Raw genomic sequence first — 237940 nt, 5'->3', positions numbered from 1 at the left:
TGTCAATAGATCCTCCAAAACATTGAGCATTCTTTACATTCCAACCCAATGGTTGACTTCGTCCCTTAACCTAGCAAGTTTATTTCTTTTCAAATATGACTTAAGAAAAACAGAAACGAAATGGGACCAATTTTAACATACATTAGGAGTTTACAGCTGTAAAACGAATGTGAATTCTATGGGTTTACAAATAAGTGGATTTGATTTGGTAAATAATTTCATAAGAAATATTTGAGTTCATATTGAAATCTTCTGTAATTTTGATCTTGGATTGCAGGCTTGGCAAATCTAAAGAGGGTTTGTAACATTGTTGAGATCTTTAATGAAACAGACATTTGTGAGATTTTATTTTGTTTTTTTCAAGAGATATATCTAAGATGCAGGAGATATTAGCAAAAGTTCCCATTTGCTCTCTATTTATTCTCATTGACATCTAAGAAAAATAAATCCCACCTGTTAATCTTGAAAGAATCAAATACTTGCTTAAAACAGTCGTGCAGAACATTTTACACTTGCATAAAAAGCTCTGACGTTATGTTGGTTACCAAGATGCAGAGATCTAAAACATACAACACACCCTTGGTCGAACTCTTTAAACGGTTTCTCTCCTTCTACACAATCTGTGCTCTATTACAAGACAGGAACTCATCTGTGACCCTCACACCCCTTACAGAAACAAACAGCACCCTTACAAATGTTCAAGCAGCACTGACCAATTAAGATTCAGTGCACCGAGGTCAAAAGTCATTCAGAGAGTAAGTCTGGCACCCCGTGTTTGTGTCTCTTTTCACTTACAGCTACTAGATCTCATGCGTCAATTAGAAACATTTGTTGAAACCTTCATTAGAATGATTCAACAGCTATAACTTTATTATGTGGTATAACCGCGATGTGATTTTTAATTTACAATTTATAGTATTAAGTAAATTACATGGATAGTTAATTACTCACCCACACATCACTTCAAACCTGTATGACTAACTTTCTTCTCCTGAACACAATGGAATATATTTTGCATTACGGTGGTAACCGAACAACACTGGATCCCATTGACTTCCACTGTATTGACACAAAACCACTGCCATTTCTCCAAATATCTTCTTTTGTTCTCCACAGAAAAAAACAGTCATGCTTAGGTTTTGAATGACACGATTGTGAATGAACATTGACAGATGTTTTCTTCCCATGAACTATCCCATCTTATTGCTCACTTTTAGTTTTTAAAAATCAATGTCCCCCGTCGTAGCAAACAACACAAATGCTGCATCCACCTGCGTTAAAAACTGCACAGTCACAATCTAACAGTTTCTACAACCTCCCGGTATCCTTCAAGTGTAAGGAATACTGTTATTATTTAGACTTTGATTACGTACGCTCAGGTTTAGAAGAAGAAAGAGTCATGAGGTCATATCTACCAGGGAGCAAAGCTCTAATATCACAGTCTGTTTGTTATTGGCCCATGACTTGCTTGTTGTGAGATGGTAACTGCGCCTCCAGCCACAAGCTGTGCATCCACGACAGGGATATCTGATTACCGTGACCCAGCGCCCCTGATAAAGATCTCAAACCCATCCGCCCCGGCTTAAAAGCATCCTGCGCATCCACACACAGTAAACCACACTGCAAACACCAGTGAAGAAGAAATTAAACAATACTCTCCTGAAAGCCGGAGTACGGCAGACACATGCATCTGGACCTTCTCTGCTCAATGGCTTGGAAATAACAGCCCAGGCCTGTCTTCACTGATAGCCTGTTAAAAGCCATCATGCAGCCAGCAGAGAGCTCGGGAAGACCGTCTGTTCCAAAATCTGGACGGAGGGCCACGCTCCGTCACCTTCAATCAAACGCTGTTTCATCTAACGCTGGGGATGTTGCCGGGTGGGGTCGGTTGTGGGCTCGGTCTGTTCGTGAGATGGGCAAAGATGACAGGAAATGACTGTTTCATGCTTGTGCTAACTCTTAAGAGGCCTAAATGGGCAGCATTCCAGATCTGGCATTCCTTTACTGATGGACACATGGTCAAAATGTCAATGTTCAACAATGAAAAAACATGAAAACACAGAAGAAACATAAATGAGGTTACAGTTTACATTAAGGTCCATAGAGCAGTTCTTGGCCACCATTGACAACCATACCAGGGAAAGTTGCTTCATACACTTCTTTCTCTGTTGAAAACAAAAGAAGATATTTTGAAGAATGTAGGAAAGCAAACAGTTCATGGGCACTTTTGACCACCGTAGTCATTTTTTCCAGCTATGGTAGTCAACGGGGTCCAAGAACTGTTTGGTTACAAGCATTTTTCCAAATATCTTCCTCTGTGTTCATCATAACACGAGGGTAAGCAAATGATGAGAGAATTTTGGGGTGAACTGTCCCTTTAACAAATGGAACCTTTGTGTAAACAGTAATAATATCAACAATAACAACATACACATTTAGCATTTCAAATGCTCCTTTGACTGCAATTGCAGTAAGAATTGACAAACTGAAAGAACAAAAAACACTTTTCTTTATCTTTATAAAACGAATTTCTAACAAACAAATCAAGAAAAAAACATCTTCACCCCAAACATAGTAATGATAAACCTTTATTGTGAATATATTGCATTTCCACAAGAATTACACGTGTAAACTTTACAAACTTGTTTTTTTTTTGTTTTCTCAAACAACATTATTGTACAAATGTATATAAAATCGTTTCAGGCTTGTCATGTTCCACAAAAGAATATTCATGTGTATAGTTCAGATCAGGAGGGAGGGGCTGCCGAGGCACATACCACACCCCCTATGGCCCAACTAGTGAACACACATATCAAGAGTGACTTGGATACACGCTTAGGAAAAGAAGCATAACCTCAGAAAAAACATCCTGGCACACAGAGCACCATCAACACCGGTAAATACGTTCAGTAACACGGACACGCGGCAGCCCTATGAGACAGCACAGCAGCTGAGAGCAGCATTCAGAGAACATACAATAAATACACACAACTCAATCCTCTTTACATGAGGGGGGGGGGTCATATATGTTAAATTGTACATGTGTAACCTTTTAAACAGGTCACAGTGTCAGTTAAAAGAGCACCGTGTGAATACCTAGTTTGCCCCAAAATGAAAATGTTGTAATTATCTCACTTTCATCTTAGTGCACGCTATCATGTGTTTTTTAGAAATGGGTGGAAACAAAGGTTTGTATTGACATAAGTGAATAATGATGGAGTACATTTTCATGTTTGTCGATATTTTATGTCCCCCTAATGTAAAGTGGAAACTTTATAAAACAAATATTTTACTTTTTGGATTCCTGATTTGGACTCGTTTTTTTTCCATTGATAACAGATACACAACAGCATAAGTCCTTTGAAAATTTTAAGTTAAAAATAGTCCCGTTACTCCTCCACGATATAGAACATATGAAAACACTTTGCTTTGCAGCATGCCAATAAAACCCCCAAGTGAATGCTACTTCTAGGTAATTCTCTCTTCTTGACTAACCGTGTAGGCACTGGTTTTAAGATTTAGCATAATCGTGTCATTAACCTGTTTTATGTTTCACGTGCGGCTCTTTTGAACGTGACACTGGATCTATTTGAGTTCAAATAGAGGAACGGCCTCTACGGAGTTTGTATATACAGTACATACCACCGGCATTTAAACACGGTGTAGTTTGTAAAGAGGAGGTGGGGTCACCGAAGCTCTCCTTGGATCAAATCTCTCACGTTGTCGTTTTAGTGAGGTATTTAAAACGTTACATCCTATGGCCACAACCCCCAGGCCTGAGATGAGAAATCCAGACCCTTGAAACCTCAGAGGAGACTAAAATGTTTGTAATGATTCATAAATGAACTGCATATTTAGGTGTGTAACTCAATGCTACATCAGTGAAGACAGGAAGATAAATTCTTTCAATCCAAACCAAAAGAAAGAACTGACTTGGATGCTCGAGCTAAAACCAGCTTTATCCATCTCAAGCACGTCTCGCTACATTTCATTTTCATTTGGCAATCGTCGCAATAACTTCCCGGCTTTTAAATTCGCTTTCACTTATCACAGTTAATGTGATGTTTTACAACCTCCTCATCAAACAGACCACAATAAAGAAAAAAGTGCTGCGGCTCCGCGACAGTCTATAAAAGCCATCATCATTTATTTTTGCTTGAATTAAATGTTGAATTTAGAATAACTCATGCAAACATTGACTGTACGCTCGTATTTTTAAAGAAAGATAAAGAGGGCCATCAAAACTTTCTAAAATGGAGAGAAGCATGTTGTAGTTTAGATACTTGGCCTTTCGGATGTGGTTGGTTAAATATTTCATAATTTCAAAGCGTTGCCGCTGCAGTATTTGTTCTTTCCCCAGAACAGTCTCGGGGGAACTCGCAAAAACCTTTTCCCACTGGCAATAGATCTGATCCATATCATCTAAGCTCATTCTTTACATGCATAAACCTTCTAACACAATAATAACAAACGAATATATAAACATACATTCAGCCATCTGAAGTGCACATTTCTCCAGAGTGAAAAATCTTTAAGGACGTTTTTATAAGCTGTCTTGTGCTGTTTCAACATGTGGATGCGATATCTGACACGCTTGTGATATCATGTCTGTCGTACTGGAACAAAATCTGTCAGATGAAGTATGTGGATGACATGCAGTAAAACGCAATCGCCTGACAGCGGGGGCCAGAACACGGGACTGAGGAGTTTTCAGCACATTCAACAAGCTCCGGACCTTTGGATACGAGCGTGCGACTTCTGACACAACTAAAAAGCGACTTCGGTACGCTAACTGGAATGCTGCGTCTGGATTTCACATCAGATGATTCTCTGCTCGTGTGCGGTTTGATGTACATTACATCTTTTTATGGTGAATTGTTATGCTCAAACATGGCACTTTTAACTGGCGTTTTTATCAGATGCATGTGGTTATGTCAAGCTTGCTTTAGGTCTAAATCAACAGTAAATCTCGAATGCAACAGAAAAATGAAAACCCCATATACTTCTTTTAAAAAAAAAAAATAGAAATTAAATCTCACAAAAATGTCAGTCATAAAATGTGATCATATTTTATCTTTTCTATTTAAAGAACCATTATGATCTTTATTCATTGTGAGCAAAACCATCTTCTCGATTACGCTACAATATTTGCGAAAACAAATAACTAAAATAAAAAAAATCATGTTTTTTATTTACATTATCGTGTTTTTTGTTGTTTTATTGTGTTAGTGAGCTGAATTTCTTTTATTATAATAACGTAATTTAAACAACCCAACTCCAATTCGATTGATATTACTTGGAATGCACAGTAAAAAAACATGATTTTTGAAAAAGAGTTATCCGTTTTCGTAAATGAACTCTTCATATTTAGGTTAAGATGAAAAACTAAATTAAACATTGGTAAATTATTTATTTAAATTGTGTATTTGAAAATAAAAAAATATAATATTTTTGTGCTGAATTTAATATTTAAATGATGAATACATATTTTAATAAATTAAAACAAATCAATCTGTGTATATAGATAGGATCTCATTTTGAAATGCAGCATTTTGAATTTGCGTAATAATGCAAAAATGTGTAGTGGTCAAGTCATCATTTCTTTTGACTGTGGGCCAAGATACGACCCAAACATTTCTCTGTGAGATTTGTGACACACACCCTAGTTTAGCGCATTCACTTTTCAATGCTTTAAATAAAATGAAACAAGGAAACACAGGCCTCTATAGGCCTAAAGGGCTTGGCTGTGACATCACTGACCTCACTGATGTAAAGCTCACGTGAGCTGAACAGTCTTAATCTCAATCAACCTTGATTCAGATCCAGGCTGGTGCTGGAAACCGTCTCTGACCGCAATGTTGCCTGCGGACTCATTCTATTGGACTGCATGTGGCACTAGAGGTGAGGTTTCTGAAGATGTGGTCCAAACTAAAAAAACAAGCATAGATCTGTCGCTTGGTTTTGGCTGGTTATACAGGGCAGTATTCGGCAGTGTTTTATGGACAATCGTAGGTTTGTGGCAATCAAATGATAGACAGTTATTCAATACTAAATGTGTGTCAGAATCTGTGCCAAGTCCTTGTTGTGCAACTCGTTGTGCCTGGTCAGGAGAAATGGGTTCTGGTTCCTGTAAACAGCCACAATAGAAGAAGCTGAAGAACCAGCGTTGTCCAAAGGGACGGAGTCAAACCGCAGACCCCACCGCAGTCAGACGCATCCTCCTGCAGCCAATACAGAGACATTAGTGACCTCTGACCCTCATAAACAAGATTATACAGTCAGAGTTCCCTTTTAGTTCAGCCCTGATGGACAAACCGGGACAGACCAAAGTCAGCTTACGGCGTGTCCATACTGCTAACGCCCTTCAGACGGCCGTTTCAAGTCATGCATCTTGAATTTCAATAACATTTCAAAGCAAGTAGCTGATCAAGCATACAGACCTGTCAGGAGTAAAGCTGGTTTAAAGGGATAGTTCACCTAAAAATGAAAATTCTTTCATCGTTTATTCACCTTCATGTCATTCCAAACCCGTATGACTTTCTTTCTTTTACAGAACACAAACGAAGATATGACCTCCATCAACCTCCATTAAAACGTCTTCTCTTGTGTTCCACAGAAGAAAGAGTCATTTACACATTTTCAATGACTTGAGGGCGAATAAATGATGATGTTTTTAACTATTCTTTTTAAAATGGATTTTACACCAGGGAGAACATTCATAAGTGATTCAACTGAAATCAAATCACGTGGTCAGATGTGTGTGAAACTGAACTCACAATGGCTGGAGTAAAATGGACTGAAACATAACATAATGCTTTACAGGACAAGAGTACGAAATTTAGCAGCATCTAGTGGTGAGGTTGCAAATTGCAACCAAAGGCTCACTCCAACCCTCCCCGCTCCCTTTCGAAGCACTACGCCGGCTCACACAGAACTAAGAACGTCACTTTTTCACTTCTTTGCTGAAGGACATAAAGTAATTACGAATCGTGCTCTGTAGAGCAGTAGAAACAACATGGCGAATTCCATGTAAGGGGACCCGCGGTGTATGTAGATAGAAATAGCTCATTCTAAGGTAATAAAAACATAACACTTCCTTATGTAAGGTCTTTACACACCTCTGAAGACATAGTTATGCATATTATATTGCATTTCTGTCAAAAGATCCTCCAGAAATGTAAACACAGCACCTTCAACAAATGCACTACATACTTGTGCTACTGGTTGGCGTGACAGGTCTGAGAGTTCACCAGTGAAAGTCCTGTGATGTCCCAGGTTCGAGGAGGAATAGGCTTATCATGCGTGTGGCTGTCAAAAGGACGGAAACACATCTGGAGCTTCCTATGTTTATGCCACAGAAAATCTCTCAGGGAACGAGCTGAAAATGCACATCCTACTGTCACAGCGGGAGGAAAGCAGACACGTCCTGCCTCTGTGCTTCTGTACCTACTGTAAGCATTCAAATAAACCCATTTTTTCCCCGCTCTGCCGCATTGACTACCTTTAAGGCCATGCTAACCAGGTCTGACACCTTGCATTTAAAAGATCCAAACCTTAGTTGTTTTACTGATATGATTCTGATGAGATGATGAGACAAAATGACAGCAAAACAAGAAGAAACTGACCCTCAAACACAAAGCAGAAAGAGCAGCAGAATGATGGCTGGGTAAAAAGCCAGGGCAGAGGAGCCACTGATTGGACAGACAGGCTCATCCTAGTAGCACCAGGTATGATGAACCGCCAATGAGCATTAAAAGTGCAAACAAAAAGCGTGTTAAAGGAATAAAAAATAAACCAATGGACGAAAATGATTTTTTTTCTTCATATTTTGGTTGATGGTCAACTTACACCAGTGACAGTGTTGGTGTCAAAGCAGGCATCCGGGCCTTTTCTGTATCGAGGTTCCTGGGCCAGCACACATGGGTCGGGACCATTGGCTGATGGAAATCCATAAGGACGATAGACACAACTACACAAGGCAAAGGATTCTCAAATACACAAAAATGTATCATTTAAACGTCTTGCTTGCAAATGCCTTGTAAATAACCACAAAACATTGTTGTTTTTTATACTGTATGTCTATATACGATTGGGATCAAAATAATTCAACCCCTAGGTAAATATGATCAAGAAAGGCTCTGAAAATATGATAGCATTATTGCATATTATAAGCATTGTTAATCCATTGGGTCTTTTCATGAACAATATTACAAATATCAAACCTTTCATTGGAGAATTAGAAATTGAAACAGGGGGAGTCATTATGAAATATATGTGTTTCTCTGTAATACACATTGCTCATAGTTATTCAACACTTTATACAAGTTCTTATTTTTGCCAAGATAACCGCTCTGAGAGCTGATTTACTTTTATCAGACCACAGAACATTTGTAAACAAGATGGTTTCTATGGTCAGATTAATCTTTTAGCAGCAAACATAAGACGTTGTAACGATAAAAATAAGAGCTTGTATAAAGGGTTGAATAATTATGAGCAATGTGTATTAGAGAGAAAGACATTTATTTCATAATGACACCCCTTTGTTAAAATTCTTGTTCTCCATTGAAAGGTTACATTTTTGTCATATTTTTCAAGAAAAGACCCAATGGATTAACAATGCAGATTTTTTTGCAGCCTTCCTTGATCATATTAACATAGGATTGAATAATTGAATAATTTTGAGCTCAACTGTTTAGAGTTTAACATCTCTATAGTAATTGAAATAAAACATACACAAAGCACAGGTCCAATTTCTCATGGTCTTATGACTTAGAGGCCTATGCTTCAAATCTTAAAATTTGCAGACGAGCAGTACTCCTGCGTGTGTAAAGGAACTTGAATGTGTAATGAGCTGTATAACGCCTCGGTAAAAGTTTAAGTAATTCTCCCAAAAAAGAAAAAAGAAGAAGTATGTTTGCCTTGACTGATTCATTCTTCATTATGTTCTACTAAACTGTTGATTTATATTCAGGAATGTTCTTATTGCAAAATGGCCTTTTGCCAGGTCCAACATTATCCATTTTGAGGTATATATTTCAGTCAGACGTCTATAATCACTGAAGGTAATATTTACTTAAGGTTTTAAGGTTTAAACACATTCAAAGGATCTACACGGTCAGGCATGTCCACAACATAAATTGTGTTAGCATTACTAGAAATAGACGAACAACTCAATAGGCCCGTTTCACATGACGTCACGCATCTTCTGTTCTGCCGTGAAGCAGTGTAGCGTTACTAGCGCCTCAGAATGAAGTTTCCCTTGCACAGCTGTCACAAATACAGCTAGATGATGTACAACATCTTGCAGACAAATTTTCGCTTACGACAAGATAAAGCTAGATAAAATTCTTCTTTGAACAATATTGAAAGGTAAGTGTTTTATTTTAGTTTTGTGTTAGCGAAGGTGCTAGTATAAGAACTTGAATACGTGTTCTGTCAGTTTTTTTTCCAACAGTTGTTAAATTCCAACGTGATGGCAAAACGTAATTTCTTCTTCTTCTGCCTGCTTTGCGAAAAGGCAGAAGTTAAGTTACGTCTTTGAGAAAAGGGTCTATTGACTGTGAGTGCGGGACACATTGCGTCATTTGAAGGATACACGGCTGTTCCGCTTGTCTCAGGGGTTTGGGATCGCAGGACAGGCAGGAACTCTTGGCATCCGAGATCAAAAACACCAAATTTGTTTTAGGGAGCCTCTCCGCCCGGAACATTCTGGGAAAAAGAGAACAGACAGCTGAATGCCGATGACCGAGGCAAATATTCATACAAAATGTCCAAGGAGGTGTTAGCTTCAGATTAAGCAGGTCCACCTGATGTGAACAACCTACGTCCATCCATACACTCACCCATCTATATATCTACATGGATAGATATCGGGACGCCCCCTTTCTAATAAACAGGTGTTTTTTACTACAGTATTTCCAATCAAATTAAATATTATTGCTACACCATACAGTGGCATATTGGATACTTTTGCTTTCATCTTTGTTGCAACAGTTTTGAAAGAGCCTTTTCTGTTCTGCAATGATTTTACCCCATGTGTAATAGTTTGGGTGATGAGTGTTCAGGTGGGTTCAGATCTGGGCTTTTGTTCTTCAGCACTTGACTGCATGAACCATTTTCAATCTTGCTTTGTGAACGGGGGTATTGTCATGTTGGAATAGAAAAGATCAAACTGTTCCTGTAAAACTAGAAGCACACAACTCTTTAAAATATCATCATATGCTGTAGCATTAAGATTCATGCTCACAAAAATGACTAATCAAACCTGTTCATCAGAAAGTGGCGTCTCAATACTTTTGTCCATAAAGAGTAATCATCCATTCATATTCAACAGAAGAGGTCTCATGGCAGGGAACATCAGCATGTATAAACTCAAAAAAAGGCATTAATACGGCAATTCTGCATTAGTTCTTTGTAAGAGCCCAATTTCACATCCAATACTCAACATGTGTGGAAGTATTTAGCACACGTAACAGGAGATGAGCGTGTTATATTGGAAATCTGCGTCGGTTGGCAGCTTGTTACGTACTGTCATCGCCAAATGGCTTTTCTTTACAGCCGTCTCTTGTTCTCTTTTACGGTCCTCCTCCCTCTCTTTAAACCAGAATGACACAGGGTTCTGAACAGGGCCGGCTGCATGCGAGTGTGTATGTGTGCGCAAAAAAGTTTTGTGTTACACATCACCTGCTCTATCTGCAATCACAGCCTGTTTACTGCCGCCCAGCACGGTCGGCGGGGCAAACAAGCCTCAGATCACAGCGGTCATCGGGTCACACACACACACACACACACGGAGGGTTTGACAGTCACAGTGAAGAACAGAGTCTTAAAGTTCAGTGGCTCACATCTGCTGCCTTCAGAGGAATGCTTTATTCATGAGCGCTGCTGAGGTTATAAGGGCAGACCGGGTGTTTCAGGTGGATTTACACCGCCTACATGACAAACGTCCTTCTTGAAAAACGACAAAACCCATTTGACATTATTTCACGAGCAAAATTAAATACAATTTCCTATTTATTTCTATAGCTCTCTTCACAATTTGGAACATTTGCACAGTAGCTTTACAGAAAAACATATTTTAGGACAAACAGTAGAGACCTGAAATTGTTTTGAAATGCTGGGGTTATTTGCAGTATAGACGGTTTCAGTGGCAACAACATAAACAAATGCTTTGCAGCCTAAACTTAACTTCCTGTAGACCTCAGCAAAGAATTATGTTTTTTAACGTTTCCGGGTTTCTCAGCAATTTACCGTGACTTCCATTAACGCTGTATAAGAAACACCCACGCAAAACAAAGTATAGTGTTATAAACACATATACAATTTTTTTTTGATTAAACTATAAAATACTTTAGAGGATTTAGGGTAAGGACGACCGTTGAATGCGTCATCACAGGCTAATGAAAAATATCAATTTAATACAATACAATAAATATAAGTATGAATTGATATTAAAATAAAATAAATATGTGACCCTGAACAAAACCAGTCTTGTGGGTCAAATTTTCGAAATTGAGATTTTTACATAATCTGAATGCTGAATAAATACGCTTTCTATTGATGATGTATGAGTTGTTAGAATAGGAGAATATCTGGCTGAGATACAACTGTTTAAAACTCAGGAATCTAAGAGTGCAAAAAATCGAAATATTGAGAAAATTGTCTTTGAAGTTGTTAATCGGGGGCACTGTAGCAGGCCATCCACTCACAAAAGTAACCTTTTTATATATTTAAGGTAGGAAATTTACTAAATATCTTCATGGAACATGATCTTTACTTAATATCCGAATGATTTTTGACATAATTTTGACCCATACAATGTATTTTTGTCTTTTGCTAAAAATGTTCCCGTTCTACTTAAGACTGGATTTGTGATCCAGGGTCACATAAAAACTAAATCGTTATATTATAACCCAACACAGACCGGAAGTTTGGCTGAAACAACCCATCATTTTTTACAGAGTGTGTCATGAAATTGAATTGCTTTTTAATCTTAATAGGTCCAATTTAAAAAGCAGAAAATACATAAAAAAACTAAAACAATATATTAGCAGCAACGTAAAAGGTTGACGCACTACAAAAACACAAAAATAACGCTAAATAAATGAATTACGATAAATTACACAAATGTATACTTATAAGATAAAACATAATTACACATGAAAAAAGAAAGGATTCCATTTCATTGCATACACAAAACATGCCTGACCTCCAAAAATAGACAAAAAGCAGCATAGATGGACCCCATCAATCTTTACTTTATCTGACCAAATGAAATTCTTATTTATATTGTTGAAAAGAAAGCAGAAGGATCACACAGAACATGCTTTTCATGTTCGAAATCGCGGGGCGTGCCGCTCTGCTCTTTTGGTGACTCTTTGAAAAGAGTAGCACGCAGCAGTTTTTTATGTTGCTAGGTAACCCGAAACAGCCACAAAAAGTTTTTGGAAGAAAGGCGCACATGACATCAAGCGCTTTTCGGCTCAGAGTTTAGTTTTTTCACTTCGGGCACTCAGAGCGCTCCACCAAAAACGCGAGACGCAGCAGGCGGCAGAAACGCGAGGCGGGCGCACAACAACATTTCAAAAGAGGCGCGTCTTACAGCGTGTTCTGTCTGATCAGGCCTTAAACATTCATTCCTTCTTGTGTAACACAGAAGAATGACAATGGTGTGGGTGTGGAACAGGAAAAGGCTGATGATTTTAAGTGAACAACTGTATTCTTTTGAAGAAGCAAGCTAGACTTCCGCCTCTCTATCCTTGAATGAAACAAAGAAACTTGGTCGACAAAAAAGTCTCCTTCAGGTTCTGATTCAGCTATGCCTTTGTTGGCTCTCATCAGTCCAGCATTTCTTTACCCTGAGCTGATGTGGATGTCTCGCAGAACGAGATTGAATTACATACTCTGAAACACTGGACCCCGAACTCCTGAGATCGCACAAATGGATTCCTCTTTATGGCGCTTGTTAAACTTTACATGTCTAAAGTAGTTAACATTGAAGAAAAACTATCGTACGCAGAGTCACACGTGGGGCTCGTAAAGAGGCGTAGAGTTTCTGTCGGGCAGAGCGCTTCCAACCGCCCCAGACGCGTTTCGCTTTAGTGGTGTTACATTCAACAGAGCGGCCGGCGGGATTTACAGCCGGTGGGATGTCGGATGGATCCGAGGAAAGAGGGAGCGAGCAGAGGAGACACAGAAGAGACAACGAAGCCGAGCTGGTTATTCCTCAGAGAGATGACCAGGATGAGCAAATATCCAGGTTTAGATGGCAAGAGGACGCTGACATCATCTGCACATGCTCACACACACTCCCACACACACACACATAGATGGAATGTAAAGATTTATGTGCATCCAAACATAAAAACAGTCACCTGGAGCAGTTCCCGCAGTCCATAGCTCCAGAGAAAGATGTGTTTTCACTCTCATAGAAGTACTGAGTCTGTTCTGTAATACAGCTCTCTTTGGAGAAGGCATCTGAGAGATCTTCCTCAGTATGTGCTGAAAAAACCCCACAAACACACCGGTAATAGTTTACATACCGATAATATGCATACTTTGAATGCACTGTCAGGGATTAAAGTGTCTGCCAAATGCATAAAACTGTACATGTACATCCTTCAAGCAGGAAGTTCTCTGAAACATACCTGTCCCAGCAACATTGGGAAGAGTCAAACTGAGCAACATCTGCTGCAGAATTGACCTGAGAGAAATAAGTCACAACACACAAATGACAACACATCCACCTCACTCTTCATCATCGCTGTTGTTTTTTTACAAAAAGATGTTCATTTTATCTTACCAGAATGCAGTGGAAGCCCACCAGCCTACAGTGAGCAAATCTGCTATTGTGGGCTGTGAGAAAACGCACAAATACATTTCACATTAAACATACAGTACATTATAATATATTTGCACGGATACACAAACAGATTTCCACATCAGGAGAAAAACAAATACACTCCTTAAAGTAATGGTTCACCCAAAAATTAAAACTCTGTCATCCTTAACTCACCTTCTTGTCATTATAAACCTGTGAACTTTCTTTCTTGAATGGAACACAAAAGGAGATATTTTGAAGAAAGTTGGTAACCGAACAGCGCCGGCACCTATTCACTTCTAATGCATTGACAAAAACACCAATGCAAGTAAATGAGTGCCGGTTATCAACAATCTTTAAAATATCTTCTTTTGTGTTCTGTGAAAGAAAGGAAGTCTAAAAGGTTTGAAATGACAAAAGGGTGAGTAAAGGATGACAGAACAATCATTTGAATTTAAAATGATCACTTTAAAAAAGTCTAGTATTAGGTCCACAACCAAAAGCTAGTGTACATGTTTACTTTTGTGCCAGCAGCTAACCCATCTATTCAGTCTGGATTTTCTTTATGATTTTTAATTATTGTTATTTATTAAACAATTATGAACAACTGAATATACATTGACGTATAATGGTTTAACACAAGACCTTTACGTAAGTCATTCGTGTGCCATTTATGTTGGGTCTAGCCCTATTGCTAAATGCCCATTGTAAGATTAAAAAAAAGTTGTAACTAAACTAAAAATTCTAAATACTTTTTTACTTTATCGATTTTTCAGATAACAGTTTTAGATTCTGGGTTCTGTCAAGTTCCAGTACATGAATGCTTTTGTAAACAAACATGTTGAAATTTATGAACTTAAAGGAACAGTTTATCCCAATATGGAAATTCTGACCCTCGAGTTGTTACAAATCTGTATAAATATCTTTGTTCTGTTAAACACAAAATAGCAAACAGGCATGGGGCACTTTTGACTACCATTGTCATTTTTCCTACTATGGTAGTGAATGGTGGACAATAACTGTTTGGTTACAAGCCTAGTTCATTATATCTTTCTCTGTGTTAATCGGAACCAAGAGATGTTTAACTTGAGGGTGAGTAAATGAAGAAATACATTTAATATTTGGGTGAACTGTCCCTTTAAAGGTTGTCATATTACGTCCTGCTGTAAAATGCTTTCACTGTTATAAGAAACCGTCTTACCACATAAACAGATCTGGGTCCTGCAGCAGCTTTCGTTTCTCTCTCTGGGTCGCAGACCGACTGATAGTCGTAGGTTTTATTGAAGGAGTAGAGCGAGATGTTGACCAGAGTGGTCATCAGAACAGGGTCCACTTCACCGAAAAACTGGCCAATCTGAACATCAGAGAGATTGATGGATAAACACCATTTAACTTAAAAAAGGATTTCTGTCTGCATTTATTCTACATACATATACAAATACATACATGTTATTAAAATAGTAAAAAAATTACCTGTACGATATAATCATCCTGGTTGGACATAAGAAGAAATCCACCATCATCCAGAATCACACAGTCCACTTGCTAAAAAGTCAAAACAAGAATTCATCAGAAAAAGAGTCAAATTCACTTAACCGAGTAGAGAACATCGCACAGACGGCCTCAAAGCAGCACGAGGCGGTCAGGCCTACCTTATCATTCCTCAGACACCCACAGATCTCATCCTTACACTGCAGAGAGGAAATTAAACGTGAATTCATCAAACATCAATTTTAGAGTCAATTCATGTCAGCTCTCATGAATTGAGATAGACTGCGATATCGACCATCAAGAGATGCTGCACTTATGACTGAACAGCGTTAACACGCGATGATAGGTAAATGAGTTTATATCCGCTTACGTTTTTCTTTGTTGTGGCGTTTATGAAGATGTTCATCCAGGCCGACACGTTGAGCTTGACACCCACCACTGAATGATAACACAACACACATATCGTTTGATCGGTGAGGATCAAAAATGGATTCTGATCATGTTAAGGTGATGAAAGCAGTGTCAGATTCAGACTTAATATTACTCAAACGATGGCTTTAATAATTCAAAATGGACTATGATCGAAGCATTAGTCATCACTAATTTATTGAATCATTAACTTTTTTTTTATTGCACCCGGAGAAAAAATTAAGAGACCATATCATTTTAAAATGTACTATTTACAGGTGTGTGTTTAGGTAAAAATTATATATTTGTTTCATTCTGTGAACTACTAAAAATATTTCTCCCAAATTTCAATTAAAAGTATTGTTTCTATATACAGAAAATGAAAACTGGAGAAACGGGTGAAATGAACTCTGAAATTATGAAATTGAAATTGAATTTGAAATTAAATATGAATATGAAATTAACTTCATAATATAATAGATGCTCTGTTTTTATGTGTCTTGTCATGATTTCAGTCTTCACATTGCTGTTGGATGCCTTGTCACTCCTTGGTTTGAGGTTTGATTTTGTTGAAATTCAACAAACACTGAACTGGAATGGCCACAATACATCTAGAAATGTTGATTAAATGACAATTTGGAATGCTCTTTCACATTTTTAACGTTTGTTTTGCAAATCTGTGTTTTATTTATTATTTAAAAAAATGTAAATGAATGCTTGCGATTAAAAAAACATGATTCATGGAAATATAAGTGCTCACCTGCTGGTTTCAGTTTTGTTCCATTAACTTCCACGTCCACCGCTTTACTAACCAAGATACCAGACTCATAACCAGACTCCCTGCTCTCTGTTCCAAGAGAAAAGACAAACACAGCTGAAAACAAAACGCATTTACTACCACGGCCAGATTTGCTCTTTCCGCTCTGTTTTCTCTTAGCTAATCCTAACAGACATGGGTTTAGTGTCCAAACTTCTGCAATGCAGTTTTGGCTGCTCATTCTGGAAAACCTGCCAAGGCAACATGCTACATGTGATCCTAAAATGTGAGAGATCTGCTTTTCACGTTAGCGTGAAACCTCCCATAAACACGAGGAGCGTGCGTTCCCTCTTGGTTGGGTTTTGGCATATGGGTGCTGATAGACCGTGTTTGTGTGTGTTAGTGCTGCAGACCACACATGCGTGAATGTGAGGTAGTCTCATTGAACGGTAATTCCCCAGTAATATAAGCTTACTCCATCCTGGCGAGAGATCTGTAGGTGCGCGTTTCAAGTAGATCAACAGCTGTCTGAGCAGAGCAGAATGCCAGAGAGGCTGCGCAGGGGATGAGAAAGTGTGTGTATGTGTGTGTGCACGTTTCTTACTGTTGACATATGGGGCAGTAAAGATGTATATGTCATTGTCCAAACTCCTTTTGTAAAAACTTGAATCATAGGTTTCGGGATTTTCACCCCATTCCTCCCCTCCACTAAGTAAAGAGAGAGAGGGAGAGAGACAGAGAGAAAGATGGGGGAAAAAAGAGAAATGAGGGAAAAACAATATGCTGCTGATCCAGAGGCCACAAACTAAGAATCTGTGCAAAAATAATGCAGAATGAATCATTTTAACAAGCAACAAAAACATCTCATGAATTGGTTTGAAGAACAACATTTTCCTTTCATTTTTGACAGATTCCCTCCGGAAAGACAGTGTGTGAAAAATAAAAGACCAACAGAAGTACAAAAGTGCAACAGCGTTTAGCCACAAGACTTGTTTTTCCAAGTCATTGCACCATTAATAGATTTGTGGATCTAATAAGTGGATTACTGGATGAAGAAGAAAAGAAAAAGAAGAAAAAGCTCATCCAGAAAACTACGGATGAAAAATAATAATCAAAAATTGATCTTCTATGGAAGAGAACTTTGAACAGTCATGCAGTTCCATGAAACATACGGTCTCCAGTAAAGTGTACGTACTGCTCTACAGTATTTCAAACCGGTAACCCCATTACAAGATCTAAATTATAACATGATTTGTCACATTTTCGACTTTTCGAATTTTCGAAGTCTGTTTTTGACTGCACAATAGACGGTTTCAGCGGCGTCAACATTGGCAAAAGTTATGTGGCCCAAACGTAACTTTCAGTAGAATCAATAACTGTTGAGTAGTTTTAATTGAATTCGATACAATAAAATATTCATATGAATGTAAATTGAACATAAAATAAATTGTTATAATATAACCAAACACAGACTGGAAGTTCACTTTGGGCCAGATGTGTGCGGACCATTTTAAAACTTATAGTTACACCTGTACACACATCAAAATTGCATAAGTACTTCCAGTTGCGAAAAGACCTGCAATGGTGTATCTAATTTAACACCACCCTGCTGTTTTACAACACAAGCGTAAGTTTATGAACTCAAGCACTCACTGTTATAGATTAAAGGTAGTAAAGACGTGTGTGTGTTTGAGAGAGAAAGCACTGCACATGGCTCCCATAAGAATTCTCAAAGAGTCACTGTGTACTAGACACATCCTCTGAAACATCCTCTCTCGCTCTTTCATTCAGTCTCAAACGCAGCCCCCCGCAGGCCTCGCCGACAGAAATGATCGCAAAGAATTTAGCATCTCTCGCACACATGGGATAAGAGCTGCGGGTTTCACTATGAGCTATGGATGGAATTTTACCTTTTCGGATAGACACGTGTGATGCCTCCATCCGTAGCCACAAACCTGGCCGAGACTGCTTCTCTAATGAAAAACAAAGACAGCGTGTTTAGCATCTTGTTATTTGTTGATCCTGAGTCGAACAGAACATTGTCTGCATTTCACGAATTAACAAAGTTCTCTTCGAACGAAGTGCAGAAAGTGAACAGACTTCATCGTTCTGTTATTCATAGGACCACAAAAAACAAACACTTTAAACTCAGCTCTGCACCTGAGAGCACTTTGTTAAGTTATTCCAATACTTAAAATTCCTAAAATCAAATTCAATAACGTTAAAAGTGTTAAGGGTTTTCCAAATAACAATAAGACACTCAGTGGCCAAATTCCCTCAAAAATAAAACCATTATGAAAGATTTGGGTCATTCCGTGGTGTGATTTTTAATTGAAACATCATGTAGCACTTATTCTCACATTATTGTGAAAGTGCCGTGTTTCTCGATTCCCTACGATGTGATTCATTAATCCCAGCTTTAGCTAATAATTGCTAGACTCTTGCCTTTGAAAACAAGACAACAGTTTTGTTCATGACAGGACTTTAAATAGAGCTTTGTACTTAGAAAATATATAAAACGGTCTTTCGTGCATGAAAACCCACATTCATACTTGGCTTTAACTCAAAACTCTACTTCACACAGCTTTTTTCACACTTTTGAACTTACATATTCTGATCCTTCCAGATTTTGACAAGGTCAGCAGTGAGACCAGCGTCCAGCAGTAGTCGGTTCACAAGACTCATGTTACCTGATAAAACACAAAAGCGTAGAGAGGACACTTATGGAAATGAAAAAGCAAAAACAACATGGATACCTGTACAAAGAACGGAAGTCCCGCCTTTCAGTAAAAAGAGCTGATCGCTAATCGAGACTGACGCTTCTCTGGGGCCTGGCTCCACACAGAGGATTGTGAGGCGCTTGCTTAACTCGAAAAAGCAGTTTTTAGTGCTATTTAAGGTTAGCCGTTTATGGTAAAGTTGATGTCATGTTTTATGGTTTGTTGGAAATATGCTATTTACTCCATGGGTAGTTCAACCAAAAGGAAAATTCTGCCATCATATACTCAACCTCATCATTTTAATCCTGTATGGGATTCCGCAGAACACAAAAGAAGATATTTTGAAGAAAGTGGGTAACAGAAAAGTGCCAGCTCCCATTGACTTCTATCTTCTAATGGGTGCCAGTTATCAACACTCTTCCAAATATCTCCTTTTGTGTTCTGCAGAAGTAAGAAAGTCAAACTGTTTAAAATGACAAGAGGGTGAGTAAATGATGACAGAATTTTCATATTTGGATGAACTATCACTTGAAATGTCCGGAGGTGTTGCAAACATGGCCGCAGAGTGGCACGATTTCAGTCAACAAACTTTGATGGAAATCATCACGGTTGTGACATCACATTTCTACTCAAGTCAAAGAGGTCTGCGCAAAATGTATAAAATAAATGGCACATTTACACAAAATTCCTAACAAACGAAATACTCATCGACACGACTTTTTGCAAATACTTTGGTTATTTAGCCCAAACGTCAAATATTGTCAAAATAGTTTAATCATTGATCAGAACGGGCAGTTTACTCTATAATGACTATAAATTGAGTGTATTACACATTAGCATACAAGCACCAACATTTGGCTTTGAGCAACTCGGCCCACCCAGATGTTGTAAAGCAAAGAGTAAGAACAAAAATATAAAAAAACAGCCTGTTTAAAGATTAAAGGTTAGACACAGAAAAAATAAATTACACCTTCTTTCGATTTAAGAAACTACGAGTAATATTAAGTGGACTTCAGAGTAAAAGTACTACAAAATTGTAGGACAGAGGGCCCCTAACTTTGGTGACAAACTTGTTATTTCTAAAGATGAACATAATATGGCTTATTTTTCTAACTGAGTCATAAAAAAGCTAACAAACATTGGGTGTGTTTTGGAAGTGACTAATATCTGTCGTGTTGTGATAGCATCTCTTTACAGAAATGCATGTGAGTCATCAGAAGTGCATTACAGACCACACAAATCAATTACCCAGAGCCATTAAACAGAGATCTAGAGAGGTCACCTTCACAAACTGCGGGACAGCCACACACTCTGACATCACACGAGCGGGAATCAACCTGACTCAGCCTCTTTGAGAGAGTAATCTAAACCCTCTCACCTCAATATCAATCCATCATGTATCGATGGGTCCACCGCTGTTATGTTTATCAAGGATTTGTAACCTTAAAGGGACAGTTCACCCAAAAATTAAAAATTGTGTATGCATTTACTCAACCTCAAGGTGTTTCAAATCTGTACACATTCATTTGCTCTGATGAACAACAAGTACTAACTGTACAAACCTTTTTGAGCGGACAAGTGAGGTACAAATGAAACGCTATTAAAGTCCCAGTGAAGTAAAAAATGACAATGCCTTTTTTTCATGAAATATTGTAGCGTTTGTTGTAAATAGTTTATCAGTGTGGGTCATTCTCTTTTAAGAATTTGTGTGCCATCATAATCCTCAGTTGCACTTCCGTCCTGTAATGACTATCCATCTTAAATGCCAGATTTAAGACAGCTTGGGCGGAGCATCCGTTAACTCCTCCCCTTCAACTGTCATTCTTCTGCCAGTTCCTTTTAAAAAAGCAACGGCTGTTTTTATACATCCAATCAAATCGCAGAAAAAAACGAAAGCCACGCCCACTATTTTTTCTCATTTAAAATTCTCGATAATGCGTTCGAAATACGGAATTTGAAACGATCGCAAAATGAGCGGCAGATTAAAGCATCAATGTGTAACTGAATGAATGCGATGTGCACTTACACGCTGGGTCATTGGGGGTTTTTCTGTCTATGTACTCATTGAAGTCCATCAGGAATTGAGTGTTGTTGGTTGAGATATTAAGGTCCTTGCAGTATTCCCTGAAAAAAAGACAAAGTCTAAATATAAAGGTAATGACGTAATGGCCAAACATTTTTGTTCTGTTGAGTCAGAACAGAACATAGCAGAGTCTGAAGGTGTGAATTTACAGGCCTTCAAAGACCAATGGAGTCTAGGTACAGCCCATATAAACCTGTCAAGAGTACAGCCTGTGGGAGGTCTTCATTTCTGATCTGTGTGTGTGTGTTACCTGGGCGCAATAAAGGTGTAGCCATATTCCTCAAATTTCTCCTGCTGCATGGTCTCAGAGGCTAAAGAAAGAGAACGGGGAAGGTGTTTAGATAAACTTAATTGAAAGCTGAAACTGGAACATAAAGAAAAACAGCAAGCAACCAAAAACAAATGAATGGATTTACAAAAGAATCCTTGCGACATTTAGTCTTAAAATAAAAACATATCTTTTTTATTTCAATATTGGCTACAGTCTTTTTAAAAGAGATTTTCTTTAGATTCTCTAGATTTTAGGGTAAGAAAAATTGAAGTGTAAAATTATGTCATAAAACAGTTCATATATATTTGGTGGAAGTGAAAGATTTTTTTAGAAAAGTCATCATGTCATGAATAAAATGTCATGGTAAAATTAAATCATCAATATTTTTTATCGTAAAACAGACTTCTTTATTACAGCAAATATCATTTAATAATTTTATTTTAATTTTAGGAAGTGTTTAATTTTCCATAGACAGCTTTTTGAGAGATTCATACTTTAAGTATCTGTATGGCAAAAGATGGCAAAAATGCCAAGCATGCAAATGACATGCAAATGACAGCAAAAAAAATAACAACATAAAAAAACCTTAGTTTGAAATAATGTGAAGATCAGATAAGGATGATCAGATAAGGATGAAGTACTTGCCCATTTGCCCTGTTGTGAAAATCCGACCAATCGGAGAACAAAGAGAGAAGATAAAGTTTTATCATTGTCATAGTCCCACAACCAATCCAACACTAAATCTGATATTTTGAAAACGGCATTACATATAAAACATGCACATGATAGAATATTGAGATGAAGCCAGAGCCTGGACAGACAACAGAGAGTCGAGTCTGAGATTAAAGAGGTGCAGAAAGAGATACAGACGCCTCTTTCCATATCACACAATGAGTTATGAGAGATATGACAGGAGTGAGCAAAGACTTTGGCAGGCGTAAGCAATAATAGCAATTCTGATGCTTAATACAGACATCAACAGACGGGATAATGAAACAAATTGGCATGAAGCATGTGTGCCATTAGCAATAAAGGGGGATAAGTGAGCAAGCCGAAGGATTTGGGACAAGTTGTTCCCTCTATCTCAATCAAAACAAAACCAGACCATCTCAGCCTTTTCATTTCATCAATCAAATGAGAACAAAGCAGAGACAAACAGATAAAACATTTAACTGTTGCCATTGTGTGCCGTAATTCTCGAAACAAAACCATCAGACAAAATACATTTACAACAGATTTGAGACAATTGCTCAAAATATCCATATGTGTCTCATTACGTTGTTGATTCCCGATTTACACAACATTGAGGTCATTACTTCTGGTGAACCAGTTCAGAGAAACAGAACACATGAAATTAACTAAACCCAATTTATAAGCCTACACGTATTAACACGCTGCTTCATGTGGCTTTTTGGTTTAAAGTGAGACACCACTCACGTTTAAAAATGAAAAATCTAAATTCACATTCATAAACACAGGTGAGCATTTTACATAGGAATCACAACTTCAGCGAACATTGAACTTATTGAATTTCTTGTATAAATGTATTAAATATGGTTGATTTAATGTGACGGATTTAGTTCAGAAATATCCGACAGCTGATTGGACCGTCAATGCAACGATTTTTTCAATTATTTTATTAAAGATACATTAAAAAGGCTTATTACACAGAGCCCATGGAATACTTGATTCTGATTGGCCGCTTTGCGTCGGGTCCTGATCACACTCTCATGGTTTATTCTTGCGGTAACAACCGGCTGCTTGTACATTATTCCTTACTTATTGCATTGGTTTGTACGTAGTACAAACTGAAGCTTAGCTTTGAGAAGAATTAAAAGAGGCTTGGCAAAAATTACAACACATTCTAATTTTATTTAATTTATAATTAATAAATGTATTTAATTTATTTAAAAAATTATTATATTCTTTTAATTTAAAAGTTATATTCAATTTTTACTTTTATGATTTTAATTTTTTGATTTTGATTAATTATATTTTATCTGTAAATTTTAAATTTAAATTTAAAGGGTCTTGGCAAAAAAATGACAGCAGAAAGGAGAAATTGTATTTAATATTTTAAACATATATTTATTAATTATTAATTATATTAAATTTAATTAAAATTGTAATCAATAATAGAATAAAATCCAATACAATTCCCGGGTATGCCTTTTTGCTAAATACGTTTACGTCTAAATACCTTCAAAGTCCATTTTTGTTAAAAATGATTTCACTTAAATAGCAAAGAGGATGCATTCAATACCAATTTGCCATCAAAGTGAAATCACTGAACCTAAGTCTGATAAAAAAGGCTTGTTTTAACTATAAAATTAACTAAACTTTTCAGAAAATGCCCTCAAGTCATCACTTTTGGCCATCACTGTACATCTTACTACTTCTTTGAGATGAGTTGTGTTATTGGGGGATTGGACTGGATGTCTTTAGACACTCTCTCATTAGCTCTTGCTACTGCATGCGTGGGGGATGAATGTCATTAGTAAAACTTCAGATCAGAAAAACATAACAACCCATCCTTCACCCACTGATAACACACATGGAGAACCCTGCTGGTTAACAGAAAGCGTGTTTGTGTCAAAGTGTCAATGAGTTTACATCTGTATGCGCTCTGCGGTCAGCGACTTTGCCGTCTATATAATTAGCACCACGTCCGACTTTTTCCTCTGCATTACTGATCTAACAAAGCCACTTGGTGACAAACACAGCTGCCTCTGAACTCGTGAATATCCGGTCAAGTCGAGGTCCTGCCAGGTCTGAGATCAGCCCCAGCGGCCGAGTCCATCATCGCAGGTTTCAGTTACGACCAGCCGCAAGGACACGTCCCTTGAGAGGGCTCTGCGTTCACCTGTTCTTCTCATTATTTGCTCTGCACGGCTCCCCAAAGCCGCACTTCTCTGTTTCTGGCTGTCTGAAGTTTACACTCTGCTTTCAGCTTTGCTCAAACAAGCCCCGTGGAGCTCCCAGAATGAAGAGTCAAGGCTCCTAAAGCATCCAGAAGCACCTCCGGAGAGGGTACGCCGAGACCTGACCCCAGATCTGCCGCCTCTTTCGCCTTTCTCAATAACCATATGGACCTGACTCTTTACGAGCCTGTAAATCTGTGCCAGGCTCTTTACGATGAGAAATAAGAGAGAAACATTCGGTGGAGGAAGAGCGCACACACATGCACACGTGTGCATATATATCTGCAGTAGCAACTTCACACAAGGCAGAATTTAGAAATATTAATAACACATTAACGCGCACCCAAACACATAATAAATTAGACACGTAACTAACTGGCTACTTTTCACAGCGCTTGGATTGAGCTACACGACACTAAATTCCTGCGGCCGCTGCTTTCAACCTCAAGTAGCGGAGCATTACTGCTTACAAGCCACAACGTGACCTATTTGTGGTTCCGAAACCTGCTCGTACTCATTCTTACACAAGCTTAAGTTTCATTTCTTGGCATTCTTGCTTGTTATAGCCGAAGCTGAAGCCATGTGATCTTACGAATCACTGTTATGCTAAAACAATTACGCTCATAAACGACAAGTAGGGAAAAATACACTTTTGGCTCAGAACTCCACATACTAGTTTGTTCCTTCAGCCCGGCCCCTGTGTTGCAAGACATATTTTGAGCTCAATATTTAGTGGTAAGGCGGACATCACTTCTACTATTGTTTATACTTAGACATTTTTCCTAAGTGTTCCACGTTAAACTGATCCTGCACAGTTTACGCTATGGAAGTGAATGACACCTCAACACGTGCTTTTGGTTGTGCGCTTTTCTAAACATGAAATCAATGTCTTACAATGAAGGATGGACCCGAGAACACCCTAGCCAAAAAACAGAGAGCATTTTTCACTTGACGGGGTAGATCACACAAAAATGCTAATTATTTTACCATTGACTCATGTTCATGCCATTCCAAAGCTGTATGACTTCATTTCTTATACAGAACACAAAAGAATATATTTCAAAGAATATTGGTAACTGAAAAACACTGGCCTGCCATCGATTGCCATTGTATGGACCACCGAGACATTTCTCAAGATATCTTCTTTTGTGTTTCACAGAAGAAAGAGTCATGTATACAATGTGAATAAACAATGACAGATTTTTATGATAAAGGTGCTACTAATGACATTGAAGAATCATTTTTGACTATATGGTTCCATACAGGCAGTTCCATGCTCAACATCTTTAAATCAGGTTTCGTTTTAACTGCATTAGCACCAAAGACTTTCAGCGAATGCAGATACGCACACAGATCATGCCAAAAACAGCAGGAAACATTCAGACTTGCATGCATAAATAAATGTACAGAAACATATCAATGAACATACAAAATGTCTCTAACACTTTACAACTAGGCTGCATTTGTTATGTAAACTTATAATGAAAAATACTTCTATAGTATTTATTAAACCGACAGATCACCCAAAATTCTGAAGTTTGTCATTATTTAATCACCCTCAAGTTTCAAATCTGTATAAATGTCGTAACCAATCAGTTCTGGGCCACCATTGACTGTCATAGTAGGGAAAATGACAACGGTAGTCAAAAGTGCAGCAAAACTGTTTGCTTTCCTACATTCTTCAAAATATCTTCTCTGGTGTTCAAAAGAACAAAGAAATTTTGAAAGCAATTTTTCCTATTATGGTAGTCAATGGTGGCCAAGAACTGGTTACAAGCATTCTTTCAAATATCTTTCTGTGTTCATCAGAACAAAGAAACTTGAGAGAAGTAAATCAAGACAGAATTTTCATTTTTGCGTGGACTGTTAATTTCAGCAATTACCTTACCAGCTTTAAAATCTGTGTTGACATCAGAACTGCACAACCAACTAACATTTTATTGACATAACTAACATTAACTAAGCTTAATAAATGCTAAGAATCTCAAATTGTTAGTTCATGCCTGCTAATGCATCGACTAATCTTAACAAAAACAACATCAATTGTAAAGTGATACCGACATGTCTTATATCAGGAAAACAAAGAGTACAGAACAAGACAGAGAGAATGTACTTGCCCCATTGTGCTGTGCGATTAATCGATTATAAGACAGAAAGAAGGAAAAGGAAAAACTTTAGAAGGTTGGATTAAAGTTAAACCTTGCACTAAAATACAGAATGCGGTGTTGTGCATGTAGCTTAAGGCACAATAAAGGCAGAAATTGCTAATACACATGTCTGTGTGCGTGTGTGTGTGTGTGTGCAGATGTGGAATCTAGCAGCACATGTCCAGAGGGGAGGGAGTACTGCAGTCTCTCATCCCAGCCGGGGCCCCTGTTTTCTGGGAGAGTCAGATCAAACGCCTGGCTACACTGCTCAGGATGGGTGGAGACCAGCTGGACCCCAGTTTAATACAGAGAGCAGACCTGACAATCAAGGTCGCACACACGCCTTAAACTTCAACGCACACACACAAACAAGCAGACCTCTCAAACATTTGTGAACGCTCTCCAGCGATTTCATTAAAACAACCGCTGCACACACCGCAGGGTCGGTCTGATCCTGGTACATGACAGTACTGTGTTTGGGTGACGTGTGGAGGTTTGTGTGTTCTGGGTACTCACACATGGCTTGTTTTATAGTGTTCCCCAGGTTTGCCTGGATGTAGTGCAGATTGTATTCGGGCAAGACCAAGGCCAGGCTGACGGAACACCCGCACACCGAATGGAAAAAAAGAGAATGTGTTTTTAAATATGGTGACAAAAACGTTCATACAGCTTATGAAACACTTAAACAATGGCCGTTTCTCAGTTTAAAGGACTTGTATTCGTGTGGAGATCGGTCTTGCGAAGCAGCCTCTGAAGAACGAACTCGGGTGGACGCACCACAATGACTTATGGGACTTCAAGCAGCTTCGATACGCGCAAAAGTTTGCATTCAATGCATCCTTGATATCAAGAACACATTCGGGTACTTTCATGCGCTCTCTGTACTTGTGATCTTGGATATTGGAACCAAACTGAAAGATGACGTAGAGCGAGAACACGAGGACAAGCTGAAAAACGCATATTGAGAAACGGCCAAGACCACAACATTTATAAGCACAAACCTGTAATCTGTACCAGTAACAGGTGCCCATGTGTAGGTCCTAATCCCTCGATCGATGTATCTCTGATTTTGTCAAAAAATAAAACATGAGAGAAAAAATGAAGAGCACATATGGGGTAGCAAAAGCATTATGAAAGATCAACACACCTCGTCCAGAGATTTCACAAGTGTTCTTATGGTTTCATTGCCGGGTATTCTGTCAATCATTTGTGTCCGTATCTGAAAGAAAAGAGGGAGACTTATAATGGCAATGTACAAAAACTGTGTTATAAAATACAAGGAAAAGCTTGGTATATCCTCTTTTTTTGTAAGAGTCAAATTTTTTATTTTATGTCAATGAATCACAATTGTAACATATAGAAAGGACAGAGGCTAAGTTTGCAACTATTGTGATTTGTGGGGAATTGTTAAATGACCTTTCATAATACATGTTAAACCTTGCAAACACGAATTCTTGACCTGTTTAATAAAGCATTATGTCAACTACTAAAAAAATGCACTAAAACCACCCATTATACAATGAAACACAATACTAAGATGTTGCAAGCACAAATGGGTGGATTTCAGTACGGCAATGTTCTGTATTGGTAAGAATTTACAAGTGGCTTTAATAAAAACCAACCCATGAGAGAAAATACAGTATAACAAATAATGACTCTGGTCTGCTTCTAGCAGGACCGTAATGCCTTTATCTGTCAACATTCAAGAACACACACATGGTCGAGTCTAAACACACCACTTCCATCTTTCTATGCAATGCTTCATGCAAAGGCAAGAGAACTTCCTCATGAAGTAAACATGACTTCTCTAAGAATACAATATTGTAAGGTTCCAATTAATCTCACTTCTGAATAGGTTCAAGGCTATAAACTTCACGGGATAGTTCACCTTCAAAATGAAATTTCTGTCATTATTGACACGCCCTCTTGTCATTTCAAACCTGTATGACTTTCTTTCTTATGCAGAACACAAAAGAAGATATTTTGAAAAATGTTGGTCACAGAAAACCATTGGTCCCCATTGACTTGCATACAACGCAATAGAAGTCAATGGGGTCCAACGACTCTTGGTTACTGACATTTTTCAAAACATTCTCTTCCGTGTTTCGCATAAGACACTCACAACAAGTAACCAAAGTATTACACCAGTCCACTATTTTTGCTCCAAAAAATTATTTTGTTATCCATTATGGACATCAGCTGAAACTGATTTCAGATCAAACAAGAAAAGAAGGCCTTTAATGATCTTGCCTGATGTGCCTGCAGTGATTTTTCTTCTATTGTTTGACTGAGAGCAATTTAGATTGAAATAATTACACATACAATGGTGTCAAAAGAGCACTGTCATTTCCATCAGGTTAAAAATCAGTAGAGTAAATGATGACAGAAGTTTAACTTTTACAGTGAACTGTTCCTTTAACAGTATACTTGAAATGCCAATAGAGAAAATAAATGAGAAAAAATTCAATTTGTTTTATGTGTGGTACCTACCTTGACTTTAATATCATTTTCCAGTTCAGCATCCAGTAAGTCCAGTGTAACAGGTTCCTGGAATTTGGGGTTCTAAAGTGCAGAACCAAAAACAATCATGAGAATATTTCTCACATACTTTCATCTTAAATTTAGATTGGTGGAATCTATTCCAGGTCTTTCCTACACCATTAAAAAAAGGTGCTTCCAAAGGTTCTTTGATGCCATATAAAAACCTTTTGGTTCCATAAAGGAACCACAAAAACTGACAATGGTAGTCAAAAGTGCACCAGAACTGTATGCTTTCATACATTCTTCAAAATATCTTCTTTTGTGTTCAAAATAACAAAGAAATTTCGAAAGCTATTTTTCCTATTATGGTAGTTGGCCAAGAACTGTTTGGTTACAAGCATTCTTTCAAATATCTTTCTGTGTTCAATTTTCATTCAATTTTCACCAAAGGTTCATTTTGGCAAAAAAGCTTCTTCATATTATAAAAAAGTAAAAAAGAGATGATCAGAATGGTTCTTTGTGGAACCAAAAATTGTTCTTCATGAGTGTGTAGATCATGTCTACGGTTTTAAATGTTGATTTACGAAAGTATAAATTTGATTCATACTCTGCTACAAAGAGAAGGAAGAAAGTATATTAAACCTAATACGCTTGCAAATGGAGGTCTGTAGTTTAATTTAGCATTAATCTCTTTAGTGTCACCCCTTTCATAAATATTCATATTTTAGAAATATGGTTCATGTTAATCAAAAGTACACATAATCCTGATTCAATGATTTTGGCGCAAGAATATTAAAATCTAAATCTAACAAATCTTTTAGAAACATATGAGTGAAGCAGAAAGGTTCCTCTGATGGTTAAGGTTCTATATGGAACCATTTAGGCAGAAAGGGTTCTTCTATATATGGCATCTAAGAACCTTTTAAAGCACCTTAAATTTTAAAAGTGGTGCATCTGTGTAAAAATATTATGAAAGCACTCACATAAATAACAGCAAACATGCAGGATGAGGATGAGGAGGGAAGATGAAAAACAACAAACATAAGAATCAAAAACAGAGAATTTAATGCACTACATGAAAAATAAGATTCATACAGAAAAGGACAAGACAAATGTAAAGAAAAATAAAAGAAACAAATTAAGTAAAAAAAAGATAGATAGATAGATAGATAGATAGAAGGAAAGAAAGAAAGAAAGAAAGAGAAAGAAATAACCTTTTTGAATGATTTATAAGAGATAAGAAGTTCTATTACTAGCAAACTCCATAAATGGGTTGTGAACGGTAAGAAAAAAGAATGGATAGGTGGATGGACAATTGATGGATGAAAGGAAGAATTGATATGTTGGGCACATGAATGAGCGAAAGAATCAAAGGAGGAGGTCGAAGGATCTCCGCTGAATATGAAAGCAGGGGAGCATAATGAGATACAGACAGAATTCAAAGTGTCGGGGTCACCCTCTGCTCAGCTACTGCCCCCCGGTTGAAGCAACATGTCCTTCAGACATGACTGACACGTGTTGACTTTATGTGACAGTCTGATGACAAAGAACTGAGCAAACGTGCTAAAGTGGCCTTCATCGAAAATTTCACACTTGGTTAGTCTTGCTCTTTTCTTGCCGAGACAATAACTTTTAATATTTGGATCGAACATGCACAGCAGCCGCAGGGAGTGTTTGGATATTTACACCAGCTGAAGAAACGTCAGAGAATTAGATAGTCACACATGTCTTTGCTTACATAGTTTGTATGCAAATACATTTCTAATTGTAACATTTGGAACTGTTTTGTTTGATTTTAAGTTGACCAAACATCATATTTGTGACTTGAATGTGTGTCAAAACACAATCTTAGGGCCACTGTATTCTGTGAAACACATGTTGACCAAGTAGCAGAGATTTTTATATAAACAGGAAAGGCGGATTTACACAAGTCGCTGTGTGTCCCGCCCAAATCCTCCCACGCCAGCCGACTGACACGAGCAATGCCACACTTCACATAACATACTGTAACCCTGACACGGAACAGACACAGGACACATTCAAGTCATATTTGAACGCAAACGGAAGTCTGCTACATGTTTGTATTTAAATATAATACTTAACTGAAACATATATATTGATATCAATAATTTACACAAAAATATGAAGAGTTTGGTTCCAAAATGAGATAACTCAGTTTTTTTTTCTTTCTTAAAAAAATCAGATTTTATTGTGCATTCCAATTAATGTCAATACAACAGCAGTTGGTTCGTTTTGATTTAAGCCATAATAAAAATAATATAAACATGATAACATAATAAAACCATGATTTTTGAAAATGACATCTCATTGTGGAAGCAAACTCTTCATCAAATCACTTTTTGTAGAATTAAAAATGAAAATATTACTAAATATTCCTTGATATTTATGAGAACAAATATGAAACGGACTTTCGCAACTATTAGCCAAACAAATATGCAGAATTTGACTAAATACATCAAGACGCCACTGTGTACAGTCTTAACAAATATTTTTCTTCTCCCCCCACACTCATTTTTAATGGTGCTGTCTTCGTGTGTTTTCATTTGTACATGCATCATCTTTTTCGTTCACGATACAACTGAAGGTTTAGTGAGTTCAGATAACACACGACATAAAAGTCTGTGTAACGGCTCCAGGTTTCCATCCGATGTACTCCTAAACATGCTCTCCTCATCTCCTCAGAATATTTGTTTGGGGAAAATTAAAATCATTATCTGCGTGATCTAGCTGACAGGATATATCTCCATTGACTCTTAACACAACACAAATAAACATCAGATGGCATGCTATCATTCCTCTTAACCATTACACATACTGTACTAACAAACGTTACATTAACTCTCGTCTCTTTTGCCATCTTTGCTTGAAACTGAAAATTGAAGCTTACTTCATGTTGGTTATAAAATGTAGCTTTAAAAATTGTACAGCACTCTTTGAGGCTTGGTGGCCATAAATGAAACAGCAGAACATAGTGTTGTTGTGCTGCGGGATGCACTGTACATTTGTTACAAATCACTTCAGAATCATATAACAGAATCATACAAACCTTGGCAAATGCAGAGACTAGTTTTTTTCTTGGAAGCGCTCACTTTAGCAAAAACGTCCTTTTGTTTAGCGACACACATTTGTTTCCAGTTGGATTACTCCGAACGTATGCATCTTAACTCAGAAACTGTACAGAAGCCAGCCAAGATGTGAGTCTCAGACTGTTCATACACTCATGTACAGTAGTAGCCAAAAATAATGTCTGGAGCATATTTGTATAACAATGTAAAACATGATTGGTTGTCTTACATTTTTAAACAATCCAATAAGCCGTACAAGTCATTTCAACTTTTAAAATGGTTGTATTATTGTTGTATAATTGTTTCTTTAACTTAAAGATGAGATCACATGTATTACCTTATTTTTATAAGTTAATACGTTCTGTAAAGAACTGGTTTAAAAATATGTTCACATAATTTCTGCCTGTAAGGGGCAGTTTTAACTGAAAATAAAAAAAATTCTTCATTTAGGCTTTTCCTAATCTGTATAAATGTCTTTGTTCTGATGAACAGAAAGATATTTGGAAGAATGCTTGTTAACAAAAAGTTCTTGACCACCATTGACTAGCATAGTAGGAAGAACTGTCTGCTTTTCAACATTCTTCAAAATATCTTCTTTTGTGTTCAAAGACATTTATAACGAAAATGAGATCGGAGGTGCTGCTGTACCAATGTTTACATCTTGCGAAGGGGTCTAGGAAACATGGTTTCAAAGTAAACATTGAATAAAATCAACATTTATCACTGTTCATTGATCCTCTAATGTCGTAACATTTTGCTCTCATTTTTGGGGGTTCAGTAAACGTGAACATGTTTTTCCAAAATGTACTTCTTTGCCAATCCTCCTTAAACTCTTCCCTTAGCCGAGCTCTTGATTTGAATACAAATTGAAGACATACATTTTTTCAAAGTGTATGCTAGCTTCTGTAAAAAGTCTGTTACGATGCAGAATTGAAGCATGTTTATATACCGTAAGTATTTAAAGTAACAATGTGAAAGAGGGAAACCTATGAGGGCTTGTGTCCTGTAATAGTTAAGGTGATACATTGACAACAAGCTATCTATGACTAGGACTATCTAGTTAGCATAATATTCCTTAAACTAGACAAGCTATTTAGCACTATATCACTCGGTGACCTATGACAGAATGGACCATTTCTACCACTACAGTCTCACCTCAGGGAACGAAACGTCCAACTTTTTATTTAGCCTGCGGCGACGGTTTAAAATCCTTTTCTAACAAGAAACATGGAAAGGATAAACACAAGCCTATATCATTTCAAAATAACACAAGATGATTTATGGGTGCCAAAAACTGACGCCTGAAACTTCAAACGCAGAGCCTTTAAAAAGACCACTTGTTAACAGTGTTGTTACACTGCAATCCATCATGGAAGAGGCTGTTTAAAGGAAATAAAAGCATTGACAATAAATCCAATCTCGTTGCATTCATCTGTGTTGTTCGCTGGCAACATGTGGCCGACATACTACGAGGGTCGGTTCAATGCGCCTTCAAAATCAAATTAGCCCTTCCTTGTGTGTTCAAAGTCCCCTTGAAAGACTCTCCCTCGAAGTGCTTGATTTCGCTTAACTTTAGCTGACAAATTCAGGCATGTGTTGTGCACTGCAGGATGCTGGTGAAGAACTTTGAACTGTTTCCAGGAGATCTGGCACCCTTTGGTTAAGGAGCTTGTGTTTGCATATCAGGTTAAGTGCAGCATTCACGGTTCAGAGTTTCAATGCCTGCGCGTCTCCCTCAATCAGCGCGTCCGTCCCGTCTCAACATCTGTCCTTGAGAGATCAATCCTTCAGATCTGATCGGAACGGGCTCGCTTAACTGAAGGAAAAGATCGGCGGTCTGCTGAGCACATGGAGTCAATGCAAGACCCCGCTGGGAGCAATAAAGGACCGCTGAGGGTCTGCTGGTGTTTACGTTGTCATGGCACATGCGTTTCTCTCGGTTTTATGGCTTTGACAATACAGCCGGGCTCATTAAAGAAACGGATTGTTTGCGAGTTGTGTTCCGAGTTTGTTTCGGTAAGGTCTTTTCAAAGGAATCGTCGCGCTTCCTTTCATCTCGAGCCGGAGGATGTTACTCTGAGGGGAGATGGAAATATGTCACATTCGCTCTCGCTGACGCCGGAGATGAAAATCTGCTCTGGATGTTTGATTGACTGGCTTGTGGAAAGAAGTTAATGCCCTCCACATTCTCGACCAGGAACTATGTTATTATAATAAAGAATTAACAGCAAACATCACGTTTTTTCGCCCGACATCGGCACCTGCCTCGGCTCGCACACGGAGCGACCTCAGGCACAGATATCTCCAAAACCACACGAGGTCGTCAGCCTAAATCAGAGAACGTCCAAACCATTCTAATCTACGCCCGGCCAGACGTAATATTTAACATGCTTTAACTCCTCAAACTGCGACTGTCCGAGGCAACGTGACGGACGGCGCTTTTACGTTCCAGACCGAGGATAAACTACAACCCTGCTTATCTCCGACGCCATTCAGAGCACGAACACACACGCATGTCTCTTCTCTTTCGCAATCTGTGTAAAAGAATAAATTCAGACCAGCCCGTGTGTGTGGTGGAACACCAGAATCAAAAGAACCCATGTATAGACTGATATTAAATAAGCAGTTCCATTGAGAAACATATATGCAGGTTTGCTGCCAGTTGTGTAGCGTGTTGCTTCAGGCCAGATGCAAAGGTTACGCGAAAATCTCACCCAGCACAGGCGCCGGGCGATCCGATCCAAAGGAAAAGATGTACGCAGGCCTGTTTACATGCTGTGAATGCATGTTCATACATTCTCAATCTATGGCTTTACATGAGGTCAGATGCACTCGGCGAGGAGGATATGTGCTGAATCAATGGCAGATGTCGGATGTTCCTGTTTGTTTCGGGCGATATAAAATGTTGCATGAACTATATGTAAAGTATGAATTATCTTTGCCTTAAGCAGACTTCATTTAATGTAAATAAAAAGAGGACTATTAAAGAAAAAAGTAGTCTGTGGTGGTTTAAGCAGAAAATACATCTTTTCTTAAACAGGAAAAAAAGAAACTTTCTTAAAAACGTTTAGTGATCGAAACTTAAAGGTCCAGTGTTTCACATTTAGTGGCATCTATCTGAGAGGTTGCGAATTGCAATCAAGACACAGTTTACCCCACTCCCTTTCAAAGCACTACGGCGGCTGACACAGAACTAAGATTTCTTCATGTTTTTTCTTCTGACAAAGTAGATACTGTATTTACGAAACGCGCTCTGAAGAGCAGTTTGTCCGTTTAGGGCTACTGTAGAAACAACATGGTGAATACTATGCAAGGGGCCCCGCGGTGTATGTAGATAGAAATAGCTCATTCTAAGCTTATGAAACATACCCCGTCATTATGCAACTTTATACACCTCTGAAGACATAGTAGTTCTGTAGATTATATTGCATTTCTGTCAATAGATCCTGGACACACTGGACCTTTAAGTCTCCAGCGCAATGCTGCTGTGAACTTTCTTAATGACAAAAATGTAAAAAGATGAACTAAATCCATTCTGGCAGAACGAACTTCACATACTTTCATTCTTTACATCACATACTTTCAATGCTCATCAGCATTTAAGGGCGGGGCCTCACCTCACAGGTCACACAGGGGAGGGCCATAGATTCACGGCATGCCGCAGATTAAACATTCTGTGCCACAGTTTTCGTTCATGTCAAAGTAAATACGTCCCCTACTCTGATTTAAGTCTATACATAAATGCATTAAAGCACACATGGCAAATGTGTATAAGCAGAATGGGACATAAATATGCAGCACATACACAACAGATATAGAAAGAGCGCTGGGGAGATGGTTTAAGATAAAGCGAGAGATAATCATATGCACGACACATAATATCTCACACTGATAACCAAATACACGTCAAGAAAAAAGAATGATATTAACATGAGATGTACGCCACGGCACCATAAAACTCTTCCGCGTCCTTAAATCTCAAGATGTCGTATTTAAAGCGCCGGATGGAGAGAATGCTTCAATACCTTTGGTTGGAGGTTTGGATGGAGCAGCACGTAGCCATTGGGGTCGATTGCAAAATAATATCCGTTAGGGCCAATCTGAAACAAACAAAACAGAAGATCAGTGTGATCAAAATCAGATTCTGATCAAAAGACCACCATCAAACCCCATCTAAAACCAAACGGGCCTGGATCATGAGAGATCTTGCGGCTAATCCCTCACTAGCGCGGTACCGTCTAATATCCCCCGAGAACGCCGGGCCGAGCTGTCAATCACCCCTGAGCACTTAGAGTTAATCAAATGTGTCGGATCATCTGGAAACATTCCTCTCAGCTTAACAGAAAATCACAACCATTTACGAATCAAAGGTAAGTACAAACATATGCCCCGGTACAATCTATACATTTGGGTTTATATCCCCTTGGGTTTGTATCCTCTAGAGTGATCTTACTGTATATGTGCATGACCGCAGGACTGTGCCGAACAGTGAAGCATTTATCATCTTAAGCACACAGCGTTAGTTTTATAACAAACCTCTTAAAGTGTTTGCAAAGAAAACATCTAAGGCGCGAGTTTGGCTGTGTTTGCTTTTAAGCTGAATTATGTAGCACTGAAGGGATCGTTCACGCCAAATAAAAACACTGTCTTCATTTATGGACCTTTATGTCATTCCAAACCCACATGATTTTTTTCATTGCCGAATACAATTATGATGCATTGTTGCCTGCCAATTCCCCTTATCAGAATATGTTCTTAATGTATCTACTGTTTTTATTATTGATAAGTCAATTTTAGCGCGCAGCAAAACAGTTTGCTCGTACTTCTTGGACATACTAACACAAAACGGAAGTAGCCATTGTTGCCTATAGACGACATTGTGACGACACAGTGATCATCGAAGGTGAATTGTCGCTGGCGGGGCCGTAACTGTCACAAACTTTAGGGCGGAAAGTATGCGAATCGGCCTAAACGCAGCCTATATGTTTACCGTCCCTGGCCACTTTACATTTAGTTATTTAGCAGATGCTTTTATCCAAAGTGATTTACAGCTGGGGTAAGCAATGGAAGCAATTGGGAGAGGATAAGGACAACAAAAGCATAAGTGCAATCAAAAAAGAAGACTGGTCTCATATAACCTAACACAGGATTTGTGGTACTCACGGTGAAGCGGGGCGTCAATCTCTTGATATCATCAAGGGACACATCCACCCCCATCACTCCCAAAATCAACTGGTTCTGATGATAAAAGAGAGACAGGGAGCGAGGAAAGAGAGAGTTTCATCAGACACTCAATGGAGTGATAGTTACAAACAAGTGTGATGCAAATCTAGGCCTGGAAAACAATGTGCAATGTGTAGTCATAGGACAAAAACAACCGTCAGAAAAAACATCACAGGTCTGAAACAGCACATCGCCATCCACAATGGAAACTAATATTAACTATATCTGAGAACTCTCTATCAGTGACGCAGATAGCCAGCGGAAATACTTTTCAGAAGGTCACTCATATTGACAGGCGCTCAGCGCGGAGGTCCTTTAACCCCAAACTGGAAAAATTCAGGATAAGATATCCTACGACATTTATTTTCCACGTCTGTTAGTATGGTAGTGTTGCCGAGAAGGCTACTGTCCACATGGTTAATAAAGATAATGAGGTTTAATCTTTTGCGTCACTAGCAACTGTTAGCCTATTAAAAGTGACAAAAATAGCACTGTTTTCCAAGCATTTGGTTATTAATAGAGAAACAGATCTGCTAATGACACATCTGGTGCTCTGTTCATTGATTTATATCATTTATTTCTGCACTGTTACGGTAAAGAATTGTGAAACAATTTATACACTTAAAAAACATTTTAGCTTGATATAAACATACACACAAATACCTATACATACACTAAATCTAACCTATACATTATATTCATTTATAATCCTATATATATTCAGATTACAACTTTTTAAATGAGTAACATTTACAATTGTATAATAGGATTTTATCATAACTATATAAGCCTACATTTCATATATAAATATTTCCTGTTTGGCCAAGTGGTTGATATCCTTAGGACAACATCATGTTGACCCTTGGACAACATTTGAATCAACCAATCAGAAATAATTTTTATTATTATTATTTTAGAAATAAATTAACATTTTCTTTTAAATGTAATTTTCCAACCAGGATTAGGTGCTCTTAGACCCTTGGTTTTCACTTCTCATTTCCCTCTGATTTTGGGGGTAAGTTATGGTTTGGTTTTATAAATAAAAATGTAAACAAAATATGTTGTCCATGGCATGGCATGTTGTTTATGGCAAAGTCAGGTCGAGCAGATTTAAACACTATGACTATCTGACATCAAGCACAGAATGCAGAACTACAGTATAATCTGTCCATGCAATTAAAATCTACATGTTATATATTTATAATATTATTAAAAAAAATTATATGTCTCTATAAGATAAACTGGACGCTGACCTGGCTGAGAGATCCTTCAGATTTGGTCTTGTTGAATACAGGTAGCGTGCCTGTGATGACTAGGCCCAGCTCCTGAGGTCATAAAGAAGTACAAACAAATAGGTGAAACGTTTACTGTTTCAGATAAATCATACAACTCTTCAAGTATCTTGTCTGTGATGAAAGATGTCATACCAGAGCATCCAGGTACACGTTGGTCCACTGCACCTGCTTAGCATCTGCAAGGACCATTGGCCGCCCCAACACATCAAGATATTCCTTAATCAAAGCAGGGAACATGCAAAAAATAAGCAAATGTAGGTCAGTCTCGGACCTTCACATATTCACACGCAGGAGAATACAGCAAAACAAAAAGCACAAGTAACAACAATCATATTTGTAGACCTGTGTGTTTATGCGGATGGCTCCGATGGAAGGGATTTCATAGAAGTATCCTGCACAGCATACAACAGAGAAAATATGATTGTTTATCAATATAGTGCCGATGTATTGAGTAGCACATTTGCTCTTCCACCACTAGGGGGCAGACTGAGCTCAACAACACTTACCTTTATTAGCACAAGCCATCCACTTTATTGGTCCTGTGTCATAGTTGTGTTGACCTACAGAGAATGTGAACACACGCACCTGTAATAAAATTAAAGGCGTAAGTCACATGTAGTGCTTTAATTCGCAATTTTCTTTAGAGTAGTTTGACAAACCTCTTGGTTTATGTTGTGTCTGCTGAAGATCTCTTCTGCTCTTTCCTCTCCTCCATCAGTAAACAGCATTATAATCTTGTTGCAGTTTGCTCTGGTGACGTTTGGCTGCTAAACATTTTAGCAAGTTTGTATGTAATTACACGGTGTGGCCAGCAGAGGTCAGTGGCGCACAACACTACTACTGCTCCAAATTTGGTGAACAAATATGTAGTGTTATGGTTTCCAAAAACACATTTTACAGATTCAAACAGATTACCTAATAAGAACCTAAACCAAAATAAAGTAACTTACGTTTGCAAGCTGGTCGAAGGCAAATTCAAAGCCTTTTGTGTAGTTGGTGATGCCTTTGGCTGTAATGTTCTGCACAGCGTCTTTGAGAATCTTTTTATTTCGAACGTTGGCTTGGACCAGGTGGTCGAAACAGGCTGTGTTATTCACTTTTGTGTTGAACTGGAAAAAAAAATATATATATATGTAGTTATCTTTCACATTTTTGCATCAGTTGCATGGACTTTTTGTCTAATCCATTTCACTTCATCTTTTTCCCCAATTATAACAATCAAAAATGTAATAAAACTGCCCTGACAAATATTTACTGTAGTACATACTATAAGAACTAGCCCCGCTTAACCGTTTCCTAGAGTCAAAATCTCGACGGCTATTGTGTTGTAATTGATGAAAATAATTTGATATGACAAGCTGGATACCCATACAACTTTCTAATTTTCTGTTCAGATAGGCTTCCCTGCGTTCTGTCATTTATCGAGCTGACCCCCGTGAACCGACTTCAAAGCTCGACTGTGTGTGTGTTTTGAGCACGAGAACCAGAAAATAGAGTTGGTGTGAAGGAAAGAAACAGAAACAAGAGGAAGGAAAAATAAGAAAGGGAAAAGCATAGTGGGGGGTGGCCATTAAAATGATGCCCAAAATCCCAACAATGGAAAAAGTCACAGTATGACAAACAGACGCAGGTGCATTACAACACCATTACAGTTAATGAGCAAATATATGTGGCGCTCATGCAAAAATTTAAATGATAACTATAACTGCAGATCTGCCCTGAGGACCTTAAAAAGCACATGATGCATTTCCTATACTTATACTTATTTAATACAGAACTGTTCTACATAAAGGCCTCTATTCCTTTTAAAGGTGCACAAAGTAATTGTTTCCTCATTAATTTCTTCCTCATTCAAAAAATTTTAAGCAAAGAAAATTAGTTGCACTTTAGAAAAAAAGTGGTTGAAATCACATGACCAGCTAACCAGACTAGCCAAGAACCCAATAAACACATTACTACACATTTCTATGTTATTGGATATTTTCGCTAGAAAATGGATGGATGGATGGATATTTTCGCTTGCAAATCAATCTTTAAACTAACAATTGGGTTTATTGGTGGATGAAAATAACCCAACAATATTTAGACTATATAAGTATGAATTAAATACAAGATGAATGCAATATCATCCAGCACTACAAACAGCAGAGTTCACTTTTAGTTTTTGTTGATGTTGCATGAAAAAAGAATGACTTCATCACCTCACATTTATTTCCATGTACACGTGATGTGAAAGATGACCACATCATTAGTCGGTGTGTGTCAGTCAATGTTGTCATTGTGGGATCAGGTGTCTGTGTGCTGTTGAATAAGCACGATGCCTGCTGAATGAACCGATGAGTCACGCTTCGATTAGTTGCTCCAGCATTGAGTGAATATTTAATTATCGCCACAGAGGTCCCCGTGACTCACGGCTCGCTGCATACGGCGGCTTATAAATGGAGCATCAGGAAACACTGATAATACACACACCCCCTACACACCAGACGTCGTTCACTTACAGTGTAGATTACTAACAAGTGTGGTTACGTTTTGTTGCGTCACTCACCGGAGGAAAACTACATAACAAAGAGGTTGCTTTTGTAAAGCTAAATGAATAATAAGGGGACAGTACACTCAAAAAACACCCATTTACTCTCCCTCATTACACATGAAAAACACAAAAGTTACAATTTTGAAGAACCTTTGTAACCAAACAACAATGAAACACATTGACTTCCATTGTATGGAAAACACATCCACTGAGACATTTCTCAAAATATCTTCTCAAAAGGATTGTTGTGAATGACACAAGGGTGAATAAATGCTCTTAGAATTTGTACTTTGGCTGTAAAAAACCTCTTAAGATCTCAAAAATCAACTCTTTTGCTTCTCACAATGATTTATTTTGGTAATGTTACTGAACTATAAAATTCATGTGAAGGCAGAATTTTATAATTTAGTAAATCTGAGAGCATCTTGTGACATTACCATCTCTTTAGCAACTCTAGAGGAGAGACATGAGACAAACTGGGGATTGAAGTAGAAGTCTCAGTTCACTCTTCTTTTAATCCTACTTCTATCTATGAGGTAGAACAGCAATTTTAAAAGTTGCATGTTTTATACGGCTTCCTAGAAATAGTGTCAATTGAAAAAGCAAACCTATAAAATAATAAAGCGAGAATGTATCTCCATTCTACACCAACGCCCAGCGAAAGCAACACGTTTCATACATAAAACCTAACACCTAACATTAGAGTAACCTCACGAGAGCAAATTAAACCTGTAATCTCGTGTTCACAGTTCAAACTGTTTATCATCTGCTGCCGGTCAATTGCACCAGTCAATCATTTCCGATGAAAATCCAGCCCATCCAGATAAGTCAATATAAATGATAAATTGGGTAATATCCTCCAACAATTCAGAGGCGGTTGCCACGGTGAAGCCCTAATGAGCATCAATAACCCTGATCCAATATTTGCTTTCATAAATTACTGATCAAATATTTATTCGGACAATGACAAAGAAAGAAATGAGCTGACCGGAGCAGAGAAACAAAATGGCTTATTTCCACTGGTCTTAACTGTAAATGTCACATTTGCATGGATATGCATTATAAAGCTCATAATAATGACCTCAGACAGTATGTAAAAGCAAATGTTGGCTGACTGACATTATCTACATGCTTAAAAACACTTTTTTACCAGCAGCAACGATTTTAAATTTGGATTTTGATGAATACACAAATTGAATTGCTTTCAGAGAAATCTTTGTTTCCTTTATGATAGTAAATAATATAATGGATCATGTAATGACACCATTCTAACTGACTGCATAACAGAAATGGCATTTTGGATAATTATTAAAAATTGACTTTCAATGCATTTCTCTAATAACAGTGTTATTTCAAGTAACACCACAGAGCATATTTTTACACTCTTCACAAGACGTTCAATATCTTCTGTGTGTAAGTGACCTTCTCATCGGCCTACAGATAGGGTCACACCACCAAACCTTGTATTTCCCTCAACCTCAGATGGGTTTTGAAAAATGTATGATGATATGAAATCCTGGGGCTATCGAAATATGAATCTTGGTGGCTATAGATGTGGCATCTCATTACAAAGGCTTGTTAAGAGGAGGAACATCTGTCGAGGGCTCTCGTGTGGCATTCAAGAGGGAAATGAGGCATGAGCACGCTCAAATTAGCTGATATCACTCAGAGCTCACAAATGCTTCTCTTCGTCAAATCATATCATAGGTGTTAAATACAAGATCATTCTTCATCTGAATTGGTCAGAGCATTTAAATTGATTTGGATAAGCAAATTGTTAGGAAAAGCAGACCAATGCTATTATTACAATCACTACATTCAGTGTTAGAATTTATTTTTTACATAATTAATATTGCATATAGGAATTTATATATTGTATGTCTGTCTTCTGTGTTTTCACCGTTTTATTGTTTTAACAGGTATACCTTTAATTGTTTTGCATATAGTCAATATGTCTCATTTACAGCTGCTTTTTAACAATGAAAATAGAAAAAAGCGCTATATAAATAAAGTTGAGTTGAGTATGCATTAACACTTATCTATACCAGTATACTGCACTCCCTTATTTTTTCATACTAATGCTAGGTTATTAGTTTACTAAAACTAAAACATTTATATTAGTTGAAATTCAATAAAACATCTGAATCTAAATATTATTTGAGTATCTAAATTCTACGTTAAATTCATGTGAGATGTTCAAATAATATCACCTTAAGGGTCACAAAAATAAAAAACGAAATAAAAAATAAAATAAAGCTAAATATTAATTACACACATAAATAATCAAATGACAAAAGCATGTTAAAAAAATGCTTAATATTAAACCAAAATTACTATAAAAATTACAAATATAAAGTAATTCAAAATCTTAATAAAACTAAAAAATAACTCTGCAGTGAAGCCATTCAGTATTATGCAACAATAAATGTTTTAAATTGCAATATACTTTGTAATATGCAGTTATCAGATGCACTATGATGTACGTCTCAATTTACTTCCTTTCCAAATGCCACACATTTCTTGGCAGGAATGAGTGATGTCTCGTGAAAGACGGGTTTGGCTTAGCTATGTGTTCAACATGTTCCTAAAAAGAAATCTTTAATTTGATTCACAGCTGAAATTTGCAGTTTATTGAGAAGTGGTTCCCTCTGGCATCACCTTGAAGTTTTAACACTGTTGTGTCATCTAAATCATAATAAATACTCATAATCCATCTCAATTTCCCTCTTCACAAACCAAACAGTTCATGTTAACTGTACATCTGTGCGCATTGGTGGTTAAATAACTACTTCATCGGTGGCGTTACAACACACTTTCTGTCCTTTTAATTGGTACATAATCAACACAATTTTATAGATGTATTTGGCCAACACAATAATAACCATAATGCTCGTCAGGCCCATCCTGTTCAAACCTCAACTGCTGCCATCTTTACAAATTTGTTTCAACTGAAACATTTCTGTTGTGGTAGGAAAAATCTTTTCTCTTTTTTACTTTCTGTTCTCACTCATACATGCACACACCACACTAGACTCTTATTGGCATAAGGTCCCTGAAGCGAAGCCAGTTGTCAGATCTCACAGAGCTAATCCTTTATCGGAACAGAGATTCACAAAAGATTAAAAGCTCATAATCCTCAAAAAAGAAAAACAATAAAGAAATCTAACTATTATTCACTGAAAATTTAAAGGGGCCCTTTCACAAAAATCTGATTTATTCCCTGTTTAAAGCAACACTATGTAGTTTTTCGACCTAAAAATAATGTCTCTAAAATTATTTCAGGGGTAGAACGACTCTTAACAGGACGGAATCTACTGCCGCTGCTATCTGAGGAGCCTCCTAGCTGCTGAAATCACACTATGTAAGTTCTGTGTTCGGGTCTGTACACACAGCCCCGCCCATCCCCTGCATGCGGAAGAGTGCAATAATATCTGACGGACTTGCTGCAAGAGGCAACAGGTTGCAAAACGGATGGAGACCCAACCTTCCTGCAACTGGATTTAAAAGTCTAATAGTCATTTTTTGCATGCTGTCCTGTACTTTTGAGCGTATTATGCTGTGCTAAGATTGTTTGTTGACCCACTTACGTTTCTGGTTCACAATTTATAATCGTTAGGTAGACGAGATAATGTTAAGTTGTCTGTGTCAATAGCTAACGTAGCATGATCTTGCCATGTCATGAATTTAGTTTAATGCTCATAATAGATGACTATCAAACCACAGTAAATGATTTGCGGTCACAAGTTGCTGATTAGTTCATGCACTCAGACTAATGTTATCAGGATTAATAGTTACCTTGCTAGGCACTATTCTCATTGCAAGTTGAGTGTAAGTTAGTGATTGCACCTATTACACAAAGCACAAGGCTTAGTCGCGAGTGTGATTCTGAAAATATAACTACAGTTAAGTATTTTTTTTTTAGATACTAAATACATTCACGTCAATGCGTTGTGTTTTGGGTGACTGCAAATGTGCTATGTAGCTAACATTAGCATGCTAGCTGATATGTAGCTAGCACGCTATGCACTTATTTTATGTCTATTAAATACTAATGATTTCATGTTTTCATTCTCTCCCTTGTTTACTTCAGCTTTAATCCTCGTAGTAACAAGGCCTGCCAAACTAGGCCATCATGATGCAGATCATTGGGTGCGTGACATCCATATCCAGCTCTGGTGCGTGGATTAAGGTAAAAACAAATGTTTTGTAGACATTTGGATGCGTTTGTAAAGGGTATTATGGCAACCTCTAACTGCACACATTGAGCTTGAACGTTTGGGTTCCATAATAAATATAAATTAGCTTACTTGCAATACGACTGCCATTAGCTTTAGTGGCTCACCGGAAGTCTAAACACAAACAGCTCAATGATGGTGGCGCCCATATTTACGCCCAAAATAAGACGGATAGCTCAGTAGTATACCCAACAGGGTCCAAAGTGAAATGAAGTAACAGCAGTTTCTGCTTAGTCAACAAATTCACGTGTATTGCGGTGGCCACGAGGAAGATTATACAGCAACAGTATTTACGACACTGATAACAGACAATTGCGCTTATCAACCACATGGGGTTAACCATAAGCAAAAGTTCTCTAGTGTTGCTTTTAGTGCTATAATTGGGCCTCTGGTGCATCTAAGCACCTCAGAAACTTGAAAAATTACCAACCAGTAACTTTGTTTATGTGAGCCTATCTGTGCAAGCCTGTGAGAAAATGAGCCAATTAGATTAAGCACCCTTTTTTACATAGGAAGGGGTTCATAAATCTGAAAGTTTCCACCCATGATGATGTCGCCATTTTTGCTTTCGCAAGTGACATACGTGTGTCAGTTCCGACACCGTAAAAGTTTTCTTTCACTTATAAAAAAGCGTTTGGTCAGTATATAGGCCTATGCGACCAGTCTTTCATGTGTACTTTTGCTTATAGAAAACAACGTGTTTGGTGTTTAAAGGCGAGACCCTTCTTTCTTGTTTTGTCATAGGAAGCACAGGCTCACAGTCCTGGCTTTGTTTGCTGCTGGAAAAGGGGCGGAGACTAGCAGCTCCTTTGCACTTAAAGAGACACACACCAAAACAGCTTGTTTCTCCTCACATGCAAAACTGGCCATTTAGAGAATGGTATAATAAATATCTGTTTTGAGCTGAAACTTCACAATTCATGTATATATATTAATGATACCTGTCCTGAGCCTTACTAGTACTGACAAACAAGTTTAAGGCTAGAGTTGATCACTTAATAATGTAAACGAATTGATAACAATTAAACAATAACTCAAACGCATTTTAATGTCAGTCTCAATCCTGAAGACCAACAAAACTCTGTTACTGTACACCCTCTATGAATGCCTTCTGTGAATGTTCGGCAGACTTTGTAAGAAACTTAGACAGCCAAAACTGTTGTGTCAGGGCGGATAGTCCTGTATACTAAATACCTTTAGTCAGAGGAAAGGTTGAGAAAAAATCACGTTCAGAACAAATCTGGCAAGACCAGAGTAAAAAAGCTCCTAGCCAAGATGGATTGGAGGCTCCTTCTAGGAGGAATGATATATAGCAATTTCCTGCCTGTTTCTCCGTCTCTCTTTTTCACTCAGTCTGATCTCTCCGCCTCACTTTGTCCAGCCATTTTCAATTCAGCACACAGAGCCCAGAAGCAGCCTTTTCATTAAGCGCCTGTTTTCAAGTGGCAAGCTGAAACCAGATCCATATTTCATTACACCAGCTCTCTCTCTCCCTCTTCTTTTTACACACTACTGTTGCATCACACAGAACATATCCGACAGCCTACATATACTCTAGAAACTAAAAAAATCCTGATCATGAAGATGCTTCCGGTGGCACATTAAGATGGTTAAAAAACAGCTAATGGCAAGATGCTAAAACACTGCTATGGTGATCAACATCGAGCGTGTGAGTTAGTGTGAGCAAATCCTTAGTTTTGCACACAAACTAAACAATGCAGTTAAAGCATACATACCCATAAAGGAACTGCCGACACATAGCACGCAATCATACTTACATGGACGACATTGACATAATCATCATCGGAAAGAGTTTCCAGCATTTCACTGACAGAAGTACGGATCAGTTTAAGGGTCAGTCCAGACACGCTTCCACTCCTGGAAAATAGCAGTTAAAGGAATTGTTCAAATAACTTTTAGAGAAATTGGAGGCGGCACGACATTTAACGGACTCTCGCCAAAATTATGTCATTTGTAACTGCAGTTGCGGCAATACACCACAGTGGAAGCGTTGTTTCATTATCAGCACACTGAGGCGCTAAAATTAGTTGCAGAACAAGTACGTTTAATTTCTTGAAATTTCTTAAAGTAACATGACGTACAAGATTGTAATGTCTTTAGCTGGCCAGTTGGATCGCCTGTATCAGCATATACTGTATACAGCGAGTTCGCCAGTATTAACGCACACTGCATTCAGAACGACTCGCACACGAATGACTCTTTTGAACCGATCTATTTAAACTATTGAACTTTTCAGTCGCTAGTGAATATAAGAGATCATTTAAAGTGAGCCACAGAGAATGCAAGTTGTGAATGAGCTTTGCTCATTTAGTAAGACTGGTAAATTCATTTAGCTATTTTGGGCAAGTTAGTTGAAAATGATCAAATCTTTTTTAGTTAATAAACAATGTATGTTTGGTTGAATAAAAGTAAAGTTTCATTTAACTTAATAATTGTCATTTTCATCTAAATTTATAAAACTTTTAATATGTCAAAGCCACTTTGGTTAAGCCACGGTACGGTAAGGTACGATTGACCTATGTGTGTGTACAAGATCAGGATGGCACCACTTCCGCCTCATTTTGAGACAGGAAAAAGCCCTGGTGAGTAAATGAAAAATAATTATAGGGTGCAAAAAAATCCTCTTTAAAGTTGCCCATCAGAGGCGCTGTAGCAGGCCGTTGTTAAGAATAAACAAGTTTTTTTTTACGCTCTCTATGGGCTTACTGCTGTTATGACGTTGTGGAGAGTAGATGATCCCGAAAGCAGAAATTCTAAGCTTTACATAGATACCAAACTTGAGTGGGTAATTCCCAAAGAGTGAAGTTTGTAGGCGTGTCTCGCGATTTTATGCATCCACTCACAAAAATAAAGTTTCGATATATTTACGATAAGATATATTTATCTTCACGGAACATGATCTTTACTTAATATCCTAATGATTTTTGTCATAAAAGAAAAACCAATAATTTTGAGTCAATACAGTGTTTTGTTGGCTATTGCCACAAATATACCCGTGCTAATACCCGTACTCGACTGGTTTTGTGTTACAGGTTCACAAATATTTTTTAACAAACCAACTTCTAAAGATAAAGTTCTAACTTGTTAACTTTCAGCGAGTTGCTAAGCGTAGGTAAATGTTATAAATGCAGCACAGCTATTGACCAATCATCATCCAAACCCAGAACTCTCAGAGTTTCCAGAACTATTTTATAACTATATTGTACATGAATTAAAGAAAGCATTAAACTCACGCATCCACAAGAATCAGCATGTCCTTGGGTGAAGCTGCACCTTGAACATACCTGAATACACAGAAAAATATTCACGATCCCTTTCAAGCAAGCAGAAATTCTTACACCAAGACATCAAAGAAAAGAAGGTATCAGGAAAAAAAGAGGGTGAATAAAGGACAGAGTTCAAGAGCGCACACACAAGAAACGCACAGAGAAACACGTATTAGTACCAAGGTCGTCGCCGCACATCATACAGGTCGATTTTACTGGGCGTTTTCCTGGCATCCATCCAAGGGGAAGCTGAATAGATAGAGACAGGAAATGGAAATATGAGTGACCTTTGTACCCAAACTCCATCTGATTTTTCACATCTCTGTCTTGAGTGAACCCTAGTCCTGCGTCAGGTGGGGGCTGGTCTGCGGTTTATATCGACTGCGGTCGTGTGGAAAGAAGACCCACGGTGTCCCCGGCAGAATTTCAGCTTCGATTTTTCGTTTTAACAGTATGTTCTTTTTTAGTTCCTGGCAAAATAACCCTCTGCAAATGAGGGTACTCATCTGTGACCATCAAGGCTGAAAATCCTAACAAGGGGCATTTCTACATAAACGGCCTCCCACGTTCTGACATTTAGTGAGTGGATCTCAGATATAAGGGCCACCAGACAGTCTAAGACACTGTGATTCGCCTGTAACATACTAATTGACCGGCGTTCTTGGACCTATAATGAAGCAACGCTTACAAGAACGCCAATATGATAAATGTGCCCACGCATCCATATGGAGAAAATCCATGGTGGCTTAAATAGTTTTCTTAATATCTTAAGGCACAGTATAACCAGAAATAAAAACGCTGTTATCATTCTCACCTCAATATTCTTCCAAACGCAAAACAATATTAAAAAAACAGGAATTTTGAAGAAACTTTTTGAAGACAGAACAACATCACAATAAAAATACAAGCATATAAAATAAGATAAGCATATAATATCGGGAAACGATTCTCTAAAACCTTATTAGCCACATTAAAGCTTTCTGTATTCATTACACAAAGCTCCTCAGTGGTTTTGGAAGTCATTGTCATTTTATATTCTCAAATCATTTATGCAACTCAGTCTTCAGTTGTCAGATTCAACGTGCAGCAGGTTATACATGTACACCATCAAACCTCATCGGTTCTCGTGTGCATCACGGCTGAACATCGATCTTTGTGTCAAACCAGCATCATTTCATATCAGAAAAGTCTGCAGACTGTTCCTCACATAAACCTTCAGAAGATTTGAAATACAATGCCGTATTTAATGGTACTTTCGTGACCTTTCTGTAGCTTGACAGAATGTTAAACAGAGTAAAAAACTCAGATCACTTTTCATTGTGTTCCATTGTAACAAACAGCCTCATGCTTGTTTGAAAGTACTTCAGTGTAAAAACAAATAACATTTGGGTAAGCATTTTCTTTAAATGAAACAGCCAGTAATTTCAGCAGCGCAAACCCTCATGAAGCTGTTAAGGGTCCAAGGTTCGTCTGTGGCTAATGCACAATTTATATGCAAAGATTTCAGGAAATTTTAGGCAATTATAAAACTAAATGTAATGAAAATGAATCGTGTCACTCATTATTTCTCTCCTCCGTCATCATTAAAGCTCAAAAGAATGCAATAAAATCTCTGCTGAGCTGGCACGATATTTCATATTAAAATTAGTCATAAACTTTGCTGTAATTTGAGCTGGGACTACATGCTATGTTTACCAATTAGAGACGGCAGAGTCACACAAAGAGGAAACGGGTGGGTGATGAATTGAGATTGTAATGTGTGCGTACTGAAAGAAATAGGAACTCATACGGTTACCTGGGTAATAACGAGCTAATCCAGTCGCGCTGCCGAACACTTGCCACAGAAGCGTTGGGTCTTCTTCTCTGTTCTTCTTAAATACGTCATCTAACGCCTCGGTCCAGTTCAGCTCGTTCAACACAATTGTGGCTGAAAATTTTAGGCAGAAACATGCAAAGTTATACACAGAACATATTTTATTAAAACTGCGTATTAAAATAAAAAAATAGTTAGTAAGAAATCTTTCAAAGTCATACAGCTGGACTCGTCATAGCAGTGCGCTAGCTGTGAATCGCGTCTTAATTTATGATCCTTAACATTTGTAGTACTTATGATTTACAATTTTAGCTATCAAGTAGGATTTTGCATAAATTGTCTATAAATGTAACCTGCAGTTTTATGTTTCAAACAGAGATGGTGATAGAGGCAAAAGTTCCATATTGCAGCTTTACCAGTTAAATTGTTTTATAATTAAAATAATTTCAAGAACTCTTGTTTTTCTTAATTTCTTTTCTGGGTGTAAGTAAAAATGTGTTACTTTCGTTGTCTAAAGGCAAGAAGAAAACAAAGCTGTCCATTCCCCTGATCTCAAGGGAATTCATATCTATTTTATGAAGTGGCTAGTTTGTATGTATCAGTATGATGTGAATCGTAAAAACGTACGATTATTAGAAACACCAAAACTGATGCTCCTCCCCTGACCCTTCCCCAAAGCTTCATTGGCACCAAAGCAAATTGTATTAAAGTGTACATATGACACGGCTTAAACTAATATTACTGTTTGTTTTCAATGTAATGCAAGGTGTTTACACGTTTAAAGATTAAATAATGCTGTATGTCCTCTTTGCCCCGCCTCTCTGAAATGCACAGATTTTTTCAAAGCTCCTAGTAATCTACTGACGTAGATTTATGAGGGTTTGGTTACACGAGGCGTTTCAGGCAGGTCTGCATATTATGGTTTTGCATATTTTTATGTCTCTATTACATGGGTCACTTATAACACATCAAAGACACATAAAGACACATATGCGCGCCATATGAGCCCTTTAAAACGTAGAAATAAGAATGTACAAATTCATTCGAATAAGCCATCTCGAAAATTCGTTATGATTCCCATGAGATTCTTTTTTTTCATTTACATTTAAAAAGGCTACTACTGAGCTTTTCAAAGTCCTACGTATTTAATTAAAACGATTAAACAGCATCATACAGCTACAAGGTTTACACGTCCTATAAAAAACAGAGAAATAACCCCATCTATAATTAAAAGACACATTTCACAATACGACTTTCAATAGCCTTTCAGTACTACATCGAGCAGAATCCCACCCCCCTAAAGGAAACCCGCCTTCTATCAACAGAGGTCATTCGGTGCTTATGGTGACTTTATCATTCCAGCGAGAGAAAATGAAGAAAATAGGAGAAGAGGCGAGACAATAAGGAGTAATTTACACTCAACTCAACCGCTGTTAACAGTATAATTCTGCACAGAGGGCTCTTCACCACCTCAGCCGCAAACAAACTGATTGACTTTATTACATCACCACTGAGGGTACCATGGAAACCTATAATCATCCTATCAAACCTCATGCCTCAGAAAGGGCAGCGTGCTGATAGGCAGTAAGAAGTGCTGGTAGCGATAATGCTAATGAGGTGAGAAAACAGCCTGCTTGTCAACAATTATTGTAATGAAGCATGAAAAATTCAGTGTTATAACAACCATAACTTATTTTATCGTCTGGCGTACAGCGGAGGCAGGCTGAGCGATGGAAACAATGGAAACCAAGCACATTTTCTAGACATCTTTGTCCAAAAAAACTCAAAAGACTGATCAATGACTACAGAGGAACTGCTGACTGGACAGTAATAAATCAGGTTAGGCTTGAAAAGGGTAAATGTTATTCGCAAACACAGACACAATTAGATATTTACATATTTAGCAAAAAAGCGTGAGTGATGCATGCCCATGCAAATCCGACTGACACAATGCAATGTGTTTTATACCGTTTCTGGATGTTCTGAGTGGTCTTTCCTTCAGTCTGTCTGAGATGAAAACCCAATTGTACAAATGCTTACGAAAGTAACAGCACATCTCTCCTTATTAAATAATTAAAAGGGACAGTTCACCCAAAAATGAAAATTCTGTCATCATTGACTCATCATTGACATCTTTGTTCCAAATCTGTATAGATTTCGTTGTGCTGCTGAAAACAAAGGAAGATATTTGAAAGAATGTCAGTATCCAAACAGATCTCGTCCCCCATTTACTTCCATATTATTTATTTTCCCTACTATGGGAGTCAATGAGGGTTTCTGACATTTTTTCAAATATCTTCCTTTGTGTTGAGCAGAACAAATAAATTTATAAAGGTTTGAAACCACTTGTATGAAGAGTAAATGATGACAGAATTTTCATTTTCGGGTGAACTGTTCCTTTAAGACGCCATTTACATCTATAGGACAAACAATGTCAGATACACGTTATGGATTGAATCTTTAATCACGTAGTAAATTACAATACAGCCAACAAAACACACGTTAGGAAAAGATCTCTTAAACCACTCACTCTAAACCATTTTCCATCATTTCAAAAGTAAAGAAGAGGAAATTTGCCAGCTGTCCTTTCTGACTTGTCTCTCTTAATAGTTAAGTTTTTTCAGTGTTAGCTGACTGGTACTTGGGGGGTGGCACCCGCCCTCCTCTAGAAACCCTTAAACGATGTACTACTTGATCCACAAAAATCCAATTTTCTCCCCGGCGGGAGCAACGGATCTGTGTTATTTCTGTGCGGCTGTGTGTGCGCGCCTGGGGTTCCGGGCTATTTGTGGTCTGAGTGTTTGATAGGGCTGATGTGTGCAAACTTTGCTTTTAATGCCTCTAGAGAAAAGCCGTCAGGTTCTCGCTGCATTACCGAGAGTCAACAAACCTCTGTAATTAATGAACATATAGACACTTGAGTAATTGGACATTAGTCGCGAGCCACTGTGTCCCAGCACGCTGAGTTTGAGAGGGTCGGTCTGGACGGGGATTCGCACACACGTACAACGTTTCCTTCAGGCACAAGGTCAGGTCAGACCCAACACCAGGGCAATTATAACTCAACTCTTTCTGCCTCAACACTATATGTCTTTCTGCTTCTGTACGTGGGTCTTTCTACCTGTGAAAATATATTTAAGGTGAAACTTCAGCCAAAAATGAAAATTCTGTCACCATTTACTCACCTTCGAGTTGATCCAAATCTGTATACAATTCTCTGTTCCTATGAACACAGAGAAAGATATTTGGAAGAATGCTTATAGCCAAACAGATTTTTCCCCCCGATTGAGATAGCAAAAAATACAATGGTAGTCAAAAGTGCCCCAGAACTGTTTGCTGTCCTTCACTCAAAGTGTCTTCTTTTGTGTTCAACAGAAAATATTTTTTCCTACTACGGTAGTCAATGGGGGGGGCAAGATCTGTTTGGTTATAAGCATTCTTCCAAATATGTTTTCTGTGTTCATCAGAACAAAGACATTTATACAGATGTGGAACTCATGACAAACAAAATAAAAAATTCTCTCATCATTGACCCTTAAGTTCTGTATATGATTCTTTCTTCAGTGGATCACAGTAGAAGATATCTTGAGAAATGTTTTTTCTCCAAGGTTTTGTGTCAATACAAATGTATTCAATGGGGTCCATTGTTGTTTGGTTGCCAATGTACTTCAGAATATCTTATTTTTTCTCCAGAAGAAAGTCATACAAGTGTGAAATGACATGAGACGAGAAAATGACAACAGAATTTTCTGTATAAAGATCTGTGTTTTGCAATCTGCAAGTTTTTAAACCTATTCAAGAGAACAATTAATAGACATCACAACTAACCAAAAGATGCTAACAGGCTTGGCCTTCCAAATAACCAAATTGTACCCTAACTGCTTTTGCAAAAGATTAACTTCTTCCACATAGAATTAGAAACAGAGGACTACAGAATGACTCACAGATAATTGTATAAAATAGCATACAATTACAGGGCAAACAATGATGAAACTCCTTTCTTAAATTACATGGGCAGCCACCTCTGTGAGTGTTGAATAGTCTTTTGTGTGGCTGTTCAAATCTCTGACTCAGTGGAGATCATTTTAAACAACTTTGTTTACCAAAGGGCAGTATGGCCAAAGTAATTAATTACATACATTCATTTGTCATCCATTAGTTTGTGTGTTGTGAATATAAGTGTTTATGTCAAGGTCAACAGTGAACAGCTGTCTAACACAAAAGCACCAGACATGAACTCAGCAGGCCAACAGAGGCTTGACCGACCTGCTATCCCTGCTACAAGAAAAAAACGTACTTTACTTAACCAGACTCCAAGCAAGCAATTGTGTATTCAAATAATAAAAGTTTCCCCAAAGGACCCTAGCTGTCAAAGACCTTCCATTTTATAGTGCTTTTCTGAAACCTCACGCAAAGATTTTTGAAGCTACATCCAAAGCAATCACCAAAAAGTGTCTCACAGGATTCCCAGCAGTAGATAATACAGCATGCAGAACAGATGGAGATCTATAGAAGCGTGCGCGTAGGGGAATACAGTACTTACAGCCGTCATATATATCCGTGGGGATGTGCACAGCTGTATGGTTGTAGGAAGTGAGGCGGTTTTTGAATGCCGGATCCTCTTGGAATTCAGGTCTGATGCGGTTTTTCCGTCCTTCGGTTTCATTGGCGTAAAGCTGTGGGAGAAATGATTCTGATGTCACGTTACAGGTAAAAAAGATTATTTCTGTCCCGGACCATAAATAGCAGCTGACAGATATGAGTTTTAAAACATATTATCTTTATAATAACCAAGCGATTTAGAATGGTATAAAACAAATTTGCTATGAAAGACAATTTATTTAAATGCAATATTACTCTAATAATCGAGTGCAGACACTCCACCCTTCTAAAAAAACTGAGAAAACATGTTATTTGTAAACATCACGGCAGTGTTATAGCCTTTGTCACACGTTTTTGATTTTAGCTCGTAGAATCTAAATGATGCGGTAATAAAACAAATAAATAAGGGGATAAATAAAGCATTTCTTGCAAGCTACTGAGGCGTGCTAGACCTTCACTTTCATTAATTTTTTACTAAATAAAATGTAATATTCAAATAAAAATAAAACAGTTATATCAGTATCAAAAATATCTTGCTAGTTTTCCTATAAGTATATAGACAGTTTCATTGGATGCACGTGCCTGGCCTGAGGTCAACTTAGGTTAATTGGCTAGTGACCAACAACTTTTTATAAATGATTTAATTTATATTAATATTGATTTATATTAAAATTGAATTGTATCATAATTGTATTAAATAAAAAAAATGTTTAATTTTATTGTATATTACTTTTCATACCTAAAGTATTTGTTGAATGGGTCATGTAACTTCGTTGCAAGGTTACTTTAGTTTACAAAAATTTAAATTAAAACTTAATAAAACATTTCTGTTGAATCAAATACAGTATTGTCCTGAACATTATTGGGGAAAACTTATAAAAAAATGACATTTAAATGTTGCCTCAAAAATAAACTGTGGTGTAACTTTGCTTTGAAAAGTGGTGGGGACAAAGACGACAAAAACAATACTTTAATTGGCTAATCTGCTTTTCGACTCCAGTTCTAACAGTATGTGGTTCCCAAAATGTCATTTGGGGAAGGTCACTTGACTGTTTCGATGCGTTTACACTTAGAAACAATTTATTCTTACGAAAATTAAAATGTAACTTGTTCAATGGTTTATGTGCTTTTGTGCTAAGACACTGCATGCAAAAGCAAGCGTAGTGAGCGCGGATGATGCACGCATTTCATTCTGGCAGCATTTCTGGAGTGTCAGCTCTCTGTCTTCTGCTTATATAACTTACGAGTGAGAGCAATGGGAAATGGTGAGAATGTCCCAACTATCCCACCTGCAAATTATGTCTATGAAAATAACTGAAATAAGTTTACAGCACTAAAATTATAATAATATTAAAAAAGTAAACTAAAATAAAAAATAATTGATATTATTTAGCAATATAAAAAAATAAAAAAATAAATTATAAAATGACAAAAGCAAATACAAAAATTGCTAAAACTTTAACTAAAATCAAGATAAAAAAAAAATTGAAAAAAGATATATATCGATATTAAAACTAAAATTCAATTTATAGTAACTCTGCTTCGTTAAAGTTTAGCCAAGTAAGGTTCTTCTACTGGAAACACAAAATAATACTGGCTATACATAATTTTAACTTGCTAGCTAATGTAACTTACTTGTTATATCTTTTGCTTGTAATCAGAAATGATCTACAGGGACTACACTATTCTTTGCATATGTGTATCGGAAGTTAAGTTTGGGGCACAAAAGTGTGCATGAGCAGTAACACATGTTTATCTTGTTGATTAAAAAACCCCGAAAAAAAACATCACGTTTGCTTTAAAGTGCGCGTGACTGTCCTATATATGTATTTTCACAGAATGAAATGTGCACGCACTTCCTTCTCATCACACATTTTCCTCCAAAACCTAATTGGCAGTCTGACATATCGTACATAGACACAGTTCATATGTCGTCCAGATGCAGATCATTCAGGGAGAAGATACTCCTCATCACTGACTGTTTAAATAACCAATAAATAATATCACAAGTGCATGGTCATAAGTACACAGATGAGCACATGGTTTTCGGCTTTAAAAAACGCTGAGTGCATTTGAAGTTGTTGAATCACGATAATACTCACATTATCCTTGGCATTAAAGTAAACTATATCATCCTCCTGCAAAGAGACGAAAAATAAGAATATCAGATAATGAACGGAAACATTATGTACATGGCAATGCAGCCAGGGCTGTAAAGTTGGCTTGTACAGTAGACCTAACTATTGGTTAAGAAAAAAAAATCAAGTTACATTCTGGGGTCAATCCTGCAACCATTTGGTTACCAGCCAAAATCTTTGGCTACACAACCATGTGTCCTGAGGAAACCTTCCCATCATGCACACAGTATGCATGTTTAAAATTGCCATGCTCTCTCCGGTGTCACGTCCTTAAGCTCCGCCCCTTTGTTTCTCCGTCAGCTCCCCATTAATGTTTCATCCCTCTCACCTGTCCCGTGTCATCTTCCCGCTAGTTCGTGGATTCGTGGATTACCTTTTTCCTTTGTGACATTCGTGTTCGGACTAACCATTATTTATATTTCTCCTGGACCTTGTTTATTTTGTTCCCCTCGTGGAAGTTTTTTGTTTGGATTTCTGTTTTGTTAAGTTGTGTTTCACCCATTGTGGGTTTTAATAAAAGTTTTTTGTTAAGATGCATGACTTCATGTGAAAAGGGCCTAATACTGCCTGCTCCTGGGTTCTCCCTCACACACCATGACAATACCAATCTAATCATGCAGAATACAGAAACATGTGTTCAAAGAATCAGAGCGCCCATAAAGACTGAAAATGGCAAACTGAATGAATGAATCTTTTAATCAAGAAATTAAAAATAAATAAGCATAAAAATACACTACGTATTATTCACTCATCACTGGGAATTTGCTTTGTAGTGCAAAGCAACATGCAAGTGTGCAATGCATTATGGGGGGTTAGAGAAAACAGGGGCGGTTCAGCATTATACCGAAAGCCGCTACAGAGTAGCTTATGTTACGCGGCACATTTTCGTTGTCGGGGTCACATATTTTTTAGACATTCAGAGCATGCGGTGTGTGTGTCTGCCTATAGTGAAAATGAGTCCACGGGAGATATGCAGAATGTGTATCCAGTGAAATCAAATCTTCAGACGAGCGTGGGGAGTGAAATTAGATCTATTAAGCTGCAACACATTCCCTCACCGACACACACAAACTCTGGGGTCAAGAAAGGCCTCGATACAATACGAATATTTATTCATTTATCAATTTATTCATTTTCTCTTGTTTGTTTGAATTTAAGTTAATGAATCTTGATTTCATTTAGTTGAATGTGGTGTCATAATGAAGGCCTCGAATGCACCGGAGCGGTAATATTAAACTGAGGTGTTATCAATTTCAGCAATCTCGTCTGCTGCTGGCGTCTTTATTTGCAATGATCTAATTAAAATCTGCATAACCATCACAAGGTTAAAATATGATGCGAGTCATCTAAGGTTTCCTCGGCTGCCGTAAGTAAACGTATTTGCAAGACACGTATGAAAACAGATTTTAAATTCAAATTTTTAAAGCAGAATTAAGAAAGTTTGATCACGCTGTTCTGTTCGACAAGCCATAAAGATATACTCAGCAATATTGTTTTGCATTTCTCTCATTCTTTGCTTAAAATAATTAATATAAAAGTTGTAAAGGCAAAAAGTTTGTCCAAATAAACTTTAAACCACGAGGTTGTACGATATTTCATAGTTGCACATCTTTAAAGACTTTTCCTTTCAACATTTGCCTTTGGTTAATATACTTTTCTCTAAAGCCGCTTTGAAACAATATATACATTGTGAAAAGAGGAATGTGAAAAAAGACTTCTGACTTCTGAAAGTTTCAAAACATCAAAACGAAAGTGCAGTTCTTTGTGGTGCAGCACCTTGGAAATGTTCAGTTCACCTGAATTTAAAAATCAACTACTTTAAAAAGATCTACTTACTTGGAACTCGTCTTTCCATTGATGCTCCCTTTGGAAATCCTCTGCTGCAGCAGCCAAAGTCTATAAAACAACAACAAATAACCATTTTAATTAGTCTGGCATATCATCAAAGTATCGCCAAAGTAGCTTTGATCAAGATTTAATAAATAAAAAGTAACAACAAAAGACACTGCCATCATCTAACAAGGCACCACCTGCCCTAACCCGATCATTTGCTTCTATATTTTATTCCACGAATCAATAACAAATAAAAGAATGTAACATTAAGATAACAAGCCTCCTCTAGAGGAAAAAAATGAGCAACTATCAAAATCAAGATTCAATGCTAAGAAAAGTAACAGACGGTGACAGACTTTGGTCAAATGACAATCATCTCCAAATTCTCATCCGAAAGAAACAATACAGCTTTGTTGTGGCCAAAAGTGATGATTTTCAAACGTGCGGGCAAAAGGTCTGACATGATGGTGTTCCCCGTTGTAGAAAGGACAGAACAGAACAAAACAGAACGCTCAGGTCTTGGGAGTCGATCTGTCACCCAGAGATCTCAGCAGCTCAACCCACGCTGGCACGCAGAACCTCAGAGCGTTTCCTGCAGGAGACCGTACTGTAACACACTGTGACATTTCCAGAACAAGGAAAGATTCACAACGAGCTCTTTGACACATACGGTATTTTAGAAAGTACAGCGGAAATTGGGGAGTCTTTCACAACAGGATGGGATTCTCGCTAGACATCACCACAGTTAAACACATCACCAAACAAAAATAACTCAAGAAGAATTATCACTCCCAATCCTGTGTAAGAAACACAAAAGTTGGCACAAAGGTTTCCATTTATACATCTTATTCACCTATATTGATGTATGTGGTGAGGAAGGCGGGATGAGAGCTGTGGGGCGGGGCCCGGTGGCGTGAGTGATAGTTGGAATCAGCTGTGCGCACGCCGGTCCCGCATATCCCACGGAGGAAATCGGGAGCATAAAAGGACAAGCGACTGCTGACGAGAAAGGACCGGGCCCGGACATATGTTTTACGTTTGTATTTATGTTCTTGTGGCCGGCAGTCGACTGTGAGCTGGCTGCAGTGTTATTGTTTGTTTATTTTGATTAAAGTTTGTTTAAATGTTGGGCGGTTCCTGCCTCCTACCTTTTATTGAACCTTATTACAATGTATTTTAGCTGACTGGAGTTATGTGTCCAATTGCTTATTGTCGTGGAATCACAAACATTGAGATTTCCAAGCTAGATGTCTTCTGGTGGAGGTGAAAATCGGAGGGTTATGAACAAACAATATTTGGACACACATTAAACAATTTCTCCCTAAAGTGAGATCTATTGATATATAATCTGCATCCGCTTCATCGACTGTTGTTAAGTAAAGCTAAAGTTTAGCCAGTGCTGCAGCAAACACTTATTGTCAGACACCCCTGATGTCCCCCAAGCCATCACTGTTCAACCTGAAGTTCAAGCACCCCGGAAAATCTAGACCTTAAATTTGTCTGCATAATTGCACTCATCCAAATCTCCAAAATCCATTGTAATTATATAAGACAGGCAAATGAGGGCCTGTAAGGTGGGCGTGGGCGCTAACACCCGTTTCCGAATCGTATTTCAGATGCAACCAGCTCCAGGATGCACGGACACAGTAGGATATGTGGTTTTATAACAAATACCTTTACAACAGTGGCAGCTGCCTTCGTAAAAAATGCACGTAGTCTACAATCCTACCCAGACGCTGTGGACGCTGCTCAAACAGAGTGGCGCACACACAAACATACAATTAAACACTCAAGAACAGTAAGTCTGGGATGAGATCCAGCAGTCTTATGCACCTCCTCTGCACAGTCTGGGAACGACTAAAAATACACAGTTTCACACTCAGCCACGATCACATTTACACATGCACTCGGAGCTTAGAGATCTTGTTAGCCCGAGCCCATTCGGACTAACCTTACTTAGAAAACAATGACATAAAAGAATGACATCAAAAAACATGTACATGTTTCTCTTGCTGTAATTATAACGAGCCAATAATGTAGCATCCCAAAGATTCGTCCACATGGCAACAAAATCACACCGCTGCCATAACAACCGCTTCCAGGACGGACTCATTAGTGGCCGAAGGTCATTAGAGGCCCACAAAAGCGAAAGTTCATGGGGGTTCATACTGGAAACCACGGCTGAAGCATTTCTATCGCTCATTATAGAGAATAATCAATTATGTACGATAGAGATAATGGAAGACGGAGGTGAGGGTTGCATTCATTCAGATGTTTTTCATTGAAAATAAAGGCAGGCGAAGGTGGAGGGCTGATGAACTTTAATTTCTGAGAGAACACAAACAGCCAGTCATTGATAAGACAACATCCTGCGATGTCATCGAGACAATATAATGAGTAAAAAGTCACAGAAGATACCCGTAACACGTACGGCCGTATTTATGCTGTACATAGGGGTAAGGGAGAGAGAAAGAAATATGAAATAAGGAAGCAAAGAAAGCCAGGAAGGAATGAAGAAGGAAAGAAATCGGCAAGGGACAATGAAGGATGGAGAAAAGGCAAGGATGGAAGGAAGAAAGGAAGGAAGGAAGTAAGATGGATGTAGGAAAGAAGATGGAAGAAAAAACTAAAAGAAAAAAAGAACAAAAAGAAAGAACAAAATGAAAGAAAGCAGGCGACAAGAAAATAACTTTTTTGCACTATTTCGCCTGTAGTGTCTTTAATTTTTAATAAACTTTCAAACACTTAAGAACACACGTCTAGCAGCTATAAATCAAGCCTGCGCTATGAACCGTGTAGTATTTTTACAGTAACCGCTTTAGTGGCACACACTTAGTGGTCACAGGTTCTGATCCGTTTGGTAATTCAAGACCTTCTTGAGTCTGGAGGTGATTTCAGGACTGATGTCCACAAGCAATAAACCACAGCCACGCTTTCTTGTTCATCCCCACTGATTCCTTCGGCAGATTACAGATGCCACAGTGGAGTAAGTCAATAAACTCACAGGAGGTCTATCAATACCTTCACTCCAATTTAAGAGAAAGAGAGAATGACAGAGGAAAGAGCATGTGATTTTGTGGCATCAACACCTTTTAACCGCCCTGCATCACGTCATACAATCGCGTGGTTTTTATGAAGCCGACGGTGCAGCTGGGGGGAAGCAAGTGATTTTCTTCATAGGAAATCACTATCACAAACTTAAAGTACCTATGTTTGACGACCTGAACAACGACCAGGTAAGCCCAAATTTCAGTTAATCCTTACTTGTAAATAACACTAGCTTTCGTTTAAAGAATGAGCCCTTATTAAATGGATAAAGTCCCCATATAAGTACATTATAAGGAAACAGCTTAAAGTACCAATACAACAACCGCGGAAACCAAAATAAATAGATTTGTTTTTCACCGATATCAAAAATAAAAATGATAACATAAAAGTTTTATGTTCTCAGTTTGTCGCTGCCTCGAGTCACGTTACGTGTTTTCTGTAAAATGAACTTCTATGAAGAACAAGCTTAACGTGAGACTGTTCTTATACATGGAATAAGTGCTTGCTATTTTAACAGTAGCTTGTGTTTATTACAATTAAGATTTAATAGAAATTTGGTTTTACGTGGTCGTTGTTTCAGTATGTCAAGCTGTTTCATTATAATGGACTTTGATGGGGGAGAAAATTTTAAAGCAATATTTATCACTTTATCGGTTTTATCAGGACTCGTTCTTTTAACAGCAGCTAGTGTTCATAACAAGTTTCAACAGCCCACCTGGTCGCTGTTTAGGTACATTAAACCTCGTTAAGCGTTTTAGAAGGACATCCGGCTCGGTTCATCCCAACCACAGATTCAGGTTTACAAGCCATTTTTATCTCTGTTTCATAGACAATGCTGGAAAGTACCTACTTCAAGGACATAAACTTTTGCTACACACTAAAAACACATTTAATCTATTTGAACGATCAAAAATGGCACCAACATAGGTATTTTGAAAATATAGTGAATTCCTTTCGAGAAAATCACTTGCTGCCCACCACCGGCACTTCCCACAGTGCCGTGACGTCACGTGCAAACAACTTACTGCCCAAAATAAATATTCACATGACTATCAGATGTGGGAACCAACACAGATATCCCTGAAGTCTAGATACTCTCTCAAAGAGCCATCACTGTTCAACCCGCTCTGAGAGAGAGAGACGGAGAGAGAGAGAAAGAGAGAGAAAGAGCAATAAGAAAATAATTGAATCAAAGATAGGTGAACGCCCTTAAATATTCTGTTAATCCCCCGAATACACTGCATATCAAACACTGCACATCCATACTATTCTGCTAGGCTAAGTCTATTAAAAAAAGGTCACATTGAAAAGTAAATTGCATTACCTGAATAAAATGTCAGTGCTTGCAGGGCAGAAGCTTTAGATAAAATAACTATAACAGTCGTAACCCAAATATACCAGTGATACTTGCCCTCATGATCCTTTACCACCATCATAACTTATCACAACTTTAAACTTTTAATTGTGTTTCCTATTTTGCAGCCCTTTCCTTACTCAAACTTTTAACAATAAAGGTTGTTTTTTAAAGTATCACCATGCACATTACTGCTGTCATGAACATCACTGCAAGCTTTTTAAAGAATTGAGTTTGTCCCTGAAAACATTTATATTTAAGATATCAGCGAAATGAGAAGTGACAGGGATGCACATCTCTGTCACGACACCAGACTGACAGTCGGAAGATTGAAATGACTGCAGACTAACATTGTGTATTAGCAAGACCAGAAATTCCAAAAAAGTGAAAAAAAGATAATTCAATCTTTCATAGTTTTTAACAAGATTTTAAAAACACTCCCACTTGGTTGATCAAGGCTATGATGTTACAGAGAAACCATAAAATATAGATGCCTAACCATTCACACACAAGGTGTAAAAAGCAAAAAAAACGCAACAAAAGTTCTACTAATCAGCTCTGTGCATCACTTCATTAAGGATTCGAATTAAAAAGATAAAAGAAAAGTAAAAAAGAAATTATGAGTGAATTCAGTTTCAGACTCCCTTCCGCACAATGTAACAGGGAATGAACAACTCAAAGACATCTTTCAAACCTACACCATATCCCCCTGTTATGACCCAAAGCTTATATATTTTTTCTATGCTAGACCAAAGACGAGTGCCTCAGGTCTGTCTGTTTGGAATAAAGGGATTTTGACCAAACTAAAAACTACAGCATGAAGCAGAGGTGAGACACGCATCTTCTGAACGAGCGTCAAGAGAGGCGACACACGGCGGCTATAATATCACAACCATCAATCCTGGATTATTCCAACCATGAAAACAGATGACAGAAGCACAAATAAACCCTGAGCTCACACGGGCGCATTCATCTCCTTTCGCATTTCGCATTAAGCCTCTCATTTGCTCCCAGAATGCAAAGCTGCCTTCTGCGCACAAGCACATTTATTCTGAGCATATCCCAACCACCATAAACAAACCTCAGATTCTTCAAACCTCAGATCTTATTAGAACCTACAATCACATCCCCTGAATCCACACGGGTGACCTCCGTATGCAGTTGGTCCATTATTCCGGGACTAACATTCAACAGACGGTGAAGTGACACAAGCTATAAACTTAACAAGGCCGGAGGTATATTGCTTTCTAATGGGAGACATTGGCTAAGCGTCGTCATTGAGGTGTGAGAGTCGGTCATAAATCCTGTTTGGTCGGGCTCTCCTGGGCAGCGGCAAGATTCATAAATGATTCAAGATCTGATGTGCGTGTCTATTCACAGATGAAGATGTCCTATTCCCGGTAGTGATGGACTACAATGTCAACCCCCGTTCTACTATGGAACCCAGCCAAAGCTATGAAGATGCTTCACATGTACTTATTAATGTCATATTGAATTTTTTTTAAATAAATTTAAGCCTGTGGGCTAGTGGAAAACATAAAATTGCAGTTATTTTTTGAGCAGTGAGCTGCTTAAAGATACAATAATGCTTTGTGGGTGATTGCAAGGGTGTTGTGGTCAAGGCATTATCAATAATGTAAAAATAATCTTAATAATAATAATAATTCAATCAAAAGCAATTATTAGTATTATATATTTAAATTGTTATTTAGATTATTTTTACATAATAATAATAATTCAATCATAATAATACTAGTAATAATAATAATAATACATACAAGGTGTTATTGTAAATAATGCATTTATTATTATCATTGTTATATTATTGTTATTATTGTGAAAGATAGTAACCTCAATAATCTAAATTCTAATACAAATAATATTTTATATAATAAAAGTAATTATAGTTATTTATATTAAATTCATTATTCTTGTTATTCTTGTTATTACTATTATTATTAATGCCTTGACTAGAACACACTAGCAAACACCCACAATTTATGCTTTTATCCTTTATATTACATATTTTATACAGTATATTCTTTGGATGCCAATGCATCGCAAAGATGTTATCCTGTTGTGCTAATTTAATATATAGGCTTTTGAAAACTATGATGCATCTTTGGAATGCCGGATTAACAACGGATTGGACAGAAGTTGCGCAGGAGGAAGTATTACAACAGGATTAACCTTCCACAGTCAACAAGAGATTCTTAAAAAATTGCAAAAGGAATATTCAAATAACCTGGCATCCAGAGATGTCGGGCGTTTACGCTGATGTAACAATGTGGAGAGGTTGTATATTTAATACCAAGGATTTTCCCCAGAGATATTTATGCAGACAACAATGTGGCATTCGAGAAAGGATCTCAACACTGCTTGTCTTTTCCCCAGAGGAGGTGCGAGGAACGATCCAATTACCTGCAAGACATTACATCTGCTCCCATTATTTAAGGGGCATAATGGTTAAACGCGGCAGTCAGCGTAATAGGCAGATGCTTCTGCGTGATACTTGATTGGAAATAACCTCTTGACCAATAATAACATGGCCACTGCAAAGTGCAATTTGGGTCGCAAAAGCTCAGCGCAATTTGACTGAACCTTTTCAATTCTCAAGGTGATTCGCTCTTCATGTGCATTACTGCCAGATACTCTCATGCATGTTTGGAGAGGACATTAAACTAATTTTTCACACACATCTGTCAAGCATCTTAAAAGCAGTCTACCAGACTTTCAGGGTAAGTTCATCCCAAATTCAAATTAGTGTGATTTTTTACTCACCCACATGAGTTTTAACCAGCTTTGAGACAAATAAAGATATTAAGGTGACATCCGAGAGATTTCCAGGCCTCCTCATAGACATAAGGGAAATAGTTGTTGTCAAGGTCCAGAAAAGTACAAAAGACATCGTTCAATTAGTCCATTCCGCTCATAGTGGCTCAATATAATTTTTTGCAGGGATGAGAATCCTTTATGTGCCAAAACAAGCCAAAATAACGACTTTAATCAATATATTCTTTAGTCTGTATTTAGTCATATATTCAGTCTATGGTCTGCATTCATGAGAGCACTTCGACCAATTTAACGCTGTCTTTAGTACTTTTCTGTAGCTTGACAACCACTCTTACCATGATGTCTGGAGGCCTGGAAATCTAAATATCTTTATTTGTGCTCCGAAGACGCCAGAAGGTCTCTAAACATGTTGAATAAAAAGGTGAGTAAAAAAAATCACACAAATTTGATTTTGGGTGGACTTACCTTTAAGAATTTTTTAAAAGATAGATAAAAATATATATCATGAGCCAAACTAGTTATGTGCAATGAACAAGCTTAAAAAGTAAAATATAAAGTCGTTCCTGTTCCAAAAATAATAGAATACAGGTTTGGAACGACATGACATAGTTTTTACTTTTTGTGTGAATGTCGTTCAATGAATATTTAACATTTCCAAATTTAATAAATTCCCCGAATAATATTGTGCAAAATAAAAACTGCATATTGTTCTAAAGTTGAGGTTTGTGAAAAGTTGTTTATCTTCTTTTTTTTGCTTGCTTTTGCTTATTTTTCAACATTTGATGATGAACAAAAGCTCAACTCTACATTTAAAAAAGTAAATAAATCAAACCCGATTTACGATCCCATGAGCAACGCTCTGTTTTTAGAAAACCTTGCCCAGCAGCAGTACAGTTCATTTCCCACGCTCTCAGCGGCAAGCTGCATAATCAAACATGTATTTGATGCATATGGATGGAGATTCATTCAAACAGAGACGTCACATCCATCACGATCTCATTGCCCTCACCAGCGGGCCTCTGGCTACCTTCACACACATGCCGTTATTGACAGCCTCTCGCTAATGAAGAAGCCGATAGGCTGAAGCCCAAAGACAAATACGTCCCTCGAGTCCAGCTCGCCTGAAAATCAATGGTCCATTTACAACGGCCTGCATCCTGTGACACCACCGACCAATTTATACCCACAGACATTATCTTAAATCAACCTAAACCGTGTAAAACTCTTACACTAATGAAAACCCCCAAATTACTCCTAGGTTCAAGAATTTCATTAGAATAAAAGCCTTGACTTGACTTTTAGATGTAATTACAATGTATCCATCCAAATATTACATTGTTACTGCAGAGAAAAACAAAACCTGTAGTGTTTTAAGAGAACAATAAATACAATTTATTAGATTGAAACATAAATAGTGTATAAACAAATACAATTTACTTGCATCATTATTTTTACTACATATTTCCATCCACATATCCAGCAAACCTTTAAAAGCCTAAAATGGTTTGAGTATTAAAGCAGCTTGGCAATACCTGCGGTAAACAAAGCCGCAAATGTGTTAACTATTTCTCCAAGCAATGAGGTTAAAGGGAGAGAAAAAGATAAGTAAACCTTTTCTCATCTCACATAGATATCTTCTAGAGTTCCAGAAGAGCTCTTACTAATGTCACAAACTGTGCTCAGTCTTGCCAAGATATGAGTCTGTAAACAACCACCCAAATATGGTATCCGTGTTTATTTCACAGCTCTATTATCTTACTGGTATATCAACAATTGTCCCATTTGTTACTATTTTTGTGCATTCTAGACCATCTTCCATCCAAAAAGCCACAATGAGAATAAAAACAATTCATCCATAAAAGGATCTGAGAAGTCAAAAGAGAGAGAAAGAGAGCTATAGACAGCCTTTGGTTCAGATCCTAGACGCGTGTAAATTGAAGGAGGCTGAGAATGCAAAGCATCCAATTTGGCGCATTGGCCAATAGAAGTGAAAGTGGGGGTATTAGAGGGAAGGATTTATGGGTCTGTCTGTGGCCTAACGCAGCTCTGGGGATAGATTCCCTCATTCCAGTGGCCTTTCACAAAGGCCAGAAAACACTGGTGGGGGCAATAAAGACCACCACCGATGGGTTATTACTCTGTGACGCGAGCATGTTCTCATTTATCTCATGATTGCAAAATGTCGCACTAACACACATGACCCTTCTGCACTCACCCCAAGACACACACTCGGACACAATGATATAATTACAGATGATACAAATACTCAGTAAGTGACCCCAATGTAATGCTACAGATTCAATTAGGTGATTTTCAATCTGCTGATGTGTGAAAAACATGGGATTAAATGTTTGTACACATATTTAATATAAGGGCGTGGTGTGTATATTTACATGTAAAGTATATACAGTATGAATGGCTACACACACATACATATGTATATAATATTTACATAAATATATATAAATGTATATTTTTCATTATATATATATTTTCATTAACATACATATATATTTCACTCATAATTCTTAAATGTATGGGTAGTTGACAAATAAACAGCACATTTGTCCTATGGTGTGACAGCAACAGTTAAAGGGGTCATAAGGCACGGTTAAAACTACTATTATTACATATTAATATATGTAATGCAATGTGTAAACACGATTTAAGGTTAAAAACGCTGTATTTTCCACATACCGTGCATGTTTGTATCTTCTCATTGCCACGTCTCTCTGAAACGCGCAGATATTTTACAAAGCTCATCGCTCTGAAAAGCTCTGTGCTATGATTGGACAGTTAACCAGTGTGTAGTGGTTGGTCGAATACTGCAATGTGCGACAGAAATGTAACGCCTCTTACCATATTTGGAACATCAGGTTGCTTATACATTTGGGCGGTCTTAGTCAAATCATACCACGAACTGGCGTAGATTCGTGGGGGTGTGGTTACACGAGGCGTTTAAGGCATATCTGGGGGAAAATTCGCTATTAGATGCATCTTTTGTTCGGACACTTCCATTTTAGCTATTTTACGTGTCTAATACATGCTTGGGCAACTTATAACACACCACAGACACAGAAAAACATGTATTCGCACCATATGACCCCTTTAAGAAGAAAACGGATGTGTTTTTTTACGTGGGCTGGATCACTCATATACAAAAATCTAAAACACAAATATCAAACTAAAAAACTGCATAGCAACACCCTAGCAACCACAAATTTCTTGCATTGTGCCAGTATCTTTTGCAAGGTTTAGCACCATATACAACTTTTGTAGAAACACATTTTTCTCTGTTTCTTGGCACAGAAAAAGAAAAATTCCCGAAGGGTAGCCGTCTGAAATCCTCCACATACGTGTCGCTCCCTATATAAACACAACAATCAAGTGTTCTTGGGCCGATAACATGTCAGTTAATGAGAATCTGAGCTGTGAATTGACAACTCTATCAGGGAGCTTGAAAATAACCAAGAATGTAACGCAGATGTCACACCGAGCCTTCTGAGCTTATTAAAAACCCTCTGCACACAGCGTGCTTTGATACGAAACTGCTGGCCTCATGCACAGACATCAAACTGTAATCATTTAAGAACAAGCCCATCTGCCTGCACAAGAAGTCCTACAACACTTGCAATTCTCACAGAAACGCATGAGGTGAATCAGAAAACAATACAAATCTATGAGGTTTCTTAAAAATGATTCGTGTGCCTAAAAGTTTAAAAAAATTGACGTTGTGCATATTCTGTGTATAATACTGGGTCGGACTGTGTAATCGTGATGGAGTCGTGCAGCTAATACGCTGTGTGTAAAGCGAGTGGACGTTCCTCTGGGCCGCTGCGTTTGATGTGAAGAATATTCACAGGAGAACGAAGCGCAACATCTGCTCCAGACACACAGATTCTGTAATCAACCGCACTCATTATGAGAACACACGCACAAAAACACACACATACCTGGATGCAAGCTGATGTCCGACACACATGCAGTGCGATGAGACGCCAATAAACTTTCGTATATAACAGTGCTGAAAATAGAGCTCATGTGCTGGCTGATAGACGTTATATTACAAAGCCGAGATCACAGTCTGACAGACAAGTGTGAAAATGTCCAGATATATGTTGGAGAGAACGGAGGCATCTGCAGCGTGTTGAGCTGGATCTTGTAACCTATTTCGAGCTTACAAATAAGAACAATTTCATACATTAATTATGATTGAACGTACACAATGGCTATTGGGTAACATTTTGCCCAACAAACAGTCTGTGACATTAGGTAAAAACATAAGTTGTAGAAGCGAATAATATTGTTTACTGATCTTTAAAAGAGTAACCTTTAAAAAAAACAATGGTCTTGTGGCTTCCTCTTGTGCCATTTGTCTTTACCTAAGGACATATTTCACCCAAAGGTGAGGAATTCCAATCGGAGACTGAAGGGTCACACTTCAGCACTGTTTAATGATCTGACAATAGAGGAAACAGGTTGTCTGGGTGCATGCGCAAGGGAAAGAGAAAATGTTTCAAGTGTCAAACAAACAACATGAAGATGAACCTAGAAACGTATAGAGACAACATTTTTCTCCCAAGCCAACCTTACATGACTGATTACTCTTTCATTCTGTGTGCATGTTTCTCTCTCTCTCACAATCACACACACATAAATGTGATTTAATATCAATTATTCAGCAGTTAATTACCTTTTATATAACTCTTAGAAACAGTCAACTCTTACAAAACAGTTAGACACACACACACACACACAAATACGTGCAAAACATTAATAATTCAGTTTGACGAACAAGACACAAACCCCAGCGCCCATTATCAAACTGAAATAACACACCCAGACATCATAAAGACAAACACAACAGCTGAGGACAAAAATCCTGTTTGTAAGATGTCCTTGCTGGCAAACAAAAGCAACAAGCAAACACCAACACACCTTGGGCAATTAACAAAAAAAGACACAAATGTTCCTAGACATTTGTCGGGATTTTGAGACTGTCAGCTGCCCCCCTATAGTAAAATGGAGAAGCGCATTACACTACGGTTGGAATTGTCCCACTTTTTAACAAAAGCTTTAGTGCACACCCGGCCTTGATCTCTCCCAGGTTCATGAAGCAATCATCTGTTAAATTCTCTGCACAGACTTGAATATTCGGATTGTGCTGTTCTGGAACAGTATTGTTAATAAAATGTAACCATTCGTTTTTCATCTTTTGGAAGGGCAAACAAAGAGGGTTTCTTTTTGCAATGAAACACACAGTGTCTGCGGTGGAGACAAAGATACAATGAATTCTACAAGTACACCCACTGTAGGCGGTCTTAGTCAAGTCAGACCACGAACTGACGTAGATTTGTGGAGGTGTGGTTACACGAGGCGTTTCAAGCGGGTCAGTGTGAGCATTCACTTTTAGATAGAATGCATATTTTGTTCCAACACTTTAATTTTAGCAATTTTACTTGTCTAATACATACATGTGCAACTTATAACACACATAAGTTGTACTATATCGATATACATACTTAATATATACACTTATATTTACAAATAATTTATATGAAGAGTTCAGATTCAAACGTGGTTGTGCATTTATATATACATATAAATATACACGGCACACGGCACACATATATTATATAAACACAAACATTTATTTTTTCAACATTTATTTTTTATACACACTTTGTCATTCATGGATCCAGAGACAGAATTAAAAACCAGAACATTCATTAAACATTTGAAAGAAAAACACTGGATGACTTTATCAGATGAAATTCCTTTATGAAGCTATCCATTTCTCCCTCTCTCACACACATACACAATCTGTCCCGGTGCACAGCGTGTAACAATGATCTAGCTATTCTCAAACAAACGCTTCGCATTTATTATTTATAAAAACATGAAAGAGGTGAATTATTCACTGTGATTTCTCTGAAGATAACAATTACTTTAAAATGACAATTTCCTCAGCCTGACAAAATGCAGAATTGCTGGAATGCCATGACTAGAAGCCATTTTTGTTCCGTACATTTCGGACACACAAGCATCAATTCTGGCTGTATAATGTCAACAAGCTAGGGACGGGAGATATGGCCCTAAAACTCTATCACAATATTTTCTGGTATGTGATGCGATAACGATACAAACGACGATATAACTAGAACACCATCCACCGCTGTTTTTTGCTAGAAGTGATAGTAGCTTCATATAGTCGAGAGCCTCAGAAACACAAACATTAGTCAAAAAGTAAAACTTACCCCACATCAAACAGGCTCCTAAAATATACCTACGGTATTTTTTTTGATATAAAATATAATGGTGACATTCGACTTTAAAAGGTTGTATTAAAGAAAGTATTAAATTAACTAAAACCCCATCTTGCCATACCTAAACTGTATACAGCCTATTGTTGGGTGGAAACGATCGCAAAACGCTGTCAATCACTCTCTCCTGAATTGTGTGACCTTCTCTTCTCACAGAAACATATACTGTAAAACAACCGAAAAATGAGGATAAGAGAAATCGAATTAAATAATCTACACTGTCATACGCTCATAAATGTATTTAAAAAGACGTAATACAACCTTGTTTTGTGTACTGGATGTAAACAGGAAGCAGTGCGATGCGAGCTGTGTCGCTATCAAAGCAAATGTGGACGCACCGGACGCACCGTATAGGCATCCTGTTTAAAACAGGCAAGAAATCATATTAAAGTATTTTGAAAGTGTTTTTGCCAAACTAAATGTTTCAGTGTTTTAATGCATTATGACTATCAATAAATACTCAACAAACTAATTAAATAGAACAAAAAGGAAATTAAACATTACGTCGGGTGCATCTACTATACAGTGCCATCCTTCACAAGCTCCTCTTTTAGTGCAAACTCTTTCTCAAGTCCGCCCACCGCTATACACGTTTTCGCTCTGCACAGGCTGTGAATGGGTCTCACAAAGAAATACGACATTAACTAAGACTTATCATTTATATCGCGGGGAGACCAATTCCTATCGTGGGGAGAATTTCTAACGGTATATCGAACACGATATAACATCGCCATCCCTACAACACGGTCTCCTCAAACAAACAGATAGATTGTAAAAATCTGTACATCCTCCCCGCAGAGCCAAGAAATGTCCATTAATTAAGCAGTAAATCTCACCAGAAACAACAGTCAGACCAAACTGACGAACATGTGCAGTCTAGAGAAGATAATTGTACAAAAAATCTACTCATCCCACAAATGGAAGAAATGCCTTTTAATTAGTCAGTGAAGAATTTACTAGCCGGGAAAGTTGAGCTGTGGGCGTGCGCAACAAACAGCAACATACGAAGTGACGTCTGGTCATGGTGATGGTGATGCATTGGAAATAATTTGGAGTCATGGGATTTATGGAACACACACAAGGAGGAGATGACTCTCCGGAGCCCAGCGGGCGATATGCCCACTTCAGAGCGCGACCCGCTGGTTACCGACACTTCCCGGGATGAACGTGGCAGGTTGGAAGCTGGTTATCTTAGCTAAAGTGTAGATCGAGAGGAGGGGAGGGCTAATAAATAATGCATATCGAGCATGACAGCCTCAAACACGGGTCCAAGACCAGACTTGTCTCAGACAACAGGCCAATGGATCTATAAACTTAGACAAATGTGCATGCACATAAAGGTACGCTATAGTGAAATTTACAGTTGAACATCAACTAACAAAACCGTTTTATCCCTGTTAAGAAAACGTCTTGGTTACGTATGTAACCTCAGTTCCCTGATGGAGGGAACGAGACGTTGTGTCGAGAACGACAGATGGGGTTCGCCCTTGAGAACCAATCAACTCTGACTACTATAGAAAAGGCCAATGAAATTTGGCGAATGCAATTTGCATGCCGGGCTCCGCCCCCGGAAATCCGGTATAAAAGGAGGCCGGCGTGCAGCATTCACTTACCTTTGTTCTGAAGAGCCTGAGACCTCTCAAACTGCAGCAGAATACGATACGTGTTCGTGGCATAAGGGACACAACGTCTCGTTCCCTCCATCAGGGAACTGAGGTTACATACGTAACCAAGACGTTCCCTTTCTGTCGGTCTCTCGACGTTGTGTCGAGAACGACAGATGGGGTTGCCTATGGAAAACGCCACAACGCTGTATCGCGTCACAATCTCTAGCGAAGCGACGGTAACAAGCCTGGGCGTGTCATCTCGAAGCTTTCGTGAGACTGTAACCTTCCAGTGTGGTGGTCGGGGGGTTCCAGAGCTTTCTTGGAGAAAGATGGGTACAGCCCTGACCGGTAACTTTCACGGACGGGGCCTTAGCTCTCTATAGGCGAGAGGCCATCCAGATCAGTTTACACCGGGTAAGCGCGACTCTTAATCAGAGAAGCGCTACAGAGGCCACCTCCTACCCGTGGGGAGGAATATGGTGGATATAGGTATGGTCTCGTCCTTGGAGGAGAACGCATGGAACGTGCGGACTGAGTAGTTAACCGCGAGGTGGAGGCCCACCTGGGGAAGCTCATGGGTTACCAGGAGTGGGAACCATTCTCATGAGGATACATCAGACGGAACAGCCCACGGAGGGGGTGTTACAGACGTCCGGTAGCACTAGGTCCGGTTAGAGCTATCTGTGATAGCTCACATGGTATCCCGGCCTAAGGGGGAAGGCTGCTCTGCCCAGCCAGCCCCCAGGGGGTGCTTGTTTGGTGATGGATGGAATGCCTATTCTTAACCAGTGTCTGGGTAAGAAGGGAGGCTGGTGAGGTACCAGTTTCTTAGCGATGTGTTCGGGTAAGAAGAAAAGGTAAATAGCACACTGACCCAACCTGTTAGAGGGTGGAAAGGTGCTTTCGCAGGCATACGCCCCCCCGGATGCCAGTCCTACATGTCGCCACGCAGGACGTGGGCTGACACCGGGTTTACGCGAAGGTTGTTAACCCTTGCGAAGGTGTTTGGGCATAGCCCAACCCGCAGCTCTACAGATGTCTGCTAGAGAGGCGCTTCTGCCAGTGTCCAGGAGGTGGCTAAACTCCGTGTGGAGTGAGCCCTCACTGCCAATGGGCATGGGAGATTCTGAGATCGGAATGCCGTCGTAACGGCGTCCACGACCCAGTGCGCCAGCCTCTGTTTGGAGACAGCCTTCCCCTTCTGCTGTCCTCCAACAGACACGGAGCTGGTCAGAGCTTCAGAGCTCTGCATGCGGTCCAGTACGTACTGGACACAACACTAATCGGGTTGGGTCTTCCTCCCCTATGGGGAGCGCCTGCAAGTTCACCACTTGGCCCCGGAGGGAGTAGTGGGAACTTCTTGGGCACGCATCCGGGCCTGGGTCTCAAGATAACGTGAGAGTTTCCAGGGCCGAGTTTAAGGCAATCCAGGGACACGGAGGATGCTCGGTGGTCCCCTACCCTCTTGAAAGAAGTGAGCGCCGTCAGGAGGGCCGTCTTACTCTATGAGGAAGATCGGAACCTCCGAGGGGCTCTTTGGGGGGCCCTGAGGCTCCCCAGGACCACTTAGGGTCCCAAGAGGGTATGGAGCGGAGATGAGGCGGATTCCGCCCTCTCGCTGCTTAGGAACCTGGTGACCAGGTCGTGTTGCCCTAGAAACTTTCCACCGACTGAGTCGTGATGAGTGGCAATAGCGACTACATACACTTTCAGTGTGGAAGGGAGATGTTAGTCTCCAGTCTCGTGAGGAGGGGAACACAATCCTGATCAAGCACCTCAGTGGGTCTTTCTCGTTGAGAAAGACACCAGGACGAGAAGAGGCACCGTCTAGAGGCGTGTAACCGCCTAGTAGATGGGGCCCTAGCCTGGGTGATGGTCTCAGCCGTATAGGGGGAGTAGCCATCTTAGGATCTTCTCGTCCCGTCTAGAGACCAGACATGGGTGTTCCAGAGGTCTGATCTGGGATGCCAGAACGTGTCCTTCCCCTGAGAGAGCAGGTCCTCTGTCAGGGGAATGGTTCAGGGGGAGTCGCTGTCCAGAGCATCGGCTCTGAGGCCAAGTGCGGTTAGACCGGTGTGGTGTAACCAATAACACTTGGTGCTCCTGCTCCCTGACCTTGCACAGAGTCTGTACAAGAAGGCTCCTGGGGGGGGGAAGGTGTGCTTCCGCCCATCCCGCGGCCAGCTGTGCGCAAGGATATCCGTGCCGAGGGCAGGGACTATCAAGCGGGCAAATGGTGGTGTTACGGGAGGTGAACAGGTTTTACCTGGGCCTACCCGAACAGCCTCCAAATGAGCTGGACTGCACGGGGGTGGAGTCGCCACTCTCCACGAGGCATAAACTGGCGAGAAAGCACGTCGGCTGTCTAGTTCAGTTTGCCCGGGGTGTGTGGCCTGCAGGGAACGAGTCACCTGTTGACTCCACCGGAGGAGGCGTCGAGCAAGTTGTGTTTAGCTGCTGTGTGCGAACGCCACCCTGACGATCTGTATTCGCTACAGCTATAGTGCTGTCCTCGGAACAGCACGTGCATGTCTCGCACGAGAGGCCGTAGCCTGCTCAGTGCAAGTAGCATAGCCCACAACTCTTGGCAATTGATATGCCAGCGCAGGCGGGGGTTCGTCCAACACCCCACCTGCGTGCCCGTTGCACACTACACCGCACCCCTGCAGGGAGACTTCAGTCGTCACCACGACCTGCCTCATAACCTGCTCAGAGGGACCTGAGTCCGTCGAAAAAGTCATAAAGACTAGGGGTTATGGTGCGTCGGCAGCAGGGCGGCATCACCATGCGCCTGCTGCCGGTGTGCCACGCTCTCCTCGGAACTCGACTCTGAAACCAGTGTTGGAGCGGTGTCATGTGCATCAACTCGAGGGGTATTAGCCCGCGAGGACGCCATGTGTCCCAGGAGCCTCTGAATTGTTTCAGGGGGACCGCTGTCTGCCTAAAAATGTTCATTTCAGACAGTTCAACACTGGTTGGGCACAACTGCGGACAGGTGTGCCGACATGGTGACAGAGCTGAGTTCCATACCGAGAAAGAGGATGCTCTGCACTGGGGAGAGCTTGCCCCTCTCTTGGTTGACCTGGAGTCCCAATCGAGCTAGGTGCCGGAGCACCAGGTCCCTTTGTGTACATAACAGATCTCGCGAGTGTGCCAAGATAGGCCAGTCGCTGAGATAGTTTAGTACCCGCTCGCCTTCCTCCTCTCAGGGAGAAAGGGCGGTCAGGGACAGACCGAAAGGGAGGACTCTGTACTGATATGCCCGCCTCTCGCACGCGAACCGTGGGAACGGCCGGTGTCGAGGAGGATCGAGACATGAAAGTAAGCGTCCTTCAGGTCGATTGCCACGAACCAATCCTGACACCTCATAGATGTCGGGACGCGCCTCTGTGTGAGCACCCTGAATGGCAGCTTGTGAAGGTGCTCTGTTCAGGGTACGCAGCCTTTGGGGGCAACCCGCCGTCTTTCTTGGGAACGATGAAGTGCGGGTGGTGACCCACTGAACATCTTGGTTTTGAGGGACGAACTCGATGCCTGTTTTGCCAGAAGGGTGGGGACCTCTACCCGAAGTACGGAGGCGTCCCTGCCTCTGACAGAGGGAGAGATGATGCCCCGAAACTTGGGTGAGTCTCTGGCGAACTGGATCGAGTAACCAAGACGGACCGCCCTCATTAGCCAGCGAGACAGTGTGGGCAGCTCTCGAGCTCCCAGGGACTGTGACAGGGTGACCAAGGGGACGGTCTGCTTCATCATTCCCACGGGGGGTGGTTCGTCGGCTGGCGGAGCTAACCATGTCGCGGGGAGTCCCCGGAGGGAAGGTTTTTGCTCCGCCTGCTTACCTGCCTGGCGGGACAACGGCACGCACTGTCGGTTTGAGAGTGGTGACGGCTGTCGTATATGTGTACGACCTCACGCCTCGCCAGGGTGTGAGGTCGGTTCGCCGAGCACAGTCCAGTGGAGTGTGCGATCGGCTGCAAGTAAACCCGGGGAGAACAAAAAACTCAGTGAGTAAGTGGGCGCCAAGCCCTAACAAGGGCCCGGCTTTGGTGACGAGGCAGGAGTCGTCCCGTACCGACCGATCAGAGCCGTGGCTGTGAAGGTTCGGGCCCGATGTTGTTCTCCCTGGGGTCTTCCCGTCAGTGTCCCTTCTCGCGAGGAGGTTGCTGACGGGGTGGAGGTTTCCCCCTCGACCTCTGCTTCCGGGGTGCCGCCTGTGGGGGCACAGGAACCGGAGCCGATGTCGAAAGGGTCCTGGGTTGCAGGGAAGCAGACGTCACGTGAGATCTCGGAGGCCTGTAGGCGGCCGAGTCGCGGCGTGAAAAAAATGTGGTTAATTGCCACTGTCTGCTTCGCCGTCAAAAAACTGCTGAGCGCAGTCCTCGACGGTGTTACCAACAACCCACCCTGCGAGATGAGTGCATCAAGAAAGCGGACTTCCTTGCTGTCACTCTTCTGCACAAGGTATAGCCGGGGGTGTCTCTCCTGGACCACTACCGTGGACATCGTCCGACCCAGGGCCCGTGCCGCCGCCTTAGTCGCCCGTAGAGCGCTGTCAGCGGTGGCACGGAGATCCTGCATTATACCCGGGTCGGCCTTACCCTCGTGGAGCCCTCTCAACGCCCTGGCCTGGCGGACCTGCAGGATGGCCAAGGCATAGAGAGAGGAGGCAGCCTGGCCCGCAACATCGCAAGCTTTCGACACCAGTGATGCCGAAGTCTTACGTGCTTTGGACGGTAGGAGTGGTCGATCCCCCCCCAGGTGGTAGCCGTCCGCGGCACAGGTGCACCGCAGGCGGACGTTCCACCCGGGGGATCTCGACGCAGTCCTTGGCTGCCTCACCATCGAGGGAAGTAAGGGAGCCGGAGCTGGTTTCACTGGAACGGTCCGTGAGAGGAGCGTTCCAAGTTTTACACAGCTCCTCATGCACCTTCCGGGAAAAACATGGCACCCGGGGTGGGCGCGGTTTGCACCGCGCACCGACCTCGGGAACCACGTATCCCCGGGTTAGCACGGATGACATCACTTCTGCTTCCTCCTGAACTCGACCGCTGGGGGTGGAGTTTGGATTCGGCAGAGTCGGATGCCAGTCTCCCTCCGATGCTGCGAGCGACATCTCATCTACGTCACACATCGTTTCCGAGTGTGTGCGTGAGGATCCGGACGGTATGCCACCGCCGGTTGGGGAACGTTCAGAAGAGCGAATCGGGGTGCGATCGGCCCGTGAGCACTTGGCTGGCGGGTTTACGTTCGCAGAGTTCCCCGTATCACTAACGCTGCTAACGTGGGTGGTCATCGGGGCCGTAGCCACAGATGTCACAGCCCGGGTAGCAGACGAAATGGTGGCTGGTTCCCGTAGGAAGACAGCCACCCGTGACCGCAACTTCTGAATGACAATCTGCCCGCAGTGCAGGCAGATGTGTCAACGAACGCTGCTTCAGTGTGCTGGACGCCCAGACACCTAATGCAGCGATCGTGTCCATCCCCCTCCTCGATGAGGGTGCCGCACCCAAGAGAACAGCGGGACATGCCGCGCTGGAGAATGCTCAGTCAGTCCTGAAAAGGACTTTTAGAAAAAATCTCTAACACCTCCGGAACCGCCGAGACGCCCAGGGGAAGGTCGCTGCAGAAAGGGACGATCCGCTGTAACACGTCGTAGCACCAGCGTGTAGTTGTAGAGGATTGAATCCTGAGTTGTACTCATGAGCGATGGCTCTGAAGAACAAAAGGTAAGTGAATGCTGCACGCCGGCCTCCTTTTATACCGGATTTCCGGGGGCGGAGCCCGGCATGCAAATTGCATTCGCCAAATTTCATTGGCCTTTTCTATAGTAGTCAGAGTTGATTGGTTCTCAAGGGCGAACCCCATCTGTCGTTCTCGACACAACGTCGAGAGACCGACAGAAAGGGAACCTGTGTGCATATCCATGGGCCATGGATGAAACTAGGGATGCAACGAGATGAAAATTTTGGCACTTGACCGAAGTCGAATACCGAACATGGCTTTTCGCATTTCTTCTATTTATCCCTTGTTGAATAGCCTATATTAGACCTATAACTGACTGCTGAAAGATTGTCCTGTACTCTGAACCCATGCAACTAAAAACTTCATTAAAAAGTGTCATTCAACATTATAAACTTAAAATATGGTGGATTATGATATTCTGCACTGTTAAATGATTTAAAGGATAAAAACGTCCATGCAAGCAATTCTGACTATCAATCATTTCAGTTCGAGAAGCATCTGGCTGCACTTTCAGAACCACATTTCTGGGGACCCATTTCTAGGACACTAGGATTTTAGAGACAACGCAAGCGACGAATGCATCGATAGCATCTGCATGTTTTTAGTTTAACATTAAAAACAATTGTGAAAAATGTTATTGCAAAGTTAATGTAGTTGAAGTGATTTGATCGTGAGTTGGTAAATAGTCTTGAATGCACTATATAGCCACAATATAAGCTTCTAATACTGTAAAACTGTAGGACTATGTTGTGAAACCTTGTTAATTACTCATTGTTTTTTCCATTTTTAGTCATTTAAATTAATCTTAAAGTTCTAATTGTCACGTGCTCACAGTCAACCTGTTTACCCCACGGTGAATGTTTTGAGCAAGTCGTCCCGTCATTTTGACATTTTTATAATATTGATTGTAACATTTTACATCATAATAATTGACTGGTAAAATACCGCGTGCTGAATTTTGTCATGTACTGTGTAGTCTATATGAAGTGATTTTAAGGACAGAGCTCAGTGCAGGCAATAGGCAATGGATTAATAAATAAGTTGGTCAAGTACAAAGCTTCGGCCTTAGTGGTTACTAAGATCTCTTAAATATGAAATTTTAAATTAGAGAGCTGAACATGTTCAACTGAATGTTTATTATTTAATTCACTTCTTTCTCTTTCTCTCACGCTTTTATCTCTCTTAATTAGGACTCAATGAAAATGTCATCAATGAAGTTGGTGAATTTAATGAAGTTGGTCATTAATGAAGTGGTGCATGACTGTTGTTCATGTAAACCATTTTGTTTGTGTTCAACTGTTAATTTGTTATTTTATAAAATGTACACAATCTTAAATCTACCCCGTGTCATCCTTGTGTCTTTACGCTGAACCTGAAAAGTGATTAATCTAGTGACTGAAAAGGCTTTACCGTGATTTATTGTTTATTTTACTTGATGTGTTATTATATTATTGAATTATTAGTCAGTCACAATACTTACTCATCATTGAGCTGTTAGCAATAAGGTTTAATTGCAAAAATAAAGTAGTATTTGCGTGCAATAAACATTCAACTTTTTTCAAAACTCCGATTCGGCAGGTGGCGTTGTCACAAAAAAGGGACCTAGAAGTGCCCTAAAGTCGTTTTCATTCAGCAGGTTTACTCCCGCGCTGCAAGTTTCGTGCTTTGTCTTTCTCTGACACTTTAAAATGCTCCATTCCACCAATAAGTTTGCTGCATTAAAGACTTGCTATTACAATATCCTTAAAATTACATTTATTGCAGTGTGTAATGTCACTATTTGTGAATCTAAGCAGTCTGCCAAGTTGAAAAGCTGAAAGTGAACAGATAACAAAGTTATTGGCTTGGGAAAGAAGGAGTCGACTCTGAATCACCCGAACGAGTCGTCTGTCGTTCAAATTTCAGTTCCGCACCATATTTGCAATGCATCACTCTGTGTAATGCGAGAGTGATTACTACGTTCTATTTGTAACACTGCAATGCTGTACGCATTAGATCAATCACAGCAGACTAGACCATCTGACCAATCGAGATAGAAAGAAGGGGATTAGACAGATGAATCGCTAGGTAAAGTAACAATAAATGTAAGCTTCCGCGCAAGTTCTATCAGGAAGACTCCTCACAGCATAATCAATTACGGTTAGCCTATCATCCCTCAGCACGTATTATAAAAGGATGGTACTCACCCTCTCTTTCGTTCGCAGAAACTAACGCATGAGTGAAACCTCCATCCTCCCCACCACCACCACCAGGTCAGGGTCCCGTCCTCAGTCCGGGGGTAGGCTCCGCCCCTGCCTTATCTTCAGGCAGGAACATCGGAATCATTTTGCCATGATTCATTTATTGGACGGGGCCTATGCCCAAAGATCTTTAACATTATGTTTTATAAATATTATTTATCGTGCTATGTTTCCTGAGTCTTTCTGGTAGAACTGGATTATCTTTCAAAAATGAAAGTGTTTTTACACCGTGAATGTACGTAAAGTTGTTGTTGTACACTCAATAAACCAAAGCAGGACCTTAAAAATCACAAAATATTGAATCTTTAATAAAGTGCGTCTCTCTCTCTCTCTCTCTCTCTCTCTCTCTGTGCTGCTTGATCATATCACACATCATGCTTTTTTTCGCTAATTTCAGCCGAATATTTTTAGTTGCCAAACACTCTCTGCATCACTAAAGGAAACACCACGGTATGTTAAATAAAAAAGATACTTAAAATTGACAAAAGATTGACAAGCCTCAAGCCTAATGAGGTTATTCTTTATTTAGTAGCTGTTGACCGGTGATTATTACAAACACACAGTACTAAAGAGAAAAACACTACAGCCCATGTGTGAAATATAAACATCAGACCCGGTTTGCTTGCCAAGCATGAATCTATCAGCGTTTCATCAGCATCCTCAAAGAAGATCACAGAGGTTTGGCTGAGAAGTCTGAGGGCTTGTGTATGTTTTTGTTTCAGAATGGTGCAGTAGAGCAAGAGAGAGAGGAAACCAGTCCTTCATTCACTCAACTAAACAGAGCTCTAGGGCTAGCCGGAGCCATGTCTGCGATTCAAATTTTCATCAATCAGAAGACACAAACTGGGAAATCTCCATTTGCATTTCCTGAAGGAAATAGCACTGCTTGCACTGAGCACATGAGCTGTGTTAAAACTTTATGTAAGCTTTCTGGATTTGTATCTGTGTAAATGAAATGCCACATCAGAACTGCTTTGCCGTTGTCATGACACTTTGCATGCATCTTGTTTTCATATAATTCAACAATATCTTCACAATAAGTGTAAGACAGCAAGATACTGTGGTTCAACCCATGCAAGAATGAGAATTCATGCAAATATGTGTAAGCCTAATAGCACTTCATTATGATAATATTACTATATGTTATCTGTACAGCATATGTTTTTTTTGTTTTCGTCATTGACATGTACTCGCCTTCCTGTCATTTCAAACCTGTATGACTTTCTTCTGCAAAACACAATAAAACATTTGCAGAATTTTGGTAACCAATTGGCCATGCAAAATATTTGCTTTAAAAGTACTAATAAACATCCAATATGCCAATAATAGGCATGCTAATAACAATAAGTTAATAGTGAGAATGGCCCCCTATACTGAAGTGCTACTAAAACATTTATTTGGGGTGAACTATTATGGAGGAATTTCATGATATGTCTTCGTTTTTTTATCATTATTAACTATGTATTGCTTCATTTTCCAAAAAAATATTTGAGATTCAGCAAAGCATGTTTGATTCTTGATGTTTGGTAGTGTTTATGAAATCCAGGCAGTTTCCGGCCCTGTTACTATGACCAAATCTAGCCAGTTTCCGTCCCCGTTACTATGACTACAATATTGTATGGTTATACAGCACAGTGAGCAAGGCCACAAGTTTGGCCACAGAAAAGACGAGAGAATGAAGTGAAGAAGGGGAAAACATTACCTGAATCAGGTCATGATGACCAATGAGTCATGACATAAGTCTGGTGGACGAGAGAAGGATTGGTTAATAAAATAGGGTGATATCATGACAAAAACCTGATTGGTGAAAGATGACATAAACCCCTTGCGAGATTTGAATAAATGTTGTGTCAGATGTGCATTTGTCAGATGACTTCTGAGCATCTCACTTTGTGGACTCGAGCAATAAAGTTTTGACCATTTGGCACCTGGAAACTTTGTCTCCGAGATTCTTTTTGCAATGAGAAGGCCAAGACTAGTTCTCAGTAAAATTTGGACATTAAAGTAGCTTTTGCAAACATGCGCACCGGCTTTTTTGTATGGCATCTTGAGACAACACTGGTATAATTTTAGATATATGAGTGCCAGCTGTTTTCAATTAAAGGACCAGTTCACCCAAAAATGAAAATTCTGTCATCATTTACTCTCATTCAAGTTGTTCCAAACCTGTACAAATTTAGTTTTTCTGCTGAACACAAAGATATTTGTACAAATGCTTGGAACCAAACAGTTCTGGGGCACTACTGACTACCGTAGTAGGAAAAGAAAAATACTATGTTCGTCAATAATGCCCTAGAACTGTTTGGTCTTTCACATTCTTCAAAATATCTTATTTTTGGTGTCCAACAGAACAAATAAATGTATACAGGTTTTAAACAACTTGAAGGAGAGTACTTTTTTTTTTCATTTTTTGGATGAACCCCTTTAAGACAACTCAAACGTGCATTTTAGTCTGAGACTAATATTAAGCCCTGTCCAGAAAACCGCTCCTAAATTGTTAATATTTGGAACATTTCTATAAGTTTATGCTATGATGATTTGAGCCAAAGCAAGACTCACTAAATGGTACAAAATATGAAACAGAACAGTGCTTGCCGTGTACATAATGTAAAACTACAATGAACGGCACTCAACAACATTTACACCAATAGGCTCCACATACAACATGAGTCCTCATTAGTGTCTTAGTAAACAGCTTCCTTGTGGCCTTTCTAAGAAAAGGCATCAACACCGGCGTTGTTAAACCTTAAATAAAACCACCACTCCAGTTCTGAGAAGAACCCTTCAGCCAGGTCTACTCTTCCCATAATCACACATTCACAAATTGTGAGAGGAAGAAAGATTAAACCTGTTCCATTAAAACATTCAAGTCAACGTTTGTGTCTGAGGGACAGGCAGAAACAAGATGAAGGGATAAAATGAGAGCGAGTGTGTAATTGAGACAGTGAACGAGCAAGAAAACTCCCAAAGGGCTGTCTGTCTGTCACTAGAAGACCAAAGAACACCTGATTAATGGGCTGAGAAAGACCAGTCCAAATCTCTCTCTCCCTCTCTTTCCCTCAAAGACAACAACATTATTCACACAAACTAATACAATCATTATACGACAGCCTCTGACCACTTCTGAGACGTCCAATGCATGATAATGGACCCACAGCCAGACAAACCCTGCAAATACCCCTTAGATGCCAAGCACCCTCCGGGTCTATAGACTGGCACGGATAAATCGGGGAAAGCCCGGGACATCTGCAGCAGACTCAGGCACCTGGAATCTTTCAAAGGCTGATAACAATTATAACCTGTTGGCATCCATCTATTCCTGCCTTGTTGCCAAAGGCTACGCCAGCTGCCCTGCGTGCTCGCACACATACAAACAAAAGTCCGCCCGTACTCACTGGTGCGGGTCAGTTCGAGCACACATGAGAATAGTGCGTTTTTATTATGCTGTCTGTGAGGCATCTGGCCGACTTCAAGTAAAAGAACACTCAAATCAACAACTGTGCATCTGCTTTATAGAGAGCATCTATGCCATCTGCTTAATCAAATCAGTATATAAAGACAACAAGAATTCTATACTTTGACGACATCTATTTATACTTTTCCTAAACCAAAGTTCGTTCACAGAAATCGTGCAACTCTGCGGCCATGTTCGCAACCCCTCTGGGCAGCTATTTACGTCACAGCAATTAAAATGCATATTTCCGAACAAAATATGTACATGACATTGGCTTGCAAAGCTTAAATTGCGCTAAAAATCAGTTTTCGAGGTCGCCTCATCTACTGCGCCTGCACACAGGCTGGCAAGAGAGCCCCGCCCCAGATAATCGTCAGTCTTTATTGATTGACGATTGGCTCGATTTACTGGAAGGCGGGACTTCCTTCGCTAAAGCGGCCATATTGAGCGCTGCATTCCTCGCCACTCATTGAAACAGCAGTGGTGCATCTTGTTAATATTAATATCTTTGCCTAAACTAAGAGTCTCGTGCAAGCACCATGAAGGAAAATATCTCTATTGGTAAACCACCATGTCTTAAAACCTTTCCAAACATAACACAAGGGAAACATTTGGTTGTGCTATACTACTCGCTCTCGAGGATGTTTACCATCTGAATATTAATAAATAAAGTAGAAAAGAAAAAAGCAGATGAACAAACCATTTCTCTGTTTCTGTGTAATTATATCTGGTTGTTTAAACAATTTGAAAATTACAGACATACTTCTGCAGTAAATATCCATTATTCTTTGTCAGTACACATGAGCAATGCATTCACATATAAAGCAGATTGTTCTTACCTGTAGCGCTTTGGCTCGCTTTTTCAAGAAGTTTTCTATATTCCTTGCTGCCGATTCCACGAGGTGTCCTGCATTATTTGTTTTCACAGTGAAATAATTCTGATTACTTTCGAAGATCTGCAGTAACGAGGGAAAAGCAGTCATTAGATACTCTAATAAGGTACTGAAATGATGGCTTAACGTTAATGATTATTTTGATAACTAAGTAAGCTGCCACAGAGGTTTTGCAAAATCATGATTTGTTTCATTAAATATATGCAGACATTAAGGTTCACCCAAAAATAAAACGTCTGTCATCATTTACGCACCCACTAGTCATTTCAAACCAGTATGACTTTCTTTCTTCCGCAGAACACTAAAGAAAGATATTTTGAAGAATGTGTTTAACTGGCTCCCATTCACTTGCATTGGTTTTGTGTCCATACAATAGAAGTGAATGGAAGCCAGAGCTCTTCGGTTACCAACTTTCTTCAAAATATCTCCTTTTGTGTTCTGCAGAAGAAAGAATGTCATAATAGTTTGAAATGACAACAGGATGAGTACATTTTTGGGTGAACTTTAATACATAAAGGTGTGTGTTCTGGTGTAAAGGTCAGTTGACCTCTGACCTGTCTGAGATTACTCCCACCGCTGGCTGTGTCTGCTAAAGATACCAGTTCTTGCTGATGTTGATCAACCCACTCTTTAATCCTGCAAACACAAATATATCAATAACATAAATGCAATATCTACCCATACCTAGAGGGGTCACAAAATATTGTTCACATAAACAATAACGTCTTTATGAAATAACTAATCATAGTAATGAGGGCAGCTGTGTAAGTCAGGCACATTATTTTGTATGCAAGAGGCTGTGTATGCCAATGTGTTTTACTGGCAGGTGCCTTTGATATACAAGGCTTAAAAATTGTCCGAAACAACAGTTTCAAAAATAATATCCCATTCTTGCAAATAGATCCAGTCATAACAACAACAAGAAAACAGAAAAAGTTGTCATCTCCTGTATTAGATCTGAAGATCTTATTTTTTCATGTGGTTTCGTTCATTTTGTCTTTTTATTTGGAAGTTCTTATAACCATCCGTTATTATTAAATATGACTTTTTTAATCAAGGTACCGGGACACAATATTGTATCCAACACATAACTCAACAAACAAGCAGGGCTTGTATAATAATGGTGGATTTGATTCATACAGGCAAATTATGCGAAGTCACAAGATCCAATGGTTGATCAGCCAAGTTACATAACAGCCAATTAATATTAATAATTAATGCTAATGTACTGTACAAGACCATAGGTAGTAGGCACCCTTGGGTGAAAACATTGTTCAATCATTATACCCCCATTATACACCATATGCTCTTGGTACGAGAACAGTGAATTAATGAATACCAGAATGAAGTCAAATGCTTTTCATTGATTTTGCAATCACGGATCTAAAAAAATCCAAACCATGATGAGAAATTTAAGGAGACTTGTAAAGTCTATCACCAGCAATGGAGGTAAACTTTTATGAAGAGCTGTCCATTTCTAACAGATACTAATGGATGGTGTCCTTTATTAACTAATCAACAGACGTCCAAAAACATGTCTCCAAGCTATGCATAAATATTGAACCTCATATCTACGTTCAAGACAGGTCGTAGTCAGACATCCAGATGCCGTATTGGATTTGCACATCGTGTAGACCTATAGATAGTATGGTCCTGAACCGACCGACGCAATCTAGACATGATCTGCACGTGTTTGTTGGGTATGACCCTTTGAAAACACTGATTTATGAATATTCATTTGATATATTCCTTTATAAATTAAACGCGGCTTGAGGAAAATGCCACTGAAAGTGGACTTCTTTGTTAGGACGTCCTCCGCTGAAAACATTTTATATTTTCAAAAACTACAATATACAATGTAAATAAAGCTGATCTTGTAACAGAATGTCAATTTTAATTTAAGTAATTTACAAAGATGGGTGACATGCTGTGTTACTTGTTGGAAAAGGGTTCAAAACTTTCCAGAAAATGAATAAAGGGGCAATACATTTCTGACCAAAATGCAATTCTCTTCTGAAAAAAGGAGAGATTTAGTTAACCATTAACATTTGACACTTACAAAGCAAATCAAATTGTTTAAAAAGGCCATTTTGCCCCTTTGAGCAATAAACATCGTTTTTTATACATACAAATAGTCACACAAAGAAGGCTACACTACACGACAGTGGTCATTAAAGAATAGAATTGTAAAGTTTAATATAAAGTATATTAATATAATGTAATGCAGAACATTGTATAAAATCCCCAAATGTTACATTTCTTCCATTAAAATGATTATTTGAAAAGAAAAAGTTATAACTTGGAATAAAATACTCACTAACTCACTAAAATACTCCTAACTTCGTCAGTGTTGGTTTTTATTGGAGAAATAATACTACGCCGAATTTATTGTTTATGGGCCACAAACTTACTTCCACAAAGGACGTGACGTAAAGCAAATTATTTTCCAGGTCAAGACACTTAAAGATTTTTAAATATTAGTTAATTCAATCAACTTTAGAAAAGAACGTCGCAAAGTTGACTCTGCTGTCTCTGTCGCTTTCACTCACGTTTAAGGCGAACGTGAGATAGCGTTTGAGAACATACGTAATAAATTGAAATACGTCGCCCCTTACCGCCACGACGTAACGTCATCCACAGTGTGCGACTTCATGAGGCGCTGTGCAGTCATCGGCGGTTTACGTCAAAGAACAGCGAGAGCGATAATTAAAGTGTATGAAACAGAATGCTCTTGCGGTACTTTTTTTACATACGCCGAGCAATTCAATTTAGCAATGCAAAATCTAACTGTCAAATCCTGTGTACATGAACATAACCTACCAAGAGCAGATGCAAAATCTTTATATACGTTTTAGTATGTATGGTGTCAATAGCCCTCTTCTTAAATTGTATTCGAGGCAGAACTGAATTTGAAAATGCAAGTAAACATGATGGATTGGTAGAAGAGTTGTATATTTAATACGGGCTTCTCCATTCTCTTCTAGTTCACATTCTATTCTTTCTTCAGTCTGTTTTCCCCTCAGGGACTGGAAACACAGATGTAGGTTGCAATGAGACAATCTGTTGGCCGAGGTGGTTTCTAATGAGCAGGGGTAGAAAGATACGGTCATACAAGCTCTCTTCGTGGTAAGTCTCCCGAGTCAAAATATCCTGTTTTGCAAGTACATGCCTCCAGCGATGTAAAATCTCACGCGCTCTTTAAAACCCAGTATGAATAAGTCATTACCAGTCAGGCCACTTACAGGGAATCTGCTGGCTCACAGGATGTTGCACGCTACCCAGTACACTTTAATAGTGTGGGAGATGCGAAGTTTCACATGAAGTCATGCATTTCCAGTCCCACTCGTATAACAGAAGAAAGTAAATCTTGGTAATACTTTAAACGAAGCCTTTATGTGTAATGCACTTTAAAGCCTTGTACGTTTTGCCCACCTATTGCGCAGGTACTTACTTAATAAAAGGAAATCAAATATTGATTTATTTTAGGACAGTGGTTCAACCGGAGTTATATTATGAAAAAAAGAGTTTTATTAACAATTAATCACAAGAATAGTCATCTGATTTTAAGCTGTATAATAGTGCATTACTCTGAACGCATTAAGAATGCATCTAGAATTCATTATACCTGGCTTCAAGTATAACTTTCCCAACTGTATATTTATCTTTCATTTTAAAGTATTCCCAGACAGCATTATCATGAAAGATTCTTTTAAAAAGATACACTCGACTATCAGCGTTTAAGATATACCCACGGCTCTTTATAGATGAATCAGCTAAAATGGTGATTCGTCAATGATCTTATTAAGTTTGTTCCAGTGAACGTTTGATTTCATTCACATCCATTTCCCAGGTCCATTCAGAGCTTTCCACCGCTCCTCTATAATAAGCTACTTAATCCTTTTACAGGCTGAGGATTAGAGCTCAGCTGACAAGAGAACAGTGCTACGACTCCAGGCCTCTTTTAGAACGCATGTCTAAGCTTCATTACAATGTTCACTAAATGCTGGAGTCTGGATGGATTATGGTCCTGCGAGGCCCTCGGGCACTACCCCATAATTTCGACATCGTTTATCCTTATTATGATTTGCATTATCAAAAAATGTGATTGTTATTGCAGAATGATTTGTCTGTGGAAACCGCCATGAATACCATCGATGTCATGTGAATGAGCATATTTTGATTTAATTGAAGTAATTTTCTCAACAATTATGAAAAAAGTAAATAACGACTTTTGGGTGAACCGTCCCTTTAAGAAGTCAGATGTTGGACATCTTAAAGCATCTTTCTTTTACAGCCTACTCAAACATATTTGTATTTTTTGCTCTCTGTTGGTGAGATGTGTGGCTTTTCTGAGTCGATAAGTGGGCCAGTGGGGGACTATGGGACAGGTGTCTCTGACTGTCAGAAGGCCACAGTGATCACCTGCGTCATCTCTCTATAGGGATCCTACCTTAGTTACCTCTCGAAAAAAACATGTTTTCGCAATAACTAACACTTGAAAGAAAGCAGAACAGTGTTTCTTATCTACTTTCAATTTTAGCAGCATATTGGCATGCTCATCAAATTGTTTTTTTGCGAGCCGTATAGATGGGATGACTAAAGTGGTGCGTTCCATTAGCAGCATCAGGCCCATTAAAAATCTCACAAGCAAATGCATTTTAACAACTTGGGGAGAAAAAAATAGCTGTATGTTTATTAATAGAAATTGAAATTTAATTTGAAAATCGAAATGGCTTGACACGCCTGCTTTTTGTTAAAACATTCCATGAAGAAAATGTATTTTTAGTTAATGTGTTTTTTTCTTATATAAATTCTACCGTTGTTTTATGAACTCCTTTCTATCATTGCAAAGTACACAAATGCATCTACAGCTTTTTACGTCTTAAAGTGATTAATGACTCAAAAACCCACCGGAAGAGGCAATTTACCGAAAGGACTTGTGCCATTTGTTATTCGGAACAACTGTACCCTGTTGTTTACAACCATTACATATGTATTGATCTACGTCAGTTCCCACCACCCAAGAAGATTATTCTTCCTACTAAAAACATGACCTAATGATAACGTAGAAAAAAACTGATGGTCCAATAAAAGGAACAACATGCATGATCCCCTTTTCTCCAAAGATCACAAAAGGAGATGTTAAATATATTAGTGACTAACAACCTTGGTCCTCTTTAGTTTAATTTTTTTGGAAAAATTTGATGTTAACAAGCGCCAATGTTTCCTAATATACTGTACAGGTCCTCACATCATGCAATAAAACACAATGCAACACTAAGAAATATTTGAGACTGTATATGATGTAGCTTGTAGCAGTGGCACATACATTTATGTTAATAAGAGATGCTCAATATGCTTCAATCAAAATATCAAAACCATTTGGGAAAGGTCTCAATCTTTTTAAAAGTAGCTGTGTGATTTATCTGTTCTGACACAATCAAACAACCTGAATATCTAAGAGTACCCGAGTAAAGAAGCTGGGGATCTATGATGGACTGAATTGGGCTAAAATTATGAAAATTATTATTGACTGTGAATACATGAATTGTGAATTCTCTACAGTTACTATTCTAACAAGATAGAACCATCTAAGGTGGACACACATGACCACAACCAATGCATTTCTGTTGAGTTCAATTATCAGTAAATAAAGAACTTGTGATCTAGACACCCCCTAAATCATTATTTGCATGAACTTTCCTTTTAAACATCACTTAAATATCGTGATAAGGAAATTGCAAACCTCAGGAGGCAACTGACCCTCAGATAATTATAAATATGTATTTGCCATAGTAAACGATTTAACATGGTTAAAAATGAACAGCTAAAATTACATTGTCATTAAACAAATCTGTAGCATACGTGAAAGCTCTAAAATATGTCAATATATACAGACAATTAATACTCCAATTGACTCCAGAAATAAGTTTACATGTCATGTTGAATGTTTAAATGGAGTAAACAATAGATGTTATTTTGAGGTGTTATGATTATGAATCATAAAAACGTTATATGATTTATTAATCTTAAATAAGTGGAATTTTATAATACAATAGTCATTGCATTGTTCATTAACAAAAACTTACGCGTAAACAGGTGCTGCACGGAAAAAAAAACATTTGGGCTTTGTGCACTTACACAAACAAACAACGACGTTAGTGTACTTACATGAATGGACTGGGAAACTCCGATTGGCACGATATATGAAGAGATGACAAGATGAAAAGCATCAAAACGGACCTTCTGCACGGATTCATGATCAGACCTCCTGATCTGGGGCGCACGGAGCGCATCATCTTTTATAAATCCACAGCAGCCCCACGAACAGTTACTTTTCTCCAGAGGGATGATGTGTCGCTCTGCCGTCCTGTTGGTTAATCTGATTAACAGCCGTCATCAGGTTGGAGACAGAGAAGGATCGGATGGGTGATGAGTGTCCACTTGGATGTCTCTATACGCACCGCTTGATGTTACATGGCCAAAGCGCGTGCCGCTCTTCTGTCTGATACTGCGCTCGCGCTCATCAAACTACTGACCCGGTGTAAATGGGAGGGAGAGATCAATAGCCCCGAATCAGCGTCATTGTGCCCCCACCCCTCACTCTCACCCTCTCAATGCAATCGCCTTCTTTCTATCTTTCATCGGATCCTCATGCAGTGCACCCATAGCGCGCGCTCTCTCTCTCTTTCTCTCTCTCTCTCTTTCTCTCTCTCTCTCATATCTCTCTCATATCTCACCTAATGCTTTCTCAAGACATACCAAGTAACACCCACCTGAAATAAATTAAGAACGCGCAAAAGTGCCACGACGTAACCCTACAGAATTTTTGTTAAACCTAGCAGATAGAGTCAGTGTTTAAAGCACAGGGAAATGAATTGCATTTGTAAAATATATTGTATTGTTTTTACTGTTCTTTAAATCTTCCACAAATCCACTCATTCTCCAAACGCCATTCTTATTGCGCGCAAGTAGCCCATGCATATGCTAATTGTCTAATTTTATTAATTTTATTACAAATTATATGGCCTATAGTTTTCGAATACGTTTAGTCGGGAAATTTGTTGTGAAACATACTGCAAATGATCATTATCTTTGCGTAATTGTATACGTCATCGTTCATTTATAACGTCACTAAATGATGCATCTAAATTCATAAACACGCACATTTCTATCCTATATCTAACATGTTGGCTAAAGTGTTCATTTATCTCCTAAAACAGCATCTTCTAGGCTATATGTGTAGCCTAAAAACGTATTGAGCAAATGTTTAATATCTGGGTGTTTCCGCCCACTTTTTGTTCGCAGCATGTTCGTAAATAAAAACAAATTATTTTGATATGATATAAGAGTTAATAAGCGGGCGAGCGGGGCTGCGAGGCAGGTCGGGGCGGCGAGTTACCCAGGGATTTCGGCTTTCACCCGTTGCCTAGCAACCACGCTCTCCGCGGCAACGACGAGTGTCAGGACGAGGCTCGTGCAACAGGGCGAGGAGAGGCGCGCGGTGTTCTCTCTAGCTTTGGCCTTGTGCTTTTGTTGCAGGGTCTGTACACAGGTCCATTAGCACGCATCCATCGAACCGCCGGTCCACTAAAGCCAGGAGGAGTGTTTTATTTTCATCAACGATGCACCTCCACCAGAGAAGAGCGCATCCTCTGATGCAAAAGAGATACAGCATGACCCTATACTTAGAGAGCACTATATAAGAGACCAGGATAAAAGCCCTACCCAGCACTTGGCCAAATGAAAAAAACGTGTGCCATCATCAAAACACACTTTCTCATTAAAATCCCCCACAGAACTCAAATAGAGAGCACTGTCGTGACCTCCTTACTTCTCTGAGCGGCCAAAACTGATGATTAAAGGATGCCGGGGAAAGCTGAGTTCATGTGCACGTTGCTTACATTCGGTTTAATGTGCACACCCAACTCTTTTCAAACAACCACGTAGATATGGGGTCACGCGAGAGGCCCTGACAGTGTATTAGACACCGATGTGCATTAGAACATTTTCTGAGCACCTTCGAGGGCCATTTGTGGCTGAAGCTCTTTATGTGCCATTGAATGTGTGTCGATGCGTTCGTGCGCGCTTGCGGCCTGCCCCTGGGCTGTTCAGCATAAGCTAATGACCAAGCTCATTAAATGTCTGTAAGAGAGTCTCTAGCTGTCCGTCTAGACCGCACGTGAGATCTAAGCTACTGTACTGTTATTTTTTAATAGCTCTCCCTGCTGAAAAGCAAAAGATAGCATTTGAATGGTTTTCATTACAGATAATGTAATGAACTATCAACTGTTTGCCATTGAAGCCATTCAAAATTTCTGTATGTGGTGTGTCGGGATGTCCCTATGTGGTAATTGGTTTCCATCCCCCAATTAAAAATCTCGCCATTAGAACCCAAAACATTACCAGTAGTGACCTACATAGACTAATATAGTTTCCATTATAAGCAATGCAATTCCCGTTATAACCTTTAAATCCATCCATTAGAACATCTGTCATGGTTTCTTTTTTATAGAAGAACTGCTTTAATAGGCCTAACTCTATAGGACATTCTGACATTGTATAAAGCGAAAACAAATGTCTCTAAAGACAATTTATGAGGAAGCCAACTGACTTCAGATGTACATTTGTCGTTAAAACAGTACACATAGAAACCAAGTTTATGAAAGGTAGGCAATGTTTTCAATAGCAAAATACGATGTTGGCTATCTGGACACATTGAGACAAGAAAAAGGATGAGGGGTATTACATACTCGTCAACATATTCTGCCATCCAAGCTCCATATCACTCCCCTGGGCCCTTCCTTGTATCTGCGGTCTCCATGGCAACTGGCCCTGCCTCACATCACCAGAGAGGATGTGTGTTCACAACACCATCTCGTAGTCGGTTTTGTCTCTTTCTGTGCTCTTTTTGCTTTGAAAAAACACAAGGCTACCTGTTTGACAGCAGGGTGGTACTACATTATTCAGTGAGACTGTTTAAATAACCCAAGGTTGTGTCCCTCAGATAATGAGATGTGGATGAGTCACACCACACCCAATTTCTGTCTTCAACTATTTATTTATTTTTTATTAAAAAATAATGTGTGGTGCAGTTTATTCATTTGCAATTTAATCATTCAGTCTGATTCAACTATTCAGTTAATGCAATCTCCTTATCAAAAAAAAAAAGATTTTGCTCAGATAAAACACAAAGTGTTGAGTTGTTAAATTTTACCGCTGTTAGATACCGGCGCCATCTGGTGGCCAAGTCCTGCAAATACATAGAGTAAACCATTCAATATTTTTCAACCAAACATTAAGTATTTAGAAATTGGTATTGCCTTGTTATGCTCAAAAGTATGTAAGTATTTTGGTGTAGTTCTAAAATAAATGTGGAGAATAACATCTATAACCAGAATTCTTATTCAACAACCCCTTTTTCTTATTACAAGAAGCAAATAAAAAAAAAAAATCACACAGTTTCACATTTGAAATAGAATCTATTCTTTATTATTTATACGCAGGGAGAAAGATTTCCTTTATTTCTTAATTTTCATATATTATTTTTTCTCTACTGCACAATTTGCATAATCTCATGACATCCTGTGGACAACCACAAAACCATAACATTTTATTTTTTCTTCTTTTTTACACGAAGTGAGAAACAAGACTCATTTTACAAGCATTTTTACAGTCCGCATACAACGTCAGATGATGTGTTCAGATTCTCTCTCTTTTTCGACGGAATCCGGAGTCAAAATATATCAACAGACATCTAACAAAACATGCAACATCTATGTAAAAACATAGAAACTCTTTGACAACCATTCAATTGGAAAGAAAAACTTTTCGTATGCATTTTTTAAATCTTAACATTTTCATTCTGAGAGATGTTGCTGATTTCGACGAACAGACTGGAATGGGTCGATCGAACACTTGAATAAACCGATCCAGTTATTTCTTTCTTCCACAGATAGACAAATACAATATATACAGACAGAGTTTGATCTCGTGATCACAATCACATGCTCGACATCAGCCCAAATTAATATTCACGCCTTTTCTCGTAGAAAATATCAGATATATTTACAAAAAGATATCACATTCACACAGCATACGGTAACAGAATCAAGCAAAAGTCACCCCCAAAATAACGGGATGATAATAACTTGCAATAGAAGATTAGATAACTGTCAAATAGATTCATGTGCTTGTTTAAAGGGACCTTTTTTAGAAATATAATGATGTGGATAAAAACTCGATGGGATTTAATTGGCCATCACAATAACACCCTTAACAGTCGGGCACAATATAATATAGTAAGTACTTTTTTTTACGTTTCCCAGAAGATTCCCAATGTTTCAATATTTAATGTAGCGTCAATTGATGATATTTGGAAATCTATGAGTACAACAACCTAAAGTGCATACGATCAATATGTACTGTGCCACAAAAGAGGAAGTAAAAAATAAATAAAAATAAACACTATACAATATTCATATAATTAATTTCTCTATTTTTTCAACATATACATGTATTTAGACTTTATGTCATATATGTTAAGGTATATGCATTCAAAGAACATAATCCATGTTGCATAGATTACCCAAACTGAACCAGTGGATTTGGTTAAAACATCAGGTTGGCACACAAGAGTTTGTCTAAGCAACCTTTTCTTAAGATACATCTGTGCATCACCCGTGCAGGATGTAGATTAAAACAAAGAAACCTTTGTGTATGTTCTATAAGCGGTTTCCACATACGTGAGATGTCCACGGATATGGAAACACTGACCAGACAGACAAAAGCGTGTGCCTCATCATTGGCACATTGTGTAGCTCTACACTGACACGGTGAAGGTTAAAGAGGCAGTGTTCATGTTGAAATGATGAGACAATCATCTTTTATAGCTAAACAGATCAAACATCACAACAGATGGTTACTTCGAAAAACGATTTCGAAACAGCGCACCACGTGAAACACGTGACAGAGGACAGACACCAAATTAACAACGAACGTTACATCCGGATTTCAACCCTCTGAGTCACTTTGAGCCAGAACGCTTACGTGAGTTTCACAAATGTACGTTATTCAATTTTTTTTCGTAATTGCATATTTGGATTCCACAGAGAACTCACAAAACAGAGACAATATTTGACCACCGACGTGACATTTACTCCAAGACGCTGCTCAAAACAAACACAGATCGTGGACAAACAGCACAATCAAATTTTTGGACACAAAGTAGACGCCCTTTGAGAGAAGACAATTTTGAGGGCTCGAGTGCTAAACACAAAATACGACCTCTTTTATTGTCCAACAAACAGCCAGGGTCAGAACGTCAGGATGATGAACCTTCGCAATGTTGGTTGAACGTTTTCACCGGTCGCCTTCTGTCTGATTCCAGCTGATGTCCGTCATAAAACCTGAACTTTAAAAAGCGACTTAAGACATTAACTGGTGCTGATCAACACTGCATTCAACATTAAGGATTGTCTTTTTTTCTTCTTACACTATCACCTCAATTCAGTGCATAACATAGTATATGATATGATACGTTTCCTTATTTATCAAATAATTGTATTCAATCATCTTGTGAATTCTGCTATATGTATTATATCTTGTTTTTGTGGTAAATATACATATACAATTTTGGATATGTGATGACAATGAAATGTACAGATTCTCAAGTACTAAAGAGCCTATGGACATCAGAAATACAGTATGTATGCATTAGAACAGAAATGTTGCTTCAGAAATGATTTCCAAGATCATAACCGTGTTCTGAGAGATAAAATGGATTACCGTCCTGGTGGATGTTTGATTTTTGGATGTTTTCAGGGGGTGAACAGTCTGTCCCACCCTTCAGCCACAATATTGAGTTTGTCATTTCCTTTTCCATCATTATCAACATAATGCACCTGTCAGTCATTCCAAATTCACAAACCCACCTTTGTTTCATTTCGCGGAGGGCAGTGATGGGTTGTGATTGGCCGATTAAGGTTGCGTTAGATTGGTGGTGGCCACTAGCTTGTGCCAGCTGACCGCTCGTTTCCGCATGTCGACTTTGTCCAGCCAGATGTAGGCTTCACCGATCAGGGTCTTCTTCATGAACTTTCCTCCATTTGAGACCAGGAACAGCTATGAGGAGGCGAAAGACAGCGAGAGGATGAGAATGAGGGAACGTCACATGACGTAAATGATGTGAAATGCAAACATATAGTGAAGGTCACCTGGATAGAGTGGCCAACCGGATTGAGATTAAAACGGAACGTCTCATTGAAGGATGGCTCTCTGTCATGGCGACACACTCGCGTCTTCTTCTTTATGATTTTCTTCTGAGTTGCGACATTCACCACGTAGAGCTTTACATACAGGTCTAGAACAACCATAAAAATATACATGTCCAACTCGTGTAGCAACTTCAGTTTTTGTGCATCAGTGTTCATATTTTTCAACAACACTACTTGTTATTGTCAGAATGGCATGATGAGAAGTTGTAGAGATATGATGCAGTACCAGGTAGATGATCTGGAGATTTGAACTTGTAGGTGATGTTTCTACACTGCAGAACTTCAAGAACCAGCTGCTCTCCTTCGGTCTTCATTTCTTTCTTTAAAGCCACCTTAATCTCTCCCATCTTTTTACCTATAAGTAAGAATGTCAAGGTCATTAACATATATTTATATATAGGAAACATAGGAAACATCTAAAAACATGATTTATGTGGAAAAATGGAAAACAAATGCGCTGTTAAAATTAATTTAAGAGTCTTAGAACTCCATTTTCAAATATTATTTAAAAGTCATGTTTTTATTTTGCAACAATTAATTTCAGTCAAAGTGGAGTTGGGTTGTTTTGATTAAGTTATAATAACGGAAAAAAAATACAGCTAACTAACACTATAAAACACAAGAAAAACATTATAACTAAATTAAAAGACATTGTTTTTTCAAATAAACTCTTCGGTTATTTCCTCTCATCATCTAAGACCTTAATGTATAGTAAATTAATCTTAAGATCGATACCAACTGTTCAAAACTAATGTATACTAAAAACGAATATACGTATATATATATATATATATATATATATATATAATAAAATACGCGGAGAACAGTGACCTTTAGTGGACAAAGTATTAATAGCAACATATGAAAATCTTTATGAAACTATGTGTAGATGGCAAATATATTTACACAACATAAAAATAAAGCAATTAACTTAAATATATTGAAAAAGGATCTCTTTGAAATATGGGAAAAAATAAAATATATAAACGATATATACTGTATATGATCCAGTTAGAATCCATGTTTTGTTGCGCTGACGTCTATTAACTTTGACAGCGACAAACACAACTCACACGACCCCCACACACACCCACAACTGTGATGAATTATTCAGCAGTGTATAGCAGTGACACAGGGGCACGTCGAGAGGAGAACAGAAGGGTATGACTACTGTTTTCCTGTCTAACAGGTTCATAGTGTCCCAAACAGCTTTCTGACATGTGCTAATTCAGCCTCATGGGTGAACATGACCCCATCGACTCCCCCGTGTATATTATGACTCAACGTTTGGTGTGTGTGTGATTCAGTTTTTATGAGGTTCACCGCTACAGTATGATGCTCAACTTGTCAGTGTGGCGATGATTCCAGCGGACTGAATAAAAGTGCAGTAGAAAACTGATTCTTACCCTCAGAGTCAGACAGCTTCAGAGATTCAAGTCCTCTGGTTTTATCTGTTCCATTAGGAATGTTTTTCCTGACGAAAATTCCAACAGAAAGATGTGAGATTTTTTTTCCTACTGCTTTGATGAATGTAATTAGAGATTTGCATATTTAAAGGGTCAGTTCACCCAAAAATTAAAATCATTTTTTACTTGCAACAACTTAAATGCGACACACTGCTCGAAAGATGCAATGTTTTCAGATCTCGAACACCGTAAAGAAAACACGTTTATACGTATTTGTGTATTTAAGTATCAGTTAAAAAATGAATGGAACAAGCCTGATTTTTTTACAACTTTCTTGCATCTTTGCATTCTGATGTTGGGTGACTTCACGACACTCCTGAGACTAGTTCAAATTGAAATGTTGTTGGGTGAACTATAGGGTTAAAAACAAAGAGGAAGGAAAAGAGGCATCCGGTACTTACAGCTGAGGGACCTGAAAGATGGCACTGTCCAACGCATTCGTGCCTGTGACATCCTCGCTGTCCAGAATATATCCATCACACTCAGTTGTTCTGTGACTTGTTTTGTCTGTAGGCACACACAAAAACGCACAAACAGAAACAGCGATTAAACATGAGCGTATGTAGCAAGGATTTCTGACATCAATTTATTATATCTCATTATGAAAAAGCAATGGATATGAACTACACACACAAAGTTACACAGAAAAGGGAAACCAAGCAAGTGGGAAACTTAAACAAAAGACCACGGTGAAACAAAAGGTAAATGCAGTTTTATTTAAATAATATTTTGCTTTAACGGTCACACTATCAAAACTTTCATCTGAATTGATTTAAATCAACATTTTGCTTCTGTGCTTTTACAATGGACGTGTGTTGTTGGGGGAGTGATTTTCGTCTTAATATTTAGCGAGAGGGAGGAGTCACATGCCTCTCACCTCCTCTAGCAGAGATCCCTCCGTGAAGGTCATCTGACTTGGTACTTTGCTCTCATTGGCCGGACGATGTTGCATGATCAGTTCTGCCTTTAGATGGGGCTGTCTCTACACGTGTCGGTCTCATCCACATATATCTCCCTCACATGAAACCAGCTCATGATATTTACACACCACAGTCATGCGGACATAAATATGGGTTTGACCTGGGGTAAAGGCCTGGGGTTTTACTGGCGGGGCAAATGAGGTAACAAAGAGGTTTATCATGCTCTGGGTGTAACCACGTGGGGTTTCTGGGCGATGCTTATAAAAGTGAAGCTATTCTGAACGATTGCTTGAAAGAAAATTTGACTTTGAGTGTCTGTAGGACTGACGGAATTAATTGCCTTGGCTGGAAAATCAGTTTAAGCGACGTGCTTCTAGCGAATTATTCATGCAACAAATGCCATTTCTGCTGCAGAATTACCCTTTCATTTTTGCCTGAATGTCTGTGGCATTAGCTTTTATATGAGAGATAAAGCATAACGCTGCCTTGCCGAGTTTTACATCAGCTCAACTTGTGATATTTCAAAGTGAAAGACTTCTTTTGTGATTTTTATCGGCTTTATAAATGCATTAAAGGGAATATGTAAATTAATGTCAATCCAAACCTTTATGATGTTATGAAAATTTCGAAAAACCAAGGTAACAAACAACATTGGCCCCCGTTGACTTCCATTGTATGGACACAAAACAACCGAGACATTTCTTAAAATATCTTCTTTTGTGTTCAACAGAAAAAAGAGTCATATAGGTTTGGAACAACATAAGGATCAATAAATAGTGAAATCATTTTTATTTTAAGGCGAACTATCCCTTTAAGGTTTAATAATATTTTTTTATGTAATTTAAACATGTTAAGAAGCTACTAGTTCACATTTATTTCAAATGAATCAGGTCTTTTTTTACTATGCCATTGCTGACTATTATGTCAGCAATGGCATAGTAAATAAATCTAAGGCTACATGTTTTCATTTTGTGCTGAGAAACGAAACAGCTGTTTCATTTTGTCGTGGCATTTTAAGTGTAAAAGAATTCTTAATGGAAACGATGAAAGAAAAAGGAAAAAAAGGTGAGGACGAGAGGTAATGGAAACAAAGAGCGTGAGAACAAGAGAAAAGTCAGAAAGAAAGAAGGACAGAAAACAGAGACGCTGTGAGCTCATGTGAATTAGTAAAAGTTACTTGGCTGGAATCGCGACTGATGGACAGCAGCCTCGGCCGCAGCGATGGCGTTCCCCGCCTCCTCCAGGTGAGCCTGGGTTATACTGCCTTTGCTCTGACTGCGAGAAGGGCCGTGGGAGCGTAAGTGACCCTCGGAGGAGGATTTGGAGCTGCCGGGACTGCTGTGGGACTTTTCTATGGTAGATACCTGTGTGTCTGTAAACATGTAGTTCAACCTTTTTATTTGGATATTATTCAGGAATTATCAACAGAATGTTTTACAACAAGATTTTGTATGCATGACCCACCTTTAGCAGGGTCTGGGAAGATGCCGTGACTTCGGCTCTTGATGACGGAGGTTTTGGGTGATTGCTGGTTCCCCGGATCGCCTCCTTGTCCTTCAGGACCCCCGTGACCACCAGGGTCGCCCTGCGCTCCCGGGCCCCCGGAGCCGCCTGGCCCCTGTGATGGAGGTGCTCGTCCGTGATGAATACTCTCACTTTGCTCCTTTAGGGGGTGCCAGCGAGGCGTGTTATCCAGCTGAGACGTGTTTGACAGGTCAATGAGCACCTAGCAAAAAACATAATGAAACTTAATCATAATGCTTTGTTGGGTAATGTTCAGAAATTAAAATATTATAATCACAAATATGAAGATTTAATGAAATCATAACATGACCATAATCACAATAACAATAAAGACAGCATACTTTGAATCAGATTTATGCAAATAATGTTCGTCTCTCCCATAAGAAGTTCATGCAGTATAAATGACACTTATTGTGTAAACACTCACTTCTCCCAGAAAATCATTTGAGGAATATCTGTCATAGTCCCACACGGTAACCTCCAGAGTTTTCTTCTTCAGCTGTTTATATGAAACAGACACAGACTTCCAGTCAGGTGCAGGTAAAGCATGAACATCTTTAAACCTTAAACCTGTGACTCAGTTAACAGCATAGCAATGATTCCAAACTAGGTCAACTTTCAGAATTTTTAGCCATGGAATATCAAGTTTGGGTGTAAAAATGGGACACACGGGGATGAGGCGATGATGTAACTTCCCTTGTGTCTTACACTACTTTGATTACATGTAATGAGTTTTGTGCATATTCCTTTGACTATATATAGTTATTCATATATTTGGAGAGAGAGGGACACCGAGGAAGAAAGTCTGAGAAAATATTAAAGTAAGTTATGAAAAATGTGATTTTTTTTATATAATACAACTACTAACTACTAAAATGGAAATATATATACAGTACATGAAATATTACTTTATGATCAGGTACATTGAAGAAATTAAATTTTCCAAAAAGTGGCGACTGGATGGAAGTCTCATATTGTGGCAAAGTTATTAAAAGTATCTTTACGGTCCAGTGTGTAATGTGTAAGGATCTATTGACAGAAATGTAATATAGAATACATAACTATGTCTTCAAAGGTGTATAAAGACCTCACATAATGAAGACTTATGTGTTTATTACCTTAGCATCAGCTATTTCTATCTACATACACCACAGGTGCCATTCGCAACCTCACCGCTAGATGTCGCTTAAATCTACAGACTGGACATTAAATTTTTTGCTCCTTCAAAGTAACAAAATGTGCTGATTGTAATTTCTTTCTTTCTATAAAGTACCAATGTAAGCACAATGATTTATGATGCCTGTCTACTTCATTTCAGGGTTAAATAAGTTGTTTATGTCATATTTCTACATAGAAACAATTTTACAAAATAAATAATTTAAATTTAAAAACATATTTTTGAAATGACCATGTATTGTGTTTTCTTTACCTTTCATAATTATATCTCTTTACTACAGTACCTACCGCCTACATTTATGTAAATTTGCAAAACTGTTAAATAAATAACATTCAATGAAACGTTTGATAATGTGTATGTCTGTGTAAATATATACTATAAGAGACACAGAGAGAGAGAGAGAGAGAGAGAAAGAGAGCGAGAGAGAGAGAAAACATGCAGCCCAGACAAGATCATGGATTATGCAACGTAATGTAATTCTCAATTACATTTGAGTGAATGCCCTCTTCAATTGATTCCATTAAAATGCACATCTGATTAATTCTCTGTATTGAATCATCATGTTTACCTGCTCAAGATGGATGTTTTTATAAATGACGGTCTGGTTCCATTCCGGGTTCTGAGTCTTCTGGATATATTTAGTCCTCCTCTTGTTCTCAGCACTGTGTAGTCATCGGTACAGGACACAAGCAGCAATTAACATTCCATAAACATTTCAAATGGATATGCAGAATATCTTCATTCACACTCGCCAGAGCAGTTTTATAAACAAGATGATCTCGCAGGAGGCAACACTGATGCGTCTACGGTTCATGCCACCAATGATGATGATGACATTATCAGATCACAGCGTGGAAGAATGTCTACATGAGTTCATGGACATACGCTCTGCAAGCGTACAGCAGCACTAGACTCTTATACCTCGTCCCAAAACGTTAGTGAGCTGCTTTTTTTTTGGACGTGAAAGACTGTTTCAAATGGCAGAAAGTTTATTATTATGCTTACATAGATACAATCTTAGTTAGATTTATGACAACATTATGGAGGACTAGAAGTGCAACTTAAAAATATAATATCGAAATTTTAGATATAAAAATGTTAATAGGAAATCACTTTTTTTCATTATAATATAATTTACCTAATTCATAAACATATTAGATATCTCAAATATTTCATGAATTTCAATTGTATTATTATATATATAAAAATGATGTTTAAATGTATTGTTTTGTTTTATTATTCTGAATCGCAATTAAATACACAGTTAAATATTTCTATTAATACATCCATTTAAAAAGTATTGTATTTCTTTTCGTATTTGTTAAAATTATTCACTGTTTTTTAATGTCACTATTAGACCTCCACACAGCGTTGCTGGTATACATCAAATTTGGGTCAAAACCCAAAATGCAAAGAGTTCAGTGACAAAATACAATATGGTGGCAAGATGAGAAATTTTTTATTTATAAATAACTTAAGTTTCACTAAATACTGAAAAGTTCAGTTCATAGTGAACTATGATAACAAATATGTTTGTGCTGTTTATTTTAATGTCATGGTAACGTCAGGAAATGACTCCAGGTTTTGTCATTCATGCCAGCTTACTAAGTTTTGGAACAGAGCCTTAGTGTGCCCATATGAGTTTTACAGCAAACAATGTCAGCGCTTTCAAGACCTATTCAATTTTCACACCACAACCAACTTCAGAGGTAGATCTGTGCTTTGAGGTAGATCTGAGACACACCACAAATGAGGTTCACCATGTATGACAGCTAAATAAAACAACAGAAAATCACACACGAGCACACCCGCACACACGTACACCACTGAAACATAGCCAAACCAAAAGAAAAGGAATCACCACGCTACCTTGCGTTCTGGACAACCATGACTTGGCTGAACCAATCCAGAGATTTGTATGAATGCAAAGTACAAGGATACAGACAAACAGACAATGGTCAGAGAATCCAAACACAGGGGAGACACAAACCCTCTGAACTCGAGAGGAAAGCTTCCGGCTTGAAGATCTGGGCGGAGTCCAGCTTTTAGCATCAGACAGAAAGATCATCTGCACAAGTAATGTGGACTAATCTCATAATAAACATGGCAGATATGGCCATTAAGAGATGGCAGATATAGGATTACACACCTCATACCGGTGGAAGTCATATCGATCGGGCTGTCTCTACACTTCACTGATTTTAGCCCGAGACACTGAGCTTGATTACTGGCTAGCATGTGACGAGCGGAAGGCTAAGCTAATAAAAATTGACTTCTCTAAAGAGGATCTATTCCACTTCAGTGTTCCAATAAGTCATTGCAGTACTAAAGTCAGGCTACAGAGAAATTTAAGCTCTGTGGATATGCAAGTTATTACGGGTAACATACACTAATGGTCAAAACTTTTAGAACATTTAAATGAAATGTTTCTTATTGTCTTAAAAAGGTTTTCACATGCTTAAATGTCTGAAATTAGTTTTATAGACAAAGATACAATTGTGCAAATATAGACTTTTTCAAGAATACAATTTTATTTAAAAAAAAAAATGACTGAGCACAGAATAGATGTGAACTCATTTAAATGCTTTCCTTTGGCTCAGTGGTTAATGCGTGGTGTTAGCAACGCCAAGGTCATGGGTTAGATCCCAGGGATAAATAAATAAATTTATGGTATAATGAAATGTAAGTCGCATTGGATAAAAGAGGCTACCAAATGTTAACGTCCATTTTGTTTAAAAAGCATCTTGTGGTGAAACCCCTTGCTTGGGAAAATGGTAAGCTTTCCTGTAGCTTAGTGGTAAGAGCATTGCGTTAACAACACAAGGTTGTGGGTTCAATCCCAGGGGATTGCAAATACCTATGTAAAATGTGTAGGATAAAGCATGTAAATCACTTTGGAAAAAAGCGTCTGCCAAATGCCTAAATGTAAATGTAAGAGAACCTTTCATTTGAGGCAAAAGGTGACTACACGTTTTATTTATTTGTTTAGATTTTTTAGTCAAAACATATTCCTAGTACCTTTTGTGTTATTCTACAGTTTTGATGGGGTAATTTATTTTTTTAAATGTAAAAATATGAATAAGTGAGTAAGCAAGTGTTCTCAAACCGAGTTTATTTCGGTTCATACAGCATGCCTGGCGATTTTCCGCCATTATACCTGTAGAAGGATTGGTATAATTTTATCTCCTGATTTATACTCTAATCTCCTGAATATACTTTGTGGATCTTAAAAATAAGGTGATTTTTGATGATTACAGTACAGATGACTAGACAAAACCTTGGCGGGGGGGCAGAAAACATAAAACTTAAGATACAGAAAAATATCAGACATTGAATTAACAACAATTACAACAGTTATATATGCAGACAATGACAAACATAACATAAATAGAGGTAGAGATTCTGTGCATCTTTCACCTATGTCTCGCTTCACGTTCACGCTTCCGCACACACACGCGCATACACACGCACACGCATACACACACACACACACGTAGAGATACTCACCCTCTCCCTGGCAAGAGATAGACTTTAACAAAGGGATCCGAGTATCCGTTGTTTTCTCTAGGTGCGAGATTTCTTGATTGTAGAACGTGGACAATCAAGTTACCCATATTCTTGTCATAGTTGATTTGAAGCTGAGAGAAAAACACGAGTATGAGATGAATAACAGTCATTCTGTCCTCTCAGGATATCACTGCGACATAAAGTACAAATGAATGTATTATAAATAGAAACGATTTATATTTTCATATGTACACTACTATTCAAGAGTTTCAAGAAACACTTAAATTGCTTTGTTTCTTGTGAAAGTCGTATACGTGAATGTGAAGGCGGATGTTCAAACGTTTGTAATTATATCTGTTGACAAGAATATAATTATGCTAACATTCCTTAATTTTTTTTATTAAAAACATTTTAGAGAATAAATGATGATCTGGACCGAATAACAAAGACAAAGCAGCCAGCAAGAGGCTATAACACACACAAAATCTCACTACTGATGAAAACGCTGTCATGGTTCTGCCCCATCTTGTCTTGATTTTCTTGATCTAGTGGCAGAATCATGACAGAACCTCTTGTTTTATGTGGAGAGAGGCATTTTGGCCTTTTGGGTTTCCATACTCTCTCTCCGGTCTCGTCTCTGTTCCTGCCACCTCGTTTCCTCATTAGTAATTATCAATGATTTAATGCCCCGCACCTGTTCCCTCTTGATTGAAACCCCTTTAAAATGCCCTCGTGTCTATTGTCCTGTGCACGTTCGTTTTGCTATGTTTACCTAGTGTATGACCAGTCGTGGTCCTGTACTTGCCTTGGAATTACCTTGTCGTTTTTGATGCCTTGTCTCCCCAGTCCTGTATACACTTTAAGTTTTAGTATGACCGTGTTCTCCCAGTTTTTGCCCCAACGTGGGAAGTCTTTTGATTCAAGTTTTGCATTTTTGTTATGTTCCTGTTTTACTCCCCATCGTGGGCCTTTGTTTTGTGTGTTTGTTATTAAAGTTTTTGTTATTCGTTACCAATGCCTGGGTTCTTTCTCCTCGTACCGGTCGCATGACCCTGACAAACGCTTCCTAAAGTCAGACACTCAAGAGTACAATTTTGTAGATTTTCTTAGTCACATCATATCTCCTATAGACAATCTGGTGTCTATTATTCTACAACGTGCACTACTTTTGAGTGGTAGTGTACAGTATATACATTTTTTGGTCTACGTTCAATCATAAATCTTAAAAAAATGCAGTCAACACTGCAATACTAAAGGACTGCATCACCTATATAAACCACAAATACAACCACACAAAAAACGGCAAAAGTTTGGATGTTGGTTAGATCATTTCACCGTTAATGACAACATTTTTCAATAATAGTTCCCTGTAATTTAATTTTTGTATAATTGAAAAACTCAATCACTGACCAAAAACCACACAATAAATAAATACGGAAAACACACACTTACTTGTATTTCACCAGTGATTGGATGTGGTTGTGGCTTCAGGGCTTCTGCTGACTGAAACATAAAAGAATGTCAAATAAACCTGCCTGCTTTGAAACAGCAGCCATGTCTACAGCACATTTAATATCTGCTCTGCATGAGATTCTCTACAGGCTCACGCAGTGTAGATGTGCACGCTCACATTCCCATGATACCTTGCTGCTGTGACGTTTCTTGTTAACAGACGGGGAGCCGGGCTGTCCGGGGCTGGGGACCCCGCTGGAGGCTGCGGATCCTGTGGCAGAATGCAGATGGCCTGATCTCTCCAGCGCAGACAGCACGGAGGCCGGAGCCTGCTGTTGAGACACCTTCTGTAGCTCTGCTGCAAGCTGCATTGGGTTTACACCTGGAGAACGCTGACATTCGTCTACACAGCACATGCGCGGGGAAGAGTTATAATTAAGAAGCGAATAAGATCGTTTACTTTGTTATATTTCACTGTGGATCATTAATTATTAATTTATATTTTTTAAACATTTCAGAAAAATAAAATAGCTGCTTGGGTCCATGGCCCAGATGGCTGCCAAATAAACCGTCTTGTCTTGTAGGACTTCAGACAGAAGTATCAGGGGCAAGGTACACAATAATGAAAACACTTACCGGCTCTTAGTTGAGTATGATGGTCTAGTTGTTGAGGGTGATCTTTGTCAGACAGCATGTTCAGATCTCTAAACAGCGGAAAGAAAACTATAAGTAGTTAACCATGGTACTTTTACAGTGTCATATGATAATACCATGGTACTTTTACATACTGTATAAAATGTCACTGAATGTTCAATATGCATCAATATGCACTCCATGCAACTCCAAGACATAAATAATATAATATAATAATTTTAATATAAATAATAATACAACTTCTAATGTCTAAGAAACAAGGCCCTCACATTTTATTTGATTGTCATACAGAATTAAAGTTTGTGTTTACATTGGTCTGTGTAATGTGATAATTAATTTTGTATTTATAAACACATACACATGGATATGCATTTAGAAAGTATTTACATGCATTTATTTATATTTACCATTAATTTCAATTCTATACAAATGTTAATTAAAGGAATAGTTCACCCAAAAATGAAAAATCTGTCATGAATTACTCACTCACTAGATGTTTTAAACCTGTATAAATGTATTTGTTTGGTTGAAAACAAAGTTATAATAGTTTTGTTTTTAGTTTTATTTATATTCTTAATTAGCTTTTATTTTTAGATGTTACTTTTTATGTTAATTTTAGTAACATTTAAAAAAATGCCTTGGTCTTTTTATTTGCTTTTTTATGCTGCTATATGAGATTAACTCATAATAATAAAATAAAACGGAAATAAAAATAATGTTTGTAATTTATTTCAGTCCATTTCTGAGGCAACCTTTAAATTTTCCGTTCAGTTAACGTTTTTTCCAATAATATTTAGGTCAATATAAAAAAAAAATTTTAGTAAACTAAAATAACATTGAGAGAAAGTATTTGGACAAATGTCTGTAACCAGTTCTTGGACCCCATTGAATTGAATTGAAAAATTATTTAAATATATACATCTATAGTGTGTGTAGGCCTATGTTTTTATCAATACAAAATTAATATGCACAGTACACAGACATATATTCTGTAAACACAAACTTTTATTCTGGCTGTGATTAATGACGATTTATCGTTTGACAGCCCTATACTAAAAGTATCATTATAAAATGGTCAGTTATGGTCCTTGATTCTGATTGGCTGAGCAGAGTTCTAATCCGTTAAAAAATACTCCGATTTATAAGGGCGGACCGCATTACATAACCTAAATATTACTTTATTTAATGTAAAGTTTCTACACATATGGAATAAACATTTTATAAAATCGATAAGCCCCACGAAGCAGTGGGTTATAAGGCATTTTGTAACAGCTAAGGGGATTATAACACACTTATCTGTTAAAAAATGCACTGTAACCCACTGCTTCTTGGGGCTTTATTGCTTTATTTTACCACAGTACTTTTCTATGCAACAAAGAATATATTAGCTTACAGGCGCACACATATTTCTGCCTCTTCACACTGTTGTCCCACAATGCTTTGCACCTCTTCATAGGTTTTTCCCACCAGAGAGATTCCATTCCACTCCAGAACTTGCATTCCTGAAGAACAGTGAGTGAAATATTTATTATGTTAGAAAAATAAACACAGACAGTCAGATAAGTGGCTAAAAGTGAACATTATAAATGGAAGATGTTGCAATTAAAGTTGACTATATTTATTTTGAAAAGCCTTAACGCTTTGTATTGCTTTACATTGTCACTACATCAAACAAGACACTTGTAAAGTACTGATATGGTGAAAACAGTCAGCGAGAAGAGGAAAAAGCAAAATGTCCGAAGTCATTACGATTGACTCACACACAGATCGCAAGTTAGAAGCGATTTTTGATACCTGAGGGGAAATTCAATCACAGAGTTACCTTAGCACACACACGCCTTCACATTATCATGCCCGCCTGAACACTCCACTCACGATGAGAAAACACTCTTGGAGCAACAGAGACAGAAACAATCGCAGAAGAAAAAAGTATTTTTAAAGCACACGGCAAACTCATGCCCAGTCCAGGCCAAACCTTCAGGACTTACACAAATGAAGGTGATTCTTCCGATAGCCTCTCTGCATACGGAGCGCTACAGTGAATGATAACAACACCGTATCATATAAATGTCTTTTCAGATTTACACAATCACTTTCCTTTCATAAGCGTTCAGCAAGAACACCAGCCATATTTTATATAAGCACCACTAGTCTATTATTTTAGGAGGTTTGATGTTGGTAACAGAAAGATTAATTCTGAATCTAATCTGGTTGAATTGTTCATTATTTTTTAACCGTTTCAAACAAACGCTTTCAAAATATATCTGATATCAGGCTTGAATGCTAAAAGAAATGGTATATCAATAAATATACAGCGAGATAATTTATTAAGAGATCACCATTTCTAGATGAATTGTGGCCAATCTCTATTGAATTTCAATAAAATCAAACCTCAATCTGTGAGACACATGAAAACTTTGGTAGAAATCCAGGTTATCAAATTATCTTTGAACTTTTAAAAAATGCAAATAGAAACAATATTGTGATTTGCAATTTGGGAGAAATGTTGTTAGTAGTTCACAGAATGAAACAAAAATGATAATTTTACCTCAACACATACCTATAAATAGTACATTTTGAAGTCAGAAAAACGGATTTTAAAATGGTCTCTTATTTTTTTGCAGCTGTTTTTCATAAATAGACAAACACAAAAATATAACCCTTTCATGACAACCACAGTTGGGTTTATTTTTCTGTATAATGTTGTTGCTCATGTGGCTTGAAAAACGAGATCTGAACAAACGTTCATCACTTTTCATTTTCCACTTGACAGGACATCAGAAGAGGTGACATTGTATAAGATGCATTAGAGTCCCTCTTAGTGGTTGATGTGCTATGCCATCAAAATCCACACATACGCAAGAAATGCCTTTGAAAAGCTGTTCACTAAAGTGACCTCTATGTATAAAAAGATGACAATGTGTCTTAAAATTCTGCAATATTAGATAATATGTATTATATTAATAGATATTTTATACACAGTATTTATATATATTAAGAGTTTTTTCCAAAATGAGATAACAAAAAATGTTCAAAAATTCATGTTTTTATTGTGTTTTATTGTGTTAGTTCGCTGTATTGCTTGAGTTATTATGTCTTAAATAAAAACAAACCAACTGCAGCTAGATTTATATGAATTGGAATAAAGAATAAATAAACATTTTTTTAAAAGAAAATGTAACCAAACTCTTCATATATACACACAAGTTGTTTACATATGTCATTTATTTTTTGCTGATTTAAGGTCTGCATTTACACACAATTACAGTACACTGTAAAATTTAGCTGTAGTTTTACAGCAGGTTTGCCAGTAACCTACTCTACATTTGATGTACAAATTTGTTTTAAACATAAATGTAATTAGACTTTTCTGCAGTTTTATTTGTTAAATAAACAAAATGATTAATTTAACCCTTTCATGACAACACCTGTTGGGTTTCTTTTTCTATATAATGTTATGGCTCATATTGCTTGAAAAACGAGATCCGAACAAACGTTCTTCATTTTTCATTTTCCACTTGACAGGACATCAGAAGAGGTGACATTGTATAAGATGCATTAGAGTCCCTCTTAGTAGTTGATGTGCTATGCCAAAAGCTGTTCACTAAAGTGACCTCTATGTATAAAATATTATGGCTTAAATATAAACAAACCAAATTCAGCTGGATTGATATGAATTGGAATGCACAATAAACAACATAATTTTTTAATTAAAAAGATGGAACCTAACTCATCATATATACATACAAGTTGTTTACATATGTTATATATTTTTGCTGATTTAAGGTCTGCATTTACATACAATTACTGTACACTGTAAAACTTTGCTGTAGTTTTTAAGTAGGTTTGCCAGTAACTTACTGTAGATTTTATGTACAATTATTTTTAAACATAAACTAACTTTCTTACTTAGGTCACTTTACTTTGTATGTAAATGTATTTTTAAGAAGTTTTAAATATTTTTACCAGAAAATAAGACAAAAATGCTAAGGAATAACGTAATTGTTTAGCAGTGTTGCTTTGCTAAAGCCAGTAATGAGACCAGTCTCTTCTTTCTCATTTTGAATCTCAAAAGTCAAAGTGTTTCAATTTTGGTTAAAGCAAGGTTGAACTCAAATTAAAAAAAGTATTAATAGGAAAGTAATTAAATCTACAATTAGTTACTGGTAAACCTTTTGCAAAACTACAGCAAAGCTTTACAATGTACAGTACATATCGCAAAATTGAAAGAGATGCACTGTGTATGCGCACTGTGTTATGTTCATTCTTGGCTCAAAAAACAACTCTACAGCTTTAAGGGTTTCAGTCAGCACACCAGAAATTTCACCTCATGTGTGGCAGATGAAACCACGACCGTGTATCAAGGAAAGTGCACACTTAAAATAGACAATAGACGTGCGAGTAATCTACCACCAGATCAGTGCTTTCATATCGCTGGGAGAAAATGAAATATAAAAAACGTCTATAAAGAAAACATCTCTCCCAATGTTTCTGGCACCATTTAAATGGAGTTTTGAATATTAACAAGGGTGAAACAATGTTTTCTAAAACTGCCAAGATTATAGTGTAGCATCACGGCCGTAATGAGAATGTGGAGTGTTTGCTAAATTGCATGTTATGAAACAGTACAAGTCAAACACCCGAGACTAGAATTTCACCCGAAGCCAAAGTGTGTGGAGGAAGCAAAACTAGTTTCAGAAGAGCTCATGTAAATTGACAGGATGCTGAGGCAGCACTCGACAACAACAACAACCACACTGAAATGAGAAATGGCAACTCAAATTAAACGCTTTCTTTTATAAAATTGAATAAAGTACAAATACGTTAAAACAGCAAAAGAAAATGCTGATGCATGCACGGAAAAAACAACTATATGACCTTCAGTGTATTGATCATTAATTTTCCTTCATTCATCCCTGGCTATTTTGTTACAATACAAAAATGAATTCTTACCTTCAACTACTTTTCCCGTCTGCTCTGCGGATCCTCCTGCCGACACCTTGGCAATATATGCTCCGATTTCTCCATTGGTCCCTGGAATCTTCTTCCCGCCCACAACTCGGAGTCCCAGCCCGCCCCCTGAAAGCAAACAGGTTCTGTTTAACTGATAATTGAATCCTAATCAGAGCATCTCAGTAACATAAGTCTTTAATTTGATCTCTTGATCAATACATTGTCCTCTTCTCTCCTTACAGTAATTGAGTTTTCAGGGCTTAATTGATTACATTTCATTGCGTATCTCGTGCAGTAATTGCTGCGTGTAAACATACCTGAGACGCTGTGGTCCTTCGGGTCCCGCTGCAGTTTGATGCGAGTGTGTGGGAAGAGGTAATGGCTGCCTTTTATCTACAACAATATAAACAACATCCAGTGAATGAAGACAATGAAAGGATGTAGTTTGCTGCGTTTTAATATATACATTCATATATACGTATGGTGATCCCAATCCTATCCGATTTGGAAGTGAGATATCATTTTTAGGGTCAGGTACTGTTTGTATAAAATAAAACATCAAGTCTTTGGGTTGCACCCTCACCTGTCTCCTATCCAGGCCTTGGAATGCCTCTGGTCCACCGCGGCGAGGTTTGTCAAACCAGTCCGTATCTTCGTGCTGAAGGTGGTATGCTACAATACAGGACGAGAGCAGCCATTGAACCATCACAAATGCAAAACTGAGACACGTGTCCTACTCCAAAACTTCTTCCAACCATCCCTTCACCGCTACACAAATGGAGAAACGTCTTTGCTAAATTTTTGACAACCTGATAGTTTTAGGTCAGGGCTTCTAACCACAGGGCTTGTTTAGGTAGACGCTTAAGATACCAAGTGGCCGGACCCGAGGGGAAGCAGTGAGAGGGTCTGGTGAAGGAGTGATGATGTGAGACATGTTGAAGGCATGCACACAAGAACAGGCATGCTGTGTCCCTTTAGCTACACATCATGCGCTGAGAATTTATTTATTGAAGAAGTGCTGTGGGTCAGAGCCCCAGCGGATATACGCACATACATACTATCATTCAACAGTGTGAAGATGACATGTCCCAACAAATCTCTGATAATTCCCTTGTCTGTTTAGCACACCGTAAAAGGTTACTTCAGCAAACATGGATTTTATTCTCTGATGACTTGAAAACTAGTCACTTACAATGCTATAAATATAATATTGTACATCTATTCTGTCTATAACATGACATCTTAAAGACATATTTCTTTAAAAAATGCAAATTGGTACATTTACTCTCTCTCATGTCGTGTCGTTACAAACCTTTATGACTTTCTTTCCTCTGCAGAACACAAAAGATTACATTTTTAGAAAATTTGGTAACAAAACAACTCTGATCTCTGTTGACTTTCATTGCGTGAAAACAACATCACTAAGACATTTCTCAAAATATCTTTTGTGTTCCACAGAAGAAAGAGTAATATACAGGTTTTGATTGACACGAGGGGAATAAATGATGTAAGTTTTCATATCTTTAAAGACTACAGATAATTTACCTTTCAATTGTGTACTGCTCTTCTACTCGGAGACTAGAATGTCCTAGACTTAAGGTTTGTGTTGAAACATCAGCACATCCCCAAAATAAATTGGGTGAACAAATTTTTCCATTCTGTTTACTGCTCAAACCTGCAGCTGTTATGATTGCAATACTCTCTAAGCTAAGCATTTCTTTATTTGGCTGAAGCAATATGGGACGCCACATATCATCATCTGACTCCTTATAAACTCAAAAGAATACGGACAACTGCATCAGTCCACAGTAATTTCATAATAAAGAACCTTATACGCTGTCCATTCGCTAAGCAAACATCAGCTTAAATCAGCAGTGATTTAATTGAATTACTCCACTGCAACGATGCATCGATCATGGCGTGGTACCCGAGAGCGGACCCTCAACACAACTATTACTGGCATTCCGCGACACTCCTGCTACATTATGCATATATGTAGTCAATGTAGACATGTACGTGCCCTGGTTGATATGATCAGGCCATGTCAGAGAGACATTGAGGAGAGTAGTGATCATGAATACCAGGATGGGTCTGAGGTGCACCACTGAGAAATGCCCATTACTCAAGACTATGGCACACATGAACGTAGGTTTATGCTTAATGATTGATTCGAGGTTGTTGAACAGCAGTTCTCACCTTTCACATTCCAGCTAGGACCTCCAGCTGTAGTGAAAACATTGTGTTTCAAAGAATTCATAGTACAATTAGCCTTTAAACATTTTGTGCCAATTAATAAACCACTAATGGATTAAACTATTATGATTGCTAATACATGCATTTGTCTTTAAAACAGTGGTTCCCAACCAGAGATATCCTATCCATTTTGCATTTTGCTAATAAACGTAAAATGATGAACTTGACATGTATTAGAAGGCTATTGTCAAACTGATAATGTTGATGATGCTGAATTATATCTTGTTTACTTGGCATTAGTGAAGGTGTTAGTACGCAAGTTTTATGGATGGGGCTGACACACAAAAGGTTGGGAAACGCTGCCCTAAAGTACATACAGTAAATAACACATCGCCTCACTGTTTGAGATGTTGACATTTTTTAAATACATTTCTGTAATGCAAAACCAGTCAGGTAATATTTATAGACGAGTGTTAAGATTTAACTTCTATAAGGTATACCAAAACTTTGTAATCTTCCCAAACTAATGTTGTTTTTGTTTACTACAGATAGCAATTTTAACATTCACCAGTTTGTAAAAACAAAATCAGTTTAATCGACAAATATGCGATAGAAGCCTATGAGCCAAAGCATTCTGAAAGGTTTTAAGACTTGAGCACAGGTCATATTGTTGTTAAATCACATGCTACAAATGTTACAGGGTTCACTTTCACGAGTAGAAATACGAAACAACATTTTGCACAGAACAGGTCGGCAAGTGATTTTATTTCTATTTGTCTTAAGCTAATATGTACAAATTATAAAATGCTTTTAAACAGGGCGCGTTTTTAAGTGCTTCACTGTCTTAACACAGATATTTCGATTTCATGTGTATTATTTATAAACAAAGTTTATGCTTGATATACAAACTGAAAGAAATCGCCACTTATTTTCTGTTACTAACAGCACCCCAGAACCTAGAACACTCAGTTTTCTACATAACCAAACGCTTTCAGCATCAACCTATTCAAAACCTTGCTAATAGCTCGCCGTGTTTTATCTTAAAGAAGATTTCAAAATGTTTTTGCAAAATGTTGTCTATTTGGCAAAATAGTGTATTGATACTATATTAATCTGCCAAACAATGTGTGTATTGTATGCCTTAAAATGACTAATTATCAATTGAGTACATGTATAGTAGAAAGGCATACTGAGAGAAGGAATGGAATACCCATTGATATTTATCTTCAAGTCATGTTCAAATTTCCACTAATAAGCCATGCAAGAAAAAAACCTCAAGTAGCAAAATAATTTATTGAGGATGAACATTGCAAACTCATGACAGACATGACAGACAGTACAAACAGACAAATTAAAAGTAGGAAATGGAGCAAAAATCTGAATACAAACAAAACCCGCCAAAACGATACTGTACCAACCACTGAATAAACATTTCATCTATCTATCTAGAGAATAAAATATACATCTTATCTCTAGAATTAGCCTTTGTACCAAAGTGTTCATGATGACAGTAAAATGAAATGTGTTAATTTGCTACACAAGACTTGTCCATTTATTGTGATAACACTTGAATGTCTGCAGCCTGGAATATTCTATAAATGGATTAATGGAAACCAGCCGAGCTGAGCCAGGTAGTCCTATGAATACAAAATTTGAATATGTCTTCACCAGAGGATAAACGTTTTATTACGGCTCAACTAAATGTGCTTATCAACACCCAATAGCTGCCGGAGTAACACACTGGGAGAATTTATATTCTAGTCTTTTACTGCCCAACTTTTTTCTAATTCCACTTATATAAATTATGGCAATAACAGGAAACAGTGTACTATATCTGTATCTAATACATTCTGACATTACTATGCAATGTTGAAACATAAATAAAAGGCAGAGTTTCCTTGTAATAAATATTAGAGGCACCTATAGTGTATCATTAAGGAAAATAACAGAATCAATAACTGGGTGATGAAGCAAGATCATCAACATTGCTTCTGCACAAAAATGCATATAAAAGAATAATAGTGGAAAGAGTAACAACCTTGTTCCCTTTGCATGTAAATAGCATGTACATTCACTAAAAAACAGTGAGCAAACCTTGTATAAACAAATGTACATATGAAGGTGAAAATGTAAAGGATGATGGTTCATACTTTATTTTAAGGTCAAATTCTCTGTATTAATAAACTATTAACTATGACTTTTGCCTCAGTAAACTACTAATGTGTTGCTTATTAATAGTTAGTAAGGTAGTTGTTAGGTTAAGCTTTTAGGCAGGGTTAGGGAAGTAGACTATGTTGAATATGTGCTTTATAAGTACTAATAAACAGCCAATATGCTAAAAATAGGCATCTAATAAGCAACTAGTTAATAGTGAGAATTGGTCCCTATACTAAAGTGTCACCGGATGATGACTTCATGCAAATATAACCGCTTTAAAGTACATTTAAATAAAACAAAACATTGAAAAATGGAAACAAAAGAAGAAATAAGTATAGGAAATTTGAGTTACACACACATGCACACAAATTTAGTTGTGACGGAAAATAAAAGATCTTAGAACAAATTTACCTTCACTATCTGACATGGCTCCTTGAAGGTCATCCTTTATAAAAGCAATTTCTCGTTCATATCCACATGTCCTGGATTCCTCTCTCATGTGCTGCTGGACTTCTGGAAGAGAGTGACTGGACCCAAACTGGTCCCGGGAGTCTGCCGAGATAGGTGGAAGTGGACCCGCAGATGCTCTGGCCATTCCCATAGGTTGTCCGACAGGGCTCAGTGGACTCTCCTCTTCAGAATTTTGTGCAACGATGGGAATTCTGCCTCTGCTCTGACTTATTGGCAGACTTGTTGGTTTAGCCCTAGCTGATCCAAAGTGGCTATCCTCACCTTCTGTTTTCAGACGTAGCGAGGAATTTGAGAGGTCTCTTTTGATAGACAGGTCCAGTCCATATACAGAAGAAGGCCTAGAGGAGGGTCTTGAATGACTTCCACTAGGGTATGTACCATCTTCATGAAGGGATGACCTTATGGTTGGCCCTAGGTTGCCAAAGTTTAGTGACTGAGCCAGGTTAGCACCATGTGCTGAACCCAGATATTTCTGTTGTTCAGCTAGATTCTTTCGGAGTCCAAATGTGATTTCATCTTGAAGGAGCCTTGCCCTGGCAGACAGTCCACCAACAGACGAGCTGGCAGAAGCCAAAAGCCTGCAGTAGTCGAGCTCAAGGTCCCTAGTCTCTTGAATGGGTGAAAACTTAGTAATTTTTGGGTCTATAAATGTTTTTTTATTCTTAAGCTGTTTCTGGTGGAGAACCGAGGCTGGGAGTTGCTTGGCAGCTTGTTTTTCTAACGTTAGTCTTCCTATGCTATATTTCTCAGCTTTGGGAAAATGTTTCAAACTGGTGTCAGAGTGGAGGTAGTGAGGCAGGCCCGTTAGCTGCTCGAGACTGTCTGTCCCTCTCCTGAACTCCTGCTTAATTTGCTGTTTCAACATCTTCAATTCATATGGCTCCTCCATGGAATCCTCTTCCGCTTTACCATACGGATGCAGTCTGGAAGCTGCCTGAAGAGGGACGAGGAAATCCGCCACATCTGCCGTTCGACGAACGTCAGCAGTCCGGAGCAAGCGGTCAGCTTTGCTAATATCTTTATCAGCGATACTGAAGCTTGAACAGAGGCCTGAGGTTCCCTTGGTGAGTTCTCCGATGTCATCAATCAGGACATAGTTTCTGGCATTATGGTGATCCAGGTCTGCGTAGAAGGACTCGGCTGATATGCTGGACATGGGGCTGCTGGCCATGCTGGCTCTCTCCTCTAGCCCCATCCTCAGGTCAAGGTTACTGTATTTACCCCCAAGATGGGAAACTCCATAGGAACTCTCTGTGGATGTAGGGACAATAAGGAGGGGCTGGTTGCGTACCACCTCATAGTTTGTTGTAATCTTTGGCTCTAAGTCAGACAAAGAAGCCTGTTGAGGCTTCTGTTGCATCATAAGGAGTGAGGAATGGTCATAGCCAGTCTGCTGAGTGAGTGAGGGCACAGATGAGTAGATAGATTGGTATGGGGACACCTGCTGATGGTAAAGGGACTGTTGGTATAACGTCTGCTGAGGATATTGACCTGGTGTTTGGCTTTGTGATGCATACTGATAATGGGAATATGGGCTGGGGAGGGTAGCATACTGAGAGTCGGCCTCAGTCTGCGGTGGGATGAACTGGTCAAAGTCAGACTGAGGGGCAGTCCGTGGCCGTTCTATCCCATGGCCATTACCTCGTGGCTCTCTGATGTTGCTGACCTCACTATCTGACATGTAGTCTCGCTCCTCTGCCACTCCTTGCAAGTAGGCTCTCTCCCTCTTCTCTCTCTCTTTAAGTAAAGCCTCTTTCCTTCGATTTATACCCATCTCCAGATACCTCAATTTAGCATCTATCTCTTTCTCCTCCTCATCAAGCTCTGCCTGTATTTTACGGAGTTTTGAGGACTCACGTTCAACCAAATTCAGCTCTTTGTCTATGTCATGCAGGATTTTGGCCCGGGCCAATGTGGTGTTCCGACACATTCGTCTTCTGGCAGAGCCAGTGGAGTACCCAGAAAGGCCAAGGAGGGTATCTTCTTCCGGTGGTGGATGAGGTAGCGTGCGTTTTACTTTTTTCTGACTGCCAACTGGTGTACCGCTCTGTGAACCCTTGCTCTGTTGATTAAAAACAGAAATGCAAAGAAAAGCTAGCAAACAGAAATACATTTTACTTCCAACACAATATACACTATATACTGTATGCAAAAGATTGGAGACACCTCCTTCTAATAAACATGTTTATCTATTCCAGTATTTGCAATTGAGGTAAATTTTATTGTTCTTCCACAGTAGACTAAATCAATCATTCCTTAGTGAACCTTGCATTGTGAACAGGGACATTGTCATGATGGAATAGACAAGGGCCCTGGCCAAACTGTTGCTTTAAAACTAGAAGCACACAATTATCTAGAATAGCATTAAGATTTGTACTCACAGTAATGACACAATTAGTCAAACCTGTTCATTAGAAGGGGTGTTTAACTTAAATGTAAAGTAAGTAAAATAACAGGGAATGATACATTAAAAATAATCTGTCTTTTTATAAAGTGCAGTGCTTACTGAGTAGGTGTCTGAGTACTGGTACATCATTCTGTCGTCAGTCATTGGACTGAGAGACTTTGGATCAGACAGGGATCGCTGTGAGCCACGTAGTGATCTTGAGCTACTTGGATGCCTCGATGATTCAACAGTCAGCATCTTCTGTGAGCTCTTCCCAGGGGATACTGGAGAATTGGGGGAGCATAACACCTTTGGAGATTTGGTAACTATTGAGGCTCCAACATCATCAGCTGTCAGGTGTGTGCTAACACTTATCTCAGTGGGAGCTGGACGTCTTTTATCTTTTTCTGATGTTATATCCGAGTCGCTTTCTGTTAGGCCATCTCTATGTAAATCTACCTTAGTGTCCACCTGAGCTCGAACAGGAGATCTCCTGATAGTCCCTGAATGCTCTGTTTGAACTGAAATCTCTGCTACAGTCTGAATCGCAATACTTGACACCTTTAAGCTTTTACCCTTCTCCCCATCAGTGTATCTACTGGTACGGGACCTGCGTCTGCTCCGAACAGGGATGTCCCATTCATCCTGATCCTCATCATCAGTTTGAACACAGCTGTCTACACTTCTCTTACTTCTTCTCCTTCTACCAGGAGCAATCCTCTCAACTGCATCTTCATCATCTGTTTGAACACCACTTTCAATCAATTTCTTGCAACTGAAATCTACATTCTGATCTAGTTTAGCTGTGTTTTGCAGGTTTGAAGACAACTGCATTTGCTCCTTTGTCTGAGCACCTACTGACACAAGAATGTTTGAACCATGCTGAGTAAAAGCACCAGAGGTGGTGTTCAGCCAGTTTTGACCTTGTGTAGTGTCATGAAGGGTCACTGCAGATGAAATGGAGTTGTCATCCTTCACTGGCCAGTACTGTCCATTATCTCCAGAATATTTAGATTCAAGTATAATGTCTGAGCTGGTAGGTGGGGATTCATTTGGTCCAAACCCATAGGGATATATATTTTGCTCTTCTAGTTGTTGGTGGAGTTGTTGCTGTAACCTGTGGATTTGCTCCAACTGAATCTGCTGCTGTTCAAACGTTTCTTGTTGGAGAATCAGATGGGCTTTGCGTTCCTCTTCTTGTTGCATGAGGAGCTGTTGCTTCATGTTCTGAAGCTCCCCAAGTTCTTTCTGAACAACAAACTGCTCTTGCTCTCGGTATCGCTGTATCTCTTGTCTTTCCCATTCAAGCTCTTCAGCAAGACACAGCTGCTTCAACTTCTCTAGCTGTAGAAACTCATGTTCAGCCTTGTACTGCTGGCTCTTGCTGTCATCAAAGTCTGGGAAATTTGGAGATACCAGTGTATCTAAAGAGGCTGCTATGGCCTCAAGAGTAGCATCAGAGTAGAGCTCAGGGAAGGCGGTCAGTGAGGGAAGAAGACTGGCTAATGCAGATGGTAGAATATCCTTTGAAATATCTGTGGTCGGTACAAAGCCATATGGTGCAGGCTGATTTTCAAGTCCTGAAAATGGAATGGAATCAGGGAGACTATTGCACGTTGTGTTAAATATTGAACCTGGTTGAGTGGTAATGGCATACGTGGATGGGGCAGGAGCTGACACAGATGAGTAAACAATGCCATTTGATGTTCTTAGCAAACTATTGACACCAAATGATGTTACTGTAGAATGTTGAGCAGTCGTGAGCCCAGTCAATGGCAAAGTGCCTTTCTTTGAGTAGTCTAAGGCTTCATCTGTTTGATTGTGAAAAAAGAATCAACAGCATAATCAGTGTTGAAATGAACAGTTGCTTTTCCAGTGTATTTTGAAGCCATGCGGTAATAACTAATAAATTACGAAAACGGAAACCAATCTGCATGCAAAGATCTTGTTAGTGTCATCAGATTAGCAGGATGCAAAGCCAAAACACTGAGGGACAACACGGAGGCAAATGCATGCATCTGTTTAAAAAAACAAAAACAAGTACAGAACCATTAATGAAATCTAAAGCATTCAGAGAGTAAACAATAAAAAAAGGGAACCAATAAGCTCTTAATAAAAAACTAAACATTTAAGGACATAAGGAACATGTTTAGTGCCATACCTGCTGAATATTTAGATGATGTCAAATCAATAGCCCCTTCGGATGCCCCATTTTGATAGGTGAATCCATTCTTCCTCTCATAACCAAAGAGGTCAGTCTCCTTGAAATGATTGTCCGATACCAAACCCTTCATGGTGCTGAGATCTTCAATGACAATCTGATCTTCTTTGATGCCAGATGGGACGTCAGGTTGAGTGGTCACTGGTGGCTGTGTTCTGCAGCTCCCTGTGAAAGGAAGCTTGTAAATGACATCACAACAAACAGCTCGCCCTCCCAACGTGAGATCCACTGGAGTACCATCATCCTCCACAACAGTTGTGACCACTCCAGAAGACGAGGACAAAGCAACCATGGTTTTCATTGGCTTAGAAGTGGTGAGGTCTACAGGTCCAGGTGCTGATGGTTCTATATGTATTGTTGTACTAGCAGTGCCATTTGTGAAGCTCACCGGGGATACTGTAACGGGCATTAGAGGAACGCCTGTGCCCACAATACCTCTATATGAAAGGTTGATAGGGATCTCTGCACCGGTTGTAGGTTTGGGTTGAGGACTTACAGGTCTATACACTATCTGTGCGAGTGGCTCAAAAGGGTTGTATGTGGTAAGTGGAAGAGGCAATGAAGTGGCATTTCCCAGGTCCAGTGGCTTCTCAACTATGCTATTGTTATTGTAGGTAATGGTAGCTGTGCAAGTTACAATTGTTATACTATCCGTTACAACAGAGAGCGTTGCAGTGGGGATTATTTCAGTGCTAAGATTCACTATCTCTGGTTGCACAGCAGTAGCCTGTCGCTTGTCAATTGATTCACTTAGAAAAGATGACTGACTTGAATCTGTCGCTGTAAGATCCATTCCTTGGTCAGTCATTGTAACATTGATTTTTAATGTTGTGAGATCTATAACATCACCAGGGTAGTGTATTCTTCCATTCTGTTTGGGTTTTGGATGTACTTCTGGTTGAACTGTGACAGCGGCACTCTTAGGTTCAGGCATGGGCTCAACCGGTAACCTCTCCTGAACAACTGACACAGTGGTAGTTCTTTGCACTTCAGTAGTAACAACTTGAGTTACAAGACTAGGCAATTTCTCAGGGTGCTGCTCAGTTTTGGAGATTGCGGAGTAGACTTGGCTCAAGCTTGATATAACTTCTTGACTCTCAATTGATTTTGTAAATTGGGTGAATGTGATCGGTGTTGATGGCACAGCAGCTGCAGTAGACACTGCTTGGGTTTCTTGTTTTTGCTGATGCTGAAGTTGTACTACTGGAACTGGTGATGGACCAAATCCATTTAATGCCTTTTCTGTAGCAGAGACAATTAATACTTCCTCTACATCCAAACTATGAATGCCTTCATTTTGAGTTGGAATTGGAATCTGGGTTATTGTTATTGGTGCAGGATATGTTGTTGGCATTTGATGTGTCTTAGGCTCCTGCCGTAACTCCCTCACTGTCTCCTGTGCAAAAAATTCAGATGATACAGTGCCCTCCCTCTCTGATGGTATTGATGTTTTTGCTTGTTCTAAAGCCATTGGGATAACAGAAACCATAGAACGTGTGGTGTACGCTGTTGCAGTTGGTTCAATGGCAACATGTGGGGCTACTGTAATCACTGCAGGTGGACTGATTAAAGCTTCTGGTGATGCTATTACAAGTGGTTCTGAAAACAATGTTTGTACAGCAGAAACTGCTGGCACTGGAACAGTCATATAAGGAGCTACTACACTTGGTGCTGAATCTACTTGTATCTCCTTTGTGACTGATGCAGTTTCGGCTGCCATTACTAAAGGTGGTGCTGCTATAGTTGAGATAACCTTTGGTAGCGCTGCTACGGTTTGAGCAGAAATTGCCATCACAGGTGCATCCACATAAGCTGTTGCAAAAACTCTTGGAGCATCACATGGAACCTGCTGCCATGGAGTTGGCAGTGATGATCTGCGCATCGGGGCCTGAGTTGTAATGCTCTCCACAGGTGAGCCTGGCTCTGAGGGTAATGTTATCACCACATATGTTTCAAGTGTTCTGGCAAATCTAGGTGACAGAGGTGATTTTGGTGAAGAAGCACCATGCTTGCTTTCAACAGGGGCAGTCAAACTTAATGACAGTGCTTTTGGGGGTTCTCTTGTTCTTGGTAAAGTTGCAGCACGAACCGCTTGAAAAGCTACTGGTTCAGGGCTAACTGGTGGTTTCACACTTTCTCTTGATCTGTGATTAAATACCAGCCCTGGTGGAATGCAGACTGGCTTGGGAGGAACAGGAGGTGGTGATTTGTGCGGTGGGGTTACGGCTGGTTTCACAGTCATGCTGGGCACACTTGAAGGGGTTTCAGGAGTTGCTATAACTGATGAAGAAGTGCAGACAGTCATATGTTGGTTTAAGTCAACTTTGGGCACTGTGTTATAGGGCAGTTCGGGTGGTGAAACTGAAGGTGGTGGTGGAAATTCAATCACTGGTTTATCTGTTCTTTCCTGAGAGACGGCCATTATTTGCGGTTTTGTTACAGTGAGAGGAACTGCTGAATCAGTGACAGCACTTGATAAAGATGGAACAGTGGCTGCACAAGGTAAAGGAGATACACTAACAACAACAGGTTGACTTCTACCATCGCCAGTTGTTGTTTTAATAGCCACTGAGGATGCAATAACATCTTGAGCTACCTGGTTAATCAGAGACACATTTTCAAAATTCGGAAGCATGATGACAACTTGACCTTGCTGTGTCTGCACAGCAGGAGAAGTAATTTGTGAAACGGATTGCAATGGAGAAACAGTAGCAAATTCAACAGGTTTCTGATGTATTTCCCCCACCATTGGGTGAGTTTGTACCAACATTGGCTGAACTGGTTGGGAGGGTATAGCTCCAAAAGCAACAGTTGTAGTAAAAGTAGGAGAAACACCAGAGACTGTCTTTGCAGCAGTATGCTCTGGAGGTACAACAGATGAGGCTTTGTAAGATGTGGGTGCCAATTCTAGTTGGGTTTCCTTTGTACTCTGATCCATGGAAATACTGGTTGGTGGCTGAGATGTTTCCTCGTGGTCCATAGAGACAACATTTGCTGGTATTGATGCTGATACCATTGTTGGGAGAGTAATAGGCACTTGATTTGCTGAAATTGTAGGTGAAACCGGGGCATAGGCTATAGGACGTACTGGATGTATAGACTGAGATGGAGCTGTAACCAGACTTGGCATCTGAACAACAACAGAAGTCTCCTGTGATTGAATAACAGGTGCAGCAACAGTGGAAGGTATGATAGAATTTGCTACAGATACTGTCTGGCCTAAAATTTTTGTTATCTCTTGCTCAATTCGTGGAACAGCCACATGTGAAACTATTTGTTTCTCTAGTGTGGATGATTTTGCAGCTGCAGTTGGTTCATGCATTTCAAAAGCCAATGGTTTTTCAACTAAATCTTGAGGAGCTGAATCCACAGTAAGTTCTGGAGTTTCAGTATGGATGGTTTTCTGCATAGGTTTTGATATAACTGATGATTTGAGATCAGTTCCTAATATTAGCTTTGAAACAGGAACTTCAGAAGGAGTAGGAACATTTACTAAGACATGGGGTAAGGATGGAGTGACTGCCGAAGGGGATCCAATCATCTGTGTGGAGGAAACATAAGGACCAATCACAGGTGCTGGATGAGCTGTGGCTTGCTCAGACACGCATTCAGGCATTTGAATTATAACTGTAGAATCATCAACAACACTGGGGCTTGCTGGAGTAGTTGGTTCAGGTGTCTGATCAGAACCTGGAGAGGAGGATGGTGCCATTGCTGCTTCTATATATGAATCTGGAGATGAAAGGCCAGGAGATGTGGGTGGAGATATTGGAGATATTGCCGAATCCTGAACTGGAAGAGTTCCAGCAGTTTCTGGAACATGTTTGGAAGAAGGAATTTCACACATGACAGAAATGGGACCAGCCTCAAATGACTCTTCTGATGAATTTGGTTCTGAAACTTCTTTAAGGATGTCTTCACCTTGTGGAACATCTGCAGACTCTTGTGATATTGTTTCTTGTGCAAAACTGTCTTCCTCATCAACTTCCTCTTCACCAGAAGAACACTGGGTGATTTTTAAATCAGGAATAAGATACAAGCATTTCTTTACCTCCTGAGTAGATGTTGATTCTGTAATGTATGGCTCCAAAATGCATTCAATAGGTTCAGTTGCAACGTCTTCTTCCCCACTTGAAGGGATAAATATCACCTCGGGGGAATCATAAGATGACTCAGACACAGATAGAGGAGAGGCTGGAGATAACGGAGATGACTGGGTTGGACTTGTTCCTGGTGTTAAGACATCTTTTTGTTTCTTTAATAGCTCGTCATAGGCATCCTCAGCCTGCAACAGCTGCTTTTCTGTTTTATCTGGAGTATGTGCATCATTTCCAGAAATATCAACATAACAAGTATCACTGACATCAAGTTGCAAGAAAGATGCATCCATTTCCTTAGGCTCCAGTTCCTTTTGGAAAGCTTCCCTCCTTTTGTGCATCATCTCCTCATAAGCCTCCTCTGGTGTCATAAGTATCCTTACAGACTCGCTCTCAGCCACCTTTCCAAAACTGTGTCCATGTGTAACCATACCAAAAGATGTTACTGCCTGTTCATGTTCCTCAACTAAGGTGTCATAAGCATAGTCCTCTATTAACATACCTCCATATAGTGGCTCAATATCAGGAGGTGTACATTTTTCAAATGTTTCGTATTCCCGTGCTTTCTGCATCATTTCCTCATATGCCTCTTCTGCACTTTTTAACGGCTTTACTGTGACATCAAGTGCCTTGTGTGTTTCAGTTGATGACGTTCTGCATTCTCTTTGGTCACTCTCTGGCTCAGATTCAATACTTGGTGAGAAGTCAGAGAAAGATGAGGATTTGTGTTCTTCCAGGTCTGAAGTTTGCCTTAACTTATCGGCTTTAGACAAATTATCACGTCTCCTTTGAATTGCAAAATCATCTCTTTCCTTCTTTGATTTTTTGGTGACCTTTCTTAACAGCTGCTGATCACCATCTCGAGCTTCCTCTTTCATCTCATCATTTTCCATACGTACCCTATCCTCCTCAGATGAGTCTCCTATGGTGGGAAGGGCCTGGCCCTGTTGTCTGTGTTTGGCCTTTCTTTGTTGCTTACTCTCTGCTTTTGCCTTTTTATGACTTGGGCTGCTATCACTGTCTTCATCAATAGAGGACACAGAAGTAGGTGAAGCACTTCCAGGCGTGATGCTGGACACCTGCACACTGGAAGACCCATCGCCTTTAGACGAATCCTCATTTAAACTTTCATACTCCTCTGTGATCTGTCTAACGGGGGAGAATGTAGTTGTGATCTTTTCATTGTCATCTGACACATCTATTTCCACTTTGCATTCCTGTAATGCTTCTGAGACAGGGATGACTTGTGCATATTGATTCTCTCTTTCATGAGAATAAAGACTATTGTCAATCCACTTCTCTGGCTGTGGAGAAAGGTTCTTTAGTTCCCGATTTGGCTTCTTTGCATCTTCTGGTTCGACCTCTATTGTCTCTTGCTGTGCTTCCGGCCCTCCCGTCTCCACTCCGATTTGGTTTTCCTCATCGGATGGTATCAAGTTCTCATCTGCACCCATGTGCATAAGTTGTCTTCGTATGAATTCTTCATCGTCTCCAGAACTGTATTTCTCACTGCTGGAGGAATCCAGCCTTACTCTTCTTATCTGAATCTGAGGGGTGAATTCGCTCCCGCTGCTGTCCTCATGATGTTGTTTTATGGTATCCGGCGCATTGACATGGAAGAGTTTTGAGTCGGTTTCTTTAATGGACATTTCACTAGTTCTGTGTATCTCTTTAAGCTCCTCCTCAGCTGAGCTGTATGATTCCACTGATTTTGATAAGATGTCTTGTCCTTGTTGGCCTTTAATATCTGCAACCATTAAGGTGTCTACATTAGCTAGCTGACTAATTTCAGGAAGACTTGTGACCATCTGTATCACAACATTGTCTTTTTGTTCTACTATGGCAGCTGGATGAGGTGCTGTAACCTCTTTCACCTATAATTAAAAAAAAACATTTAGTACAATTAATACAACACAAAAAATGTATGTATTTTATTCAAACGAAAAAATGTAAAACCTCAATAACTTGAATGTGATGCTCTACCTTTACTACATTGTCAAAAGCTTCAATGTTTTTGTCTGTTTCTTTCAAACCCTCAGCAGCAGTTATAACATATCTCTGAGACTCTACAGCTGGTATTGGTGCCGTCAAATCCCCTTCATCTACAGCTGTTCCCAGCATATCCTTGAGAGCTCTCTCCACCTTTTCTTTATCATCACCATCAATGGAGACTGGTGCAACAGATTTATGAGTGACCGTAGAAGCAGCATTAGTCGAAGTAAAAGAAGCTCCAGGGACAGCTGACGTGGTCACTATTGTCTTCACATCAATACTAGCAGTTTGCACCTCCTCTACATGCTTCTCAGGTGATGGTTTTGGAGAAGGAGCAGGGAGCTTGGATATTTCTGTTTTGGGGTTGACTGTTGGCTCTGCTTTTACGGATGCAGGGGAGGATACAGGCATTTTCCCCATGTCTCCAAGTTGTCCAGCTAGAGCTCTCTGTGTTTGACAATTCAAACACAACCATTCAGCCTGAAAAACAAAATCATTTTTAAAAGACGATAATGGCATAATAGTTATCATCATCATTTGTTTGCACATTTTCAACATACATATGCATTAAGCAACCTTATGGCTTTACACTGAAAAAACATAAAGTGTGGAATTGTACCTCATCGATGTCCTTATTACATTTTTACAGAACTTATTGTTTAAGTTGTACTTAGATTTTTTTTATTTTATAATCAATATTATTATTTTGTAGTATTAAATATGAACAAATGAGCATTAAACAAAATTAGAGCAGACCGCATGTAATTTACAAAAACATAGCTAGAGACTTATTTCTGAGGATAAATCCACAAATAAATGCACTCTCCCCAGCAATTTTACAGCAGCTCCTTTATCTTTATTCTGTCAAGCAGCACTTGCCATAAAATACCTGTCTCCGACCCTGCAGCATCACAACGGATATGCAACTGAGGCTCTAAATGTGATCTTTTTAACAATAAAAAACTGCTCACAGTGATTAAATTATAAAATATGGCTCAGATGTAAGCAGATGTAAACACCCGCACACTCTGTCCTAACTCTCCTCACACCCAATGACGCAAACAAACAAAACAATTAATAGGCACATGGTCTGATTTAAGTACTGTTCTTTATGATGAAAATATCCAGGAGTATTTCATTCACACTCAAAAGCTTATTCGCAAAGCTGTGACTATAGGCTCAAGATTTTCTTAGAAATTGTAATTTAAAGTCCAATTATTTTAAAAGCAGGGGATATTTAAATGCATCCTGAAGTGAAAGAAATTGAAAGAAAAGTCCCAAGACTGATCTTCTTTCCAGCACAGCCAATTCAAAAAAGTGAAATGAATTTTGAATCTCAAAATTCTCTCTCTCTGTCTATTTCACTAATTATTCAAATTAAAAACAGATGCGTTTAAAGGTTATTTTAACAGCTTTCCTAGGGCAAAGAAACCAGATATAGTTACATAATAGATGAGACGCGTAAACACTGATGATGAGGATAAATCAGTGTGGTAGATCAGAACATCCTCCATCTTCAGGATACCTAAATTACATCAAAATCCAAGACTACAGTAATGAACAAAGGATTTGACCAGGTCAGTACCGACAGTCACCACGGAAACCAGATCAGATTCTGGCAATGCCATTTTTGCTCCAAAACATAGTAGGCTGTCTACTTTTCTTTCTGTGCAACAACATACACATCCTTCTAATCATCGATAATAAGAAGAATTAACAGAACTATTAGCTGTCATGCCGAGTTGCTGCCTATAAGGGGCTGTGTCCACCGAGGCGTTTCTGCTCTAATGCCAATTTTTTCGGGCAGTAGAGCATGTTTTCAATGGAAACGACACGTTTTTTGAAAGCGCCAGCAGGTGGCGTTCTTTTCCGCAGGTTCAGTGCCGGCGCTCAGGGTTTTTTCACGCTGAGCGTTTCCTAGTAACAAATGCGTCTCACTTTGAAAAAAATTATGTTCAAGAAACCGCAATCAGCGTTTTCAGCCGCTTAAAAGCGCCTTGGTGGATCTGGAGCCTAAAGTGTGTGCTAAACTAAATGAGTCACACATCAGTAAGGGTGCCGCTTAAGAAGCTGCCTATAAAGAATACCTACCATTTACGCCTAAACTTTTGACTTTGCAGTTAAAAGAATGTCAGTAAAACTTAACAAAAACAAAGTTTCGGCTGTTTATTTACACGAAAACTGCGTTTTTGGGGACTGAACGTAAAACAATTGAAACCGGTTGTGAGTTAGCTTAAATGTGCAATAATTACCTCTTATCACAATCTTGACTCAGTCTCATACATATGCAAATGAGGAGAAGCCTGATTTTAATCACAACAAACCCAGAGTGTCGACCAATCAGAACATTAATTAACAATAACAGGAACCAATCATCTTCTATAGCATGTATGACATTCTTAAAGAATGTTCTCATCACAGCATTTTGTCGATACTGTACGTAGGCAATGAGTGTTGATCACCATACATAAAATAATGCTACGCACCACACGCAGTTTTTAAAGAATAAAAGAAGGAAAAATATCACAAAAGTCGTCAATAAAAGTGCTGAATGTTTTAAGCTTGAATGCGTGTTGATTTTGAAAAGGAGGAAGAGAATAACACCACTTGTAATGAGAGCATATGGTGATTTTTTAATAGTGGCTTTCAGGTCACAACTAGGTTTTGCACCTCAAAACGCTGCCAAATATATTTTTGACATTTGCAGAACTCTTCCTTTGCATTTTCGAAATGTTTCCTAGCAATGACAGTAATATGCTTTCAAGATTCAGATCACTAACTGTATGCCCCAGTGATTTCATTCCTTCTACAAAGACGCGTCAAGGAAAGACGTTGTACTCCAAGATCAATTACTGTATATAAGTTCAACCATTTAAACAGAAACGTCAATGTCAACATCCCCAAATAACAAATAAGGCCTGTTCACACTGCACTTAACCCCGGGTGCTCTTCATTCTAAACCCAGCTTTTAACCCGGTTATCCCCGCATTTTACCCTGGGTTATGAGAACATGCTCCAAATCAGGGTTAGCACTGCTTTTGCAGGGTTAACCCTGTATTGCGGTGTATTGCGGTGCCAATGTCGGCAGTGTGAAAGGAAGCGGGCGTAGAATGATAGGACCAGACGCTTAGCAACGGACACCCAATAAAAAACTGAACAGCGCTTACCTCATTTCACAAGCTGTGCACAGTCACAGAAACTCTGTGTGCTGTTTAAACCGTCCTTTGAGTTTTTTTATTTATTCGAGTAAGTAATGTCTTATGAGGCTTAAAACAGCCAAAAAGGATTTGCGAGGCGTCATCTTTCGCTGGATCAACCGGATATTCGGTTATTTAAAGGGACCACGCACTATATTTATTCAGCCAGTATTTTTCTGCTGTGTTTATCCAATCATGACCCTTGACACCACAAATATGGAAATAAGAATGTTAACCCACGGTTTAGTGATGTACAGTATGAAACATCAGGGTATGAATACCCATGGGTATCTCTTAACCCCTGGTAAATTATAAGCAGCGTGAAACGTGAAACAGACAACCCTGGATTCTGTTTACCTGGGGTTAAAAATAGCCGGGGGGGTCAAATTCTTCTGGCTTGTATATTGCTAGTTTCTCATTTGCCAATATGGAAAAAGAAGGATTAGGACTAATAAGAAACAGCAAAAGAGTGGGACGTACTTGACTATAAATAAACTGTGCCAGCTGATAGTGTTGTTTATTCACATGCTGTCTGCAAAGTTTCAGCTCACAATTCACTAAATTAATTATGCAAATCAGGTGCACACACATACCCACACACATCCTAAAAAAATCAGTGCTAAATGCAATTTGCACTGTATAATTCCCCAAATTGCATGGATATTGATGGCAAAGGACTGTCATGATGTAGTTTATTTGACTAAAACCGTACAGCATCGCTCAACAGCTGCAATGCACACATTTAATTCAGTTCTAAAATGCACGACTACATATCACACCTGGAATCCAGCTGTAATGCTGGTCATCCTTTGCCAATCATTTGATAATTACTACTGCAAGAACCATTAAAAAATTTAATAAACATCTCTAAATTAAAACAAAACTACATGCAGACAACCATTGGGCTTATTAAACAACAATTCAACACATTTTTGCGAATACAAGGACATTCTACTATAAGCACCGTCATTTGCACAGAGAGTAGGCAAATATGCATTGACAAGAATGACTTAACACACAATTACAATAGTGAAATACAGCAAAGCGCTGCTTCAGTGAATTAGCATCTACTCGAGCTGGATCGCGCTTGATTCATGAATAAGACAGAATGAATGATTCATGAATAAGCTTTAGCCATGAAAGACTTTGGGTTTAAGTGGCAACTGTTAAGCAGATTTGATCCTTCAGTCACTAATAAACAGGAGAATTATGCTTCACTTCGGAACAAAAGCAGAACCCTCGCTAACATCATTTTACTTGACACCTCAATTTCAAGACTGGTCACAGATAGTTAGCACAGCCAACACAAGAAGCGCAGCAAAAATATTCTGCTGTCTGTTTCATCACCTGCTGTTTTCTGAGCCTTACAAGAATGTGGGATGTCAAACATGGTGCATTACCCAATATCACTGCTTCCCACCTCACTGTGTTAGTACATGACAGGAATGACAAGTACAACCAGCAATATTATAAAACATCAAAAAGCTGAACTGGATGCATCTTGGTCATGTCATGGACTTTAAGTTAAACAGTTGACTACTATTGCTGTCACGATATCAGCTTTTCACTACGAGGAATTCTCGATGATGAAAGATATCATAATAAAAAATAAAGAAACAAAAACCATTGCGTGACAATAATATATTGTGACAACCTTATTTGAAACCTCTCCAGCAGCGCATCTCTCTGTTTAGACGACATCTCACACATTTCAACACAATCATCTAATGTTCCAATCGTCATCTAATCATATGTGATGTTTTATCATCCCATCCCAAAGAAAGAAAACAGTATCATTAGCTTGTATTTCCTGTTGCATAAATGTATCTCTTTGCCCTCCACAGCTGGTTGTGAATCAGCTGAGCCTGGCCGACCGCCACGCAAGTCCTATTAAATTACAGACAAGCGGCACAAACCAGCAGGCCTGGAGAGAGGTTTCGTATGGGCCATTGTTTTCAGTGATTAACCCAAGAACAAAAAAAACAACCAGCTCTCTGGTGATAAGAGACACAACAAGAATACAGCAAACCAATGAAGCTCGATCGAATAGAAGAGGAACACAACACAACTCAATTCAATTGTATTTATATAATGATTTAAATGTGCATTGTTCCATAGCCGCTATACAGGAGAAAATAAGAAAATAAGAAAAATGGTAAAACACAGCACCGACAAGATCATTCTAGTAAATAATATCTAACAAATGCAGTCTGCCGGTGGATTATTTGGCATATTATGTGTGAAAGCTTGGCTGAAAAGATGTGTAAAATTTGGAGAGTTTGTCTGACCCTTGAATAGTATCAGGAACGCTATTTCAGAGTTTAGGTGCTACATTTGAGAAAGCTTTACCCCCTTTGGTGGATTGAGTTATTCTATGTATTATCAATAGTCTGGAGTTTTGAGATCTTAGAGAGCGTTATGGGTTGTAATGTGATAGAAGCTCTGTTAAGTAGGTAGGGGCTTAACCGTTTAGGCCTTTATAAGTTATTAAAAGAATTTTAAAGTAAATAAGATACTAATGGGTAGCCAGTGAAGGGTTGATAACATTGGAGTTATGTGATCGTATTTTCTTGACCTGGTTCAAACTCTGGCAGCTGCATTCTGTACTTTGTTTATTGATGATGCATGATCGCCAGTAAGTAGTGCAGTACAGTAATCAAGTCTTGAGGTCACAAATGCATGAATAAGCTTCTCTGCGTCAGCAACACAGAATATTTCGTAATTTGGCAACATTTCTAAGGTGGAAGAACGGTGTTTGTGTGACATTTTGAGATGTGATTTCCAAATGACAGGTTGCTGTCTAAATAACGCCTAGGTCTTTAACTGTATTTGTTGGAGTTACAGTGCAGCCTTAAATTTGCAGGTTATAATCCGAAGTATTCTTTTTACGTGTCTTTGGTCCAATGAGTAATATTTCTGTTTTATTAGAATTTAACAGGAGGAAATTACTATTCATCCAATGTTTGATATCTTCGATGCACTCTGCCCATTTGGATAGCTGGAAGGAATAATCTGGTCTTGTTGAGATATATAGCTGAGTATCATCTTCATAACAGTGGAAGGTACTTCCATTTTTTGTAATAATGTTGCCAAGGGGCAGCATGTATATGGAGAATGGCAATGGTCCTAAAACTGATCCCTGAGGTAATCCATAATTTACGTATTAGATTTGATGATTCCCCATTTAAATGGACAAATTGATATCTGTCTGATAAGTAAGATCTGAAGCATTGTAGTGCCTGTCCCTGAATACTGGTACAATTGTGTATGCGATCTAAAGTATGTTATGGTCTACAGTATCGAACGCAGCACTAAGGTGAAGAAGGACTAGGAGTCAGACGTTTCTTTATCTGATGCTATAAGCGGGTCGTTTGTAATTTTTAAGCACGCAGTTTCAGCGCTATGACACGGTCTATATCCTGACTGAAATTTTTGTGTATGTCATTCTTTTGTAAGCACAACTGAGGGGTCACAAGTTTTTCTTAAATTTTAGACAGGTGAGGGAGATTTAAAATCGGTCTATGGTTTCCTAGTTCATTGGGGTCTAAATTTGGTTTCTTGATAAAAGGCTTACTGACGGCCAGTTTATAGGGTCCTGGGGCATGCCTAGATAAATCGACAAGTTGATAATGTCATAAATGGGCTCAATTGCAACAGGGAGTAACTCTTTTAGTTATTTAGTTGGTATGGGGTCTAATAACCATGTTGTAAGTTTAGATGTTGAAAAAGTTTATTAAATCTTCCTGTTTTATAGGTGAGAAACACTAGCTTTTCTTTAGGGGCGATGGTTGGTAATAATTCATAGAACAGACTTAGAGGTTGACTTTTTATGATTTTGTCTCATTTTATGAATTCATTGCTAACAAGGTGCACCGTAATAACCAGGTCAGGTGATGTCTGTTTATTTGTTAATTTAGTAACTGTACTAAATAAAAACCTACATTCTAATAAAAAGGTAAATGATTGAATGCACTGAAAGTTGCTTTTAACAAAAGCGTCTGCCAAATCCATAAATGTCAGTATTCGAGAGAAAGCGAATACTGCTAGATCTACTGCACCCTGTTATGGCCAATGGCAATCGCATTTTCTTTAAGAGCTACTTGAGCTCAATCCCTGTCGTTCATTTGCAAAGGGCAGCAACTTTAAATTGCCAGATCCCATTAGGATAATAACACTTTGTATTTCACACGCAAAACTCCCTAAAATGAGCATGCATGCATGTGAATGCATACTAACAGTGTTCCGAGCTCCAGCTGCTCAAATTAGCTAAACTATACTAAAAGCATATTTCCCACAAAGTTTGCGTACAATTCGTAAATCTCTCGGATCGCCTTCCAGGTGAAATAAAACCACTTCATCTTAAGCATCAGGAGGGATTTGTTTTCCTTTGTCATCCTGCCCATGCTACAAAGCGGGAACAGATCTGCTTTTGAGAGCAGATGAATTTATAGCCAAAGTTATATATTTGAGGTGCCGTGCCTCCCCGGCATTGCAGAGCTGCGTCTGACACCATATAGATTCCTGGCAGCTGCCTTTGGCAAGGGTTGTTGCTGGCTAATATAGTGAGCTTTCAACCACCCCCGCAGCGCTACAGTCTTAATAAATCAGGCCCATTGATAATAGAGAATCTTGACCTACTAATCTGTAATAAGCGGAGTGCTCGCCACCGATGGCACACGGCCAACCCGTGCCGCCCACTGCAGTGACACAGAGCAGAGAAAAGAGATGTTTTTAAATAATGTCTTATTCATGTCTACATCTGTCTCTGTCCAAATTCGTCCATTCTTCTAGTTCATATTAAATGTGGCTTTATTTACAGGTTCTACGGAAAATCTTACACGTTTCCAAACAAGGAGGAGGCTTTGCTTCTGCCTCAGTGATGTTTACTTGACTGTTGAAAGAGCAAAACATGCAGTTGCACGCTGCTGGGGCATTCAGAAAGCTCTCAGCTTTAAAAGCAGCTAGAGAAGGAAAAAAAGGTTAGGTACAGCGCTCTCTTTCTGTCTCGTCTCAGACTATTTATACACCCACTGTCTCCTTCATGGGAGCCTCTGCTTTGGACTCGCCACCAGTTGCCTGTCTTTATTTCTGAACATGAAATATATTTTCCTGCAGCTGTCTGTGATTTCTGCAGCATTTGTCAAATCAAAATCAAATCCCTTTATTGTCACTCAACCATATACATAGGTGCAACAGTAGGTGAAAAACTTGAGCGCAGTTTAATCTGTTCTAAATGATGCTTGCATACCTTCCCAAGAAAAACTTATATTACTTGAGGAGGTTAATAGTATTAAATTAGTCCAGCGTGTTTTACGTACCTCTTTGAGTCTCAGTCAAATAGACATAATTTATAAGCAAGCAGATCACACCCATTCGCTGAAAACAATTGTACAGCACACAGGGATGATCATATTTCAGCGTATAAAGCGTGCCAGGTACAAATACACAGTCACACCAAAACACACCCAATCATACAGACATGAACAAAATAATGGGGTGAGAGGGACTGTATGCGCATTTATCTGAACTCTACAAAAATGGGGATATTTTTCAGCATTGGGTCTAAAGTTAACCAATGCTGGGTTGTTTTAGGTAAATCTAACACACTGGTTGGGTTTGTCCCTTTTTGACTGACCATGGATTGAAAAAAATCCACTATTTTTTAGTGAGTGTGTGTGTGTGCATAGTGACAATAGCCATGTTGACTATACCAGCAGAGTTAATGTCAAGCAATGGAAAGACCAGTCCCACAGAGTACAAACACACTCCCTCGAGCACAGCTGGCCACCAGTGTATTAACATCAAGGAAACAATGAGGAAACACAGAAGACATCAACCTCCACCGTACTGTATACAGGCCAAAACATGATGCACTTTTGTTTAAGGGTCATTATTCATGACAAATCATCTAATTTGAAATGGAATGGATTCATATGGTATGAGGTGGTACTGGAAGTCTCAGAATTGAAACTTCCTTTGCATTCCAAACAGTCTAGTTGTCTGATTTTTTTTAAAGGTGGATTTCCTGAAATACAATGAATGACGACAAAATAAACAACAACAGTGTTTACATAGTAGTCTTACTGGCGATTCATTTTTCTGTTCTTTTGAGCATGCAAGTTCGTTATTTTAAATGTAGACACGCGCCGGGCGAACATTGAGATGGTAATAGTTCAACTTTTCAGAGTGCTACGAGTGCACCGCGGGTCATTTGACTAGAGAAAGCCACGCGGCTCACATTTTCCGCATAGTTTCAAACGCAAAAGGTACCCCTTAAAGGTACAGAATAACACAAAATCAGGGTTTTACCACTAATAAAAGTTTGTCAAAATTCAATTTTCATGCCGCCTCCGAATCTCGTCAAAATTATGTAGGGGTGCCAAAACAAAACACTGCGATCACTCAATGGACTGTCATTTGTTACTGCAGTTGCGGCATGGCGTCACTGTGGAGGCGCTGGAGAGTTGCTGTTTATTTTCCTCAGCTATCTTGGTTTGCTCTATTAGCCGTAGCTATTTTGCGGCTGTTCATATTGTTTATTGCATTCTTGTACATTCAATTTCGTGAAAATGTTTCCTAAATTAGCGTGGTGTTTATAAATGTAATGTGATTTAGTGCAGATGGCTCGTTGAATCTCTTTACACAACACACAGTTTGCCTGTAAGAATGAACACTTTGATCAGAATGACTTGCAAACGATTGACTCCTTTTAAACAATTGAAACGAATCATGAAAAGCTCATTGAACAACAAAAAAGAAAAACGCAGGATGTGAATGCGAATTCAATAAGATTGATAAATTTAGTTGGCACTTGTTGGCTAAAACATTTTTAAAACTAAAAATTTAAAACAACTTTTCTGTTTGGTTGCATTAATCTAATATTTTCTACAAAACAGATATATAACTTAATGATTGTCATTTTAAACTATTTTTTTATTCTTAATAAGTAGTTGTAAAGTGTTTGTTTATGCCACTTAAAGGTACGGTAGGATCAGGATGGCATCACCTCATTTGTTCCAGAGTAATTCTGAATTTAATGGATGCAAGGAAAACACTTCACAATAAGGTTGTATGTTAACGTTAGCTAACAATAAAAACACTTAATGCCTTAAATAACATAAGTTAACAATGAAAAACACATTTCTACAACATTTATTAATTTTAGTTCATGTTCATTTTAGCATTTACTAATAAATTAATACATAATAAATATTTCAAAAAATTGCATCTGCTAACATTAGGTGATGTAAAATTAATGTCTTTGAACAATTTTATGGGCATTAACTAACATTAACAAAGATTAATAAATGCTAACAAACTATTATTTATTGTTAGTGGTTGTTAGCTCATGCATTTAGTAAGGGATAATGTACAGGCAGCCGGCTGTTATCTTGTATCACACTGAAGGAGCTTATTTCGCGATAACAGCCGGCTGCTTGTACATTATCCTGCTTATTACACGGCTACTTCCCACTTGAGAAAAAAACTGGACGTAAAATGTGAATTTGAAATATTTTATTAGCTCGTATTTACCGAATGCAGACCTTCAGCGAGGAAAAGCCATTTACTTTTAAAGAAAGAAACGACGTTCAAACATCACGAACAGGCAAATTGGTTTAATCAATTGTAAATATAATGTCATATATGTTATTAAAGACATATTTAGAATTATTTTTGTGTAATATTAAACTTCCTCTCTCAAAATGATTTTCAGCATCCGGGTTTTGAGCGATTGTTTTCTTAAAAGAACAAACCTTGGAATGTTGAGACTGGCCAATCAGAATCAAGCATTCAAATGAGCCGTGTAATAACTAATATTAACAAATACAAATTCAACAAGCTAGTGATGCAAGAAACCTTGATTAAACACAACAAGTGGACACAAAAAAAGACGCGTGGGCTCCTAAACAGCATCTAAAAATAAACCAAAATGACCAATGTCCCCTTGGGTCTGATGACAGCTTTCTTAGAGCCGCTGTCCTGATGCTGGCTGAAGCAAATTAAAATCAAAAGCTATTTTTGGCCAACAGTGCAGCAAATGTGGGCACAGGATATTACTAAAATATATTTTCATCACGTTAAAGCCATGCCTACAGGTGAACACATGACAGATGTGTATACAGTACACATAGACTGTAATTCAAAGGTGGATTGGACATGCATTTTTCTATTAACATCAGAAACACAGGCAATGTTCTCTTGAGAGAAGATGCAGGATCTTAGAGGTTAAAATCAACGGCTCATGTTAAAGGCATTTACTAGCGGCTCAGTCTGTCATATCTGATAGGGCAGAAAGACAATGCGATGTCAAATATGATTTAACGCATAAAATGCAAGGCTGCCTGTTACTAAGTGGGTCATTTTCAACAAAACTACTTTTCTAACATTCAGAGGACAAATCAAATGTTCTAGATAGCAGAAAATGTCTTTCACGGGGGGAATGGAACTTGAGAGAATATAAAGTCCTTATATTTATATATTTATAAATATTTCTTTTTTTCTACGTTGCTGGAAGGATAGCAAAAATATACTTTTCTACATTTTCTATGTTTCAAGTCCATGAACTAACATTACAAACATTATCGGAAAAAAGTACAGCACCATTATGTGTTAGTGGTCTTACAGTAAACAACTGTAATTGAAAACAAACCAGATAACAGTTAAACAAATTTCAGCCACATCATAACATTACAGCATTACATTTTCTATTGAAATTACACACAATTACAGATCTGATGTGAACGCCTTTGGGTCACAACCACAGAAAAGTCACAATGACGTAAATAATGGACGGCTGCTTTTTAGTGTAAAGGATAATCACATGGCCGTTAATAAACTAGACTGTTCAAGCTGGAGATGGTGTCCGTCCATCCACTTTCACAAAGCAGACATCTGACTAAACACCCTATCTACTCCTACCTTCACATAATGGTGATATACTAGCCATTCCATATTTCTTACCACTGCAGATCCTATCACATAATGGTGTTGCACAACTCTCAATCTCTTTAACAGACTGTGTTGCGAGATGGCTTTCTACAATCAGCCTATTACATAATCACACATTTTGTCTAAACACAGAGATTTTTCCCCCTCGAGTCAGCCCTCGGCACATTTCAGCTACGCTTGCATTAATACCGCTCATGCAGATTAAGTGTAAAGTGCAGAGGTGGGAAACATAGTGTCTGCTCACCAAATAAAAGTCTGTCCACATTTTGCAATGCAGAATACATACATTACTTTAAACATCTTTGAAATTGACATCTATTGTACACAAGCTTTGTATTTAAATCACTAGAGGGATGCAGTGCTCACTTTTATGCTTTAGATCCACAATTATCTTGCATGGTTTTGTTGACATCATCTACAGTACATTGGCGGTCACTGGATGAACCTGAAATAATGCCAGTCAGTCACCAGCCCCTGCAGAACACTAATGCCTTTATTGGCTCTTTTACTGCATCCTCAGCTCTCATACAGTTTTAGCAAAATTACAATGATTAAGAAAGAGCCATCTGGAAAATGAAGAGGAGGTATAATGGAGGTTACGAACTACACAGTGGAGTGCCCACCAGCCCAGATTTCCTGTATGACAGACTTAAGCGCCCAAAGACATCAACTGATTAGTCACCAACACAACACAAGAGCTACAGTTTAAGAAAGATATCAGACAGATTAGCTTCATGCATAAAAAATTGCATTGTCGGATTGTTGTGTTTGGAGTATAAACAAGCTCAGAATTGAGCGTGGAAAAGATCTAAACACAAAAAATTCTTAAAGTTTATAAAGATATAGTCTAGGAGAATAACTACAAAGTATTAATAAAAGAAAGGATAGACAAACATGAATAAGATTGTAGTCAATGTTAGATGTTAGCACATCGCTTTTAGTCAGCTCCGTAATTCACTCATGAAACTGTAATCAAGACAAGCTTTGGCAATATAACATATTTCCAAAAAAGTAGACCCTTGCTCTAGTTTTGGGACTACTTCAATAAAAAATAAATAACAAATAGCATGACTTACCTCTGCAATGTGTGGCATGGGGTTAAATCCACAGAGCTGACATACTACACTCTTACATTCAGTGCAAGTGTTGAAATTCGGAGGGTCCTTTGAGTCCATATTGAGCGCCACATTACACAGTGGGCAAGTAGATGCTGCTGACTGAGGTACGCCTTCAAGATGCTTCAATTTCTCTTGTTTTGTTTCAGATGTATCCTTTTCTTCTGTGATTTTTGAAACTTCGCACTGCTCTGTTTTCAAAACATCAGACTTCTTTTCACTGGGTGTTTTGGTATCTTTTGCAGGAGGTATCTTATTTGAGTCTGGGGTTGCAACAGATCCCTTGCGAGATTCTGTTGGCATTCCCTTGGGAGACTTTTGAGATGCCAGTGAGCCTTTGCTGGCACTTGGTGTTGTGGATGATTTAACTGATTCAGCAGTAACCATGGAGGCTTTCCGAGACGTCGGAGGTGTAGTTGAAGGCTCATCCTGAACTGTTGAGGAGATCAGAGATGATGCTGAACTGAATAAAGACGAGCCAAAACCAAGGACTTTTCCGGAGACAGCAGACACAGACTGTGGAGAAGGTGATCGAGATCGAGCTGTTTCAGTCATGCCACCAAAGCCAAATAACTTTCCAGCGTTTTTTTCAGCTGGTTTAGAGGAAGAGGGTGGCGCTTTAGCACCACCTAATCCAAATCCAAAGAAACTTGATTCCTGTTTCGGGGGTTTGGCATGTGCAAGTGGAGCAGATTTTGCAGGAGGGACTGCATCTTTGGGTGCCTGCTGTGATGATTTTGAAGGCTCTGGTTGTTGGTTGTTTTGTTTAGGCAGTTCATTACTTGGGTTAATTGATTGAGTTGCAATAACATCTGGCTTTTGTTGTGGACCTGGAACTGTCTTTTCCTTGTTTATTTCCTTATCAAAAGCTACTTTCTTTTCAGCTGTGCTGGACTGCTCATCGCCTTTGGCCTCTACTGGAACAGTTGTCAACTTGTCAACTTTTGACAGAGATTGACTGTCCTTTACCAAGGAACTGACTGCGGTTTCACAGGGGTATTTTCAGATGTTTCAATTCCTGAATTTGCTCGCTGTACCTGGCAATTCAGGCAGAGCCACTCTTTAACCTGCAAAGATTTCAGAGCAAAGAATTTAAGAGCGATGGAAAGATCCTCTAAAAACAATTCAGCTTCTAGGTCATACAGTTTCTGGAAATCTAAAAAGTAAAGACAACCCTGCAAAAAAAACACAACACAACCCTGCCAAAAACACAACAAACAACTTAATTTATTCTCAGATCTTAACCAAAGTTATATGTCTGTATAGGTTACCTCTGATTGATGAGGCTTTGGGTTAAATCCACATTGGCTGCAAACAGTAGTCTTGCATTCAGTACACACAGTAAAATTCTTGGCATCCTTGGAACCACTGTTAAGCTGCACTTTGCATATTGGACAGGTGTGATGGACTGCTTGAGAAACAGGCTTTTGAGGTGGTTGGGATACTGCAACTTGCTTAACTTCTGGTTTTCCCTCAGCATGTTTTTCTGCTACATGTGGTTTGACATCACCAATTGATAGAACCTTAGAATCTGGCGCTGCTGTGGATCCCTTGCGAGAAATGGGTGGTGTAGTTTTATCAGCCGTCTGTGAAACTGTTGAAGCCTTTCGAGAAGTTGGTGGTGTGGTGGAAGGCTCATCTTGAGAAGCTGATGTGATCAGATTAGACGCTGAGCTAAATAAGGAGGAACCAAAGCCCAGAACCTTTCCAGAGACAGCAGAAACGGTTTGTGGTGAGGGTGAACGAGATCTAGCTGCTTCTGTCAGACCACCAAAGAGCTTTCCTGTGGCAGACTCAGGAGGCTTAGAAGCAGCAGGTACCACTTTGGGACCACCAAATCCTAAACCAAACAAACTATGTTCCTGTTTTGGAGGTTCTGCTCGTGGAGGTGAAGCAAATTTGCTGGGTGACTTTTCAATCTCTTTTTCTTTCGTTGGTTCTTTTGGAGCTGATGTTTCTTTCTTTTCAGACCTGCCAGGTTGTGCCTTAATGGTGCTTTCTGACAGTTTTTCTGAAGCTAGAGCTGTTTCTTTCTTTTGGACATCTTTTGGAGTCTTGGTTTGATCAGTGATGCCCGCAGCTTGAACTTGATTGGGTTTAGGTTGTTTTGTCTCAAGCTGGACTTGATTAAAATCTTTCTTTTCAGGAGCTACTTTAGTTGATACTAATGATGGTGCCTCTGGTTTTATTGGAGCTGTTGCTGACATGGAGACATTGTCAGCTTGTTCACTGGACTTTAATTTGGCAGGCTCCTGTGGTCCAATTTCATTTAATGCACGCTGTGTCTGGCAGCTCAAGCAAAGCCATTCCTTAACCTGTAACATGTAACAGTTTACATGTTAAATTGTTTTGCACATTAGAAATACTCAATCATTTGGGAAATTAAGACATGCATATCAAAGTGTTAACAATAACAATAGTAGCATTTACCTCTGTTCGATGAGGTGTTGGGTTGAATCCACAAAGATTGCAAACCACGTTCTTGCACTCAGTGCAGGTGCTGTAGTTTGGAATGTCTTGTGAACCCACAATAAGATCAACTTTGCAAAGAGGACATACTTTGGTCTGTGCTTTAGGAGATTCCTGTGCCCCTGCCAAAGCTTTAGATGTCATTGTACCCTGTTGCATTTCCTTTTTACTTGGTTTGTCCTCCTTTGGCTTCTCGGTTACAGCTATTCTTGAGTCAGCAATAGGTGGAACTTTTTGTGAGGTCTGCTGGGCAACAGATCCTTTACGAGACGCGGGTGGAGTTGCTGTGGTCTTTTCTGAAATGTGGGACACTACAGACTCCCTACGAGACGTTGGTGGTGTTGAAGACTTGGCAGATTTTTCAGAAACCGTGGAAGCCTTAAGTGAACTTGGCGGAGTGGTGGCGGACTCATCTTGAACGGCTGATGAAATTAGATTAGACGCTGAGCTCAAGAAGGAAGATCCAAAGCCCAGAACCTTCCCTGATACAGCAGTCACAGAAGGCTGAGGTGAGCCAGATCGAGGGCCACTAAAACCAAAGCTGAAGAAACCTGGTTCATCCTTGGCAGGTTCAGGTTTTGACGGTACAGCAGGTTTTGTAGGTGATGCATCAGGTTGCACTGTAGATGTAGTGGTTTGTTTTGTAGATGTTTTTTCTTGATTCTCTACAGCATTTTTTGTCTCATTGTCCTTCTCATTTAGCTTTTCTTGTGGAGATACAGGAATTGGAGAAGGCTTGGGGGCCTCCTTGTTTTGCTGTATTATCGGTGGAGGTGCTTTGTTAACTGGTCGCCTTGGCTGGGCAGAAGAAGATCCTGGTGCACTCTTCATCTGGCAGTTCAAACAAAGCCACTCCTTAACCTGAAAAATCACAATGGGAAATCAAGTTTAAACACTTATGCACTTCAAAATAAAAAAAATACTTATAATTGAAATAGCCCCTCACCCCTGTTTGATGTGGCATGGGATTAAATCCACAAAGATTGCACACAATGTTCTTGCATTCAGAGCAGGAGTTGTAATTTGGTGGATCCAGCTTTAAATCAGCCTTGCAGAGTGGACAGGTTTTCAATGGCTCTGGGGCTGTTTTGCTACTTGTTACCTCAGCAACTGGTATCTTCGGCATCTCATTTTGTGATTTAACCTCCTGGATTTTCTTTTCATCTGATTTTTGTGCAGTAGTTGGTTTAGCCTCTTCTGCAGGCACAATCTTTTGTGGCGCTTCTGAACCTTTTCTTGAGGTAGGTGGAGTTGGTGCCATCTTAACAGAGCTCTGTGAGACAGTGGATCCCTTACGAGAGGTTGGTGGAGTCTTCTTAGATGACTCGTCCTGAACAGCCGATGAGATCAGGTTAGAAGCTGAGCTGAGGAAGGATGACCCAAAACCAAAAACTTTCTCAGAGACAGCAGTTTGCGGAGAAGGCGACCGAGATCGAGCACCACCAAAACCAAAGCCGAAGAAACCAGACTCTTCCTTAGTGTGATCACCTTTAGGTGTCGGACCAGAACTAGGAGACACATCACTTTTAGAAATTTGAGCATTTGCTGTTGTTTGAGAATGCGTGGGTGTTTTGGTCTCTGCTGGAGGTTTCTTGTCCTGCTCGATGGGAACACTTGGCTTCTTTCCAGGAGAGGGTTGCACAGGACTTTCCTTCTTTTGTGAAAGTGCTGGAGGGGGTATTTTGTTAGATTGAGGCAGAGGCTTAGCAGGGGGAGGCCCTGGCACTTTCTGCATTTGACAGGTCAAACATATCCACTCGTTTACCTGTTGATAATTCAGAAAATATAAATAAACCCAACAATCTTTTTCATTTTAACACAACATTTTTGTGTTGTTAATCTATAAATGTAATCAATTTACCTCTGTTTGATGGGGACTGGGATTGAATCCACAGAGATTACAAACAATGTTTTTGCAAGAACTACAAGAGCTGTAGTTTTGTGGGTCCTTTTTGAGAGTTTCTTTGCAGAGTGGACAAGATTTCGGAAGCTCATCTACAACATGTGGATTGGTCAGTTGAGGACTTGGGCTTTTTTCCACTAGACCATTTTGTTTTTGAGGTGGTGTGTGAACCGGTTTTGATTCTCCTGCATGTGTTTTTCTTTTAGAGTCCTGGGGAGCTACCGATCCTTTTTCCGAAGCAGGTGGGGTTGGCATGGATTTATCTGAAGTCTGGAAAACCGTAGATCCCTTACGAGACGTCTGTGGAGTTTTGGTGGACTCATCTTGAACAGCCGAGGACATCAGATTAGATGCTGAATTGAGGAATGATGACCCAAAACCGAAAACTTTCTCAGAGACAGGGGGTTGAGGAGAAGGAGACTGAGCACCACCTACAGCAAACCCAAAGAAACCTGACTCTTCTTTGATTTGTTCACCTTTATGTTGTGGTGTTGATTTGGAAGGAGAAGCATCACCTTTAGACATTTGAGTCAGTACAGGTTTTTTGGTATCTACTGGAGGATTCTTGTCCTGCTCAGCAAGGACATTTGAGCTCTTCTCTGGGGAAGGTGCTGCTGGAGTCTCTTTCTTTTGTGGAGATGCTGGTGGAGAAACTTTATTAGATTGTGGCGGTGGATGAGCAGGGAGAGGCCCTGGCATTTTCTGCATCTGGCAAGCCAAACACAGCCACTCCTTCACCTATATATCATTAGAGAGTGTATGTTTAAAAACAGCAAGTAGAATCTGCAGCAAACAACATTTTATTGTAAAAGACAAAATCTAAAGAGAATCTGTTTGCAAAATCAGATAGTTTGCACACATAAGGAAAAACATAAGGTCTTACCTCAGTTAGATGTGGATTGGGATTGAATCCACACATATCACAAACTGTGCTCTTGCACAAAGTGCAGGTGCTATAATTCTGTGGGTCCTCCTTGAGGGTCTCCTTACAAAGTGGGCAAATTTTCATACGGTCCTCTTTCACTGGTGTTTCTGATGGTTTAACCTGCTCTGATGTTTTCTCAGTGGAGATTTGTTGTGCAACTTTGGTTGGCGTGGAAGGTGTCCTCGATTCTGCTTCAGGTTTCTGTGTCAAGTCTTGAGCACTCACCGATCCTTTCCCAGAAGCAAGTGGTATTGGCGAGATCTTAACCGATGTCTGGGAGACAGTAGATCCCTTGGGAGATGTCGCTGGAGTTTTGGAAGTTTCATCCTGGACAACTTTGGTTGGCGTTGAAGGTGTCTTTGAATCTACTTCAGGTTTCTGTTTCAAGTCCTGAGCAGTCACCGATCCTTTTCGAGAAGTAGGTGGTGTTAGCGTGGTCTTATTTGATGTATGGGAGACTGTAGATCCCTTGCGAGATGTCGGTGGAGTTTTGGAAGTTTCATCCTGAACAGCTGAGTTTATTAGATTAGATGCTGAGCTAAGGAAAGAGGAGCTAAAACCCAGAACCTTCCCAGAAACGGCAGACACGGTGGGTTGAGGGGATGGTGATCTTGAACGAGAACTGCCAAAACCAAAGCTAAAAAAGTCGGAATCCTCTTTAGGAGGTTTGGGTTGAGGTGGTTGATCAGATTTGGCAGCTGAGACATCACTTTCAATATTTTGGGCCACTGATTTTTTAATGGCAGATTTTTTGGAATCTGCCACATTGGATTTGCTTTCCTGTTTTCCAGAGACAGCCAGATTCTGATCCTCTGCTAGAACGCTAGGCTTACTCTGTGAAGAAATGGGAATTGGAGTTGTTTGTTTTTGTGGTAATGTAAGTAAAGGTTTTTTGGTAGCCTGGGTTCTGGCCTGTGAAGGTTCAGGAGCTCTTTGCATCTGGCAGTTCAAACACAACCACTCCTTTGCCTGCAGGGTGATAAGATTGGTTATCAACAATATCCGTAAAAACATAAAAAACTATGTTTGTATTAGTAGATGGTATAGATTTGTATAGATGGTTTGCTGACATTAAAGATTCTCTTTTTGAAATGTAGTCAAGAAATGTAGATTGAGACAAACCATTTAATTTAGCTTTGACAAAGACAACCAAAAGGCATGATACATCACACAACTATAAAAAACTTGAGTAAGTCTTGCACAAATTTCTCACCTCAGTCTGATGTGGCACTGGGTTGAATCCACAAAGAATACACACAATGCTCTTGCAAGAAGTACAGGTGTTATAATCTGATGAATTCTTTGTTAATTCTGCCTTACAAAGCGGACATGCTTTTGGAAGCTCTGATTTCTGTTCACCCTCTTTTGTTATAACATTTCCCCGAACTGTCATTTTCTTCTCCGCTTTGTTTTCTTTCCCTTCCTCTTTTTCAGAATTTGCACCATGTATAGGTGGCACATTTGCAGATCCTTTTTCAGAAATAGCTGGTGTTAAGGTTGTCTTCACATAAGTTTGAGAAGCTGCTGACACCTCCTGAGTGGCTTGTAACGATGTGGAGGATTCATCTTGCACAGCGGTGGAGAGGAGATTAGATGCTGAATTCAGAAGAGAAGACCCAAAGCCTTTAACCTTTCCAGAAACAGCAGGTTGTGGGGATGGTGACCTTGAGCGTCCAAATCCAAAGAAGCCAGCCTGTTCTTTTGCAGACCCCGTCTTCGATGGAGTGGTATATTTTTCAGACGCATTATGATCCTGTTGTTGATGGGTCTTCTGTGTTGATGGAACTGAACTTGGTGGTTTAGACCCTAGTGTCGCACCCGCTTTAAGCATCTGCTGTTTTTCTGTGGCATCTGTTGAGCCCACTGGCTTCTGCTGAGAAACAGGAAGTGTCTCTTTCTTTAGCGGTGATGGTGGTGGAGGTACTTTGTTTGCTTCAACCTGAGCTCTTTGCATCTGGCAACTCAAACATAGCCACTGCTTTATCTGAAAGACCATTACAAAAATAAGTTTACAGTAGATAACTGTGCAACGTTAAATAATTGAAGCATATGTTCTAGTACTGTGTTTATTTTATTTGAAGGGAAAGAATTCATAATATAAGAGAAAACCTTCAGAAATACACAGTTAATGCTAGCAAATTTGGGCTAACTTTTTATGCTAAAATGAATAAAAATGTTTATGAGATCATTCAAATGTATCGTTCAAAAAGTCATTCCTCAATTCTCAAAACCTTCTTCAAGTTCACTTCAATGGTCTAACAAATAATCATAAAGTCATTAAAACTGCTTGTAAAATTATAAACAAACAACTAGAAAAAGTGTTTAAAATAGTTTGAAATAAAGTACAGCACACATGCAACATCATTCATAAAGCATTTTAAGGCAAAAAGGCTGCTTACCTCTGTCTCATTGGGCATTGGGTTAAAGCCACACAGCGTACAAACAGTTTTTTTGCACTCGGTACATGTATCGTAGTTGGGAGGGTCCAGCTTTAAATCGACCATACAGAGAGGGCAGGTTTTGGGAAGTATTTTAGTCGACTCTGTCTTTGTTGTTTTAGGCGGTACATATTTAATAACCGGGGTAGAGGTGGTTTGAGCTGGACGGACATCAGATTTCTTCTCATCTGTTTTTATCTGTTCTTGTATATTTGCAGGATGTACCTTTTTGTCATCTGAAAGCTGTGTTTTAGAAGAAGTCTTCAAATCTTCAGGTCCCTTTTGAGAAGAAAGAAGTGTGCTGGTCTTGATAGATTCTTTTTGTGAGGAAGGTGGAGCAGTGATTTTGTCTGAAGTCTGGGAAACAGACGAGCCTTTGCGAGAAGAAGGTGGGGTGGTGGTTTTATTAGATAACTGGGAGGATGTGGAACCTTTGCGAGAAGTAGGTGGTGATGTAGTAGTTTCATCCAGAGCTGATGAGATCAGATTACTGGCTGAGCTAAGAAAGGAGGACCCAAATCCTAAAACTTTTCCAGAAACGCCAGACGCAGTAGGTTGATGTAATGGAGACTGCGATTTGCCAAAGCCAAAGAAGCCAGACTCTTCAGGGGGTTTAGAGGAGTAAGGAGCAGCTCCATCTTGCTTTTCTTGTTCTTGTTGGGGAGCTGCTTTTTTAGGGAATTGATCTGTTGAACTTTGTTTGACTTGCCTTTCAACAGCGCTTTCTTGTTTTTCTGCTAATTTAGTTTTTGTCCCACCTACATTTTTAATGCCTTCAGAGTTTAGAACAGCCTCAGATTCTTTATGTGAGATTGGAGGAGTTTTGACAGATGTATGTGAGACTGCTGAACCTTTACGAGAAGTTGGTGGTGTCTTATCAGAAATTTGAGAAACGACCGAAGCCTTGCGAGAACTAGATGGTGTTGCAGCCGTTTCATCTTGAATAGCTGATGAGATTATATTGGATGCCGAGTTTATGATGGAGGAACCAAATCCTAGAACCTTCCCTGAAACAGCAGAGGCAGCAGGTTGAGGAGACGGTGATCGGGATCTAGCTCCAACAAAACCAAACCCAAAGTAACCAGTTTTGTCTTGTGGCTCTGATTTTTTTAATTCTGTTGGAATCTGTGCCATAGGAGGTTGAGGTGTTTCCTTTTGAGTAGGTTGTTTTGTTTCTCCTAAAGTTTGCTTTTTGTCTTTTCCCTCCTCTACCACTGGTTTCCTTTGAGTAGCAGCTGCTGGATTTTTCTGTGAGGTGTCTGGAGTTGGAGTATCCTTTTTAGGTGGAGCAACATCTTTTGCAGATGGTCTTGGCTGAACAGGGGTAGGTTCTGGAGCTTTCTGCATTTGACAGTTCAAACAAAGCCATTTTCCCTGGGGATTAGGGTAAAAAATAAGGAATTTAATTTCTGCGTGTATTAAGACTGGACTGTTCATATGATATTAACTTTTAATGTTTTAACTTAAACTCTTCAAAATGAAATATAAACAGATCTCAGAAAAAAACATTATTACCAAAACATTTCAGCAAACCAATTAAAAAAGCAAATACAGTAAAATCAACTTTGAAAAAAAAAAGATCTCACCTCATATTCATGTGGTGCTGGGTTGAACCCACACAAGTTACATACAGTATTTTTGCATTCAGAGCAGCTGTTGTATTGATCTTTTTTGAGTTCTACCTTGCAGAGTGGACATATTTTAGGAATAGGTCTAGACAAATCCTTTTGTGTCACTAATTTATCGTCCTTGACATTATTTGATGACTCTCTAGCTTGCTGAATTAACAGGTTCTTCTCTTGTTTCTTTTCATCTTCTTTATGTGGAATTGAAGGTTTAGTGTCTTTAGTAGATTGAGCTTTTTGAGAATCCTGCATGGCCTCAGAACCTTTCCGCAAACTAGGCGGTGTTGTGGTAATTTTGAATGATGACTCTGACATTACAGAGCCTTTACGGGAGCCCGCAGGAGATGTGGTCTCCGAAACCGATGAACCTTTACGGGAGGCTGGTGGGGTGGTAGAAGGCTCATGAACCGCTGATGATATTAGATTAGAGGCTGAGCTAAGGAAGGAGGAACCAAACCCTAAAACTTTTCCAGAAACGGCAGACGCAGTAGGTTGAGGTGATGGAGATCTGGATCGAGCCCCACCAAAGCCAAAACCAAAAATTCCAGACTCCACTTGATGGATTTGAGCTTTTGATGGTGGTTCTGGTTGCTTTTCTAGTGGCCTGTCAGATTTCTCCTGCTCTGACGTTTTAGGTTGATTGGGCTGTTTTGTTGGACTGCCAACGTGTTCCTTTTTCCCTACAGCAGTGTTGGTGGCATCCATTGGATTTTGTTTCTTTTGTAGTGACTCTTGAGTCGTCTCTTTTTTGGGCACTGGTGCTAATTTCATAGCTTGTTCTTGAGGCTCTGCATGGGAAGACATGGATGCTCGTTGCATCTGACAGGTCAAGCAAAGCCACTCTTTTGCCTGCAAAAGATTTAACAAAGCTCTGGTACAACGGTTTTTGTAAAGGATTTTCTTAAACTCTGGGTTTTGACAACAAGTTTGCAAATGCAAAATGGATAATACAACTTTAAAAAAGTAGCAATATTACTACAATTGCTATGCAACAATTTTGTTTATGAAACAAGAATTCTCTTACCTTAATCTTATTAGGATTAGGATTGAAGCCACAGAGATTACACACAATCTTCTTGCATGCAGTGCAGGTGTTAAAATTAGGAGGATTTTTCTTGAGCTCCACCTTGCAAAGTGGGCATTCTTTTGGGGTCTTTGATGACTCATCAGTTGCTCTCGGCTGTGATGGTGGTGAATCCACTTGTGCAGATGGCTTGTCTTCCATTTTCTTATGAGTAAGTGATTTATCTTCTGTAGCCTGGGGCAATTTTGTTAAATCCTGGAATGCTGCAGACCCTTTTCGGGAAGTGTCGGTTGATAGTTCGGCAGGTGTTTTGGGAGGTGTCTGTGAAACCGACGAACCTTTACGGGATGAGGGCAGCGTTGCAGACTTCACAGATGTCTGGGAAACTGTTGAACCCTTACGAGGTGTTGGTGGTGTTGTGGAGGATTCATCCTGAACTACTGAGGATATGAGATTAGATGCTGAGCTTAGGAAGGAAGAACCAAAGCCTAGAACCTTGTCAGAAACAGCAGGTTGAGGAGAAGAAGATCGAGACCGAGCACCGCCGAAACCAAAGCCGAAGAAACCAGATTCTTCTTTTGAAGGCTCTGCTTTTGATGCAGATTTCTCTGAGGTTCTGGGATCTTTTGGCAACTGCTTTGAAGTGTCTTGCTGTGGAAGTGTTTTTTCCATCTGAGACTTCTGTGCCGCTGAAGTAGAAGTTGGTTTTCCCACTGTTGTTGTTTGATTCTTAGTTGTACCTACTGCTTGTTGAACTGGAGGTTTTCTGTCTGGTTGTGAGCCTGCATTAGCCTGTACCTGGGGGGTACGGCTTGGAGGTACATGAGCTCTTTTTATCTGACAATTCAAACATAGCCATTCCTTCACCTGTATGGCCAAAAAAGAAAAAAAAATATTACCGCAAATATCCTTCCCAAAAACAAATGCAAGTTTTTTCTATTTACAATGAAAAGGGGTACGAAATAGTCTCTTACCTCTTTTTGATGAGGCATGGGTTTAAATCCACAAAGGTTACACACAGTATTTTTGCAGTCTGTGCAGGTGCTAAAGTTTGGAGGATCCCTGCTAATATTTGCCTTGCAAAGTGGACAAGTTTTGGGAATAGGCATGGGAGATTTGTCATTTGTTGAAAGTAATGCTTGGTCTGTTTTTGCTTGCAAAGATGGTGTATTTGTTAGCTTTGGTAACTCACTTAACCCTTTCTCTTGTTTCTGTGAACTAGGTTGTTTCGCATCCCCGGTGTTTTCAGCAGATGTAGCCAAAGCCTTAACTGATGTGTTTGTGGTCTGAGGAACAGCAGAGCTCTCAGACCTAGGTGATGTTTTGTTTTTCTGTGAGTTTTGAGAAACTGTTGTATCTTGGTGAGTTTTTGAGTCTTGCGGTGCTGCTGATCCTTTACGAGACATAGGCGGTGTTGGTGTGGTCTTATTTGAATTTGAAACTGTAGACCCCTTGCGAGATGTTGGTTCAGTATTTGAGGTATCATCCTGCACAGCAGATGATATAAAATTAGATGCTGAACTGAGAAAAGAGGAGCCAAAGCCCAAACCCTTCCCAGACACAGCAGACACTGCAGGCTGATGAGATGGAGACCTTGATCTAGCCCTGAAACCAAATAATCCAGATTCTTCTTCGAGTGACTTGCCAGGGGCTTCAGATTTGGCTTCATTTTCTTGCCGCTGAACTTTTTGGATTGGTACGGAGCCATTTGGGGCCTTGGTTTGTTGCTCTTGTAATCTCTGAGGAGGATCAATTTTCTTGCCTGCCTTGTTCAAATCAGAAGCCTCTTTCTTTTGGACTGAGGGTGAACTGAGTGGTTGAGTAGCTGGGACATTGTTTGGCTGTCCAGTCATCTCCATTTTTGGGGGACCCGGTGGCTCCATTCCTCTGAGAGCTCTCTGAGTCTGACAGTTCAGACAAAGCCACTCCTTCACCTAAAATCAGAAAAAAATGGTGATCACAAAACTGCGATCGCTCACTTATATTCTTATATTTACAAAAAAACAGCAGCTAATCAAATCATGCAAAACCTTTCAGGAGGTAACTTTTGCAAATGTGCAATTAAAATTCATTTTACCTTTGTTTGGTGTGGTGGGGGGTTGAATCCACAGAGGTTGCACACAATGTTCTTGCATTCAGTGCATGTGCTGTAGTTGACAGGGTCCATTTTGATTTCTACCTTGCAGAGTGGGCAAGATTTGGGTAGAGGCTTAGTGCGTTTGTCTGCTTTTGGCATCTGTGAAGAAGGTTCAGCTTGTTTTGCCTGAGATAACAGTGCTTTGTTCTTTTGGTCAGCATTTGGCTCAGTTTTATTGTTTTTTTGACCGGATAATGGATTTGCTTTTTCTGCAGTTGCTGTCATAGCAGCGCCGTGAGATGTTGTGGAACCTTTACCAGATGTTGGGGGAGTGGTGGTGGTCGTGAGGGTATTTTGAGAAGTTGACAGTTTTGTAGATTCATCTTCAACGGCTGATGAAATCAGATTTGAGGCCGAGCTCAGGAAGGAGGACCCAAATCCTAAAACCTTTCCTGACACTGCAGAAACACCAGACTGTGGGGATGGTGATCGTGATCGAGCACCACTAAAACCAAACCCAAAAAATCCTTGTTCTTGCTGTGGCTCAGTCTGTGGTGGCAATTTAGACACTGGAGGACCAGGGTTATGTTTTTCTTTCTGCTGCAGAAAGGGCTTCGGTGTGGGATGTTGTTTTGCTTCTGTTGAACTAGTTTCAATTTTCTGAGAAGCTGGTTGAGTGGCAGGCTGTTGCTTCGCTACAGAACCAAGTGTAGAATCCATTTTTACAGATTTTTGGGGCTGTTTTGGGGACTTCATAACGGGCTGGCCTGAGGACTCCATTCCTTTCAGGGCTCTCTGTGTCTGACAGTTTAAGCAAAGCCACTCTTTTGCCTGTGAAAACATTACAGCTATTGGTAATTTCAATTTTAAACACAGTCATTAAAATATCCCTATTGAAGTACTAGTACACATTCAAATGTGAAGTCAAATTAAATTAGATAGCACCACAATGTCCCAGTATAATCAATCAATGGCTTACCTCTTTACATATCAAGCTGGGACAGGAGAACAAACGTAACATACTAAAATCCACTAACATACTTCACCTCTAAATAATAAGCAGATATCTTAATACCTTTTCAATTTTTTTTAAACATTTTCATATTAAACTTGTCTCATCTAATCTCATTTAGTGTATTTCTTGAGGGCTCCTAAATTTTTGCAAAATTTAGAAATTCATTTTATAAAATGAATCATAGTGTCAACATTTCACTATCTCTAATCTAATGGTATCAGTTGAGTATGACTATGTCGTAATAACTATAACATTGTCAATGAAATGAATCACAATAGTTTAGGAAAAGAATACAACTGCATTTACTTAAAATGTATTTTTGTGCTGATCAATTTTGCTACCAGGTGTCTACAAGACGTTTAATTCCTTACAAGACTCAAAGTGTTTTGTCTCTGAAGAAAGCAAGTGGCACTGTATAGCTAAACTTAAGCAAATCTGGGAGACCAAATAATTTTAGGATGGACCAATAATATACACCTCTTATTTTCCACACTAAAAGTGAGTCATATGTTTGCATTTTTAAACACCAAAACATGTCATGGATGAAGCTGACCTCCATATTAGCGAAATCATTTTACACTATCATCTCAACAACCAGCACTTGACATTGAGCACAATAGAGTAGCAGATGCCAATGTAATATACACCTTATCTCTATGCTTTTGAACTCTCCGGGAAATGCCTTAGATGTTATCTCCGAGGGCTACTCACTTATCCTCTACACATCATGTTTTCATCACAGCCAAATCATGTGACTCAATAGCCTTGGACTCTCCAGAAACAATATCTGTGTACCATGTGCTTTGTGCTAAACACATCTTAAAAGGAAATGGTCGTTTAAGGGGCAGGTCAGTACACTTAGATGATGACAGTAGAGGTGTTAAGGGCTCTCTTGGGGACAAAAAATACGACAACAGATACATTGAAGGGTGAAGGGCAAGACACCTTTCTGGTCTAGACTATGATATTCAATTAAACTACAAATTACTGTAGGTACAATGCGATACTAAAGAAACTCAAGAAACACAAACATGACATTACTTTGTGAAATCTATACTTGTAGACACAGAATTTGTAACTTATTAGTAACTTTGTAACTTTGCAATAGATAACTGAACACTCTTAATTTGAATGCCATATCATCAGCACTAAAGGCTACTCATGGCAAACTGGCAAAACACATGTCGCAATATGCCTGGGACATCTCAAAATGTTAATACAATATACATAAGTCCCAATGATTTCCTCGATGTGGAAAATGCAGACTGAATTATGGAATTTGCTGGCAGAATGGCCAGTAATTTGGAAAATGTATAATTTCTTAACCAGAAAGTAGCGCTGAACAGCTTACAAAATTCTAATTGTGCGTTGAATAACGTTAGAAATATTCAGATGCAGTTTACATATGTAATCTGTTTGTTTTATGAGTGAAAGAGTGATGGGGGTTGCATACTGCATGCATATTTCTCGTGGAGCTTCCCGCATCCGTATCTCAATAAACAAGGACGTGACCACACATGAACTGCATTTCATTTTTTATGTTTCATTTGAGAAACGCTACTGTCGAAAACCCTTTCCGGCGACCCGTCAAAATAAAAGTCTGGTTAACTTTTATAACACACACACACACATTTAAACACACCACCCCCCTTGTTTTTTTAAATGGTTTAACTTTAGTAAACTGAAGTAAATGTGCTAGTAAAAAAAAATGCATTATTATAAAAAAATACTTACTTATTAAACAATAGTACTGAAATTTAGACCTAAAAAATAAAAACCAGAAAATGTACTGGTAAGATACTGGTTTAGTAATTTAGTTGCATATTATACCCTATTTTTTACCTTTTTTTCCTGTATGGTTTAAATTATTTACTGTATGTATTTTTTTAAATAGTTTATAAGTGAATATATACTTCTTAGGGCCCTATATACAGTATATATGCAATATAATGTACCTTGATAATTCTATATCTAGTGTAAAAGTATTTTCCTCATATATTGCAAATTGTAAAAATATTATTGTACAAAAACAAAATCATAAACAACAGTCAACACTACAGGCAATTTGATAACATCATGAAAGGAACCTAACTCTTTGACTGCTGGGCCTGGCATATGGCTTAGAGGAGCACATTGAATTTAAATCTGCCATGCACAATAGACTGGCATCTAACAACAGCGTTTGACCTACATGGACCATTCTATATTACCCCAAGGGTCACAGAACATGAAATAGGTTATATGTGCAAATCACACAAAGCTTTAATAAATGACCATCAGATTTTCTTTTTACATTTAAAGTGAAGAAATTATTACTTTTTATTTTAAATTTAGGCAGGGAATTGTCTGAGGCAAATGAGAATCAAGGCACATTGTGTTTCTCTTACAGACATTTTCAGCCTGCTCTCCAAAACACTGACTCAACACAAACCAAAGCAATACCAGAACTACATCCATCTTTTAAAACAAAATGACCAAGAACATGTCCTTTGAAATTGCACTTGACAAATTCTGCCTACAGTTCATTGCACAAGCCATAATGTGAAGCTATTGCAAGAAAATGAATATATCTGTTTCCTACCTCTGTTTGATGAGGCACAGGATTAAATCCACACTGGTTGCACACGATGGTCTTGCATTCAGTGCAGATACTATAGTTGGGTGGATCTTTTTTCAGGCTTGCCTTGCAGAGTGGACAGGCTTTGGGAGGAACTTTTAGGCTTTGATCAACATTAGGTGCACTTTTTGTCTGCATTACGGTTGTTTTAGCTTTCTCAGCATCTTTCTGTAGCATTGTATCATCCCGTGTTTGTGGTTTGTGAAGATTGGGAGAGTCCTTGGATGTCTCTGACTCTTTTCGCAACGGAGGAGGTGTGGTCATCTTGGCAGAGGATTGAGAAACAGAAGAACCCTTTCGAGAAGTTGGTGGTGTTGTTGAGTGCTCATCCTGCACTGAGGAAATCAAATTGGATGCCGAGCTTAGGAATGACGAACCGAACCCCATGACCTTTCCAGAAACAGATGAGCCACCGGGTTGCGGAGAAGAAGAGCGTGATCGCGCCCCACCAAATCCCAAACCAAAGAACCCAGAATCTTCTTTAGGGGCTTCAGTCTTTGATGGGGGTTCAATTTTGGCGGGAGTTGAAGCACCTTTCATTTTCTCTTGTGGTTTTTGTTCTGACTGATGAGCAGCAATGTTAGTATTTGCTCTACTGGGGCTGGGTTGGCTTAATGTTTTCTGACCCTCTGTTGCTTTGCTTGGCTGGCTGGCAAATGGGGGTGTCTGCTTGATTTGTTGTGAAGTGTCTTTCTTTGCGGGGGATACACTGTGCATTCCTGGGTTCTGTGATGGTATTGGGCCTTTGGGTTGTGGCTGGGCTTTTTGCATGGGAGGTCCACTACTGTCCACCCCTCCCAGAGCCCTCTGCATCTGGCAATTCAGGCAAAGCCACTCCTTAACCTGGGTGCATGGATGATAGATAAATTGCATTAGACAACTGTTTTAACCTTAATGGTAAAATGAAGGTCAATATAAGTAATTTCAATCAGATCTCCACATGCAGATCTACATACTTTCTGTGATTCTACAGATGAGATAAGAAGGCCAACAAAAAAAACTGTACAAAAGATTTGTTTCTTAATGACAGTGTAACTTCTGTATATAAATAACATGGTTGATATGTACTGTATGTGGATTTTCCTTCCTGTAACTACAAAGAATTCAATCACACGATGAATTTCATGTACTGTGTAGTACTGTGTATGCAGCTGCTGTAAATTTGCCAGTCAATTAGCAAATTACTTTATTTTTTTGTTTTGTTTTTTTCAGCTTGCATTTGGCACCTGGCAGATATTCATAGACATCCTCCCCTGACCACTTTAGAAAATGGTTACAAATTAAATATACTATTTGATTTGTTGCAAGGAAAAGAAACAAGGAAACTGAAGTTATGCACTTAAAAATAAATGCTTGAAACGCATGGGGACGGAGTCCAGGCAGCGATTTTCAAGGGGGGCAGAGTTCCATTCATCATTTATTCATGAAAATGCCTCAAAACCCAATTTTCAGCATCTAAGATAATTAGTCTTGTTTTGTTAACAAAAATATAAGAATTAAGTAAGTTTATGTTTAAAACAAATAAGAATTTGGGCACTGGGTATGAAAAATATATTTTAATTAAGTACTTTAAAAAAGGTTATTTTTCTTATCCCGATGGCAGATTTATTTTTGCTAGTTTTTATCTTATATTCTTTAAATCTTAATTTTTTTCTAAAAAGAAACACAACTAAATATACATTTTCTTATCAAGTAAATAAATGTCCATTTTTTTTTAATATTTTAGAAAACAAGACTTAAATTGCTTGTATGTATTTTTTGCAGAGGATTGTTTAAAAATATAAAAATTCCATACAGTGATTCTTAGCTCTTTCCACCACTGTGTATACAATCAATTAGATACTGGGATAAAAAACATTTTTACTCACACTAGCATCTGGAGGACTGAACCCACACATATTGCAGACCACTGATTGACACTGTGTGCAAGTGTTATGGTTGGGAGAATCCTTGGACTTGAGATTTATTTCTGTATTTTTACAGACTGGACACAGGGATTTCACCCCAGGTCACCTTTCAACCGAGGCTCAGATTTACCCGCCTCTGATGGAGAAGACCCTGACCCAGCTGCACCTGCCCCAGGCCTTCTTTGTCCTTGTTGTGGAGATCCACCCCTGCCTACACCCTGTTGCATCCCACCCCTACCAGCTCCTTGCTGCGAAACACCACCTCTACCACCTCCCTGCTGGACAGGTCCTCCCCGTCCAGGTCCTTGTGGTTGAGCTCCACCACGTTCAGCTCCTTGGCTACCCCTACCCACACCTGATGCCTGTTGTCCACTTGGTTGGCTATTTCCCTGCTGTTGAGAATCCTTCGGCTTTGAAGGACCTGGAGGCTGCTGCTGTTGCTTTTCCTCACTTGTCTCATCCCCAAAAAGACTGAACTTGTTCACAGCAGAGGACATCGCACTTAGAGGATTTCCTCCGCTTAGAAAGTTAGAGGAGAACATGTTGGATGTAAGGATAGGGGCTCTGAAGGTGTAGGAGAGGGTTGGGGGAGCCCGGTGGAGGACTTCTCTCACCAGCTGCAGTTATCCCTCACATCTACCTCCAGTGTCCCTTAAAAATAACACACAAAACATGAACAAAGATAAGAGGAGATATTATTGCTGACAATGATCATGGGTTTTCATCCAAAATCAATTGCAAAAATATACATGGCAGTATTTGTTGTCCAAAAATAAAGAAATAAAATACACATATGATACAAAAAAACTCTAATGTTTTATGATCGTAGAATATTTCCACACATACTCGAAAAATGTTGTGTTCGGAAGCCTACTACAGCAAAACAACTCTACACCAACCCATATAAAAAAATCCCATTAGTTTAAAACGTTGATCTCAAAGCACCATACACCATAAACATCCATTTGGTTACACTAATTTTTTTTTTAGAATATTCAGCTTTTATTGAATGGCCCCTGTTCTCAATAAAACCACGCCAAATGCAAAAATTTGTTAAATAGGAATGATAAAAAATAAAATTTATTATAATGGTGAAATGGTGACCAGTCATTTGAAATTGACCAGAGCAATTGAAATTTCCTCACACACCCACAAATACATGTAAGATGAATCGCTTTATTGTTTTCATCAATGTTGAGGGTCACTTGAGATAAAAAGCATCTGATAAATGGCTAAAAGTAGACACACGCACAATTATATTGCAAATCACAATGACAAGTTTCCTACACCTGTTGTACATCTACGTGTGTATGAAGCTCACATATTGAAGCATGAACAAGTAAAAATGATTCATCCGACTACAACACACTATATGATTCTCTACATTCTGATAATTCGTGTGCATGGAATCCGCAACAATTGCGCAATCGTTCCTACACATTCCACCTCATAAGCGACCGAGTTTTTTCAGCACTGGACAGCTCCTTACGCAAGGCTTACGCTTCACGTCTCCCTTTCAGCGTGAAACCCAACACGCCACGCCATTCACGGCAGTAACTCTATGCGTGACATTTATGATGTGACACTCAAACGACTCCGTGGGGTTTCCGTGTATGTTCATTCCTAAACGGACGATTTTGATGCAGTTCAACGCACCCTCTCAAAACATCGAGCACGAGCTCATTATCATATCACGCGGTGTGCCTGAAACGTGATCTATATACTGAAATATTCACATTAATGCCGTCGACATATTCTCTTTATAAATAAATGCACATATGAATTGAGAGAATTTTGCGAAAATAAAGATATAAGTTTGTTTCCGCCTCCACTCTTCCAAAACCAACACTGCCACACAATCTATCAGAATAAAACCGAAACTATTGGATGTGTAAATCGCCTTTTTATACTATAATGGTGAAAGCTTAATCTCAAACAGACCCAATACACACTAAGTAAAGGCTTTTCTTGATCAAGAATACATTATGTCATGTCTGAATGGATCTCGCGAACACGCCGTGTCCTAGTAGGCTATGGGTGCTTGATAGGAGTATTTATAACCTCTCGGTTGTAGATGGAAGGTGATCAATCTCAGAGAGTCACGATCTGCAGTGATCATAGTCTACATAACATCAATGTGAACGGGACATAAAATAGCAAATGGCATAAATGATAGGCACAAATCAATAGGACAGCGTGGTGGTTCCCTTACTGCCCTTGATCAAACACTGTCGGAGGATTTCCCCATCCTGATCACAACAACCGCATCCTGCCATGCAGTCAAACAAAAACCTGAAGCTGAGTGCATGTATCCCAAAGCACACCAGAAGTATTTCTGTACTACCACGGACGCCAAGCAAATAATCTTTCAACAAACCTGCCACTACGATCACATGACAAAACACGAATTTTTCAACCAAAACGCCAAGATGACAAGCGCAAACAGTGTCCTACCTTACGGCGTGCGAGCATTTTCGTTTATTTTCCCATTTTTGCTGTGTTTCACGGTGATCGTTTTGTCGGCGTCTGGGATGGAGGTTACGAGGATCCGAGGGCATACCCACTCTCGCAATTCTTCCCTCTGCGCAATTCTGCGCATGCGCGGCACAAGACAGGTGATCAGCACATATCCCTTCACGAAAATTGTATTTAAAGCGACAAAATCGATCAATGACAAACTCTTTGTTTATAATCGGTTTAGGTTTTATACTATGGTTCATCTATATGGTAGGGCAAAGCAATGTTTTTTAATATATGATACCATGTGTTTAAACATCTTATTGTCTTTTATTTCATTTATCTATTTTGCTGCGTTGCATCAATTCAAAATGTAATTGAATTACTCGAATGTCTTTCGCATAGCCTACAGAGATGGATCACAAGTCTAATGTTTATTTATTTGAGAAAATAAACCACAATGTAGACCCTACCATTTTCTTTTAATTTAATCATGGTATTTTTTTGCAAAACTATGGTAACACAAATGATGTTCAATCTGCCAAAACAGGACTATCATTTCTTTAGGGACATTTTCAGATGCTCCTGAAAGATCTGCCAATAGCAGATACATACCAAATACTAATATATACAAAACAATTAATATAGCCTACAAAAAAATCTCATGAAATCAAAAATAAAATATAATTTTAATGTAAAAAAACAATGATCTAGATGGCTCTGAGTTATGTACCCCACTGTTTTCCACAAAGGCATGCTGTTACAACATGCCGAGTGTTTATGAATTCACAAGGTCAGCTGCAGCCAAAAATACAGAGCCTGTAGCATTCGCTTCAATCAGTTTATCCATAAATTCACAGCAAACATTGCTTGGACATTTATTTTCTTCAGTGTGTGTCATTTTTTATAAGCATGCCTTGCTCACATGCAGCATCATAAACTTAGTTCTCCATCTGGATTATAGGTTTAGACTGGCAGGAGTCAGATATGGTCCTGAGAGGATCTAATGTGCTCCACATTGCTAATGGTCAATCCATAAAAGACCATCAGTGCTGCTATGCCCAGCACCATTACCTGAGTCCTACTGGCCGATTTCTCTTTCGAATCTAGCTCTCAACAGAATCAAGACTTCAGATATTTCAATAAACAGCCAATAAAAGAGATCCCCTTTTTCACTTAGTGTCTTAGACAGTACATGCAATCTAACCTTTAGAAGACGATTGGTTACTTTATAAATAAACATCATCATTTTTTTCTGAGTGACACTTGTTAGCTGTTAGCCCTGGAGCTTGTTAAAGCTTTTAATTTAAAACATTTTGTTAAGCAAATGAGCCGGTTTATATAATGCCAAGTTTGCAGTTCCAAAGTGGACATTTATCAAAAGCCCAAAATGCTAATTTTTTGTTTAACATCTGCATTCACGCGGAGTCAAACTTGTACCCTTGTTTTTGTTTTTCTCCAGACATTTCTTTAGATTAGCTGCTAGCCGAGAGCCGCTCGGGCCGAAGACAGACTGTGAGCCAAAATGGATTGAGAACACATCCATCAGAAGCATTTGGCATGTGGTCCAGGTGAGTATTCTATAAGAAAGCCTACAATGCGCTGAACAACAGCAGTCCAAACAATCTGCCAACTAGAACTAGCAACACCACAGATTGCAGAAGCAATATTTCTCTTGGGATTAAAGCCAAGTCATACCTGCCATTTACTTCTTTCCAATGCAAATGAATTCTCATCACTTTAGAAGACGCTCTCCATCATTTTGAGCAATGTCTAAAGGTTTATGGAAAAATCTTACATGTCTTCACTATAATGTGCATTGTCAATAAATGGGAGAAAGGTCTACATTAGCAAAGTCAGCATGTTTGGAAACCATGTTGGCAGCCCATGTTCAGAGATTCGACATTGAATGATTGTTCACGTGAAAAATGAAATCACCCTCATGGTTTCATTGTATGGAAAAGAATTTTGGAAACAATCATTTTTACGAAATAGATGATGACAGAATATTCATTTCCATTTCTTTATTTGAAGTTGTTCCTTTAGTTTAATTTGAGTTTTTTTCGTTGGCTTTGCAGTTGATGGTTTCCCATGAGAAAACTCATGATGAGATGTCTTTAATATTTCAATTATTCCCAATAGACATCAATGAGATAAAACAGAGAACAAATGGAAACCTTTGCTTAAGTCTCCTGTATCTCAGATATTTCTCTTAAGAAAGATCCACAAAAAGATCCATTAGAGTTTCAGAAGAGATCTCAACAATGTCACAATTCATGCTCAGATTTGCCAAGTCTGCTGTCCAAATGCAATATTTGTGAAGGTTTCAATATGAACTCACTAAATATAAACATTTCTCATCAAATCTAGATTATTTTATTTAAACAATGTACGTTACTTTTACACCTCCAATACTCTTAATGTCTTTAAATCATGGTCTCATTTCTTCCTATTTTTATTCCTCCCAAAAAATTTTAGGAGAAACATCTAAGAAGTTGATACTAAGAAAAATAAAACACAACCGAGACCCGATCAAATCTCCTTAGCTATGAAAGAGCATCATTATAATAATAAATGTGTCCTCTGTGTTGTGACCATTCAACACTTCAAATAATATAAAACCGAATGAAAATGTGGGACGATGAGAGTAGAGATAGAGCAGAATAACAGGTCGTCTGGAAACATATGCGGTGTTAAAAAAAATTGGCAGTAATGTGACAGAAAACAGGAATTCACCATATCTCAATTATGCAAGTAAAGCACAGAGAATAAGAGTCACGTTTCCCCAGAGTCAGTTCCTGTGTGTATGATGAGTATGTGAGCGAGTCGTGCTCGGCTTCAGTCCCCCACGCTTCACTCTCCCACTTGGCCTGCGCGTCATGTGTTGGGGGAGGGCCGTGTGCGTGTGTGCTTCTGCTGCTGATTTCGTGTTGCGTCATGCGTGGGGAAGTGTAAACACTAGAGAGAGGGAATCAGTCTCCCTCTCATACCAATTGTCTGTGTGTGTCTGCGAGTGGGTGGTGGGTGTGTGTCCGTGTGGGCACAGATTGAATTTCATATTTCTAGCCAGTGTTAGAGTACAATGGAGGAGAGCCGGAAAAAAACGTTATTGCTTAGATTTTGTTCTTTTGTTGTTATATGGTTGTTGACCCTCAGAGAATGACAGTCACGTTTCATTTAGGTGACAACTTTGTCTTATACACTTCTAACTAATATACATTGTAATATACGAAGAGTTAAGATGTGAAAATTACATACTGACATTTTTCTTCTAAAATGATATACTTTGTTTGTATTAAAAGTTATTTTACTTGAATGGCAAAGAAAACATATTCATTGCCATTGAAGTGAAGTGAAATCATCGAACCCAAACAGAGGAGCCGATAAAACGCACATTTTAGAAGAAAATTTCAAAGCGCACTTAGTGGCTTTTGCATCCAAACTCTTCATACACTCTCGTAATAAAGAGGAGTTGAAATGAAAGCTTTTAAATAAAAACATTCATCTGTTAATTTGGTCTTGGATGAATTAGATGAGAAACGTTTGAGTTTTCATCGACATCTCTGACTGATTTCTGTCAGGTTTCCAGGAAAATCCGAGAACATTTGAGGTCTCTTCCAAAACTGTAGATAGGACATGGAAAAAGCACCAAATATTGGTATACAAAAACACATTTAAGGGATATGTAAGCGATAGTTTATGCCAGTCAAACCTCAAAACTCAATCAAAAGTTAAACGGTTATTACACAAAATATATTACTATGATTGACCAACGTTAGGCCTGCTTCCGTCTCCAGTGGTTTTATTGGTTTATTGTAGCCTGTTTTATGTCCATATATAGTGAAGCTGTTTGTTTTGTTTGTGTGGGTTTGAGTGATGTTTGGGGATGTAGGAGCATGTCTTTCCTTTCTGCTGTCGATAAGCTTCACTGCTCTGCCAGCCCTGACATGTTGCTTTATCAAGCATGCATAAACCTTACGACATTTGCCATGTCCTGAAATACACTTTCCTTCTTCCTGTCTCTTTTGGAGTCGCTCACACACATCACTCACACACACACAGATAAATAAATGGATGGGCAATCAGGCAGTGGAACCAGTTCCAAAAATACAAACAGCAGACAAACACACATCCGTACATCATAACATTTAAAATTCTTAATGTTTAAAACACGCCTGCTGATATGATTGGTTGGTTGTTGTAATGTGTTTCCTGTCCTTGTGTAGTCACATGTGTATAAACACACACACACACATGCACGCACAATGCTCTGCATGTGGTGTACAGCAGAGGGTCAGGCTGTAAGCAATACTGCAACTTGATCACACACTGTTTGCCAGTTTCATTAAATTTAAATATCTGCTCTGGGGAGGAAAAAGGGGGAAGAAAAAGATGAACAGAGTTGTCCAACTAGAGAAGAAATATCTTGATACAACTCACATTGACCAATATACTACCATCATCCATCATGACATAATTCATTTTATTGCGAGCCAAGCCTTATTTCAACAAACAGTATTATTGTATTGACAAAAACGTTCTCTACAATATAATATAGAAAATATTTTTTTATCAAAAAGCATACTTATAAATACACAATAAAAACCAACTTACCTAACCAAGGGAAGTCCCAATAACCAAAGGTTGAATACATAAACACAAGTCCAGTTTGTTTGAAACAGTTAGGCTGTGTAGGTGAATCCCCTTTAAAAGCTATTAAATCCAGAGCACAGTAGCATCCCATCATCCATGTTCACGGGCCGCCACCGTACTGCCACCACTGACTCTGATTTTCCCCGTGACTGACCATCACCAGCTCTCAGCCTAAAAATACTCTTAAAGACACAGCATCACTCTCTCTCCCCTACGCTCTTTGGTCACCCTTCCAACTGACTAGAGACGGCCCCTAATCCCCTCCTGTTTGCACGGACCAATCAGAGGCAGACAGGAAATCAGTAGTGAGACAGGAGAAGAGAGGAGGAGAGGGAGAGAGAAAGAAAGAAAGAGAGAGGCAGCTGTGGATGAAAGATATAGAGGGACCAACGACAGGAATCAGTGGGGGATTATACGCTTAAGGGATACTGCCCCTGTATGTGATGGCTTTGAGAATGATGTGGGTGGGTTTGTACTACAGTGTGACTTGTCCTGGTTACAATGACTTCAACTGCTGTGATATCGTAAGAAGAGAAATAAAATTCATACCAAAAATCTAACAAAATATTACAAGTAATAAAGGAAAACATCAGGCAAGATCCACCTCTAAATTCGTGCGTCTGGGGGTTAAAGATTTTAACAAAAAAAGATCAATTTTATTGATTATTTCCCTTTTAATATTTTTAGATGTAATATTAAATTAAATTATATACAATACTCATATAATTTATGTATATGCATAACATATATATATTATATAAATACTATATGTATAAATTAACTACTTTAAAATGTTTGATTCAATTAAATATTAATAAAAATGTAATTAAAAAGATTGAAACTACTCAGAAAATACAATCAGATACAATCAAATTGACTTTTGCACGTAATTCCAGGTTATTCTATAAATTACACCAATTTACCACAAAATTTTAAACAGTAACGCCAATTTGCATTGTACTGTATATAAAAATAAAATATACAGTGTAACAGTATTTAATATTAAATAAAACATTACAATTTAAAAAAATACAAATGTTTTTTACAGTGTATCTCTTTTACATATCCTTAAAAATTAATTTGATTATTTTAAATAAGTTTACATTTTGGAAGAAAATGTAAGTGGAACCTGCCCATGCAAAACTCACCAGCATGATGCTAGTGTTGCCAGTGTGTGGTTGCGAGGTCATTTCTGTGTATTTTGCTCTTGGGTGGTCCATGTGGTTTCCAGGTAATTATTTTCTGACCCAAGTGTGAACCTCATGGTCAGGGTTTGTTCGAAAGAGTGTAGTAATAATCACAGAAAAAAATAAGTACTTGTTTGGCCTACAAGTCAGAAGCAGGCAGTTGATGTTTAAACCATAAAGTCTTGACTGACATGTTTCTTTGATGAGTTTTGAGGTGAAGTGCTCAGAATGCGTCCTCCTGCAACATCGGCCTTGATGAAGTAATGTAATATCGAGGTCTAGACACTAAGCTCTCTATAATTGACGAAGTGTAAAACAAGATGTGCACAAAACCTACCTCAGGAGTCTTGCCCCTTAACTCTGAATGTTGTTTTAATGTGTCACACTCTCTCCGGACCTCAGCTGTATCATTGTGTATCAGTTATCTTTTTGGGACTGAGGTGTATACTGATGTAAACATGCATAAATAAACATAAATAAACTTATTGGGATGGCATTTATTGCCAGGGGTGGAAAGTGCTGGAGTAGTTTATGTTTAATATTTAATATTTAATAATATTTATGGCCAAGCACGTTAATTGCTTCTTAGGAAGTTATGTCTCATCAGTCACCTCAACACAACGCACAGAAAATGAACACTGTAAAAATCGTGATACTTATGGAGGCTTTGAAGATACTAAAATAAAATCAAGTTAATTTATTGTGTATTTCTGTAGTCACAACATAATCCTAATAGCAACATGTGTTATTCTACAGTTTTGATACATTTCAACCGTATTATTCTAAAATGTTTGGTTAAATATACATAGAATGAGTTGTGACTAAACTTTTCAACGATAGAATATATAATAACATAGCCTGCCAGCGTTTCATGAAACACCAATAATACTTTCTTTCTTAAGTAACTCCCTTTTAAATCAACTACACTTTGACCTTGAGTTTAATGTAACGGCTCCGTGTGGCAGCGAACGCAGAGAAAAATAGCATCACTTTTCAGGTGTACCTTTCATGATCAGAGGAGAAGTTATTCTTCAATATCACCTTCACTGAGGCTGCATGCACACAGGGGTGTAAAGTTAGAGAGATTACTGTACTCCAGAACCACACTGAGAGATCAAGTCTCTTCTCAAATATTTATGGGCCGTCATTGCCACACAGCTGTCGCCGCTGCTGCTGTCCAAACGCACTCTAACTGGCCCGCGGTCAATGAGAGTCCGCCTGTCAATCACCACATTGATGTTATCACATAAGACCTGTTTCACACCACACACACAAACACATACAGAATCATTTCAACAGCGGGCTAATGTTGTGCTTCAATCCCGACAGCTGACATTATGACAGATCTGCAGCTCTAGACTTGATACAAAATGAGTTTTTCTTTTAATAAGTGCCATGAATTGTACACTGATTACCGGGAGTTGGCCATTGAGAGCTATTATCGACTGGATTGTCGACAAATTTAATTTGCATGAGGAGGGGAGCACATTTACATCCAAATGTTAATTAATCTACATGGAGCATAACCTGTAAACTGCAAAATATTAACTCGGCTACTGTATTCCGGATTCAGATTCGGTTGTTTATGTCTTTCACCGCATTGCCTCTTAAAATTAATTAAGAAAATTAAATAAAAATGCACATAGGCAACACGGTTGATAAATAGGTTCATTTTGTAATTTTTATGTTTAACACTTTTTGTTTTTGAATTTATGTTTTACATACCTGTACAAAAATTCAATTGAATTCAATATTTTATATTGACAGGTCATTGGATTCATTGTCAAATAGGCCTAATACATCAATTAAAAGTCCGTTGAAATTTAGCGACATCTAGTGGTGATGTTGTATATTGCAACCAACGGCTCACTCCACCCCTCCATTTCGAATAACTGGCTGACACAGAACTAGATGGCTTCACGTGTTTGCTTGTTTGCTGAAGGAGATAACGTATTAACAAAACGCTCTCTGTAGAGCAGTTTGTCTTTTATAGCTTATTCTGATATAATAAAAACGTAATGCTTTATTATGCAAGACATAGTTATGTATATTATATTGCATTTCTGTCAATAGATCCTCCAAAAAAATACACACTGCACTTTTAAAACACATTCAGGACTATAAAGATCAAAAGCTTGATTAAATGTAATGTTAGTGTGTTACCCATTTAAAATAACTTGAAAGTGGTTTACTTTTTTCCTGTGGCGGATCGTCTGAAAGCCAAGGGGTTGAACACAAAACAACTGATTTAATCTCCCGACTTTTAAGAGATACAGTCTTCATTTCAAAGGGCGAACTGAACCATAGATCCCTCGACACAAACACAGACTCTGATGACTGGTGTCTGGAGCAGAAGTAATGGGACACGTTCTCTGTCGATGTGCAAACTCATTTTCCTCGGGCCACACGTATTGCGTCCAAACGCTTTTCATCACTTCTTTCACTTGATATCCAGCAGTGCACGATTGAGCCTTTGGCATTTAAGCATTTAAGCTACCCGGCATTTTGCTTTCCAATTGATGCCGTGAATGTACAATGTCTTTGTAAGAAAATCCAATTTCAGCTCTAATCGTGATGAATGATTTTTACGTAATGTAAATCGTCTGTCACCAACATTCAATGCTATTGATTTAAAAATATTTCCTATAATATATGTGTGTGTGTGTTTGCTTCTACGGAAACAGATGTTGTGTTTTTACAGAACAAAGGTTGTTATGTAATGCGTGAGCAGATTTCAGAGCGGAACTGAAGACATGAATATCCACACTAAGGCCGATTAATCGCAGATTAAACAACATTTCACTCTCACAGGGGTTTGGTTAAGCTCTTCCTATTGTAGAACGTGCTACAGAACAGGGGTGCGATATGGAAGACAGATTCCATAAGAAAATTCACAAATGAGATCTCTTTAAATGGGTCATATTGCACGAATACGTGTTTTTCCGTGTCTTTGGTGTGTTAGAAGCTGCCCATGCATGTATTAGACACGTGAAATGGCAAAAATTTAAGTGTCGGAACAAAAGATGCTTTCTATCTAAAAGCGAATGCTCACTCAGACCTGCCTGAAGCAATTTGTGGAACGAGTAGGTATTCCAAATATGGGACAGTTCCGTTATACGCTTGCTGTATTCGACCAATCACTACACACTGGTTAACTGGCCAATCATAGCACACCTCGCATTTCAGAGCGATGAACGATGTAAAAAATCTGCACGTTTCTGAAAGGAGGGGAAGAGAGGAGATACAAACATGCATGGTATGTGGAAAATACAGCGTTTTTTAACCTTAAATCACGTGTAAACACATTACATTTAAAACAAATGATAATATTTGTTTTCGCAGTGTCATATGACCCCTTTAATATCTCAATTAATTCACCTCGAAAACAATTCAATTAAATGCAGAGCAAACATTTGCATGGATCTCAATTCTCTCAAATATATCTCCCGAGATGGCTTAGTGGTTAGCACGTTCGCCTCACACCTCCAGGGTTGGAGGTTCGATTCCCGCTTCCGACTTGTGTGTGTGGAGTTTGCATGTTCTCCCCGTGCCTCGGGGTTTCCTCCGGGTACTCCGGTTTCCTCCCCTGGTCCAAAGACATGCATGGTAGGTTGATTGGCATCTCTGGAAAATATTGTCCGTAGGGTGTGAGTGCGTGAGTGAATGAGTGAGTGTGTGTGCCCTGCGATGGGTTGGCACTCCATCCAGGGTGTATCCTGCCTTGATGCCCGATGACTCCTGAGATAGGCGCAGGCTCCCCGTGATCCGAGGTAGTTCGGATAAGCGGTAGAAAATGGAATGGAATGGAATATCTCCCGAGAAAGAGACAGAAATCAGATCTCCTCAAATCGTTTTGCAGTGTGCAGCCAAAAAGGGTGTAATATTGAAGATTTTCTCAGCGTGATTTGTGATATTCAAGGTCAAAGGTGTCCGTCCTTTTCCTCAGATTAGTATTTTCCACTTCTATTCAAAAATCTCGAAGGCTTTATTGTCAATACTGTTCTGACATCACACATCTCTGCTCAACCATTAATCTCCTCCTGCCATTTTTAGCCTCCCACCATGACATCTTGATCCAAGTTTAATTCTAAGGTCAAAACCATGACGAACCGATCTCCTCTGGTTTAGTTTAGTCTCTCATCCTCATCTGAAGGTCACACAGTTCCCTTTAGATTTAGCGAAACCACGGCATGACCAACTCGCATTACATTCCTGCCGTTTCACGCTTCACAACTTCAAGAAAATAAGGTGCAGCATTTCAGTCAGGCTTGAATTATTTCATGAGCCAACAACTAAAAGAGGTTTTCATTGACCTACCATAAATTGCAATTGCAGTAGATGTTAAAACACCAGAATGTTAAGCTATGCTCGTTTTTTTATCTGCGGCTAATTCCTCTTCCAGAATTCATTTAAAGACACTTCTTCTGTCCTCAGATGCAGTTAACAACCTTCTTGATATCTACAATTCACAATAAAACTCGCACACTTCATTAGAAAGCCATTTAACAAAGACAGCATCTCTTCGCTATTGGCAGTCTTTGCCATTTCTGTTTAGAGTTTTAGTACCTGACTTGTATCATTAAAGGAGTATCATTGAAAATTCGCCCCCATTCACTTCCCAGTCATTTCTATTCATACTATGGAAAGTCAATGGGGGGAAATAAGGTGTTAAGATAAAATATAGAATGAAATATAAAATAAAAATTATGTAAATAAACAAATTTAACTGAAATATAAACAATTAAAATGTATATAAAATGCATTTTTTAGGCAGAAACATGAGAATGAAATGCAAGTAAAACATTGTGCAATGATTCTCTCTCTCTCTCTCTCTCTCTCTCTGCATTGCTGAATTACTGAATTGCAGTCTGTGTTCACGCTTAGTTGCAGTTGGTAATGCGTCACAGAGACTGATGAATTGTGGGTAATACCTCTGATTCCCTCGCAGTCGTACAACACAGCCGTGCTTCCTGCAGCATGCGTAAAGCTTTGTTGTATGTTAGCATGTTTGTGTGTGATGTACTATAACCTGACCTTCAGCTCTGTCCTATGTGACCACTGTTCTGAAGGAATGCAAGAGCAATTTATTCTTGCAAAACAGAAAATCTGAGTAATGAACTCAGATAAGCTTAACTCTATGACATGGAGATAAACAACCTTAATGCAATGTTGTGCTTTTTTTTATCTGATACAATAGGTGTCTCTTCGAAAACTTGTCAGAAATTACATTTTACCCATAATGATCATAGATATAAAAAAGCAATGATATTTTGCATATGAAACAAATAGTTTTATGACGATCTGAATAAAAGTGATACCCACGCTTTAAAAATGCAAGCATGCAGATGCACAAACGTGGCCGATGTCCTCATTTACACTCTTTTGTACTCTTTTTCTCAGCTCTTGCTGTGAGATTCTCTCAGGCTTATGAGAATCTGATGTGGGGTTTATCCAGAACTGAATATTTGAAAAACGGCTTCTTAATGGATGCTGGTGAAATGAGCCGGAGGCTTCAGGCTGTGTTTGCTCAGCCTCTTCTGGCGTCATTCTGAAGTCAGAGCCAAGTGTTTATTTGTGAGCTGATGAACTTTGATAAGAAACAGCGCCGATATCAGCGCCCGAGCGCCATGTGTGAGCCTTTCAAAGGATTTACTGCATCTGAGAGAGCCAATAAACGCCAAAGAGAACGTCAACAAAGATTACAAATAATTACTGGTGCTCACATATAGTGTTTAAGCTTTACGGTAATTCATCAGGTGAGAGTAATTGGATTTTGGTGCCGTGTTGACATCATTGATGCCAAAAAGGGCATCGGTCCTCTCGTGTGAACCGGTTACTGAACACAACATTTCTGTTTTACTGAAAAGAGAACTACATAATTTTTCCATAAGATGACAGTGAATCAGGTATCGAATCCCTTAATGTTAGATATTATATTTTGAGGTTACATATTATCATCATTGATCATTTCTGTCAGGATCAATGTTGTTAAATATTTAAAGAATAGTAATATTTAAAATTAAATTATCCGACAGATTGAGGCAGATTTGGGAGAGATGGGGATGGAGGTGGATTTTGAGTGCGGCACAATTGAGCAGCTGATACTGAGCAAAGAAAGGCAACTTAAAAAGGACGCAGTCCAGAATGTGTTGATTGACTATTGGTTAACGTTGATGAGCTGCACCTGATGTGATCGGATGATGCAAGCTTGACTCACATGACCTGTCAGAACTGACGCTACGCTTGAAATGAACTCTTGTTTCATCCCCATCATGACAGATAAAAAGTGAAGAGTCACATGTTAAAATAAAAGGGGTCTGGTGTACATGCTGAGGGTTTCTGTGTGTGTGTTCAAGAAGAGATAAGAGACCATCAAATGCTGTTGCACTGTCAACACAAGCCTTTCACACCGTTCACACACTTTTTTCTGAAAATCTTTAAAAAGCAGTCAGTGGGCGAAGTGAGTAGACAGAAGAGGTGTTCTTCACATGAGAAGGAGGAGTTCAATATAACCTGCTCCGAATGAAACCTGCGTATGCAACTAGCTTCTTTCTGGAGGCTAAAATTAGTCTGACACCAATAGCATGACGGCTTGAGAACAGAAAAACAACATTTTAACATTTTGGTAAATGAGTCATAAATAACATTCAGGAATGGTTAAAGACTTTTAATCTGAGTGAATCAAATGACAACCAGTCTACGGAGTTAAAGATCTGTGATTGTTGCAAAACTTCTATCTCGGTGAAAAGTCTAGGAATCAAAAAATGGGCAAACCAAAATGGGTTTAATGTAACCAAGAGGTGGTGAGGGATAAAATAACCCACCATACATTAGGAAAAACAAAGGAGCTAAATAACGCTTATGTCAAAAAGGGGACAAAATATTAGGAATATTGTGAAAGACAGAACAAAAAAAACAGTTTTATTGTGTTGCAAGTCATTTTATACCCTGAAAATAAAAACACTGGAAAATTAAGATATATTCTTCATGGTCTGGTTTAGACTGCAAAAATTATTTCTTACTTGCATTTTTGTCTATTTGTCCAATTAATTGAATAAGATACTTTAGAAAAAGGTCAAGCTAAATTCATGATTATTTTTCTTACCCCATTCGCTGATTTATTTTGCTTGTTTTAGACATAAACTTAATTAATTCTTGTAATTTCTTTTATAAAACAAGACAAATATATTTTCCTTGTAACGTAAATGCATCGTAATTTAAGTATTTTAGGATATTTTTCTCAGAAAACAAGACAGAAATTATTTTTTTGCATTATATGACAGAACTTCAATTCTATTATGTAAAAAATCATTTTAACATTAGCCAGGGTTTTTGAGTAAAACTGTTACAAAAGTGAGTGAAATAAAGTAGTGAAGAAGTAATCTGAATTCTAACCGAGTCGTCTGCACAGTCTGCTGTATGTTTATAGTGAGGCTTTATCATCGATTCGCTCTGCCGATTCTGTCACTCATAAATGAAACACATTATTTCCACTACAGACAGCCGTTCATATTGCTAATTAAGAAGCCTGTCTGAAGTAAGCCGAGAGAAGAAGAGGAAAACACACGCTGTGAAAGAGACAAGGCCGAAGACAGACGGTAAGGTCTCTGAATATTAATACTGCACATTATAGACCTTCATGAATAGAAACTGCATCACTCCATCATGTCGAAAACAATAGTCTACTCACTCCTCGCTTATCATAAGCTCTGAAACGGAGTCTGACCAAGACATACAGACAGGGTTTGAACCTTGAGACCAGTGGAGAAAATCAAACATGTTTTATTTTTACATTTTCAGACTAACAATTTTAGTGGAAAGTTGAATTTAAAAATGAACATGTTTCAGATATCACTACTATGTGAATTTTCCACCTTATATTTAAATCAAAGCATGTCGTCAAGCCTAAAATTCCTAAATATTATTTATTTTATGCCTTGTTTCTTATTATTTAAATCCTAAATTCGATGCATATTTTCCTGGTCCAAATTATCAGCTATTCAATGTTTTCTCAGAATTATGTCAAAATGTCATGTGCAGGTATACTTGTCATGCAGAAGACGTAGACTGGGAATTGTTGTTGTTTATTATACAACACAAAACATTTTTAACATCATGATAACAAACCAAAGTTTTGACCTCACTAAGCTGACACATCATGATTGAATTCTAATAAGTAGATCACAGCAACTATAATTTTTGCATGTCACAAAATATTACTACAACAGAATTTGTTTTTTTATAATGACGGTCTAATCACAAGAAATGTAAAAGTTTGATAAATAACCTGTATATGCTGTAATATGTGTCCAGATGAAAGACCACTACAAACACTAACAAATCTTTAAACACCAACTAGAATAATTTATATCAAATAATGAAAGTACAGACAATCTGTATGTGGGCAAGGTTGCCTCTCATTGCGAAGGGCTTTTGAAGCTAAGAAACAGTTTTGCAGAAATGACTCATGCTTGACATGGTTATTTAGAACGCTTGAATTCAGACTGTCGACAGAGGAAAAGCCATTCTGTGAAATCTTCATAGGAAATCTCACATCGTTCACAAAAGGACAGCCGGTCTCAGCCATTTGTCATTGTTCGTGGAGTCCAAGCAGAAATTTAATTTGTCAGATCCCGGCAAGGGTCCTTTTTCAAATCCTCGTGTTTTAAAAGCCCAGCCGGAGAGGTGATGCTTGCATAAGCGACTTTTATATCAGTTTATGTTACTTAAATGTTCTGCAAGACCAACCAAACAAAAATTCAATCTATACATATTTTCCATTAAACATTTCTTAAAGGGGTCATATGAAACGGCTAAATCCAATATTATAGTTTCAGATGTAATGTAATGTGTATACATGATTTAAGGTTAAAAACGCTCTATTTTACACATACTGGCATGTTTGTAGCTCCTCTTTGCCCCGCCTCTCTGAAACGTGCATACTTTTTACAAAGCTCACCGCTCTGAAAAGCGAGGTGTGCTATGATTGGCCAGTTAACTAGTTTGCAGTGATTGGTCGAATACTGCAAGAGTGTGACGGAAATGTAACGCCTCTTACCATATTTGGAACATCAGGTTGCAAAGCAATATTGACAGGTACGCCCACCTTACTTGCGTATACATTTGGGCGGTCTTAGTCAAATCATACCACGTGTGGTAACACGAGCCGTTTCAGGCCGGTCTGGGTGAGCATTCGCTTTTAGATAGAATGCATCTTTTGTTCCGGAACGTACATTTTTGCAATGTTACGTGTCTAATTCATGCATGGGCAACTTATAACACACCAAACACACAGAAGAACACGTTTGCGCGCCATATGACCCCTTTAAGGCTATGTGATCGACAGATGTTCTTTAAACTTTAAAATATTGCAATTTGAGGTAAAATTGTTAAATCTGTAAATACATGACCCCAAAATGGCGGCCACCTCATGTAGAATAGAACATTTCAAACGTATGTGTCAAAACTTTTTTTTGGTGTACAACATTTTAAATAATAATCAAATACGATAACATCAGGAGGACTTATATTCACTTCCGGTCAGATATGTTCCTTGCGCAGTTTTTGCGTGACGAAATTTTTAGCGCACTTAAATATTTCTTATGATGCAATAAGACTGTAGTGATGACTTCATTAGTCATTTTTTCCTTAATATCAATAAACATTTAAGTGTCTGTACAGCATTTTTTTTTTCTTTCCTTTTTTTATTGTCCCCGCGTGTGTCGGGGGGCTCTCGCTCGCCCCCGCTGCTCCGCCCCTGGTGGGTATCGCCATTTGGGTGCCGTTCCCTTAAGTTTCTTCCTCTTCCTGTCTGACACGCACCATACCTTCTCACAGTACTGCTCCACCCGCTGGAAGTTGCTGTAGCCGATGAGCTGCATGACATCTTTATACCAGAGTTTAGTAGAAGAAGAGGTGGAGGGCAGGAGGGGGAAGGGGCAGGGTGAAGTTCTATGCTGCGAATCACCTTCCTCTGTCTCTCCTTTATGCAAAATACCTTCCACCTTGTCCTCATCCAGCACCTCTAAAGTGACATGTACCACCGTCTGTACAAAGCCGTGCTCTGTGGATTGACACACGTAGACGCCTGCATCACCTTTAGAGACTCTCAGGAACAACAGGCCATGGGGCGTCTGAATTAAACGTTCGTTACTTTTCACCTGAAGAAAAGAAAAGAGCAAAGCAAACGATTATTGATGCACACCTTTGTACAACATCACATCTGATTTTGATGTTTCATGTACTGTATGCCTGTACAAAAGGTGTGTGGTCGCTAGGTGGTTACTAAATCTTTCCTGTAGCTCAGTGGTAAAAGCATTGCGTTAACAGCGCAAGGTTGTGGGTTCGATCCCAGAGTATTGCAAATACCTATGTAAAATGTATAGGATAAAGCAAATGTAAGTCGCTTTGTATAAAAGTGTCTGCCAAATGCCTAAATGTAATGTAAATGTGAATCAGAAATGTTATCGCAAGATGTAGCTACAATTTGAGGTATCATTCCCAATTTTATTTATCGCAAATAAATTGGGACCAATTACATCAAAATATAATACACAGCTTTAGGAGTTTTTTCTAAATCTTAAGAATAAGTGATTAAGTATAAGCACTAATATAGTAAATGCAAATTTATTCAAGCCTGATGTACCGTGATTCTGAGAGACATCTGTGAGCAAAGATCCAGCTATCCTTGAGATGTCCAGAAAGGCATTATTATATTTTCTATTAGTAGAGGCTATATTACTTAACATCACTGCGTCCAGAACATTACAGTAGAGTTTAATGTATATTTAACAGCTTTCTCCAGTCAGAAGTCCAGAGCCGTACTGTGATCGAATAGTTTCAGAGAAAATATCCAGCGTGCATCTTTAAAGTAAAATCTTTGTTATTACTTTTAGAATTTCTATGTGTCTGGGATCTGCCCAAAAATATTTCTGTTTTTAACCATTTCTTCATTATTTTTAACAAATATTATTAACTATTTTTTTTATATTTCATAAAAGACACTAAAACGGATCAATAATTCCTTTAGGCGCAGGATTTGTGTTAAGCATTTAAAAAAAATTAAGAGACCAAATTTACATTTCAGCATCTGCATTTCTAGATGTGCTGTGGCCTTTCCAGTTCAGTGTTTGTTGAATTTCAACAAAATCAAACTCAGGAGTGACACAGTCATCAAACAGTAATGTGTAAGACTGACAAGACAAATTAAACTTTGATAAAATCCAGGTTATCAAAAAAATATTTCCTAAAAACATGTACAAATATTACTAATATATGTTGAATTGCTTAAAAGTAATTATTTACTTTCTTCTTTTTCAGTATCTGAGGTCTGAAAAAACTCACAGCATCTATTCTGCTATTTTCACCCGTTCCTCCAGTTTTTATTCAGCAAATATTTAATTTAAAATTTGGGAGAAATATTGTTTGTAGTTCACAGAATGAAACAAAAATGACAATTTTACCCAAACACGTACCAATAAATATTATGTTTATGTGAAAATAATTTTGAAATGGTATCTTAATGTCCTCCGCGTCTGTAATTGTATAATTCGCCTTCTACACCATGTCTACATGTCCCTTAAACACAGTTGATATGTGTGTGTGTGTGTGTGTGTGTGTGTGTGTTGTACCTCCTCCATGTCCAATCCACGTTGAATGTACCATGTGACAGACGCCTGCAGTGATCGTGGTCTGCATTCTAGTAAGGTACTATTATTCTCCACACCATACACCAGCTGTTCTGAGATCCTTTTCTCTTCTGTAACACGCCCCAACACACACACACAAATATACTCATTTTTGTAATATTGTTACCACTGAAACAACTTGGAAGTGGAACAGTCAAACTTTTGGTATTGCATTTTCAATTATGTTCTTGGCAAACACAGTGTGAAAATGAGGAAGTATCAGGACACAATCTTACAAATCAAGTGTCTTATGAAAAGATTCTGTCAGTATTCAGAGCACTTAGATCTTTACAGTATATTACATAAAAGAAAAAATATATACATTTTCCCCAAAGAAACATACCAACTCTAAAGATTTAAACCCATTCAGCCACTAAATTCCCAGTGCAAAACTATAACATTAGAGTCAACATCAACTATTGTACTTACAGTGAGACTGATACTTTTTTAGATGTCATTTTAAATGATTAAGATAACACTTGTGCAATCATAAAATACATTAAACACAAAGATACAGGATTGTGCATTTAGTTTTTGTTCATGGAAGGGCCCATGAACAGAATAAACAGTGAAAAGTACATCCAGAAATAAATTTGGTAAAATCACTTTTGCGACACCACAGTTTATCGCAATAAAGTCCCAGCGCCATCTACACACAGCAGTGTTTCAAGTTACTCTAAAAAAGTAATTGATTACTAGTTACTCATTACATATTCAATAGTGTAATAAGATTACTGTACAAATCACTCTCTCCATAAAGCATTTAATTACCAATAACTAATTAAATTCTATATCCAGTATCAACCTTGATTAGTAAAGTGATTCATGGATAGAAATGAAACGGCTCTTTCAATTCATTCAAATAAATAATATAAAACTACATGAAGTATTATTGTTAACTGACCAAAGTATTACAAATGTGAGAATTACACATTAAAGCACGGATTTTAAAGTTAGTCTTTGAATTTTGATTTTCATTTCCACTATTGCACACACATATATTACACACAGTATTTCGTTGAATTACATCTGAAGTAAATTTTAATAAATTACAGTGAGAATTTGAGTAATCCCTTACTTACTTTATCAAGGCAAAAGTAATGAAATTACAGTTACTAATTACTTAGAAACTAGTTACAGGCAACACTGACACACAGTGAGACAGGAACTCACGCACATACCGTTAAGCTGAAGTCCATTGCACTGTTGAATCGCGTTGCCATGGCGAACGTCTTGGCGTCTGAAGCGTCTAAAATGACAGACGAAGTGAGAATCTAACATAATCAATACACACCTGCCCGACCGTCCCCAAATCTCATAATACCTTTGTGAAACAGCACAGAGGTGACAGAAATCATAGTTTTTTTTGACACTTTCTATGGCTTTGCATACAGAGCGAGCATATGATGGACGTTAACATATGAACATCCACAAGCTAAAACTGATGACCGCATTGAGACTGTCGACAGGCCTTTGAGTCAGGATTAGTGAAGCACTCCCACTTACACACACACTCTCGTACGTACGTATGTACGCACACACACACACACACACACACACACACACACACACACACACACACACACACACACACACAAGCATTGCTATAGCCTGCAGCTAAGTGAAACATCAAAAGGGCCTTTTACACAAACAAGCATTTTCCAAGTTCAATAAGCATCCTAATGGAAACATCGGGAAACACGCACAAACTCAAACACAAGATTTATTTGTCTGCACTGATATAGAAATAAATATAGAACACATTTTAGTCTGGGGACAAAAATACACGGATGCAAAATCAGATTTTGCAAAGTTCATGGAAATAAAATACATCACCTTATTCAAATGTCAAGGCATTCATTGCGATAAAAAATATGCAGAGTCCATATAGGCGGTTTTAGTCAAACACAGATTTGAGAAAAGCTTCGTTGCATGTATGTTGTGTATACTTGTATACCAGTATACAGTATATAAATTCAAATGGAAAATAAAACTGCCTTTATGTCTTAAAGCCCTTCATGTGGTTTGCTAAAGTTAATGTGTAATTTTCTTTTATGTTAAAATATTTTTGCTTAACCTCACAGGCCACAGATTTAGGACATTTAGCAGATGCTTTTATCCATATCGATTTCCAAGAGTGAGAAAAACAATAAAGGATATAGCAGCAATAATACGAGACATGCTGTAACACGTTACAAAGATTCAACAATTTTAGACATACAGATGTATTTAGGATGAAGAGGACCAGTGAAGAGCGCTGCACAAATGACATTAAAATTACATTTATGCATTTGGCTGCAGACACTTTTATCCAAAGTGAGAATTCTAAGTATAAATTTGATCAATATGTGCATTTTGGGAATTGAACCCATCACCTCAAATGCTGGAAACTACAGGAAGCACAACAAATAAAACTGACTTGACTTTTTCCTGCATATGGGCAATTCCAGCAATGTGACATTTGTGTTTATACTTTACTAAACCCCTGATGATAGAGTCCAAATATTAGCACGAGTTTTCTATTTTAAAATTGATCTGTTATGAATCGGACAAAACAATAACGCACGTTTTTGAGAGACAACATACTTTGTAGGATTTTTGTGCGTTAAAGTGTGCGAACCAGAAGCAACAACACCCAACTAATAGAGGAGGTATAACTCTTAATAGAACATAAAATAGTTACTTTTTTATTTTCAAGTGCCAATTTTTAAGAATAAGGGCAGTAATGTATAAAGTATAAAAACTCCATTATGGATGTGACAGTTCACTTACGGAGCTAACTATAGAAAAGGCTTTAAAAACAAATGCTTTAAAATCTTTAAGAGAGCCTTATATCTTAAGGTTGACACTTGGATGGAATTGCCCATGTGTATTACACTTTATATGTGAATGCAAGTGTCTGTACCTTTTGGTAAAGATGCCTGCAGGGTAGTACCGGGAACATGTAAATCCGTCCCAGGCACAGTAGGGGTCTCTGGCCAGACAGCAGTCGGCACAGGCCGAACCATACAGCCCACACTGATGCACGTGTATCTGTGTCACACCCAACTCGGAGCCCACATACAGCTGTTGCTATGGTGATACCAACACACTGCTGTCAAGCGCTTTGTTACGTGTGATGAATGCCATTTTGTCCAAATTACTACTTAAGTATCATAAAATAGCACATGAAAAACATTCACTAAGGTGTTTTGGCTGAACATTGTGAATATTTTAATACATAAGCAATAACGAGGAACAAAAGGTGCAGTTTACGCTGTGTTCAAACACACAGGATCATGGTTTATTTGTAACCATTAGTAAATAAGTAAGATGTATATTTATGTTACAAAAGGTTATATTAGGTGAAACAAGTGGCAAGATTCTAATGGTGAAAGGGAAATTCTAGGGGAAATTTACTCAACATCGCCACCTCGAGGTTTGAAATCATAACTGTTTTTTCCCTGGGAGTCTAATTAAGAGAAAAGAAAACAAATAAATGTGAATGATTGAGAGATTCTTACTCTCTTGGTAGATATGATCATCTCGGTGATAGGAACAGGAACCTTAAGTGAGAAAACAAGTGTTAAGCATGCAAAATGTTTTTTTTACTACAATACAGCCACAGGATAACTAGATACCTTGAAAACCTGCAATTCCTCCAGAAGGACTTCTTCAACTGTGTCAGCTTCTTTGTTGTAGATTGTGATAACTTTTAATACAAGTGAATTATCTGTGAACAAAGAATTATAAGAGATCGAGCTTCGGCATTGGTGCAAAAATGTAGCAAGACAAAAGCACCATTCAGAATACTTGATCTGTGGCGTGTAAAATTCCTGACATTAAAATGAAGTACCGGTCCCTATGAAGAGAACATTGTAGTGTCCATCTTCGGCTTCCACCCTGTCGACCACCAGCTGTGTGAGTCTGCGTCCTCCCTCCGTGTGCAGAAGAATGGGCCGTCTGTGTACAGGCTGTACCGCCTGGAACATGAGTGGATGTGAACGGGCAAACCTAAGAGCCTCGTCCGGGTACTCCATAGAACTGGAGAACTGACCTCCGTTTATCTTACTGGCACACTGAGACACGCAATGAGAGAGAGAGAAAACAAAGATGAATATACAATGCTGTACAAGTAAGAATAATACAAGTATTTATTTCCCAACTATGGCAGTACATGGGAGAAAATATATTTTTGGCCACTGACGTTATTTGAAAAAGGAATTAGTTCATATGCATTAAAGGGATAGTTCACCCAAAAATGTTTACTCATACTTGTGTACTGTCATACCTGTATAAGTTACTTTGTTCTGATGAACACAGAGAAAGATATTTGGAAGAATGTGTGTAATTTTCAGTTCCGGGACATCATTGACTAAAAATGGTAGGAAAATTAAATGAAAGTCAAAGGTGCCCGAAAACTGTTTCTTTTGCTATATTCTTCATAATATCTAATTTTTGTGTTGAACAGTACAAAAAAATACAATATTCGTATTCCTACTATGGTGGTGGATGATGACCCAGAACTGAAAATGGCTAACATTCTTCCAAATATCTTTCTCTGTGTTCAAAGGAACAAATGTATACAGGTTTGGAACAACCTGAGGGTGAGTAAATGATGACAGAATTTGAATTTTTAGATGAACCATCCATTTAAATCTAATATAAATATGTATACCCACAAGAGATATGGAATTAGTTCATATGCATTAAAGGGATAGTTCACCCAAAAATGAAAATTCTTTCATCATTTACTCATCCTTGTGTACTCTCATACCTGTATAAGTTACTTTGTTCTAATGAACACAGAGAAAGATATTTGGAAAAATGTTCTTAATTTTCAGTTCCGGAACGTCATTGACTACAATGGTAAGAAAATTTAATGATGTCAAAGGTGCCCGAGAACTGTTTCTTTTCCTAAATTCTTCATAATATCTCATTTTGTGTTGAACAAGAACAAAAAAATACAATATTCGTAGTCCTACTATGGTAGCGGATGATGACCCAGAACTGAAAATGGCTAACATTCTTCCAAATATCGTTCTCTGTGTTCAACGGAACAAATGTATACAGTTTTGGAAGAACCCGAGGGCGAGTAAATTATGAAATATTTTTTTATTTTTGAGTGAACTATCCCTTAAAAAATCCTCTAAAATTTTCATTTATTTTCTCTTGATCTGAGAAAAGCTACCCTGCTTCTCACAGCTATAACCTTTTAAAACAAGAGGATAATCAGAAATCCAGCAGTGCAGGACTAAAGCCACCAAATTGGCTCATAAAGGTCATCTGTCAGCGAAACACTTTAAAGACACTTTTTCCAGGAATAACCACATCGAAACCGAAAAAAACTGATCTTTAGACACGGCACTATACCAAGTAAGAGAAATGTGAATTGCCGCTATTACAATTAGAAACCAACGTAACGCTTTTATCTTCTTCCACAGAAGGAAATTCATCAGCACATATCAGACATAAAGAGAACAAATCAGACCGCAGCCATTTAAAAGCTGCGATTTCAGCACACCCGCACAAATGCTCAATTTAACGTTTAAGGATCGACGCGACACACTAGAACAAAAAAGCGGTGTGCACAGTCATGCTGAAAATAGACTCATCAGATTTGTGTGTCTGATAAAATGGGACCCAACATTCAGTCAAGGTGGGTTGCCAAATGATACGATGTGTCGGGGAACAAAGGCATGAATGAAACACGCTGTGACATTGGGGTTCTGATATGACAATAAGGTTCTGACACAAATTGACAAATGGTGCAATTATTCATCTAAGCCTGACAGATAGTACTCACAGATCCAGGCCGAGGGAAAGGCACTCGACCCTCGTACACACTCCAGTGGTGGTCGGTTTTTTCCCGGTGGGCGAAGGGTCCGTTGAATGCCGCGCGAATGTCTTCCATGTTGTACATGCACACGGCGTAACCTTTGAACACAGCACTGAGAGAAAACCAAATGTAGATGTCCAGCATGTGTCTTGATCACAATAATGCTGTGATGATGGAAAAAAACTGATAAATATTTTCCTACCTGGTTGTGCTGAACAGACCGAAGACCTCTGGGTTTCTCTCATCTTTCTTTCGAAGAACAAACACATCCTCTAAACCAACACACAGAAACATATCTTCAACAAACAGACATGAATTTGAGCTAGGCGTGATTTACACAAATGACACATGACCCTGAATCAACATCCTTTGAAGAACATCCGTCAGCGCTCTCGGTTTGAGGAGATGTTTTAGGGAGGGTTCTGATTGCTGTACAGGCATGTTTTTACAATAAACAAGGGATGTTGATCCAGGAACATGTTTTACAAGTTTTCACACTTAATGTCAGATCTCTGAAAGTGTGGCAATATGACATCCACACTGAGGGACACAAATAAACTCTAGTCTAAGCAGAGAAATCACACTTCAGAAAAAGTTTAGATTAGACAATTTGGTGATTGTATTGGAACATCACAGCTGGTGAAACAGATGTTTAGGATTTTCAATCAAACTGCTGCCTTCTGCCCTCACTGTGATGAAGCCATAGAGAGAACCATTAATAATTCATCTGTATATGCATAAACACATGTGGAATAATAAATAGATAGGGGGATGGATAGATAGATCGATATACAGACAGACAGACGGACAGATAGAATACAGATAAACAAAAAGGCAAATAGACAGACAGTTATACATGCAGACAGACAGATAGACAGACTAACAGATGGATAGATATACAGATAGACAGACAGACAGATTGATAGATAGACAACAGATAGGCAGCCAGCCAGCCAAACAGATGGATGAATGAATGGATAGATATACAGACAGACGGAAAGTTATACAGATAAATAGACAGACAGACAGACAGTTTGACAGACAAACAGTCAGGCAGGCGGACAGATTGATAGACAGACAGTTATACAGATAGATAGACTGACAGACAGACAGATAGATGGACAGAAAGATAGATATACAGACAGATATACAGACATATGGATAAATATGCAGACAGTTAGATAGACAGATGGATAGATATACAGACAGACAGACAGGTTTGACAGACAGACAAACAGGCAGACAGATGCTTAGACAGACCATTATGCAGATAGGATGATAGACAGATGGAAGGATAGATTTACAGACAGACATTACACAGTTAGACAGACAAACAGATAGATAGATAGATAGATAGATAGATAGATAGATAGATAGATAGATAGATAGATAGATAGATAGATAGATAGATAGATAGATAGATAGATAGATATACAGACAGTTATACAAATAGACAGACAGTTCGATAGACAGATAGTAGACAAACAAACAGGCTGGCAGGCAGACAGATGGATAGACTGACAGTTATACAAATAGACAGACGGACGGACGGATAGATAGATAGATAGATAGATAGATAGATAGATAGATAGATAGATAGATAGATAGATAGATAGATAGATAGAAAGATAGATAGATAGATAGATAGATAGATAGATAGATAGATAGATAGATAGATAGATAGATAGATAGATAGATAGATAGATAGATATACAGACAGTTATACAAATAGACAGACAGTTCGATAGACAGATAGTAGACAAACAAACAGGCTGGCAGGCAGACAGATGGATAGACTGACAGTTATACAAATAGACAGACGGACGGATAGATAGATAGATAGATAGATAGATAGATAGATAGATAGATAGATAGATAGATAGATAGATAGAAATACAGGCAGACAGATGGATACATAGATTGATAGATATACTGGACAGACAGATAGATTTGTCAAACACAACATCCTGATGGGAATGACTAAAGGTGAAAACTATACTTTGATTAAAAAAAGAAGAAAGTAAAATACCAAGCTCATCAAAGTGTGTGTCAATTCCATTAGGACCAGCCACAGAGCAGATGAGACGAGTCTTTAGGAATGAGCTCCACCTGTTCACCAGCATCCTCTGACCGCCCTGATCATTCTGACAGATGGAGAGAGAAGGACAAAAATCATTTTAATACCATTCATATAAGTGCTTCTCTTAAACATCTTCTGTTTGAATCTTTAAAAAGCAAACGAGCACAAAGCAGCTGTATTGTTGATATAGTAACATACCGCGCAGACTCTGCCCACTCTAGTGTAGACGGCCTTGTTTCCGCCATCCATGTTGGCCACTTGCTCCGTGAAGAAAAAGTAGAGTTTATCGTCAGCAGGATCGTCGTTGTCAGGGATCACTGCCGATCCCACAAACTTGGGCTCTAAGAACATCACACGGATCCATAAGAGAGAATCTATGACAATGTTATTGTTAAATAAACACAAACAGGCTGATTAGACCCAAACTTTCAAGTGCTTGGATAGGTCAGTGAAAGGGATAGGTCAACCAAAAATACAAATTCGGCCATCGTTTATTCACCCTAATGTCATTCCAAACCTGCACATGACATTTTTTTTCTGTGGAACACAAAAGAAGATATTTTGAGAAATGTCTCTGTGGTTTTGTGTTTATAAAATGGAAGTCAATGGGGATCAGTGTTGTTCGGTTATCAACAATCTTCATAGAAAGAATATCATACAAGTTTGGAACGACATGAGGGTTCACTTGAATCAAGGCTTCTGCTATATAAATGTATAAATGTTCATGCCGGTAGGATTGCCGCAGATTACATTACCCAATATGAATAAATATCAAGAACACTAATAGTGATAGTTCCCCCAAAAATGAATATTTTGTAATCATTTACTCACCTTCTTGTCATTTCAAACCTTTATGACTTTTTTTCCTCCTGCAGAACACAAAAAAAGATATTTTGAAGAAAGTTGGTAACCGAACGGCACTGGACCCCATTCACTTCTGTTGCATGGACACAAAACCAATGCAAGTGAATGGGGTCCAGTTATCAACATTCATCAAAATATCTTCTTTTGTGTTCTCTGGAAAAAGAAAGTCATACAGGTTTGAAATGACAAAAGGGTGAATAAATAATAACAGAATTCACTTTAATACCAGTTAATACTTTTTGACTATTTTTTAAATACAAAACAGACGTAGACCCAGCACCAAAGAGTACGCATTATACACACAACAAATGCAACATGAAGTCCTGCACGGTCTGAATTATGCATTTGTACATTATAATACAACTGACCTCCATTGCACTTGCTCTGATGGTATTTGACTAAATGTGATAATGTCTAAATGGAAGCCTGTTACGAAGATGTACTGTATGAGATCGGTCTAACACCTCTTCTTGCCTCTCAGCATAATTCATGCATTACAGCAGAAGTCGGTGTTAAATGTGAGATAACAGTGTATTCTTAGCACAGACGTAACATCTGTCTGAGATACAGTACAAATACACAAGGGCACACTGCTTACTGTGTCTTTTCTTCTAACTGTAACAATAATCTGTAATGTATAATACAGTGGTTTTCAAACTGGAGGCCTCAAGACGGATCCAGGGGGGCCACAGATTTTGTGGCATTTTAATGAAATCTAGAAAATTATCGTAGATTTTATGCAATCAAACATCAGAAAAATAAGATCTACAACCAAAAGAATTGACGTTCCAACATTGTTTCTACCCTATATGTTTTTGGTTAATTCAAATTCAAAGTTTATCATTATTCTTTTTTGGAGGGGTGCAAAGTGATGCACTCAAATGGATAACGAAAAACTTTGAGACCCACTGAACACAGTGTTAGGGTTGCATGGTCTACTTTTGCTACGGCAGCATTGCAATTCTTAAGCATTAAAATACCCACGATCCCGCTCTTATTTAAACAGTAATTCCGTGATGTTGCGTATGTGCATTAAAGGCGGGGTGTCCAATTTCCGAATCAAGCTTGTTTAGACAAAGTTGGGCCGAGAACCAAAACAAGCTCGTAGCCAATCAGCAGTAAGGTGCACAGGATGGACATTAGTTGAGCCGAGCGCTGACGAAAGGGAAAGATAGGGGGTAGGGGTGTGTCTGTTTTGGTGATTTGAACATCAACAGCGGCTATGAGCAATCGGACATCCCATCTTTAACATTGATTTGCATTTACAGTACATTTACCTTTTGCAGTGAACGAATCGGACAAGATAATGATTCAGCGAATTATTCCTCAAGACACCTGCTTTATCCTTGAATAAATAAGACTCAATAGACTAAATGTAAAGAATTGCCGTCACCTTCTGTCCGTCTTTGTTTCACATTTAAAGAAAGCCTAACTTTTCCATTATAAACATTGCCGTATAAATGAAATTTGTCTGACATTTAGATTTGTTCCCACTTTTATTTCCTTATCATAAGTCTTATCATTGAGTCTTATACTATAGTAGTATACTTAAGTATTTGCTACAATTTATCAAATTAGTTAATACTACAAAATATTGTAGTGTACAATAAACAAGTGTAGTAATGTTTTTATCTAAATCTGCGTATTTCGGAACATAGACCAAGACCAAGATGGCGGCGCGTGAACATCGCGAGGCTCAGCGTCTCTCCAGTTTTACACTGTATATCTGCACTTGCTAATTGCACTTCTGGTTAGACCTAAACTACATTTCGTTACACTGTACCTGTATATGTGTAATGACAATAAAGTTGAATCTAATCTAATCTAAATGTTGGTTTATTTTGTATTATGTAAATGGCACTGCATAGTGATACTTCCTGGTATCGTGATACTTTAGCTGGTACAGTATTGTAAGATATGTTTTTTGGTACTGTGACAACCATACATAGTATGCAGCAATGAATGTCTGCCATTCTGAAAACACCCCCAGCCTCCCTCAGCATGGGGTTGACGTGCTAACTGCACCTACAGAGTCTGCTACATTCCACACGTGGTAAAGATATCAATCACTGTCTCTCGACTCAGATCTATCGGTCTGGGCTGAGGTCCAGAGCTCCCATATGAGTGCTGAAGGAAGACATATACAGCAAAGGGAAGCTTTAAACTGGCTCACAGCAGGACACCGCCGGCCGCTCTGAGCCACACACAGGATGGACTGTGTCTCGCTCCTGAACCAACAGTGATTTATTATTCACTAAGTATTCAGTTCGCATTTCGATGTGTGTGAGACAGAGCTGTTTTGTTAAAAGCGGTGTGAGAGATTTGGTGTTTATGTTTCGGATTCGTGGGATGTTTCTCTCACCGTTCAGCTGTTGTCTGTCACCTACTTCGGTCCTGATGAAGCTGTGATTGGCCAGACGATACACAGCTGCATCATTCTCCCAATAATCCGTGTACAGACCGACAAACAGCTCGCCACCTGTGCCAAAAACATTTTAGAAAATTATACTACAACACAAGAAATAATTTTGTCTATCGTCGGTCATTCAAACCAAACTATTGAATCCGACATTGATTTCTTGTAAGCTACAAATAAATTATAATAATGTTTCTGGGTTTGATTCCCAAAGAAACCACATATACCGATATCAAAAGCTGCATAGCTTGAATGCACTGTAGAATGGATTGTTTAAAACTGTCTGTCAAATGCATACGTCTAAACAGAATTTTCTGTGTTATATCTGCTTTAGATTTCTAATCTAAAGTGATCAGTCACGTGACTTCTATGACTTCACATGATTTAATATATTTTAAAGAGAAAGTTCACCCAAAGTTCAAATTCTGTCATCATTTATTCATCCCAATGTCATTCAAAACCAGTTTTAACCTGTCTGGAACACAGAAGATATTTTGAGAAATATCGACGGTTTTGTGCCCATCCATACAATGGAAGTCAAGTCAATTGGGGCTAAAATTGTTTCCTCAAAATATCTTCTTTTGTGTTCCGCAGATGAAAGAAAGTCACACAGGTTTGAAATGACGAGAAAGAATTTGGGTGAACTATCCCTTCAAGTTCTCATCTTTGTTGTTCCTTTGATTGTTATACATTAAGACACCACAGGGTGGCACTGCAGCCACTGGTTAAGATTTTTTGAAGCCCTTGATTTTTGTCCCTAAGTGCTGCCCACTCTTAAATCAAAATATATTGATCTCAAGGGCGAATTAATTCAACATTCAAACTTCCTTCATTCGAACAATCGTGATTCTGGGCTTGCGGGAGCCTCGGAATTAATAACCTAGATGAAGACAAACCGCCTCTCACAGCAGCTGCTGTCGGAGAGGAAGTCATCAAACTCGCATCTCGATTTCCCTCCAATCATATCCCTCCCCTCCATCTGAATGAGCGCTCTGATGGGTTCAGGCTGAAGTGTGCTCTGAAGAGCTTTCGCACTCGGTGGCCCCTGGCTCAGAACGCACTCTCGCTTTCAAACTCCGGAGAGAATCGGAAGGGGGGAAGTTAAAGGAATATAAAACCAGAAAGGAATGAAAGAGAGGAGGGAATAGACTGAGAATCGCAAATAGACGAGATGATGGAGGAGAGGTTTTCTTTAGAAAGAGCTCTGTGAGAACGGATGAATGCTTACGGTACACGGTGGATGCTGATGGGCTGCTGGGATGGAATGGGCATCTTCCCCTGCCGCTCTCGATGTGACCAGACTCCAAGCTGAACTCTCGTTCCTTCTGGAAAACACACACACATTATTTAGCGATCTAAATGACTGAAGAAGTAGTTACCCATGAAATAAAATTGTTTTATCATTTGTTCACCCTCATGTCATTCCAAACCTGTATGACTTTCTTTGCCTTGCAGAAGATATTTAGAAGAATGACTCCCATTGAATTCCATTGTAGGGTCACAAAACGATGTTAAACATTTTTTTATTTCTTCTCTTCAGGCGAACCATTAAAAGGACTCACACACACACTTCGGTCCCTTCCCACATACAAATTATCTTTGAAGTAGCACATCTTCTCCTCCTTTCTGCAATCTCATCTTTAACCAGTAGATGACGGTATAAGCAACAACACAGCTATGCAACACAGCATCACCGAGCAGGTCTTCACAAGCTTGATTTATGTCTCCTCACGCCGTGTGATCTTAGTGAAAAAAACACCAGACACACAACACCAGTTCATCCATCACTACTTCTCACCGGATCATTCATCTCTCTTTCAGCAGGTAGACGCTTTTTACCCAATAATGCGTCCCTTTCGCTTCATACAAAGCAGCCATGGAAACAAATCCTTAGCCGAATCCATAACCTCAGTTTTATTTGATAAAGCGTGCTGCTACTGGTGTAAATCATAACAGCAGTCTGCTGTGGTACATTCAACGAAGACATCAACATATACACATCTTGCTTAACAAAGTCTTGTGATTGTTACATTTGGATCCTGCGGGCGCCACATGGCCGTGCGTGTGCATATCATGCCTGCAGTCATTTCCATGTTGCGGATGGGTTGAATCATCTGAAGAAGGGATTCACATGATAATCAGCTCAATCAGGTGCAGTTCTTTCCCGAGGCTGACGAACGAAACCCTCCAGGAGTCACGCAGACACAAACTCACGCACACAGTTTGTTGGTTGACACATGGTTCTCATTTGCATGACGTTTGGGTACGACTGCTTGAAGTTAAAAGGACTGAAGGGGGGTTAAATGAGGTGGGGAGTAAGGAGAGAAAGCGCCTTAAAACTGACAGGTGCGTGAATTTCAAGGTTGGAAATTGCAGGAACGAGTGATTTGTGCGTGTTTATGCAACAGGTCGGTGTGCGACCGACTGTTTTTTCCATCCAGCACACAGGAATTTCATTTCACACATTATTTTCGGTTCCATTAAGAACCATTCAGTCAAAGGTTCCTTAAAAACCCATCTCTCCATCACTTTTTTATTATCTAAAGAACGTCTTTTCACCACAAAGAACCTTTTTTGAAACAGAAAGGTTCTTGAGATGTTAAAGGTTCTATGTGGAACCAAAAGGTTCTTCTATGTTATCAAAGAACCTTTTGAAGCACCTCTTCTGTTAGAGTGCACCTGACTATAGTCTTTACAAAAACGCTAGTCCATCTTATTACATTTCCAACTTAAAAATGTTTCATAATTGTCCAAACTTAAGTGTTCAGCATTTCACTGTTGTGATTTCTGACATTGAACAATCACTTATTACACAATTCATTTAACCTTTAAATAGAGAACTAACCCAGAGTTTGTTTCATTAATGTATCAACTTGGTCTCAGATGTTTCTCATAAAATTGCTTCAGTGAATAAAAATTAAAAACAAATGAGACGACTGTTAAAATTTATGAAAAGTTTGGAGATGTTATATGACAGTAGAGTAAGTAAAACAAATGAGTAAATTATGAGTTCATATCGAAATCTTCAAAATATTGTCTTATGATTTCATTCCAGGCAAATCTGAGCTTAGTTTGAGAAATTCTTGAGAATTCATTTAATATCACAGAATATCATGCTACCAACACAAACGTCATGGGTTCAATCCCAAGGAACGCACAAACACTCTTCAAAGTAAAGGTGTTTACATCAGCGATGCAATAGAATAATCATTTCAGTTTCTACAAAGAACCATTCAGTCAAGATTCTTTAAAGAACCATCTCTTTCTTACAATTTTAGAGCATTTTTCCACCACAAAGACACTTTTTGAGAAGGTTCTTCAGACGTTAAAGGTTCTTTATGTAACCATTTAGACAAAAAAACTTCTTCAATGGCATCATAAAGCACCTTCATTTTTGAGAGTGTACTGATAAAAAACATAGATTGTAAATGGATAAAAGTGTCCGACTACTACTATAAATTCCGACTACAAGAATACCACCCACTCCTGCAACAAATCCAGTAGGGTCTTACATGCATCCTGCAGGGAATGTGGACCTCTATTTATTAAAGGTGTGGATGAGGTAAGAGCTTTCATGTGCGTAAGAAGATACAGTGTGCGCTTTTGTACACAAGTATGTGTAAAGCCGATGAAAAAGTGTAGGTTTTAGTGAAAGATCAGACCGTGAGAGTGGACCTGTGCTGGGATGTATCAGGTGATGTGCAGAAGGCCACTTTGATTTCTAATGTTAGGGGAGGAATGTGTGCACATGTGGGTATGTATCTCTCTCTCTCTCGGGTTCTGGTTTGTGTCTGTAGCTTTATCAGCACTGCCTGTCATCATGGCAACATCTGCGCTGTGTCATCGCAGCACTCCGGGGTCGAGTGTGTAAATGTGCGCATGTATCCATCTTCGTCTACATGCGTATATCTGAAAACAGAGCACATGCGTCTCGTTCGCGTCTCATTACAATCTGGAAAAAGAGAGCTACACCCTAAACCGAGGCGTGTGCCTGCAGCGTGTAGCTCAGCGCTGGAGTTATCAGGCACCCCGCTGAAGCTTGTCTCCTGTAATTAAACCTTCTCTGATCTTACGCCTCTGGCTCGCCGTCACCTCTGCGCGAGGGTCAGAGAGTCCAGAAGTACTTCCTACTCTCATTCCCACATTTCTGATCTTTGCGCCTGGTTAGGATTAAAAACACTGAATGAGGTGAGAATGGAATCTTCTCTGAGAAACCTCAGATGGACTGAAGCTGAGAGAAACGTTTTGTGAGTCCTTAGGCCTCCTGGCACGATGAAAAAAAAATCTCGGTTTTCTTCAAATAAACGTCTGCTCTTTGCGCTTTCCTTCTCTTGTTCGTTCAAATAATGCTCTCTTCTCTGTTATTAGACGCTCTGTAATTTGACTGCGGCTCTCATGGGAGGATGGGGATGTTTGTTTTTGGTTGTCTGATTGTTTGGTAGGAGATATTTACAGAGTGAGAATGATCAAACTTCCCGTCACACACGTATGAAAACAAACGCTCCCGGTCTCGCTGGAGACCAGACGTTCGTTGCAGGTTAAAGTTGCCAAAAAAATATATTTTTTTCTCCTAAACTTCATTTTAAGAATGCTCCTCTATGCTGAATAAAGTAGAACATTCAGGCCAGACTCATGCTGGTCGTTATTCACTTTTGCTACTTTCTGTAACTAAATACTGGATGAAAAAACTTCCTTATAATGTAGGTCACATTTTCATCCGTCTCGAAACCACCAGATATTCGACATTCTTTGAACGACAATGTAGAAGTATTTTCATTCCAACCAAAACCTCAACAGAGGTGAATTCCAGTCATCACGCTAGCAGACAGCCCTCAACCGCTGGGTGACGCAAAGCATCTGGACCCTTTTACAGTCAATGATATCAGGAAACAAAACTTGTCCAATGTTTCAGTTTCTTAAGATGTGAAACATTTTCAATAACCGGATTTATTTGATGTGGCGACATCTACACTTGACGTGTGGACTACAGTTAATGTTACAGTCACACGGGTAGTTTCCAGTACACCGAGGGAGAAATAATATTCGATCTGTTTCATATGTTTATCACATTCCTCAAAGAACACAAAAAGACCTCAAGTTTTCTGGAATAAGGGACACAGACAGGTCATGTAGAAGCTGACCGTGTTTTCTCCCTCTTCCTCCAATTACCACAGTCTGCTTCACAAACAATAAAAACCTTCAAAGGTGCTGTGGTCGCTGAGGCGTTTCTTCACGTCAGTGGTGACTCAAACATAACAAAAATATCATGTTTGTTCACTTTGTGTGTGAAAGAAAAGGTGTGGAGCAGTTTGGAGTCTGTAAAGCAGATTTACCTCACTTCCATGTCCCACTCTGATATAAGCACACATGGGGTTAAACGCGCCAGTTCCACACGCTAACAGGTGGGTGCTGTTATACTGCTGCACCAGTTTAATGTAGTTAGCACACTCCGGCTATGAGTCCGAAAAACGGAGAGAGAAAGAGAGAGAGAGAGAGAGAGAAAGAAAGGTTTAATGCATACAGTTCATGAACACTGCACATATGCAACATGATATCACCTCATCGTATTTACAGAATATAAACAAGATCTACCTTCTCTCTGCCTTGCATTAAACAATTCCCCACCTGCTCTTCAGAGCTGGCCCAGCGAATCTGAAACAGAAGAAGAGGAAATGGGATTCTGGGAATGTCGTTGCAGAATAAAAATGGGGTCTTTCCGCTTGGCTGAATACTGTCATTGTTATCATTCTTGATCTCTGTATAACCAGGACACATATTTAACTCACAATATCCTATAGAACATTCCTGTTTTCATATTATGTAAATGTACTAAGTTTGGAAACCATTGACTGAAATGTTTGGAAAGGTCTTACAAATCATTGAATGTTATGGTGCAGACTTAAATGTCTCCAATTAGTTTTGTAGACAAAAAATCTGTGCCAACATGTTCATTTCTTTTATTAGAAAATAGAAAATATTTTTCAATGGATGACAATGGATTATTGTCTAATAATGAAGAAAAAGGGATCCTGAATAGATTGGGAAATTCTTCAGGACTCTTTAAAATCCCTTCCCTGGGTAAGACCTCAAATAGATGCCTTATAAAATGCCAAGATAATGATTTAGCAAATTGTAGTCAAAGGGTAGCAACTTTAAAGATGGTAAAATATAAAATAAAACAGTTTTGATTCATTTTAGATGTTTTTAAATCACAAGATACAAGTCCCAGAGCTACAATCGTCCTACTTCATAGTTAAGATGAGTCTGCTATTATTCTAGAAGTTAACATCTTAATGAAGAATGAGTAAGTGTTTCCAAACTTTTGACCAAATTTCCCCTCGTAGTCCATTTTAAGCCATTGTTTCAATGCAACTATCAATAGAAATGGAATCAATGTGTATTGGTGAACATTCCTGAATTTTAAGGCGGCATATGGTGGCAACCATAAAATCTTTTGTCTGCCTTTTACAATTGTCTATATATAAAGTGTGCATGATTTTATTCTAAAATGTATTGTATTTATTAAAAATACTCTTATTAATGAAACCAATCATGCCACATTCACAAACACACACACGTGTCGAACTTTGTCAATAACTGTGGGGTGCAATTATCGACCTCTTTGTGAGGGGCAGCAATGCGCTCCAGGTTGAGGGAATAGAGGACATCTTTTCCTCCGATGATCAGTCTTTCCCGAGTCTCATCCAGTAACACACTGTAGTGCTGTAGATGTCCTCCACCAGTCTGAAACACCCACGTTCTGTTCAAATCCCATAGCTCTGCAAACAAACAAGAAACAAGTTGGTTGCCGGGGTGTTCCTATACAGTTTAGGGAGACTGAATGTGTCACACAATTCATTTTATTAGAGTTTAGTTGGAGTTTGTTCAAAGCTGGTTGATCAAAAATGTCTGGCTTATTAAAATTAAGTTGTTTGGGTCCTGCATGCAAACTATAACATCTTTAGTCTTTTCAAACTTATAAGGCTCACGACTCCAATCTTTGGTTTCTTGCATTGCTTTCCACTACAAAGTGCAGTCAGAAAGACAAAATAGGATTAGACCTACCAAATATGTATGTGCCCAAAGATAGACATACTGTAGCACACTGGTGCGGTGAATCATGATATGACAGAAATTGGAATTGTATGAATTGGCGTGTTAATGACTTATGACAGAGTTCCTGAGCGTGTTTGTGTGTTTTTTTAGTTGCTCCGGGGGGAGTTGCCTTCACATTGGTCTTGACCTTCTGATTTATTCAGCGTGTGTGAGTTGGCCCTCAAGACGTACACACCCAATGACAAAACGTGTTTTTAATTTTAAATGGTCTCTGTTTGCTTTACACTGAGAAATGGCAGAATCCCGCCACACACCATTGGAGACTGAACTCCGCTGAAGTAGTGTTTTGTGGAAATTACTCGTCATAACGTTCACCAGTTTGTAAGATATAAAAAATACTGTTGGAAAGCTAGCAGAGGAACACTTTGATAGAAAGGAGACTAAAGGTAGATAAGAGTGGATTTACCAGAACGATTTTTACAAGGACAAAGACTTTTAAATAGACTTTGATCACATTTTAGGAGTCTGTGGTCAGTTCCTCTGAAACGCATTCAATGTGTCTCTCATTAGGTTTACGAGCCCTGCGGTTAATGGATGTGCCTAAGAGAACATGCAAACGAGAAAACACACCCACACACAATTCAAGTTCATTTAGATGTCAGAAGGGTTCATACATTTCTCTACTTTTGTCTTTTTGTCTATATAAAATCAGTCCACGCAACAAATCTAACTTTGAGAATGTTATTTTGACCTAGAAATAATGTTTTGGGAGTTTCTGAAAAATCTGGACAAAGAAATGTTTAATGTTCCGCACTATTTCTAGGTCGCTAATCAAATAAAAATTTGTGACTTTGACCAGCGTCTTCAGATAAAAGAGCAGATGGCAAAACTTGGATCAGGTTTTCAAGCAAAAGGCATAAAATATTAAAGGGATAGTGCGCCCCAAAATTACATTTCTTCTGTCATGATTTAATCTCTACCCTCTTGCCATTTCAAACTTCTATGACTTTCTTCTGTAAACAAACATAAAATTAGTTATTTTGAAGAATGTTGGTAACCAAACAACGGCGGTACCCTTTGACTTGCATTGGTTTTGTGTCAATGCAATATGAATGTGAATGGGTACCGTCGTTGTCCGGTTAGCAAATGATGACAGAATTTTCATTTTTTGGGTGAACTGTGCCTTTAAGATAGATGAATACTACACACTGTAGATAAAATATACTAAGTTAAATAGATAGATACTAAATTGAGTCATTTTCAATTTCTTTAACTTAAATTATTACACTGAAAACTTTACAAAATGAAAAAAGATTTCACTGGTGGTCGAAGACTTCTGGAAGCGTAATATATTACGCAAAATTTTCCTTGTGTCCTATAAACAAAACCTCATGATACCCAGAGGGTCACCATATTGCAAGTCTATGAAACAATGTCTCACAAGCTGTTCGAAATTATAAACACTTCGCTTTTAAGGTGTCAATCTAACCACTTTCTATCCTAAACTTGTGGTGCACATGTGTTAACCAAGAGCACAATGAAAGAAACCGGGTGACAGCGTTGCGTGCCCCAAGATTCAATTTCCAGTTCCCTTACCATACATACAGCAAAATGACAAACAGATTGGATGACGTTGCCGGAACACAATGATTTTCATATTCATCCACTCCGATTTATAACAAGGTCTCGGGCCTTATTGATGTTTATTTGACCCGTCATTTGATTTATGTTCAATCTATATAAAAGAACTTAATTTCCCCAGGCCACTTCAATTTCATTATGAGCTTCTTAAATCTATTTGTTTGGCCTCTTACTTGGATTGCTAGAAAGAAAACAGCAGTAATTTAAGACATGTAAATTTGAAAGGCTTAACTTGTGATTGTACTGTCCTTTGGTTGCCCTTTACTCTTTTATAATTATTTATTAACCACAATGAGACCAAATGAAAAGATCCATGAGTCATAATGTTTATTATAAGACCCTATGTCGTGAACAAACAGCAAATTGCACAGTTGCACAACACAAGTCAAACAATAACTCTGAACTCCCCCTGAGGCAATGAGCTTAACCCCTCACCATTACTAACTCTGTGCCCCTGACCTGGCAAGGGTCGTACCATTAGGCTTAGTAGGGAGGGACGGGTGGCGGAAATTGAGGTGAAAAAGCACATTCAACCAGCAGATTTGTGCGGGACATAGTGCTCGAATGACCAATAATGATGTGTAATGACAGCCATCTGTAAAACACGTTTGATGTTGTAACATAAAATATTTATTAAACTTAAGGTCACATTTATTGGAACTCTTCAGTGCACTTCTATTTAAGAAACTTTGAAAAAAAGGCTCATAGAATCTAAGGTGGCTCTTTATCAAGAACACAGTTTTAACCTCCCAAAATGCTTTGGCAAGAAACATTTGGTCTATAGATGTTATTTGTAGCTGTCTGATTCACTGATGTTGTCCCAATAACTCTGTTACACACTTTATACACATATTAGCCAAACATTCCGTAAAGAAAACAATGTCAATCTCCGACCACACATCTCATAAAATGGAAAATAACCCAAAATCCGCTCTAATCCAAATCCCATCGTGCCGAACAGGGTGTACTCTCTGTATTTACCCGTATGCCAAACTAAAGACCTGTTTCCTCTGCCTAAGTCATATGAAACTCAAATGCGGGTGAGAAGCAGACCCATTGAGAGAGAGAGTTGCGTCAACTCGGTTGACTCCAAATGGAACGTTTATTTTCACAGCAATTGTAGTTCACGGAGCCTCTCAAAACTTCCTGGAAGTTACTATTAACGCATGAAGCTGCGGCTATCATGCGTTTAATCTTGAATAAAAAAATGAAAGAAATAAAGCATTTAAACTAAAGATAACTTCCTGGAACTATCTGAAGGCTCCATAAATCGCATGACACGCGGATTAATTTCAGTTGTCGCGACTCTCCCTCTCAACGGCTCTGGTGAGCAGGTCTAAAGACGTGCCTGTTCTCCCTAAAGAGGGCTTTGGAGAGGGGAAGATTACAGATTTAGGAGTAAAGATAGGGTGATTACGGATATAGACATCCACTCCCTTCGCTGAGGGGCTAGCGTCTGTCAGAGATAGGAAAGTGCTTTCATCCCAAGAGGAATGAGAGCTTTCTGCTTTCATCTGTCACTAGGACTTCTCCATCTTTCATTTAAAGAAAAAGTAATTTTTAAAGGTCCAATGTGTTGTTTTTTTGGGGGATCTATTGTCAGAAATGCAATTGTTCTATAATATACATAATATGTCTTCAGAGGTGTATAAAGAGCTTACATAATGAAGCGTTTTGTTTATATGGCCGTAGATATTTCTATCTACATACCCTGCGGGTCCCCTTACATGGAATTCACCATGTTGTTTCTACAGTAGCCCTAAACGGACAAACTATTTTGGAGAGCGTGTTTGGTAAATATGTTATTTCCTTTGGGAAAGAAGCGAAAAAGTGATGACATCTTAGATGTTGTCAGCCACCGTAGTGCTTCGAACGGGAACGGGTGGAGTGAGCATTGGTTGGAATTTGAAACCTCACCACTAGATGCTGCTAAATTTCAAACACTGGACATTTAAATCATATTTTTCTTACTGTATAATAATGCAAGCTTGTATTCACAAATGGGTTTTATTTGAATTAACTTTTTTTTACAAGGAGGCAGAAAGCCAAGGTTAAATACTTAAGAGCGCATAGCTTTGGACTGTTCTCGTTCTGAGCAGAGAAGACTGAAGACTCTGTGTCCTAAGACAGCATATTGACTGTGTTAACCTGCTAACCCTGGTAATTATCATAAGGGTTATCCCGTCGTTGGGAATATGATCTTTGCCTTCTCCCAGACAGAGTGTGGGTCTATGTCATATATCCTTCAAAGACAAAAAGCCATCTCTATTGAATGGCAATAGTGCATTCAATATTTAAAGCTAAATAAATAAATAAAGCACACACGGTCACGGAGTAATCGAAATGCTGCCCTCTATTATAATAAATCAATAGACATTGATCTTCAGTTTAGATTTACCAACAATAAACTCTTTCTCCAAGAGCTTGTTGCTTTTTTGCAAATGAAGGGACACATCTATAAAGCATGTCTGCAGTAAGTCACATAAATAATTCACGTAACTACTTTACAAATAAATCATTAGGCTCTACGTCACATTATAATAATGAGAATATGGGTGTGTTAAGGTTTTAATTTTGGATTAAAAGAATGCAAAAAGACTAAAAGATGCTTCAATTCAAGCATAGTTACTTACTAAAATATTTTTTTTTATTCAGAAATAAAGCATTTTACAAGCCTGCGCTTGCATCTCATAACAATTAAGGCATTTGTACCGGATATGTCTATCATATGTAAACACCTATAGACGGTTTCAGCGACAACAAAAAAAATGTTATGTGGCCCAAATTTAACATCCGGTAGAAATCCTCAAAGAATCAATAACTGTTGAGTAGTTTTAAATAAATTTCATACCAGCAATATACGATAAGAATAAAAACATGCGTATATATAAAATGTTATTTAACCAAACACAGACCAGCCGCGTGCGTCCCATAAAGCCGCCTATGGACAGAAAATTTTACAATGATCAAACTTAACAAACTACAAACACACGGCTGAAGGTTTATATTTAAATTCCAGCGGGCTGTTATTCTTGTGGGCGGGCAGACACATAGATGTCCCTAATCTATGGCCCACATTTCACTGTGGCCTTCTAAGATGGTGGCACCTGGGGTCTCAAATAACAAAGCCCTCGCACCGTATTGTGCGTTATGTATGTTTGATTCACTCTGACTGGTGTTATTTGTACTTTTAACCTATGCTAAATTACAGCTGTCATACAGAAAAAGGAGACTGGCTAACATCAACCTGCCTTCTGTTTTACATAACAACATAGGAAACTGCTAATATGAGAAAATAAACCGAATGTAGATTTCAAACACTGCATGAGAGGAAGTATTTCCAGGCGGTAATTTAGCGAATGGGGAACATGTTAAATAACAAAATACAATTACCAGACACTATCATTTATGAGAATACAGACAGTATGGTTTAAATAAGGTTGCACTTTTATCATGTTTCTTTTCTAATGCACATTTTAAATGGATACATTTAACACCAAAAGTGCATTCGACATATTTTGCCATGATTATATCATTTAAATATTTCAAGGGCAACATCGCAATATGTTCTCATTTAATCTCCATGATAAAACAATGACTCTGTAGAGATACTACAAAGAGGTGTTTTGTCTGTGCTTTTTGGCACGTAGGTTATGAGAGTAAGATAAAAGCATCTTAAAGCAACAGTGGCACATTAGTACGAAAGAGACCCCACTTCGATGCAACAGTGGAGATATGTCATGAGAGAGCAGAGATAAGGAGGAGGAGAGGGAGATAAAGTGAGATTACGGAATAATTCCATAAACATGTGAGCAAAACATGAGAGAGCTGAAGAAATAGATGTGCGCTGAATGATGTTTTTACTGCTTTACATCGTAAAGATCTCCTGTTATGGAATTCTTTCTTTAGTTCGACCGTAAGTCACTTAATAAAAGCGTCTGTCAAATGCATACATGTAAATGTAATGTAAAATTGAGCCACTCTTCAAAAAAGATTGTTGAGGGGGGAAATGCCCCATCTACTCCCCCAACCCCTTTTCACGGGCTTGGGTCTTTTCGACCGGTCAATCAAGTTAACAAAGACTGACAGGTATTTTGATTTCCAGGCAGTTTTGACTAGAACAACATGCTACTGGCGATTCAACAGCGGCTACCAGATTAACTTCCGTTATCTGCCCAGACACGTGCTGCATTGATACGGAGGAAATTGTCAAATACACAAACACACAATGTACGTCTGCCTGCGTCTAAAGGATTTGTGTCAATCACTCAGGAGGAAGGGAAGGGGAGGCAGAGGTCACGTACTCCTGAGGGAGCGTGCTGTGGTGTGCGTGAAGATGAAGATACACACATGGAACGAGTTCTAGATGTGTCGATTATCGTTGTGAGGTAAATGAAGATTTCAATAGTGTTTGAAGCTAGTACGTTTTTCCTCACACTAAATTAAAATTTGGCAAAATGAGAATTGTAGAACAACATGAAGTCATCTCTGTGGAACTGGACATTTCCTGAAGGGAATTATGTTCGAGCTAAAACTGATGGATATGTATAGTACTAATATCTCCCAAGACCATCAGAGCACGCTTATGATGTGCTCAACAATGCCAAACATATCACATCACGTATTAGAAATGAGGACTTGTTGCTAATTAGACCCATGTAAGATTACAACTTTTGGCAATTTTCTTCTTTGAAAGCACGTAGAAAAAGTTTATTTTATTTGTCTCAATTTTATTAAGCTTGGTTTATAATATCACAGGGGTGTGTTTGTTGTTCAATGACGTGTCTCACTGAATAAGCACCCTACTACGATACATTACTAAAGAAATAATGCAGATAAAAAAAGATTGAAATTATTTGAAATCATTCAATTGAAATATTATCATAGAAATAAATAGATTGAATGAATAGATATTACATGCAATTTAAATGAAAGTACTAAACATTACATTTTGAATGTTAGGAGGCTTCTTTTGCTTTTTTTGCTTATATGTTTGACTTTCCTTCTTCTGCATGACACAAAATAAGATATTTTGAAGAATGTTGGTAAGTGTACAATGGCTGTACCCATACATTACTATTGTATGGATACAAAATCAATGCAAGTCAATGGGTAACACTGTGCATTGTTCAGTTAGCAACATTCTTCAAAATATCTTCTTTTGTGTTATGCAAAAGAAAGAAAGTCATACAGATTAGAAATAACCAGAGGGTGAATAAATAAGGTTGGAATTTTCATTTTTTGGGTGAACTCTCTCTTTAACTAAAATAGTTTCTACTAAGCTGGCCAACGATGTGTTTGGGAAATGCATCTCAAGACATTCATTTCAAGTTCTCAATCATGCTCAACTCAATTCAATGTATGTGAAGCGGTAATACTGATAACATGCTTAAGCAAGCCAACTTGTAAAATCTTCTGTGAAAAATATTTTAATTTCTGTTATCACAACTGAATTCCTCTCAATTCCTTTTTACAGGAATCATGCAGCTATGTTATATTTATGAGCTTTTCACTTCTTAACCTCAAACCTGTTTTAGGAAGATAGTCTGTCAATTCAATGTCTTGGCATGGACAGGGATAAACACACATTTTAAGTGGTATCCTTTGAAATTAAACTGAGGGTATTTCCACGGTTTTATTCCCTGTAATTTCCTCCCACCTGGAATAACTGTTCAAGACACACAAGCGTTGGATACACACAGCACGGCTGCACGTACATGGCAGATGGAAAAATGCCTCTTTCAACACAGACAACCAACTAGTTGAAAGATGAAGACTTTAGTTCATGAAACAGATTTATTGTTTTCTGTTTTAACCTTGATGGAGAAGCTTTAGAAATCCATGACAAAAAAAGTTAAACCTTAGTTGAAGGTAAAAGAATTTGAAAATATATTTTGAATTGTCTTTAATGGAATAGGCTACATTCTACAGATAAGCGGACATCTCATGAACCGTGAAACTTGAATGTTTGTAACTGTAAAATTCCAGACCATTGTTTCATGTAGAACGATCGTACGGTGTCATTGATGTGAGTGATCATGAGATTGATGGACACATTGTTCTCCGGTCAATACCAGATCTCTAAAGTCAGGTAATCCCAAATGAGCATTCATTTCAATGGCTGTGAATCAAAGAAAACCCTTATCCTTTCGGGACATATGTCGGTCTCTCAGTTCTATCCTGTGCTGATTGTAATCTTTGTTAAATTCATTAAAACCCAGGATTTCTTCCTTCCCATCCTCTTGCCTATATAAAATCTGTCTCCATGACGACACGTCATTTACCCTGCTTGAAAGGAAATGATGGGTTTATTGGCTAAATAGACATCTGATAACTGTCAGAGGAAATACTGAGAAAGACACAGTGGGGGCAGGAAGTGGCAGGGACCCAAACTAAAGCACAAACTCTCGCTCAAGAACATCATTAATTACGCAATGACCCGCGGGCCGGCAAATCACATGCAGCATGGATACAATGTCTGTGTGATGAAACAACAGGAGGTTTGCTTGTATAAATCCTCTCCCTTTCAAGTGCAGTGTGCTGTGACTCAAAGGGAAACCGGCTTTCGGAATGACAAATAGTTAAACAGTTTGTCTGATTATGTCAATTTATAACACAAGGGCAGCATACACGGAAGTGGCCAAACATGATGTCTAGCTTTGGAAAACTGACATCATCCAATATATTATTCAAGACAACGTTAATAGGCCACTCCAAAATTATTTTCAGTTTTTCTGAATTTAATATTTATGGAAATGTGTTTAAGAAAACACAGCGACAACATTTCTTCCAAAGGAATATGTTTTTACTTGCATTTGTTTTCATAAAATGTAAACAGGACAAACTGATCAAAATGATGAAAAAGATGCAAAGATCAAAAATGAATATTTGATAGAATACGCTTTTTTCTCGTTTTTTTGCATCTTTGCATTCTCTCAGTCTTTTGCATTTCTGAGGTTCGTTTCTGTTGAAATTCAAACGACAATACTTTCAGAAGATAAAAGACAAAACTGGAGTGGTCTTTTCATTTTTTAAGTTAATGTTTATTGTGTTATATTTTTATAGCTGTATTATTTAAATCAAAACAACTCATCTGCATATTGATTGATATTACTTAGAATGCATAATAAATACAAACTTTACCATAGCTGTATGTTGAAGCACCGATCACGGATACACTATCAATAGGCTTTTTTGGCAAATTAAACTTCAAGTTTAGTTCTCCATTTTTATCACACTTCTTATATTTTGATCGTTTAATCTAATCTGAAGAGGAATTGAAGGCCAATATGCCCTCTGGACATCACATGAGGTCACTACTGTACATATGACACAATGCAAGGAATAAAATGGTGCCCTCTTACAAAATGTAAAACATAAAATGTTTTTTCAAATATTTTTTCTAATCAGCCTGGATGCTGAAATTCCCCTTTTACAGAAATGTGCTAAAACCCTGTGTAAAACCATTTGAAGTCATCTGAGCCTTGAGCTTTGCTGTCTTCACTCAGGCGGGTTTAAAATTACAGCAGTTACTTGAGTGACATTAGCGATTATGAGCCGAACCCAAACGCAACATGAGCTCTCTAATGGCCTGTTATAATGTCAATATAAAACAGAGTAAAAAAATTAAATACAGACCTTCGTCTTTTTTGCTAGCAGCCAAAAGCTCTGTTAGAACAAATCCCAAAGCAAAATTTAAGACTTAAAGATCATGCTTTTTCAGAAAGGGTGGTGAAAACTCAATTTATAAGGGTCAAACTGTAATTATTCGCTAAGTGATGACTGATGCTGGAAAAACGACTAAAGCTTGTTATTATAGACTGTATAATATGGAAATTCCAAGTTGGGAGCATATAGTATAAGATATTCAGCTGCATTAAAAATATATTATTTTCTCATGATTATATTGTTGTTCGGGGCGGATACGTTATGTTTAGACTGTTTCAATAAACACTGTAAAATGTTGAACATCCATTTGCGCGATGATAGCTAGAACCAACCGGTGGTCCTTCAGGGCTTGTATGTTTGAAGGGCTCGAGATTCAGGATAAGAAACTGACACGATTTATAAGTAGCTGGGACACGGGCTAAAAGCTCTGGAGAGCTTTTGGGGGCTCCGTGTTAAAATTTAGCGAGGGGTAACTGCACCGTAATACCACGGCGAAGACAGCGTGGTTTATTTATACTAGGTAATGCACGAAACTCAAACTGTGTCTTAACAGCGTGACATCACCTCAAAGTGGGGTCGGACACTCGAGGACCAGTTGGAAGTGTTTTGAAATAATGTTTAGAGTAGATTTAAACTCAATTCACTCTCAAATAAATATACAACTCTTGCAACTTGCTTTACATGCCCCTTCGGGCACGGCGGTAGGGGGACCATACAATTGCACCACTTAATCCTGCCTCAACATCCGATATGCTCGAAAATACCTGCGTACAATTAAACTGCCTATCAGAGAGGAATGTAGCGTTGGGACGTTGGCATGGTTGACAGTTTTCTAGGCTGATATCATAAAATCTTTATTCTCCCTCGTAAACAAACACTTACGCCAAGTTGCAACTTCTGCTAATAACACAGATTTCAATGGCAACGCTTAAATGTTGTTTTCTTTACCCTCATTAAACCAAAGGCGTTTAAAAATAAATATGAAATATGTGCACCGTCCTACGTAATTCCACTCAAACACCTACAGACCTTATGAATGTGTTGTTGGTTCAGCTGTTAGATGATGAAGCCAAAACATTGAACAAGTTTATTTTAAAATAAGCTTCCTTCACACATAATTAGTGTTTGGCATGGCCAGTTCTCACTTCTGTTGGACTTTAAGCAAACTTTAGCCCAATATTGGCAGAGAAGCATTTTAAAGCTTTGCACTTTAACAAATTGCTTGAATTTGGAATACTAGATTGGGCTCCACTTTGCACCCGACTAGTATCAAGCAATGTGGCATAAATAATGAAGCGAGTCTGCAAATTTGAATCTTTACTCATTTTCTTATGGCATTTTGGCTGGATTTTGCAGTCGCGGACAGATTTCTAAGGTCTGCGACAAAGTCAGACAAAAATCGTTGCTCATTTCGGTCGCCGAAGCTCGTTTATATAAGTATAAGCAGGTAGGGTAATGTGATCTGGAGCTATCCCAGACGCAACGATATTTTCAAACCTGCAATGTAAACCCAAATGTTCAAAATAATCAAACAGATTAAGTAATGTAAACTTAATTTTATAAAAAGTTCTACTTAAATATTTTAAGTTCCTGAAACACTTTTACTTTTGAGTAAAGTTTAATGATTATTTTTGATTAACTTGAAGTTTTAACTAGAAAATTATTTGCTCATTGTTCTATTTACTTAATATAAACACGTTAATTCAACACAATTGGTCAATTGTGTTTTCGTTGTTGGTTCTTGACCAAAGTCTGGTTGTTAGCGCACGTTGTCTGCATTGTGTTGTGTTGTGCTGCTACAAGAAGAAGATGAAAGATGACAAGAATCCTTGTTGTGTAGTGTAAGCACCATAGCAATTCAAGTAGTCTCACAGTCCCGTAATGTCATCTCGGCTTTAGTCTGTCAGACACTGAACAAAGACTCAAATCGACAGTTTGCCCAAAAACTAAAATACAATTCTGTCATCATTTACTCACCCTGAAGTTATTACAAATCTGTATAAATGTTCTGTTGAACACAGAGAAAGATATTTGGAAGAATGCTCGTTACCAAACAGTTCTTTTCCACCACTGGGGAAACATAGCAATGGTAGTCAGAAGTGCCCCAAGAACTGTTTGTTTTCCTACATTCTTCAAGATATATTCTTTTGTGTTCAACAGAACAAAGATATTTACAAAGAAATGTGTCCTACTTCTCAATGGTAGAAATAGGTTCTAACATGTTTTTGCAAGCAGAAAACAAAAGAAGCATTCAGAGAATTCACAGTCCAAAATGTTCAGCTCAAGGCATACTTACAGCACAATAACACTGGCTACTTTAACTACAGTTATTGTTAAAGGGCTGATTCGCTGGAAATATGTGTTTTTCTTTATCTTTAGTGTGTTACAAGTTGCCCATGCATGTATTAGACATGTAAACATGCAAAATGTAAGTGTCGGAACAAAAGATGTATTTTATTTAGAAGCGAATGGTCACCCAGACCTGCCTGAAACGCCTTGTGTGATCCCACCCCGGCGAATCTACGTCAGTTCGTAACACAATTTGATAGAGACCGTCCAAATCTAAATGCAAATAAGGTGGGTGGTCTTGTAAATCTCATTGTACCGTCATAGCCTGATGTTCTTAATATGGTAAGAGTTGTTACATTTCCGTGCAGTATTCGACCAATTACTACACACTAGTGAACTGGCCAATCATAGCACACCTCGCTTTTCAGAGCGAGGAGCTTTGTAAAATATCAAACGTTGCAGAGAGGCGGAGCAAAGAGGAGATACAAACATGCACGGTGTGTGGAAAATACAGCGTTTTTTAACCTTAAATCGTGAATACATCTAAAGCAAACAACAATATTCGTTTTAGCTGCGTTCAATGACCACTTTAAATACAGTCATATTGGTCACCAGACATTACGATAAAGATAATGACAGAATCATATAGTCTGAAGAAGATCTACTGTGAATTTATAATGATTTTACGGTAGTAACAATAGCTGTCGGAGGGGAAAATGTAAGTGTAAGAACCAGCGTGGCCCTTTAACACCCACTCGAGGCGAATGAAATCACAGTTTAACCAAAGGGAGTCATTTTACCTCACAATATCGTCGTAGAGTTCTTAGATTGACCTTTGATAAATAAAACATCAACAACACTGTTGCTTGGTTAATGTATGCCTCGAGTAACATTTCAATTTGACCAAAAAAGCTAGTATAGTTTACCTAAATAAAACACTTTATTTTATTATATTTTGCAGACTTGGAGACGGGGAATCTCGATAAGGTTAACCGCAAGTCAACCTCCTGTGATCATCCAAGGTCTGCAAATACCTTCACTACCTCTGAGGCATCCAGGCAATTTGTGCTCACAGACCACACATTTTAAACCCTACATGTCTTTCATTCCATAATGATAGGATATGAGCAAATATGCTTTTGTGCTTTGCCGAGCGGAGCGAATTTTATCAGTCTGGACATGCAAGGTGACACTAAAAACAGTAAAAACAGCCCCCAAACAAAACACTGAAAACAGAAAAATGACAGATTGATAATAAGAGTAGAATCACCCCGGTAACAAGCTGAGCGATGATCTTTTAAAACTTTCAATCAAACATTATTTCTTTCAAGGTGGCTATGAGGAGGATTGGGAAAGAGACATTGCACATTTCATCCTTGCCTGGAGACATTTCCCTCTACCAGCTGGTTCCTTTCCGACACGTCAATCACAATTTGCCGGCAGCACCAAAAGAACTGGTGATTATGACAGTCAGAATCGATATTATGACAAATGTGATAAGAAAAGCTCATCCAAATGAATCGCACCGTATAACTTAGGAGCACAGAGTGTGTACATCTCTGTCAAAACAAAACGTGTTGGTAGATAGCTCATATAGGCGTTGACATGATTTACACTACACTGACATTCCACATAGAGACTCAACCATGACCGAAGCTGGGTGTGGATTTTTATAAGTTTCCACAGAATTTCGATCAGAGAGGATGAAATTGAGCGTGAGTTGGTTAAGAGATGGACAGAAAAAGAGGAGAAGAGAGTAGGATGTTCATCAACGAAGGATGCCCCCATCCATCACAGAGTTTCACTGTAAACATGCGAGACGCCAGCATAGGAAAAAGACCAGCTGACATTCCTTCAGTGAACCGCTTGAGCTAACAGTAAACCACATTGTAGAGGATCAGCCACCATAACATTGAGGATAAACATAAATAGAAGTGAATCCAGATGCAAATGACTTCATCTATAGATTCCACGATCAACTTCACTTTCACTCATTATCATCACAAATAATTCCACATACTGTACTTACATGTGGAAGAGATTAAATGAACATAATACTTCAGTAAATAACCCTTAATAACATTTTAGAACTTGATATAATGTAGAATTTAAATGCTTACCTTCTGAAACCTTGTATGTCCAAATTTGCCTTTTTTCAGGGAATTGAGCTTTTACAAATACGACATACTGTGTTGTCTAAGTTGACAAGTACTTTTTATTGTTTTTTTTAATTGCAAATGCCAGTACCAAACATAAAGGGCGACTAATAATAAAGATTTGTGGCAAAAAATGAAAATCACGAAATATGAGATACAAGGTTTCAGAAGGACGGAAGGGATATGTTAAAGTGATTCTTACATTTACATTTACAAATAGTCATTTAGCAGACGCTTTTATCCAAAGCGACTTACAAGTTGGGTAAACAATGGAAGCAATTGGGTCAAACTTTAGGACAACAAAAAGCATAAGAGCAATAAAAACATGTCTCACAAAGCCTACTACAGTGTACTTATTAGTTTAGCTAAGCCTAAATAAGCATGCTTTATTTTTGATAATGTATAAAAGATATAGAAATCAGAAATGATCAGTCAGGTGCAGACGGAAGAGATATGTTTTCAGCCGATTCTTAAAGATGGCAACAGAATCCGCTGATCTTCTTCACCCCTCAATGAAAATTCTCTCATCATTTACTCACCTTCGATTTGTTCCAAATGTGTATTAATTTCTTTGTTCTGATGAACACAGAGAAAGATATTTTAAATAATGCTTATAACCAAACAGATCTCAACACGCACGGTAGGGAAAATACTTCAAAAATTTTAAACAGATGCAAATAAATTATAAAGAATGTAGGACAGCGAACAGTTCTGGGGCACTACCATTGTTTTTTTCCTACTATGGAAGTCAATGAGTGTTGAGATCTGTTTGGTCATAAGCATTATTCCAAACCTCTTTCTCTGTGTTCATCAGAACAAAGAAATTAATACACATTTGGAACAACTTGAAGGTGAGTAAATGATGAGAGAATTTTCATTTTTGGGTGAAGTATCACTTTAACGTTATTTAATGCGTTAGCTAACATCACCTAAAATCAATCCAATATACTGCTGCATTTATTCATTTTGGTTCATGTTCACTTGAGCATTTATTAAAGAATATATATATTTCAAAAGTTGTATCTGTTAACATTAGTTAATGCACAACTAGTATGAATTTTATTGACATCAACTAACAATAACAAAGATTAATAAATGCTAAGAAACTCTATTTTCTATTGTTAGTTTATGTTGTTAGTTCACAATAGCTAATACTATTAAATACAACATTATTCTTAGAATAGTCTTGTTTCATCTTTAGATTGATTATTAATTTTTATAAAAAAAACAAAATGTCATTCTAGTCATTCGTTTCATATCTGGAAGAATAGAACAAAAGTATGTATATAATTCTTACTTGCACCAACATGCATACACCAGCATAAAGCAACATACACTCGCATAACATTATTGCCAAGCTGCTGTCTAATAAACACAATGGTCTTAAATTTATGACCAATAATTAAAGCACAACCTAATAATTTCACAAACATATAAAGTAACTTCGCTCTCTCACTCCACACCTCAACACACACACCTGTTGCCTTACCTTTATGAGACAGTCGTAATCTTGGATACACGGTTTTTGTTGACTGAGATGCAGATGTGATCTGTGGTGTAATGCAGAGCATGACCAAGAAGGTCCACACACACCGTGGCATCCTCACACACTCCGGTGTCATCCGCACGCTCCTAAACGTCTCTTTCACTCACTCCCTACAATCCGACCGGAGGGACGTCAAGCTTCTGCTGACTGACTGGACTGCCGGTTGAGTTTGCTCTCATCAGAATATCTTGCAAAGTCACTTCAATGATGCTTTGAATGTGTGGGTTGGAGGGGCGCGTGGCAGCTGTTTGCCTCTGGTGTGAAGAAAAGTGTCTTTGCTTGAGTTGAACACGCTGTGACTCAATGCTGGCTGACTGCTCCTGTCACTCTCCAGTACAGCTCATGCATTCCTCAAACTCATAAGACTCTGGAGATCATCCACCCCTATAATGAAAAGAAGCCTCCTCTCTCTCTCTCTCTCTCTCTCTCTCTCTGCTCTGTGAAATCCTGCCCCTCCACGTGCCAGGCAGAAATCCCTCTCTCTCTCTCTCTCTCTCTCTCTCTCTCTCTCCTCCTGACTGCTTTAACTCCTCTGCTGCAAGCATGGACTGTGGCCAGACAATACACTCCCATCCACCCCCACTACCTCTCTCTCTCTCTCTTTCTCTCTCTCTGTGTCGTCCTGTCAATCTCTCTCTCTCTTGTCTCATCTATCTCAGTGAACATGCTCACATGCATGAACATGACAGACTGCCTTCACCCATTGATATCATGAATGTTTTAATAAACATATAAACAATTTACTCAGAATATTAAGCGTTCATTTACATGTTTGAGTCAAATTAAATAAAAATGATGTGTGGCTGGATATTTATACTAATAACCAACTAGTATATAGTTATTAGTACATAGATTTTATATGGTTATATGTATGTATATATAGACAAACACACCCACACACGTTGTAATACATTGTGGAGTAGTAAAAAATGTGATCGTAAAAGTCTCACACGCTTGCATTGTGGGGACCGTTAGCAGGGATTATTAAGTACACTAAATTATGTTTATTTGTAAGTGTAAAATGCAGAATGTTTTCTGTGATGGTTAGGTTTTGGGGTTGGTTAGGGGAAGGCAATAGAATATAAAGTTTGCAGAGTATAAAACTCATTACACCTATGGAAAGTCCCCTAATGTATAGAAACCTAACGTGTGTGTGTGTTGAAACACTCATTCTGTTCTTTGTCTCTCATGTTAGAAGACAAATTACTGGTGGTGACATTATTCAAACAGACATGGATGTGTTGGATGAAAGAAGAGGGATTACACTTTTGTCTGACATAAAGAAACATGCTCAGTTACCAATGGTTCGGTTTCAATGAACGGAGGTTAAGTCTACGTGTATTTATGATGAAGGGCCGTTTTTACACATACCTGTGTCACATGTTTAAAACATAAGCTGTCATCACCTGCCACTGCATGATTTACAAGCACCATTTAAATAGTTTTAAATAGAGTTTGTCATATATAACAGCACTGAAAACAATGTTTTGTTAAATTGTTCAGTATTTTGTTTATATTACAAAATGTTAGTTGACCCATCCTTATGCTCTAACCTCGCACAGGAGCAGATGCATTTCCTCCCTGTTATGCCCAAAACACACCCATGAGTCCTGACTCATTAATATAATACTGTAGGTACACCCCTCTGGACAATGTGCCTGGTGCTCCTGATGTTTTTACTTTGTTAAATTATAGCAAAAGTAGATTCGGACACACCCTAAGTGCACCTCCGCTTCAGACCATCTGCTTAGGCAGTTAAGATAGGGCCCTTTATCTCCAAATCAGCACAGAACATTACTGCTTCTAATAAAGCCACAAGGGGTCACATGTCTAAATGCCATGATGGTAACCATGAGAATCCCAACTTTAGGGCACCGCAGTCACATTTTCTAATTTAGCTAAAATAAGATGGGTGGCATCATCGCAAATGGAAAAAAAACACCAATGACCAAATAAGTGAGGGCTGTGATCATCCACAAACACTCCTTTCACAGAGTATTTCTTGTTCATGTGTGACTGTTTGTGCAATTGCTTTCATCTATGCCAGTGGTTACGCAGACAAATGTTGAATTCAACCCTGTGTTCACCACGGGTTATTTACATACGCAGGCCCAAACTCTGCTATTCTCTTTTATGTCCCTCTCCTTTACTTAACGAAATCCCCTTTTCCAGTCTCACTTCTTACTGCGATTTTGTGTTCCTGATCTCCCCCCTGCGGATCAAACTGTAGTTACTGGAATCAGAATGTGTGTCATACTTTCCCATCATGGACATGGTCAACACCGTTGTTCACCCGTCATCTACGTTTTTTTTACATCACAGGAGAGAATCCCTGACTTCATTGCGCCACGTAATTTTATAAAGTAAAGGCAGCTGATCTTTGTTAACATTTAAAATGATCTCATACCTTGTTCTTCTGTGGCATGCTGGTTATGCTTATTGAGTTGGCTGACATCATAATGCTTTGTAGATACTCTACTTGACCTCTTAAAGGGATATTTTTTTTAATTATTCTGCATTATTCTTCAAGAGGAAAGTCATATTCAGTCAGGATGCCAGGAGGGTCAAACATGGGGGAAATGTTGTTTCGCCTCTTAAGTATCGCTTTAAAAAAAGCACAGTTACTGCTCATTATAAGTCTATTCTCCATCCTCATCTGTAGGCATGAAGACTTGGCCACAAAACAAATAACAAGGCTGATATATTACAGAAAGGCTGGGTTATTCAGTATATTCGGTACTTAAAAAAGCGTCCATGAGTTAACATGCATATATTTGCAACTAGAAATCACATCTTATTAAAGTTATGTTAAAAGTAAGCGTCTCATACCTGAGGTATAAGTCTTTTCAGGTCAACATCTCTCTCTCTCTTTCTTTCATTTATTTTGTTTAGTCTGTATCACTGTTCTCAACAAATATAGCAGACATCCAAACTTTCTAAAAAGTATACAGCTTCTAATATCAAACAAGATTCCCAATGACAAATACCATTACCATCATCTGATAAACATCATCTAAATAGCATTGTACAAAACAATTTAACTGACAGATTTTTCATTCTCTCACCAACTGAAGAGCCTGTTTTGCTACCAACAGTAAGGGGCGGTTTCCCGGACAGGGATTTTCCTTAAACCAGGACTAGGCCTTAGTTAAATTAGGATATTCAAGTCGTTTTTAAAGACTTTTAAAGACTTTACACAGAAACATTATTGCTGTGCAACTTGAGACAACAATTGCACTGATATATATTAAGATATGCCAGTGCAAGTTGTTTTCGATCAAGACACCACTTATATTTAAGTCTGAGACTAGGTTTAAGCCCTGTCGGGGAAACTGCCCCTAAGACACTTATACGTGGCCTACCACATAAGTATTAAGAAACGAAAGCTTTAAATGTTTAACGTGGACAGTTCAACAAGCAAATGAACTGTGGCATCCACAACCATTTCTGGATTTAATTTTGCATTATATTTTTCAAAAAAATATACCGGGATGGAAATACGGAGTTTCGTATTTCTACGCAGCAATTGAAACATATTGAATATACAAAGAGCAATGTTGTAATGTTCTATAGAGTGATCGCAAAAGGACTTGAATGCCAAAACCATCGGAAGACTGACTAATTGATTCCATTTGAATGCAATCTGCATGATGTCAGTGTCGCACTTTGGCATGTATCAGCTTATTCATAAAACTGAAATACAGCCAATCCTCCGCCTGCTGTCCATTCACATAACCTTTCATTATCATCCTTTCTTTTATAATAAGAGCTTTTCTACATGCTGACAGCCACCCTACAATCCACGGCTGAATGAGACACAGAAGCATAAAGAAAGAGAAAAAGAGAGCAAGATTCTTGTGGCAGCTCTGCAAAGTAATTCAGAGACCATTTTGCCAGTGCTTGTATGTTTAATCTTCTTATTACATCGTCATTGAATGGTTAACGTGTAAATGGAAAATACAGTATTGCGTGTTGTTTCCACCGTTTGTCCAATTTTGTCCCATGTGTGTCTTATTTTTGGATTAGTGGAGAAGGTCAGTTTTACGTTTTTAAACTCACTTCTGCTCAGTTGAAAAGCTCTCAGATGGAGAAAACATTTCAGAAGAAAGTTTGTAGGAGAAATTAAAAGGAAACTGTGTTTGGGATGCAAATTATAAACCTCCTCTCAAGCAAAAAACAAATAAATATAGAATGTAAAGCATTATAAAAGATTGCAAACTATCCGACTTTGTCACAAGTGTGTCAATGTTTGTCATCCCGTATGACAAGTGCTTTAACATATGAGGGCTACAATTATTTGGACAAAGATTTGAGAAATGATTGGGATTAGATTGAAATCTCAAATTTGATGATTATGATTAAGGTAAGATTGAAATCTTACACTTGCGACTGGAATCTAACCAATATTGTGTGACATTTTGAGATCTCTGACCTTCTGAAACTCAATTGCTCAGGCCTTTTGTCTAAGGGGAAACGTCTGAAAGGCAGGAGACTTCATTTTCATCTTCCATTTAATCTTCCGTTAAAAAATATATATTAAAGCACAAAGGAAGATTTTTATAAGAATGTCAGAAACCAAACAGATCTCATTCCCTATTTACTGCCATAGTAGGGAAAATAAATACTATGCGAGTCAATGGGGGATGAGATCTGTTTGGTTAAATCTTGCAAATATCTTACTTTGTGTTTAGCAGGTATACAGATTTGGAACAACCTACGTGTGAGTAAACGATGACAGAATTTTTAGTTTTGGGTGAACTATCCATTTAATGGAAAAACATATCTGTGATATCTCCTGCCAGTGAGAAACGGTTGACAAAAAAGTCCATCGTTCCTCAAAGTAACCTCTGTTAGCCCCTCACACACCCTGTACCAGCCCAGATTGCTTTTCGTGTGTGAAATTTGGTGTTAATGCTGGGGATTCAATTGCATTTGACCTTCCCTGGTGTCACTGCTTTGATGATTCTGCACAGAAGTGTAAATATTTTCTCTTATGTAAATGTTAGGAAAACATCCTCTGCAGGCCTCAAGATTTGGAGGAGCTCGCTGCACCCCATGATGAGAACTCGTGCAGGAGAGATTACGTCTCAATGGGGGTATGAGTCTGTGACGTCTACGGCTAGCATACAAAAGCTCTGTTCATCATCAGAGTGAGTTTAGCTCTCTCTATCTTGACAGACAGAGACATGCATCCAATTCATATTATATACTGTATAGGTGTCTATAAAAGTGCAGCACAATATTAAAGAAAAATATGATGCGCTATAACTTAAAATTAAAAATATGATAAACAATATATGTATACTAAAAGTGACATGTGTCATAATCATTTTGAACTATACTATAGCGACTATAAAGGAAACAACCGAAAATTATATAACCAACACACATGACTCGTAGTATTAAAATCATTCACTTTTTGCAAACCAATTGTGTATTTTGCAATTTTTATAAATTCAATATATTGTGCAGCCCTAGTATATTATCATACACAACCTATTATTATCATGCATCTTCAAACAAAGTCAAACACATCATATTACAATATTAAAATATATAAAATTAAAGCGACATCGAGCAACTTTTGGACCTTAAATTAATGTTTCTAAAATTATTTTTATGGTAGGACAATTTTTAACTGGAAAAATTTTACTGCCGTTGTTACCTAAGCAGCCTCCTATCGGCTGAAATTGCACTTGTAACTTTGGTGTTCGGGCCGGTACAAGCCCCGCCTATCCCCTGCTTTACGGTATATGTCATGTTTAACTCGTAGCCTGAGAGAAGTTAGCTAACAGCTAACAATAAGATAATACGATCTAGTTCAACACAAGTCTTCAAACCATCACCATGGCAGAGCCAGCAAATAAAACAAAGAGGAGAGTGAGCGATCAAACACAAATCAACTGCTGACGGACTTACATTCGGCGACGTGAGCTGCAAGAGGGAACGGGTTGAAAAACGGATGGAGACCTAACGTTAGCCTTCCTGCTAGTAGATTTTTCTTACTGTCCTGTACTTTTGAGCTTATTAGTAATTTGGCTGTCCCCAGGTTGTTTATTGGCGCACTAATGTTACTGGTTCACAATTTTTAACCATAAGGTAGACTAGAGATAATTTAATGTTGCCAGGTCTCAATAGCTTACGTAGTATGATCGTGCCTCATCACAAATTTAGTGTTTTGCTGGTAAATGATGACTACCAAACCACAATAAATGTTTTATGGTCGAAAGTTGCTGATTCCTTAGTTCATGCACATAGACTAATATTATCGATATCTATATTTACTGTGCTAGGCACTATTCCCATAGCAAGTTGAGTGTAAGTTATTGATTGCACCCACTGATCGAGAGTGGGTTTCCAAAAACTACAGAAATTGATTTGCGTTGGTTACTAAACACATTCACGTCCGTGCGTTGTGTTTTGGGTGACTGCAAATCAGTTATGTAGCTAACGTTAGCTAGTTAGCTGTTATGTAGCTAGCACGCTATGCGCTAATATCTAACAACAAACTGCTACCTCAGAATCTAGTTTGAACTTTTAGTATAGCCCAGTAGTATAACCCGCAGGAGCCAAAAGAGTGCTTTATTACATAGCACAGTTTATGTAGTGACATGATGTCACAGCGGTTTCAGCCTAGTCAACAAATTGACGTGTATTGCGCTGCCCACATGGAAGCTTATACAGCGGCAATATTTACAACATTCAAAACAGACAATTGCACTTATCAACCACATAGGGGAACCATACACCAAAACGGCTCGTTGTTGCTTTAAATAACATTGTTGAATTTCGTTGAAGAACTAATTTACAGTTCCATTTTATTTTGTCACGATTTTTTAACTAGAACCGACACATTTTTCTCTATTCATCTTGTGTTGTGAAGAATTATATTTAACCTCTTACACAGGCAAGGCTGAAATGATTGTGTTTTCTTGCATGAATAAAGGAAGCACATCTTGCCAATCCCACAATCCAAATCTTAGACGGAAGCCCCTTCAAGGCTCTTGAACGACAAGTCAATCACTTGTTTGAGTGAACTGTGAAAACTCACACACGGAGAACCCTCGAGGAATGGCTCGCTCTTGACCAAACAAGCTATTCTTTTGAGGTTTGAACGTGTGGTCCAGTCCATCACAATGCCACGGTTGAGCAGGCCGAGCGATTTAAGACACTCGGGAGAAAGGCCTCTCCGCTACACTTACCACAGAATGAAGTGCAACTTTCCACCAAGTACCAAAACAAAGCCCCGCTGTGTAGGCTGGTGGAAGAGCAGGGGATTACTCCCGAAAACCCAATTCCACTGAAGTGATTTCTCAAATGTCGCCAGCTGTCGGTGCATTTTCAATAGGAAGCTTGTTAGTTGCTTCCAACTTTTGTTGAACGATTCCAACAGTTGATCGGGTATCACTGTTTTTAATACAACACTCACTACCTTTTCATTAAGGAGACGTTTGTTGTTGTTTTAATATCTCCGTCACAGAGATAAGATGACCGTCGGAGGACACGGACCTCACGTAGCAGCACTGAGAGGTTGCCAACAGGGGCTCAGATGGGAGACCTCCGACCCTGTGTGCTGGAATTCAATAAGACAGGATTAAAGTTGTTTTAAGGTGACTGCAGGGACATGATAACACAATTTAGAAGTTAACAAAGTTAACTGTGGTCTCACCTTCTTTCGGTCAATCTCTAGCTCCATTACGGTATCTTCAATCTGAGGGCAAACACTCTTAAGAGATCAAATGATTTGGAAACAGTTCTGGCAAAGAAACAATGCATTATTGTGTTTGACTAGTGCGAGTTCACTTACCTGTCAACAATCAATGAAGTAAGGGAATATCTGACCTGATGCATTATAATAAAGGACAAAAATCTCAATATTTTCTTCTCAGGCTGTTCAAAACCCAAATTCCTTATTTTATGGTGTAGGTTTCATAAAATATCTCATACACTGTGCATGTAGGGATTATTTTATTGGATATCTTTGTCCTTTTTGGACCTTCAAAGTCATATCCAATAAAAAGACATGTACTGTAAAGAAAAAAAACAGCATATGTAAAAGGATACAAGGTTGAGTACATTATGACATTTATTGGAGAACTTGTGCTTTACTTTAAAGAGACGGTAACCCGAAAATAAATAAGTCTTCATTTACTCACCCTCGAGATGTTCCAAATCTGTATACATTTCTTTGTTATGGTAAGAGAAAGATATTTGTATGAATACTTGTAACAAAACAGTTCTAGGCCACCATTGACTATCATAGTAGGAAACCTGACAATGGTGGTCAAAAGTGCCCCAGAACTGTTTGCTTTCCTACATTCTCCTAAATTAATTTTCTTGTGTGAGAAAATTTACATTAACACATTTTTTATGTCATTTCCAAAAAAAATCCAACTATAATAGTCAATGGTGGCCAAGAACTGTTCGGTTACAAGCATTCCTCCAAATATCTTTCTCCGTGTTCATCAGAACAAAAGAAATGTACACAGATGGAGCAACTTGAGGGTGAGTAAATGAAGACAGAATTATAATTTTGGGGTTAACTGTCGATTTAAGATGATTTTAAATGAAGCAAAAATAGCCACTGACAAACAAAAAAAGAAACTGTTTTGACAATACACCATTAAAAAGACTGAAAGTGTCTCTTAACTTCCTCTTGGATTATTTTGAGGAAAATGTTTTGAGACACTTGCATGCCACGCTCAAGTTTATAGCCATATTGATGCAATGTTTCAGCTGAAATAGTTCTTAACCGTCTTAACAAATCACTGTTTTGGCAGACGTAATGTCTGTCTGAGTCAGATAAAGCTTTCAGCCTCATAACGTAAGGTGAGGTACGTCTCGTCCTGCTTCAATTCATATTTCAAAACTCTAATCAACATCTAATCTAAAAGGACCGATATCAATAATATTTTGCCACTACCCCCTTAAATGGAATATCATGTTATCTCTAAATATGGAGATATGACCATGTCTACAGATAAGTGAAACCACATGTCTTTGCCTAAATGTGTGTGTGCGCATGCACAAGAGCATAAATTTTAGTAAAACGTTGAACAGTATGTTTGAATTAAGAGTCATTTAAAAAGGGAGTCATTTCGAAGTTAGCTGACGAGATATTCTGAGATTTATAGAGTTATTTTAAGTGGCTAAAAACACCCACATGTTGTTGATTTGAGAGCTGGTATATGATGAGCGAGGTTCTCCTGCTTTCGTTCGCTGGTAGTGAATCCAGGTGTGTTTTCACTGTCTCACGCATCACTGCACGCACAAACATCGACCTCCACGACCAAGGGAGTTTCTGTGGACCCTGAGGGCCAACGAGAATGTCCAACGCACAAATACATGCACAGAGAGACATGCTTGTATAGGAGAACCACCTGACCCGTCCAGCGTGTGTCAGAGAGCATCTGGAAAGAAGACAAGGCAAATCTGTTATTCCCTTTTTTACACAATCTGTGGAGAAACGTCTTTCTCTAGCATTAAGGACCAACAGTTCATTATTGGCTTGCAAATACAAACGCAGAAATACTTAAGAGACCATTCCAAATTAAATTTAATCATCATTTATAGATGTCTTGTGGTCATTCCAGTCCAGTGTCTGTTGAATTTCAACAAAACCAAACTTCAGGCGTGACAAAGTCATCCAACAGCAATGTGAAAGACTGACAACCTGAACTCACTTTTAAGAATCATTTTCAAATTCTTCTTAAATGCATGAACAAATATTATTGGTGTATTGGTTAATAGTGAATGTGAACTTCTTTTTTTGAGGTCTGAAAATCAGAACATCTTTTTCTCCAGTTTTTATTTGCTGCTAAATAAATGCACATTATTTAAAAATATGTATTATTTCATTTGGGAGGAATATTCGTAGTAGTTTAAAGAATGAAACACAAATGATTCTTTTACCTTAACAAATACCTTTAAACAGTAAATTAAAAAAAAAAAAAAAATGTAATGGTTTAAACTATTTTTTTCCGCATCTGTATTTTTTATTACTGTACAGTACACCAATATAAACTTCTTTAAATCTTGGGATCAAGACATGAATCAGCCTCATTTGAACCCATGTGCCACATCATGAACAAAATATGCTTGTTAAACAAGTCACAACATTAAGATAGAATTACAGATACAGATATTCTGTCCAAAACCACTGGAAATGAAACTATGTCGACCACTTCCAGGGATGGGACCTGCTTCTTCACAAAAACAAGAATGAAACAAGTGTTTGCCAAAATGCCAGGGGTATGTGGAAAGTGACTCAAAACATAAAAGCAAATGGCCAGTGATGGTAGTTATTGTGGCTAAATGATGCATTTAGACCGGCATTTCAAATAGTTGTTGTTCCTTTTACGATGCATTTCTTACTAAAAGAAATTTCTTACTGAAAAGAAATTACAAGAAGTTGTAGCCGCAAGTTTACCATTGCTCATCCATTTTTTAAAAGAACTAATAGCATTTGGTTTACATTACAATCTAGCTAAACCAATTTGACATCTTGGACTATAGATTAAAGCATTCAAGACACTTAAAATGAATTCAAGCCAGTTCTTCTGCAACCTATTAAATTCTGGAAAAAGAAATAAAGTATGATTGTTAAGACGTCCCGAGATACACTAGAAAAGCATGTAATGCTACTTACTATTGAGAGTTGTTATTTTGGAGAGCAAATATTTCATTTGACAAAAATGTGTACACGCCCTAGCATATTTGTACACATAAAAGATCAACATTTGAAAAAATGTTTGTACATTTATAATGCCCATATATTTTAAGTCAACGTTTAGGAGTAAACAAGCATACAGATGACCTCAGAGCTAAAAGCCACCAAACCCATTTTGATTTCATGGAATCTTTAACATGTCCATAAATCTGTCAAAAACGTAACACTAAAATGACAAATGTGTGTCAGTTTGTGCATTAGCGATGCATGTTTCTGAAATATGCCAAACGTTGTCCTAACCAGTGCTTATCTTGCGGGTTGCTTTAGAAACATGCTGGGTTTGATAATGCTTCATCCAGAGAGTACATGCGTGTTGGCATGGACCCAAGTGGGCGTGTTTGAATGTATTCGTGTGTGCGTGCATGCGTGAAATGTATGATGGCGAGTACACAAGACCCTACAGATGGTCCGGCAGTTTGAAGCGACATGCATGTCTCCTGTGATCAGTATATGACCGTAATACCTCAAGGGTTTGCTATTTGTTATCCTCAAGGAAGTTATGCAGCCCATTAAAAACAGACGTTCCCTAAAGTAATATACTGTTACCTCTGTAATCTGCCGTAAATTCACAAATCAAAAGAGGTCTTTGAAGAAAACTGCCTTGTTCGAATCTGTAACTTCTCTAACTCGACTTGAAAGTCAAATCTGAAAGAATCATTAAGAGCCTGATCGTCATCTAATGACCTCTCAATCTACCTGCCTGTCAACTTTAACATTTCCCTCCTGTTTTTCTTTCAAGACCAGCTTTGATGGATTTCGCACATCGTCCCTCGAGTATCTCCTCGTCTCCATTCTTTCCACGGCTCCTTGTCACGGTCCTTTCTAAGCTTTTTTCTCACCTTGTTTAAAACTATTTAACGGTGAACGGATGAGATATGTGCATGTCATGCTTTGTAGTCACGTACTGTAGGTTGCAGTGCAGGAAAAAAATCCTTATGAACCAATCTGGCGCCACATGCACTAAAAGGCACAGCTGTCAGTGATGTCAATGATGTCTCGATGTTTAACCAGACATATGCTTGTGTGAGTTGCATGAACGTCGGTAGAAACAAAGCCTTGAGATTTGAAAACTCATTTGCACTATACAGAGCAAAACCCAGGGCAAGGCGACGGGGATTTATAAGCACTGCACAATTTCTGCAGATTGTAAAGAACAGGATTTTACGTTGGTTTTTAAATTTATGTAAAATCTAGCATTCATTTCCTGCAAGATTTAAATCTTTAAAATCTTTAAAAACTTACTGCAACACTGATCCAACACTGCACAAACGTTTGAACAAAATCCAACCAAACAGTTCCAAAATGTTAAACAAATTTCTTAAAGATTTTATAATAGGTATAAAATGTAAACAGAAAATAAATAAATCCGAAGTGCTTCTGGATCAGTGTTTACATCTGGCGAAGAGGTTACAATCAGAAAAGTGCAATTGGGGTACAGAACAAAGTTTTGCTCTTTAACAGAGAAAGAAATCTGGAAATTTTGTATCACCATAGCAACATATAGGTTAAAAGATCACAGCACACCATAATAAAATAAATGGATATAATACATAAGGGCGGAAAGAGAGAGAGTGAAGGGTCAAAGATAGAGAGATTGGAGAAGTGTAACGTGATCTTTCTCAGCTGTTTTGGGAAAACTGATGAACTTAAGCCGGACCCTCTTTCCATTTGGAGGGTTTCATTTGTGTTATTGTTATTATTATTTTTATTATTGTATTGATCTGACTGACGGTATTTAAAATGAACAAAATTTTGTCTCATTCTTTAATCTCATGAGACATTCTTGTGTAACAAAAATGGTTTTAACCCGCGTGTTTCACAACATAATTCAACAGTTATATAAACCCTGAAAGTAAAATATTAAACTTCTTGATTCCAGTGGAAACATTCCAGTCAAAAACAAATGTTCGAGAACTTTCCTAATATGTCAATGCATATAAATATTTTTTTACTGTATATATTTATATTTTCATAATATTATCATCTATCTGGCTCAATGACTAGCTGCAGTTTGGTAGCCTCTTAACAACCAATTACAAAATGACTATAAAAACAACACATTTAAATGGGATTACACTCTAATAAGGACAGACTGAAGTCATCTTTTCCAAAGTACAGCTCAAATCTCATTTATTTCAAATATGCTCCGCCTCGCCTGGTTTAACATCAATAACAAGATGTGCAAAAAAACAACGAGGTCTGACATCGACGTCAAAGCTGGCGCCACCCCTCCTGACTGGCAACATCTGAATCGAATGTGACCGTAAATAAGATTTGAGAGGTACAGCGGGGAAAACATTATCAGTAAATGAAGACCTAAATTCTGATCTGTTTGATCTGTTCCTCACACAGAGCTATCGCATGACATCAGAAGACTAGGAATTCAGCACACCGGTTATTGAAGCTCAACACCATCAGTCCAAAAAAATAAAACTGAATATGTCTTCTGTAAAATATCACATTTTAATTTTCACAGAATAACCAAGTTCTAAATAAAAAATTAAAATGAATAGTTATCAAACAATGTCTTAACAAGATAAGCGACTTTCATTTATCTGAGCTGTTGACTCCTTAACTCAAGATAAGAATCGTGTCCCTGTCAGGCTGCTGTTGTGTTCAGGAGGATTACCTGCTAAAAGGACCACGTGTTTTCCAGACTCTTCTTGTTCACCGAAGAGGATTTTCTGTTTGACAAGAAACCACGATAACCTTTTGCGCCCTTTAGCGTCTGGCACAGAAATGGGAAATAAAATGTCAAAACAACACTGAGATGTTTCAGATGATGAATAGGGATTTTTTATGCATTTGGCATATGCTTTTAGTACCGAGAACCGGTACTTTTTTGGGCCGGTACATAATTGGGTCGATATCGGAGTATCGATAAGCTTCATGATAAACGATATTGTTATCGGTACTTGCGTTGTTTTATCTCTTGGTATTCGGGTGTTAAATGGCGAATTGGAGGCTGCTACTGCCTGTCATTTTCCCTTCCTGAATGATGTCTGAATGGTCGAAGTTTGCTCGACGTATGTGTGATATCTAGGGCCATATGATTTCCGCAATGTATTTGTAATCTCCGTGTTTTGCGTGTTCATGATTGAAAGATTGGCATGGTTATGCTTGTGGAGCTTCAGTGTCTGCGTTTCACAACTAGGAAGCTTCTGTCAAACACCCCATTGCGGCAACCCGTCAAAATAAAAGTTATAACATGTTTTTTTATATTTCGCCCACGGAATATATTTACTTTAGTAAATTGAAGTAAATGTGCTAGTAAAATTATAAAAATATTACTTGCTTTAAAAATATTACTAAATTTATGTAGACCAAAATCCAGACAGGAAAAAAAGAAATTCGGTCTAACCAGCCAAATGAACATAGTGATGTAAAGTAAATATGTTGAATTACATTATAATGTGCTCCTATGCACATGCTAAGTGCCGTAAGTGGTATGCTAAGGAACACACGTGTCATTTTCTGTTTGCTCAGAAGCAATTGTAAACTGCAGTTCTAAAGCTCAGCTGTAATAAAGAAACATAAAATGTTTAACATCTTTTCACGTCATATGCTTTTGCATCAAATTATAGAGCGTAGTATCGATAACAGTATTGATAAGTACTGGTATCGATAAAATCTTAACGATACCCATCCCTACCTAAAAAAGTTGTTACGTAAGGGAATTTCATGGTCAAAGAAAATTTTCTGAAACCCATACGAACACTGAAATACTACGCTATACGTTCAACTCGTTTTTTGTCAAGTTGACCATGTCAAGCATGAAAACCAGCACGTTAGGAGGAAGTAAGAATGCATGAAACACTGTGGCACCCCACACAAGCTATATTTGCGTGTTCCCTGGGATAGAATTCATGACCTTGATGACACAGACGATGAGCAAACATATTAGAGAACACTGTGTGAAATATTGTATCCCAGCATGCAATTATTCAGACATTTAATTCAACTCAATTAATTAACCGTGACTAACTACTTTTTTGAAACTCACTAAACTAATGTTTTTTACAAAATATTGAATTAAAACTCTAAAAAGACAGCTTTATATAGCACAGTTTATAACAAGACGCGATTTGCTAAATTAAACAACAAAGTGTTACATGAAAGCTCAGCATTATGCCTACTTAACGGCTGCTGAAAAAATTGAGAGACGTAAAATCAGATGTACTGATATTAAAATGAACTTATTATAGGAATGCGTTTAGGTAAAATGATTTTTTCTGCCTGTAAACTAATAACAATATTTCCAAATATTGTTTATATTTGCATTTGTTTGAAGAAAACGAAAAATGCAGGTCAAAATAAGAAAAAAGATGCACTGTATTTTTCAAACCTCAAATACTGCAAAGAAAACAAGATGTTTATTTTTAATCAATCCAACAGGAATGTTAGTACATGCATTTAGTAAAAGTTCGCAAAGTGTTTTTTATGTGATAACCTCGATTTTTTTGTCCCAGTTTTCTTGTGCCTTGTCATGCTGTCATCCTTTCACATTGCTGTTGGATAACTTTGTCGCTCCTAATGTTTGATTTTGTTGAAATTCAACAGACACTGAACTGGAATGACCACAATACTAAATCCACAGTAAAAATGCTGAATAAACTAAAATTTTGAATGGTCCCTTCATTTTTTTCTCGCCTGTATATTGCACAGATAATAGACCAGTATTCCAAACATATCCGTTGAAATGAGCAGATGGACTGACTTTGTGTTATCTTAACAGAGGGGTGTTCGAAACGGATTAAATCTGCACTCAGCGGGTCACCTCGGCCCCTGACCTGTCCCTGGTTTGGCGCTCCATAGAGCGAGAAAAAGGTGCGCTGACATAAGGATTAGTCGGTGTCAAGAGGTCAGATGAAAGTTCTGTCATGTTATGTTTGAACGGCCTTGAGTCCCTCCAGATTCGAGTCATATGTAACACTAAAGGTTCACCTGCTAACACCCTCTTCCTCTCACGTCACGCTCTTCTATCAGCACCTAAAGAAAGCTTGAGTTCTTCTGACAGATCAGTTCAAGTTTGACACAGTCTTATGCAGGCGACAGCTAAAAAAACGAATTCTTGGCAGCAGTTCTTTCCGCTAAGAAAAATCTGTGATCTCACTTCTGTTTTACTTTAGCTGTTTAATCTTAACTTGAGGTTAACTGAATTACCCTTTAATTCCATTCAGTGCAATATCTTACACATCTCTGAGATCTAATAGGCATGAAGACAGTAAACTTCTCCAGCTTTAATAGTTCAGGGATATATTCTTGGAGAGGACCGTGTGCCATGAAACATGACCCTATCCTCCCGTTCAGTCTTTGTTGGTATAAGCCTTAAAACGTCCGAGTATAAAAACACAGTTGGTTTCTGTCTTCAACCTCTGGAAGCCATTAAAGATGCCTACTCCAATATACAGCTCATGCCAAGCTGTGCACCTAAAGTCTATCCCGTTTTATTCCTACTGCCCTTTCTATGTCTACACTACCTCCACGAAGGGCTTCATTTACAAGAGAAACAAGGAAAGATGATGTTGACAGCATGTCCAAGGACGGCACTAAAACGGGTTGAAATACCATTAATACAAAATTATAGACAACATTATTATACTTCATTTTTTCGCTGAATGTATAATTCACAGAATACATTTCCTTCAAAGGTTAACATGCCGGAGATCCAAAAAAGACCCACACGCGATTCTGAAAGTTGGCATAATCTGAAGTGACACGGTGCTGGCAGTTCACTGCTAAACAAACATTCCAGTCCTTCTGCTTTCACTGTGTAGAGACGAGACTCATTGAAAAAACACATCATAATCCCTAATGCCAAAGTAAACATTAGCCCCCTTTTCTAGCGTATCCCATCATGCTACTATTCACGGACATGGCACCCTGCGACAACCACTACACGAGGATCGCACATGTAGTGTTTCGTGAACCAAAGAAGTATTAAAGGTGACGGCAACAAATGCTGTACAAATACACAGGGCCGCTTTGATATGGCCTGGAGGCCATCCACAATCTGTCAAATTAAGAAACGGACAAACTGACAGAACAACGCCCAAGCACACAACTCCTACAGAAGCAGGAGGAAAGCCAATACAAATTCACAACAAAATGATGTAACTCACCTGGGTGTGTTTTTCTGTGACTGCAGATACCTGCCAGTTCAAACACTGTCAACTGGAAAAGTTTTAATGAAATGTATAAAGGAGGAATCATACTAAAACAGCACTTCATCACATACTGACACTGCTTTTTCCTGAGGGGGTATATGTTACTCGATCTACTTGTCAACAGAGAGAATTGTGGGATTTGTTATGTTTAAAAAACATTATCATGCATAATTGCATTAAGAGTATTTTGTTCCCTTATTAATGTTATTTTAAACAGAATCCGTGAAGGAATGCAATGCATATTTTGCATTTCGCAGGTGGCCAACTTTCATCACCCGTGACACATAAACGATCATTCTTTTCTGAGTTTCTGATGAACAGACGTGTGCTCACACAGCGTCAGGTCTTTTACAGTGGGTTTGGTTCTCCTCTGTTGGCTTTGATCAATGACCGTCTCTCTGCCTCATTGAGCATCTCCGCATGTGCGATAAGACGAGAGCAAGAGGCCTTGATCTCTGGCCCGTGATCGAATTCTGACAAAATCACTGTAACATATTTACATTTATGCCTTTCATCCAGAGTTATCTTTAGAGTACACATTTTCAGAATGCATGTTCCTGGAAAATCAAACCTATGACAAAATCAAACCCTGCAGTGCACAAGTTGAGCTACAGAAAAGCGTGTTGCTTTCTACAACAACAGGGGGTCCTGTTGCTCAGCTGGTAGAGAGCATGACGCTGGGAACATCAAGGTCATGAGTTCAGTTTCCAGGGAACACACAAACCGGTGAAATGTTTACCCTGTTACATTCTTTGTATTAACTCTGCCAAGTGAGAAAATGTATGCTTATTAAGAAAATGTCATGCAATTTATGACGTAAATCGGATCAAATTTCAGATTTTTACAACATGATTTGTTGCCACTTGCCAAGAGAATTCATGATAGCGATTTTATGGCAGTGATCTTAAAATATAATCAAATAGTGCTATCAGTCAAATTCATCTTTAATTATAGTTTATTTTGTGTTTTCTCTTTTTTGGTTACTGCATCACGCTCAAAATATGAGCCTAGGCAGGCAAAGAGAGTTAGTAGCAATGGTTCTTTAGGCAAAATGTTAAATGTGTGCAATACCAACACCTGCTGTACTATGCAACCAGATACTGGCACTGAATTATTTGAGACATAATCATGTTACAACATGACAGCATTCATTGTGGTTGGTAGAATGTGGTTTAGTTAACCAGATTTTAGACAACAGACTAGTTGTATTTATCATCAGGGTATAAGCATCAAGGACCTAAATTTTATACTTTTTAAGAACTTTTTTAAGACCATTTTAAAGGTCTTTGCACACATAATTTGAAATTTTCGTATGCTTTTTATCTTGTTTGGAGCTGGTTTGTATGGTGTCTCTGTATTGTCAAAACGCCTCTCAAAATGCTTACTACGGATGAGAAAAATGAAGAAACTCTAACCCAGTTCAAATTTTTTATGACGGACGAAACTATCGGAGGCAGTGTGTAAATGTGATTGACACAAATTGAGGTCATATTTATTTTTTAGCAGAAAAATTTTCGGAATTGATGTGCAATGGCCTTACCACCACATCACCACTTCAAGTTTAAATCAGTTACGTTGGCGACACTTAAACTTACATTTAATATATAATGATAGTAAGCAAGCACAACTACACAGTCTTAATTTGTGATAACTTATTTTTAACGTTACCTGTTTAACAACCAGGGGTAAATGGACCTCACACAATTTGCCCACGCAATGATTAAATGAAGGCAAACTTTAGCATATGACCTCTTTGGACGAATATGAAAAGATGATACAAAATGTAATACCTTGGAAAATGTTAAACACAGAGGAAGATATTTGAAAGAATTGAACAGATCTCATCACCTATTGACTCTCATAGTATTTATTTTCCCTACTATGGGACTCAAGTAAGGGATAATGTACAGGTAGCTGGTTGTAGTTGCAGAAATAAGCCCTGACAGTGTGATCTTGTATCACACTGAATGGGCTTTTTTTGCGACAATAGCCGGCCGCTTGTACATTATCCCAAATATTACACGGCTGCTTGCCACATGAGAAAAAAAAACATGAACTGTGAATTTGAAATATTTTGTTAGGTAATTTTTACCGAATGTAGAACTTCCTATGAGGAGCCATTTACTTCGTTTTAAGGTAAAAAACAACATTCAAATGTCACGAACAGGCAATTTGGTTTATTTCCTTTATTAAATATAATGTCATATATGTTATTAAAAGACATATTTTTTATTATTTTTTTCAAAAAAACGTGTCAAAATGATTTGCTGCGTCCGGGTGACCTTTTGTTATTAGTTTTGAAAGGTTGTTCTGGGAATAAAGAACCTGGAAATGTCGTGACTGGATCAAGCATACCAACGAGAATGTAATAAAAAGGGATGAGATCTGAAGGGTTACTGACATTCTTCCAAACATCTTTCTCCGTGTTCATCAGAACAAAGAAATGTATATAGATTTGGAACAACCTTGGGGTGAGTAAATGATGACAGATTTTCATTTTTGGGTGAACTGTTCCTTTAAGACTTTTTAATATTTTCTAATGACCTTAATTTACTCTAAATTGATTTATCAACTTTTAATAAGTTTAAAGACCCCACGGACATCCTGGATCATAGTTCTGAGAATCCCTCCAGAGGGCAGTGTAGAGCCCTCATTAGGGATGGGCGATACCACCTTTTTTGATGCGATACGATACCGATACTTTTCTTGAAATTGTACCGATACCGATACCGATATCGATACTGATGATGAAGATTATTTTATATATATATATATATATATATATATATATATTTTAAAAATAGAAACATAATTGCAATTAAAGAAAACTTACATACTTGTACTAGCTATTAATAACAAATTTACTAAAAAAGTAATTTAAACAAATAAATAAAATGTTTTAACAACCTTCTTACAAAAATATTGATTAAATAACATAAATCTTAATAAAATAAACAAAAATACCACCAACAAAACTGCATATTTTCACTGCCGTCTTATTTTTAAACAGGCCTTTTTTCTTAGGCTTTAACATTTTGTTTGTATTGTAATATACTGTATTTTGAAGAAAAAAATATTGTTTAACTAACAAAAATCTTAATACAATTAATACAATTACAAACAATATAAACTGTGCATACATTCTTGAATATTCCATCCAAACACTAAAGGTGCGTCCCAAATCACGCACTAAGGCACTATTCTACGCCATTTTGTAGTATAAATATTGTGAGTAGTGCATCACAAAAAAAGTGCACATTAAGTACCAGGATGAGGTGAGGCATTTTTCAACCGAATATATGAAGTGTGGATTTCTGGACACAACGGTTGCAGTTTCGCTTACGTAGCAGAATGGAGGCAGAGCTATCGGATGCTGCTCGAGCAAAACTCTCCTACATAGTGATAACGCTTCAATCTGAGGATTACTAAAGTAATGCTTTAATGCAAAACAGATGAAAACTACATTAAATGTACAATGTACAATTCGATTTATATTCACACGCATTGTGCCATGCGTTTGACGTCATTTGCACTCGTCTGGAAAACCGATATACTTCATGTTAGTATAAAACCGATTAGTATTGCATTTGAGAAGATACTACTCTTCTAAAATCCATACACTACATGGTTGAGTGCATAGTTTAAGTGCATACTGCATAGTAGTGCATGTCATTTGGGACACAGCTTAATACTCTTATATTACTAAAAACAGCTCATGCAAATCGTCAGCTTTGAGATTGTGAGCTTCACAGTGTTTGCATTCCATTTCACTTCGTAGATAGAGGTTTTTCGTTTTCAAAAAAGTAAAAAATGTTCACAATCAATGTAAATACAATAAAAACATCACATGATGTAAATACGTTATCACAGAATAAGAATATAGTTAAAAAATGTCAGATAGAACTTTGAAATTCCAACAAAAAAAAATTGTGTGGCAAACTAGTGCAAGTGCTACTTACTGCCATTAAACAGACATTATTTACTATTACAGAATTGAGTTCTTTATAAAAAAGGCATGATTAACAAAGCTATAATAAGAAATTAATAAAAAATATATATGTAGACAGTATGTGATGGAGTCCCATAGCCTGCATGTGTTTTAGAAAGGGATTGGAGGAATTGTCCATTAGAATGTGCTGCTGTCCCTGAACCGTAATAACCACGGTGCTCTTTCACATTCAGACTTTCATGCTCTTTGATAAAGCCATGTAAACAATCCTGACATTCACTTCAGGCAAACCTCTTCTAGAAGAAGCTTCACAGAGGGCGTCCAGCTGGGAAACATTCTGCCTATCTGTTAATCTAAGCCTAACGAAGTTAAACACATTACATGAGTTAGAATATGTTTGTTTTGCAAGTAGTCAATCAGAAAAAAAATTTCTACATCGCAAGAAAGACAAATCTTCAACAGCCTCATTGGTATTTATTACACATTTTGTCCTAGCTGTGAGGCTTTTTGAGTGAAGTGTCACACAAATGCAACACAGTGCATGCAAACACATGGCTCGACACATCATGGAACATGCAGCCTCATTTGGCTTGAAGTACTCCCACAGGCGAAAACTTCAAATAACTGAGCCCTGCTCATATATTCTCCATGTCAATGGAATCCAGCCCAGTTCATTCATCACATAACTGCTAATGCACTCATTCATAGCGACGGACATTTATGGCACACATCTGTGTCCGCAGAGCGATCTGTGGTGTAATCAGGATGACCTTTGACCTGTAGACGCCATCCATGACCAAGCGTCACCTTTAAGTCAAGTGTGGGGGGTTTAAAAGTCCATAAGCGTAAACAATGGACTCATTGGACTTTGCCACTTCATGCGTGAAGCCCACAGTCTCATAACACTCAGGCTACCTGAGTTTTGTAACACGACTATAAATGACCTCACCTATACAGGCATTATTCACTTTCTCATGTTTCTTACAGCTGGGTTGGGAATAGATAGATTTATTGAATGTTAGATGTTGGGTTACCATTATAGAGCAGAAGGAGGGATCATTCATCTGGCACGTGAGGTCATAACGATAAAGGTTAAACGTATAAAAAGGTTTTCGACCTAAAATGACAAAATTAATGTAGTACAACTAATACAGTATAATAGAGGACACTCAGTGACACAACATACAAATATTTTAAACGGTGTTCAACAAAAGAATGTGCAGCAAAATACTCGTAACCAGTATTGGACCGAAAAGGAAAAGATTTTCAAGCCGGATTGAAGTTTGAAAACCTACAACAAACTTTCATCCTTTGTTCTTATACATATTTGGTGACAAATGTAATGTAAAAATAATCAGTAGCCATCCACTTGAGATGATTTGATCATTGTAAATCCCAACAGAAATGAAAAGAGAATTGTTCTTTATGTTTTTTCCAAAATATATAACATAATTATATAAAATCTATTCTTTAGGCGCATTGGTGAGGGCAACACAAGCTCTGTTTCTTAGTAACTTTAAATGTAGTAACAAACTCTACCACTAGATGGAAGACTTGTCTCAAGTTGTATATAGTAAAAGAGTTTTTGAACACTACAGTAGGTAAATTATAGGCCTCTACAATATTCTCTGGTCTGAGATTTGGCATTTTTTTGGCATTTGTCCCTTTTAAATTGTACCAATGATTAATCACGGCCCATAATATTTACATTTTAGGGCGTGTGATATTTAAATCAATTCTGATCAAACCAATCAAAGAATATTGTTGGGTTCAACTTTTTGTTTACACCTTTGTCCGCATAGACCGACAGAAGATTGTCGATAAATAAAAAGCAGATAAAAATGTACTCACCTGTGCTGAACCAATCCATACTGTATTGTTGCTCACTCTCGTTTGTCCTTAAAAAAATGTTTTAATCGATATTTCGGATACCTTGGAAAACCTTTCCACACCTGTTGGGACTTTGAAACGCAAGAAACGTGATGACGCACTTACGATGCTGCAGGCTTATTGACTTGATTGGTCTTCTCAGAAAACGATTACTTGTTTCTGCAGACAAATCAAATATTTTATTTTATTATTTTTATTTAATTTGTCCTTTATTGTGCAGCTTTGTGACATGCTGTCTGTGTAGTTCGTTTGGTGATAAAAATAAATGCACAGATGTAATTTACAGCCCTTATAATAAACTATGGTTTAACTATAGGAACCACAGTTTTTGGTTTATTTGTGATAAAACCACAGTCACCACTCACCACAAATGTACTTTGGTCT

The 237940-nt window shown here is 38.5% G+C and overlaps 3 protein-coding genes across 3 annotated transcripts; all 3 read right to left on the bottom strand.

Annotated features, from left to right (window-relative positions):
- Positions 1–2641: 2641 nt before the first annotated feature.
- Positions 2642–93112, bottom strand: LOC130435603 (voltage-dependent calcium channel subunit alpha-2/delta-1). The gene is made up of 38 exons (XM_056766351.1): positions 92769–93112; positions 87152–87233; positions 86544–86660; positions 59147–59206; positions 57275–57310; positions 55114–55246; positions 50553–50684; positions 48937–49006; positions 48725–48775; positions 47249–47348; positions 39653–39811; positions 39362–39469; positions 39209–39287; positions 39045–39094; positions 38835–38918; positions 38661–38732; positions 37348–37422; positions 36210–36284; positions 29108–29179; positions 27765–27836; positions 27619–27680; positions 27134–27210; positions 21529–21589; positions 21222–21319; positions 19084–19165; positions 18386–18448; positions 17080–17183; positions 16479–16565; positions 15681–15748; positions 15472–15510; positions 15293–15364; positions 15021–15173; positions 13802–13854; positions 13647–13702; positions 13374–13500; positions 9596–9708; positions 7849–7937; positions 2642–6221 (listed from the first exon to the last, which is right to left on the bottom strand). The coding sequence occupies exons 1-38, from the start codon at positions 92894–92896 to the stop codon at positions 6105–6107; spliced, it is 3276 nt and encodes a 1091-aa protein (XP_056622329.1). The 5' UTR covers positions 92897–93112; the 3' UTR covers positions 2642–6104.
- Positions 93113–96059: 2947 nt separating this feature from the next.
- pclob (piccolo presynaptic cytomatrix protein b) lies at positions 96060–149428 on the bottom strand. Its single transcript, XM_056766839.1, has 29 exons — positions 148559–149428; positions 147634–148413; positions 146719–147537; positions 145734–146633; positions 144575–145618; positions 144281–144370; positions 143265–144236; positions 130034–130522; positions 123894–129924; positions 121853–123543; positions 119287–121408; positions 115109–115197; positions 114843–114918; positions 114526–114651; positions 110966–111074; positions 109555–109622; positions 109110–109321; positions 108919–108969; positions 107467–107597; positions 105829–105855; positions 104528–104621; positions 103210–103281; positions 102723–102984; positions 102436–102630; positions 100740–100845; positions 100279–100346; positions 99099–99227; positions 98813–98958; positions 96060–98720 (listed from the first exon to the last, which is right to left on the bottom strand). The coding sequence occupies exons 1-29, from the start codon at positions 148682–148684 to the stop codon at positions 98577–98579; spliced, it is 17169 nt and encodes a 5722-aa protein (XP_056622817.1). The 5' UTR covers positions 148685–149428; the 3' UTR covers positions 96060–98576.
- A 28240-nt stretch (positions 149429–177668) lies between these two features.
- On the bottom strand, positions 177669–215215 carry sema3e (sema domain, immunoglobulin domain (Ig), short basic domain, secreted, (semaphorin) 3E). The gene is made up of 17 exons (XM_056766620.1): positions 214765–215215; positions 199084–199244; positions 198058–198117; positions 197799–197918; positions 193694–193790; positions 192412–192528; positions 189384–189526; positions 189135–189249; positions 187308–187377; positions 187073–187217; positions 185123–185345; positions 184908–184999; positions 184791–184832; positions 184193–184359; positions 182469–182536; positions 181231–181358; positions 177669–179760 (listed from the first exon to the last, which is right to left on the bottom strand). The coding sequence occupies exons 1-17, from the start codon at positions 214895–214897 to the stop codon at positions 179305–179307; spliced, it is 2337 nt and encodes a 778-aa protein (XP_056622598.1). The 5' UTR covers positions 214898–215215; the 3' UTR covers positions 177669–179304.
- Positions 215216–237940: the final 22725 nt, after the last annotated feature.

This window comes from Triplophysa dalaica, chromosome 14 (genome assembly GCF_015846415.1).
Source record: "Triplophysa dalaica isolate WHDGS20190420 chromosome 14, ASM1584641v1, whole genome shotgun sequence".
NCBI lineage: Eukaryota > Metazoa > Chordata > Actinopteri > Cypriniformes > Nemacheilidae > Triplophysa > Triplophysa dalaica.
This window is presented reverse-complemented; position numbering and strand designations above follow the sequence as displayed.

Excerpts from the sequence above, each read along its gene's own strand:
- LOC130435603 (XM_056766351.1), bottom strand. The coding sequence starts at position 92,896 with ATGATGCGCTCCGTGCGCCCCAGATCAGGAGGTCTGATCATGAATCCG. Across the intron at positions 13,855-15,020 it reads GACCCAGATCTGTTTATGTG|CCCACAATAGCAGATTTGCT; the intron begins GTAAGACGGTTT and ends GTTTTCTCACAG. Across the intron at positions 6,222-7,848 it reads ACACCAACACTGTCACTGGT|GAGGATGCGTCTGACTGCGG; the intron begins GTAAGTTGACCA and ends TATTGGCTGCAG.
- pclob (XM_056766839.1), bottom strand. The coding sequence starts at position 148,684 with ATGAAAATTTGCCCACTTTGTAAGGAGACCCTCAAGGAGGACCCACAG. Across the intron at positions 111,075-114,525 it reads GACGGGAAAAGTAGTTGAAG|GAATGCAAGTTCTGGAGTGG; the intron begins GTAAGAATTCAT and ends ACTGTTCTTCAG. Across the intron at positions 104,622-105,828 it reads ATGGTTGTCCAGAACGCAAG|TGCTGAGAACAAGAGGAGGA; the intron begins GTAGCGTGGTGA and ends ATGACTACACAG.
- sema3e (XM_056766620.1), bottom strand. The coding sequence starts at position 214,897 with ATGACACCGGAGTGTGTGAGGATGCCACGGTGTGTGTGGACCTTCTTG. Across the intron at positions 197,919-198,057 it reads TAATGCAAGGCAGAGAGAAG|CCGGAGTGTGCTAACTACAT; the intron begins GTAGATCTTGTT and ends TCGGACTCATAG. Across the intron at positions 181,359-182,468 it reads CAATGGACTTCAGCTTAACG|AAGAGAAAAGGATCTCAGAA; the intron begins GTATGTGCGTGA and ends GGCGTGTTACAG.